This window comes from Patella vulgata, chromosome 1 (genome assembly GCF_932274485.2).
Source record: "Patella vulgata chromosome 1, xgPatVulg1.2, whole genome shotgun sequence".
Taxonomy (NCBI): Eukaryota; Metazoa; Mollusca; class Gastropoda; family Patellidae; genus Patella; species Patella vulgata.
This window is the reverse complement of record NC_065879.2, coordinates 38734518-38978310: the sequence shown is the minus strand read 5'-3', so window position 1 is coordinate 38978310 and position 243793 is coordinate 38734518. Positions and strand designations below refer to the sequence as shown.

The 243793-nt window shown below is 34.7% G+C and overlaps 4 protein-coding genes, 4 long non-coding RNA genes and 1 pseudogene across 13 annotated transcripts; 6 read left to right on the top strand and 3 right to left on the bottom strand.

Annotated features, from left to right (window-relative positions):
• Positions 1–1407: 1407 nt before the first annotated feature.
• LOC126830918 (diacylglycerol kinase delta) lies at positions 1408–131781 on the top strand. Of its 4 annotated transcripts, XM_050561422.1 has the most exons (33): positions 1408–1562; positions 33222–33269; positions 34197–34259; positions 48195–48275; positions 83087–83191; positions 98191–98323; positions 100229–100335; positions 101322–101447; positions 101692–101871; positions 103014–103096; positions 103362–103470; positions 105040–105237; positions 105494–105588; positions 106736–106832; positions 112208–112315; positions 113252–113392; positions 114900–114987; positions 115913–116083; positions 116271–116444; positions 116936–117056; positions 117229–117339; positions 117642–117800; positions 118035–118080; positions 119662–119775; positions 119952–120086; positions 121098–121237; positions 121480–121591; positions 122598–122627; positions 124378–124473; positions 124710–124823; positions 125542–125641; positions 126530–126669; positions 126870–131781. In XM_050561422.1, exons 1-33 carry the CDS (start codon positions 1413–1415, stop codon positions 126972–126974), a joined length of 3780 nt encoding a protein of 1259 aa, XP_050417379.1. In that variant the 5' UTR covers positions 1408–1412; the 3' UTR covers positions 126975–131781. The 4 variants fall into 4 exon arrangements, with proteins under 4 accessions (XP_050417379.1, XP_050417388.1, XP_050417396.1 ...); XM_050561431.1 differs by lacking the exon at positions 122598–122627; XM_050561439.2 differs by lacking the exons at positions 1408–1562; positions 33222–33269; positions 34197–34259; positions 48195–48275 and adding an exon at positions 80220–80427.
• On the top strand, positions 20846–23537 carry LOC126830968 (uncharacterized). Its single transcript, XM_050561569.1, has 3 exons — positions 20846–21288; positions 21871–22089; positions 22769–23537. Exons 1-3 carry the CDS (start codon positions 21099–21101, stop codon positions 23413–23415), a joined length of 1056 nt encoding a protein of 351 aa, XP_050417526.1. The 5' UTR covers positions 20846–21098; the 3' UTR covers positions 23416–23537.
• LOC126809995 (eukaryotic initiation factor 4A-II-like) lies at positions 131773–148589 on the bottom strand (annotated as a pseudogene).
• A 2786-nt stretch (positions 148590–151375) lies between these two features.
• LOC126830956 (eukaryotic initiation factor 4A-I) lies at positions 151376–160104 on the bottom strand. Of its 3 annotated transcripts, none has more exons than XM_050561519.2 (10): positions 159912–160104; positions 158539–158614; positions 156002–156134; positions 155395–155534; positions 155082–155247; positions 154664–154773; positions 153797–153940; positions 152648–152785; positions 152339–152508; positions 151376–152061 (listed from the first exon to the last, which is right to left on the bottom strand). In XM_050561519.2, the coding sequence occupies exons 1-10, from the start codon at positions 160082–160084 to the stop codon at positions 151917–151919; spliced, it is 1395 nt and encodes a 464-aa protein (XP_050417476.1). In that variant the 5' UTR covers positions 160085–160104; the 3' UTR covers positions 151376–151916. The 3 variants fall into 3 exon arrangements, with proteins under 3 accessions (XP_050417476.1, XP_050417497.1, XP_050417502.1); XM_050561540.2 differs by lacking the exon at positions 159912–160104 and adding an exon at positions 159284–159421; XM_050561545.2 differs by lacking the exon at positions 159912–160104 and adding an exon at positions 159133–159220.
• Positions 160105–186857: 26753 nt separating this feature from the next.
• Positions 186858–188857, top strand: LOC126830982 (uncharacterized). Its single transcript, XR_007684071.2, has 3 exons — positions 186858–186963; positions 187459–187603; positions 188527–188857. It is a non-coding gene; the product is annotated as an uncharacterized LOC126830982 (long non-coding RNA).
• Positions 188858–218011: 29154 nt separating this feature from the next.
• On the bottom strand, positions 218012–228089 carry LOC126830964 (monocarboxylate transporter 2). Its single transcript, XM_050561554.1, has 6 exons — positions 228003–228089; positions 225475–225698; positions 223297–223440; positions 221863–222630; positions 218928–218978; positions 218012–218228 (listed from the first exon to the last, which is right to left on the bottom strand). Exons 2-6 carry the CDS (start codon positions 225677–225679, stop codon positions 218041–218043), a joined length of 1356 nt encoding a protein of 451 aa, XP_050417511.1. The 5' UTR covers positions 225680–225698; positions 228003–228089; the 3' UTR covers positions 218012–218040.
• Positions 228090–233377: 5288 nt separating this feature from the next.
• On the top strand, positions 233378–236374 carry LOC130010559 (uncharacterized). Its single transcript, XR_008785861.1, has 3 exons — positions 233378–233407; positions 234157–234223; positions 236301–236374. It is a non-coding gene; the product is annotated as an uncharacterized LOC130010559 (long non-coding RNA).
• Positions 236375–236615: 241 nt separating this feature from the next.
• LOC130010558 (uncharacterized) lies at positions 236616–238689 on the top strand. Its single transcript, XR_008785860.1, has 3 exons — positions 236616–236745; positions 238100–238264; positions 238651–238689. It is a non-coding gene; the product is annotated as an uncharacterized LOC130010558 (long non-coding RNA).
• Positions 238690–240093: 1404 nt separating this feature from the next.
• LOC130010557 (uncharacterized) lies at positions 240094–241174 on the top strand. The gene is made up of 3 exons (XR_008785859.1): positions 240094–240160; positions 240838–240864; positions 241079–241174. It is a non-coding gene; the product is annotated as an uncharacterized LOC130010557 (long non-coding RNA).
• The last annotated feature ends 2619 nt before the right edge of the window (positions 241175–243793 follow it).

Genomic DNA, 243793 nt, shown 5'->3' with positions numbered 1-243793 from the left:
TTTAAACTCGAGGCGTTAAGCCGTTACTAAGAACGCCATTTTTAAACGGGAGATGTATGACGGTATATGTCGGATAAAAACAACGCTTCATTAATTTCGGGGAGCCACGGTGGCTAGGTGGTTAAGACGCTGGCTCGCTAGCCTGGAGGTCGGGTGTTCGATCCCTGCATTGGCCGAGAAAGTTCATCGGGGTTTCCCGACGGGGTTTCCCCTTGTCAGTGGTGCAGAACGGAGGGCCTGACAAGGACAGCTGTCTAGTCCTTCGGGTGAGACGAAAAACCGAGGTCCGGTGTATACATTGGAATACATTGACAGTTGGAATTCGATATAAGAGTAGGCGATAGTGCCCGGGCAAAATGTCCCTCATAGCACACTGTATGGCGTATGCCCGTCTTCATTAGCCCAGTATAGGAGCAGAACAGTAGAACGTTAAACCCCATTTCATTTCTCATTAATTTAAACGCGAATATTTAAGATTTAGGCGATAGCTGTGCCACTACATTGGCCTCTGTAACTGTAAGTTTAATTGGTCATAATACTAATAGTAAAATTATCTTATTTTTAAGATGTTACGTGCATTAATAAAGAAACTGGAACTAAAGGTATCCAATCGTAGCTAAAACGTTTTTAGCTACGTTCTCGTAGCTAACACTCATTTACCCTAGTAGGAAATTTCGGGTTTCTTTTGGTTTTGCCGCCCAGCACGCCTCTATTATATCCCAGAGGTTGTTTTCAAATGTGTTGAGATTGTTTGGCTCGTCTTTGAGAGGGACCAGTTTGCCGCCGAAACTTTAAAAATGCTATGTACCAGTCATTGTGTGTGTGTGTGTGTGTGGGGGGGGGGCTATGAATATTCAATCTCATTTCCAGGTTTTTTTTATATAATCGATTATTTTGAAAAGACTCGGTATTGTGTAAATAATGAGTAATATGTAGGCCTAAAAGTAAATGCTTATAGATACATATTCAATTTTTTTTTTATAGAATTAATAAACTACATATTGTTATGTTTACTTTCGCCTACACTGAGCATCTATTTATGAGTTTTCTGTTTTTAAATGAAGATATAGCCGTCATATAATGCAGTCTTAACAGGTGCGCGTTTCAATGACGTCATAGCGAATTCCATCCGATGAAATCTCTCTTTTGGTATTTGTCACTCAGTGCCTTTTGTGGTGTAATATAATTTCCTTCTTAAGTTTATAAGTAATTCAATAACAGTAATGTGGTTAATACCATAAATTAGCACAGTATAACGCTCCTCCGTGTTGTTTTAGAACTGAATGCCCAATGCTGAAAACCCATGCCGCACGTCAGTAGCTAGTCCGCATTTATAACAGTAAATGATTTAACCTTTGACCTTTATACGCGTGGTGTGTTTACCATCCGTACTGTGACGAAGAGAAACCGTAATGGCGGCGCCCACGGTTGGGAAGTTGGGCTCGTCAGAGAAAATGTCTGAAATAAGTGGTCAAGACGAATCCTCTGAGAGTGATGGAGAAACTGAACCAGCTCGGGTTTTTCATAGGCGCATATCCACCAACAAAGAAATCAAGAAATCGGTCAGTATTATTTGTTTTACTGGGCTATTTATATCCTGACTGACAAGGCGAGTATGACATTGTATAAGAATTTCACCTCGCCAATATCTGAGTGAGAATTCTACAAGTCTCGTTGTCGAACGGTGGGATGCCGACGATAGTACAAATTGTGGAGGAAGGAAGTTAAATGTCATTGTAAATTTGATAACAGGAATAAATGGGTTAACCTGTCAGGAAATGAAATGATTTACGTAGTATGCTGCACTTCAAGTTCACGCCTCACTTACCGGTATTAATTGTTGTAATGGAAGTCTAAAACAATAACGAGTCTTTAGGTTAGGTTAGCTTTATTATTGTTATTGTCGAGATGAAGAGCATCTACCCATGTCATAAAGAAGAAAGTACATGTACATGTAATTAACATCGATGAATCCTAATATTTATTAGTATTATTTATTACCGCCAGGCACATCATGTGAGATCATTTAATTAATGCTATCTATATAATAAAAAGGAAACCCTATGCCTGTTTGTGATTTGGTGCAACAAAAAAAAAAAATATTTTTTACTTTTATTATCTTCCAATTACAATAATACTGGGTGTGTCTTAAAAAAAATTGCACCTTGAGATAGTTAATTGTTTTCTTTCTTTTTTTAAACATTAAAAAGAAATTGGGGTGGGAAGCTGGTGTCTCCAACACCCCTGCTATATATAATCCACTTCAGTGGTTATCAATAATTTATTTAACTGTAGTGTGCCGTTTTCAAATTTGTAAAATAGATGGTTATGATTTTCTAATCAAAGCAAAGTACATTTATATTTTTATGCATGGGTAACTCAAAGACAACCAGATCTATATTATTAAATCAATAAAATTAAAATTTCATTCGTAACCTTTAAATTTTTATTGAATTGATAATGACTGGTATTATGATCCCTTAGTTTCCAATTGAAAATAAAAAGCAGCTTTTGATTCACAGCTGTCTGAATTTACGCAATGAACAAAACACATTGTCTTTTCATAATAATAATTCTATTCACTAGTACTAATAAAAGTATGCTCTTCTGTATTGTATAATAATGTACCTTAGGACTAACTATGAATGAAATTTATATTGTGAACAAAAATACATCTATTCTATTCATATTTTTTTATACACAGTATATTGTTGTTAGATGTAGGTCACTTTAACAATTGTTTCATGATAAAGATTACATTTTGCATTAGAGAATTTAGATGTCAAGTACAGTCTTTACATATTGTGTACACATGTTAGTTTTAAGACAGAAGAGTGTGTAATATGATGCATCTCCAGTGGCTTACATTTGTACTTCTCATGCAAACTGTTTTTAGGAACACCATATAGACACTTACATTAAAAAAAAAAACTTGCAGGATGACAGCATAACATAAAAAAACCACATAATTATAGAAAAAATATGAGTGATAAACCCAGTGCCATGTATGAGACGAACATAGATCAGCTTTTGCCAGATGAAGACCTTTAGATTATTTTCATACTTTCAGAAAAAAAAGTTCGCCATGGCACAAAAAAAATGCATTCTTTGACAAACTGATAACACTGATAGGCATACATTTGAACTATAAGTAGATCTATCAACTATTTAAGTGTGTTTTGAAGCTTTCGTTATATCCTGTTGAAGTATTATTTTGACTGATTTATTATCATTCTGGGAAAATTTATCATTTTTTTTTATAGTCCTACCCTGTCAAATATATACAGAGTATATATAGATATATATCATGTGTTATTGAAATGATATTATAAGACGAGACCAAAAACTAGAGTATAACCAGAATGATTTTAAGAAAACAAAACAATACATTGATGTGGATGTTTGTTTTATGCCAACCTACATGATACAAAATCATGAGAATATATTTCAATGAATAAATTAATGTTGCTCAGAAAATAAATTTAGCTCTTTTGATGTAGCACACTCTGCAAGATAATAAATATAATTAATTTTGAATAAAATCATGCTGAACATTATCTTAATTATCAAAAGACCAAGCTTTGATTTTAGACGGAGAGAAATAAAAAACTACCGAGAACAAATTGCAAAAGAATTTCTTTCACTAGAATCTAGTAAGGGATGTCTAAAGGACTCCTAACTTAAAATTGTCCGCTGAAACCCTCTAGCGTTTTTCATAATTAGCATAAATCCAAGATTAACCAATTGGACTTTCTCGCCTCCATATCTTGGAAACAGCTTGTTTTAGAGCAATAAATGTATTATCATTAGATACAAAAGTGATATCAACGAATCGGAAAATAAAATTATCACCACGCCTGCATGTTATGGTGTGACGTCATGACGTAACACTGCCGTTATTTTGACGTCAAAACACAGCTTTGATAACGAATAAGCGGGTTTGACGTGAGTTCTGATGTCTTAGAGAACTAAAAATAAGCGGGCTGTGATCTAGTTTATTTTTGTGATACTGACTGATTGGACTGGAATCCAATCTTGTGATTGGCTTGGAATCCAGTCTGGCTTTTCCCCAGATATTTGAAACTTTCTTTTGCTAATTTTGTGAAAAGAGTTGTATTTCGCCATGGATATGTGCATAATTTGCGGCAATAATCTAAATAATGGCGAGGATGTTGTTAAACTTTGCTGATTGGCTTGCAATCCAGTCTGGGTTTTCCCCAGATATTTGAAACTTTGTTTGCTAATTTTGTGAAAAGAGCCGTATTTCGCCATGGATACGTGCAGACTTACCGGTACCTTCACTCCTTAAAAACCATTTAAAGTTAAAACATCTATATCTCAGCAATTGCTTGGCAAAAATGTCTTAGACTTTGCTTACAATCAGATTTGAATAACCCTGATTTAGATGAAACTGTATAGTCAAGGAGATGAATTTTGCCAGAGCATTGATTGATTAACACATTTTTATTGAAATCATGTCAATTACTAATTCAGGCTTGACATGTACAATTCTCATTTTAATGCACATCTGGCTTAAAAGTTAGAAATGTCAATTCCAGCTTTAAAGCCTCCCTGAACCTACATTTTTGCTTTTATGCTCATTTTCAAATTTCTGTATTGGAATTAATCTATAACTTTGGGCAATAATTGATACTCATGAGTCCAGGTAAACAGTAGTTATGCCAGTTTTATTACCAGGTTCCTTAGATACCTATAGACAAGGAATGGTATATATATATAAAGCAAAACCTTGTTAAAAACAGGTGTATACTAATTGTAATATACTGAGAAACAATGAAAATGCATCATTTAATTTATAGGTGGATAATTGTTAATCTTGATTGATAATTAGTAGACTTTAATTTTGTAATGTTGAATGTATCAATATCAGGTCATAATGATAACACATGAGAATGGTACACCACAGACCAGTTTAAATGCATGTTAAAAAAATGATTTTATGGTGAAGACATCAGGTATTAAAGGGACAATAACACTCTTGCTGGCTTGACAGATCCAGAAAATAAAAAATAGCCTTATTCTAAGTACTAGATGTGTTAATGTCCTAACTGTTGTGTAAATTATCCATTAAATCCTATTTTACTTGTCCAGAGGGTTCAAAAATATTTTTAAATCCAAGTCACATTTAAAAAGCTTTACGTCGGGCTTTTCAAATCATTTAGTTGAATTTTTCCAATTTTTTAAATTAGGTGTGTTAAGATGAAATTTGTATCATCAATTAATTGGAATATTGTAAAATAGTGCAACTTATTGACCAGAATAAAGATTGGGACATATTATTCAGTTACAACAAGAGTGGTATTGAGCCTTTAAGCTAGGGGAGTACAACCTCTATAATTCTGTGGGAGAAGCAATGGTTTACTTAGGTTGACACCTGTATACCAAGAATGTTGCCATTGTGTTAATGTAAGAGGGCATGAGTACTAGAGTCACTGGAAGAGTTGAAAAGGATCCCACAAGCAACCATTCAGAGGCTGATCTCCTCCCATGTGGTGATGTTGCAAGGCATATGTGACTACAAGAAGTAAAAACACACGTTACTGATTTTGATTCTTAATTCATGTTCCTACATTTCACTATGAAGCAAAATTGTTAATGGCTGTTGATTTAGGTGTGTCAGTAAATATCCAGGTTATGGTCATTCCAAATACTACATTTCAACTGCACATCCAGTAGTCCTTTTCTAAAAGCATGTTTAATACTTAGAAGAACAAATTCTAATAAAACATTTGAAGGTTTCTAATGAAACATTTGAAGGTTGACCTTCTTACACATGCGCACATATATACAGGACCTAATTGTTTCCTTGTCACCTAAAATTCTGAAAATAAATTTCTCTGTCATTGAATCATTGGCTTCGGAGAAAGGGGGGCGAGGGACCTCTTGCTCTTGGTTATGAGCCTGGAGCTAGTGCCCTACCCACTGAGTTTCTGTAGATCCTGTTTGAAAAAATTATCACTTCGCAACAGTTTCTGTTTCTGCATGTTCAACAACAACATAAAATTATCATTGTTTGATTTAATATTTGGCTTAGATAGTTTTGGAATACTTATAATCATTCCAAGAAAAACCATCAAGTAAGCACTTATCGGAGTGGGGTGTTCATTAGTTTGTAACAGGATAGTTCATGATGCACCTCAATATGCACATATATTCTGTTTCACATCACAAGGGAAGTGACATCTTCTCCAAAATTCTGGCTTTGAACACATGCAGTGTATCTGATATTGCTGAAAAGCAAAAGACATTTCTGGTTATATATGTATAATATATATCAAAAGCAGAGCCTATTTCACCGTGCTTTGGAGCACGTCCGTACCATGATGAGCGAAAACCGTGCTCTGAGAAATAAATAGACAGAAAGTTTCAATTTGGGCAATAATCATTCCTGTCCTGGAGTTTTGCCCCTTTGTCGAACGCCCTATTAAACCATTAGAGGCTACAGTTTAAACCATGTTTCTTTTCAAATTTGGTGTGAAGCATTGGCATCATGAGGCGATAAACCATTATCGATATTCAGTGTTGTGACCTTCTTTTCTCGAGTAACTCTACTTTTCATAAAAACCTTGTAAACGTGATAGATGGTACAGTTTCATAGGATGAGCCCTAGCGATTTTCACTGTTCCCTGTTCATCTATTACAAAATCTTAGTGTATCATGCATGGCAAACGCTTGTTTGTTTTTAAGATTGGAAGCATGGTGATAATTCCAAAAGCTTATATTCCACTTCTGGCAAGCCTTTATTTTGGTCACGGCTAATTGGTCACGATTTCAAAAGGTAAATTCTGACACAGTAGATCTGATAAAGGTTATGGAAGAAGCTAAATTGAGCCTATCAATTTTTGGAAATTTTGTCGGAACCCAAGTGGTGACCATACCCCCCTCCCCTCCCCGCTAGAAGCCTCCATCTCTGGAAACCGTTTTTCGTCAATAAAACCTTAAAATAGGCCCTGAATAATAGTGACGATTTAGGTTTGTTGATGCAGATGTAGTACAGACAGACAGATACAACAAAACTAACAGTGATTCTGACTGAACCTTACCTTTCAAGATTATTTATGAAGTTATATAAATCCTTTTCATGTATCCCTCAGGATTGATTAGACGAAGGTCATTCCCATTTATATTCAGATGTATCCAAACTTTTTGATTAAATCCTTATATAACTCACATTAACGATGCAGATAAGGCTAGGGTATTTAAGAATTTGTCTATTATTCATTTGCTTATTTTATTCCTCCCATATTTAATTATTTTTTTGTTTTACCATAAATTGAATAGAGAAATGTCTAGTTTTGTAACATGAAATACAGCAAATAAACATGACTTTTTATTGATTGATTATGATAACAAATTCAGCCGTAATTTTGCTCTTACTTTTCGCACATACAGATATATAAATTAAGAAAGATCAATATTTTAATTTCCCAGAAGATCCCTTATCTTTCAGTTGTTTTCAAAATCAGAAAATGTTCATGAATTGGACATTTTGTGACAGTAATCAATTAGTATTACTATTAATTATACAGGAGTACTAGTTAGGAATAATGAAATAATGAATTACGTTGATCAATTCTTTATTAATTAGGGTTTCACACTGCATAGTTTGTTTGAAACACTATTAGTTTTGTTCAGATTCTTCTTCTTCTTATTTTTTCATTTGAGCATATCTCAGAAATTACTTGTCGGATCGATTCGATGTCTTCGGTTTAACTGAGGAAAGTTGGTTTGACTTAAATTTTAAAGCTATTTCTAACGTTCTGCTACAATGCAAAATGTCCGAAATCACCTAAGTTGTTGTTTTTTTGAAATATTTCAATAATATTACCATTAATCGCCAGAATTTAACATTTGATACATTTTGACTAAGCCAGAGCAAGGCACATACCTATGGTTCTTAAGATTTTTGCAAATCTTCGGAAATATTAGGCGCCAAATTTTGACAAAAAACTTTTTTTTGTTGATGAATAGTTTTTATGGCATTTTACCAGGGTTAAAGGGTTGTCTGATTTGAGCAAAAATGTGAACATTTTTTGTCTTCAATAATTTTAATTTTTCTTGGTCGCTGTTGGCTAATTCAGTTTATCGGTTCTAGATTCATTATTTATTGCTGGATTTGTATAAAACAAAGTTCATATGCTCCATGGTGCAAATTCTCAATTTTTTTTATACCGGTAATGTTTTCTAATGGCACTGGATGTGATGCAATTTTGCTAAAAACTCTAATTTTGACGAGTTGGAAATGTAAATTTTTGCAAATCTGATAGATCAAGATAAATAATGCTCCTATAAAAGGCGCAAAAAAATTCGAACTCAGTTTTTTGAATTTCGGTTTTGTTTTTGTGCCATTTCGATTTAAAGGTGAAAAAAGGTGAAAAAATGAGCTATATACAACCCATTCAGGCTTTTCATATTTTAAAATATTTCTTCGCAACTGTCATAAAATTGTAGCATTAATCCATACAAAGACAATGTATGTGAAAATTAGTTTGTAATATGAGCAGTTGCCGAGAAATAGCCAATTTTGCATGAATCACTTTTCATGTTATTTTGCCTGTAAAAGAATCAATTGTTATTTGATTATAATAAAAGTGACACCATTGGATGCCTAATGTCACTTTTGATTAGGTGAAACCAATTTAAGATTTTCACTGTCACCAGAAATGATGCCATTTTGTCAAAAACTATATTTTTATCCTTTTAAATCAAATTTTTTTCAACTAAGAATATATTCAAAATTTTGACTTTTGGTTTAAATCAACATATCAATAAAATTCATACGGTCATATAGATGTCACCAAATGGTTTTTATACGCCCACATTTTCATGTGGATGTATATTGTCTACAGGTCACAATTTTTATCCAATTTTAACGGAACTTCCAATATAGGTCTATCTCCCAAAGATCTCAGTTCCTTTCGATATTGGCATGTATTGGAGCACATCTTCATGGATTATGGCCCCTGATTGTATGGAAAATCACGTTTTTAGCTTGTGGACACTCTAGAGGTAACATTTTTGATCCGATTTTGATGAAACTTGAAATGCATTTTTATACCCCAAAGATCTTGGTTCCTTTCGATATTCGCGCATATCGGATCGTAACTTGCTGAATTATGGCCCTTGATTGTACGGAAATCGCGTTTTGAGCTTGTGGTCCCTATAGAGGTCACAATTTTTATCCAATTTAAAAGAAAATGTGTGAATATATCACAGTTATACACTAATGATGGTTGAGTTCGATTGTACGAAAAATCGCGTTTTAGCTTGTGGTCCCTCTAGAGGTCCAAATTTTTATCCAATTTAAAAAAATGTTTTAGTATATCACCGTTACACCCTAATGATGGATGAGTTCGAATATTGTGAAAATCATACAAAACTGCGGACAAAATGGCCGTCCCTTGTACGCAAATGGTGTAAAAATAGGTTGTGGACCCTCTAGAGGTCCCAATTTTCATCCGATTTTGATGAAACTTGGAATGCATGTTTATATCCCAAAGATCTTGGTTCCTTTCGAGATTCGCGCATATTGGATTGTACCTTCCTGAATTATGAGCCTTGATTTTACGAGAAATTGCTTTTTAGGTTGTCACAATTTTTATCTGATTTAAAAAAACGTTTTAGTATATCACCGTTACACCCTAATGATGGTTGAGTTCGAATTTCATAAAAATCAAACCAAAACTGTCGGACAAAATGGCTGCCCCTTGGACGTAAATAGTGTAAACATCTGGTATATCAAGGTTGTGAAAATTGGACTAAAACTGACAGACATAATGGCTGCCCCTTGTACGCAAATAGTGTAAAAATATGGTATATCAAGGTTGTGGACCCTGTAAAGGCCACAGTTTTTATCGGATTTGGATGAAACTTTAAATATATGTTTTTATCATAAAGGTCTTGATTCATTTTGATAATCACACATATCCAAACGTAACTTGCTGGATTATGGCCCATGATTGGTCGAAAAATCGCATATTTAGCTTGTGGATTCTCTAGAGGTCACAATTTTTTTTCCGATTTTAAAAACTGTTTAGATATATATCACCATTCCACCATAAGGTGGAATTTGAATTTCAGGAAAATCGAAATGAAACTACCCAACAAAATGGCCACTCTTTGCAAATTGTGTATTACTTATAAGTGTGTAATACTAAGGTTATGGACCCTCTTGAGGTCACAATTTTTATCCGATTTTGATGAAACTTAAAACATATCTTTATTATATTCCAAACATCTCAATCCCTTTTGATATTTCAGACCATAACTTTCTGGATTATGGCCCCAGATTGTACCAAAAATAAGTATTTGTTTTTAGCTTGTTCTATATTCATCTTTTGCAAAATGTGGGCGTAGCCTGCCTGGCAGCCGCTGGTTAACTTGTTCAGTTACAGGAAATAGACGATATTCTACAAGTCACTTTTCATGTTTTTTGGTCCAAAAACTGTCAATTATTATCTGATTTTAATAAAATTTTCACCATGTGATGCCTAATGCCATTTATGATTTCATAAAGCTAATTTAACATATTCATTATCACTGGAAGTAATGTAATTTTGTCAAATACTGTATTTTTAGCCACCAAAAGAAATATTTGTTTGAAGTATGTGATATTCGTTATAAGTATAAAATTATGATATTTGATTTCAATCTTCCCTTGCCGGGAAATAACCAATTTTGTTAGGATGACCCTTTTAGATTTTCCGCACTTTAATAAGGCTTTAATAAAGGGTTAATTCTGTTCAAATTTTAATCAATTTTTATACGTCCACATTCATAATGTGAACGTATTATGCCGTCGCCCCTGTCTGTGTGTGTGTGTGTGTGTATGTATGTATGTGTGTGTGTGTGTGTGTGTGTGTGTGTGTGTCTGTGGTTCGCCTACAGGGCGCAATTCTTCATGGATTTTCTTCAAACTTGGTATACTTATTCCTTATACCCCAAGGAAGATCCCTATTGTTTTTGGTGCATGCCCGACCCCCCGGGGCAGAGCCACGCCCATTTCTAGTATTTGTTTGTTTGTCGTCTACAGGCCACATTTCTTAACTAATAATCTTGAAACTTTGCATACACATTCTTTGTACCCTAAGGAACATTCCTATCGTTTGGGGTGCATGCCCAACCCCCAGGGGCAGAGCCACGCCCATTTTCTTTTCGTGTGTCTTTGTGTCGCCTACAGGGCGCAATTCTTACTGGATTTTCTTCAAACTTGGTATACTTATTCCTTATACCCCAAGGAAGATCCCTATTGTTTTTGGTGCATGCCCGACCCCCAGGGGCAGAGCCACGCCCATTTCTAGTATTTGTTTGTTTGTCGTCTACAGGCCACATTTCTTAACTTATAATCTTGCATACACATTCTTTGTACCCTAAGGAACATCCCTATCGTTTGGGGTACATGCCCAACCCCCAGGGGCAGAGCCACGCCCATTTCCCATTTTCTTTTCGTGTGTCTTTGTGTCGCCTACAGGGCGCAATTCTTACTGGATTTTCTTCAAACTTGGTATACTTATTCCTTATACCCCAAGGAAGATCCCTATTGTTTTTGGTGCATGCCCGACCCCCAGGGGCAGAGCCACGCCCATTTCTAGTTATTAGATGCTACAATCAACAGGTCAAAAACTGTACAAGGCAAATAGTTGTACAATATTAGGGATTAATTTCCAAAGGAATTTGATGTGGTCAATGTTACCAACCCGTTTTACCCAGGATATCTAATTTTTATACGTCCACATTCATAATGTGGACGTAGATTGCCGTCGCCCCTGTCCTTGTGTGTGTGTCTTGTGTGTCGCCTACAGGCCACAATTCTTAAGTGATCATCTGCAAACTTTACATACTTATTCATTATACCCCAAGGATGATCCCTATTGTTTTTGGTGCATGCCCTACCCCCAGGGGCAGAGCCACGCCCATTCTTTGAATTTCTTTGTTTGTCATCTACAGGCCGCATTCCTTAACATATCATATTGAAACTTTGCATACTTATTCTTTGTACCCTAAGGAACATCCCTATCGTTTGGGGTGCATGCCCAACCCCCAGGGGCAGAGCCACGCCCATTTTCAATTTGTGTGTCTGTGTTTTGCCTACATATTTATTCCTTATACCATAAAGACAGCAACTATTTATTTTGATGCTTGCCCCGACCTCCTGGGGCAGTGTCGCACCCACTTTATTGTTAGTATTTTGTCTGTAAATTTGGCAAAACAAACCCGACACCTAGCCTTCTTTGCCTCTGATCATATTACAGCCATTTCATATTTCATTCTCTTCATTTTAAAAAGTACCATATCAATCAAAGCTGGATTGTGGACGTATATTGCAGCGTTAGCGATGCTCTTGTCTGTCATGCAAGTGGTTATTTCTGTAATCCAATTTAAATATTTTGTTGATAACGGAAGTGATGTCATTGTGACGAGTCTTCATTTTATAAATGGAACTGATATTGCTGGATTTATTGCTTCAATCCTGCGTCCATTTTATAACATGTGTCCAATGCTTATGTGGAAATCTGTTTAATGTTTCCATTGGTACAGGAAATGACGTCAGTTCATGGGTGACATGGCACCGGTGAAACCCGTCATTACTGCATTCTAGTTCTAGTTTGAAAATTTGACTCATTCTAATACAATTTATTCCCATTTACATGTATTATGGTTTGCGAATTAATATTCTTGGCTGATGTTCTATATCACATTTACATATTACCGACGTATCACCAAATCTATTCTGTTTCTAATGGTTCTGAGTCTTGCCTGCAGGCTCTTAATTTCAGTAAGCATTCATGAGTGTCATTCATGGTCATTTTCAGGTTCTGTTCATTCTTTGATTAAAAGGCATTAACATTATGGAGTTTTTCTATTTTATCAGTGATTTACTTTTTATGAAGGTTTATTAGCAGAGTAGTAATAAAAGCAGATAGTCTAAAATGTTAATTAGTATCTCGATATTACACAAGCTTTAAAGTATTATGTAGTACAGGCCTTGTTACTTCCATAAATAGTTAAAAGTCACCTGTTTGAAAGCAAATTCTATTACAGTAACCTGATTTAGATCAAAGAATAAATATTATAGCGGTAATGGGTCTACATATCTCATGAGGTTTGCATTGTTCCAGCAGAGTGATAAATTATTTTTCTGGATTCAACCATATTGGAAAAAAAATGTAAAAAGGTATAAACAAATAATTATAACCTACTAAAGGAAAATAATAACTATGAATAACAACTGTTTAATATAGAGCTTCATATATTATTTAACTGATTCTTTCATTAGATAGTACAAGTCCACAAGTCAAAAAGCTTTTTGAAATCTCATCAGTCATTCTAAATTATGAATGTAAATCTGAGTCATGATTTATTATTGTCTGAATTGGAATCTGCCAAAGGCATTTTATTTATATTGCACACCGCCTTTGGAAGAAAACAGGGCACTATTGATATGGGTTCATCTGTCCATCGCTTGTCTGGCCTACTCTTCCACACTTTTTGGAACACAATAACTCTAAGTCAGGTAGGATGTTAAACTTGATGTAGTTGTTTAACTGGGATCCTGGTTTCAATCCCAAGTGTGAGTGTATGTGGCTTACTCTGAGTACTCCAGTTTCCTCCCACAGGATAAACCCCTATGCATACGCTGAATATAATAAAACTATTATATCATCCGGGGTGGAAGCAGACACTAAACCCTACGACTAATTGAGTGAGAGGGATGAAACTTGGTGTATAGTTTCATTGCTTCAATGGTCAATACCTTGACTTAGTTCAGTAATTTCATATTTTGGTAGTTTGCTATAAAGAAGCGTTTGTAGAAGTGTGCAATGATAGCATAAAATTAGTAATACATTTGACTACCGTAAATGTCGTCTCAAATGTCAAGATGTTAAACAGTATTTCATCTAGATTACGAATTCAACCTCACACAATAGATTGTAGCCCAAAACCAAAATGTTTGCAAACTATCAGCTTTTGGTTCTTTATTTAATAGTGTGTGTTGTCCATTATCTAGACCAATTTCTTTAGCATCAATGTTATTTGTCCAGAAATCAGTTTTCAGCTTTTAAGGGTCATCTTCTCCACAAATTCAAGTGAGTGGAATATATATTTTTATGGCTTTTCTGTTTTAATCAACTAAATTGTTATTGAATATTCAATTCCAGATAACCCCATAAAAAAAACCTAACCAATGTGTCATTCTCAGAATCCCAAAGGTCGCACATGGAAATGACTGCCAATTCCAATATCCGAAAAAATCAACTAAGGAACCAGTACACATGTTCAAATGTAAAATTTTCTTTACCTAAAAATAGGCCTACTGGTATCTGTTTATAAAATGGTACCGCCACTGGTATTGTTTATGTTTTCTTAGCTGAATAACAGTATTACACTATGAGTAGTAATAGAAGCCCTGTATGGAATTTATGAAAAGGCAGTCTTCTAGCATGCTGGTGAAAACAAATCATGCAGTTCATCTGTTGTGAAACCTATAGTTATAGGTTTGGTAGAGGGGTCTGGGAGGGTTCTCCCCCCAGAAAATTTTTGAAATTTGACAACGGGAAACGCATTTTGCAAGCACTTCTGGGAGAAATCTAGGTATCATATTTTCCAAATTTATGCTGCTATTTTGACTATAAGACATACAACTGTACTACACAAAACACTCATGACAGGTCTGCTTAATGTAATGCTAATACAATGTATTTCTATCCAAATAATAAATTGCATATACATATCGAGGCATGAATACATGTATGAATCTTTAGTCTCTATGAGACATGATACTAACACAAAAATGCAGGAAATGCAATTATGCTATCAGCACCACCGATTGATTGAGCACTTTTGAAAAAGTTGCAAATTTGAATAAGGAATAAAATTTATATACATATGCAGGAAATGCAATTATGCTATCAGCACCACCGATTGATTGAGCACTTTTGAAAAACGGCAAATTTGAATAAGGAATAAAATTTATATACATACGTATAATGAAGAGAAAAGTACGAATATTGACAATTTAAAGCTACATAAAGTGTCAACATGAGAAATTTATATAATGGTCAAGGATAAAGACCCTAATGATAAAGACCCCTGACTAACAGACAGAATAAACTACATAATTTTCAAATTAGTGAGGGGTGTATGTATGATTTTTCGCGTGCGCACTCTCAATTTTTTGAGGGGATTCCGCGTGAAAATTAGAGCTCTCAGGGGGGCCCGCTTATACGGGTTGACTTATTGTTTAATGGGGACCTGGGAGGACACCGTCCTCCTAAACTCCCTGCCAGCACGCCCCTGATACAAATCATATGCTCTACTCTGAATTTGGCCATCCCTGCTTTACATTTCTTAGCAAAAACATGAATACTATTTATAGCTAATGTTTTATTAGAATATAAAGTTTATTCTGAATTTTTTTTTATGTACATCATCTTTGTCAATTTCAAGTTTTTCAAAAAAAGTAAGTGACATAGTCATGACAGTTTAGTTGATACTATCATTCCTCATGGTAATATTAGGTATAGTGTAGAGAGATGATATAATTACAGTGCCGGTATAATGTCAGTGACGTCACACCGCACTCATTGTTAAGAAAAATTTAGAAACAGAATTGGTATAACATTAGCTGATATTAGTAGCTTAGATGATCATCATATCATGTATGACAGTTGCCTGTATTGTTTTGATTGATATGAATTTTATATTGTAATGAATATTACCAGGACCACATTCTGTAATAATATAATATTGTATTTTGTTTTAACAGTTGTACAACATGATTTGACTTCTTATTTTATTACCATTTTTATGACATCCATGATAATGCAACAATCATTAATTGTCAATTTCATCATTAATGTCTGAATTAATACAAAATAAATAGCACCATTTAACTGGTAAATGATATATCGTCAAAACAAGCCAGCACCACCTATTAACTGCACCCAAATCTTTGATGGTTTCTTTTTGATTCAGTTGAATCCAATCCATGAGATAACCTACTGTTGATATTTTGTTTTCTATACTACATGTTACATTTGACTTTGAGTATATTTCAGCATGGATTATTATAAGCCATGAAAATCTAGATATCAACAGCTTTATATACAACATGTAATGCTTAAATAGATGTAGATTCATTCATTTGTTCAAACTTCAAGATTCACCATTATAAACAAATCCTTGGCCACAATCATGGTTACATGTATTGACTTATTGATTCTCTTAGTTTGAACAGATTTGTATATTAACAAGTAGTAGAAGAAAGGTGTGTCTAATGTATAAAAGGAAGATATAGAAATATAAATGCCCCTGCTAAGTGATTTTTCTCCTTTGATAATATAGGTCTTAAGAACAATACTTGCAAATTACACATTTTGGGTAATTAGTAGTTTGCTGCATTGTGTACAGCTACCAAACAACAATTAATCTCAATTCTCTAGAATCAATCTGATTATCTTTCTTTTAATGACCAACGTCTGCTGATTTTAGGTTAATTAATCAATGTTATTGAATTTACGTTGACCTTGACTTTTTAAAGTAGACAGTGAAACTGTAATTAGTATAAAATGAAAACTTAAAGGTGGTTGACTTGCAGTGAATAAGGTAGAAAATGAATATTTATGAAACAAAGTTCGATAGAAAAGTAAGTAGATGTCATTTAAAACACTTAATGTATCCAGTGTTTTGTAAAATGCACTTTTTGAAATTCATTTGCACAATTAGCAAAGATAAAGACTTTTATTTACAAAACAGAACCAATCAGTTTTCTATACTTCAGATTCTTGAATGAAGTGGATTTTTCAGATTAAAGGAATGAGACTGATAGACCACTAAAATATAGATATGAAGAATGTACTATACTGATGTCCTGAATAGGGCTGTGTCAATATATCGATACACCGATATGTATCGATACGTTCCAGCGATATTTATATCGATACGTAATATGGCTGTATCGCCGAAAAAATTATTCAGTTAAGAAAGACCATCAATTGAAACCTACGTGACGAAATAAGACGATCTCGGCAATCGAGTGTCTTCCACGCCGCGTATGAATTCCAGGTACCGGTAGATATTATAAAAATAACTGGATCATACATTGATGGATTCATTGACCAATTGTTAGGTAAATTTAAATCTTCATTGAATATAATCCCCTGATAGAACACCGAATACACCAAGAAACAATCATTTAATAATATATTTTCCTGATGGCATCTCCAATGCTGAATTTCAATGACACGTGACATATCGGTGGCGAATTAGGTCAATAAACCAGTTCTAAATAGCGCTTACCGTTATGATTTTTTTTTATTTTATAAATTATACACATTCTGACAAAGGCTTAAATTTTAAAATATTGTCGTTTTTATTGAAGGCTATATCATAATCGCGCGGAATTTTTTTAAAAAGTAATTTCAAGTAGATGGTTGTCACGTGACAATTGTACCGTGTGTCTATCATTGGCGAATGAATAAAAACTTTTGCAAGTTACGTGACTTGTTGCGTGATAGACAGAAAACTACAAATTGTGTTATTAAGAAATGCCATGGTGCCGTATTAGCCTATTTTGGCTACATGTACGGCATTTTCTGATACTGGCAATAGTAGAAAAATACTAATATTTTAAATCATCGACTTATGAAACGCGAACGTTTATCGAATAAACGAAGACGGTAATTTATTCTGGAATATTACTGACGTGAACTTCAAGTTGGTACGTGAATTAAATATGAAAAATTTTCAAAAGGTGTACCTCTGTCATTATTTTTGTGGTAATCACATACATACGGCATTCTCCATAAATTTCCAAGAATTATTTTTGTTGAAGTCTAGTTATATCAAAGGGAATAGACTCTTATAATTAACCCATTTCCTACGGTATCTCAATTGACCCAACATTATTCTGGCCATTTGTTTCAAAATAGATTAAGAACCCTGATGCTTGCTTACTCATCTCAAATGTCTTGAAACAGAATGTAGTTTGAGATTATTTTGGGCATAATTAGTGATGTCACCATATCGCGATACGTATCGCGTATCGGTTTGCCGTATCGTCAATACGTATTGTATCGAAATTGAACTGTATCGACACAGCCCTAGTCCTGAAGTACTACCCAATAGCCATTTAAAATCCCAGTAGTGCCAGACATTCCTTACATTCTATTTTATGTCATATGATGATAGACAATGCAGACACAGAGACATGTAATGTAATAATAGAGAGCACCTTCCTGAACAATGATATGCACTGTTACATTTTATATAAAATCAATCAATAAGGAACACACAGTACAAACAACAAACAAATAAAATACATAGATACATCAAAATTACATCATTATACCTCAAATGCTTATACATGTACATCCTCACTATAAACATGCACTAAAGAGAGGCATGGAATGGGGTTTAATGTCCTACTGTTTTGCACCGATAATTGGGCTAATGAAAAAGATGAGGAGGGAAATTTTGCCCGGACGGCAGCACTACAGTCTATTCTTATATCAAGTTCCTGCTGTCATGTCAATGGTTCTGTTACGTGCACACCAATGTGTATACAGGACCTCGGAAACCACACTGAAAAATCTTGATGAACATTCTCGGCCACGGGACTTCAAGATTATCTGTGACGGTTTACTTATTTGCTGGCTTAGTAGTTCTAGAGATTATTGTTTCATAATCTTAAGCATATGTTGAGTGTTTGTTGAATTATAAAGTAGTGTCAGAATTCATTGAAGTGGCCAGCATGTCAGAAAATTTTGCTTTTGATTCTACTTGAGATGAATAGACAGTGACTATCATAAGGGTGGTGTAATTCCTTGACTTGATTTTATATACAATTTCAGCAGCTTTAATCTGATTGAATTACACAAATGATGAGAGTTACAATAATGAGGGGTTTGTTGTGTCATAAACATCAATATTGTGTAATTTTCTAACGTTACAGTATATAAATGAAATTTGGTCTAACTTCAGTTCCAGCCCACCAATGGCAAACTACAAACCAGGTCTCGATCTTTTTATGTCTGTTAAATATCTGGACCGTAACTTCATGGATTATGGCCCCTGATTGTACGAAAAATCACGTTTTTTGGCTTGTGAACACTGTAGAGGTTACAATTTTGATCCAATTTTGTTGAAACTTGAAATGTAAGTTTATAACCCAAAGATCTTGGTTCCTTTCGATATTCGCGCATATCGGATCGTAACTTCCTGAATTATGGCCCTTGATTGTACGAAAAAACACGTTTTTAGCTTGTGGTCCCTCTAGAGGTTACAATTATTAACTGATTTAAAAAAAACTGTTCGAATACATCACTGTTACACCGTAATGTTGGTTGAGTTTGAATTTTGTGAAAATCTGGCGAAAACTGCCAGACAAAATGGCTGCCCCTCTATGTAACTTACTGAATTGTGGCCCCTGATTGTACGAAAAATCGCGTTTTTAGCTTGTGGACCCTATAGAGGTCATAATTTTTATCTGATTTAAAAAAATGTATTATCATATCACCGTTACACCCTAAGGACGACTGAGTTCGAATTTCGTGAAAATCGGCCCAAAACTGACAGACAAAATGGCCGCCCCTCATTCTCAAATTGTGTAAAAATATTGTATTTCAAGGTTGTGGACCCTATAGAGGTCAAAATTTTTATCCGATTTTGTTGAAACTTGAAATGTAAGTTTATAACTCAAAGATCTTGGTTCCTTTCGATATTTGCGCATATCGAATTGTAATTTCCTGAATTATGGCCCTTGATTGTAGGAAAAATCACTTTTGTTTTAGCTTGTTTTCTATCCATCTCTCGAAAATGTGGGCGTATCCTGCCTGGCAGCCGCTGGTTGATGTTAACTGTTAGTTGATATCATGGTCATCATATATACACAAAGGACAAGGGTCATTGAAAGGTTAGGTAACTTAGGTCACCAAATAGAAGGTCAAAGAACAAAATTCAAAGTGAAACCGGAAGTAAACGAAATCAAAATTCCAAAATCGAATCCCAAAGAATTGTCGCCATTTGGAGTAGGTTCAAAACAAAAAAAAAAAGTTGTAGAAAATCAGAATCAAAATGGCGGCAAAATCTCGATTTGAATGTTCGTAGTAAAATGGTTGAAAATGTTATCGAACAAGGTCTCTGAAAAATTAAAGATAATATCTGGGGCTAACACCACCATATGTCATTTTTAGTCTATTTTTAAAATGGAGTGAACTATTCATTTTCGGGGAAAATTGGAAGGCCATGGTAATTTCTGGAAGTTTCCAGAAGTCCTTGCACATGCACAGAATATAATTAAAGTTTTTATAGAATTGTCCTCAAATGGCCTGGTTAGTGTTTAGTCAAAATCAACACTATTTTATTTGATATCAGTGACTGAATGAAGGGTTATTTCACATTGGCAACAGGTTAAAGACCCATCTTACTGTTGGCAGTCAATTGAAATAGACGATGGGGTGTGGGATGATCACGCGTTCTACAGAGTTGTGTTCAGATTCAAGTTTGTCGATCATCAGTCGCGAATCGTCGTGTATCTGTTGGGTGTACGCCTTCTTAGAGTGAAAGCTTACAGGTTTAGCACTCTTAGCCGCAATCATACTTTGCTCGCTCCCCTCCCTCCATCCCCACAACTAATCTATGCCAGCCTACATATGGCCAGAAAATTTTAAATCAATTTATTTATATTTTTTTTACCCAAATTACACCATGGATAATAAGGGATTTTAAAGGTAATAATACAATATTTACTATTATACACACAGGACGTTTTGACTAGACTTCAATAGCCGTTCTCATGCATACACAATTTACAAATGCGTAGAGATGTGAAAGCTGAATCTCTACACACAGTTGATAATCCCACAAGAAACAATGGGCTATAACTGATGCATTAATGAAGAAAGACTTGGATAGTTCAAATAAGAAAGAGGTAATGAGGTACCGGCAGAATTAAACCGGAAGCTAGGTGGCGCGCAAAGAAAGTAGGACACGGAAGTGTCAGTCTCGTCTGCTCTACGCTTCACTGACAATCATTTTCATTCTCACCGCCCGTTTTGGTTTTCTCTGTGAATTAAATAATGCCAGCTCATTGTTGCGTACCGATGTGTAATGGGAAAGGTGGGCATAAATTTCCGCTGGACCCTGTTGAGAGACGGCGATGGATTCAGGCCGTAAAAAGAGGAGGAAGTGACTGGACACCGTCTAAGTGGAGTATTGTTTGTCGATCGCATTTTGATTCTTCTGACTACATTTCCGAAACCAAAGAAAGTAAGTTGACAAAATACATTTTTATATTTTGACTTTTTTTAGGTATTAGATTGAGAAATATTTTCAATTAGATCTAGTCCAAAGTTTTAAGGATTACAATTTCGGCGTTCGCTGCCAAGAGGAACTAGAAATTTTAGGCCTATCAAAACGTGTCACTATTAATAGTATTAATACTAGGCCTATATTTAGTATTTTATGACTAGGCTATACCAGGAGGGCCAAAGGACAGCTGGTGGCAATCTACTCTTACTCTTACTTAGGCCTAAATAGAAAACAGATCTTGTGTATAGCCCTTGGTAAAATACTGTATATTTGCAATACTACAGCAATTAAGGCCTAGGAATGATTCTCATTTAATTAAAATTTAGCCTAAATTTAAGGCCAAATTAGGCATGCCTTGGTAAAACTAAAATGCTGTATATTTACAATACTACAACAAGGCCTAGGAATGATTCTAATTTAATTAAAATTTAGCCTATGGCTATGCCTATATATGAGTAAAGAAAAGTAAAAATTTTTTTGTACTAGACTACTGTTAAATCTACCGGTATTTGATTGTATTTTTAATATTAATTATTCCAGGGGATCAAATGGTCAATAGTATATTGAAGCCAGGAGCGATTCCACATTTATTTGCTTGGAAAAGAACAAGTTTATCAGGTAGTAGGCGCAGAGAAAGAGCCCTACATAAACAACAAAGTATTAACAAAATCGAGAGACTGGAAAGCTTGTCAACTTCTGAAAATGTAGGAAACGAAGTTGAAATAGAATACATCGAAGAGGACTTTACTCCTATCGAAGGTAGGTTTAATTTACAAAGTTTGGGTGCGATGACTAGTCTACGAGAAAAAAAAATGAAGGGAAATTCTTATGTTTTGTGAATGAAACATAGGATTTGTCTAATAATTACGGTACTTTGCTGAAAGACAGTTTTAAACTTATAGACCCGGTATTGTACAAATTACAATGCAAAGGACTCCTACTAAGTGGTACTACTACAAGCCCATGCCCCGGCCCATACCCCCTAATTTCTGATATTATGCTCGATAATAATTCTAAATTCATTTGGATAATAGCTACCCCCCCCCCCCCAATGTCTTGAAATTGATGAAGCGACTCCCTACTGCTATTTAATATAAATTATGTCTGGATTCTTGCAGCGAAATATACCCATAATGGTATTAAACATAAACTATTCACTTTACGGATGACCAGGCCCTGACGAGTTGTAAGTAGTAGAACTCTGAAACTGAAAGCGATAATCCAACACCACCTGGCCTGAGTTACCCCATTACACCAAATTTCAGCCTCAGGACAGCCGTAGCGAAGCCACCAACCCTGAACAGACAGACATATATGCAACAGTCACAAATAATAATATAGCTATATACATGTACCCCTAATTGGCCTCCACGTTTAATAAAATATTATTGTTTAATGTTTGAAATTTACAAAAAAAAACTTTTTTCTTTTCTTTCAGTTAAAAGTGAACCTGATACAAAAGACTCTGCTACTCAAGTTGATATGTCAATGCGCTTCTGTGCCCGAAAATACATGTTGAGTTCGGAGAAATTTCTATATTATACTGGACTAGAAAGCTATGATGCTTTTATGTGTTTGTTTTACTCGTTTGGGCCAGTAGTTGATGAACTTAGGTATTTTTATGGGACAAAACCTAAGATGTCAACAGAGGACCAGTTTTTTCTGACTTTGGTTAAACTTAGACTTGGGAGGAGTAATTTTGAGTTGTCTGACACATTTGAAATATGTGAAAAAGAGCTTATGAACATATTTATAACATGGATAAATTTCATGTATTTTCACTTTAAGGAAATTAACTGGTGGCCATCCAAAGACTTGGTAAAGTTTTACAGTCCTGCAGACTTTAAGTCTAAGTTTCCGACAACAAGGGTAGTAATTGATGGTACGGAAATACCGATACAAAGGCCAAAACAACCCATTATTCAGCAAGGCACATTTTCCACATATAAAAACAGAAATACGGTTAAGGTCCTTGTAGGTGTTACACCAGGGGGTCTTGTGAGTTATGTGTCCGATGCATTTGGTGGTGCAGCCAGTGATAGGCAGATATGCGAGAGAAGCTGTCTAATGAATTTAGGCAGATAAGGGGTTTAATGTCCAAGATCTGTTCATACCGTCAAATGTGGAAATTAACATTCCAGAATTTTTTAAAAAAAAGAACAGGATGTTTGGACATTCAGTAGCAAATGATCGAAAAATAGCCAGCAAACGAGTGCACATTGAACGAATTATCGGACTAGCCAAGACATTTAAAATATTGAAAAAACCTCTAAATAATACAGAATCAAATTTGTCAGATGCAATTATTTCAGTTTGTTTTTATTTATGTAATTTTAGACCAGTATTTGTCCACAATGATGCCTAAGTTGACGTGTATTGATCTTGTAACATTGGATAGAATAAAACATATTAACTCTGATATATTTTTATTTATTAAATAAATATTTATTCAAAATGGCATTCTTAAAATGTGAATCATAGAAACTTGAGAGTCTATTCAACATTTCCATAACAAATTCATGGTCATAAAAGATGTCTATGATTTTTATGTCTGTCAAAGTAAAAACAATAAACTTGCACTGTCTCCTACCCGCACAAAACAACTGCCCTTGTATTTGATAGTAATAGTTATGGGTTTTTTTTAGGGTTAACTTCCCATCAGTTATGGTCAGATATGGAACCGTTTGTTCAGAAATTAAATAATTTCGTGCTGAGTACGGGCACTTTACCAGAGTTTCATCGTCAATGACTCTATCTGGTGAGGCAGCAAGCATAGGGTGTGTCTCACTAACAAAAAGTCCACAACTCTTAGTTTTAATGTTTGTCAATGTCTCAAAACTCTCCACTGCCACACTTTCATATTGTCTCCCATACATAGTTTGTTTAGTTTTTAGATTTACTGGGTGTAATAGACCCCACAGTAGCATATCAATGTCTCTCTTTATAGTGGCCTTGCATATATTTCCAAAATTAGAAGATGTAATTCGTTTTCGTCTTTCTGCTGTCCACCTGTCACATGCACTTTGGTATTTGGTTTGCTGCTCAATTTCATAGATTTCAGCCTTTGAAATACAGGATACCTGAAATTACAGTAAATACAAGAAATTATTATCCGATTGACATTTAAACTTAAGATGCATTATTTAAGATATCAACTTAAAATTGGCATCGAGAGTTGATTATGGTCTTGTCATGTTAATAAATGTCTAATTAATAATTTATATATCATTTAAGGCCCCAAAAAGACCTGCAATAGGCAGATTTAGATATTACATAATGACTGTTTATAGAGGAACACTACAATAATAATCTAATCACTGTTACAGAGTCAAACCATTTGTGATCTTGAATAAAGTACAAGACTGTAATTTATCTTATAACAAATAACTGTTTTAAACTAAAATAATACCTTTTCAGTCTTGAGAAAGTGATCCTCCATTGTCAGCTCCATGTAGTCATGGTCAGCTGCTAAGGCTCTTATGTTGGCTGATTCATACATTTGTAGCACAGGCCACTTTGATTTTCCCTGAAACAGAAAAGGTTGTCATAGTACAGGATGATGGAGTTAATATTTCATTTTCATAATGACATAAATCACTCAAAAATCTTAAGATTAATCAAATATGAATTGAATTAGCTCACCTGCCAGTTAAGTACCATGTTTCTCAAGTTTTGTTCATTTTTTGAAGAATTCTTCCTATGCACTGGTCTTGGATCATAAATAGCAGGCTTCACAATTCCTCTGATTCCACTCAGGTTCCTTGTTTTCAATGGACTACCTTTCATGGGCTTACTTTTGTGAAATTTTTGTAAAACCTGAAATGAATGCAAATATCATTAATGAATTTTCTATAATGTTTATTCCAAGTTTGAATGTATCCTAAATATAATGGAATGTCACAAAAAATGTGTTTAACTTGTAATGTCAGCTTATCTAGACTCCCTAGGAGCTTTCATAATTATCTCAGTCAGTTAGTGGGGCTTACCTAGGGTGATGTTGCAGACCAGCGTTTCCTTATGGGAGAGTGGGGTTGGATGGCTGAATGGTTAGCGTGCGCGCGCTGTATCATAAAGTCTGTCATTGAGTCGACTGGCGTGGTTTCGAATCCCCGGTTGTACGTGGCAAGGAGTAGGGTTGCCTGTCCAACCTCGTGGGTTTTCTCCTGGTCCTCCGGTTTCCTCCCATTGCTAAAGACCCCTACGCGCAAGCAAATTATGTAAATAAAATTAAACCATATGTTAGTCCCGAAATGACCTAGTTTGTGTCGAGTGGACGTTAAACCCCATTTCTCTCCCTCTCTCCTTATGGGAGATGACACCAGGGCATTCGAGGATTAGACCTGCTGGCAGTTGGGCCTAGGGCTATAATTTTTATACTTATTGCTGTAGTACACATGACTAGGTGTTAACTAGAATAACATTATAATTAAGGCAATATCAGTTATACATCCATGCCTTACACTAAAGTAAGATCAGTATTGGTATTGAAAAGCAAATTAATCAATAAAAATTAAAAAATATGACACATCCTGAATAGAGATAATATATATACCTGTGTGCATGTTACTTCTGTTAGAAAGCTACCAGATGTGCAGTATTTTACAAGACCAAATAAAACACTTCCCACATGCTTACAATGAGCCAATGGTCCTTGTCCTACTGCACATTCACACTCAGTTTGCTGGATCACTGCATTCCTATCTATACTTATGTCCACTTTGTAGCTTGTTGATCTTTTCATTTCTGCCCAAACGTTCGAAGTTATATATGTTACATCATTTATGACTACACGCACATATCTTAGATACCTAAAATAAATACAAATGTATTGTAAAAATAAAGGATAAGTTTGTGTACAAAGAAGAAACTGAAAAGATGTCACAGACTGATCAGCAGTAATTATTCGCTTGGCGGCTACCATCACTGAGAGGGATGACATTGGGGCAAGTTAATTAGCTCTCAATATTAATTTTTTTTTCTTCTGCAAATTAAATTCCAAAACAATTTTTTAAAATTATTAATGGTACTTTGATAAAAAAAAATATAAAAGAGATGGATTTCTGGATAAAAAATATTTCCTATTTAGTGTAAATGAGTACCGTTCATAACATAGTTAAATCTTACACAAACTTTGCAAAGGTGTAAAATGAAATGAGTTACAAAGTCACTAACTCTGCCTGATGTGATAGTACATGATTGTGCTGTCAACACCTTAAATAAGATGTGACACCTGTTTAAAAGTTACCTCTGTGCATAAAGAAGTTCAATTTTTTCATTCAACTTTTGGTCACTTAGTTGTAAGAAATCCACTACTCTCTGTTTGGTCACATTAGGGAAGTTCTGTAAGTGATCAGCATGGAGATCTGTATACTCGCTGTTTCCAGGCAGACACATGTGGAATTCTGGTGCAGGTTCATTTTTTGAGGAATTTCTGTCATCAAATATCAATCTAGAATTTAAATTAATGAAAGACTAAAATTAGACAGGATTTAGTGTTATTATTAACAATAATACTAAAATAGTATAGCCTCGACGGCTAGCAATACCGAATAAGGTTTGTTCTGGACGAAAAGAAATAAAATTTAGCCTATTTATTATTGAAAGTGAAAGTATTTATTATAATTATAATATAGGCCCTATATCAATATGTATTATTTTATATTGTCTTCGTATCCACCAGGTTTCATTACAATAAATTTATAACTAACAACAGTCTTTAATTGTGTAAATTATAATCGGAATGGAAAACAATAACAATCAACGAATTACGTAAACAAACACTCGTGAACACTGACACTGATTGTTTATTGTCCCCCGCCTTTCGAAGAAAGCAGGGGACTATTAAAATGGGTTCGTCCGTCTGTCTGTCCGTCTGTCTGTCCGTCTGTCCGTCCGTCTGTCTGTCCGTCACACTTTTTGGGACACAATAACTCTCTTCCTAATTGAGCTAGAATGTTCAAACTTGGTGTATGTGTTTATTAGGTCAATGCCTTGATGGAGTTCGAAGATGTGCATTTTCTGCTTAGGGTAAGCAGAGATAAGCAATTTGATTGGTTGATGCTTTGGGACACGATAACTCTCTTCCTAATTGGGCTAGAATGTTTAAACTTGGTGTATGTGTTGATTAGGTCAATGCCTTGATGGAGTTCGAAGATGAGCATTTTCCGCTTAGGGTAAGCAGAGATAAGCAATTTGATTGGTTGATGCTTTGGGACACGATAACTTTTAATTGAGCTAGAATGTTCAAACTTGGTGTATGTGTTTATTAGGTCAATGCCTTGATGGAGTTCGAAGATGAGCATTTTCCGCTTAGGGTAAGCAGAGATAAGCAATTTGATTGGTTGATACTTTGGGGCACGATAACTCTCTTCCTAATTGAGCTAGAATGTTCAAACTTGGTGTATGTGTTGATTAGGTCAATGCCTTGATGGAGTTCGAAGATGAGCATTTTCCGCTTAGGGTAAGCAGAGATAAGCAATTTGATTGGTTGATGCTTTGGGACCTGATAACTTTAGTTCTAATTAAAAGGGAGAGTGAGGACACTTGGTGTATAGCTTTATTATATCAATACCTTGACTAAGTCTCGATAATGAGCATTTTCTGCTTAGGGTAAGCAGAGCGATAAGCAATTTGATTGGCCGAGACTTTGGAACACATTAACTCCTTTTCTAATTGAGCTAGAATGTTCAAACTTGGTGTAGGTGTTTATTAGGTTAATGTCTTGATGGAGTTCGAAGATGAGCATTTTGTGCTTAGGTTAAGCAGAGATAAGCAATTTGATTGGTCGAGACTTTAGAACACAATAACTCTCATTCTAGTTGAGTTAGAATGTTCACACTTGGCATAGGTGGCTATTAGGTGAATGCCTTGATGGAGTGTGAAGATGAGAATTTTTTGCTTAGAGTAAGCAGGGATAAGCAATTTGATTGGTTGATGCTTTGGGACACGATAACTTTAGTTCTAATTAAGTGAGAGTGAGGACACTTGGTGTATAGCTTTATTATATCATTACCTTGACTAAGTTTGATAATGAGTATTTTCTGCTGTCATGTCATGGCTGAGTTCAATTATTAACATTGGTCGATGCTTTGGGACAAGATAACTTTGATTCTATCTGATAGAGAGTGCTGAAACTTAGTGTATAATTTGATTGCTCGATACTTTTGAAAAAAATAAATGTGCGATTAATTAATGTGTCATCTATTTATTTTGGGATTTCGGCGGGGGACATCAGCCTCACTGTTGGCTTGTTTATATCTGATTAGGCCTAGAGCTATCAACTATCGTTCACTCGAGTTTCTAGCATCTATAAATAAATCTAAAGAAAACATTGGAATATCATCACTTACCGTTCAACCAAATCTCTTTTTTTTCCGGCAACTTTTAATTTACGAACGCGAAGAATTTCCTTAAGTTCTAATAACGTTTTATCACAATATTTGTCGTCGAAGTCAGACATATTTTTAGCGTCTGCTTGTCGCTACGGAGATGTCCTACTTTCTTACAGCGCCACCAGGCGGATTAGTTCTGCCGGTACCTCATTAACAACATGATTAATATACGAAGATATTGAACCACCACAAATGTAATTAATCAAAAAGTATGATTTATTATTGACGTACATGTATATCTTATGAATTATAAATATGAGAGCAAGGTTTAGGATGTAAATCAGAGCATCAACAGATTACTTGTATTATTACCTACTAGCGGGATACACGGCTTCGCCCGTAGGCCAAATTGGCATGGAGGCCAAATTCTACAGGGGCTCATTTCGCCAGGGGTCAAAATTCGCCAGAGGCCCAATTCGCTGAGGGTCAGATTCGACCTTTAACCAAATTCGTCTGGGGCCCAAATTTGATGGCCTAAAACATTTACAGGATCATGCTGGATAAGTTGATAGCACATTTGTGGGGTGGAGCGCGGCAACCAATCGTTATTTGCCCGGGGAGATAATTATACTTGTTCGGGAAGAATTGGAAGAACTCAGAAGTTTCCGGGAAGCCGTCACAAATTTTTTAATGTGGCATCGATGTGCTCCTTATTCCTATAGTGACGGAGATATGCCATCTTGAATGTCAAAAAAATGATCAAGAAAACTTTAGCAAATCTTTGATGCTAAAACTAATCTAGCAAACTTCTGAATTTCGAAAAAAACGTCAGTCAAAGCCTATATGGGATTTGTTCAAAGAATCAAAAAATGAAAACCCGAAGAAGAACCGTTGAGTAATAACCGAGATATAGGCAAACTAAGATTATTTTTTTGTCAAATCCGTAAAACACTTCCTATTTGGCAAAAATGACCCAATTTAAATTTCATAAATAGATCCACGGAGGCCAACCACATCTACATTGGCACAATGTTTGCACCATGTACAGTTTTATCTGCAAACTCTGACTAAATTTGCCCCCCCCCCCCCCAAAAAAAAAAAAATAATAAAAACACTTACAAAAACAATATGTGTTTCGTCCGAAGGTCCGAAACCTGTAATGAATAAAATGGGGGTTAATGTCCCGCTGTTCTGCACCAGTGAAAAGAAACAAACTACTTGTATAAATGATGCAATAATTTTTTCACAGCAAACTCGTGTGTTTTATACATGGAGAAGGTAAGGGCAATTTCTCAAAGATAAACATCCGGTTTGTATGCCATGCTGGACTAATGTCTTGTTTTGGGCGTATACGACTATCTGACAAATAATCTGTGCCTGTGTCAGCTGATTGATTTTAAATTAATGCACAGTGTTTTTGTTCATTAGGCGTAGAATCTTATTGGTTTTTATACGCTCACATTGAAATGTGGTCGTATATTGTCGTCGCCCCAGTCTTTAGAGGCTAAAGTTAATATCCGATTAATTTTAAATTTATACACAGTGTTTAAGGTCATGAGACAAAGAAGCCTATTGATTTTCAGTGATTTCCGATAATTACTGCCAGAGTTATGGCCCTTGATGACTTCAAAAAATCTTGTGGACGCTCTAGAGGTCAAAGTTAATATCCGATTGACTTAAAATTTATATACAGTGTTTAAGGTCATGAGATGAACAAGCCTATTGATTTTCAACGATTTCCGATAATTACTGCCAGAGTTATGGCCCTTGATCACTTCAAAAAATCTTGTGGACGCTCTAGAGGTCAAAGTTAATATCCGATTGACTTTAAATTTATATACAGTGTTTAAGGTCATGAGACGAACAAGCCTATTGATTTTCAACGATTTCCGATAATTACTGCCAAAGTTATGGCCCTTGGTCACTTTGAAAAATCTTGTGATGCTCTAGAGGCTAAAGTTATCATCCAATTGACTTTCAGATTGATACACAGAGTTTAAGATCATGAGACAAACAAGTATACTGATTTTCAATGAATTTTTATGACTTGAACAGCTAAATCCATGATGTTAAAAGTTTCGTGTACTAAACGTTAGCATGGGGCAGAACTTTATAAAAACCAAACAAATTCTAATGGTTTTCTGATAATTACTTAATGGGTTGTTACTCTTAATGTATTATAAATGTTTCATTACCGAAAAAAGTAAAAATATGCGACAATTCTTGTTGACTGTCCGGCGATTTAGCTGCTGTGGGCGTATGTTTTGTTGCCTGGCAGCCTATCTTTAACAATTTTCGATAACTGGAACATTGTATGGTAAATGTGAGCAGTAGAAAGAACTACAATGAATACAGTCAAATTTTAATTAATTATGGGGCTTTTACTCTTGATCAGTTTTTTTAGTGTCTTGTGAATGCTTTCTTTATCTACAAAAGACAAAAGAATAAAAATTAAGATTTGACAAAATAAAGCAAACTGGTTTTTATGCGCCTGCATGGAAATGTGGTCGTATTGATGTCGCCTCCGTCCATCCGTCGTCCACACTTTCTTGTGAACACTCTACAGACTACATTTATCATTTGATTGTTTTGAAATTTATATATATGTTGTTAATATTCAATAATTTCCGTTAATTTCTTCAGGAATTGCACCGTGTGAATACTCTAACGACAAAATTTATCATCCAATCTGTATGAAATTTATATGTATTATTTAAATTCGTGAAGTGAAGTAGCCTATTGAATTTCAGCAATTTCCGTTAATTATGTCTAGAGTTATGATGACCCTTGTTTCACTTTGTCGAAACCTATGAATGCTCTAACGACAAAAGTTATCATTCAATCCGTATGAAATTTATATGCATTATTTAAATTAGTGAAATGAAAAAGTCTATTGAAATTCAGCAATTTTTGTTAATTACATCTAGTGTTATGTACAGGCCTGGAAATAACGGTTTTAGATGTACCTGACAAAATGTCAGGCACTAATGAAATAGTATCTGATATTTTCAACGTAGTGCCGGACATATATTAATAATATCAATAAAGAAGACAGAATGGTGCCAGACAAAATGACAGACACCAAAGGTTTTGTGCCTGACAAAGCCTGAATCTGTGCCTGACATTGTCTGTTACAGGTGCCCTTGTTTCGGTTTGTAGAACCTTTTGAACCCTCAAAGACGGAATTTATAATGTGATCTGTATGAAGTGGTCTTGTAAATACCTCTCATTACCTACAAATGAATAAATATGCGACAACACTTACCGACCGCTCAGATGATTTAGTTGCTGTGAGCGTATGTTTTGTTGTCTGGCAACCTATCTTTTTAAATATATTTATAGCCTATTTCGACATTTTTGTTCATATGTCATAATCAATGAATTGTGACTTGCGACTTTGCTGTCATGGGTCACATATGTTCCCTTGCCTGGCAACTTGAGTATTTGTATGAAAAATTTATAATGTGTAGCTGTTGAATATCACTACAGCTGTATTGCATGTATTGAGCTTTAGTCACAGGTATATTAAATTGAAATCAATATCTTTATATTGATTAGAAAGGAACATGTGTTTGGTTAGCATGTCAACATAAATTGTAGTCAATTGTAACATACTCACTGAATAATGCTAATAGATATTAATTCATTATTGTAAGTTTTATTCATGTTCCCTAAAAGTGATCATGTGTTGTCAACAGAGGCGTAGCCGTGACATATATATTGGGGGGGGGGGGTCCGCCACCCTAACCCCTAACCCTAACCCATTTTTTAAAACCCCTAAAAAATATAAACAAAAACCATATGGCCATGCTGTCTACCAAGACACTGCGTGCAAAAGCATTATGGTTACGTTGCTGGCTGAGCGGGCGATAAATATTTGGTTTAGGCGGTTATGTTTTTGGGTACCTACATGCGATTCACTCTGATAAGTGGCAGAAAAAATTAACAAAATATTACTGACACAATTTTATGGAACACAGGTACTTTTCACTTCACACATGTTTCTAGGATGATTATCTCTGTGTTTTATTTTAGCAGTATAAACCATATGGGGATATGTACAGGTTTTATACAGATAGAATCTTAACGAATCCCAATAATTGTTGTAAATAGGAGCTTAGGCCTTCTATGTAAATTTTGGGGGGGGTCCAAGTATCTGTATCTTGTGTTTGAAATGATGGGCCTTGAATTTGATTTGAATAAACTTAAATATTTGATTTGTTTTGAAACAGATTGGTCCAGATCTAAAAATAGATTTATTGATAGAACATCTCACGTGTGTCATGCATGAGGTAGGGGATGTGTAATGAAAGCCTGAAAGAACTGTCTCTTATATTTAATCTGTAATCTGTATGTTTAAAGCATATCTGCTCTTTTCTCGGTTATGCTTGACTGAGCTGTTGTGATTTGAATAGTTATGCCCGTATCAGTATGTGTACTTTTTTTTTAGAAATCCAAGTGTCACTCGTGGTTAATAAGAATTCACATCTATATAGCAAACAAAATTTTTTAATAGATTTATTTCTGAACATGTATTTATTTTGGAAAATGTTATTTCAGGCATGTATAAAAGAAGGCCCACTAATGAAACAAACCAGCTCTTTTCAAGTAAGTGTAAGATTAAGATCTGTATTAATATTACTCATTAATGTATATTATTATCACCCTCCATCTATCTGTCAGTTGACAATGCTTGATTACTTTTTCAATGACAGTAAGAAAAACACAGTGCTACCATTATCACCAACAAGAGCGTTTTATTGTCAATATCGGCCAAAGTATTGCAAAAAGTGATTAACAAGGAAAGATATGTTATAGATATGCACATTCTACACATCATATTCAAAATTTAAATGATTTAGTAGGACCTGTAAAACACAGTTATATTCTTTGATATATGGTTGCCGAAGTGTGCTTCGAATTTTAAGAGATACAACCAGATATCTCTCTTGCTGTGAAGGATAATGCGAAACAAAATGAATAGCGATAAATTGAAAATATCATTACAACTCCCATGAGTAAAATAAATAGAACATTACTTTGTATAATTTGTTACAGATGAAATTCATAATCAATAAAATATCAATCAGTGATAGCATTCACAATCCATTATACATTTTTAATGGTAATACTAGAGTTACTTCCCTTTGATCACTTCTCTTTCTCTCCTTGACACATTGGCAAACCCTTGACAGTTGGAATTCGATATAAGAGTAGGCTATATGGGCAAAATTTCCCTCGTAGCACACTGTATGGCATATGACCGTCATCATTAGCCCAGTCGGAGTAGGACGTTAAATTCCATTTCATTACCAGCCGCATAAGTATTTAACCTGAACATTTTATAACAAATAATACTATTCCTTTTGTGTGAAACTGGGTTGGGAATTATGTTATTTTGCTGCCATTGTAATATGTTGCTACCCATAACCAATTGTATGGATATTTGGTTGAAATGGTATAACCATTTACAAAGGAGTTATATACTTTTATAAAGAATTTTAAAATCAAATTCTTTAATGATTTTATTTTCAGAGATGGAAGAAAAGATACTTTAAACTTAAAGGAAGAAAGTTGTATTATGCAAAAAATCATAAGGTGAGATTAAGATATTATTTTAGGAATTCTTCTGGCAAGATAAATCAAAGCTAATAAATTTATCAGCAAATTAAGTCAGTTATGTCTTAGTATATATTGTTCTTAAAAATCGAAAACACATATATATACATCATAAATGTTACAACATCATGATATCTATTTGATGCATATGACAATGATGTTTTCACAACAGCGTAAACGCACCACAGATCAATTCTCTCAAACACAATAATTTGAATTTGACAGAATGGGAAAATTGAAAATCCTGATTTTATGGTGCAAACATGGGATATAAAATGTGAATTTTATAAATCTGTGTCAGTACACGATGAATAGTTCTGTAAAAAATATTTTTAAGACATATTAATTTAACTTGCATTGAGCCAAATGTCAGCATTTTAGAAAGTTTAAAAGGTGTTAGCTCTGTAACTTTGGAACCTTAAAATAGACGAAAATGGGTCTACAACACATATTAATGTAATATAAGTGGATTTACATTCAAGTTTTACATTTTGTATTGTAATTTATAATCAGTTATGTTCTGTGAAATATGTGTACAGTCCAAATTGAATGGCAGTTGTTTGTGCCTGCTTAGTCCATTCTATACAGGGTTTTTAAAAATTATTTTGTCAATGTGAATCAGCCATTTTTAATTACTTCTGCATTGGGATATGTTTTTCTTTCTACATTACAAATGGTGCCCGAAACCATGAGTACACAATGTCGTGTACTGATTTTAAAATGTTCATTGGATATTAGGTTCACATATTTTCACGGCAAGATAACATCATCAGTATTGGTTGAAATGGACCAATATTAAATTCGTGATTTAATTTCGAATATTATTGATGATAATGAGTTAAGAGGTTTAGCTCCTTTAATGTAAATAACCCGTAGCTCCGAACTTTGATAAATATATAGTATAGTGAGTGTTAAAATGCAGTGAAATAACCTTGTATGACACATCACTGGGGAAAGTTGTCCACCCAAGGTGACGTGATGATGATGATGATGTCGTATCTTTGAAGAGTTGGGAACCGTGAAGAGATCAATTATGGAGGCTTCTCTATTGTCATGCCTTCCTGTGAATATAACTATTAAGTTACATTCACTGCTTGACCAGTTTAGATGTTAATGACCATATTACCCGAAAAAGCTGTCTGCAAATATAACATGTCCTATGATGTCTGAAATCGATTCAGACATGGATTTGAGGTAATATCTCTGCAAAGTGACGTCCAGCCATTCGGATTATGGAACAGTTTTACAATACATCTGCACTTATTGATTGTTTGGATCCAGAAACTGCATTCAATTTCAGAATAAATGTTTTGATCCCAATAATGTTTGTCTTAAAGTCTGGGTTTCCAGATTATCAGAGTCGGCTAAAGAGAGCTATACTGTGTATATGCTAGATACTATACATTTTATGAATATATGGTGGTGTTGTTTTTAATTGGAAGATGTAGAAATCAATTATTTATGAGAGTAGTACAAGATAAGAAAATAGTAGTGGATGTTACTATCACAAATAATAGATATTGACATTTATTAATTAGTTTGGTATCATCAAACATACATGTATTAATATTATCCTTATTATTTGTCAAAATGTCTTGGAATATAATTTAGAAATTTAATGTTCTGTACCTATGGGAAATGTAGATTCACGCAGTAATTGGGAAGACAATACAGGAAAATGAAATGGTAATACACCATTAAAATATTAGAGTTTAAGAAAGAAAACAAAATATTAAAGACTTTGAACGTCAGTTGCATTTTTGAGGGAATATATCAGAACACAAAATCAAATGATCAACGGGTAGAAAATCGCCTGACTTTGCTCTAATTAGATTAAAAAGAGGCTCATCAAAAGATTTCAACTGTCTTGTGTTCACCATATCCTACATATCATCTGCAGAGGACAAATGTTCAATTCATCATATTTTTGTGAATACTATTGAAAGCGATTTGTTGTAAATTACATTTGAGTTATTATTTTTATTCATTGCATTCATTCCAAAGTTTAATTTTTTCATTTGGTTGATTAAGGAGGTATTACTATTTCATCAGGGAAGTTGTTTTTAAGATTGTATCACATGAGCATTGTTGGTTTTAGTGCCTTACATTTCTTCAGGGAATCTAATTGGCAGTAGTATTTTCCTGAATATTATTATCTTTATCTTACTATTATGAATTCCAATATCAGTGTTATGACATCTATTAATTCATTTGTTCCCAAAGTTAAATGTTTATATTATCACCAAGACAACTGAAAATTTGCCTTCCTGCTCCCTCTAGTTAGTGGATTTATAATAGAATGTTTAGGACCGTTAATCACTGGCTTAATAGCTACTGATAGTAGAAGTAAGTTAAACCTGGAATATGTCATGTACATCTATTTTACACAGTCTATTGTTATCAATGCCAGGAGTTAGTGGAATTTATTATCTTAACGACAAATAAACTGATAATTGCAACAATGATTATTTCTGTTTCTGGATCAATCAACTGATTACGAAAGGTGAATGTACTTTATGAACCTAAATACAAATGATAATGACATAAAAATAGAGAAATAACATGAATGATTATTGAAAGGAGTTTGACCGCTCCTCAATAATTACTGTCTTCAATATAACAAGGTTGAAATACCTATATCATTGATAAAAATTAACCTTAATCAATTAAGTGGACTAAAATTTAGCGTGTACTGTTATATATTTTAATGCTAGTGGATGATGCACTTAAATTAGAGAACTCAAATATTTTTACATCAAAGTAAAACCTGAGACCAGACCTCTTATCAAACATGTAATATTTGAAAATACCTTGTGGGGTTTCTTACACATGAATAAATGATATAAATATATACCATATGTTGGTCCCCATTAGACCTAATTGCATTGAGTGGATGTTAAACTTGTGTGCTGAAAAAAAAATTAAAATTTCTACAGGTAATGAATGTTGTTTAATGTAAATCACAAAACAGAATTGTATTTAACATATACAGTGGCAAATATTACATAATGGCATGTCACAGACAATCAATAAACTAGATAATCTGCTCTTTTACAGAGATAAAAATTAAATGAAATGATATCGGGTTTAATATCTTTTACAGAGAGAAATAAATGAAATGAAATGGCGTTTAACATCTTTTACACAGAGAAATGAAATGAAATGAAATCCAGTTTAACGTCTTTTACAGGGAGAAATGAAATGAAATCCGGTTTAACACAGAGGTCACAGTGGATCAATTTCGAGTTGCGTAAAAATATGCAGGCATTCCAAAATTTAGCGTTTTTGCCCTCTACATCTGCGTGAAGAGCCTCTCAAAATACTCAATATAGAAGCATGTAAAGTCGTTTTGTGAACAACCCTATTTTAAGCGTCCTTTTTTTATTGATATGCCTACTGTATTTAGTCTAATGACGACTGGAGGTTAACGGCATGTCTACGGTTGACGGCACAGTCATTTCAATCTTCGATTCGACAGGACGTAAAGAAAAAACTATCGCTATAAAAGCCAACATTTGATTAGCTGAATGTAAACAGTATGTCTTGTTCTAGCCAATCCAAAGTCTTGTATGAAATGCGCTTTATTGCTTCCAATAGGACAGCTACATAGGCTTACTGCAATGAACTTATGAATGAAATAAGAGGAAATAAAAAAAAACTACGGAGACTACGTACAGTAGAGTTGTGTAAATGCCGGGTGAAGCACATAAATTTTCTGCGTGTAAATTACGCAGCGTCTGTCAATATTTGGGTTTATTTTGGAAAAAATGCGTGAAATACGCAGATTTTTGCGTGACTGCGACCTCTGGTTTAACATCTTTTACACAGAGAAATGAAATAGGGTTTAACGTCTTTTATGGAGAGAAATGAAATGAAAAGAAATGGGGTTCAATGTCTTTTACAGAGAGAAATGGGGTTTAATATCCTATCAATATACCGTACTAGATCATATTACAGTTAAATTATAAATGGCATATTAAATTTATTTCAATGGAGAGAAGTGGAGTTTAACATCCTATCAACATATACATACTACATCATATTGGGATAATAAATGGCATTTTATGAGAGAAATGGGGTTTAACATCCTAATCCTATCAACATACATTAGATCATATTGGGACTATAAATTTGTTTTTTATTTCAATAAAATTTCAATTTTATTTCAGGAGAAAGCAATTGAGGTAGGGAACCTTGTATGTTACACCAAAAACATAACTTTGTAGATATCACATATGATCGGGAGCAAACATCGATTCTCACATTGATACATTGGCCTGTCACAGAAACTCGGTATTGGAACGAAAATTCCTAGTCTCAAACCTCAGATGTGACTTTTTTGAACATTTAAGCCTACCTTTGTTGACAAAACTCTGTCAGACGTGTGTTTGTATTTGCTGAAAGCGATCTTTTCTTATCGTAGGCAAACAATTTTAAATAACTTTTCGCTACATTAAAGGAGCTAAATCGCTAATATTTGGGACCTAGAAATTGACACAAATGGGTCGCAACGCAGATAATAATGTAATATGAATGTATATAAGCAAATGACGATCTCTAGCATCGGGTTATTCCAGTCTACACCAATAGTATTTATTACGCATGTTTTCCAGATAAGAATGTGGCGTCACCGTTTGGCATGACTTGTGGAATATGTCTAGCCTTTCTTCGAGTCCCTTGTTACAAATGGCACTAAAACGCTTTATGGTACACGATTTGTGTACCAATGGTAAAATTTGTCTTAAAAATTGGATATCAGAAGCCCATCTTTTCCTGGTAAGATCAAAAAATCAATGTTGATTTAAATTGACAAATAATTCGTGTTTTCAATGTCAAAGACTTTGGATGATATTGAGTTAGAGACTTAGCTATTTTAACTTCAACAGCGAAAATAACAACTGTCATTTGCCACCTATACCCATTTTTGGGACTATGTAAGATTCCTGTTCGATAAAGTGATTAGTGTTTGGAGGTAAACAAACCACGTGTTTGTGCATGTACCATAATTTTTATACGCGAACATTTCAGTGGAGGTGTATTATGTCTTCACCCAGTCAGTCTGTCAACAATTGGGTTGTGACGGATTCTTTTCAAATTTTGTGTTGAGCATCATGGTCATGACAGGACAAGCCATATTGATTTTCAGGGTTCTATGACTTTTTGTTCCACAGTTATCCCCCATTTGCCAAAAAACTTGTGAATTAGATATAGGTTACAGTTTTTGACAGATTCTTTTCAAATTTGGTGTGAAGCATTGTGGCCATGAAAGGACGAACCATATCAATATTCAGTGTTTTGCAAATTTCTGTTCCTTTGACGAAAACCTTGTGAACGTGATATAGGCTACAGTTGTCGATGGATTATATTCAAATTTGGTGTGAAGTGTTGTGGTCATGAGAGGACAAACCATATCGATATTCAGTGTCCTATGACTTTCCGTTTCGGAGATATCTCCCCTTTGCTGAAAACTTTGTGAACGCGATAGAGGCTACTATTTTTATCGAAATCTCAAGGGAATAAAGATTGTACCAGGCAGTGAGACTTCCTTTTAAGTAATTCTCTCCTGTTTTTTTCCTGTGCCAGCATAACCAATATCAGGACTTTGTCAAAATATATACATGTACCAGTTAATAGCAATAGATTACAAATAATCGTGCCCATCTTCATTATCCCAATTGTTGCAGAAAGTAGGAAGATAGATCCCATTTCATTTATTTTACAATAACTGTGTATAATACAGCTTACAATAACCAAGTCTACATTATAAAAACTGTTCATTATAAATAATAGTCATAATAAAATCTTTTTTAAAAAACTCCACAATGTTGACACACAAAATTATCGCAGAATTACACTTGAAAATTGTGGAAATTAGAGGCCACAACTACTATTGCCTGCACTTTGGAACAGTAGGGGCCCAGGAATTAAAAATAAAAAAATGTAAAATTCCACAGAGCTATATACGGGCCTGCTTAATTACAATAACCATACATTTTAAAGCTTTAACAATAACAATGCATTATAAAGTGAGAATAACCATTCATTATAATAAAGAACAGAGTTCTGGCATTGTTTTTATAGATAAAATGCATAAAATTAGAATGATAATACTAAGTGTACTGAAACGTTTGATGGATGTCATTACGAGTATATTAGATATATACCATTACAAAACAAAACAAAAATTAAACATACAAATTATCATGATAATAGTAAGTTTACTTAAACATACATTATGCAAGAGCTAAATCTGTCTATTGCAGGTCTTTCTTTAGGCCTGAAATGTTTTCTAAAGTATTAATTAGACATTAATTAACTGATCCAGGCCATAATCAACTCTTGATGGCATCTGATTTCTCTGATATTAAATAGATTAGAACAGTTCAGCCATATTTTGATTTAATTTAAAAATGGAGTAGCGAGACTTAGTTTCAAACAAGCGGTACGGTGGTTGCAATTATTGCACACGTCTTGTCAAACCTTTAATGGCTAATATCTTCACTCACAATAGAATAATTTGAATGAAATTTTCAAATTATTCATTTTACATTATCTATTTTCGAGTTATTATCGCAAGAAAGGCTTGCTCTTTATCTAAATCTTACATAATATATCAGAGATTTAAACAGATTAAGAATGCCATTTAATGATTTGATTTAAAAATGGTGAATTGAGGCCAAGTCTCGAATAACAAGAACTGTTGTTACGATTAATAACTTGTTAAAAATTCAAACAGTGTGAACTCCACTCAGAATAAAGAATAGCAAGATCGGCCAGCTCTTTATCTAAATCTTATATAATGCATCTTTAAAGATATAATACATCCCTGTAGCACTACCCTGGTTCCAGGCAAAAATTAAGAAAAAAGAATTGTTATTGGCATTGACTGTGTCTGCGACAGATATTTCATTTTATAATCAGGTGATCTTTTGATAGTATTCTTAAAAGAGTTTCCTCTAGCCTTAAGAAATGAAATGAAATGAAATGGGGTTTAACGTCCTACTGTTCTGCTCCTAAACTGGGCTATTGAAGACGGGCATACCCCATAGAGTGTGCTATGAGGGAAATTTTGCCCAGGAAGCAGCGCTTCAGCCTACTCTTATATCGAATTCCAACTGCCAAGGGATCTTTTACGTGCACGCCAATGTGTACACAGGACCTCGGTTTTTCGTCCCATCCGAACGACTAGACAGCTGTCCTTGTCAGGCCCTCCGACTGCATCACAAGCCTTAAGAATTGTGCAGATAATAATGTGTACAAGTTGAATTAAACTTGGTAAAAAGTATGAATAAAAAGTAAGATTTTATATGACATAATCCTGGGGTAGTGCTACAGCCTTACGGTACTTATCAATCTCGTAAGTAGTCTAAGGAGATGTTCTCAGTAAGGTTGACATCATCAGCATTAATAAACTGTTTTAAATGGAACATAGCCTGAATATGTCCATTGTTAACAAGTGCTGGACAAAAGTCCTCTCGTTTAATCAGGACTAACTGGCCATTCCCTTGTTTAAGTTTATGACAATAAGATTCATTCAAATTCAAACTCTTTCAATGGATCATGTAATTGGGATTTTGACATCATGGCTACAATGGTACGACTGTTATGTATATTTGTAATAATACCATCACGATTCTATAATATTTCTATCAAAATATTTCAATTCCCTGATTGTACGTGGCAAGGAGTAGGGTTGCCTGTCCAACCTTGTGGGTTTTCTCTGGGTCCTCCGGTTTCCTCCCACTGCTAAAGACCCCTACACGCCAGCGAATTATTGAAATAAAATTGAACCATGTGTTAGTTCCAAAATGACCTAGTTTGTGTTGAGTGGAAGTTAAACACTTAAACCCCATTTCTCTATCTTTCTCTCTATCAAAATCCCCAATAAGATTCTTTATAACCCATAACCTATCAGGAGCATGTTCATCATTCACCAGCATAAATATATCATGATATTTCAACTTGTTCTCGTGAACTGTGTGCGTCCATTTCAGTTTCATCTTGGGTAAAATATAAATATGATATGACGCCATTACCTCGAACCAAAAGTAAGTAATGCCAATAATTAATAGAATGGCCAGAAAACAAAATATACCCAACACAATACTTATAGTTACAGAGTTAGAAACATGACAATTAAACTCATCTGGTTGTAAATTGGTTATTCTCTGATCTCCATTAACTGTAGAACAAGTTATATTAGATCTGTTTTTAATGTTATGTTTTGATTCAAACCAACCATTGAACCACAAACTATCACATGAACAAATTAACATGTTATTAGAAGATCAATCGCTGTTGATTGTAAGCTCTGGATAGTTACTGGAAGATATTTCAGTCTGTTGTTGGCAAGTTTCAAATACTTCAATTTATTGGCAGAACTGGCAAACTCTGATGCAGGGCTGCCGACAACCAGTATCGCAGTGCAATTTGTGATACATATGCCTGTCATTTTGGATATTGACACGAAGATTTATCCACATTTCTCAACACTTTCAACGTGTATAAAATATCAAATAAATTTTATAAACAAAACTGAATTCTCCGTTTGACATTTTCTTCTCAAACTACCTAGACTCAATTCATTATATCGCGTGCGTCTAGTTAATCGAAATTATTCGTAAAAAGCAGAGAAAATTGTTTTCTAACGAAGAAATAAAAATCAAAATGAGTGGGACTTCGGAAGCCACTGCAAAGAATTGGCTTCAGACATAAGGCCTAACTAAAAGTTTACATTCAGAAATGTTCACAGCTACAAAATTCTAAAAAATCTTAAGAATGAAATCTAATCATTTGTTATAAATTAAAAGTAAAATAATCTTGTTATTTAGGTGTTTTATGTTGAAACTGAAAAACTGCTAATCAATTTTTAAATTTGCTAATCAAATTTGGCAAAACTGGACTTTTTGATTAGCACTTAGCAGTGCTGCTAATCATCTGTGAAAAATTACTGACAGCCCTGCTCTGATGAAATATTTGTTAAACTGTTATTTGATATGTCCAGTTAAACAATTCTGCTCATATAAGGAAGTTCTGGTAAAATGCCAATGGAATTCTTCTGAAAGTTCAGGAATAATTTTTCAAGAAATGGTAAAAGTTTTGGCATTTCTGCAAGTCCAGCATTCTGACAATTAATGACCATTCTATCGGGTTCTGATCAGGGTGACGTGGGCGAAATAGTCACCTAACCCATAGATGACTTCGCCCTAAAAGGCAATAGGGCGAAGTTAAAATCGCCTTCACTTCGCCGTACATTTATGCAAGGGTGAAGTAGTAACAGGCACCAATATCAACGGTAAACAAAGCATTTTCAAAACAACACAACACATGTTCGCATTGTGAGCTCTGAAAGAAAAAATGAAAATTAGATAATTTGTGAAAACCAAAAAATGTACGGTATTAATATTTTGTCTTATCGACTTTCTCTGTGTTGGCTGTTACAATGTTTAATAGTTTCAATCATAAAAATCTTATTTGATGTCAACAGGAAATACAATTCTTTAAAATAAAGCGAATCATAAATCTCCGTTACAACCTCTAGCTTAGTCCAGAAATAACAGCCAATCAAAAACTATTATGCTCAATATGGCAGGGGATACAATGTTTTTCATCTGTCTAGGTAAAGATAAAGTACTTATTTGTTTCTCTTTCTTACGGTATATGTCTGTGATGAGTGAAAATTTCTGTAGAACAATGGAGATAGTAAAACAATTCGTCAATAACAAACAAGGGTAAGTGAGTGTGTATGAGTGGGGTGTCAAAAGAATAATTTCTTAGAATTTTACTTAGTGAGTTACGGTACATTGTTGTACATACTGAAATAAATATATGTTTGCAGCTAAAGATGTTTGTTAATTTATTGAGCATGTTGTGTAACTTAGTAAAATTGGTGGCGTCAGTGCTTGAAATTTTACTATTCCTTCAAGTCTCCCTATGTCTCCCTCACTTCTCCCTATACTGCCTGTAGGGAGAAGTCACTTCTCCCTAAAATTTGCCCCTAGTTAGAGCCCTGGATCTGATTGTTCCTGACATAAACACCTGTAAGGACATCGGTGATATTGCACACAAAATCAAATAAAGTTTGATGTAGCGTACCGCATTGACCGTTTAAATTGGGCGGAGTGTGGCAGAAAAGAGTATTATGAAATGCGCCCATTACATTTAGTGTGCACTGTATCCATTTTTCTTACCTCTGTAACTGGATACAAAGCAGCTAGTGGATACATTCGGCAATCACAATGCCATGGATCATCTTGCCCAATAATTGGCCAATACACTATTTTACTTATCAAAATGGATTATTGGAAGAATACCAGATTTGATAAACCTCATCACCCAATCAAAAACTGGCATTCTGTTTTTGATATTGTTTATGGTTAATTGCTTATCATCCATGTTTATTAGAAACTCTGTAAAAACTAGATATTATAAATATGATAAACTGGTGTAGCTTCTCCCTTTTCTATTGTATTTATAGATTTAGACACCAAATACATATGATATTTTAGCATATGTCCAAATTCCAATGTTCATATTATGTGTTCTTCACCCTGTATGTCCATTAGTCAAATTTGGTGTGAAATGAAATAAATTGGGGTTTAATGTCCTACTGTATACGCCATACAGTGTGCTATGAGGGAAATTTTGCGTGGACAGTGGCACTATGGCCTACTCTTCTATTAAATTCCAAATACCAAGGGATCTTCTGTGTGAATGCCAAGGGTACCACAGTGGCTCAGTGAGTAGGATGTTGGCTCGCTAACTTGGATCCCTGCACGTTCATTGGGATTTTCCGGCATGGTTCCCCCTTGTCCGTGATGTATGGCAGGGGGGGCTGACGAGACAATGAATATTCATTCGGATGGAATAGTAAAAGAACCCTTGACAGTTGGAATTCGAATTTGAATTAAGAGTAGGCCGTAGCACTGCATGGTGTATGCCCATCTGAATTAGCCCAGTAGGACATAAAATCCCATTTCATTTTATTTCACGTGCACACCAATGTATAGGCCTACATGGGACCCTTGTTTTTTTTGCCCCAATAGACCGACTATACATTTGCCCTTTGCCAGGCCCTCAGTTCTGCACATCTGACAAGGACAAACCATGCCGGTAAATCCTGATGAACTTTTTCGGCTAACGTAGGGATGGTACAGGTTAGCGAGTTAACCGCGGTGGTTCCCAAAATTTGCTGTGAAGCATCGTTGTTATAAGAGGACAAATTCCATGCATATTCAACGTTCTGCCCCTTTCCCGTAAACTTTTTCAACACGATAGAGGCTACATTGGGATAAACCGTAGCTATATTCAACAGTATGCAACGTTCTATTCTGGAGTTATCCCCCTTTTCCAAAAAAGCTTTTGTACACGATAGATGCTTTACTTTTTAATCAATTTCTTTTAAATTTGCTGGAAAGCATCGTGGTCATGAGATATTATAGATGTTAAACGTTCGGACAAGTTTGCTGTGTGGGCATATTTCCATGCTTTTGATTTTTAAACCTTGTGCCTATGTTATAGTGTAAAGTAAAGTTGCTACGACTTGCCAACACTTCCGGTCATATTGGCGGTGCATTTTCATTGTGTTTCTGATACGATTTTGGCTTAAGTGGCTATAAAGAGTGTTTCCTTGTCTTTCTGATTATACTCTTGATGGTAAAATATTCTATATTACTACAATTAGCAGGGTGGCAGATGGTTCTGCTGTAGAGATTGATGCAACTGATTAATTTTGTACATCATCAAAAACCAGATAAAAGGCATAACAAAGGAACTTGACCCCAGAACCCTAAAAAACCAATTTGTTCCTAAGACAATAGTTTTGATGCTTTGAGAAAATAGAAATTTAAATTTTATAGAGAGGTCTAGCAAATAGCATTAGGTTTGATCAAAGAATCTTTAAGATACTGCTTTATCTATATGGAAAATTAACTTAAATATGTCTTGAACTTTATTACATATTTTCATACAATAACACTTATAAAATACATACATCTGTTACATGTTAAATTTTACCAAAAATTAATCATTTTCGTTTTGATAAATATGTCCTTATGAATGTAACCTCTTTGATATGCCTTATAAATAGGGATATAAAATGTGATGATGTCTTGATCTGGAATTCTGGATTTACAATCTTCTACTGAAATAACCTTCCAATGAAAGGAGACAAATTGGTTCAGAAATACTGACACCTAGATACGTTTTGGGTTAATAATTCTGTCATGATACTTGAGTACAGTATGAAGGTCATTATACCAATAACTGATCGTTAATTGTCAGATTATCAACTGTAACCTGTCGCAGAGTACAGCCAATTCAACAGTCCAACTTAGTTATATTGCTCTCCTGGTGACAGTGAATGACGTCAATAACATTGCTCAAGAAATAAAACCAAACTTGACAAGTTCCTGTCTTCTAAGCGTGTGATTAATTCTATTGTGGTAATGTCGGTGTAGAATTTTTCAATGAGATATTTAGTCGATAAGATGTCAAATGCTGCTAATACTTTTATAATTGCAAAAAGGTTTCAACCAATAATACCAGCCAGTGACATCTTTGATTTGAAACTCTTACATGGTTCTGAAAATGGGAAACATATTTTGGCAACAAATGAAAAGAAATGTATTAAGGTACATGTATTTCTATCATTTTAGAATGGTAATGGTATTTTGCAATAACAGGGAGAGAATACTGGAATTTCCACCCAATCTTTAAAATGCGAAAGGCTTTTTATTCTTTGCCTCATTTTAAACCCTAACACGCTCTCACCAGGAATTACCTATATGAAACAGTACATATTTTTCAAAAATCATGTATCCTTGCTATACAGTTTTACATGGACAGTGTTCATGTAATTTAACTTCCTTCGTAAAAGTTGTCTTATTTCCTTTGGAATTTTACTGAAACTTTATAACGGTCATTAATCTTTTGTGGTAAATCAAACCTCCAATTTTGCACAATATCTTATTAGGAAGGCCAAGTTGTTTTTTTTAGTTCATCTACTTTTGGACTGGTTTATGAATTTTAACTTGATTTTGTTGAACTGGATTATGTTGCTTGGGTTTTGCTTTTCTAGATCTCTTTAAATGAAGTTGATCATCACCTTGAAGGGTTAAATTTAGACACTAAAAGGCAGGGGCATCTTGAATGAGCTTATGTAGACATCTTCTCATAGATATAGAAATTATTATGTTGATGCCACTTTAGCTCACATTACTGGTCTCTGTGTGATATGACAGTTGGAATCCAGGTTGGTTTGTTAGTGATTGGTACAGTAACAAAAGAGATCAAACAATTCAACCTATTGTGATAATTATATAGATGATAGATGTAAAGTAGCTTGTTTTTGATAATGGCATCACATACTGTTAATACTGTGACAGACTGAATAGTAGTATAATGTTGACCATGTCTTGTGGCTTTCATTCTTATCTGCGTAGATCATCCATTTCCAATACGGAGGATGTGCTGTTTAATCATATATAGTCATATTCTACCATTCTGAATAGAACTGCTGACCACATGACACTTAATCATTTTTCATGAAGACCGCAATATCTCATTTATATGACTTGTCCACACCACAAATATCTACTGATACCAAAGAAATGCTGTGAGTATTCTGATTGGTTCTTTTGATACAGCTACAGGTACATTGAATTCCGTTGAACACTGTGCAGGAACCTTAATGGCAATGAAATCTATAAAATATTGTGCTGAATATGTTCAGCAATCATAGCAGTCAGAGCTTTAACTCTGCAACTACTTTTTCAAAGACACTAAAATTTATTGTGATAATCTTCACTGATGGATGGACGTTTGTGACAACATTATCATGTGGGCCTGGGCATAAAAAAAATGAACAACTTCCATTGAATCATCTCAAATGACTTATTATTCCTTCTATTTCAGTCATTGGTGTTTGATGAGATTGATTTAACTAATTTAAGTGTAGCAGAATGTAGTACCAAAAATATTAACCATAGCTTTCAGGTAAGATATTTCATTTCATATATTTTATCTTACAAATGTCTAGAATATCAATCTGAAAATATGCCAGATTGCAAGAGCTATATGATAGACTCAACTTACGTATGATCCAAAATAAATGATGACGTAATGTGAATTAGTTTTAATGCAAATTATATGAGTCACTTTCAGAAGTTAATGAAACTAAAAAGATTGCAGGTGTTTGATATTTTAGTGTTGAAAGAGCTCCTAAAACAGGTGTGTACGCTATATTTTAGTTAATAAAACTGATTAACTTGGGGTGAAAGACTCTTGCAAACCTTTAACCTAGTCCTGTGCAACTATCTGAGGCTCTTGACGAAATACAAACTTTCAATTTTGATGCGAGTTGACCATCTAGGTCCCCAACTTCCACACTGTAAGTGCCTAGATAATCGTGTCTGTATACCTGCTTAAGTTTTATATAATTTACACTGGTTACCTGTTAAATATCGAATTGATTTTAAGATTTTATTACTTACTTTTAAATGTTTAAATAATGTAATTCCTGTTTACCTCTCAGATCTTTTAGAACTTTATACACCTGGTCGAAAATTATGTTAGTCAGATAAACCACTTTTAAAGCCCAAAACTGTTCAACTATAATAGGTTCTTATGGTCAGCGCTCTTTTAGTTTTCAAGCCCCAGTTTTATGGAATAATCTACCATTTAGTTTAAGATGTTGCACATCTCTATATTCTTTTTAAAAAACAACTTAAAACACATTTATTTAAACAAGCTTTTAACTGACTTTGTATACAACTATTAACATGTCCATAATCTTGTTGTTTTTTATAATTACATTGTCACTTTGTAAAGTGTCCCTGAACACGTTATATAAACGGGCGCACTATAAATATGCTGTAATAAGTGATCATTATAATTATCAAGTTACTAAAATTAAAAAAATCAATAGGATTCTTCGTCTCGTGACCTCAAACACTGTGTATAAATTTGAAGTCAATCAGATATTATCTTTAGTTTCTAGAGCATCCACAAGATATTTTGAAGTGATCAAGGGCCATAACTCTGGGACTGTTTCTTTATAGTTTGCAATATGTCAAATCTGTTGTCTGCTACAGACTAGTCAGGTTTGCTAAGGAAGTCATCTTTATTATTCTTAGAGCAATTTACAACCAATATTTTGATCTGTACCTTTTTATATGCTCGCCTGTCCGTCTAGAAGCTAAAATTAATATCCGATTGACTTTAAATTTATACACAGTGATTAAGGTCATGAGATGAAGAAGCCTATTGATTTTCAGCGATTACCGATAATTACTGCCAGAGTTCTGGCCCTTGATAACTTCAAAAAATCTTGTGGACGCTCTAGAGGCTAAAGTTAATATCCAATCGACTTTAAATTTATACACAGTGTTTAAGGTCATAAGACGAAGAAGCTGATTGATTTTCTGCGTTTTGTGATAATTACTGCCAGAATTCTGGCCCTTGATCACTTTGAAAAATCTTGTGGATGCGCTAGAGGCTACAGTTAATATCCGATTGACTTTAGATTTATACACAGTGTTTAAGGTCATGAGATGAAGAATCCTATTGATTTTCAGCAATTTCCAATAATAACTGCCAGAGTTATGGCCCTTGATCACTTCCAATATATCTTGTGGATGCTCTAGAAGTTAAAGATAATATCCGATTGACTTCAAATTTATACACAGTGTTTGAGGTCATGTGACGAACAATCCTATTGATTTCTGATAATACTGCCAAAGTTATGGCCCTTGATCACTTTGAAAAATCTTGTGACTGTCTAGAGGCTAAGCTAAAGTTATCATTGGATTGACTTCAGATTGATACACAGAGTTATGGCCCTTGTTTCACTTTATTGTTCCTTGTGAACGCTCTAACGTCAAAAGTTATCATCCAATCTTTCTGAAATTTATATGCATTATTTGGGTTACTGAAACGAAAAAGCCTATTGAATTTCAACAATTTCCGTTTATTACGGTCTTGCGACGAACAAGTATATTGATTTTCAATGAATTTTAATAACTTGAACAGCTTAATCCATTATATTAAATGTTTCGTATATATACTAAACGTTAGCATGGGGCAGAACTTTATAAATGTTTCATTACCGAAAAAAGTAAAAATGTGCGACAACTCTTGTTGACTGTCCGGATGATTTTCCTGCTGCTGTAGGCGTATGTTTTGTTGGCTGGCAACCTATCTTTCTATAGTGTTGATATCCAGAAGTAGACTACATCCTGAAATAATTATATAAATGTTCACCAAAGGAACTTTTAATCCAGATCATGGTTTTACTCGTCATTAGGACAGTCAACATGTGTGGAGTTTTCATAGTAAGGATTTTAGGTGTATTTAATGATTTAATTAAGATATATTTAGGTAGCTCATGGCAGCATGTATAGATTCTAGTCCAGTAATTAGAAATCTTGTTATTTACTAGCCTAGAGCTGTTCAATTAAACTATAGGCCATAAGAAAATGTTACATGGTAGTGGTCATGATAAAATTGAAAGACTTGTACAGACAGAGATGACTGGAGCCATTTAGTATTGTTTATCTGTGATTCAAAAGTGAGAAAATGTATACTAATTCTGCCATTCCTGCTCATGAAAGTCAATTGAGTGTCTTGAGCTATAAAAGACTCTCTCTAGATTAGAAATCTAAAAGAACTCAGAGAAAATCTTTTAAATAAGTGTTAACAAACATGTTTTTATTTCTCCCTATTATTATTGTTTGCTGTTTTCAACTTCATTTGAAAAACCAGTCCCTACTGTTTCATGTGCGCCATAACACTTGGGGTCTATGACGCTCAGAATTTCTGCTGGAAGGGGCGTCTCTATGGTGTACATGGCCAAAAAGTTTTAAAAGTATTATCAAAATCTCAGTATAGCAAGTTATATAGCTATTTGTCAGATCGTGTATAGCCAAACAAATTCAATAAAGAATTATTGAATAGTCTGTGATGTACATGTATCAGATTTCAAGCAATATAGATGCCCAATTACAGAAAATAGATTTAACTCTTAACTGACCCACAGCGACTTTTGTTGACACATATAACGTTACCGTTAAGTACCCATGGAGACTTTTGTCGACTAAACCAGTTAGTCGAATGCAACGTTCCTAGCGTAATGAGAGTTACTTCCCTTATAAACAGACAGCTTTTAATACACCCACATTGAAATGTGGTTGTATGTTTTCGTCGCGCCTGTCCGTCTGTCGGTCAATTGTGGACGCTCTAGAGGCTTAAGTTAATATCCTATTGACTTTAAATTTATACACAGTGTTTAAGGTCATGAGATGAAAAATTCTATTGTTGATTTTCAGTGATTTCCGATAATTACTGCCAGAGTTATGGCCCTTGATCACTTCAAAATATCTTCTCGGCGCTCTAGAAGCCAAAGTTAATATCCGATTGACTTTAGATTTATACACAGTGTTTAGATCATGAGACAAAGAAGCCTATTGATTTTCAGCGATTTCCGATAATTACTACTAGAGTTATGGCCCTTGATCACTTTGAAAAATCTTGTGGATGCGCTAGAGGCTACAGTTAATATCCGATTGACTTTAAATTTATACGCAGTATTTGAGGTCATGAGACAAAGAATCCTATTGATTTCCTATAATTACTGCCAAAGTTATGGCCCTTGATGGTCTTGTGATGCTCTAGAGGCTAAAGTTATCATCCGATTGACTTCAGATTGATACACAGAGTTTAAGGTCTTGAGACGAACTAGTATATTGATTTTTAATAAAATTTCATAACGTGAACAGCTAAATCCATGATTTTAAAAGTTTCATATACTAAATGTTAGCATGGGGCAGAACTTTATAAACAAATTCTAATGATTTTCTGATAATTACTTAATGAGTTGTTACTCTTAATCAGATTTTAGTGTATTATAAATGTTCCATTACCGAAAAAAGTAAAAATATGCAACAACTTTTGTTGACTGCCCGGACGATTTAGCTGTTGTGGACGTATGTTTCGTTGGCTGGCAACCTATCTTTCTCATTCGTTTACTTCCTGTTTGACATTTTGACAGTTAAAAATCTTACTGTTGCTTCTTAAAAAACTATGATAAAATGGTGTTATGTGACAATGTTCTCCTAATGACGGATTACCATCCTTATTGAATGACAGTGATTCAGATTTTATTGGTGGTGTAGATATTTATAGTTTTGCATTAGAACGTGATAGGAGTAGGCTTAATCATCAAATTTTAATTACTTAAATAAGCTTAAATTAAAAGAGAGTCATGATGAAATAACCATTATGTACATGAATTTTTCATGAAATTATGTCTAAATTATTTTTTGGTATAAAGTTCATATTTATGAAAATGTGTACATGTATTTGTCCTGTCATATTTTGATTTTTTATCAAAGCTTGATAATGACTAGAGGCCTAGTCGAAACGTCGCTCAGTAATAAGCAGTAATTTTATTCCATAGAATTGTGACCTGTATATTATAAAATCTTCTTCTGAAATTTCAGAAACCTAAGATCTGCCACTGCAAAGTCATTGGCTCTTGTACCAATTTTCAGGAGGACCATCAATGACTCTCTTGGCATTTTCAAATTGTAAGACCTGAATAACAAATGAAAGATGACAAACAATAAACCCACATTCTTCATTTGGTCAATTAGGATAGGTAAAAATACTGAAAATTATCTTCATTTAGTTTAGGATTCCAAAAACTTAAAGGTTCTGGCAATAACATTGGTGAAAGCAGCAGTTCACTGAAACAGTTAGCCCCACATATATATATGTAACAAACTGAACTTATAAGACCTATGATTCTTGTGTAAATGTTTTAAGAAAAGATTTCATTTTATCACACACAATCAACCAACCCCCCCGGAAAAAAAGCTTTAAGAGTCTTTCAATTGTAATTGTTTTGAGAATACAATTACAAATTTCTTATAATTTTAATGCCACAGTATTCTGTCAGTTTGGCTGTCAGTGGCTTGGCATATTGGTAAAGCAAAGTTTTACATCACTTGAGAAAATTACTAGGATTTTCTATTCTATCTTGTATATTGGTTTTCGGAATATATACAGGCACATTCTAAATTTGGCAGCCATGATAACAATAATAGAATGCACAATAAATTCACAAAATTGGTGATTTCATTGGCAAGTTGAATATTTATGGTTTTAATATGCTGACTTTCTCCATACTTTTACTTAAACTCAAGATTATTTATAGTTAAATTTGTTTATGCTATTGATAATTTGATTTATTTATATGGGCGTTAATCTTCCGATTCTTGCATTCTAATTTGTTTTGGTAAAACAATTAAATGTCTAACCTAGTGACTTGGTTGCCCATAGATTTTGATCAATAATAAATTTGGTCAGTTCTTTTAAGCCTTATGTCCAGCATTGGTCAGATTGAAGTCAGTATTACTGATATATACATGAAGTAATACTGACAGTCTCCAATTATCACCACAATAATCTCATTTGACACTGTGACCTGTTTAATTCCTTCATTTGATGGCATTACTATATCTGTTGTACAGTCATTAGAATAAGCTTTTTATGAATTTGCCTTCTTGTTGTGGGAGGAATCGATGACCTGTTGCTTATCTCCTGAACTGTTCTATAGAATTGATTATTTGTGGTAATTGTCTGCAGCAATCAATAAACCTCGCCCTTTTTCTAATGATGCAGTCAGCAAATTTTCATAACAACTGTTTTAACAACCCTCTGTGGCTTGAGTGCTTATCTTTATCAGGTTATAATGTATATATGGTATATATATATATATATATATATATATATATATAATCTTGAATTAATGTCCCCTTTTTATTCTTCCCAGTGATAATCTCTTTATTTCCTACTATGACGATAGTGTATTAACATGAATATAAATAATACATCAGCTAAGCTTTACATCAGGTTCTCTGGCCGCCACTTTTCAATTACTTAGCTTTCTCTCTCATATTTCCATTAGCTTTTCCTATTTTTAGAGTAACCTTGTTTAACATACTTATTTCCACATGACCAAATTCATTGTCTTATATTGTTATCAAGCTAATGTGTTTTTTAAACCATATATTATTATTGTACTTGACATAAGAGAAATTGAATTCGAAGGGGGTGTGTAGGTGGATATGTACTTTTTTTGCATTAAGATTTACCAATTTTCTAACAGAAACAATGTGAACTAGAACTACGTGGTCCGGAAAAATGTGTCAACGTCAGCATTGTAAATATAGTGGTGGGTTTTGGTTAAGGTTTGTATGATCTTCTGTGAAGTGTCTCTTTTTATGACGTGTAAACATAATTATTTAAAATAAATATAACCGTAAAAATATCAATCTATGTAAGATTTAGATAAAGAGCTGTCCGTTCTTGCTATAATAGTTTAAAAATAGATAATGAAAAAATGGATATATATCAAAAATTTCATTTAAGTTACTTTATTCCGAGGAAAGTTATGGTTGTTTGAAGATGTAGCATAGATTGTTTATTATCGTAGCAGGACCCACGGTGGCTCAGTGAGTAAGACATTGGCTTGCTAACCTTGAGATTCCATGTATGATCCCTGTGTTGGCCGAGTAAGTTCATCAGGATATACAGACGTGGCTCCTTCTTGTCAGTGGTGCAAGAAGGAGGGTCTGGCAAGAACAACGTACAATCATTTGGATTCGACAAAAAAACGAGGTCCTGTGTACACATTGCCGTGCACATAAAACATCCTTTGGCAGTTGGTATTCAATATAATAGTGTGCTCATAGCAATCGGTATGGCATATACCCGTCTTCATTAGCCGAGTTGGAGCAGGACGTTGGAAACCCATTTCATTTTATTATTATCGTAGCAATGGTACTTGATAATCGAGACTTGGCCTTGATTATCCATTTTATTGTTATATTGTTAAATCTCACGTCTGTTCTAATTCATGTAGACCACGTCCATCCGATGATGAAGGGAGTTGATTATAGGTTTATCATGGGAATAAATGTCTAAATGATAGTCTATAACATTTGAAGCCAAAATAAAGACCTGCAATAGGCAGATTTATAGCTCTTTAAAAATGTATCTTTAATAATACCAGAAGTTGTACTTCAAGCTCAAATATTTTGATATTAGTTGTTAATAGAGCTCAGACCATCTGGGTCATTGAAAAATCAGTCACCAAATTTTACACTTTAGTAGGACTTGTATTCTTGTTCTATATTTCAGTAAAACAAAACAAGAATTTGACCAAATTCTCATCTATCCTCAAACCTTCTGGATTGATATCTAACAAACTCAGACTCAATTCCAAGGTATAGTTAAATATGACCCCAGTCTTTTGATTTCAAATTTTGATTAATTATATTTCATTCAATGGAAGATTTTGAAATTCTAATGTCTGTTAGCATGTAGAGAGAAATTCTATTATCCGAAAATTATTCTGTGGCATAAACGGCTTGGGACTAAAAACTCCTAAGCTTGACTTTAAGAATTTTCACGTTGAGCTATCTTTAGATGAGCCATTGTAAATCTTACAAGAAAAAGGCTTTATCCACTGGAATAAGGCTCCCAGCACGACAAGTTGATTACAGTATGCATAATCACACTATTGTTAGAAAGCACAGCAACCAAGAGATTAAGGAACCCATTCACTTCTGCATCAAATTAGTTTCTGCCAACTTAGTATATAATTGCCTCACACTATTTGGGCAATTACTGACGAACTAGCTGGCACTGGTGATTGAAAAAAAATTCCATTTGCGTCATATGACAATATTAGCTTATGGGAGAAAGCAGCTAAGAATTTAATAATCCTTGGCTAATAAATTGGTGTCTCTCGGCCAAGTTGAGTCAATCTCGTTTCTCAAGACAACAAAATTTCTACACTAGGTAGAAGCTGAAGGAAACAAATGGGTCTACTTTGTTACAGGAGACTTTGAATAAATCTGATTGTTAATGCTATCTTCCTTTGTGCATAATTAGTTTATTTTATTAACTCATAGAAAATATATATATCTTTCTAATGACTTGAAAAAATCAGATTAATCACACTCAGTTTGTGTAATAAGCCCACAATAAGAAATAAAATGGGGTTTAATGTCCTACTATTCTGCAATGACTGGGCTAAGAAGACGGGCATATGCCATACAGTGTGCTATGGGGGAATTTTGCTCAGACAGCAGCACTACAGTTTACTCTTATTATGAATTCCAACTGTCAATGTGAAAAACATATCTAAGCCGCTGTTAAATAACTTTGATTTTGTGCATGATTTTATACTGTGAGTGAACATGAACTTATTAAATTCATGCAGGGAAATTAATATGAACCTATTTGATGGTGCATATTTTATGATCCATTGAACCAACCAATGTTCTTGTTGAAACACAGCCATACAATACATTTAAGTAACTGTTCTGTTTACAATTCAAATGAACAATCCTAGTCCTGAAGTGCAAACAAATAGTTTGATCCAGGTTCTTTTCATATATTCACATAATATGAGTACTGGCTTTGTATGTAGATAGGCAACTGTTTGTTTTGTAGAAATCGTGATGTTCTAAGCAAACTACAAAGTAAATAGATTTGTTCAATTAGCAGTTTCTATTTTCGTCTATTGACAAATATTGCCCACGCCCGGGTGACAATAAGTAGACCTGATAAATGGTCAGATAGTTTTAACAGTTTTAAAAGCTCATAACCCAGTTATATTGAGAAAATAAGTTTCAAATCATTAGGTTCATTTACACTTATGTCTGACACCAGAATTCTCTACTTCAATAAAAGATCTTATATCCAAATTGGTATGTGCTTTTATTACAACAATATGTTTAAATTAAAGTAACCCTATTCTATTAAAGGGACTATCCCGATTTGAACAGTCTCAGATATAAAAGTCTGAGTATGTATGAAATTTAAACAGCAAAATATAGAGGAATGGTGTATTTACCTTGTCTCAAAATTTCAGCTCAAAATAATGAGTCGTTTGGGCGTGACCGTCAAAACTGCTTATCCGGACACGTAACCCTTTTAAGATTCAGGGTCAATGTTTTCGTTGGGTGACCTGATAATCGATTCCCGTTCATTGAGAGGTCTATGCAGTGAATGACCCAAATGCTGTACTTGATAACGAAAGGTAAATGTCACTGACCTACACATTATTTTTATAAAATAAAAGTCCGGTTTTATATAGACATAGACCAGTCTCCATTTCCAGATGAAGACTGACATGTTTCAGTTATTTGAAAACTTATCACAAATATTGAGTTAGTTGCTCGGCCCTTAGGTAGAGGATTTTAAGGGATTTTAAAACAAAATTAAACAGTTTTATTCTCCCAAAAATTATCAAATGCAAAAAGTTTTAGAAAAAGGTGTATTTCTTAACGACAAAAATTGCACCCCTGTTCATCTGGACCTCCATTCAAATTTTGTTTGCGGACACTCTACAGGTCACAATTTTCATCCGATTTTGATGAAACTTGAAATATAGGTTTATCTCCCAAAGATCTCTGATCCTTTTGATATTGGCATGTATCAGACCCTAACTTTATGCTTGTGGACACTCTAGAGATAACAATTTTTATCCAATTTTGATCAGACTTGAAATGTATATTTATAATAAAAAGAACTCACTTCCCTTCAGTATTCACGCACATATCGGACAGTAACTTCCTGGATTATGGCCCCAGATTGTATGAAAAATTGTGCTTTTTGGCTTGTGGTCCCTCTAGAGGTCACAATTTTTATCCGATTTAAAAAGTCCCTTAAAAGTATTGCCGTTACACAATAATGACAGACAGATGTGTTCAAATTTGTACACAAATATTATAAAAGAGTAGGTAGGTAGCCCCTCAAACCAGTGAAGATAGACAAACTCTTAGTAGGTAAATGTTTCGGACTAATGGCGTCCTTCCATAATAAATTAACTTATCAACCTACTAGGAGTTCGTCTATCTTCACTGGTTTGAGGGGCTACCTACCTACTCCCTGAACCCCTCTTGTATCGCTGAGATCCCAGTTTAGATGTCCTCCTGTTACTAGCCTCCAGCTACATCGGACCTACTATACGAGAGTTGTTGTCGTCTTCCACCGCTGAAATAGTATAAAAGTATTGAATATCACGGTTTTGGATCCTCTAGAGGTCACTATTTTGATGAAAATTAAAATATATGTTTATATCCCAAAGAGCTTGGTTCCTTTCGATATTCGCTCATATCGGAACGTAACTTCTAAGATTATGGCCCCTGATTGATAATAAAATCGCGTTTTTACCTTGTGGGGCCTCCAGAAGTCACATTTTTTAGCTGATTTTAAAACCAGGTTAATTATGTCAGCATTACAACCTAATGACGGTTGAGTTCAGATTTCAAACTGCCTTACAAAATGGCCGCTTCTTTACGCAAATAGCGTAAAAGTATGTAATACCAGTGTTGTGGATCCTCTAGAGGTCACAATTTTTATCCGATTTTGATAGAACTTAAAATATATGTTTATATCCCAATGATCTTGGTTCCTTTTGATATTGTCACATGCTGGACCACGACATCCTGGCTTATGGCTTCAGATTGTAAGAAAAATCGCTTATTTAGATTGTTCTCTGTCCATTTCTTGCAAAATGTGGGCGTATCTTGCATGGCAACCGCTTGTTGTTATAGGTATTTATTTATGTATGGATGAAATCCGTATTCTGGAATGCGTCTAAAGCAATACAGATACAAGTTGTTTAGATTTAGAATGAAAAAAAAAAGAACTTTAAAGTTATTAGTAAGATCTTCAGGTACTGTTTTTAGATATAAATTGTAGCCTGCTTGCAAATGGCTTTGAAAGTTTCGAATTTTTGGGAGGCATATTTTTCTAATAGATTATATTTATATGGAAATATGACTATGGTGATATTGAAAAAAAATGTATGGAACTTATAATTTTGTATTTACCGGAAAAAGCTAATAGAAAATATATATGTCAACCAAAACTTATTAGTATCAAGCACAATAATGCCTGCACTTGAGAAATGAACAAATTTCAAGTGCTTAAAGAGGAAAAGCCAGTACATGCATTGCTTTAACCAAGGAATTTGGAATCTTTCTCTTAAACTGGCCCTGCTGGACCTGTGGTGAATTGCCGATGCTGCATAATTATCATACCAGTGATACAAATCCAGATCTTGCTGCTTCATCCATCATTAAATGAAAAATGATGTTTAACTGATCAATGGCTTCAATCAAAGTTAGAAGTCCCCTTTAATGGCTCAAATGAACTACATGCAATCTATCCGGAAATTGATTATCAAAGTTTCTGATTTCACTGATGAGGAAATATATACATGTTCAAGTTCATGCATTCTCTTTTATGAGTATATGAAATTTAAAGAGGTATTTCGCTTTCACCAAGAAAATAAATGTAATGGACTTCGAATAATATCATATTCAAATCTATTTTTAGTTTCACCTAATTATAGAATTACAGTAAAGTATTTTTCATGCGTGATTACTGATTTTGCGATCTAATTTGAACATACCGATAACTCTATAGTCAGTTATGTCATATTTCGGTTTTCGATATAAAACTGTCACAGATATAAAAAACGTCAAAAATACTGTCTTCAGAAAAATATTGAAAAACCAGTTTTGATTCTTCTGAAAGATATTTAACATAAATAAAGGGCTTCCTTTATATGTTATTTACGATATTGTATTGTTTAATGATGAATATGTATACTGTTATAAATAAACTACTATGCATCTTGGGAAATGTTTATACCAATACTTTAATTTTTCAAGAGAATCATTGATTTTCTGATTGAAATAAATTTTAGTAAAGCAGAAATACTACTGAGAGCTGATTATCAACGTGGTCAGTGATCCAAAAAATCAAATGCGCAACAACTTGCTATTTGATTTAATCAGTGGACACTTTTTGACATAGTACTGATGATGTTTTATAGTTTAATTTCGTATTCTTGTATTCATTTACAGGAAGGTTTTATATGCTTAAATGTGAAAAACAAGTTTGCAAGGATAGTATCCAATCATACCTGCAGCTATAAAAACATGCATGGCCGATGGAACATAAACTTTTCTTTAATGGTTTTTTCCTTTGTTTGTGCCTCCCTCATATGTAAATATTCTTAATTTAAATCAGATACCATAAATAATGTATTGGAAGTTAAAATAAAAATAAAATTGTAATAAACAACATGACCAACATTTTTAGCAAGTCTTTCTGGCTTAAGAGATCTGTGTTTGAACCAGCTCTTTAAATTTTGTTTGTAAATACGGTAGGCCTATTGTATTTAAGCTAAATGGTTTAATAATGCATGTTTATTTACATTTAAAAGGTGATAAAATGAACTTATTGACAATTTAGAAAATATTGCGTTATTTTCTAAAAATATTGTGATATTTCATGTTTGTTTCCAAGAATATCGCTCAGTTCTAGCAAAGTGTCAGTGCCCCTTTAATATTTCCTAATGAAATAAATCTCTTATCATGAACTGTAATTAAGGAACTGGGGTATCATGGCTGTTGACCTGTTCAATTTGTGATGTGCATGCATTTATACATTTCTAATAAGGTACAATGTATAGTTGTTCGGATTGGACGGAAAACCATTGGCCCTTTGTAAACATTGGTATGCACAAAAGAACCCTTGACAGTTGGAATTTGATAAAAGAGTAGGCCATAGTGCCGCTGTTTGGGTAAAATTTCCCTCACTGCACCATGTATGGCATATGCCTGTATTAATTATCCCAGTCAGAGCAGAAGAGTAGGACGTTAAACCTCATTTCATTTTATTTTCATTGCATTGTGTTGCAAAAAGTCCAATATCAAATTTGTGTACACTATCGTTAACCTACCGGACAATTTGAAACAAAATATATTTATTTCATCTTTGATCTTCAAGACTTTTTTTTATCGTTTTTGGAAAACTAACATCACTTTGTAGGCTGAGTATTAATAAGTTCTAGTAGAAAGATAATTATGGGTATTTTTGGATTATGTGTACATTTACCATTAAGAAAATGGGAATATACAGTGATTAATTATTTATGAAGTTGATAAGGATAGTATAACAGTTAGGTTCACACATTTTAAATGCCAACTTCAATATCTGGTGTCTCGCACCTGATAAACTAAAATATTTATCTGCCTGCCATTAAAACCTGGCATGGTGTTTACAAGATTTAACTGCTAGACTTGACTATTAACATGTTATTTTAAGATGAACAGAACAAAAATCTAAAAGTTACCTCAAATGGTTTTTGAATAAAGATAGTTCATTGACTGATTAACATTTGTTTAAGAAGTTAACTGTATCTGCTAATTAATTTATTTCTTCTAAGAATAGTGAAACCTTTTATTTCCTTAAAGAAGGATGTTTGATTCAGAGGTTAAACTTGAAGTAGCATGTGCAAACCAAAATTCATTTTTTGAGTTCGAGACCAGAAATTTTGCACTCAGAAAAAAATCCTGATAATCATTAATCTGTTTAGATTTTTAAAATCGGTTCAGAACTCTTTTTTTGTAGCTGGTTTTATATTCCCATGGGTAAGCAGTGTTTTCCAAAATTCTGTCAAAAATGGGCAAAGATGATAAAATAATATTTTCACTGACTGAATGACTTTGGAGCTGGCTCTAATTTTACACACATGCTAGATATACACATTTACTAAAATCAACGACAAAAATATTGTTTTTAACATCTATTTGGACAAAATTTAAAGGATATCTGCCATATTTCGTACAGAAAAATAATAAAAATAACCATATATAATACAAAATCATAAAAAAAATCATTAAATCTTGAAAATTGGTTTTCTGATAATGGAGCAATAAAATGAATCTGGGAAGTATATTTTCTTTGACCAGTTATGAAATATGAAATATTAAATAAAATAATTATGAAACTTAATAAAAGGAAATGAATCGTAAGGAACAAAAACCTGTTATACTACATATATGTCTACATCTAAGTTAAAATCAACAATAAAAAAATAAAATTAAAGGAAATCAGTCTTATTTCTGACTGGAGTGGAAAAAAATAACAATATTACAATAACTAAAAAAGACATTAGATCTTAGAAACTGGTTTTCTTTCTGATGTTGAAATGATAAAATCAAACCAGAATTTTAAGTTTTCTCTGAATAATTATAAAATAACATTTTTTATATCCTTTATATCCTCTAAATAATTTTGAAATATCAAAAAATAAAAATTGACAAATGAATCATATGCCATACAAACAAAACCTCCAACTATACCAATAACAATGGGGTTTAATTACATGGATGGAACAGGAAATGAAGACAGGCCATACTCCGTGATATGTGCTAGGAAGAATATTTTTATTTAAAACGAAATTGATAAAGCACACGATTCAAACTAATTTTATTTTTTTCCGTAAATAACAAATTCATTGTCAAAGAATTAAAATTGTTAATATTTCAATTATTTTCTCGCATTAGCATGTGTCTAAAGGTCGACTAACTGTAATTTTGATATAGTCTTGGCCACCAGTATAGTGCAAAGCGTACAGGGAATATTCGTCTGATTTATAGAGACTACATTTTACAACTTTTACGTCCACTTATGGAAATAGATGAAGGTGGATCTTATAAAGGAATATTTCACCCCTAATTTAACAAGTTTTTTTTCTGCTCCGCATCTTCCACGAAAAAATTACAAACATTTCAATCGGAGAGAAAAAATATTCTTACTTTGTTATGTGTGACAAAATTCCCATCGGAGCAACCTTGACATCTTAACTAACTGTTTTCGGTTGAATGGAACCTGTATCAATTGCAGGGAACCGACACAAGGCCGAAATGCAAGACCTACTGAAAGGATAACTCATTTCTGTCCTTGAATGATGAGCTCAGGATGGTATCTTAACTAGGTTATTGTTTTATTCATCTATTTAACTTCATACAAAACACAACTTCTGGTAGATTTAAATAAAGAAAATGATTATTGGTGCTCTGACCCGTTGTGGCTTTAATTACAATAATTTAGAGCTAGCTATTCTATTTTTATTATCAATAAAACATTTATGTTTAGTGTAACCGTGAGGTCTGTCAAATCTTTAATACTGGAAACTTAAAATAATTATCTACATACACTTACAGGACCGCGGATAACTGATTATTACCTAGTGCTACTAAGTCAGATAGACCTAAAAGACTAATGTATCAAGTACATTCACATATTTATATGGAATTACTTCTAATCACTTTGCGACATCAAGTGTTGACATAAACAAGCATTGATGTAATAATGTACAATATAAGAAATAAAATAATGGTAAATAAAACAAATAATAGATTAATCATGCTATTGGCATGTTCACGAAGTGGGCCATATTGGCAGTTACTTTCTTTCCATAAAAGTTTTATAAACAGTAAGGGATTATAATAAATTAACATGTCATTGGCATTACATAACACAGAAAGAGTGGAATGGGGTTTAACGTCCATTTCGGGACTATTTTATTTCAATAATTTGCTTGCGCGTGGGGGGAAACCGGAGGACCCAGAGAAACCCCACAAGGTCGAACAGGCGACCCTATTCCTTGTCACGTACAACCGGGGAATCGAAGTCACGCCAAGTTGACTCAAGACAGACCTTATGATACAGCACGCACATGCTAACCATTTGGCCATCCAACCCACCTTTGAATAGCACACACACAATTGATGTTTTGAAGGAATAGAATAGTTCTTGTCCCGAGAGTTTAAATAAATTCAATTTGAAGGCTTTCACTTTTAAAATTAATAATGTATTATCTTAAATATTTAAGATTTAAATTATAACATGTAACTACTATAATAGCCACACATTGAGGGCTGAGATGGATTAAATAGATTTTTACACCCTCTCAAAAGCAAACAATCTGGATTTATGTCAAATGATTAATCAGTTATTAAATGAGAATATCTTTTGGAAAAACAACCCAAAATTAATTTAAATTATTCATTAATAATAGTGGCTGTGTTTCTGGTTTAAAGAAAGATGGTCTTGCTAATCTAAACATCTTTTGTCTGCCATTCCTTAATTCTTTTTGGTTCAAATTCTGAAAGAAATAGGCAGATCAATTTAATGTCTGAAGGTTGGGAGGCATTATATACATTAGACCAGACTAGATCTAATACTCTAGAAAGGTGTCCTGTAACCTAAAGAAAATTAATCAGGAGTGATATAAAATGTCAGCGGTTGATTGTTGAAATATTAATCAATGGTTCCATGTTCATTCACATTGTGATCAAGTAAATCACTAAGCTGCTGGTCACACCTTTCTACCCTCCTTCGCAAGAATGAACCAATCTGAGCGAGTGTGCTGCTTCTTGTTAGTATAGAGTAACAGTATAATACTGTGCGCTCTGCTACTGTGTTTGATTTCTATTCTCTTTAGGTAAGTGTTTTATTCATACATCATGTGCAAATTGCTTTAATTACAGTGACATACAAATTCTGTTCATTTTATTAACCAGTAAAGAAAGGTTTTGCTTATTAAAAATAAGTATAACAGGAAACATGATTTATCAATGAATGTGTTCGAATTTTTAGTCAAATAAAGTACAGAACAAAAGAGTCAACTAGAGTGTAAGATCATTCGTTTATACAAACTTTTTTTTTTATTTCATATGTTTAAGGTATCATAGTTACGAATATCAGAAGACATTAAAATATTTAAATTCATGCATTTTATTGAAATTTTTATATCTGGAAGTATGGGAACTACATAAGACTAGAATTTAATGCTTCATTAAAATAGTGTGTCTTAAGGAAAGTGGGGGGGGGGGTCAACACAGTTTCAAATACTTTATTGTGATTGATGTGACCAATTGTACCAATCTTGTCTACCAATCTTGTAATCTTATTGTTTTGGCATGTATTATTTTTGATAATTCAACAGATTTTGGGACAAAAACTGCTCACTCTCCATACTTTATATTTTATTTTAAGTTGGAGAAGAAAAATACTTGACAAAAGGAAGATTTTATTTTTTACTCTCCACTTTGTAATGATGTATTTCTAAATGATATTTTTTTGCAAATATTTGAGCTTTAAACTGCATATATTTTTTGTGGCGAAGAAACTGTTTCAGTATAAGATAATGATTTTTGGTTAGAATATTCCTAATGATTGACTCAATATTTTATGGAAGAATATGGCCTATGTGCTCCTTATGCGTAAAAAAATGTAAGAAAATTCCATTGAACTTAGATTAAAAGCTGAAGGGGATATGTTGACCTCCTACTAATCTGCTTGTGATCCAGAAAGATATTAATATCAAACAGAATTTATCCTAGCTGTTACAGAGAATCATCACCATTAAATAGTAGTAAAATTTATATACTACAAGCAATTATTGTCATTTCCATAGAAAGTCGTGATTTGATTTTCACACAAGACAATAATCTGTCAAAAACAATTTGCCATGTGTTTTTTTTTTTAAATTAATGTTTAATGAAAATATCACAATATGAAAATATCAAACAATTATAATTTGTTTTCTGTAACGTGTTCAGTGATATTTTTTTATTTTTTCTGGTAGGATCATTACATTTTTTTAGAATCCAATTTTTGTGCATTATTTCAGTTTGTAAATTAAATCAAGACTGAACAATATGTAGTGAATAAAGTTCCTTAATGTTCAAATTGTATTTAGTGTCATTTAGTTGTTGAGAAAGTGTTTACAAGATAAAAGTGGCTATTGATCAGTTAATGTTTCTTCTTATAAAGTAGCATAAGATTGTGATAGATAAATTCCAAGGATGAATATAACAACAAATTATTTTAATTTATTATAGTTATCAAAACTTCAACCAGTATAAGTATAATAGTTTTTACAAGACTTTAATACATCTTGAATTGCTATGGAATGAATATTAACGTCCCCCACTTTTCGAAGATAGTAGAGAACTATTAAAATAGGTCTGTCCATCTGTCTCAGTCCGTCTGTAACACTTTTTGGGACACAATAACTCTACTACTAATTGAGCTAGAATGTTCAAACTTGGTGTAGGCGTTCATTAGCCGAATACCTTGATGGAGTTCGAAGATGAGCTGTTTCTGCTAAGGGTAAACAGAGATAAGCAATTTTATTGGTTGATGCTTTGGGACATGATAACTTAGTTCTAATTAAGCGCGAGTGATGAAACTTAATGTATGGTTTCATTACATCAATACCTTGACTAAGTTCGATAATGAGTATTTTCTGCTTAAGGTAAGCAGAGCGATTAGCATTTTGATTGGCCGAGACTGTGGATCACAATAACTCTCCTTCTAATTGAGGTAGAATGTTCAAACTTGGTGTAGGCGTTCATTAGGTGAATATGTTGATGGAGTTCGAAGATGAACATTTTCTGCTTAGGATAAGTAGAGATAAGGAATTTGATTGGTTGATGCTTTGGGACATGATAACTTTGGTTCTCGTTAAGTGAGAGTGATGGAACTTGGTGTATAGTTTCATCTAGTGTTCTTAATCAGCTGTTTTTTGTCGGCTTTAGCCAATTGATGTTTAATCTAGCCGATTGGTAAAACAATGAACCAGCCACTATGGTATCATAAATCAATCTACTTTTGGGTGAATTACATCGGGTTAATTATTACATGTAAATTAAGAAGTCAATCAACATGATTGTCGGCTACAACAACACTCATGGCCTTAGTGCGAATCAGCTATGTGGTTCATAATCTGAGTAGCCTGATTTGCACATTTAATGGTAATTTGGATAAAACAAGCTTGCTGATTATTCATAACAGGTTCAGTAACCTGGTTTTGTAAAAATAGCCCACGTGGTGAAAGAAGACGATCTCGAGCGAATTCCAGGTAGATATTAAAATAATAACTGGATCATACATTGATGGATTCACTGACCAGTTGTTAGGTAAATTTATATCTTCATTGAGTATAATCCCCTGATAGAACACTGAATACACCGAGAAATAGTCATTAATAATATATTTTCCTGATAGAATCTCCAATGCTAAATTCCAATGACATGTGACATATCGGTTGGATTTAGGTCAATAAACCAGTTTTAAATAGTGTTTACCGTTACGATTTTTTATACGTCCACATGAAATTGTTTGTGAACAGTCTACAGGTCACAATTTTTATCCGATTTCAATGAAACTTGAAATATAGGTTTATCACCCTAAGATCTCGGTTCCTTTCGATATTGGCATCTATCGGACCGTAACTTCATGGATTATGGCCCCTGATTAACGAAAAATCACGTTTTTGGCTTGTGAACACTGTAGAGGTCACAATTTTTATCCGATTTTGTTGAAACTTGAAATGTAAGTTTATAACCCAAAGATCTCGGTTCCTTTTTGATATTCGCGCATATCGGACCGTAACTTCCTGAATTATGGCCCCTGATTGTACGTAAAAACGCGTTTTTAGGCTTGTGGACCCTATAGAGGTCATAATTTTTATCCGATTTAAAAAACCGTATTATTATATCGAATTTCGTGAAAATCGGCCCAAAACTGACAGACGAAATGGCCGCCCTTCGTTCTCAAATAGCGTAAAAATATGGTTATCAAGGCTGTGGACCCTATAGAGGTCACAATTTTAATCCGATTTAGTTGAAACTTGAAATGTATGTTTATAACACAAAGATCTCGGTTCCTTTCGATATTCGCGCATATCGAATTTTAATTTCCTGAATTATGGCCCTTGATTGTCGGAAAAATCACTTTCTTTTAAGCTTGTTCTCTATCCATCTCTCGAAAATGTGGGCGTATCCTGCCCGGCAGCCGCTGGTTTTATATTATAAACACATTCTGACAAAGGCATAATTTTTAAAATATTGTCGTTTTTATTGAAGGCTATAACATAATCATATGGAATTTTATTTTAAAGCAATTTCAATTATGGTTGTCACGTGACAATTGTGCCGGTCGTCAATCATCGACGAATGAATAAAAACTTTTGCAAGTTATGTGACTAATTACGTGATAGACAAAAAACTACAAATTGTTTTATGAAGAAATGCCATGGTGCTGTATCAGTTTATTTTGTCTGCAGCATTTTCTGATTCTGGCAATAGTAGAAAAATGCTAATATTTTAGATCATCGACTGATTAAACACAAACGTTTCATCGAATAAACGAAGATAGTAATTTATTCAGGAGTAATACTGACGTGAACTTGAAAGCTGGTATGTGAATTAAATATGGAAAATTTTCAAATAGTGTACCTAATTATCGTTATTTTTGTGGTGATCACATACATCAGAATACAACATTCTCCATAACAAATTACCAAGAATTATTTTTGTGGAATTCTCGTTATATTAAAGTTAATGTAAGCTTAAAATTAACTGATTTCTTACCGGGACCTCATTTGACCCAATTCTGGCCTGTTTGTTTCAAAATGGATTAAGAACCCTGGTTTCATCACATCAATACCTTGACTAAGATTGATAATGAACATTTTCGGCACGGGTAAAGCAGAGCAGTAAGCAATTTGATTGGTCGAGACTTTGGAACTTTGATTCTAATTGAGTGATAATGGTGAAACTTTGTGTATAGTTTCATTATATCAATACCTTAACAAAGGTTGATGCTTTGGGACAAGATAACTTTGATTCTAACTGATGGACACTGATGAAACTTGGTGTGAGTATACTCAATACTTTTTATACGCCCACATGGAAATGTGGACGTATATTGCTGTCTGTCCGTCTGTCTGTCGGTTGGTCGTCCACAATTTATTGTGAACACTCTAACTCCAAAAGTTTTAATCTGATTGTTTTAAAATTGATATATATATGGTTGAGATGAAGAAGTCTATTTAATTTTAATAATTTCTGTTTATTACATCTAGAGTTATGGCCCTTGTTTCACTTTGTTGCACCTTGTGAATGCTATTACGCCAAAGGTTATCAACCAATCTTTGTGAAATTTATATGCATTATTTAAATTAGTGAAACCACGAAGCCTATTGAATTTCAGCAATTTACAATTATTACTTCTGGGGTTATGGCCCTTGTTTCACTTTGTTAAACCTTGTTAATGCTTGATTGATGAAAGTTATCATCCGGTATGTATGAAATTTATATGCATCATTTAAATTTGTGAAACAGAGGTCTATTCTATTTCAGCAATTTCCGTCAATTATTTCTAGAATTATGGTCCTTGTTTTACTTTGTGAACCTTGTGAACGTTTGAATAACTAAAGTGATCATCCGATCTGTTTGAAATTTATGTGCATTATTTAAATCAGTAAAACGAAAAAGCCTGTCAAATTTCAACAATTTCTGCAAACTACTTCCAGAGTTGAGGCCCTTGTTTCAGTTTGTAGAACTTTGTGAACCCTCAAACGACAAAATTATAATCTGATCTGTATGGAACTGTCTTGTAAAGGCTTCCAATTACCTACAAAGGAATAAATATGCGACAACCCTTGTCGACCGTTCGGACGTTTAAGCTGCTGTGGGCGTATGTTTCATTGCCTGGCAACCTATCTTTGTGAATAAATTTGTAGGGATAGGAGAGTTATTTCCAGTTAATTTCATTAAAGATAAATAATTAATTAAACATACATTTTGCAAGAGCCAAATCTGCCTATAGCCGGTCTTTCTTGAGGCCTGAAATGTTATACAAACTATTAGACAATAATTAACTTAACCAAACCATAATCATCTGTCGATGTCATCTTACGTGTCAAATTTCCACTGGATTTGAATCCGATCTTCTGCTCAACGCTCGTTGATGATTACAACCAAAAATAGATAATTGAGACTATTTTTTTGATCATACCGAATTTAGTAATGATGATCAAGTCTAGGCTTAAACTTCAAAAGCCAAAATCTTGGTTCAGAGTTGAGCAACTTGCCTGAAATTTTCGAAATATTTTATTTACATTATCTATTTTTTTTAACTATTATAGGAGAACAGTCAACTCTTTATCTGATCTCTTTATCTAAAAATCTGTTAATTTTATTTATAAATTATTATTTGGGTAGAACTAGGCAGCTTTCATTTTCGCTGGAATTGTAGGTCTACTTTCAAAAAGGCATGTTTTATCAATATGTCCAATTTGACATGAAACGACTTTCAAAATAATCCTTTGATTTTAGAAAGTACTTTAACTTTTAACCCGATTTTTCTGATGTAGAAAGTAGATTATTTCCAGAACAGTTACTCAATATAAGAACTGTTTCATTTATACAGGAAGAGTCGATTACAATTTAATCTATCAAACTCGACACTATCCTGTTTTATATTTGTATTTTCGGTACTTCACTTCATTATTGTTTGAAATGTATTTTTCTTATTAATAACAACACTACATATTTTATTTATATGGAATGTTTTTGATATTTTGAAATTTAACTTCAATGTTATGTGTTCAAAGATTCCATTGCAAATTGCTTTTATTTCTATTTTAAATCTGTTTTCGAATTTTTGATAAAAAATGACTAATGTATATAGTTAGCTTTACCAAAACACTTTACCTCGAATCATTTAGTGTATTTGAAAGCGAGATTTCCATTTGTTATGATATTGGTCACTCCTTAAGACTTAATTCATTGAAGGTGCAGTGATTTTAAATAAATATATATACTGGGTATAGTAAATGTTCTCTTTGTTACAGTTTACAAATTTTGTGAAGTAATGTTACTGAATATGAATTTCATTTGTTATTTAGATATAGTTGTTAAAATTTCACATCAGGATTTTACTGCATACTAAAAGTCAGAATTTGCTTCGAAGATATTGTATGTGGTATATCTCTCTTCTCAGTTCAGAGACTCAAAGTGTTCAACTTTCTGAATATTTATATCAGAAAATTATGAAAAATTATACTCTCTATTCACATTATATAATCTTTTATTCAGATGATAAGAAGTTTATTTATAAAATTAAAGGGAATTTTATATTATGACCTATGATAAAGTTAGGGATGCTTTTGATGTTAGAGAATTGAAAATAGATGTGACGTAATACATATGTGTAAAATGATTCACAGGATACCTTTGCTTGCGTACATTACATTCTCAGTTAAACGATTTGTGAAAAAAAAAAACAGTATTCATGGAAATATATGCCATTCTTGCCTTGCCTGATGAAAAATCTGATTACCTTGAGCCAAAGCTGTATAAAGCAATATTCATATATTTACAAACATGTTAAAGATATCAGACTAATGGAATAATTATTTTTGATCTTTTGGTATATGACGTCTGCATCCATGATTTAAGCTTCTTTCAGAGATGATATTACATTTACAATAGTTCTACATACTTTGATCTACATTCTGACACACCTAATGATAAACATTATATCTTTGAAATGATTTTATTTACCTTGAAGAAGACATTCAGAACCTGTACCCAGACTCTTTATGTAAATAGTAGACAACCAGTTACTCGCAAGAGGCCTGCTTTGAGTTTTATTGATGAGAATTTTACAAAGCGACAGTGACCATATTCTAATGAATCATTGATGTATTTTGATATTAACATTAAACTAATGTAATGTTGAAGTTTGACCCTTACTAAAATGCTTTCTTTTCACAAGATCTTACCAAAGATTTTTTCCAAATTGTACCTTTTACTCTTAATAAGAGACAGTGGGTTTAAGGACAGTGTCTTAAAGAGTTACATTGTGTGGGCTGGCTTTCTATGAAGAGAGGCATCTTTAATTTGTTAATTATTAAACTTTAAAGAAGTTGGGAACATTTCCTGTAGATTAGTTCACTGAATTGATAAAAATAAGCACAGCCATAATTAATTATTTTCATACCTTTGTTGTTGAAATTGCAAAGGCTTGTCGATTACTGTGTTTTTATACGCTCACATGGAAATGTGGTCGTATATTGACGTCACCCCCGTCCGTACCCACGTCTGTCCGTCGTCCACAATTTCTTGTGAACACTCTACAGACTACATTTATCATCTGATTGTTTTGAAATTGATATATGTGGTTTACATTAGTGAGATGAAGAGGCCTTTTTAATGTCAATAATTTCTATTCATTACGTATAGAGTTATAGTCCTTGCCTTGTTTCACTTTGTTGCATCTTGTGAATGCTATTACGCCAAAAGTTATCATCCAATCTTTGTGAAATTTATATGCATTATTTAAATTAGTGAAACAAAGAAGCCTATTGAATTTCAGCAAATTAAGTTTATTATGTCTAGAGTTATGGCCCTTGTTTCACTTTATCGAACCTTGTGAACACCCTAATTGCCAAAAGTTATCGTCCGATATGCATAATTTAAGCTAGTGATACGAAGAATCCTATTGAATTTCAGCAATTTCAGTCAATTACTTCTAGAGTTATGGCCCTAACCTCTAAAGTTATCTACCAATCTGTATTAAATTTATAAATTAAATTTATAAGTTAGTAAAAAGAACAATCCTACTGAATTTCAGCAATTTCCGATTATTACGTCTAGAATTATGGCTCGTTTCACTTTATTGAACCTTGTGAATGCTCTAACGCCAAAAGTTATCATCTGATCTTTGTGAAATTTATATGCATTATTAAAATTAGTGAAGCCACGAAGCCTATTGAATTTCAGCTGTTTACAATAATTATTTCTAGAGTTATGGCCCTTGTTTCTCTTTGTTTAACCTTGATGAAAGTTATCATCCGATATGTATGAAATTTATATGTATCATTTAAATTTGTGAAGGTCTTTTGAATTTCAGCAATTTCCGTCAATAATTTCTAGAGTTATGGCCCTTGTTTTACTTTGTGAATCTAGTGAACGTTTGAAGGACAAAAGTGATCATCTGATCTGTATGGAACTGTCTTGTAAAGACCCCCAATTACCTACAAAGGAATAAATATGCGACAACCCTTGTCGACCGTTTGGACGATTTAGCTGCTATGGGTGTATGTTTTGTTGCCTGGCAATCTATCTTTGTGAATAAGTTTGTAGGAATAGGAGAGTTATTTCCAGTTAATTTCATTAAATCCAGTATCATGATGCATGAGTATTTCAATATGTCTGAAAATATTTCCCAGGTCATAAAGTCACAAAGGAAAAATTCCCAAGTAAAAATATTTTTTATATCATTTTTCTATTTTTGATTTTTTTTTTCTTTTCTATTTCACTCTTTCCCCCCCAACCTGAAAGATGATTACGTTGAACTTGACATATGGACACTTGTAGCAGTTTCCTGTCTTTTTAAAATGATTTCATTGATGAAGCTAATTGGATGAAGACTTTAAAGCTTCCACAGGATACAAATTAAGGTTAATGTTGACGGCCATCACTAAAAGGAAAATGTCACAAAAGAATGACCCACCATGGCTCAAGACAATAGCTGTAAATGGATGTTGATGACGTTAACACAGAGACTGAATGACTTCAATATATAGGAGGCAGGCCACCATTAAATTTTACCATCACAGAACTCATATTGTAGTTCGTCCATTTATATCAATTCCCTCTCTGTCTCTTTTCTCCCCTTTTACATGCCCATTTTTTTTGATTATTTGGTCTAGAATGGACAAAGAGGGGTTGAATTAACATTTCTGCCAGGTTTTGGTAAATATTCATGATTTTGAGGCAGAAGGATAACAAGAGTTGGTTACGGTGATATGTACGGTGAATAGTTACATGTTTTTAGTTTGCTTCTTCAAGTTTGTGCATCTCAAAATTTTGGTGGTCAACCTCATACCAATTTTTGTGCAAAGACATGACCATTTGCTTCTCTGTCTGTAGTGAAAAGCATTCAGCCCAACAAAAATTTGAAGAAAAGTTAGAGCCGGGCAAAGGGGCTAGAATTAGCATTGAGTCAATGGGGAAATTAATGGTGGTCTGCCTCCATTATCGAAGACTGCCTGTACTACCAGAAGGTTCATTCATAGAATAGGCACTTAACTTGGTGCCAAATCTGTCACCCATTGAGCATTGTTTCCATATGTTCTTGGAGGGAAACAAAAAGGAAGAACATTTATTTATACAGCCTATTACTGTCGTTGGAGAAAATATCATAGTTTGGATTACTTTTACGAATAGGTTTCCCTATCACTACTTACATAGCTATATTTGAAAATTCATTTGAAGCTCTTCGTACAATTTTCCTATGATGGGCTGTCTTTATTCATTTGTTATGACCAGGTCTGTTGGATGTTGATGTCTTTGTAGTTCCTTGTGAGTAATTGTCATAATTAAAGGAAAAAAGATGATTAAAAACAGTTTATTAGTGAAAACACAAAGTTCACTGGACAAATTTGACAACAAATGGTCTTGCCACATGAGAAAAATTCCATAATTGAAATTGTTGTCAGGTGTTTATGAATGGGTTATCAATGTGCTAAAAAAGTCCAAATATAATAAAACTTATATTGGGTTGTGTATCTTTAATATAGGCAGATATAAACAGGATATACCGTAGCGAAATGCTAATCTAAGTTTAATATTTCAGCTATTTTGAAGGATAATATGAACAAAATAAGCTCATTTCTGAACTGGTTTTCACAGAAAAATCAGATAGTAGTATACATGTAAATATAATTAGAGCTACTTAACACTTACTTAACAGTTAGCCTACATAGAAAATCAGGATAATGAAGGTAAATGCCTGAAGTGTGAAAAACGTTTAGTCTTGCTACTCCCATAGTCAGGTTGGTTAATGTCTGTGTTCCAGCAATTCCGAAGGATAAAACTGGACCAAAAACACTTTGTGCAAGGTTTTATATGGTCCTTTATGTATGGGCAGTCTCAGTGGGTAAAAGCGATCACTCACTAAGTAGGGAGTCTCAGATTCCAACACGGTGTTGGTTGTGAAATTTCATCTGGGTTTACCAGTGTGGTTTCCCTTTGTCATTTGAGCAGGATGGAGCCTAAAACCGGAGGTCCTTTGTACAAGTTCTAATAGGTACTCTGTAATTATTTAATTGATTTGCTTCAGACCTAGCCAATGATTCCTCGCTTTGCCAGTCTTTATTAAAATACAGATTTATATTTTGATTTTTTTTTTTTTATACTTTTGATGGCCTCCATTAGTATAGTTAGACAAGTAAACAAAACTTTGAACTATATAAAACGTTATGAAATAGGATTTGTGTTTTAATCAGATTGTTGTTTCACTCATGAAGTAACACTTAATAAAAGGCTTAGTCAATCGCTGCTGCAGATGTAGTTGTAAAATATGAATTACCGGGGGTGTTTTTTTTTTATCTTGGTTATCTTTTTAGTGATTCAATCACTAAAATGGTGGTTTTATATTTGTTCAATGAATATTTATATCAATATAAAAAATATTTACTAAATATCCTGGATGGGTGATTGATAATGATGTCCTACATTGAAGTTCATTTTCGTAAAATATTTTTTACATCTCTTTTATGATGATCTACTGATATTTGATAACATCAATAAAACTATTTTCAGCATAATTACTGCAGTCGTCATTTTGTTATGTATAGACGACTGGCAAAATATAGCTTGCATGTTGGCATTAATTTTTTGTTCTATATTATTCATCAGTAGAATGTTAGCAATTAGTAAAGACCATTTGTAACACCGATTAAATTTCTGCATGTAACAGCAACCACAACTCTTAATCTTATCATTTTATGAAATTAGATCCAACTACACAGGGAACATAACAGATCTTGGTGATTGACAGGTCAATGAGCTTTATGGTCAGTTACAGACTTCTCTTATCGTGATAGATGATGGGCTCTGGTCAAATGAACAGATTCATCAAACAGATAGCCATGATACCCATAACAACTGACCATGTGATCTTACCATTTGCTGTCTGCTTTTGACACCTTCTTTGGTAGTGGAATGGAATCAGTATTAAGCCTTCTGGTCAGTTCTCACCAAAAGATTTTAAGGCCAGTGAGTATCAACGAACTTGATACCTGCAATTATAGATGCATATATTAAGTGGTTGATTTGGTTCATTAGGTTCAGTGCACACAACTAACAGGACTGTGGGTAGATATTTTAATTTGAAGTGAAGGAATGAAAGCCTTAACCAAAAATTGTTTTAATAGGCTTTATATAGTTGTGTTATTCAAGATAAGTCTATAGACGGCATGGACTGGGAGGTATTATCATGAACATGTTGACAAGGATCAATTAGAAATGATTAAACAGATATTAGCTTTGAACTAAAATCATAAAAGCTATTGATTTATACTGTGTAACCTGATGCATGATTTTGTTTTTAAATATAGTAAAGAATGATGTTTAGATGAGGATGAACTGAAATAAGAACTCGTTTTAGAATGAACAAGTTCATAGTTATTATTAATAACACATGACCACGGTTACCTTATATCATATTGAATTTACTTATAATTATATAGCTAGAAGGAGACAATGACATCCACTTTCTACACCTTTTACCAAACACATCGTTTGATAAATCAATGATTTTAGATAATGGCTGTCTAAGACAAATATATTTAGACTCTTTGTTATTAGTGTCTGTTAGAGATTGCTTCTCTTAATTTCCATATAGATAATTGAATGTGTATTCAGTTTTCATTTGGAAGCCAAATTACTAAAGACCATTATGATTATTATGAATTAGAATCATTCAGACTCGAGATTTCATCGTGACAAGTATAGCTTATCTTGGGGTAAGTTAGATTTTTGATATATTTGGCATCAAACCTTATTTCTCTTTTAGGATAATCTATGCAATTTGTTGTATATATTGTATAGCAGTGTTAAGTAATAAATTGATATTCTACCGTTGACTGACCCTGACAGAACATTTTTGACAAGTTTTTGTGTACAATACATGTTGTTACAGATTTTCTGGTTTAAGAATTATTCAGAAATATATTTCATTTTTGTTTCACATTCAACCGGAACATATATACCAGTATGCAAAAATTGAAAACCAGAGCAAGTAATAGATTGTATTTTAATTCAAATAAGCCTATGTACTTGCAAAATTTTTCTTCCCTACATTCAACTATAGCAATTGAAAATTAACCAAGGTCTGTCACAAAGTGACCTCCGTTCAGTAATTGATAATTATTTTTTGACTACAATTTGTTCCATGTCTCTGAGATTGCCATTACTATTAATGCTTTGTTATGTTATGTAATTCTCGCCTATTAAATTACCATTCTCTAATTGTCATCTCCTCTGACTAGAGACAATTCTATTTATTTTATTTTTTTACTAGTCATACCCTACTATTGACGATGGTTTAAATTTTAATTGGCCGTTTTTCTGAACTATGTTAGTTTAAACCAAACAAACAGAAATTTCTATTTAATATTATGTGATATTGAATCAACAATTCATTTGATAATTAAAATAGACTGTAGCACATAGATGACATCATGGGGTTTAATGTCCTGTTCTCAATAGACATGCATGGACATGTAGCTGCTCAGATCAAGGTAATATTTGTCCTCAAAATGAAATGTAGAACTGCTTTATCTTGACTTTGATAGTGGAGGCATTTGCCTTTCTTATCCTATATGTAGGGTACCTGACTACCTGTTATGTAGGTGCTCTAAGTACATGTATAACATTATGAAAACTTTTCATAGAGACAAATATTTTTTATATAATGTGACTGCTTTTCAATTTTGCCCCGCACAATTGTTTGTGAACACTTTTTATCCGATTTCAATGAAACCTGAAATATAGGTTTATCACCCTAAGATCTCTGTTGCTTTCGATATTGGCATGTATCGGACTGTAACTTCATGATTGTACGAAAACTCACGTTTTTAGCTTGTGAACACTGTAGAGGTCACAATTTTTATCCGATTTGGTTTGAACTTGAAATGTATGTTTATAACTCACAGATCTCGGTACCTTTCGATATTCGCGCATATCGGATCATAAATTCCTGAATTATGGCCCCTGATTGTACGAAAAATCACGTTTTTAGCTTGTGGACCCTATAGAGGTCACAATTTTTATCCGATTGAAAAAAAAACGTGTAAATATATCACCGTTACACCCTAAGGATGGTTGAGTTCGAATTTCGTAAAAATCGGACCAAAAGTGACGGACAAAATGGCTGCCCCTCGTTCGCAAATATTGTCAAAATATTGTGTATCAGGGTTGTGGACCCTCTGGAGGTCACAATTTTCACCTGATTTTGATGAAACTTGAAATGCATGTTTATAACCCAAATATCTTTGTTACTTTCGATTTTCGTACATATCGAATCGTAACTTCCTGAATTCGTAATTTTGTCTGAGTTTGAATTTCATGAAAATCGGACCAAAACTGCCGTACAAAATGGCCGCCCCTCGTAAGCAAACAGTGCAAAAATCAGGTATATCAAAGTTGTTGACCCACTAGGGGCCACAATTTTGATCTGATTTTGATGAACCTTAAAATGCAAGTTTATAACCCAAAGATCTTGGTTCCTTTCAATATTCGCGCATATCTGATCGTAACTTCCTGAATTATGGCCTCTGCATTGTAAGAAAAATCACGATTTTAGCTTGTGGTTCCTCTAGAGGTCACAAATATTATCCGATTTTAAAAAAAACGTTCAAATATATCACTGTTACACCGTAATGTTTGTTGAGTTCGAATTTCGTGAAAATCGGGCCTAAACTGCCGGACGATATGGCCGCCCCTCGTACGCAAATAGTGTAAACATCTGATAAATCAAGGTTGTGGACCCTCTAGAGGTCACAATTTTAATCCGATTTCGACGAAACTTGAAATACATGTTTATAACCCAAAGATATTGGTTCCTTTCAATATTCGCACATATCGGATCGTAACTTCCTGAATTATGGCCTTGTAGGGGTCACAATTTTTATCTGATTTAAAAAAAAACGTGTGAATATATCACCGTTACACACTAAGATCTTGGTTCCTTTTGATAATCGTGGATAATGAAGGTTGAATTCGAATTTCGGGAAATTTTTAACCGATTTTGATGAAACTTAAAACATATCTTTATATCCCAAAGATCTCGGTCCCTTTTGATATTTGCACATTTCAGGCCATAACTTTCTGGATTATTGCCCCTGATTGTACAAAAAATCGTGTTTGTTTTTAGCTTCTTCTCTATCCATCTCTTACAAAATGTGGGCATATCCTGCCTGGCAGCCGCTGTTATATTCGTATACAATATCCTAAATGGATTCTGTTTGTGAAATTTCTAATATTCATTAGTGTGTCCTTATTATACCCCAGAGACTAGTTATCTTGACATGAAGGAACAAAATACTTCATTGTTTCTGTATTATTGTGGTCAACTTGATCTTATTATTATCAGAGATAATGTCAACATAAACATGTTGCATGATTCAGTACCTTGCAGGAACTTTGTAAATCAGAACAACTATATATAGTGATGATCAAGCGCAATCTTTTGCATTGTTGTACCTAATAAATGCAGATTGTTGTTGGTGATTGAATATAGGTACATGTAGGTATATAGGAGATTGTATCTCCTTTTAAGAAATTTGGTCATCCCCTTTAATTTACAAGAGTTAAAAAAGTAACTAAACCAAAAATTGCATAAGTGCATAATTCATTGAGTTAAAAATTTTCAGACTACAGTATGTATATATGCTCACAGACTTCAGGGAGTAGTATACCAGGGTGGGAAAGTACTGAATGGCTGGTGATTTAAACAGATTTGTCTTTTCTGTGGGTTTAAAACAGAAAGAAATGTAAATTTGTGTCACCCTTGTATTTCATTTATTTAGTCTAAAGATGAAAACAATCATCAAAGAATAGGCCCTCCATCTCTCTGTATGAATGAAAACACCCAATTTGAAAAAAAATTAAATATTTTTTTCAGGGAAGTCAATTAGTACTCTAGACACCACACCATGTTGGTGCATGCTGTTGTGAATATACTGAAGATTAAAATTAAATCTCTTAACAGTGAATTACACTGTAAAGGGTTTTTTGTTGCTTTATAATAGGTCTACATAATTTAATGTGTGTCTGACAGTGTGTACTGTGTAGGTTGTTTATTGTAAGTCTTTATTCATCTCAGTGGTATAGCACACCTGTTTGTTCATTATCTACAGAAATAGTCAGAACATATAAGTAGTCGCTGTTGTATTCTATCCTATTCATATGGCTTTCAATTATCAGGCTTCAACATGGACTAATTAGGGGCACTGTTAATTTGGATTTGTATTGTAATGTGTATTAAGCCTGCAGATTTGTTGTAAATTAAGTATAACTGTTGACAATTGCACCCAATTATGGATAGTGAAAATGAACAGGTTTGTTTTCAGATATATATTATATAGCTACCATCATTTTGTTTTAACCTTGCAAATTTTTTGTAAATTAATTACTTTAAAATTGAGGTCTGCATATACCTATTGTAGATTACACCTGATGTAGACAGTTGTGAAAATAACAAATTTTTTTTTAGTTAGAGAAGCTGTAAACTATTGATTTAGAATCAACATTGATATTAGATAACACCAAACTTGGTAATGGTCTCTAGTAGGGTAATCTTATAGCTGCATCATCCTATGGCAGTCATGGTATTATTTTACAAATTCCAGAGACAAGAAAAAACTGGATCGTTTTACAAAAATTTAATCTTGTATTTTCAATTCCTGTTGGCTTCATTTTCATTCGAACTTAAAAAATATTGGTGATTTACTTAGTAAATATTTGTTAGTCTCAAAATGATGAGACAAAAGTTTCTTTTTCAGTCACGTTTACATCCTGTTTTAAAAAATGACTTGGCACAAAGAAACTACATTATTAATTGTTATATAATCTGTTAAAGATAATCTTCCACCAGGAAACACCCACATTTTAATCATCTTAATCATAATGTGCTTTTTTGATCATGAACTCGTAAAAAGTCGTGAAACTATGTCATGCATGGCTTAATAAGACGTGCAATACAATTGAGCTTTGACGTCAGAACTGTTGATAGTTGAATATTCTGTAGTAGTCTACAAGACATCAGTTTTCTATGCGACATTACTTAGGTTAAAAAAAAGACACAAAATATAAAATTGTTATAAGCATGTTTACCAAGCTTATCTATTTATAGTTGAGTATGTTGAGGTTTTTGTTGTAATAACATGGTTTGTATTTGTACAGCAATTTTTATGATTTTGAAGTTTAAAGCTAATTTAAGAAAATGCAAAAGAAAGAAACAAGGAGAAGAAACATTGCAAATTACTGTCATTCTGTATAATGATTTTGTATTTTCCTGGCCAGTATTATAAATATTCTTTATTTAGGAGTTATAGAAGGAATTCACAGTCAGTAATTTATACTCACTGAACATTCTTGTTTAAAATCTACATTTTAACTTTTTAGTTAGTATAACTAAATAAGTGAAAGAATTACAGGAGTGGGATGTGTGAAACCTGGGAAAAAATGGAGCGTGTGTGTGCACTATATAGAGATACAATAGAATTGTAACAAAAGGGTGTTAATGGTCAACATAAACCATTCTCCATTATGGGAAATTTGTACTGGCACATCCATTTTTATACGCCCACATTGAAATGTCATCATTTTTTGTTGTCAACCCCGTCCGTCCATCGGTCCCGTGTAATTGCTTGTGGATGCTCTACGGGCTAAAGTTAATATCCGATTGACTTTAAATTTGTGCACAATTTTAAGATCATTAGACAAAGAAACGTATTGATTCTCAACGATTTCCGATTATTACTGCCAGAATTATGGACCTTGATCACTTTGAAAAATCTTGTGGACGCTCTAGAGGCTAAGGTTAATAATAATATTCAATTGACTTTAAATTTATACACAGTGTTTAAGTTCATGAGACGAAGATGTATATTGATTTTTGTTAATTTCTGATAATTACTGCCAGAGTTATGACTCTGGATCACTTTGAAATATCTTGTGGATGCTACAGTTAATATCAATCTGATTAAAACACAGATCCTATTTCGTTTTGTTTTTATAATTAAAAATTTCATTTTACTTGTCTTAACTACACTAGGATCTGGAATAGTTGTTATCATTGATGTGTTCTGGGTGATGTGAGTGATTAGCCAATGAAACGGTCTGTTACGGCGAGTTCTTGGCCTTTTGATGCATGGAACTGTGGGTAAACCACTAGAAATGTCAATGCTGATTGATTAATCAATGTCTGACGTCATAGGGTCAAAAGCCGCACGTTTGACCCCTAATGTGAACTCCCACTATAACTTGTCAGATCTTCATGTAGTGTAGGCCATCAAAAGTATAAAAAAAACGAAACGAAATATAGATCTGTATTTTAATCAGATTGCAGTTCATATCCGATTGACTTGAAATTTATACACAGTGGGTCATGAGATGAGGAAGCCTGTAGACTTTCAACGATTTCCAATAATTACTGCCAGAGTTATGGCCCTTGATCACTTTGAAATATCTTGTAGAACCTTGGAAGCTAAAGTTAATATTTGATTGACACAGTTTTTAAGGTCATGAGGCGAAGAAGCTTATTGAATTTCAACGATTTCCAATGATTATGGCAATTGATATTAAATGTTTTGTATGCTAAATTTTTGATTAGGGCAGAACTAGAAACCAAATGGGTTGTCACTCATAGTGTGTTGTAAATATTTTCATTACTGACAAAAGAAAAAAAAAATATGTGACAACCCTTGTTGACTCCCCGGGTGACTTAGCAGCTGTGGGCGTATGGTTTGTTGCCCGGCAACCCATGTTACTCTGTTGATGGCCGATTTGAGGGCTAGCTTTACACCTCAACAGTTGAGTTGAAGATGTATTTTAGTATACATTTATTCCAGCAATTCTGTTTATGGTATAGCTGGAATAATTCAGGAAGAAATTTTATGATTTGTTGGTGAATAATAATCAATTTAAATTTTGAAATATTTTTGCAATTGTGTAATTATGTATAACTGGAATTTATTATTTTTTCTTCGGTTACAGGTTATTACACCATTCCGTAATTTGATATTATGTGCTGATAGCAGGCGTGAAATGGAAGAATGGATAAGTGCTCTCAAAATGGCTGCTAACAAAGAATATTATGAGGTAAGCATTGATTTCTCCCCTTTTTTTATGGTAACTTGTAGTTTTGCCTGAAGATCCAATTAGTTGACGACTCTTAAGGCGATAATGAGTGTGATGTTTGTTAATCTGAAAATCTGTGGAAGTAGGTAATCTTTTGCGTGAACGGGTGTTGTACTTTCAGGACTCAAGCCATTGCCAATAATCAAAGCAGTGGTGATTGTATAATTATTCCACAAAGACTTGTTATGCCCCCAGTTCCCACATTTTCATGTGAATGTATTTTGTAGTCACCCCTGTCTGTCCGTACATCTGTCTCTTCACACTTTGGTTGTGGACACTCTACAGACAGGTCACAATTTTTATCCAATTTTGATGAAACTTGAAATATAAGTTTATATCCCGAAGATCTGGGTTCCTTTAAATACTTGCACATATCGGACCGTAACTTCCTGAATTATGGACCCTGATTGCCTGAAAAATCGCTTGCAAAATTTGGGCCCACCTTGCATGGCAATTAACTGCTTGTTTTTAATATTGAAAAATATAAGTGACAGCATTTTAATCAATAAACTTCAAGGAAACAGGTTAAAAGTATTTTCTTCATAGTTAAACAGCTACTTCTACTGGATAGAGAACAAGATGACTTGGCAATCAACATGTTTTGGAAGGGATAGTGAAATTTGTTTCCTCCAAAACACAATAGATAATCAACCAAGAAATTTCTAATTAACACAAAAACTATAATAGTTTGATAAAGATGTCTTGGGTGCTTCCAGAGATATGCACTAGAAACAAAAATAGGACAGAAGTGCCCATGGGATAATAATTTGGCTCTTTGATTCTCAGTGACACTATTTTAAAAAGTTATGCATGTTTAACCTTTACTTGGCAAAAATGGAATGGAACAAACACTCTTCTAACCAATCATATACTATTCAAAAAAAGTAGGGGATATTTGATTTTTAAGTGTTATTAAAGTCACCTAATGAAACTGACGAAGAAACAAATGACAAAATGAAATGAAGTTCACATTCATCGATTTATTCCAAATGATCGTTAGACTAAGTAAGGCACAGACTGACCATTATAAGGGTAAAATGATACCCGGGGTCAAACAGCAAAGTTACCACAGCATCACAACCAAGTCAGTAACGGGTAAATCCTCCTCTGTTTGCCAAACAAGCATTGATCCGACGTGGCATACTCGTAATGAGATGTCTAAGGTCATTTTGGTCCAGATTGTCCCATTCCTGTTGCAACGCAGCAGCAAGTTCTTGGACATTGGCAGGACGTTGTTGACGTTGACGTAACCTCTGTCCAAGCATGTCCCAGACATGCTCGATGGGGGAGAGGTCGGGACTCAGTGCTGGCCAAGGTAATGTGGTGATGTTCTGTTGTTGGAGGTAACCTGTAACGATCCTGGCCCTGTGACATCTTGCGTTGTCATCCTGGAAGATGAAACGGCGGCCATGACGTCGTGCGAACGGCACAACATGGACTGCCAAGATGTTGTCCCGGTAGAACTGGCCTGTAACACGCCCTGCAACAACATGTAAAGCCGTTCTTCCAGCAACAGTGATGCCTCTCCACACCATAACAGAACCACCCCCAAATCGATCATGTCTGATGACGTTAACGTCTTGGAAGCGCTCGTTTCGACGCCGCCGCCACACCCTCCTACGTCTGTCCAAAAAATCAACAGTGAACCTTGACTCATCTGAAAACATCACATTGCTCCAGCGTCGATTATCCCAGTGTTGACGATCCCTACACCAACGACGTCTTGCCTGAATGTGATGATCTCTCAAACAAGGGATCACGCGAGGACGTCGGGCGCGAAGGTGACCCCTATGCAGTCGATTCCGAATCGTCTGGCCACTCACTCTCACACCAGTGTCTGTTTGAAGACGAGCGCTGATCTGATTTGCTGTGATGACATGATTTCTCAAGGCCAAGGTACGGATAAATCGATCCTGGGCTTGAGTTGTCGCCCTTGGTCGACCTGAGCGTGGTCTGTCCTGTACAGATTGTGTATCCCGGTATCTGGACCATAGCCTGCTTATGAGAAACATTCATCGTCCGCGCCACAACCGCCTGTGTTGTGCCGATCTGTAGCATGCCAAGGGCACGTAACCTTTCATTTTGGGTAAGCCGACGCATATCAAAATTTGTTTTCTGGTCACTAAAACAATTAAACTGATGTTTCCACCCTGGAATTCAATGCCACAATGACTGTAACATTCAAAGTCAGAGTCGTGCAAATCTTGGGTTGGACCCCCATGATGATCCCAAGCATCACCTGCATTCCATGCGGTAGCTATTGGTGCGTTTGGGCGTCACATGTAACTGGAAATGTTTCTTCTGTTAGGTTCTATAGTGACTTTTTTCGTAGTCATTTGCATATTTTAGTATTATGCCCCCAAAATCAAATATCCCCTACTTTTTTTGAATAGTATATCTTATGTGTTTAAGAAGCTGTCCCAGGTTTGACAAGGTATACACTTTTATAGGTGGTTTAAATAATTAAAAGTCGAAATAAGGGCCGATTTATCTTGTCCAAAATGATCAGCTTGAAATATTGAGCCATTTTGTTGGATCAACAAGATTGCTTAAATTCAACATTAACTTCAATAAAGTTTTTCCTTCCATTTTTTATACACCCACATTGAAATATGGTTGTATATTGCCGTCGCCCACGTTCGTCAGTCCATCTGGCGTTCACAATTGCTTGTGGATGCTCTTGAGGCTAAAGTTAACATCCGATTGACTTTAAATATATACACTGTGTTTAAGGTCATGAGACGAAGAATTTTATTGATTTTCAAGGATTTACGATAATTACTGCCAAAGTTATAGCCCTTCATTACATCAAAAAATCTTGTGGATACTCCACAAGCCAAGGTAATCATTCGATTGACTTTAAATTCATACGCAGAGTTTAAGGTCTTGAAACAAACAAATATATTGATTTTCAATGATTTTTGATAATTTGGAACAGCTAAATCCATGATATTTAATGTTTTGTGTACTAAACGTTAGCACGGGGCTGAACTAGAAGCCAAACAAATTCTACTGATTCCTGATAATTACTTAATGAGGTGTTACTCTTAATCAGATTTTAGTGTACCAGGGGTTTCATTAAATATTACTGTAGGTGGGTAAAGTATCAGAGTAGGTGGTTAATGTTTTAAGAGCGCTGAAATAACCTGGGGGGGGGGGGGTAGGTGTGCCGGAGAAAATTAAATATTACTGTAGGTGGGTAAAGTATCAGAGTCGGGGGTTAATGTTTTGAGAGCGCTGGTGGCGCGAAATAAATGTTATTTTTGTATGACAAAATGAACATAATTCACAGATTTTATAATAAAAAGTGTGGTAATATTATCATGATAAAGGTAAGCACAAGGAGTCATTTGTTTACTAGCTGAAGCATTTTTAAAATGTTTACCCTTTGAATTTCCGTTAAATTTCGTGGTTACAGGCGCGCAATGCACGTTGATGCACGATATATAGTGCGTGAAAATAAGTCGGTATAATGACAGTTTTCCAAAGAAACTATGTCAACAGATAAGCCTCGTAACTTTTTTTTATATTGGGTATAAATGTAATTGATGGTTAATATTTCAGGTAGAGTGGGTGAAAAAAGGACAGAATACCGCCTGTTTATTGATTATCACGTTGTACTCTTTAACTTTACTACAGTACCGGATAATCGTGACGCTATTTATTGTTGGGCGTACAGTTTGTAAACTCGCCAGCTACCTGTTCTATATTACGTAGCAAAACACTGTACTACCAGTACATTTATACTTAAAGAAGTACTCCATTTTACAAACTTATCTTGATGTAACAAATTGTCAGATTGAATCAAAATATAACCGGCGCAAGGAGCGAATGAAACCCCTGTTGCACTATAAATGTTTTATTACCGACAAAAGAAAAAAATATGCGACAACCCTTGTTGACTGCCCAGACGACTTAGCAGCTGTGATTGTATGTTTTGTTGCCTGGCAACTTTTCTTTTCAAGATATTAAAGTAATTTTGTCCCATACACATCTCATAACTGACTTAATTAATCGAGATAATCCAGTGATGGTTATCCCATATAATTGTTCTAGTTTTGTTATATTCCCAATTGATAAATGTCACTAAAGGATTCTGTTTTGAGGTATTTGACATCTAACTGGAAATTTGTGTACCCCATTGATTAGAATTTAGATCAGTACAAATGGTTACCTTAGTTACTTATCAGGTCCCTTTAACAGATGATGAAATAGGAATGTAAATAGAGCGCAATATTAGTAACTCTTTTCTAATTTTAACTCATATCTAATGTATACAAACACCACCGACATGATAAAAGACTTGTTTTGGTTTTAAAGTGATGTGTAGGTGGCAATATGTACATGTAGCAGATTGCAATCTATCTATAGACTGCTAGTATAGTGGTATGTATGTCATGACAACAGTAGAGACTCAATCTACATGTCATCACAACTGTAACGTCTATAAATAAAAGAAGTGGAGGAATTTTTGTTGAAGACTTGTTTTGGTTTTAAAGTGATGTGTAGGTGGCAATATGTACATGTAGCAGATTGCAATCTATCTATAGACTGCTAGTATAGTGGTATGTATGTCATGACAACAGTAGAGACTCAATCTACATGTCATCACAACTGTAACGTCTATAAATAAAAGAAGTGGAGGAATTTTTGTTGAAGACAGGTGGTAATTGAATCAAATTAAAGTTATATTTTGCCTTTGCGTTTTAAATTCTGTCATGTCGCCTCTTAATTTTTTTAGTGGATTGCAAATTATTTATTTGAATGATAAAATTACCTTTAATATTGAAACATTGTTATAGATGCCAAAGTAGATCCACAGATAGAATTAGATTTTTGAAATAGATATTTAATTTGATAAAATTATGCCTAGAGTTATAGTGTTTTGAGAGCAGATTGTTGTTTTGAAAGTTTTAAGCTATCTGTATAGACACACTGATCAGAGATATATTCACTCTGTCTTTTACTAAATGAATAATAAATAGATATAACTAAAAGGTCTAGACAAAAACTAGAAAAATAGCAGTAATAAAAATGTTAATGAATAATGGCTGTATGATCAAAACTGTTTGAAGTACAATTCCAAAGAATTCAGCTCTTACTCTGTTAACAAATCTCTTAATAATGTGATTTTTTGTGTTCAGATGGTAGTGATAAAATGACAAAAAATAAAACAATATAAATCAATTCCAAACATTTTCAGCAAATCTATGAATTATTATTCCCTACATTTTAAAATCGCTTTTAAAGGGACAATAACACTCTTGCTGGCTTGAAAGCTCCAGAAAAAAAATAATATCTCTATCTAAGAACTAGATGTTTAAGTGTCCTACCTGTTGTGTAAATTATCCATTACATTCTATTTTACTTGTCCAGAGGGTTCGAAAATATTTTTAAATCGAGGTTTCATTTGAAAAGGTTTATGTTAGAAGTTTCAAAACATTGTGTTGAATTTTTCAAAATTTTTAAATAAGGTGTGTTAAGATGAAATTTGTATCATCAATTAATTGAAATATTGTAAAATAGTACAATTTGTTGACCAGAATAAAGATTGGGACACATTATTCAGTTACAACAAGAGCGGTATTGAGCCTTTAAATGAGGATAGTTCCCCTTTGATTATATGATCTCATTATGATGTTTATGTACGGTTTTAGTTCTTGAAGACTTAGATACTGGTGGGTGTGTATATTTTGTATATCAATCACAATTTTTTTCCCTTTTTATAACGGATTTCCGCTATACAGTTGTCATTGGGTCATTCTCGTGATTCGTCTGAATTTGCAATAAGAATTGGGGGGAGGGGGTTGGAATACATGTCGGCCAAGCCTCAAGTGGGAGAAGAGTCGTAAGTTGATTAAAAACCCGATGTTAAAAGTAAACACAGATTACTTCATTATTACTGTCATTATTGTCCATTATTACCATTCTGATGATTAAACAATCAGACCTGCAATATTGAGAATACAGTGATAATTGTCCAATGAAAATGTCCTGTAGCGTGGTTTCATGTCAAGCCGGGTCTGTGTGGGTCGATTTGTAGTATTAATAATAATCATGTCACACGTGTTAGGAACGAGATATTGACATTTTCAGTCTGATTTTATTTTTAAACTAATATCAAATCTTATAATCCTGTCGTCCAAGCCACCTGGAGATATTAAAATTATATTTGAAACCTTTGGAAATGAAACCTGTAATACGAATCGGTCTACGAATAAATACTACAAGATGAAATGTCCCATTTCTCGACTCACACTGATCAGCAGTGAATATTCGCTAGGCCACTACATTCACTGATAGGGATAAGATTGGTGTGGGTTAATTAGCTCAAAATACTATCTTTTTTCCTCCTGCAGTATTAAAGAAGTAAATAAAGGAATTTAAAGTATATCTAGATAAAAAAATATTTCCTATTTAGCGTAAATGGGTTTTCAGTAAAGGGCACTATTCTGCCATGACCCTGACTCCCGTACTTAAAGTAGCTAAGTCTCTAACTCAACATCATCCAAAGTCTTCGACATTGAATGTAGCTAAGTCTCTTAACTCTGTATCATCCAAAGTCTTCGACATTGAAAATACAAATTATTTGTCAATTTAAATCAACATTGATGGTTTGATCTTACCGGGAAAAGATGGGCTTCTGATATCCAATATTCAAGACAAAAAAGACATTGGTACTGTACACAAATTGTGTACCATAATGCGTTTCATCGCCATTTGTAACAAGGGACTCAAAAAACATGGCTAGACATATTCCACAAGTCATGTCAAAAGGTGATGCCATATTCTTTTCTGGAGAACATGCACAATAAATACTATCGGTGTAGACTGGAATAACCAGACGCTAGAGATTGTCATTCCATTGAGACTTCTGGCGTATTTCACCGAACATAACTGATTAGAAATTATAGCAAAAACAGAAACGATTGAATGTAAATCAGTTCATATACATTCATAGTACATTAGTACATTGTGTCAATTTCTAGGTCCCAAATATTAGCGATTTAGCTCCTTTAAGTGGGACGCCTACGGCCTCCCACTTTTGCACACCTTTAGCATGACAATGTTTTTCAGTTATTTTTGGGAAGAGACAAAATTTTTAATCAAACCTGTAATATACCTATTAATCATATATTTTTAGAAGCATCTCTCATTATAGAATCATTAGCCTTCTGGGATTATCAATTGATCATTTCCCAATAGTTAGGCAACTATAATGACTTATTTGTGTACCATTTGACTTTTTTTTATTTTTTATGCGATAGATTAATTTAATCAGCTTTAGCAGCCTAAAGATTCATGCAGTGGTAAACTGTAACTTGATTATAAAGAAAGAAAATTCAAATGTAATTTACATAAACGGGTACCCTAATATTTTGATGGACGGCCCAAGCTACTTAAAATTAGCCATTAAAGTAGGATATTATAAATACTGGTATATTATTTTGAATGAATAGAAACAATACTGACATTATAGGTGAGAGTGATGAAACTTGATGTATAGTAGGGGTTTCAGGTCACGTGACTTTAGCGTGAAATCAGACAGCCAGCGGCTGAAGTATAGCCCACTTCAATCTACAATTCTGAATTACTATTTTATGTAAATGTATAACTAGCAATTGCATTGTAATAGTTTAATATCAATTTCAATATCTGCAAAGATTCGGGCTCAAAAACTATCGAAATGCAAGCGAAATTACCATTTATTTACAGGAGACGCTCGCGGGAAAATACCGCTCTGACCTCACACGGCTCACTTCATTGGTGAATCCGCACGTTAGTTTCCGGGAGATTTTCATATAGAACCAATCAAACGGTAGATAACATTTTTGTGATTGTTATGGTGCGTGATATTCCTAGATCTGACAATTACAGCTGTAGAAAACGTGATTTATGTGTTTTTCTGACTGAAATTTGCTAAATTTCGACTAAATATAGCCTACTTTTTTTGTGGTATCATCCAGATTATAAATATTTAACATATTCAATTTATTACGATTTTAACAAATCTTAGCTGACTATAACGTGCAGATTTCAGTTTTAAAATTGGTACTAGCGATTCTGAAGGGAAAAAACTGCTTATGACGTCACTCAGATATGACTGAAAAGCATTTATTTTGGTGCCATGCCACGCATTGACTGGTATAGAGCATTTTGATTACATTATTGACGTTGATCTCGGACTTTAAAATTCCATAACTTTGGATCTAATTAGAATATTTTGATGAAATAAAAAAAATTTGGGTAGCATTTTATGTATATTTTCACAAAATATTTAGAAAAAATTTTTTTCCTGTCATTTGAAACTTTGACCTTTGGATCTAATTAGAATATTTTGATGAAATAAAAAAAATTTGGGTAGCATTTTATGTATATTTTCACAAAATATTTAGAAAAATTTTTTTTCCTGTCATTTGAAACTTTGACCTGAAACCCCTATGTATAGATTCTTTACATCAATACCTTAACTAAGTTTGATGATGAGTGTTTTCTGCATAGGCCAAATACAGATTTCAATTTGATTGGTTTAGATGTGGGAACACGATTTAGACTTTGGAACAAGATAACTTTGATTCTAATGGAACTTGGATTATAGGTTTCAATACATCAGTACCATGACTAAATTATAGTCTTGGTAAGTTAATTAATGTCTAAATTAATAATTTATATAACATTTAAGGCATAAAGAAAGACCTTAGCTTTTGCATAATACTGGTACTTCAAAACTGTCTCAAAGTTTTCAGTCAAATCGTCATTAAATTCTACCTTGCCCATCCAATCGTTTTTTTCATCCCATCCAAATGTCTAAACTCTGTCCCTTGCCAGGTCCGTCGTCCTGCACCATTGACAAAGGGAAACCATGCTTGAAAATTCTGGGGAACTTTCTTGGCCAACCTCAGGATTGAATCACGGACACCAATTGCCTCGAACATTTGATGTGTCCTGTCAAGTAGATATTTAGTACAATAATCATATGTTTGTTGGAATTTGTTTGATAGTTGAATCTGTAGCTTTCACTAAATTCTCCAAAGTTGGAAATTTTCAAAGAAAAATAAATGAAACAAAAATCATCATTTTAATAATTTGCTTTACAGTTGGCAAGTTTTTAAAACAAAATTGATAGATAACTGATTTTTGAGAGATTACTGCTATTAGTAGTTTGTAGTGTGTTCTAGGCTTTGATGCAGATATAGAATTGGAAAAATGTGCACGTTGATTGTTTAATTTAAAAGCTGTAGCTTTAAGTCTTGTTGTCCTGGTAATATTCTTGATATTTATCAAAAAAGCATTAAATAAATATTAATAATATTTTTAGTAGTCATTAATTAATATTTACAGTTGTAATAAAAAGCTTTTCAGCTTATTTAAAAAATGTCTGCTTTAAGTTTGATTGTTACTAGATAGGTTTCAGGACTCACTGTTGGAATGATTATTCAAAATGTATAAATATAAAATATGGAAAGAAGTTGAATTTGATATGAAAAAGGAGAAAATGTTGGAATAGAATGGCTTGACCTCATTGCCTTTGGAGTAGATTAATTACATAACTACATAAAAAATTGTTTACAGGAAGTTGATGGAAAATATTCTGGATTCTGGTACTGTAGAATTATATCTAAAACATACATGTAGGCCAAAGTTCTGGAGAGAATGGTGTGGAAGTACATGCATTCTTTCTGAACCACAGTCATCTGGGATTAGATTGTGTTAAAAAAATCTAGTCAAAATTGACCTTGAATAATAGGTCAATAATTAAAAAAACACATTTGAATGAATAAGTGGATTGTTCAAATCAGAGATGAGCCTATTAACGATTAAATCGGTATCAACCAATAATTGTGTTATCGGCACATATCAATACAGTGGACTCTGTCACATACGACATCTGAATAATACAACATTCTGTGAAATCCGACATCATTTTCATGTCCCGATTTATTTCCTTATTACTTGCTACACTCATGGAGTCCATGGTGTCCAAAACAAATGCAACTGAAGATGATTTTATCAGTTTTGACAATGGAATTCCGAGTGTGACGACGACCTGGACATAGAACGACAGGTTATCAATGAACATGTGACAGCAAAGACAAGTGTGCAATCAACTGAAGACAGAAACAACGAAGAAGATAAATTACTGGCAGACTTTACCTATTCAAAATGCATATGCATGCTAAATAAAATAAAAACATTCGCCCAATAATACTTGCCGACACTCTGCGTAATCCAACATATTGTAACGATCCCGTACGATGTCGGATTTGACAGAGTCCACTGTATTTGCTGATGTCCGTTTTTACCGATGTTCAGAGTCTGACTGATATCCAGAAGTATATTTTCCCGATCAGAAATTTATCAACTGAACGGAAAAATAGCTGCCATGAATAGGAATTTAATTTAATTTTTCATTTAATTCAAATGATGTGAAATATTGACATACTGGTAACTGCTTCAAAAGATAATGCATCAAAATCTATTACGATAATTTTGGTGATTCAAAGCTGCCATCACATCGCAGAATGGTGGGATCTATATGATTTGAAAGTCAATGAAAAGGATTCAAGCAAAAAAGTAGAATTTACAATATGTCACACTCAGTAACATTGCCTATGTGTGTAAATCTGTTGTGAAACATATTGTAAGACTTCAAAATGATGACCAGCGTTTGGTTCTGACATTTAAAGTATATTACAGGTAATGATTAAAGAATGTTAAAACACCTATAATATGTCTAAATATCTATTAACATAATTAGTATAGAAATTATCGGTATCAGTATTTTTCTGATAACAAACATGTTGGCCCATCTCTAGTTCAAATTAAATATATTACCCTGACCCCAAAATTTCATGATAATAATGTTGTGATGACTGACCTTATGTATTGTAATTACTTACTCATTCGTCTGTAAATAGGGTTGAACTATATTGCTTAGTGAACTAGTTTTTGAACACAGACCTCGAAATGTTAAAAAAAAGCTCCGCTGGCGACAGGTAGCTTTTTTCGTACTTGACACTTCAGCAACTAACATGTCACTCCAAATTTTCCACATAATACATTATCCATACATGTGGACAAACATGCTAAAATGGTGTTGGTCCTTATTTTGATCCATATGAATATTGTAATATAAAACAGTTTTATTATACGCCCACATTTTCATGTGGACGTATATTGTCGTCGCCCCTGTCCGTCCGGACACAATTGTTTGTGGACACTCTACAGGTCACAATTTTTATCCGATTTCAACTAAACTTAAAAAATGGGTTTATCTCCCTAAGATCTCGGTTCCTTTCGATATTGGCATGTATCGGACAGTAACTTCATGGATTATGTCCCCTGATTGTACAAATAATTGCGTTTTTAGCTTGTGGACCCTATAGAGAGTGATGAAACTTAGTGTATAGGTGATAATCTGTTTGATTACATGATACTTTTAAAAAAAAATTTTAGGTGAGATTAATGAATATGTGTCATCTATTTATTTTGGGATTTCGGCAGATGACATCAGCCTCACTGTTGGCTTATTAAAATTAGTCCACATGTCACAAGCAGACAGGTAGTTTTACTCACTATCTGTCGGATGTAAATCTCTGCCTGATGGTGACAAGTAGGCAGACAAACATTTTGAGCCCTGCGGTAAGGAAGATATTAATAAAAATGAGTAGGAAAATAACTTCATGTATAAACAGAGATTGCCAGAGTGATGTTCCTACTGATGTATTGGTAGTTCTAGTGTACTGCATTATCAATATCCTATTTGATATGTATAGATGATGTATTTGATAAAGTTATGGCTGATTACAGTATTTTAGATGTTAATGACAAAATCAGGGATGGAAAGTTTACCAATTATTAAAGGGAATTTATATGATATTACTGTATTTTTATACAACCTCTTCTGCGATAATTTATAAAATAATTTAGTTTAAAAGTATGTCCATTTCTTTCTGCTTCAAGCAAGGCTGATAAAATGTCTTGTATTTTCTTGGCTAATAGTGTTCTGGAAAAATGAAAACCTGATGGTATAGATCTGCCGTAATAACCTAGGTTGAGTTATATTTTTCATTGTCGTTTTGATGATACAAGTATTTTTCTGAATTTAATTCTTTAACTCTGCTGCCTGTCCCTTTAAGCTCCTGATATGGATGAATCAAAGTCTATTAAGTGACTATTTATAAAACATATGATAAACATATATATTCAATATCCCTTTTAAGTATCCTTTTCTATACAACTTGGTAACAGCGTTGCTAATAGAACTGGATAAATAGACTATAGTGACATTACCTTCCTGGTATACATATAGTTTTATTACATACAGGGTAATATTAAATATACCGTATGTTTATTATGCTTTACATGGTTAGACAGTCAATACGCGGATCATGTCTTAAGTAAAGTCTTCCTTTACTGAGGACTTTGGTCTGACTGACATTTTGTTTCTTGAAAACATTGAATCTAAGAGTGTGAATTTTAATACATTTTTATCTCATTGAGAGTATAGTGTATTATTAGAAAGTGGATTGGGGATTAGATATCACCCAAGATTTAAACCTTTTATCAGGATGTCGAAAGTTTTATCAATATTCACAACAGGGTTAGATATTACATGTATCTTGTGATTTTCTTTCTCGATAATCAGTGTATGGATAACATGACAAACTAGAGATAGGTTTTAATGAAGGCTAGATTAAGAATGTGTTTTAATCATTTTTTCATGTTGATGATGATGAGGATGATTGATGTGTAATTTGCCATGTCAGTTAAATGTACAGAGAGCCAAAAAAATCTGTTAAAATCAATCAGTGTGTGTAAGACTAATGTCTAATGATAAGGACTCCTTACTTTAATACTGGATATGATTTAAGGTGTGTCATGACATGTAACATAGATAAATTGAAGGATGTATATCTGTGTATGTAAATAAGCTAGACATATATTTAGAGATAGTGCGAGTTGATTATTTTTGGTCATCAAGTGATTTGATAGTGTACACTCAGTAGTTACTACTATTAACCACATCCATGTGTTCGTGTTTGAAGCGCTTGTTTTCATACTCGGAAGATGAGTATGAATTATCGGCTGAAATTTCTACATCTACGGCCAATTTGACAGAAATAACACAGGTGAGATATGAGGGCTTGAATTAGGATGTTAGAGCTAAATTGACCTTAATCATAGCTCAAACAAGGAAGTTTAATAACGGACTACTACAACTGAAATTTCAGAATATATATTTTAATGTTTGATAAATTGACTTCTAATTTGATCCATCATGGACTGAGAAACTCTGGGCATGGATAGACTCCGCTTGAAGATATCATATTTTTGATCCTACTTCAAATGGCCCACAGAGAGTGAAGAAGGGTATGACTACAAAATTGGGGGAAATAAATACTTATAAGTTATAAACGATGGACATTTTGGTTTTCCGTGGCATAACAAATGCTGGGAATATGTAAACACCCAATAGAAGATCCACGTTGTCATTTGTCATAGGAAGTGAAGACAGCAATTATCTGGATGACAGAAACTAAAACCTTTAGTTTGGGGATTTTATTTTTGCCTTGGGGTGGGTAAAAGATGCATAGTATAATTTGATGGGATGAAAAACAACAAGAGACAAACCAAACTGTATATATAATCTTAAAAAAACAAAACAACTGAGTGTTAACTTAAAGCCTGATTTTCACTGGCAGTAATTGCTGATCAGTAAAAGATTTCTTCTTGAACACAAAGTTCCTAAATATGACCAATTGATAGAAAGTTTAATTCCTTCTTTTCGAAATGTAAATATGTCAGTTAAATGTAGATCTGTACAAGTTTTCACGATTCTAGGATTATTGTCAGCCCAATTCTGATCTATTTGTTGCCATTAAAATTCTTATCTCCGATTACCCTATTCAACTCAGCATTCTTTCACTATAATTGTCAATGACAAACAAATTCGGACATCTTCAAGTGGGTTAATGTAATTACCTTATGTTGTCAATATAAACAGTTTATTTATAGTAACAAAATGGCTTCTTTATATCTTTATTGTCATGATATGCAAATATTTTTTCCCAAATTGATAATTACACAGTAATAAAAAAGAAAGTCGGTTATTATTTATAAGGTATAACAAATACATTTAAATTTTAACACAAAAAATGTAAGCTGAATAAAATAAAATCCCTGGAATTTGCCTCATCAACATGAGGAATATTGCTTGGGTTTTTTTGAATGAAATTCTATACCTGGAACCATATTATATTGTTACATCCAACTGAATAGTACTTAGGCTCTGGGGATCAAACAAAGTCAGTTCTTCATTAAATGAAATATATGTTAATTGAGTGAGATGACACCATTCACTGGAAACCGAATCTGCATGTTGTTGATTACTAAAACTTTATTTTTAAAATTGAAAAGTGTCAAAAATATTTTCAATATTTCACATTATTCCCATTTCATATGTTGAGTCATCGTATGTGTAAAACATTCTATAGATAAGGAAAGATTTTGTCACTATTGAAATAAAAAAATATAATGTATTCTAAATTAATTTGATATTAACAAAAGATTGCACAAATCAGGAACAATTCCTGCTTACTTGTTATTATATATTGTGTTCAATCAAAGCCTAGCCATGCATAACACAAAGTTTAAAAAAATTGTCACTTTTTCAAAATATGTGTAATATCACTAATATGTACATTTTCCACTGCCCTTCATATTTCATTTTCACTCCTCAATAACATGACCAATTGCTCTTAAATTGTGGTATTTTGTGCTTAGTATTTATTAGTAATAAATTTGTTGTGGTGGTATATATTTTAGTTTCGAAAAATGGTATGCTACAAGAATATGTTATGTAGTTGGATGATTATTTTGTGTGTCAGATGTTATTTTATATTTAGCTATATATATGAATTGACCATGTAAATAAGTGTAATTTTATCTATTTTTAGGCTAGTGCTGGACACAGCGAGATTATGTCAGGACTCCATAACTGGTATGCCTGTTCCCATGCCCGCCCAACCTATTGTAACGTTTGTAAAGAAGCCCTGTCTGGTGTCACGTCTCACGGTTTATCTTGTGAAGGTATGTATTGTAATCTGTTACACACAGTTATAATTTTAAATTCATGGTATTGAAGTAAGATCAAAATCTGCATGTCTTGGGTCTTTATTTTGGCTTCAAATGTTATATAAATGATTATTTTGACATTTATTCACATGACAAGCCTATAATCAACTCTCTAGGCCATCGGATGGCCAAGATTTAAATTTAAACATCTACGAGATTTAAAAACAATAAAATGGATAATTGAGACTAAGTCTCTGTTGTCAATAACCGTTGCTATGATTCTAAACGATCTACGCTTTATCTTCAAACAGCCATAACTTTGCTCAGAAAAAAATGATTTGAATAAAATTTTCAATATATTCATTTTTTGAACTTACAGCAAGAATGGTCAGCTCTTTGTCTAAATCTTACATAATGTATCTTTAAGCACAAGGAATTTAATTTGCAGTGTAGATCAGATATTTGTCAAGTTTCCTCAAACTGATCCGGTTTAGATGTAAAATGTGTTTATGATGGTTAATAGGGTTTGTTGAAGAGCAGGCGTGGCCCTTGAAAGTTCTTGACCTCAATGTACATCTGACTATAGAAACCCAAACTGTCCTGTATTGAACTATATTGTATTTATAAGATTCTAAAAACACATAAACCATTGCAGAATCAATAGAAGTTATATGTGGGTAAAATCGCCTTTTCATATGCTAATTATAAGAATATTCAGTTGACATGCCAAAATAGAAGAAAAAATGAAATTGAGTGAATAACTCTTGAGACTAAGGATTTGAACTACATCAAAGACATATCATATTTTACTCTTTTCGTGTTACTGTAGAAAATCCACCTAAAAATGGTGTCACATTTCTTTTATGATAATACCCAAAATAGCTCGGAAGTTTTAAACATAAGACACATGTAACACTTGCATATTTGGCATTAAACCAGTGTTAATGACAACCTCTCACTTCAAATGATATCTGGTGGTATTTGTGTCACTATACTCGTAAATCTCATTCTACATGTCCTTCAAAACTACACCCCCGCCCCACCGTATGTCAATGTCAGATTTTTTTATTCTTTAGTAGAGTAAAAGCACACATACATTATTATATATATACAAGAACAACACATGCACTTCTCAAATAATTAATGTGACTGCCACTGACATTCTTAATAGGATGCATCACATTTTTAACTATATAAACCCACCACCGACTCCTAAATAAAATCATAATGTATGGTATGGCTTTAGTTAGGCATCAATGTGTTCTTTCTATAAAAAAATCCAATCAGTACTGTCTTCATCAATTTGTTTGCATAGAATTGCTGGCTTCAGATTAAATCTGATGAATTTGTGGAGAGAAAATCTTTTTGTAATTTCTTCCATTGGCAGGAGAATGGAGAAAAACATAAAGCACATTAATTTTTGTCATTTCTGAATTCAGAAGGGATATTTTGACTTTCAGGACAAGCAATGTTCATTCCAAGAAGTTCACCCAAATGTAAGGCTGTAGTTACATTTAAGTCAGATATGATTGTTATATAGAAGGCATTTATGAGCTATTTGATACATGTTATTTTGTGGTGATGTTTAGGTCTGGGTGTTACAGTAAACAAGAAATATATTACACTTTAATACAACATACATTTATAAGTTTCTGTTGACTTTAAGAATAATTTAGTCTCAAATTTCTATGCATAATAAAATATATTGTTTATTTTCCTGTTCAAACCTGAGATATGACTAAATATTACCTTACATGATGGCCTGAATCTCATCTATGTGTTCGATGTCTTTTCAATACTTTTTTTTTGTGCAGACATACATGCTACATAAAAATGATAAGGTATCTAATAATACTCAAAATACATTATACTCTTTGAGGCATTTGTGTACAATTTTCTACATCACACATTTTTTTTCAGTTTGTAAATATAAAGCACATAAACGATGTGCTGTTCGAGCACCTGTAAATTGTAAATGGACGTCACTAGCATCGATAGGAAAAGATATAATTGAAGATGAAGATGGAGTAAGTACATATTCCCAAACTTTTTGAAAGTTGTATAATTGAATGTTTTAAAACAAAAATATTTGGTAGATTAAATAAAACATGTTTATGTGATATGCGATTTTTATGAATTTTTATGTTGTAATGATTTGGATATTGATGATATTTTTACAACAATGATACAGCTTAAACTTTCATCCATGATTATTCATATTTTATATCTATCATCCAACCCAGTTTGGATCTGCGTATTTTCTATCAAAATTAATCAGTGCCTAGAGGTTGTATGATTTAATCATGAAGTGGCTATCTTTAAATTAATCAGTTACTTACTTTATCGCATGGTTATATTTATAACGCACTATTATATATGAGATTATTCATTGATTAAAAAAAGTAAAACATGTGGATGGTAATGATGCAATACATTTATCTCATGACACAAATAAGGATGTGAACATCCTTCACAGTTTCATACTTCACCAATGTCACAATATAATTAGCCTTTATCTTTATTGCCTGTGTCAAAATGATGACCATTAAGAGCTTAAATATGGTTTGTAATGAAGAGTAGGGACATGTATACCTTAACTCTTTGAACCTGACTTGCCAGTTATAATACCGTATATTAATAATCCGCAAATCTCCATCCACGAATGCATGCTCAAACCATGAAATGCAGTGAATATACACTATGTAATTATCTTCCATCTTTTGTTCCCCTGTAGCAGGCGTGGTCTTCAATGATGAATGAGTTGAAATGCTTTGTACAGATCCTAAATGCCAACATTCAGATATAATTATATGTTTATATGGAAGATATTTGAGTTCATTATTTTGCCACTTTATGATTGCCACTTTATTCAGTTACATACAACTTGCTTTACTAACAGAATCACTCAGAATATCTCTTATAATTTACCGGTTTATTCCTCTAGAATGGACCCTGTCAATTCCGACATTGTCCTAGAAATATCTCGTATGAAATATGATAATTTTTTTTCCAGATCTCAATGCCTCATCAATGGTTAGAAGGAAACTTACCTGTTAGCGCCAAATGTCTAGTCTGTGATAAAACATGTGGAAGTGTTTTGCGTCTGCAAGATTTACGCTGTCTCTGGTGTCGAGCCATGGTAAATTTACCCTGATGCTCATTATTATTTAACAGTATAACCTGACTCTTTAAAAAGTTGATAAAATACATAATTTACAAAACTAAACAGACAATTTTTGAAATGAAGCTTGTAAATAAAAGAATATTTTGTTTCTGCATGAAAAATCAAGAATAAACTTATTTATGATATGCTTATATGATATAATATACTATTCCTAACAAAAGAATTCAGATGAGAAATGTTGTTTGTGGGTATTTTTCAGGTACATACCTCATGTAAAGATAATTTTCCCAAACGATGTCCATTGGGTCAATGTCGCGTTTCTATTCTACCTCCTACTGCTATTAATAACATCGATTCAGATGGCTATTGGGAAGCCTCACGACCTCCAAGAACCAGTCCCTTGTTAGTTTATGTTAATACAAAGAGCGGTGATAATCAGGTAGGGTATTAAAGAGAATTGAGTAAATTAATCTTTTGTTAATTATTCTTCAAAGGACTGACTTTTCTGGTTCAAATTGTTTGATTTACTAAAATGTGGGGGATCACGTGGCTAAGTGGGTAAGGCGCTGGCTCGCTAGAAATGGTTCCACTACTGATGTCTTCCGCCTTACTGCAGCCACAGTAGTGGCTCGTCCTACAGAGTTCCTTTGCGCATGTTTTTAAGTCAAATGACTACAAAAAATTTACTGGCCTATAGCTCCCTTAATTTACACATAAACTGACCTAAAACAGTACTGCACATAGCTTAACATATAATAAATCAATTCCTATTGAAATAAAGGTGAAGCCTTACCGCATAATTATATGATTTGATGAAACCCAACTGCTACACGAAATTTCAACTGGCCGGTGTCATGGCGGCTTGCGTAATACGTCATTACAAGAAACATCGCTATGCAAATGTAGAACGCATAACCACAAAGAAAAACTGTTCGGTAACTATTTTAGTGGTCCAGTCACTATTTGTCATAGAATTACTTATTCTATTATGCGTTTGAACCTATTTGAACTTGTGTAAGTAGTCTTAGACTGTATCAATTGTAACGTTAAACACACAGTTTAACGTTACAAGTATAGTAACTAGCTGGCTTGCTAGCCTGGAGGTCGGGTGTTCGATCCCTGCATTGGCCGAGAAAGTTCATCCAGATTTTCCAGTGTGGTTCCCCCTTGTCAGTGATGCAGGACGGAGGGCCTGACAAGGACAGCTGTGTAGTCCTTCGGATGACACAAAAAACCGAGGTCCCGTGTATATATTGGAATGCACGTAAAAGCTCCCCTGGCAGTTGGAATTCGATATAAGAGTAGGCGATAGTGCCGCTGCCTGGGCAAAATTTCCCTCATAGCACACTGTATGGCGTATGCCCGTCTTCATTAGCCCAGTATAGGAGCAGAACAGTAGGACCATAAACCCCATTTCATTTCATTTCATTTCACTAAAATGTGATTTATTTTAGTATTTCTTATATACGAAAGTACAAAGGCAGTAAACTGTAAATGTATGTGGTTAATTAAAAATAGGCTGTGTTGTTTCTTTTAATTTATTTTCAAACCTTTTATTAAGATTCATATTTTGAATTTCAGGGTGTAAAATTTTTAAGGCGGTTTAAACAGTTATTGAATCCAGCTCAGGTTTTTGATCTCATGAATGGTGGACCATATCCCGGGTGAGACCATTATATTATATACATAGTTTCATGAACAAAATAAAGAATGATCCCACTCAGATTCAACAACAATTTATTTTGGGTTTGAGTCTTGTGTTGACTGTCAAAGACAAAACGTCAGACCAGGTGGATATTCAGTTAATGTAACATAATTGACCGAATGATCCAAACTTATTAATACAGTTTGACCTGTAGGTTAGAACGGGAATTATTTGGATATCTGAATTCAATATTTGAACGATGTTGCTTCATTATTATTTTTTAGGCTAAGATTGTTTCAGAAGTTTGATTCATTTCGTATTTTAATATGTGGTGGAGATGGAAGTATAGGATGGGTCCTGTCAGAAATAGATAAATTAGGTCTACATAAACAGGTACTGTAAATCATGAAAATTTGTTATTTTGAAAGCAATGTAGTTTTATAATTGTTTGTGCATAGTTTGCAAGAAAATGAATTTTGTCCTGGGATGGTATTGGAGGCTCCATGCTGTTTATTAGATTTTTAGTCGCTATTTCCAATCAATGTGGACCTACATAAAAGTAAATAAACAAAAACATCTTAAAGAAACAAGCCAGTTTGTTGAAATATAATATTCCCCTATCTTCATTAGCCCAGTCATTGCACAGTAGGACTTTAATCCCCATTTCATTCCATTTCAAATATATTTCATATCTCAAAATTAAAATATGTATGTTTATTTAGAGATGATTTTATTATGTAATGGAGAACATCCAAGTATAAAAAGAATGACCTTGCTTTTACTAAAAAGATATAAGAAATATTATTACTTTATTTGTCTTAGACATAAAAATGACAATATGAAATCAAAAGAAACAAATGTAAACTTAAATGGCCATAACAGAATTAATTGATTTGAGTATTTTTTGTGTATATGGTTTGATTGTATTGGGGATTTATTCAGGCCTCAAAATGTTTAAAAAAAGCAACAGGTAGCTTTTCTTCATACCTGTCGCTTCAGTAACTAACCCGTCACTCCCAATTATCAAAGACAAATCACATCACACATATCCATACATGTAGGTACACAAACACTTTTAAATTGTTTAGGTCTGTAGTACATTGCGTCATATAAATGTCGTAATATGAAACCTTTTTATTTCTTCGACATTGGAATGCCTAAAACTTCTTGAAAGTTTGTGAATCTGCTTTGGCTCAGCGACTCAAAGATTCATGCAATTCTATCATCCATATCCACTTGAATTCTGCCAAGCATCATGGTACCAAACTTGCGTGCTGAATTTAATACTTTGCCGTTGAGGTGCAGAATTCAGATTCTAAAATATCTGTAATGAATTGAATATTGAAACATGAATCAAACCTGTGCATGATACCGTATTTACTTCTCACATATTATCCTGTCTATATTTACACTACAAATAAATTGTATATAGCCTTTATTTATGGAAATCGTTTTAAACTTTTTAAATGATTAAATACACCAGTCAACGATCCGTGTGCATTTCCATTCCTGCGACCACTACATATATTTACTGTGGTGTCGGTACGGTAAAATTATTTCAGATGAATCAGGGGTGTGTTTTAGTTTATTTAGATATAATGCTTCATAATGCTATAAGCTAGTGTCAAGCAGATGAAAACAAGCATAGATGGTGTGAAATTCTTTGTTATAAAATTGGCTACTTCCAAACTGTGTGAGTAACTGTAGCCTGCGACAGAGCGAAATGTAAACAATACAAATGGTGGCTTTTCTCGGTATTTCTGTGCCTAATTCTTGCATTTAGAAACCAATAATTAAACCTACATGATGTGGACATGAGTATTGTGGTAGTCTGAACATCAAGTACAATTTAGTCCACCTATCGCAAGCGACAGGTAGTTTTACTTGCTACCTGTCATTTCGAGCAATGGCTTTAATAAATGTTGACACTGATTTTAATATGTTATTGTCTATATGTTACAGTGTCAGATAGGCGTATTACCGTTTGGTACAGGTAATGATTTAGCTCGTGTATTAGGATGGGGAGCAGCTTTTGATGATGATACTCAGTTACCTACAGTGCTAGAAAAAATGGAACATGCACAAATCAAAATGTTAGATAGATGGAGTATATGGACGTATGAAGGAAGTATGCCACCACCCCGAAAACTTTCACAACAGGTATGGATATGTACCTATATTATTTATTTATAAGTTAAACTCCGGCTCATATGCAGACCGTTTGATATATATGGAACAATGTTGGACAATGTTTTGGGAGAATGGCATCTGTTCATGAATTTTGGTGGATATAGGTCACTGCAGAAAAGGGCTAAACTAAGTTTTTGTATTTTAAAGATATTCTGCTTAGAAATTCTAAATCTGATCACATATTATCCACTGCATTATAATGTATTTTTGTGTCATGTAATTTTAGACAGATCCTATTTCTCAGTATGAAGATTCAATGGCTGCCCATTTAACCAAGATTTTACATTGTGAAGATCATCAAGTTGTTATATCATCTGCCAAGTAAGAATCCATCCAGTTTGTTTCTAGCGTCATCAAAAATGGGCCACGTCACAAGTTTTAATTTTAAAAGAAATAAAAATAAAAACAAAGTTATTAATTTCCGCAATTTCCCGCAATCAAGGGGAGTAACTCTGTTAAGCATTTCTTGAAAAGTGGAACTGAACAATAGACTTGGCTGTTGAGTACGTAACCATTCGATACACTATTAACAATCACATACGGCACTGGATAATCGATTGTTAATTTGTTATTACACAATGATGGCGACAATTTTGCTGTCAATCTGTTATTTTTTACGATCAAAATGCGAAAGTATCTTTCCCGAGAACTATAACTGTGAGAGAGATGATGGAAAATATTCTCCGTGGGGAGATTGAGGGTGCAAACATTGATTTTAATCACCAGTAAAATCCATGGTTTAACAATGAGTATGGTAACTATACCAACTAATGGTCAACAAAAAAAAAAACCACCCTGCGCTTTTGAAAACATTTTCCCCGAACTTAATCTAGATAATGTCATGGAATTATTCGGACGTTATTTCAAAATCTTTGAAATGTTTTTTTTATGTTTTTCTTATCAAGAGTTAAATAAATAGTATATTTATACTAATTTTGTGTGTTTCTTAAAAATGAAAAACTAGCTAGATTCCCCCCCCCTCCCAAATTGAAAATTGCTGTCCGGCATTAGTTTTTGAAAAAGGACTGTCTTGAGAACCAGAATATTTTTTTTGTGTGGCCTAATACATTTATGCTTTAAAAACAAAATAAACCCTCATTCATTATGTAACATCAATGTCAGTTATTCCAACTGATGTTTAGGTTAATCTTGTCCTTTTGGCGCTTGCTGGAAGACAATGATAAACAACATAATTAACATTGGCATATTTACAACCTTCTTGACCAGTAATCTGTTTTTCTCTCCCTTTTGAGGTCACCTCATGCTTCTAGTCCATAAATGTTAAAATGCCCCATGGGCATCATTCAAATATGCACTTCAATATCATGAGGACTGGAAATATGTTTCCTAATGAAGTTTATAGAGGATGATTTTGAAAGATACATGTGACTTTGACACTGAATATAGCTTTCCTCCTCAAGGTCTTTGGTTGTGTAATAGAATTAGATGCTAAATTTGTTATTTGTAGAGTGTTGTGTGAAACTGTGAAAGACTTTGTAGCTAAAGTAGGTCAAGCACATGAAAATGATGGAGAGAAAGAATCTGAAGAATGTATAGCCAATAAGGTAAGCTATAACACTGAGAAGTAGTAAAGGTGAGATTTGTATGTTTAGGGCATAGATATCTCCCGATTTGATAAATTTCTATGAATATCGGTAAAATTCTAATTATCGCAACAAATCTAATACGAAGAGGCTAAAATCTGTAGGTACGGTGTGTTAATTAACAGGGGTGAGAAATTGACTGAGTGGTGATATAATTATCGCTAGGGGTGAAAATCTCGGCGACGGTGCGTTTTCTGTACCGGTGTGTTAATTAACGAACGGGTTAAAAACGACTGACATGATGTGTATTCTTTGTTTGGTGAGTTTTCTTGAAAGCGTGTTATAACTGCACCAAAGGTGTTTTATCAAAGACCAATAGGCTTTATCTGACGCGTAGGTGTTAAATCCACAGTGCGATTTCTTGTTTCTGTGTGTTTTAAGCAGATCGGTCTTCGTTAAGTGTAGGTCTTTATACATGGATTTATACATGCTGTAGTTACATGTTTGTTCTTATACGTATTTCATTTCTTGGTGAATACTACGTGTTTTATACTTCGTACCATAGTCGGGCTGCAATTATTTATATATTTGTCTTTTTTGTGGGTTTAATTTGTTTATATATTATCGTGCGTACCACTGAAGTATAAATGCGTGTGTCTTAAAATCAGTCGCATGCAATATCGTTATTACCGATATCCCGCTAAACCTTCATATGATTATCTGATATATTCTAATCTCTATTGATATCAGATGCTCTAATCTGTTTTGAAAGCACAATAAAATAAACAAAAGATCTCGCAATTAATGATAACCTGTAAGTTTCGTCACCGTTATATTTTATAAATGTATTTCTTACCTGGGTCGTAAATAGGGCTTTCCAAGGAAACCGAATTCCATCACTATATAACAATAGATAAATCACATACCAAATAACACTAATCATGTCTAATAATAGGAACTCACGTCCGCCTCCAACACGTGGAGCTGACCGTCGAACATCTTCTGGTATGCTCTGATTCCATCACACTTTGTGTAACAAGCTTGTCTTTGCATACACAATTCCGACCTATGGAAATATGGGTTTTACGAGAACGGCTAAATTTAAACACATCACTTAATAGTGGATTCAGTCTCATCCTTATTATAGAATTTATACTATCAGGAGAGCACGCTTTTCACACGAAATATTGCCCTTTGATCTCAGACCCCCTTTGATCTCAGACCGAAAGGTGACACTGTTAATGGATTTCCTGAAATAGTTGGATGAAGTGTGACTCTTTTTACCTGTTACACTTAATTCAAGAATGACATACTGTGGTCTGTTCAGTGTTGGTCTTATTGCAATGACATAAATGTATGTTTTACTTCTCCATCATCTCATTTGAATAAAGCTTGATATTTTATCAACATGTATACAATTTATTTTGTTTCTCATAGGAAATTTCGGTTAGTATTTCAAATGAAAAAAAAAACAGCCCAAGAGATTATATTATAATCAGAGAAATGTTCAAACACACAAGTAAAATAGACAAGACAAAGGTACAAACAATACCATTATTTATTATTACATTATTGATATGCATATGCCTTCATATATTAAACGTTTTAATTAAATTGTAACGTATAAATTATCTGTTTTATTTATTTTTTCTTTAATTGGCAGTTGATATGGGCCGAAGCATTCGCTTCTGTGCGTATTAGCTCTGCTCCCATAATGATATTTTGTGTAATATTAGGGCGATTCAAAAGAAACATGGTCAACAAGTGGAATTTAAGAGTGAGCTAGAAGGAAATATTCAAAAAGGCAGTCAATTCTTTTCGAAGAGAATGAATTATTTTGATAGTTAAACCGTGGCTTCATATGGCTTGTAAAATATACAAACATGACTAATCGGATATTATTATTTCAAATTGTACTATCACCATTGATGGGAAATGCAAGAATGAATCAAATAGCGACGATTATCGAGTGAGAATAAGGTGGTCCACCATTTGCTACATTTACCAGCGCCAAAATTCTCTAAAGTGATCGATGAGTATGGGTATAATTGTAAGCATATCTTACAAATAATATCAAAACTGAGTATAATTGTAAGCATATCTTACATATAATATCAAAATTTATATCCTATCTGGGATTTCGATTCCGATACATTTACGGTACTTGAAAACAACAAGAGGGATTATAAGATTTAAATACAATGAAATACTAACTATTACATTATTATCATGTGGTACTTAAGTTAGAGGACTAAGTTATTTTTCTACAGTATATTTCAAAACAAAAAAATTGTCGTATTGGAAAAAATGTATGCGAAAATTTGATGCCTTTGGTTGTACTTCTTCTTGAATTTGTTAAATTATTAAACGTATTTCCAAGTCACATAATATTACAACACAAACTGCCATCAGAGCAGGAAGTACGCTTTGCTGAACACCAACTCGGATCACCGTTGACCTAGATGTTATATAACAACTGTTAATTGCCAGACTTTATTAGGGGTAATAAATTAATTATTGCCCCAGCTCAACAATTTTAGTGAATGTGTTTTATCTTAGTTAAGATTTCGAGAAACAGGGCCCAGGTACACTTAATTTATCAGAACACAACAATAATTTTCTTGAATGAACCTTGGTTTATTAAAATTCAAAATATGACCCTGTAAATTAATATAGATGTGTTGTGTATCTTATTTCAAAACCGTAATTTGTCAAACGAATAATTAATTACATCAAAGGTGTATAAGAAATTATTGTTGTTCTGAAATAGTTTTCTTTATCAAATTTATTAATTAAGCTGTTAAAACGTCAAATTCTGGACATAATGTGTGCTATGGACGGTTCTAAAAGTTGAAGACTTTTATGACGTGGGACTCAATTTAGCATAATATATGGCCGGAAATATTGAAAATAAAGCTATTTAAATTTAAAACTATGACTTTAGAATACATGTATAGTGAAAATGTTGAAATTGATCACTACAGCAATAAATTGTTGTTTCAGAATTAACAGATCTTTAACAAATAAATCATGCTATAACACTATTCTAAACCCGTACCCAAGAATAAATATTAAATATTTAGATTTCGAAATGTTCACAATTAAACAGAATTAACAATAATAACAAAATGACAAATTACTGCGGCATATTATGAAAATCTTTTCAAATAATGCGGCCGAAATAACAAAAGAGATATTAAAGTCGTTTTAGACTGGAAGCTGATTCCCAAAGGTGATTGCATGCTTTTATAAATAGACACATGGAGCACGTGCTCTCGATCTGTCATCACGTTGATAAATCACATAATAAAAATTGGATCCACTCGACCCGTAGTTTATTAGTACCGGGAGAAAAATAATAAAGCTATTTCATACAATCGAAAACAATAGAAATATTAACAAGTGTTTAAATTTAGCTGTTCTTGTAAAGCCTCTATTTCCATATTAAGTCAAAGGTCAATGGACAATATCACCGCCGGCGCATGTCCCTATTTGCATTAGTGTTATTTGATATGTGAATTATCATTTGATATATATGTGGAAATTAAATTTTTCTTGGATAGTCCTTTTTACAACCCAGGTAAGAAACAATACATTTATGCATTAAAACGCCCATGTGTAGTAAATATAGACATGACGAAACCAATAGTTTTTCATCAATTGCTCGATTTTATATTTATAAACTTGGTTTTCGAAACAGATTCGTTAGTCTGATATCAATGGAGGTTGGTCCGGATATCGGTAAATAACGTGCATTTATACTTCAGTGGTACGCACGATAATATATAAACAAATTAAACCCACAAAAAAGACAAATATATAAATAATTGCAGCCCGACTATGGTACGAAGTATAAAACACGTAGTATTCACCAAGAAATGAAATACATATAAGAACGAACAAATGTAACTACAGCACGTATAAATCCATGTATAAAGACCTACACTTAACAAAGGCCAATCTGCTTAAAACACACGGAAACAAGAAATCGCACGGTAAATTGAATTTAACACCTACGCGTCAGATAAAGCCTGTTGGTCCTTGATAAAACACCTTTGGTGCAGTTATAACATGCTTTCGAGAAAACTCACCAAACAAAGAATACACACCGTGTCAGTCGTTTTTAACCCGTTCGTTAATTAACACACCGAGATTTTCACCCCTAGCGATAATTATATCACCACTCAGTCAATTTCTCACCCCTGTTAATTAACACACCGTACCTACAGATTTTAGCCTCTTCGTATTAGATTTGTTGCGATAATTAGAATTTTACTGATATTCATAGAAATTTACCAAATCGGGAGATATCTATGCCCTAAACGTACAAATCTCACTCTTACTACTTCTCAGTGTAAGTAATTATAAAATTAAACTTATAGTAACTAGCATGCAGAAGCCACAGTATTTGATATTTGTGTTTAGCATAAATGTAAATGAAATGAAATGAAATGGGGTTTAACGTCCTAATGTTCTGCTCCTATAATGGGCTAATGAAGACGGGCATACGCCAGACAGTGTGCTATGAGGGAAATTTTGCCCGGGCAGCGGCACTATCGCCTACTCTTATATCCAACTGCCAAGGGATCTTTTACGTGCATTCCAATGTATACACAGGACCTCAGTTTTTCGTGTCATCTGAAGGACTAGACAGCTGTCCTTGTCAGGCCCTCCGTCCTGCATCACTGACAAGGGGAAACCACGCCGGAAAATCGGGATGAACTTTCTCGACCAATGCAGGGATTGAACACCCGACCTCCAGGCTAGCGAGCCAGCGTCTTACCCACTTAGCCACGTGACCCCCCAGCATAAATGTATTTCTGAAATATTATTGATAGTTGATAGGGAAAATACTAGTGATCTTTATTGTATTCATCTAATCTGTTCGGGGGGTAGGATGGCTGAATGGTTAGCATGTGTGCGCTGTATCATAACGTCCGCATTGAGTCAACTGGCGTGGTTTCGATTGCCTGTGGGTTTTATCTGGGTCCTCCGGTTTTCTCCCACTGCTAAAGACCCCTATGCGCAAGCAAATTATTGAAATAAAATTGAACCATGTGTTAGTCCCAAAATGATCTAGTTTGTGTCAAGTGGATGTTAAACCCCATTTCTCTCTCTCTAATCTGTCCTGATACAGGTCAAGGTCTGAAGATGCATCCAATTACATACTGCCATTTAATTAATTAATCCAAATAAAGTATACCCCATAACATCCGGACAAGACTATTAACATCTGTGTTTTGTATGAAATATTAAAAACAAATAAATAGCTGTTCGGTGTTATTTCTTGAGTTGCAGTTTGAAATCAGTTTTTGATCATGGCTCAAAAACTGCAAAGAAGATAATTCTCAAGTTCCCTAATCAATAAAGGCATAATTATTTTTGTATTTTTAAAGTGTACAGTTTTAAATGAGAAATTAGAGAGTTTATTAACGACCTTGAATCAGGAACAAGAAGCTTCAGCCAAAGTTGAAGAACAAAGTGAACAAAGAGAGGAGGGAGAGGTAAATAGAAATTTGATGAAGGACAATGTTTATATTTAATAGAGTAGTCCCATAGATATTTTATTTAATGAAACTGGTAATCTTGGGTGAAAGACTCCTGTGCAAGTTTCTGAATCTCTGTAATGTGGTTCTTTTTTCAAAGAAACTCAAACGTTTCGTTTCCAAATGGGTTAGCCATAAGTTCCCAAATTCGGCAGTGAGTAAGGGTCTGGATAACCATGTCTGGATAACCAAGTTCCCAAATTCACCACTGAGTAGGGGTCTGGATAACCATGTCTTTATACTTGATGAAGTTAATATGGTAAATAGTCGTCACATCATTATCAAGTCCCTCATACATTGAAGAATGAAATTACTTAAACCGATGGCTCAGTATGCACATATGTTACATGTCCAGTTTTGGTCAAAATGAGATTTTAATGTGTAAATAACTGTGAGTTCTTTCTAATGTGTAAATTAGATTGATTAGATACAGTGTTATTAACATGGAAACATAAAGCACAATTAATAAGTTATGTAACTCTTGTTAAGAAAACCTATTGAACATTTTGATTTTTGATTTATAGGTAAATACAGGTGTTTTCTAATTGATTTACAACCTAAACACACTTTTGATATTGCATCCTGTAAATGCTGTGAAAGCCACTTTAAATCATCTATTTAATTAATTTCTATTTTCGTAATGTTAACAATACAAAGTAACGTCTTGTGTGAGATTAGCTTTAAAAGACCCTGTAGCCCAAAGGCAATGTTTCAATTTTGGTGATCTGCCATAGAATAAAATATATTGTAAGGAATTTAAGATAATGTACCATTATACACAATTATATGAAAGTAATGCTGTCCAGAACATTTTTACTTATTTCAAAATTTACTTCTTTGAATTAATAGAAATTTACATTAACATGCTTCTATTTGTATTTTATATTAAACTAGGAACCTGATCCTGTTGAAGATATAGAACGTTTTATAGTTGGATCACCTGAACGTGAAAGATTACCTATAGAAGAAATGGTCGGATCATCTGAACGTAATAGACTACCTATAGAAATGATTGTCTCACCTAAAGTTAAATCTGTAAGTTTCATTTAAATCAATTCTTTAACATAATAGGAGGATTTGATGGCCGAATGGTTAGCATGTGCGCGCTGTATCATAAGGTTTGTCATTGAGTCAGCTTGAGTGGTTTTGATTCCCCGGTTGTATGTGACAAGGAGTAGGGTGGTTGCCTGTCCAACCTCATGGATTTTTTCGGGGTCCTCCATTTTTCTCCCACTCCTAAAGACCCCTACGTGCCAATGAATTAATTGAAATAAAATTGTACCATATGTTAGTCCTGAAATGACCCATGAGTACTTGATTATTCAACAAGTTCATATATTTCTGTATTTATGTGTCCCAGTAGCTCAGCATATACTGAACTAAACTTATATTTCATGGTAATAAAGTGGGTTGATGTCCACAGAACCATTATTGGACAAAAGATATGACATGAATATGGTCCTTTTGATATTTGCGCATATCGGACCGTAAGTTCCTGGATTATGGCCCCTAATTGTACGAAAAAAAACCAAGATTCTAGCTTGTGGACCCTCTATAGGTCATAATGTTTATCCGATTTTAAAAAATTGTTTTTATACGGCCTCATTGAAATGTGGTCGTAAATTGTCGTCCCAGCCGTCCTGCCGGTAGTCCGGCGTCCACAAGGTCAATGCCTTGATGGAGTTCGAAGATGAGTATTTTCTACATAGGGTATGCGGAGATAAGCTCTAATTAAGTGAGAGTGATGAAACTTGGTGTATAGTTTCATTACATCAATACCTTGACTAAGTTCTGCTCAGGGTAAGCAGAGCGATAAGCAATTTGATTGGCCGAGACTTTGGAACACAATAACTCTTTCTAATTGAGCTAGAATGTTCAAACTTGGTGTAGACGTTCATTAGGTGAATGCCTTGATGAAGTTCTTTGATGAACATTGCCTGCTTCCGGTAAGCAGAGATAAGCAATGTGATTGGTTGATGCTTTGGGGCATGATAACTTTGGTTATAATTAAGTGAGAGTGATGAAAGTCCGAGTATAGATTCGTGATATCATTACCTAGACTAAGTTTGATGATGAGAATTTTCTGCTTAGGCTAAGGAACGATAAGCAATTTGATTGGTTAAGACTTTGGAACAGAACAACTCTGCCTTTAATTGAGGTAGAATGTTTAAACTTGATGTAGATGTTCATTAGGTGAATATCTTGAACAAGCTTTATGATTAACATTTCAAGCTAAAGCTAAGCTTTGGGACAAGATAACTTTGATTCTATCTGATAGAAAGTGATGAAACCTAGTGTATAGTTGATAATCAGTTTGATTGCTTGATACTTTTGAAAAAAAAATAAATGTGCGATTAATTAATATGTGTCATCTATTTATTTTGGGGTTTCGGCTGGGGACCTCTGCCTCACTGTTGACTTGTTTAAAGCTTGTTTTCTGTCCATCTCTTGCAAAATGTGGGCGTTCCTTGTATGGCAAATGTGTGTTGTATTTTCACTACAGTTATGTAATGAAATATGTATTTATTTTTTTTTTTTTCAGGCAATTTTTAAGCCAAAAGATGCTCTGATGTGTCGTGCCAATAGTTTAAAGAAAGTTGTTCGTCAGATTATAGAACATACAGAAAAAGGTAGAGTGCAATGATTAACAAGCTATATAAATATAATGATTAATCTTGATTTATATGTCTTGTGCTACAGTGTTAGACTATTTAAGATAAGTTTTAGTTCTGTTTTGATAAGTTTTGATAACGATCTAATGTTGGTCATTCATGGTGTGGTTTCGATCCTGTGTGATTAGGATTGGGGTTGCAGATCTAACCCTGTGACCTAACTAACTGAATATTGAAAAAAATTTGCAATTTATTTGTTTTGAGTTGATGTTCAACCCCATCTCGTATTTGTTGTTTATATTTGTCAAGATATAAACTTAAACATTATGCAAGAGCTAAATATAGCCAATTGCAAGTCTTTATTTAGACTTCAGATGTTATAGAAATTATTAATTAAACCTTTGTTTACACGACAAGCTCAAAATCAACTATGTAGACCCACGGATGGCTTGTATTTAAATAGTCGTCCATTTAAAATTAAATCAATAAGTGACGGACCAAGCTAATGTTTACCGTTAGTCGCTGATGTCACTACCGGAAACTGGTGATGAAAGGCCTGCCAAGCAAGGCTGCCATAGCCATTGAGCATGTTACTTGATAACTGAGAATATGTGGGTGAAGTTATCGTCTGTCAATCAAACGATCACCAATTCTCATAGACTGTGCAGACACAATTGATGCCTACTTCTAATCTAAACTTTCAACAGTGACAATTCCGTTCAGAACAAAATTTTCAACATTTTCTTTTTCTATCATCTATTTTTGAATTATTATAGCAAGATGGCCAACTCTTTATAAAACTCTTAACTAATGTATCTTTAACTGAAACATTACGAAATGGGCTATGACTCTAGAACATTTCTGCCAATATAGATGATTTGGTACTAACCAACTGAGCATCCTGTATATATTATGTTATAGCTTGTTTGTTTTTATATTTTAGCGGTTGATGAACAGAATGCCCAGACAGAAGAACACCGCCATGTTTTACAACATATATATACTAAAAACACATTAGATATCAGTAATGAAAATTCACGATCGGCACCAAGTTTTGCAATTTTTTCTTGTGATCAAGATCAAGAAGAGGAGAGCATGGTTCAAGCTGTGCCTGGTGTGTAAATTAAATTCCTTTACTGATAAATCCTTCATATTTAGGGTGTGAAGAAAATGTTGAACTATACTGTTTATTAATTTGAATGTTATCTGAATCAGAGATTAGATATTGAGATTCTTGTAGATTTTGAAACCTAAAAGTTTTGGTCCATGGGTTGAAAGGAATTTTTTTTTTACAATTTCAGAAGGTTCTCGCTCTCCTAGAGGTCTGTCATCTAGACGTATCAGTAGTATGTCAACTTTTAATAGATCAGCCAGTGTTGGTTCCAATCTATGTGAACGAGATAAAAGTCCCGTTAAAGATGCTATTCCTGCACCTAAACTTGGAACATCTTTTGCACAAATTGCGACTTTACCAGGTAAATGTTCAGCATGATCTAAATGTTCTAAAAGGCATTTCAAGAACCATGTTGTGGAAGAATAGTATAGGTCTTTTAATGTATAATTAATTAAAGAGACATTGTTTAGACTCTTCATTTATGTCAGGCTGTTTAATTTAGACAGAAGGCAACATATAATAATAATGATAATAATAATAATAATAATAATAATTCCTCTATTTATATAGCGCGATAATACTAAAACAGAAGCTCTTCAACTTTATAGAATGATATTTTAACATTTTAGTGTTCTATTAAGATAATTTAGATAAATATCAGCATATAAATCATTTCAAATGAAATTATTTGTAAAAACTGATTTTCAGTTTTCAGTTTTACATAAATGTCATTGTACAAATGATATCATTCAGTTGAACAAAACTACAAGTTCTCAGTATAAGAATAATTGAAATCATTAGTTGACTGAATATTTTTCTGTCTTGCAAGATGCTATTCTTTTATTTTTGTAGGTATTAATAGTGCTATAGCCAAATCTCTAGGAGGTGGTAGTTTTATCAGTAAAGTTTTATTAGCTAATGCTGATGCATTGTGTGCTGCAGCTTCACCTTTGATAGAAGAAGAAGTACCACAGTATGTAATACTATAAATACTTTAAAGCTAGAAATATAGTTACCAAATATTAAAGATCAAATCAGTGTTAAAAATGTAATTTGGATATTTGGATTATTGAATGCTTTTGCTGAAACTGGAAACATTACTAAAATACCAATTTTTATTGTATATATTATATTTGTATTTGTAGTGATCTATATACAGAAAAGTGTGTAATGAATAACTATTTTGGTATTGGTTTAGATGCTAAGATAACTCTAATGTTTCAAAATAAACGAGAAGAACATCCGGAAAAATGCAGGTATACATCAGTTTTACTCTGACTGTTATAATACATAATACAAAATGTAATATAATTATAGCATATATTATAATCAAACAACATTTCAAAGAAAATAATTCCAGTCCTTATTAATTATGATTAATATTATGTTCCTGAAATGTTTTAAATGATCGTTTGAAATGTGAAAGTAATAATGTTTTGATGTAGTTAATGTAGTTATTCATATCTTCCAAGATGGCTAATGAAGGGATTATAATAAATAGCAGATCTTTCAGAGATCTTTCATTCTTATTGAAGCATATTCTATGTATGTCTTTCAGGAGCAGGACAAAGAATTTAATGTGGTATGGTGTATTGGGGGGTAAAGAAATATTACATAGGTCTTTCAAAAATTTAGATCAAAAAGTTCTGTTAGAATGTGATGGACAGAGAATACCGCTACCAAGTCTACAGGGTATTGTTATATTAAACATTCCAAGGTGAGTAACAAATACTCATGGATTTTTTTTTATTTATAACAGATTATTTTCTTAGTGTAACTGCACACACACTGATTATATCCATCAAATTGACATAATTTAGTACTTATTTATAGTAATCTAAATGGATATGTAGTTACTTTTGTAATCTTTTCATGCAATTAAACTTTCTAAACATTGATATTTTTGTATATATTTTTGTATAATGAAGTAAAAAATGTTTGTTGTTTTAAGCTATGGTGGAGGGGCCAATTTCTGGGGAGGAACCAAAGAAGATTTAGTAAGTATATTAACTTAAAAAATGTTTCGACAGCATTAGATTTTTCTCAATCCCATTAGTTCAGTAGACTACATGCATGTATATAAAATTTTGTGTACATTGTCTGGCTGGCTGTCATATTCTTGAAAATCTCTATTATTAATTTTCAGATTACCTTCCCTATAGTCAAATTGCAATAAAGGTTAAATACTTAAATGGATTTTTATGCACCCACATAAAAACAAGTTTTTTTTTTTATATTGTATTCTATTAATTATTGTATATCAACTTATCTAAATATCAAATGCATCATTTTGACTTATTCAAAATTGATCCCATCAAATCGTCTGTAATGGGTTTGTGTTACCTGTTTCTATTGATTGGAAGTTTCACATGGAAATGTGGACGTATATTGCCGTTGCCCCTCTCCGTCCGTCTTCCACAATTTCTTTTGAATGCTCTGACGCCAAAAGTTATCATCCGATTGTTTTAAAATTTATATATGTTGTTTACATTAGTGAGATGAAGAATCCTATTTAATTTCAATAATTTCTGTTATTACATCTAGAGTTATGGCCCTTGTTTCACTTTGTTGAACCTTGTGACAGCTCTAACATCAAAAGTTAACATTCGATCTTTGTGACATTTATACACATTATTAGATTAGTACAATGAAGAATCCTATTGAATTTCAGCAATTTCCGTTTATTACATCTCGAGTTATCACCCTTGTTTCACTTTGTTGCACCTTGTGAACGCTTTAACATCAAAAGTTATCTGCCAATTTGTATTAAATTTATATACATCATTTAGATAGTAAAAAGAAGAATCCTGTTGAATTTCAGCAATTTCTGTTTATTACGTTGAGTTATGGCCCTTGATTCACTTTGTTACACCTTGTGAACGCCCTAACAGTAACATCTAAAGTTATCTGCTGATCTGTATGAAATTTATATACATTATTTGAATTAGTGAAACAAAGAAGCCTATTGAATTTCAGCAATTTCCGGTAATTACTTCTTGAGTTATGGTCCTTGTTTCACTTTGTTGCACCTTGTGACGCTTGTTAATGCTCGATTGATGAAAGTTATCATCCGATATGTATGAAATTTATATGCATCATTTAAATTTGTGAAACAGAGGTCTATTGAATTCCAGCAATTTCCGTCAATTATTTCTAGAGTTATGGCCCTTGTTTTACTTTGTGAACATTGTGAACGGTCGAATGACAAAAGTTATCAACCAATATGTATGAAATTTATATGCATTATTTAAATTAGTAAAACAATAATGCCTGTCAAATTTCAAAATTTTCTGTAAATTAACTCCAGAGTTACGGCCCTTGTTTCAGTTTGTCGAACCTCGTGAACCCTCAAACGACAAAATTTATAATTTGATCTGTATGAAACTGTCTTGTAAATGCCCCCAATTACCTACAAAAGAATAGATATGTGACAACGCTTGTTGACTGCTCAGACGATTTAGCTGCTGTGGGCGTATGTTTCGTTGCCTGGCAACCTATTTTTGTAGTTTCTACATGTCCTCACCATGAACTGATGACGTAAGGTAGTATTATGACATCAATATTTTTTTTCTTCATAGAATTTTACAGCACCAAGTTTTGATGATAAGATATTAGAGGTGGTAGCGGTATTTGGTGGAGTACAAATGGCTGTATCTAGAGTGATAGATTTACAACATCACAGAATAGCACAGGTATGTGTAATAAACAAATAAGTTTATATTCACAAATAATCATATAATTGATAACTGTATCTGCTTGTGTTTGAAATACAACTGTGGTATTTATTTGTATTTAAAATCACATCATTTTTTCTCTGATAAAGTATTTAAAGTTTTTGTGTTAGGCTCTTATACAATCTTTTTTATAGTGTCGAACAGTGAAGATTAGTATATTAGGTGATGAAGGGGTACCAGTACAAGTTGATGGTGAAGCATGGACTCAACCTCCAGGTTATATTCGTATAGTACATAAAAACAGAGCACAGATGTTGACAAGAGATAGGGTATGTAAAATGCATAATACTTCCTTTCAAAATTTAATGATAGATGGACATAATGATTGTATTGGACCACATTGATGCTGTTTCCATATAGCTTGATACCTTAAACATACATTATGCAAGAGCTAAATCTGCCTATTGCAGGTCTTTCTTTAGGCCTCAAGTGTTATATAAACCAATAATTAAACATTTATTAACATGACAAGACCATAATCAACTCTCGATGTCATCAGATATCTCCGATATTGAGTAGTTTAGAAGGGTTCAGCCGTATTTTGATTTAAAAATGGAGAAGCAACACTTAGCTTCGAACAACTAGTACGGTGGTTACAATCAATGCTAAGATCTTGTCAAACTTTCAAAAGCTAATACCTTCGCTCGCAGTAGAGTAATTTGAATGATATTTGCAATATATTTATTTCGCATTATCTATTTTCAAACTATTATGGCAAGAATGGCTAGCGATTTATCTAAATCTTAAATAATGTATGTTTAATGTTTCTCACAACCATTTAAAGTTTATATAATTCTTGACATTCATTATAAGGGCTGTATGACATGTTTCTGGAGCTCCCTATCTTTAGCTAAATTATAGTTCTGTAGTGTATGCATAACTTGCGTTTTAAGAAATATCTCTGTTGTAATTGTGTACAAAATAACTAAGTTTAACTTAGAAAAAGTTATGTGACCACAGCAGAAAATTCATCTGAGCAGTCTGTACATAAAGGTTGTCAAGTTGTAATTCTTTAATAGGTAATTTGGTAACTAGAGAATTTATGTGACATTCAAAAGTAATCAAAGGCAACAGTCATCAGAAATTATTACAATTTGATAGGATTCTTCCCATTATTAATGGAAAAAACATACAAGTAAATTTAATGACCACAAGAAGTTCAAAGTAAAGATGGGCAATAACTCTGACAGTATTTATCAATTTATCATACTGTAAAGGAATGTAGCCCCCCTGACCTACAAAATACCAGCTTTTAAATTGTTTCATGTTTTTCTTTTCAGATGTTTGAAAACGTGTTAAAATCGTGGTCAGAAAAACAAAAAGTTGAAAGATTAGGTCATCCACAGCCAGCTTCACTAACAGAAGAAGAAGCCCATGCTTTAGTCAGTTTTGTTGAGGCGGCAGCTAATTTAATCAGATGGTGAGCCATAATCACTTTATTTCCTTAGACAAATCCAGAAGAAGAAATTTTGTTTTTTTGTTAGCCATTTCCTTGAAGTTCTTCTATCAAGCACGACATTGACTAAATGCATCATAATTTAGTAAAATGTCTACACTGATACGTTCATCGACATTGATCACATTTCTGTAGTTGAATTTTATTAAAGTAATTAGAAAATAAATATGTGGATGTGATCAATGATTACATATTCTGTATTTCAGTGTAAAAGCTGCCTCAAAAACTCATACCTCAGTTGAACAAGAGTTATTCCCCTTGAGTCAGAAAGCTTCAGATAGTCTTGACCGTCTGTATCCCTCAGGAAAATTATCAGAGGTAGGTCTTACTATTAGATAATTCTTTATACGCCCACATTGAAATGGTGCATTATACCCTCTGTCTGTCTGTCCCTTATCCACTATTGCTAAAATTATCATTCGATTGACTTCAAATTTATACACAGTGTTTATTTTAAATGATTGTTGCCCTTGTTTGTTTTTGTTTTTTTAGAGCTAAAGTTATTTTTCAATTAATTGACTTCAGAGATTTTCAACGATTCCCATTCCCAATAATTATTTTAAAAACTTTACAGGCTAAAGTTATCTTTTGATTTGTTGTTTAGCAACCTGATTTTCACATATTTATATGTAAATAATTTTAATTCATATTGATTCTCTTGATACAGTACAATTTCATTTGAGATAAAATATTTCTCATTACATACATCATTAAAATAGTATCTCTGTCACTGCTCACACAGTATCAATTTTCTTAAGAATATGTTCTTCAAAATATTGTAATTGATGTATAGCGTCTTTATTGTAAACTTGTTTGTTTTCTTGTTCTGTTACCAGGCTTTTCAAAAAGCAAGACACAAAGTGGCTATCTTTTTTGGCTGTACATTAACAACATTTGGTATAAACTTTTGATATGCATGCCCACTAGGTCAAAAGAAATTCATTTTAGAGTCATGTTTTAGTCCGTGGACCTATTTTACCAAGCAGATACATGTAAATATATGTTACTGTTTTAAGCACAGCTGTATTGTGTCTGTTCGAAATGTGGGTGTGAGTCTAATAGATGGGTGGCATTTCTCTATTCTAATCCGTAAAACTATTACTTATTTATTATTATCACTGAAGATGTAGTTCTATCTTACTGCTGCTCGACATAATTTCATACTTGTGAGCTTTAAAAGACTTGGTTTTGAATCCATTTCCTGATTCATTTTAGCCCAGATTACATGCAGCTGATTTACACAAATTTCTAGGAAATATATTCTAAATATTTGTTGATATATGTAGATAAACTGTTAAGTATAAATTATATTTACTTCCTATAGATGGAAAGTGGTGATTCCGAAACATATCAGGTACATTAATCTGGCTTAGATGTTTTTGTAATTGTTGTTCATTTTTAATTTCAGCATGCACTTATTTTTTCATTGTGACTTTTTGAAAGATTTATTGGAATTTTTATTTTCAAAAAAGGAAACTGTTTTATATGACAAAGTAGTGTGAATGAAAGTTTGTCAGATTTTGTTTGTGTTATTTAGGTCATAGCCTTGTTCATTAAGTGTATTGCTTTTTAATCTTGAAAACCAGGTGGTCATGCTGCCCTGTTGTGACTGCTATTGTATTGTCTGCATTAAATTAGTTTAGATACTTTCAATTTTAATGTGGAAGTATTTTGATGTTTGGGGGGGGGGGGGGCGCTGTCTATATTTCCAGTTCCTGAAGGTAGTTTGAGAGAAACCATGGTACTTAAAGATACATAATTTAAAGGCAAAATTTGTCTATTGCAGGTCTTTCTTTAGGCCTTAATTGTTATATAACTTATTAAACATTTATAAACATAACAAGACCATAATCAACTCGATGCCATCGAATGCTTGAGATTTTCACTAGAATAGAACAGTTCGACCATTTAATGATTTAATTTAAAAATGTAGAAGCCAGGCTAGGTCTCGAATATACCAGTACCGTGGTTGCGACAATAAAGAGAGAGAGAGAAATGGGGTTTAACGTCCACTCGACACAAACTAGGTCATTTTGGGACTAACATATGGTTTTTAATTTTATTTCAATAATTCGCTTGCGCGTAGGGGTCTTTAGCAGTGGGAGGAAACCGAAGGACCCGGAGAAAACCCACAAGGTTGGACAGGCGACCCTACTCCTTGTCACGTACAACCGGGGATTCAAAACCACACCAGTCGATTGCGACAATAAACAATCAATACACACATCTTGTCAAAACTACCAACAGTGATAACTTGGCTCAGAATAAAATAATTTGAATGGAATTTTCAATGTATTCATTTTGCATTATCTATGTTTGAACTGTTATAGCAAGAACAACCAACTCTTTATCTAAATCTGACATACAGTATCTTAAAAGAACATTGCTGTAATGTGATCAGAAAACAGTTGTGTCTGTGTTTTATTTTTTGATTGTCAACGTTTTTTTGTTTTCTGTTTTATTTTCATCTATCAAATTTTTGCAACCTCTTGGGAAAAACTGTAATTTTTTTCCCTGAATAACATAGTACCTGATGTATTATATATTTTATATTTTTATTTACTAAAATTATTAACATGTATGTATGTATGTATGTAACTTCCAATGATACTAGTAACTGGATAGGAAATTCTGTTACACACCGATTCAGTCTGCTTTACTTACATTTAGAAGGAACTTAATTATATATTAGTTATTTTGTACTTCATTTTGCTATTTTATTTATTAACTCACTGTGAATGAAATAGTAATCGGATGAAATTTATTTTAAAGTCTTACTTTTACTGCATCACTCCAAATAAATCAATTGTTTATTGAAGTGCCAAATTTAATCTCAGAAATTATACATGTATTATTAGTTCATCAAATTTATGTAACATACTGAAAAATTTTGTTAACTTCTACATATGTCATCAAGATAAGCAGACATCTCTCATTTGAATTGTCAAGGGCTCAGCTAAAATATGGATCCAATTTTTTTCCTTAAAAAAAGGAGATTACTATTAATATTCAGACCTATTTTGGAAAGAATGTGACTATTTGATTAAATATTCTTTAACAAATGAAATAGATGAACTCTACTTAAATAATGTTTATAATTTCAGCCAACATTAAGAATACAAGTAACTGAGTTAATACATAGTGTTAAAGTACTGTATACAGAGACCAATGTCTTCCTCAGTGATAAAAGTACTTCACAGGTAATTAAATATACTACAGTATCTGTACTCTGCCTTTCTCCCTTTCTATATAGAGAGTCTGCTTTGCTAGGAAACACCTTTCTTGTTTCAGTAAACTTAACTCTAGTGCACCTTAAAATCATTTCGTAATAGGAAATCAGGGTTGGAATGTGGCATATAAAGGTCTTCATGTTTTTGTTTCAATATTTATTTGTCGTGTATCATTAGTAATCATTATATTATAATTTTCACTTTAGCATATATACCCTGATTTAAAAGAAAAACTAAGCAATGCATTAAGTCATCTAGAAGATGAAATGCAGAAGATATTAGAAATAGGAGGAACTGTCTCAGAATTTTACTCAGATGAGGTAAGAATAAACATTTATGCTTATTATACATGTACTAACTGGAGTTAGTCAAATTGAGCAGATCACTGCCCATTCTCACAAGCAATAACGGTTGTAAGTGGAAGGCTATTACTTCTTGTCATGTTTACCTCCCCTTGGTTCGGTACCATTAACAGACTACCACTGCAAATAGTCTGAATCTTAATATATTAATGGAATTTAAGCCAAACTCGAACAATTAATTGATCATACAGTAATGTGATAATTATAGCCTATCTATACACCAAGGGTAGTGAACTGTATACAATCCTCAGTAGGCTATATAATCAAAACTTCAATTTGTTTTTAATTTGCAATTTAACATACCAAGTAAGAACTGTATGTTTTGTGCAGTGATTGGTTGATTTTGTATTGGTGATAGAAGACAACGTAGCAATTGCCAGGGCTAGAAAGACCTACAGAGGCCCTAAGCACTTTAAAGATTTTGTTGCCCCAATATATGTTTTATTCAAATATAAACAATAATAAACAATAAACAACCGTCAAGCACATTGTTAGAGCTTTCTGGGGTTTTATACAGGTCATTATTAATTGCGACAAAACAGTAAGAATAGACAAAAACAATGAACATTTTTGAATTAAATATTTTAAATTTGCCCCCATTCCCATGATGCCCTGATTTTTCCTCATTGCTTTTCATTAAAAATGTGTACAGATACGGTGTATTATTTACTTTTAGGCATTGATGGATCATAAACGTAAACATGGTAAATTAAAACAGGTTTATAACAAAATGAAGGGAAAGGGTAAAGAAAGAGGTCGGGCAGCTCTTCCTCAAGGTAAGATAATTTTGAAAATCAAGTTGTGATACCATCAACAACTAATAGATGATTTATCAACAAAAAATTACCGTAAAGCTGTTTTGAAAACATACGGCGCTTAAAAAAATGGTAAAACAGACACTGATGGTTAGCTTTTTTTAAAACCTCTTAAGAAACAGGGGCTTATCAGGCTGTGCTTAATCTGAAATCATTGTCAAAAAATCCCAGAGGATAAGTTTTATAAAATCTATAACAAACTCAATACTATGCTTTAATAATGAAAATGTGAACAGAAAAAACTCGACAAAATCTTAAAATTCATGAATTTTAAAGTAAATCGAGGGACAACTCCAAAATATACCATAAAAATGTCCTTTTTTCCTCCTCCTGACTCATTAAACAATCCCTCTAAGTTTTAATATATAATTTCTACTGAGAACTTTAAAATCAAATTTGTAATAGATAACTGCAAAATGTTTTAAAAAATTACGATCTGAAAATTTTGACATTCGCATAAACCACCATGAGCGATCTCAATGACTTTCATAAAATTGTTTTTAGACCTGTTCGCGTGTGTCCCATTCACAAGTTTACATAATTTTTAATGTACAAGGGTGATAATTTTGTAATTTGTTATATAAAAAAAAACAATTACAAATTTTGATAGGGTTCCTACTTACGCCCAGTTGAACAATACCAGTTTAAAAAAATTCCTTCAAGAACTATGTCCTGCATTACATTCACAAGCTTCAAGACTCCAAATATGACCAGAAATATAAATTAACAAAATGCCTTTGAAAAATTTACCATGCGAAAATTATAAACAATTAAATAAATATGGTGAAGTAGATATTAGTCATGTATATTTTGATTTGATGTTTTTAACTGTAAATTTATATTTGTTAGGTTATGATGTAAGATCCTGGACAACCGAAGAAGTTGGTCACTGGTTAGAAACTCTAGCTTTAGTTGAATATAAAGAACAATTTTCAAGTCATGAAATACGTGGCTCTGAATTACTGAATCTGGAAAGAGGTGATTTAAAAGTAAGTTTTTTAAATTCTTATGATCTTCAAATTTTCTAAAAAAATTTACCCACTGAAAGAAACAATATTCCATACTAAAAGGCAATAATAGAAATAAAAGTTGCCATAGTATTGTGTTAACAACATTCTTTTGTTATTAACTAATTCTGAGGCTTCATATATTCCATCTATGTAAAAGTCATTTCTATTATTTTCAACAGGATCTAGGTGTAACGAAAGTTGGTCATTTAAAACGTATACAACAAGGAATACGAGAACTTATTAATCGAGAGGCTGCCTTAGAAAAACTATTTTACCAGTTCTAATTCTTACTGTCTCATAGTATCTGTTTCTGGAAAATGGATGAACTCTTGAGCTGTATACTCTAAGTGATATTTGAGCTACCTGTTTCCATAGCAGACATTTTGTGTTTGGGATGATGTTCAGTGAGTTCTACTGTCCGAGCGAGTGAACAGAGTGAGTGTAGTATTTTTGAACTAGAGGAATTTAGAGTAAAAATGTGTGTTAGTGGGCGCAAAATAGAGAAATCGTGATATTGACTTAATATGCAGAAGTCGTGATATGTTGATATGCAGAGTGAAGTGTAGATGTCATGGCATAAGAGTAAAATGCAGCTATGTTTTTTAAGGGCAAACATGGAGCGGTCAAATACAGATCTTATCATCTCAGGAGTCAAAATACACAAATCATCCTGAGTGTCAAATACAAACATCATAAGCTTAAAAGTGCAAGAGTAGACATCATAATAATATTCAAATATAGCATGTGGAGTGCTAATTTTACACACATCATTTTGAGAGTCAAAGTGAAAGTGTCTTGGTGTAAGGAGTGAAAAACTGTAGAAGTTGTTTTTTTCCTAACAGTAGTGTCAAGTTTATGAATTCTTTGTTGCATAGTTTTGTCTTCATACACTTATTGTTTGTTTTATAATGTTTATATTTTCACTTGATCTCTTTATTTATAATTGTGTATGTTGGGTGCAGCAGGTCTGTGCCATTGTTAACAACAACCAAAGAACTGTTTCATATTTATTATTATTATATACGTATATTATTATATTATTTATCTGCATATTCACATAATATATATTATACACTATATATTTGTCACAGGTATATTCCGCAAAGTCCATAAACTACATGTAGTTCCAATAATTGTCAGTTTATGTAGCAATTATCTTAGTCATTTTTTTATTTTGCAGAATTTATCACATATTTATTATCTACTTACATACTTGTATTTCGTGTGTAATTTCTTTTTTTTTTACACATTATTTTGAGGTACACATTCAGTCATCTTCACTTCTTGGTCTAATCTTGAGCAAACCATGTCAAAGTATTTTTATTTGATTCTCCTTTTTACACTTTTAAATTGAATTGTCAGCCTTGTCTGTATGTCCACTAAACTGTTCAACAAATGTAGACAAGTTTTGAATTTCATGAAACTTATATAGTAGTGGTCAGTTTTTTGGTTGACTACTCTTGTATCAGATGGATGTTTCTGTACCCTTTTTGACAAACAGAACTTTTATACTGATTACTTTTATTTTATGGAAATTCTTTGACTGGATCCCATAATGCATGGTCTAATGGGTTGACTGTGTCTGTATATTGTGTTTATGACCAACACTCACATATATTATTGTTAAATTGTCATAAAATGAAAAAAAGTCTTCGTCATAATGCAAATCTTGTTAATACAGAACAGATATTATCTAATGTAGTGGTCTCCAATTTGGAGTCATTTTAGAGAATAGTATTAGCAAATATATTTGAAAATAAAATGAACCTAAATAATTCAAAATAAAATGTCTTGAGAAACTTGCTAACATGGAGGCTGTAAAATTAGTGGATATGACCTGCAACTAATTTTTCATTATATTTGGGTTTTTTTCTGTATTTGGAAATATATGTTTTAGTTTTAAGTTGTCTTCCATATCTGTGTGTTATAGTTAATGGATGAGATTTAGTTATAAAAGTTTGAACTTTCAGGCAATACACATTTGTAGATGCATAGAGCAATGGTGAGGTAATTTCCATTCTGAAAATTCAGGGTCAGGATTAGGATGACCTGTTGTTTTTAACTCTTGTGTTTGGATTTCATACCTCCCCCATCTCTAAATGCTTCAAAGGCCTGACATATACTTGATTTATTGTGTCTAACATCCAGAGAAGCAATGTATAGAAATAATATTGTACAAATTGACAAAACAATGTACGATTCAAATAACACATAATGTGATTTGAATTGCTTCCTGTAATGTGCGTAATACACCATGGACATAGAGCGGTCATCTTTTAAAGGGTATTAGTACTATTAGAAATGTATGAAACTTATAAATTGAACAACTTTGAATATATTGCAATATATGTGTGTGTGGCTTGATTTGTCCTTTCAAACAATGATTCAGAATTACACAGTTTTTTTATTTGGTTTTGTTTTTGATTAGATATTAGTTGATCTGTAATGTTAGTGTAGAAGTCCAATCTCTATATATTCAGAGTGTATAATACAATATAATTTTGATATATGTACTATTTTGTATAAATAAATGTATATTCCCTCCCCCCCCCCCTTTTGTACTTGTAAAAGAACTTCACCTCAAGTGTCAAAGTAATTAGAAACCTCGTCTATATATGTGTGAAGTATATTTTTTGTAATTTTGTAAGAATCATGATTTTCATATACACAGAGTAATAAATACTAGTGCAAATTTTATTATTATAATAATAATACAATGTATGTTGTACATATAGATGTTGTTTATTATTTATATTAAATATTACATTTATTCCTTCCTACAATAAAACTTACAATCAGCCTAAATCAAAAAATTGGGCTGGACTTTTATATCATTTACTTTTAAAGAATAGCCATTACAAAATGTAAAATGCATGGCATAAAGAATAAAGTATGTGAATTAGATTGTCATAAGAATGAAATAAAATTCCGAATGATTTTAATTAATAGAACTGTATTCCTACTCTTTAAAATATGAATAGAATCATATGATAGATCATTGTTTAATTTCTGCTCTATTTTTATATTAGCAATATTTTGTACCTACAGAACATTTCATATAAACAAAGTCCCGATAGAATATACTTATGTATTTTCAACAAAGTTTTTACAAATAAACAAATATAATGCCAATTTTATTCTTGATTTTTAACAAAACCTCATGTATCTGTGTCCTGTTTTCATTATAGGAGTTTTACTATGAATAGCTTGATATTCAACTTAAATTAGTTTGTGTTATAGATTCGTGTTGCTTCTGATGTGCACACTTTAAGAAAACATTTTTAAATCTCAAATATCCTTTTTGGTTTGTTATGAAAGAATGTGCCTTAAATATGTTGTTTTCCTTTGATTGTATGCTTATTGTATCCCTGTACTTAATTATGTAGTTTTAAAATGCTACATATTATATAAAATTTAATTCAGTTTTTTAAGCTATGTCAAATGATAGCCAATTGACTAATAGTCAAAAGAGGATGTCATAGGCAAGTAGTGTCTTCTTTTAGCATGAATTGTCTACCTTGTGGATGTTTGCGAAGTATCTATGTAAAAAATAAATTATTCAGACAATTCATGGTTAGATACTGATATGTAGTTAAACATTTATTTTTGTTTTCATAGTAAAACTAGATTCCATTTGTCCAATTTCTCAAATAATGTCAGATTGCTTGTCCTCATCTTCTGGAATCAGGATTATTGTGGAGATGTATGTATTTCAAAACTAATATGTTTGAAGATCTGTCTATTCAAGTTTTGCAGTTGTGTTCACACTGTCCAAGCACCATTATGGAATTCAACATTGAACACAATTAACTTACTTAAGGAAAACTTCCAATATTGCAGAACTTACTGCCAATGTAAATGGATAATTGAAAATTTGTATTTCCTCAAAAAAGTACCTCAGAGCTTCAGTTAAAATTTTGGCAATCTGTACACACACACAATTTGTGCTACTTTAAAAGACACATCTGCCAAAAATTATATCTAAGACAAATATATCTCCATATATTAGGGCTAAAAGGAGAAAAGCGCTGGAGCCCAAGTATAAAGTGGCAAGTGTTTTGTGAATGATTGTTTACTTTATAATAGATGGACTTATCAACATGAATACTAGTCAAATTTTGTTTAGATCACCAGAAATTTGTGAATTTAACATTCCAATTACCTAACTGTGCCTCAATTATCAAACAGCTTTAAGCACCTTTCAGTCATTTTATATTTCCCCCATTATATATCTTTTGTGAATGATAATGAGATTTTTTTTCAGTGAAAGAATATTGTATTGTTCTAGACATCAACAGGACTGTATTTAGTACAAAACAGACATTAATAATTCTTTTATGGCATTATAATCAATGGATCCCCGTGGAAAAGTTTCATGCACATTTATTCAAACTTCTTAAATTTGCATATAATTTTAATCTTCTATCAGCTTATTGAGCTTTCAAAACCCAGACATGCTACCTAATAAAATCTGCAGATTTTATATCATATGATAGCTTTATATGCACACTGAGGTTTCTGGCCAGCTACCCACTTTGAAAAGTTACAGTAACATAAACCCATTTCAATTTTCAATGAGGTACATGTTAAAAGTCAAATTTGATTTTTCTTTGACTCTCTCGTGTGATACAAGCTATCGAACTCTTTAATTTGAATTAACTGCTTAATATAAATAATGCCTCATCAAGAATAGTATCCATTATGGAAGATAGATATGTATTGATTTTTGAATGCAGACCTGTTTTTTTAAGTCTGTAGCAAACAATTTTTATAGATTAATCTTAATATAATCCTGACATATTTATTATTGCCAAAGATGTCATATTTCACAAAATGATTGTTAATGTCTTGTTCAATTTGTGATGATCTTAATTTAAAAAAAAAAAGAGTGATTATTTGTACATGTGGTAGGAATCTCGTCTCTAATAGAATTATAACAGTATTGTACTTGTATGTGATGCAATCACTTTTTCCATTCTGCGATTTCTACTCACGGTTATCATCTAAGATTTTTTTTTCTATGTTTAAACTAAGTCAACTTTGTACAGTTTCATATATCTTGTTAATAAATTATTCAAATTTTCAAATATATTTCAAGTTGTCGATTTTATTTTTTTTAGTAAGAAATAAAGAAACATAGAGAAATTGGGATTATCGTCCACTCAAAACAGACTAGTTCATTTCGTGGAGAAGGCAACCCTACTTGAAACCATGTCACTTGACTCAATGACAGATCTTATGATCTAAAGCGATGGCAAGTAATTGGGTGTGTTCCTCATCACACAGAAGTACATGGGCCTGAATAATATAAAGAGTGCACGTGTTTATTTGAAACATACAAAATATACAAATACTCAATAATATAACAGATAATCATTTCAATTGTTACACGTGACGGTTATAATAGATCTCCCAAATTCATCGGCAGTTCCTCTATAGAAGTATTGTAGACTGATTCTAGGTCACGTAAAACACAGTTATCATCACGAATGACAAAGTTAATAGCAATCTGGTTACCTGTTTTGTATCTTATGTGGGTTAATCTGAAATAAAAAAGATAAATTTGAGTTCACTAGACTTAGTTCGATGTATCTGGACAAGGTAATGATACAATAATTTAGATCTTATACCCATACAAATGCTAGACTCCGTCAGTAGCCTGCCTTTATTGCCCAGATGGATTCATTTGTAACTATTATTTTTGCTTGCTGCATTACATAAATTCTATTGTAACATGGACGGGAAACATATATATAAACATATATTTTTAAATTTCATTAAGATGGATAAAAACTTCTAGAGGGTAAACATTCTTGGTATTACATACTTTTACACTATTTGCATACAAGTAGCAGCCATTCTGTCAAGCAGTTTCAGTCTGATTTTCATAATATTTAAACTCAACCATCATATTAGTGTGTAAGTAACAGTGATATATTCAAACCTCTCGAGCCTAGTAAGAGGTTCCACCTAAAAAACGCAATTTTTCGTACAATTTAGGGGCCATAATCCTGGAAGTCATCAACCGGAATTGAGATCTTCGGGTTATAAACACATGTGTCAAGTTTCATCAAAATCAAATACAAATTGTAACTTTTAAAGGGTCTGCAACCTTGGTATTCCATACTTTTAGACTATTTGCATACAAGAAGCGGCCATTTGAGCAGTTTCGGTCAGATTTTTACGAAATTTGAGGTGTAACGGTAATATATTTAAACAGTTTTAAAAATTGAATACAAATTGTGACTTCTAGAGAGTCCACAAGCTAAAAACTTGATTTTTCGAACAATCAGGGGCCATCCTCCAGGAATTTACTTCTAGACTATTTGCGTACAAGGAGCAGCCAGTCTGTCTGGCACTTTCACACTATCTGCATTAGAGGAACGTCCGTTTTCGTCCGGCAGTTTTGATACGATTTCCATGCAATTTGAACTCGACCATTGTTATGGTGTAACGGTGGTATATTTCAACGTTTTTTTTAAATAGGATAAAAATTGTGACCTCTAGAGGGAACACAAGCTAAAAACGTGACTTTTCGTACATCAGGGGCCATAATCCAAGAAGTTACGGTCCGATACTTGTCAATATCGAAAGGAACCAAGGTACTATGGAGATAAACCTATATTTCAAGTTTCATCAAAATCGGATAAACAACTGACCTCTTGATCAGTGTTCACAAGCTAAAAACATCATTTTTCGTACAACCAGTGCTCATAATCCATGAATTTGCGATCTAATACATGCCAATATCGAAAGGAAACAAAATCTTTTGGAGATAAACTATATATCAAATTTCGTTAAAATCTGATAAAAATGTAGAGTGTTCACAAACAAATTGTCGACGGACAGGCGGACAGGGGTGACGAAAATATACATCCACATGAAAATTTAGGTGTATAAAAATTGATAAGCTCTTTATCTTAATAACAATAAATTAACTCAGGGAAATTATAATATATATATTCAATATCTTGCTCTTCAAGGTGTGTAAATCATCCTTGTGGATTAATAAAAGGCTAGAAATAAAAACTAATCATACAATCATTAAGTTCAGTGTTGCAATAACCTGTTAAGATAATTTTCCTTTACTGGGAGATCATAGTTGATGACCAGACGGACGTGTGTGAAAACAATACTTTGATCTAAATCATCAGTTACTATCAAAATACGAGTTGATCCGGCCTGAAATTCTCCCATAATTTTATCACATTCTTTCTTATTTGTATCTCCATGCTGAAACATAATACAGATTTCCTTGTTAAAATTTTAAATTCTGTTCACTTCCATTGTATATCTTTCTGGAAAAGTATATCAAATTGTACTGTGTATGCTATATATTCCTGCATCTTTAGGTCTTTTAGTGTTTTATTGTGCAGTTCCCCTTGCATAAAATTGTCTATTAGAAATAATTCTGTATGATTCATCTCATTAATGTTTCTTTTGGAATTTTCCATCCCTTTCTCAGAGCAATATACAAATTCACAGTACACAGCAAAGAAACTAATTATACTAAGATTTAATATTGATAATAATATAAATAGCAACAACTTACCATGGCAGATACAGTAAAATCTCTGTGGGTCATTTTTTCAGTCAACCAATCTACCTTCCTCCTTGTATTACAGAAAATAACAGCCTGGGTAATAGTGAGTGTCTCATACAGATCACATAATGTATCCAATTTCCATTCCTTAAACAATTTTCAAATTTCAAATTTCAAAAAGTTGAATATCAAAAGAACCTTTCAATAACAAGCAAAATGACTTTTCAGCATCCTAATAATCGATATCCAAACAATCATAGTTACTTCCAAAAGTGAATCTTCGAGAATCTCCTTTAGGCATATAGTGTGAGTGAACTAGGTTTTCGAGCGAAACTCTGTATCCCAATTCATAAAATAATGGGGAACTGAATAAATTATAGACACTCACTTCACTTTCTGTGGAAATATAAAACTGGCGAAATCTCTCAAGAGGGTGTACATTCTTGAATCGGATATGGATAGGTTTATTCATAATTTTATTTGTCACCTCTAGTAGATCAGTTGGCATGGTAGGAGTCAACAGAATGACCTGTAATATAACATTTATATCTCATTTACATTTAACCAATTCTTCTGTCAGGGCATGGGTGACCTAATGGTTAACATGTGCGTGTTGCATCATAAGGTCTATCATTGAGTCAAGTGGTGTGGTTTCGATTTCCGGCTGGTAAGTGACAAGGAGTAAGGTCGCCTGTCTAACCTCATGTGTTTTCTCTAGGATCTCCGGTTTCCTTCCTCTGCTAATGACCCTTACACACAAGTGAACAAAATGAAATAAAATTGAACCATATGTTAGTCTCGAAATGACCTAGTTTGTGTCGAGTGGATGTTAAACCCAATTCCTCCCCCTCTCTCTAATTCCTCTGGCCTAGGGCCTCAAGATCTAAAGAGCCTACAACAAAAGGTGTATAATATTTTTGACACTGTCATAAAGCCTTCTTACATGCTATGTAGTCTTAAACATCCTCATTATCCTTGGCTTAGCTTAGTTGTGTTTGTAATACACTTTCATCTTACTCTAGTACTTAAAGGCTCAATACCACTCTTGTTGTAATTGAATAATATGTCCCAATCTTTATTCTGGTCAACAAATTGTACTATTTTACAATATTCCAATTAATTGATGATACAAATTTCATCTTAACACACCCAATTTTAAAAAAATTGGAAAAATTCAAATAAATGATTTAAAAAGCCTGTCGTAAAGCTTTTCAAATGTGACTTGGATTTAAAAATAATTTTGAACCCTCTGGACAAGTAAAATAGGATTTAATGGATAATTTACACAACAGGTAGGACACTATCACATCTAGTACTTAGAATAAGGCTATTTTTTTATTTTCTGGAGCTGTCAAGCCAGCAAGAGTGTTATTGTCCCTTTAAGAGATTAGGAGGGGCCTCACACATGGAATAGCCTATACGGCCTCTCTCCATCCAAATCTGGCACTGGACTGACTTGTTAATAAACAATAGAATGCAAATGCAGTGATTGGAAGAAGTATTTTGCCATTTTAATAAATCTATTTTGATTAGAAGAAGTTATCATCATAGTCTCTCTAACTAAAAACATTTGTCCTTTAGATCTGAAATCAGTTCAATTATATTAAGACCTTTGCCCCATCTCTTTCACAATCTTTTATAAGTTTTGGATGAATGTAAATGGGGTGTTAACTCTGAATTTTGATGGGGTTTGTCCGTGTGACCAAATGAACAATCTGTGACAAGAACTCCCAACTTGTAGACATTGATAACCATAACAATAACAACTTGTTGTAACTACAGAGGAGGAATTACCTGAATTTCAGTTGGCATTTCACTAAAAACATCATAAATCTGATCTTTAAAGCCTTTTGATATCAGTTCATCAGCTTCATCTAGTACAAACAGTTTTATACTGTTTGTTCCTATAATAATAATAATAATAATGTCAAAATATTAACAAAAAACATAATATAATAAGCCAACAGTGAGGCTGATGTTCCCCCGCCAAAATCCCAAAATAAATAGATGACACATATTAATTTATCGCAAATTTATTTTTTTTCAAAAGTATCAAGCAATCAAACACTAAGTTTCATCAATCTCTACCAGATTGAATTGCTTAGCTCTGCTTAGCTCTAGCTCGAAATGTTAATCATTGAACTCTATCAAGGCATTCACCTAATAAACACCTACGCCAAGTGTGAACATTCTAGCTCAATAAGAATGAGAGTTATAGTGTTCCAAAGTCTCAACCAATCAAATGGCTTATCACTCTGCTTACACTCAGCAGAAAATGCTCATTATCGAACTTAGTCAAGGTATTGATGTTATAAAACTATCCACCAAGTTTCATCACTCTCACTTAATTAGAACTAAAGTTATTGTGTCCCAAAGCATCAACCAATCAAATTGTTTATCTCTGCTTACCCTCAGCAGAAAATGCTGATCTTCAAACTCCATCAAGGCATTGACCTAATAAACACCTACACCAAGTTTGAACATTCTAGCTCAATTAGAAGGAGAGTTATTGTGTCCCAAAAAGTGTGACGGACAGACGGACGGACGGATGGACAGACAATAAAACAACAGCAACACTAATGGTGTATGATACATCTACATTCCTGGTTTCATTGAAATGGTATTGCTCTATGTAATCATGATATTGCTCATTTGATAAAAGTCCTGTTGTATTTTATTTATAATATAAAATTATAGTTTTCTTTTATATTTCATGCATAGCTCACAGTTGACAAATATCTCCACATATCATGCAATAAACCCTGAGAACCTACTAATGTAACAGTGGTCACAAAATGGCGACGTCAGCCATTTGGGTACCACATGATCATTGGCGAAATACTGATTGGATGTCTGTATAAAATCTTTGGTGTTTGTTGAAATTCAATGTAAACATCGTTCGGGCAACAAATGTTTTTATCGTACTGAAATCCAACGTACACCGGCTAATTTTTGTCGGAAAACATTGTTCGGTCAACGAATGCTAGCAGGTCTGTGGTGTGCTTTAACACAAACTACTAAAAACGTTTTCTATTATTATAATATAGGTACTTACAAACATGGGTAGCAATTTTAAGCATTTCATAAATCAATGAAACTTACTCAGAAATTTTCTCTGTATCAAGCTGCATAAACGACCTGGTGTACCGAGTACAACATGGGCACCATTATCCAATCGACTTTGATCATCTCGTATATTTTTACCCCAACACAAGCATGGCATGTAGGTTTTATATATGTACCAACAGATTCAATTATTTTCTGGGTCTGAAAAAAGCATTTATAAGCTTAACAGGAACCAGCGGTTGCCAAGCAGGATACGCCTACATTTTGCAAGAGATTGATAGAAAACAAGCTAGGGAAGAGCAATTTTTCGTACAATCAAGGGCCATATAGAATTTAGGAAGTTACGATCCGATATGCGCGAATATCGACAGGAACCAAGATCTTTGGGAAGAGCAATTTTTCGTACAATCAAGGGCCATATAGAATTTAGGAAGTTACAATCCGATATGCGCGAATATCGACAGGAACCAAGATCTTTGGGTAATAAAGATATATTTCTTCAAGTTTCATCAAAATCGGATCAAAATTGTGACCTCTAGAGGATCCACAACCTTGAGATACCATATATTTAGACTATTTGCGTACGAGGGTGGCCATTTTGTCCAGCAGTTTTGGACTGATTTCACGAAAATTCAAACTCACCCATCATTAGGGTGAAACGGTGATATATTCAAACGCGTTTTTAAATCGGATAAACATTGTGACCTCTAGAGGAAATGAGATGAAACGGAATGGGGTTTAATGTCCTGTTCTGCTCGGAATGACCTCTAGAGGGACCACAAGCTAAAAACATGATTTTTAGTACAATCAAGGGCTATAATTCAGGAAGTTATGATCCGATATGCGCGAATATCAAAAGGAACCAAGATCTGTGGGTTATAAACACGTATTTCAAGTTTCATCAAAATTGGATCAAAACTATGACCTCTAGAGGATCCACAACCTTGATATACCATATTTTACAGTATTTGTGTACAAAGGGCGGCATTTCAAGTTTCATCAAAAGCAGATGAAAAGTGTTACCTCTAGAGTGTCCACAAGCTAAAAACGTGATTTTTTTTACAATCAGGGACCATGATCCATGAAGTTATGCCAATATATGCCAATTTCAAAAGGAACTGACATCTTTGGGAGACAGACCTATATTTTAAGTTTTGACAAAATCGAATAAATAATTGTGATCTGTAGAGTGTTCGCAAACAAATTGTGGACTGGACGGACGGACGGGGCGATGACAATATACGTCCACGTGAAAATGTGGACGTATAAGAAAAAACACAGAAGCCATGATCCCTTTGAAATGGGTGAAAAATCAAAGTGCTAATTTATTTATTCTTTGATTTAATTATAAATAATTTTAAAATTTAAGATATCATGAATTAGCAATAGCTAGATTATCATCTTCATCTTGATAAAGGAATACTTAGCAGGACATACACCTGCTCATTTGTGGAATCGTGATGCCGTAATAGTATTGTACAACTTAAAGGACAACAGAGATATCATTGCTACGCTAGGTGAATAATGAAGGGTTCAACAAATGAAATTGAAGAACGCAAAAGGAAAACACAAGTTATCCTTCTATATAACTGACTGAAGTGACGAGTGATACAGATACACAGGCGAATTTCTGCTCACTAATAATTTCTTCGAAGACCAAAAGTTGTTATATGAGACCGTGAGAGGATATCTGATATTTCAAAAAAGTAATTGAATGTCACTGGGTAAGAAAACACGAGAAAAATAGAAATAGTCCTAATATTCCCTTGTTTTTATTCATTCTATACTTATTAAAAACATGGTAATGCACGGACTTTTTCTAATTAATTTTTTTTTTTTCGTTTTCTCTTATCTAGTGAGTCAATTTCTTATTTGAACAACAACTTTTGGTCTTCGAAGAAATTATTAGTGAGAAGAAATTCGCAGTGTATATGTTATCACTCGTCACTTCAGTCACTTATTTAGAAGGATAACTCGTGTTTTCCTTTTGCGTTCGACACCTCCGTTTGTTGAAACCTTTATTAATCATCTATCGTGGCAATGATCTCTGTGATAAAATTATATCTGGAACGGGTTTAACCAGTTCTATCACATATGTGATAATGATTGACACCACTATTGTCCTTTAAGGGAATGTTCAACAATGACCACAGAGTCGGTAATCTCTAATTTATTTGACTTCTGCACAGGATAGTGGATACTCCTACCTTGTTCCTTGATCAATTCATTGTTGTTTGTTTATTTCAACATTTTGTTTTCTTATGCACACATTTAATTACTATAAAAATGTCAAACAGAAAAAGTTTACCGCTATAGCTAATTCTCTAGTTGGAACCATAACTAGAACTTGTGTATTTACATCTTTAAGATCTAGTTTCTGTAAACCAGCTACAGAATAAACAACAGTTTTTCCTGTTCCAGCTGGAGAGTGAACAATAACATCATTTCCTGCAATGTGATACTAAGTTATGATTATCACAAACTAACGAATATGATATTGACCTTATGATATTAGAAACTAAGGAATATGATATTGATATTATGGTGATCAGAAACTAATAAATTTGAAAACTAAAAAACATATAAAACACTTATTTTCTGCAAACACATGTCAAGAAAACATTTAAACTAAATATCAACATTGAAAATTTGTCACACCGAAAAACATTTTTAGTGACATACAAACTGGACTTCATGCTATTATATGGGAACTATAGAATTTGGGAGGGGGATGAAAGTTTATATTTCTTTGAAAAGTACCTCAGAGATTCAGATAACTCTACTTCTACAGGAATAATAGAAAGGTTTCTAATAGATTTAATCAATGTCATTTTTACAAAATAAAACTATTACACAACTGTAAAAATGTCCAAAAAAGGAATCTGGTTATTTATTCACTCACCCTTTATACAGGGAATAATAGCTCTTTGTTGGATAGTTGAAGGTTTTTCAAAACCATAGGCGTAGATTCCTCTCAAGAGTTCTTCTCGGAGGCCCATTAGGTCAAACGAATTGACTATTTCGTTGTCCTATAAAACGAAATAATGCCTAACTAAACTAAGTTTATCAAAAGCCACTTCAACTGCCTCTTTGCTTAGGGCAATGATGTCCTTGTATTTGATCTAGAATAAGTGAAAAAGTGAAAAAAAAACTACTCCTGACATTGTGACAATAATTGTGTTGATCAGCATTAGCTGACACGGTTTTATCTAATTATTCTATGTACATGTATTTGAATGTTTCCCCACAGACTAGGACATATCTTTATATGTTAACAATGAACTGCTATTGGTTTCATCTTATTCAGTCAAAAAGCTTTTGTTGTTTCCTTATTTACAGAATGTTTGTGGCAAAGGTAATAACTCCATCTGTAGTAGTTATCTAATCCTATATCACATGATAATTGCATAGATGCAATATTGTATAGATAGGGATTTGGCAGGCTTCCTAATATGCTCCCACCAGCAGCAGAGTCATCCATGCTAGGTCTAAATCATAGTTAACAAACCCATTTTGAATTCTGTACTAAGAAATTATATATGTGGTCTAAGGAAAATCTTGAGGATTTTGGTCAAAATATGTGAATGGAAATATATTTGTAACTCTACAAAATACATTCATAATTTATGATCGAAAAAAATGATTTAATTCAATAGGTATCTTATTGTACTTTATAAAGTTCTTTTAAAAACTCTGCTTCGTATCAAGTTCACAATACTTCATACAATTGAAATTAAAACAGGGTGGATAACTTTGCGATTAACTATTGAAAAATTCTGAACAAGTTTTGAAAAATTCTATTGTGAACATTTTCCTGTAACCCTTTTACTTTCAACAAGCTTAAAATGTCAAACTGTACCATAAAGATAACTCAGCTCAAAATTGCTGAAAGTTGATGTTTTTTTTTTATTACACCTTGATGAACAATTTTCCCAAGCTTTAAAACAAGCGGTTGCCATGCAAGATACGCCCACATTTTCCGAGAGATGGACAGAGAACGAGCTAAAATAAAACAAGCAAACAGTGAGGCTGATTGATGTCTTCCACTGAAATCCAAAAATATATAAATGACAGAGATATTAATTAATTGCATATTCATCTTTTTTCAAAAAGTATCGAGGAATCAAACTGACTATCTATACTAGTCTAAGAATAAAAGTCAAGGTTTTGAAGTACCTGGTAGTGAAACTATACACTAAGTTTCATCACTCTCTATCAGTTAGAATAAAAGTAATCTTATCTACTTCAATTAAAAGCAGATGTGTTACGTTCCAAAATCTTGACCAATCAAATTGATTATTGCTACTTAGCCTAAGCAGAAAATTCTCATCATCGAACTTAGTCAAGGTATTGATATAATGAATATATAGTAGGGGGTTTCATCGCTCTCACCCAATCAGAACCAAAGTTATCATGTTCCAAAGTCTCAACCAATCAGCTTGCTCATCTTTGCTTAGCCTTTGTGGAAAATGTGTATGATTGAACTCCGTCAAGGCATTCACCTAATAGACACCAACACCAAGTTTGAACATTCTACCTGAATTAGAAGGAGAGTTATGGTGTTACAAAGTCTCGACCAATCAGATTAAGTCTCTTCTTTGCCTAAGCAGAAAATGCTCAGCATCAAACTTTTACAGGGCATTGATGTAATGAAACTATACACGAATTTTAACCACTATCACTCAATTAGAATCAAAGTTGTTGAGCTCCAAAGTCTCAACCAATGAAACTGCTTATTGTTCTGCTTACCTAAACTTAGTCAAGGTATTGATACGATGAAATTATACACCAAGTTCCATCACTCTCATTTAATTAGAACCAAAGTTATCATGTCCCAAAGCATCAACCGATCAATTTGCTTATCACTTTGCTTACCCTCTTGAGCAGAAAACGCTCATTATCAAACCTAGTTAAGGTATTGATTTAATGAAACTATACATCAAGTTTCATCACTGTCAAATTGTTTATATCTGCTTACCCTAAGCAGAAAAAGCTCATCTTCGAGCTCCATCAAGGCATTCACTTAACAAGCCAACAGTGAGGCTGATGTTCCCCCGCCGAAATCCCAAAATAAATAGATGACTATGGGGCGCCGTTTGTAAATTAATTATTTAGCTTTTTATATAGCAAAAAACACTAGATTTAATTTAAATTTATACATATAGTTAAATCTCGACTTTTGTGCAAATTTTTCACTTTTAATATTTAAACTAAAAATACAACAAAAACTCAATATTTAACATAATATATATAAATATTTCTTGATTTGTCTCTATTTTCATATTTGACATTTAGCATTGAATATTAAGACCAAAACAAGAGATTTGATGATATATAAATATTTAGCTAAATATTTAGTTAAATGTTTAAACATTTAGCTAAATATATATTTAGTTAAATGTTAAAATATTTAGTTAAACATTTATATATTTAGTTAACCATTATATAATTAGCTAAATAATATATATTTAGCTAAATATATATTTAGTTAAATGTTAAAATATTTAGTTAAACATTTATATATTTAGCTAAATAATATATATTTAGCTAAATAATATATATTTAGCTAAATATTTATATATTTAACTAAATAATTATATATTTAGCTAAATAATTTTATATTTAGCTAACCATATAGTTTAGCTATATATTTAACTAAGCGATGTGAAATCAAGATATAACATTGAAATTTTTTCATAGATCAAAAACTTGAATTTAGCTACAATACATATATGCCATTTTTATTCTAATATTTATCTAAATATATATATTCGGAGTTAAATCTAATGTTTTTTGCTATAAAAAAAATTAAATAATCATTTTACAAATGGCGCCCCATAGATGACACATATTAATTAATAGTACATTTATTTTTTTCAAAAGTATCAAGCAATCAAACTGATTATCAACTAGACACTAAGTCTCATCACTCTCAATCAGATAGAATCAAAGTTATCTTGTCCCAAAGCATCAACCAATCAAATTGCTTATCTCTGCTTACCCTAAGCAGAAAATTCTCATCTTCGAATTCCATCACGGCATTCGGCTAATTAATAGACACCTACACTAAGTTTTAACTCAATTAGAATGAGAGTAAGTGCGTTACAAAGTCTCGACCAATCAAATTGCTTATTGTTATGCTTACCCTGAGCAGAAAATGCTCATTATCGAACTTAGTCATGGTATTGATGTAATGAAACTATACACCAAGTTTCATCACTCTCACTTAAAGGGACTATCCCTATTTCAACAGAGTCTCAAAAATAAAAGTCTGAGTCATATGAAATTTAATTTTCAAAATATAGCGGAATGGTGTATTTATCTTGTCGTAAAATGTCAGCTCAAAATACTGAGTCGTTTGGACTTGAATGTCAAAACTTCTTATCCGGACACATAACCCTTTTAAGATTTCGGGTCAATTATTTTGTTGGGTTACCTGATAATCGATCCCCGTTACTTTAGAGGTCAATACAAAGAAAATGAATGACCCATGTAATGTGCTTGATAGCAAAAGGTAAATTTCACCTACACATTATTTTTATAAAATAAAAGTCTGGTTTTATCCAGATACCGCATAATACAGCTTGGGACACCGGTCTCCATTCCAGATAAAGACTGATGGGTTTAAGTTGTTTGAAAACGTATCACATATATATTGAGTTAGTTGCTCGGTCCAAAAGAAAGGATTTTAAGGGATTTTAACACAAAATTAAGCAGTTTATTCTAAAAAAATATTATCGGGATTGGTCCTTTAATTAGAACTAAAGTTATGGTGTCCCAAAGCATCAACCAACCTAATTGATTATCTCTACTTACCCTAAGCAGAAAATGCTCATCTTTGAACTCCATCAAGGCATTGACCTAATAAACACCTATACCAAGTTTGAACATTCTAGCTCAATTAGAAAGAGAGTTATTGTGTCCCAAAAAATGGGACGGACAGACAGACGGATGGACCGACAGACGGACGAACCCATTTTAATAGTCCCCTGTATTCTTCGAAAGGCAGGAGACAATAAACACCTACACCAAGTTTGAACATTCTAGCTCCATTAGGAGTGTTATTGTGTCCCAAAAAGTGTAACAGACAGACTGACGAACAGACAGATGGACAGGCCCATTTTAATGTGATTTTTTCGTACAATCAGGAACCATAATCCAAGAAGTTACAGTTCATACATAAAAATTTCGAAAGGAAGATAAACCTATATTTCAAGTTTCGTCAAAATTGGATACAAATTGTGACTTGTAGAGTGTCCGCACAAACAAATTTCGGGCGGACGGACAGGGGAGACAAGATATGTCCACATGAAAATGTGAGCGCATACAAATGATGAGCATGCATGTAGTGTAATTTTAATTTTATTTTACCTCCAGCTCAGAATTTGTTTCATCTTTTTTGATATCACAAAATGCTGCCCTGAAATGTGCATAAATATAAAAAAATATGTAATTATCAAATAGGCCTGCAATCAAAATTTTTAGCTTGAAATTTTGCTACATGGTTCTAATTATAACTACAACCAGCGACAGTATGAAATAGGTCAAGATATTTTCAAACTAATTCCAATTAGTTCCAAGCACAAACTGGAGAATTTAATTTATTTTGATGCAATTTTATTATCTTGCGTCATTATCGTAGTGGAATGGTAGGACTTTTGGTCACAATGGACCAGGCAGAACCATGTAAAATCAATATATACTGACCTATATACTTGTATAAACAACAAGAGGTTGGCACGCAAGATACACCCACATTCTGCAAGAGATGGACAGAGACCAAGCTAAAAAAAAGAAGCTATTTTTTGTAAAATCAGGGGCCATAATCCAGTAAGTTATGATCCGATATGCATGAATATCTACAGGAACCGAAATCTCCGGGACATAACCATATGATTTTTCCAACAATTAGGGGCCATAATTCAGGAAGTTGCGATCCGATATGCGCGAATATCGATAGGAACCAAGATCTTTGGGTTATAAAGATATATTTCTTCAAGTTTCATCAAAAATCGGATCAAAATTGTGACTTCTAATCGCGGGTCAACAACCTTGACATACCATATATTTACACTATTTGCTTACAAGGAGCGGCCCTTTTTTCAGGCAGTTTTGGTCTGATTTTTGCGTAATTCAAATTCAACCGTCATTAGAGTGTAATGGTGACATATTTAAACGTTTTTTTAAAATTGGATAAAAATTGTGACTTCTAGAGTGTCTACAAGCTAAAAATGTTGGGTTTTTTTTTCGTACAGTCAGGGACCATAATCCAGGAAGTTACTGTCCGATATGTGCGAATATTGAAAGAAACCAAGGTCTTTGGGATAGATACATTATTTATTTAAGTTTCTTTAACACTATTTGCGTACAAGGAACGGCCATTTTGTCTGACAGTTTTGATCCGATTTTCACGAAATTCAGACTCAATCAACCTAATGGTGTTGCGGTGATATATTTGAATGTTTTTTTAAATTGGATAAAAATCGTGACCTCTAGATGGACCACAAGCTAAAAACGCGATTTCTCTTACAATCAGGGGCCATAATTCAGGAAGTTACAATCTGATATGCGCGAATATCAATAGGAACCAAGATCTTTGGGTTATAAACATGCATTTCAGGCTTCATCAAAATCAGATGAAAATTGTGACCTCTAGAGTGTCCACACTCCACAAGCTAAAAATGTGATTTTTCATACATTTAAGGGCCATAATCCATGAAGTTTCGATCCTATACATGCCAATATTGAAAGGAAACAAGATCTTCGGAGGTAAACCTATATTTCAAGTTTGTCAAAATCGAATAAGAATTGTGACCTGTAGAGTGTCCACAAACAAATTGTGAATGGACGGACGGATGGACAGGGCGACAACAATATACTTCAACATGAAAATGTGGCCATACAAACCCCATAAACATTGCAACATGGGGACCATATGGGGAAAAAATGGGCTGTGGGCCCAGGTGATACCACAAGGTCCCCATATAGGACCCATATTATCTTACCACATACAAATGTATGCAAATACACTTTATTTTCATATATATATATTAATATCACAGGGACAAGCCAAATGATATAATGTTTACTTCTTTTTTACATTGATAATCTGACCGTATAGAGTGTGTATCTGGGGCCAATATGGGATCTATATCGGATTACCCACGTTAACAACTCTGTTTTTGTATACATGGGGCCAATATGGTGTCCATATGGGATTACCTGTGTGTGTATCTGGGGATAATATGGTATCTGTATGGGATTACATATAACTTTTGTATATCTGGGGCCAACATGGGATTACTTATTAGTCTATGTATAAGTTCATTATTGAATCCATACTTTTAGTTGTGTATATATTAATATCACAGAGATCAGCCAAATGATATAATGCTTACTTCTTTCTTACATTGATAATCTGACCTTATAGTGTGTGTATCTGGGGCCAATATGGGGTCTATATGGGATTACCCATGTGTGTATCTGGGGATAATATGGTATCTGTATGGGATCACATATAACTTTCGTATATCTGGGGCCAATATGGTATCCATATGGTATTACTTATTTGTATGTATAAGTTCATTATTGAATATAACTTTTAGTTTTGTGAACCAATGTGCACAGAAAGGATTACGCATATGTGCACCAGAAGCCTGTGTGGTATGGATATGATATAACCACATTCATGTATATTATGTATATGGGTTCAATATGGTATCCATATGGGATTACCCACATGTGTATCTGGGGCCAATATCTTATCTATATGGCATCTACCACATATAAAATAATACATCTGGGTCCAATATGTTACCCATGTGGGATTAGCCACACCTGTATCAGCTTCAGCGTGGAATCATACCCATTGCATTTAGTAGATATTAATAAGTATTCAGAAAATTAAAATCAGAATAACATTAAATAATAAGATCGGCAAGAGTGTAAATCGGATGATGAAATATTCAACCGGTGCAGGCCTGTTATATTTATAATATTGATATATTTATTACTGTTGAAGCAAGCGAGAAACGGATAAATATTTCTTCTAAGATTGCAATTTAGATTTTCATTGATTGTTTTAATTTAATAAACAAGCCAACAGTGAGGCTGATGTCCGCCACCGAAATCCCAAAATAAGTAGATGACACATATTAATAATTGCACATTTATTTTTATTTTTTTTCAAAAGTATCAAGCAATCAAACTGATTAGCAACTATACACTATAAGTTTCATCACTCTCTATCAGATCGAATCAAAGTTATCTTTTCCCAAAGCATCGACCAATGAAATTGCTTATCTTTATTTAGCTTTGGCTCGAAATGTTAATCATTAAACTCAGTCAAGACGTTCACCTAATGAACATCTACATTAAGTTTAAAGATTCTACCTCAATTAAAAACAAAGTTGTTATGTTTTAAAGTTTTGACCAATCAAATTGTTTATCGCTCCTTAGCCTAAGCAGAAAATTCTCATCATCACTCTCACTTAATCATAACAATAGTTATCGTGCCCCAAAGCATCAACCAATCTGATTGCTTATCTCTGCTTACCCTAAGCATACAATGTTTATCATCAATCTCCATCAAGGCACTGATCTGCTGAACGAACACTACACCAAGTTTGAACATCCTACCTCAATTAGAAGGAGAGTTATTGTGTTCCAAAGTCTCAGCCAATCAAATAGCTTATCGCTCTGCTTACCCTGAGCAGAAAATGCTCATTATCGAATTTAGTCAAGGTATTGATGTAATGAAACTATACACCAAGTTTCATCACTCTCACTTAATTAGAACTAAAGTTATCGTATCCCAAAGCATCAACCAATCAAATTGCTCATCTCTGCTTACCCTAAGCAGAAAATGTTCATCTTCGAACTCCATCAAGGCATACCTAATAAACACATACACCAAGTTTGAACATTCTAGCTCAATTAGAAAGAGAGTTATTGTGTCCCAAAAAGTGTGACAGACAGACGGGCGGACGGACAGACAGACGGACGAACCCATTTTAATAGTCCCCTGCTTTCTTCGAAAGGCGGGGGAAAAATACCTATAGATAGGGTGGCCCACCTTAAATAAATATCTCCAATAAATCTCGACAATTACACAACAATATTTATATACATATATACCAAGCCTTAAATCAGTTACGCACATTTATAGTCACTAAATAAACGGTCATGTTGTACTTAATAAGCTATGACCACTTAACCATCCATAAATAATACACTGAAAAATGGTAACGAGTGTCGGCCATAACATCCGGCACTTGTGAGTAAAAAATAGGTTACATGACCTTGTTTTGAAATTATAGTCTCGCTTAACCAGTTTACCGACCATTCTACTACGTCTGATTGACAGGCTGGGATAATCAAGACTACTTTTTTTATGAAACATAACAGAAAGTTGGAACAAGAAATAGAATTTAGAAACACACACGTTAGGCAACTCAACAATTGTTTTGAGAACCTTGTAAAAGTAAAATGAAACTACTGCTAGCATCATGTTCTTGCCAAACCCGAGTGTTTCAGAGATATTATTTGTACTAAACCAAAAGATGTCGCTCCTAACGGTACGGTACAGTTATTGATCAATAGTCAGGTCAATAGATGGAAAATACGCTGTACAGTCCTGGGCCTGTAGTGACACAGACTTCACTCAAATTTGAAACAAGCAGGAATACAACCCAAAGAAATCATTGTGTAATGTACAAGCCTATATATCTTATCACTATCATATTTACCGTTATAGTGAATCCCCCAGTTCACTAGGGACCGGGTATCATTCAGATTTGATGAAAAAAGGAAAGAAACTGAGCTTACCATTTATAATCTAATACACATATTCAGTTAATAGATTGCCATGCAGAAAGTATTAAATACCATCAAGATTCATCAAAAACCGCCCAGTTTGTGCTCAGTTTCTTTCCTTTTTTCATCAAATCTGAATGATACCCGGTCCCTATAGTGTTAGTTATAAAGGTTCTGTCAACTCTCACAAAACAGGTGTCCCATTTCTTATCCTCTCGTTCACAAGCATTTGTTCCATTCATTGAACTCAAATGCCAAGGAATTGACTAAAATGTTCAAGCCAACCCCCAAATAAATAAAAGCTCTTATATTATACCGTATATTATGCGTTGCTATCTGATATTTTTTTCGTGACTATAGGGTGTTCAATTCTGTTATGGCATTTTCCACTCCCCTGAAGTCTCCTACTATCTAGGGGGGTTGGATGGCTGTATGGTTAGCGTGTGCGCGCTGTATCATAAAGTCTGTCATTGAGTCGACAGGCGTGGTTTCGAATCCCTGGTTGTACGTGACAAGGAGTAGGGTCGCCTGTCCAACCTCATGGGTTTCCTCCCACTGCTAAAGACCCCTATGCGCAAGCAAATTATTGAAATAAAATTAAAAACCATATGTTAGTCCCAAAATGACCTAGTTTGTGTCGAGTGGACATTAAACCCATTTCTCTCTCATCACTATCATATTCACGGTTATAGTGAACCGCCCAGTTAGAAGTACCACTATAGTGGTGGGGCGACAGACTGTACTACTATTCTGTCAACTCTCACAAAGCAAGTGGAATTGACAGGCAGATCCAGTGATTCTGTCCAATTGATTGCCATTTCTGATCCTCTCATTCACAAGAATTTGCTACCAGCAATGATCTCAAAAGCCAGGATATTGACTCAAATTTGCCCCCCCCCCTCCCTTCAGCCACTGGCCCCAAGGTTCATAAAAAATTAATAACAAAATCAATAACAAGTCATAATGGCATGAACTTTATGTCAACTCGTATAAAAGTGCTTTCCCGCAACTATATAGGCAATGTTTTGGGGGGTAGGGACTCCAAACATGTACAAACCAAATATATGCCAGCAAGTGATGACGTAGAGCCGAGTTATGCCCCTTAATACATTTGGATTTGGGGCAATCAAATACTGAAAATGGCTCAAGAGCACCAGACACCTATGAAAACCATGCCATATAAAAGTTTCACCCCGACAACCCAATGCATGGTGTCAATTTCATGCGTTTCTCCCAAAAATTGACTGTTTATCCGAAGTTATACCTTTTAATGGAAAATGGCTTAAACACCTAACTTTTACCCTTAATATTTGTGACTTTCCAGTGCTCCAATTTAGGTAAACTTTTAGGATATCATTCAGTACACCCAACGCTACCAAAAACCATTTCTTGCAATTTTTTTTTGTATGGGGGGAGGCCCCTTTTTTTTCCTTCATAAATTGACTTAGGGAAATGACAGTTCAAAATACATTGATAAATTGCTTTGTATAGTTCTGTATACTGTACCAAAACGTACACGAACATATTACCACTTCGATATATAAAATCTCTCCCCCCCCCCCCTGTAAGATCTAGACCTACATGTCTAGTCCAGCAGGACTACTGGGCAAAACAAAATTGGTATATTTACAAAATTCGTAAGTAATGCACTTTCACGCCAATTTAATGTGGATATGAATAGTTAGTAAAAGAATATTATAGTTTTGGTTCTTGTTGAAACACAATTGATATCAATATTTAAGTTATTTGGGAGTAATATTACTTGGTTTGCATTATTCTTATTTTAACATAGCAAAAATTGTTAAATCTCTCATGGTCGTTTCACTGGGGTCCCTTTGCATCAAGACTACATGTACACAAAAGTCTGATTGCCTGTGTATGAATTGTCGTCGTACGTGTGCTTTCTACAACTAAGCCCTCTCAAATGAGCCATAGAATAATTTTGGTCATTGGATAATGCTTTCAGCTGTTGGCCATTAGGTTCAGAAAACTACCTGCGGATACGAGTTATAGGGATCCTTTACAGTTATAAATGTAATCGGGTTTCACATTTATTCAATTTGTCTAGATTACCATTTTAATACCTTTTCACCTTTAGTTGGAATGAACGCGATCTCCAAATTAATCTATCTGAATTTCACCACCAGAAACAAAATCTCATGGGCAAAATTCTACCAAAATAGCTTCACAATCACAATTATAACCCATATACACAGTAAATTCCATGCACACACAATAGTGTAAAATTGAGGAACACAGCACTGAGATAATACATATTTATTTTAATACATCTATTTAATTTTGTTATAGGAGAAAAGTCAACTAACCCAGATTTAACTGGGTTTTCCCCATGCTCAGAGAGCCGACTGAATTTCTTTTTGCACATGGTATTTTTTTTCAAAAAAAAATAATAGAAAACGACACTTAAATTGTACAAGCTACAGAGTATCATACAGCAATGATCAAAATTGTTATATAATATATTGGGATCAACACTTCAGATGCTTGCACAGCACTATGAGATGTCTTCAAACTTCTCCAAAAAGTAGCACAGAACTAAATACATGAAAAGATTAATAATAACAATGAGTTTTTACAAATATTAAATATTTTAAAAATACACTTGTTCAAAATAATGATAAAGACATTAATCGCTATGTATTAACTTTGATTGTGTGTTAAAAACACCAGCAAATATATCGCAGAGTCAACTGTTGTCAAAATAGCCTTGAATATTAATCGCCTCGATATTTTAAAAAAAATGACTGATATTCCAGAATTTTCCACACTAACAACAATAGCATTAAAGTAGGTCAGCAACATTCATAGGCATCTCTTCAATAGTAGTATTGTAGAATGATTCAATGTCGCGTAAAACACGGTTATCATCACGAGTGACAAAGTTTATAGCAACACCTTTTCTTCCAAATCGACCTCCTCGTCCAATTCTGAAAATAAAAAAAATCAAATGAATTTAAACTTGATATGCCAATTCAACACTACTTCTATACCCAACATTAATGAACTTCCATTTGTAGCAAAACTATTGAGACATCAATCTCCTGAATTGTATCTCACCCTAGTTTTGCATCAATTTTCCTTCTATTTGCGGCCTTCGACAATCTATTAAAAATCACAAGGCGGTGCTTTATTTTAGAAGGGTATATGTAAATTAGTAATCTAATTGAATAAAGATGTTGATTTATAAAATATATTTGAGCCTACCTATGAATGTAGTTCTCCCTATTGGCTGGAAGATCATAATTGATAACAAGTGAAACTTGTTGTACATCAATTCCTCGGGCTAATAAATCAGTTGTGATCAAAACACGACTGGATCCCGATCGGAATTCCTTCATAATTATATCACGTTCTTTCTGATCCATGTCTCCGTGCTGTAACAAAAATATCCAAAATCAATACGATCCTTGAAAATAAGTCATTCATAAATTTTCAACAGATTTATCCCTAAATTGTTGTTAACGTTTTTTTACTCAATATGTTTAATTTATGTGAACACCAGCAACAACTTACCATGGCAGATACAGTAAAATCTCTGTGGGTCATTTTCTCAGTCAACCAATCTACCTTCCTCCTTGTATTACAGAAAATAACAGCCTGGGTAATAGTGAGTGTCTCATACAGATCACATAATGTATCCAATTTCCATTCCTTAAAAAACCCCAACATATTACTGGTTAATACTTGATATGAATATAAGGATTTGACAGCCTTCACTTGAAAACCATTAAGATATCAATTTGTAGTAGAATCAAAGAGATATAGTAACTAATTCAATTACTATACAATGTCTAGATAATTCTTATAATATACTTCCAATGACGACCACCTCTAGTAGAGTACACAGTGTGGCGCTTTCAGGAAGACTACTAAAGCAACGGCTATATTTAATCTGTATGTTCAGTCTGAATCTAAAAACTTGACTGTGTATGTTAAGTCTGAATTTAAAAGGATCTGCTTCCAAAGAGAACTAATTATACAAGGTGCAACTTTTACCTATGGGCTAGAAAAAAAAAATAATCAAAGCACAGACAATCCAATAAAATAATTTCTCTTAATAGTTTTTTTAAGAGACATGTTCTGTTGATCTGAAATAACTTGGATAAATATCAACCACTGTAATTTCCATTACTGAAATCGAGTAATGTGGTTCCAACATTTTAATTTCAATAATTTGATTATGTGCTCGTCTTTTAGTCATTGAGGGAAACTAAAGAATATGGAAAGGTACATGTACGATATAATTCCATTCGCCGAACCCAACCCAGGTTTTGTAGTTTTTAAGTGAATGATGCCCCTTCCATCTTCATTATAAAATTACTTTCCATCTCCTAACTATATATATGTAGTTTGAAGGAAAATCATCAACCATGAAAGATTGGGACTTCACCGACGTTTATATATTAAGCAGATGGATCAGCGATTTCCAGTGCAATTTATTTTGTAGGTTACATGTGGCAGTATCTAAGAATCGGAATACATACTTTATATAAGACAACAATTTGTAGCAGAATCCAAGAGATAGTAACCAATTCAATTACTATACAATGTCTAGATAATTCTAATAATATACTTCCAATGACGACCACCTCTAGTAGAGAACACAGTGTGGCGCTTTCAGGAAGAACCAGAAACATATATTTATCATCTGTATTTACATACCTCCATTTCCACTGAAATATAAAACTGACGAATACCCTCAAGGGTCAATTCCTCTTTCTTGACCAGAATACGGATAGGTTTCCTCATGAATTTATCCGTCACCTCCAGTACATCAGTAGGCATTGTAGCAGATAACAAGATAACCTAAACAAACAAAACAAATCTAATAACATTCAAAGAAACTGTCAAAAGACCCATTTCCTTCTTCAAAAAGTTGCTCTTCTGTTGTAAATCTATCGAGGTAAAACTTATTCAAGTTTTCACCACACCCTAGATTTCCATTGATTTTCCTTTCATTTGCGACCTTCGACAATCAGTGGACATGACAAGGTGGTGCTTAATTAAGAAAGGGTCAATTATACTAAGCTCTACAAAATGTAATTACTTATAACACTGAACTACAGTTGTGCAATATACCTCAATATCACGGTATATCGCGATAAAATCATCAACGATTTTATCATATTGGACTTCTTTAAAAATATCGAAAAACCGGTTATCAATTATCCATTTTTGGATTTAGTCATCAATGAGCGCTGAGCAAAGGGTCTTAAGCAGTGGGAAGAAACCGGAGGACCCAGAGAAAACCCATGAGGATGGTCAGACGACCCTACTCCTTGTCACGCACAACCAGGGATTTGAAACCATGCCAGCAGACTCAAAAACAGATCTTTTGATACAGTGTGCATGTGCTAACCATTCAGCCCCCCCCCCCCATTTTGGTTTGGGTAGGTTATTTAATGTCTACTTAATAGTTTATATAACACGTCAGGCCCGAAGACCAGAAATTGACAGATTAAGCTCTTGCATAATGTATGTTTAAGACACCTGGGTTACAGTGTAAAGTGTTAACTATAACTCAAATACCTGAATTTCAGTAGGCATTTTCCTAAAAACATCATAAATCTGATCTTTAAAACCTCTGGATAACATTTCATCAGCTTCATCTAGTACAAACAATTTAATTTCATTCGTTCCTATAATAATATAAACAAAATAATAGATGGATAACAAATGTACTAAGAAAGCATTTTTGAAAAAAATTCCATATACTGGTTTTCATATGATTTTGAATTAAGTTAGAAGAGTCGACTGGTTAAAATAGTATTGTGTAGTCTTGCTACAGAACTCACATTGGAGATTTGTGCATCAAAACTGATTGAATTTTACATAATTTTCATCCAAGATAACGCATATTCAAATAGCTAGTTTTGGGGACGGAAATTTGTTGATGCTAGTAAAAAGCCAGTTACTCTGGGTTACACCTAAGATGGAGACTACTTACTCATGGACTTCCTCTGTATCATGTCGTTAACACGACCGGGTGTACCAACTACAACATGGACACCATTTTCCAATCGACGCTGATCGTCTCTGACATTAGTACCTCCAATGCAAGCATGGCATTGAGCACCCATATAATCACCCAGAGCAAGAACCACTTTCTGGATCTAAAAAAAATTAAATACAGTTATGAAGATATATCATGGTCATTTCCATTATTATTTTTCTATTCAAATATTTTAACTCATTATTCGAATTCTATTTGAACCTTCAATTCAATATAAATATTTGCACAGTAATTTCATATTAATTACCTGCTGAGCCAATTCTCTGGTAGGAGCTAATACAAGAGCTTGAATATTTACATCTTTAAGTTCTAGCTTTTCTAATATAGCTATAGAGAATGTGGCTGTTTTGCCTGTGCCAGACTGAGCCTGGGCAATAACATCATGTCCTGAGAAAAAATAAAATGAGTGAAATTAGAAAACAGTGTCCGAAACAGTCAAACACATCCGGCTCGCGGGTTCACAAAGCTTTCTCAGACTTAAAGGACAATATTGGTGCCAGTCATTATCACATGTGTTAGAGCTGGTTAAACACATTCCAAATATACTTTTAACACAGAGATCATTGCTACGATAGCTGATTAATACAGGTTTCCCCATATCAAGAGTGACGAACGCCAAAGAAAAACACGAGTCACCGCTCAATATAACTGACTGAAGCGACGAGTTATAGATATACGGCCGAATTTCTGCTCACTAATAATTCCTTTGAAGACCAACAGTTGTTGTATGAGACTGTTTGAAAGTTGGGTGAATTCTCAAGAATACTTTGTGAACTCGGGGGGCCAGTAATCAATTTTACAATGAAATATCAAGATTTATGTTACAAGCAAAATCATTGACAGAGGAAACTTACCCTTTATACAGGGAATAATAGCTCTTTGTTGGATAGCTGAAGGTTTTTCAAAACCATAGGCGTAGATTCCTCTCAAGAGTTCTTCTCGGAGGCCCATTTCATCAAATGACTCGACAACTGTGTCCCAGTTACTCTGCAATTAGTAAATTAAATATAAATGCTTTAATCACACTAAAAAAGATTGGTTGCAAGGCAACGAAACATACGCCCACAGCAGCTAAATCGTCCGGGGAGTCAACAAGAGTTGTCGCATATTTTTACTTTTTTCGGTAATGAAACATTTATAATTCACTAAAATCTGATTAAGAGTAACAACTAATTAAGTAATTATAAGAAAATCAATAGAATTGGTTTGGTTTTTATAAAGTTCTGCGCCATGCTAATTTTGAAGTGATCGAAGGCCATCGGAAATCGCTTAAAAACAATACGCTTCTTCGCCTCATGACCTTAAACACTGTGTATAAATTTAAAGTCAATCGGATCTTTACCCTCTAGACTTCGTTTCATAATAAAATTTTGATATGGCTAAAGGTTTTAAGAGTCTAGGGCGGTCACTGAAATCGGATAATAATTGTGACCTCATCCATTCACTTGATTTGATATTTGGTGCAATGTCTATAAATGTCCTGTCCACCGGTTTATCTTGTAGATTTTTGTTTTGCGTGTAGTGCGGTCCTCTTGCACTTACTATTAGAGGGACCATAACATAAAACACAATTTTCGTACAATCAAGGGCCATAATTCAAGAAGTTACCATCCGATATGCAAGAATATTGACAGGAAAAAGACATTTGGGTTATAAACATGCATTTCAAGTTCCATCGAAATCGGATCAAAATTGTCACCTCTTAGAGGGTCCACAACCTTGATATACCATATTTTTTACACTATTTGAACACAAGGGGTGGTCATTTTATCCAGTAGTTTTGGTCTGAAGTTTGTGAAATTCGACCTCAACCGACATTACCGTGACATATTTGAACAGCCATGCTGTATCGTGCCAGTAACCCGTCTGTAATCAACTTTGACCCCATCAGCGCACAGCATCGCACTCAAGTGATAATTTTACTATCCTGTCTATTTTGATATTATTCCATTAAACAGCCTTGTTTCCTTTTGAGACTTTGTTAATTGAGTGACCAGGTTAATAAAATACTATAAAACAATTTGTTATTGGTTTAGTACAAATAATATCTTTGAAACACTTGGGGGTCCGGCGGCATGATCACCCGAAAAATTTTGTACAATTGAACTTGCAATTGTGTATTCTGGAGCCACCATTTGGTCAAATTTGGAGTCGCAGTATACTCAAGTGGTACATCAAATGCCAGTGAAGTCAAAGAAAAAAAAGCAACAAAACAAGACAAACCTTCCACCCAGACTTCCCTAGTTAATTTCCTAAAACATACATTGCTGTAGCCTTTTTCCGTTTGACGTAATTTCCTAATGAAATGGCCCACCGCTTTTCCACCCACCTCCCTTCTCTTAACTCAATTTCCATGGATTCTCTACATTGTCAATGCTCTTAATATCATAGATATCACCTCGAATTATATTGTTTTGCTGGCATTTTCAGTCGAGAATTTTGTCTCATGGTATTTATTCCTAGAAAAATTTGTATTACAGGTTTCATTTCCAAAGGTTTCAATTTTAATATCTGCAGGTGGCTTGGACGGCAAGAGACCTGATAATGAAGCAAACTGTGTTTACTTTTAACATTCAGTTTGAAGTGAAGGCCTTCTCGCTTTTATCTAATCTGCCATAATGTATCTTTAAGTACAACGTGACTGTTTATGTAGTGAAACTGATTTAAGGCTTGGTATATAAAAATATAAATAATGTGGTGTAATTGTCGAGATATTTAGAGATAATTATTGTGGGACACCCTACCATATGCAAACATTGCTATGTATGAAACTCTCCCCATTGATATTGCAACGGTTTGTCCAACCTGTCAACAGTGTTCACTTGCAAGGCACATTTCCTCACACCCTAACCCAAGTGCCCTCACCGAAAATGTGCACCACGTGGACGCAAATCTATTAGAATTGCATTTGAAGTTGCAATCGATCTTCATGAAACGCATAAAATTTAATTTTAATTAAAATCCATTTTAGTGATTTTAGCTTAAAGGGACAATAACACTCTTGCTGGCTTGAAAGCTCCAGTAAATAAATAATATCTCTATCTAAGTACTAGATGTTTAAGTGTCCTACCTGTTGTTGAAATTATCCATTACATCCTATTTTACTTGTCCAGAGGGCTCGAAAATATTTTTAAATCGAAGTTTCATTTGAAAAGGTTTACGTTAGGCGTTTCAAACCATTATGTCGAATTTTTCAAAATTTTTAAATAAGGTGTGTTAAGATGAAAATTTGCACCATCAATTAATTGAAATATTCTAAAATAGTACAATTTGTTGACCAGAATAAAGATTGGGACATATTATTCAGTTACAACAAGAGTGGTATTGAGCCTTTAAGTTTTTGTGAAACAGAGTCCAGATTCTTGCATCAATTCTCAGTAAATGACCATACCTCAATAACTTCATTTGCATCTGGGTAGTACTCATTTTGGCCGTCTTTGGTGGGTGGTGGCCCCGTTGTCTGAGACCTATGAGAGAAAAAAAATTCACTGTAGTAGAAACATTCATATAAACTTTAAACTAGGCCTACCATCAATTAGCCTACATGGATGGTGAATTTCTAGCACTAATTAAAAATTTATAACATCAGACCTGGTGTACTTTTGGTATCCCAACATAACTTTTTTTCTGGAAAAGTATTTAATTGTGGGAGGTTGGGGAATTATTTGAGATATTTTGATGCCAAACAAAGTATCGAAGGCCTTGAACCGAAAAACACCCAGTCAAATTCTAATAGGCTAGCAGTTTAATCATTTAGGCTATGTGAATGTCAAAAACCAATTCAATCGTCCCACCATTTTTCGATCAAGTTGGCGAGATTGTTCAATGAAAAATTTCCATGGGATTGTTTACTCATAAAAATCACAATTAATTGTTAAACAATCTTTCTCGACTTATGTTGGTTTTTTTTTCAGAATGTGACATATGCTCACATTGTTCACACCAGACACACGTGCTTACATGTCCGCCATTTTTAGTAACTCACATGGGGAAAAGATCCAAATTTGAAGTTGGGTTTAAAAGAATTCGTGGAACTTGGGATTCACAAGATCGGTTAGTTCCGTTCTTAGACCTTCAGGCTATACCTTCCCCAAGTTTACAGAATCTCCAACTTGTGTGAATGATATAATTCTTACCGGTGATTTTCATCTGAGTTTACTGACATGCTCTCTTTCTTCGCTACGCTGTGAAAGGACCGACCTCGATATCGAATTACTGGGCGGAAGCGATTTCGACTCGGTTTCTCTGGACAAACAAATTATAGTTGTGACTAAAATTTGGTTTATTATAGTACATAGATGTTATTCGATGTCATAGTCTTTGTTAGGAAGGGGTGGTTTTTGTAAAATAATAGGTTTTTTTTCGAACTATGTTACTCCTCCACTCGGACTGACATCTCATAAGATCGTGAATAGGCGTGCCATTTTCATGACGTCATGCCAAGTACAGACATTCCCTATCGGCGACGCTTTTTTTCTGAATGTTTATAAGCTAAATTACAATAAAAATTTAAAAATATGTTTCCTTTTTTCCCCTTGATTATTGAAAAATAACAATAAATAAATAAAAATAGAAAAGCGCCTACTTTCACATTAGCCTATCATTTCAGTTCAATTTCTTGGGGGAAAAAACACCAACTAAACCTGTTCTGTACAGTGTTACGCAAGAAGTTACGAAAAGAAATTCGAGTATATCTGAATTAAAAAAAAAAAAACCAATCCGGATACGAGGAGATAAATAGCAAATTATGCATTATATACTTACTCGTCATTGGTAAATGGGCCATTTTCTTGATCGTTGTAGCTAGTTTTGGAGTTGTTTCCCTTTAGTTGGCCAGAAGACGGCTTGAAGTCACTTATTTCGTGATTTCCCTCCTGTGACTGGGATGTCTTGGAGTTTAGGCCGATTCTTTGACTTGTTTTCAAATAATCGCTCATCTGAAATTATAGGCGTAATTTGTAGTTTTTCTTTATAATCAAATCGTTGAATGAACACGTGCGCGCCCCAAAATCAGTTTTATACCGTCATAGAAAAGTATGTCGCAATATCACAGGCTTTTATTGGCTGATACACAGTCCGCGTATATCTTAATCAATAGTATTGGCTAAGTTGCTAAAAATATACACAAATATTGCGAAAGATTAAATTATTTGTAAACGGTAAATACAGCACAACAGTTTGCTTATATATTCAATAGCCTAATAGTTGTATAGGCTAAGTTACTAAAAATATGTATATTGCGAAACATTATAGGAGCTAAATCGCTAATTTTCGGGACTTAGAAATTGACACAAATGGGTCGCAACGCATATAATAATGTAATATGAATGTATATGAACTGATTTACATTCAATCGTTTCCGTTTTTACTCTAATTTAAAATCGTTTCTGTTCGGCGAAATAGGCCTAGCTATGCCAGAAGTCTCAATCGAATGGTCATCTCTAGCGTCTGGTTATTCCACTCTACACCGATAGTAGGGCCTATTTATTGCGCATGCTCTCCAGATAAGAATATGACGTCACCGTTTGGCACGACTTGCGGAATATGTCTAGTCTCGTTCTTAGAGTCCCTTGACAAATCGGCCCCGTTTGTCGCGACGCAGGAGCGCCATCACGTAGTGATCTCTAAAACTATTATGGCCACTTCCGCCTTCATTTCTATCGGGTTTGGAGCTCAAAGTACGGCAATAAACTCGCTCTAACTTGACTGAATGAAAAATCTAACATACCTTTCGACTTTGTGGAATAACAATCTATAATTCTACTGATCTTTTTTTTGAAAATCTTATCGGATTCCTGAGAACAGATGTAGGCCTATTTTCTTCATGATCACCATCAAAACATTGAAGAATCCATTATGTCGTAAATTTTATGTTAATTAGATTGCCATTACTTAGATTTTCCTTTTTCTCACTGTTTTATTGTCGATTTGGGATGATACGAATATTTAGTATATATTAAAGACGTCTCTATTCATTTGACCTCATTTGACGTTTAAACCTATATAATGTACATGAATGTTAGGTACTATTTTTTTTGCGGATGAATACAGCTGTTCTGTATTGTATTCTGTTGTAGACTGTGAAAATTTTGGATCCATGTGTCGACGCTTTAAATCACATGGATCCATTAAACCTTCTATTAACTGTTTAATTCCATTTTTTTCATTGAAGATTCTTATATTACAAATCTTTCCTTACACTAGAAACGTAATCACTGGTTACAAACGGCACTGAAACGCATTATGGTACACGATTCGTCTTAAATATTGGATATAAGAAGCCCATCTTTTCTGGGTAAGATAACAACGTAAATGTTGATTTAAATTGACAAATAATTCGTGTTTTCAATGTCGAAGAACTTGGATGATATTGTGTTAGAGACTTAGTTACTTTAAATTATCTGTAAACAGTAAATACAGCACAACAGTTTACTTATATTTAATAATAGTAATATCATCCACTCCAAAAGAAACGTCGCACTTTTTACAAAAAGTCCAGATTTATTAATTCTAACGCATTACACAAACTAAAAAAAAAGAAAAAAGCAGAAAGTGGGTGGAGGCCCTATGCATCCATTTCAGAGGGGTATCAATTCACAGAGTGAAATTAGTTTTATTTTTGAAATTATCGCTGTTAATTTTGTTATACAAGCTTCCCGACTTTATTTGAATAAAACGTTTATTTTCTGGTATTTCTAAAATAATTTGCTTTCTCGCCTTTCTCAGTATTAGGCTCAATATTTGAGTCTAGGGGGCATGCAATCAAGAAAGGCACGCGGGCATCGCCAAACCTCTGGCCACCACTCAAACCAAACCGATAATTTTCACATGAATTACCAAAAGTCAGTTCAATGCAACTGAGTGTTTCTGTAGAAAATGTAAGGACAGGGTGTACAATACCCAAAGATTTTTTTAATCATCCATCGACTTCATAATCTTACAAAGTTATAGAACTAACCACGGTATATTGGGCGCATACCAAGAATATCTTGGTTGGCAGTTGGAAATACACACGTGTAGCACCATGGGCCTTCTGTCAGACGCGGAGAGCGAGCCATCAAATCCGGTCGCCACACTCTATGTTCGACCCATGCATCTTTTCTTACTACATATCTTAGTAGGCTGTGATCGTCTAGTATTTTCAACTGTCGTCTTTAATTGCTTCCACTTCACGTTGTGTATTTACCTCTTCTTGTCCATCTCAGTTAGTTAAGACGTTTGTCTTTCCAGGAATAACAATGTAACAGTTCGTTTTTACATTTTATGTATCATAGCCGGATACATGGGTACAAGCATACTATAGATTACAACACTAAAGTCATTCTCAAACACTAGCCAGCCAGACTCGATGGGCGAGCCTGCTGATAGAAATTGCTACATCTTTTCCCTTCTGGAATCAAGCTGCTGTCTATGAACTTAGATGGTAATCACTCCGGAATCTAATGATATCGGACTTAAAAGTTTGTCATGCTTTCTTTTATAGGACCCATGGACATCACGCACAGACTATAGTCTATTCATGACCCTGAACCCGTGCAATTACTGATATAATTGGTCCCTTAAACCAAATGATGCAATAGGTAAATTTCCAATCACATGTAATACATGATATTCTTATTCCCACAGAACCTGCTAATGTTTACCAAATTATAACTCTTTTTTTTATGTATCCATTAGTCACTCATTCGCTAACTTGATTTAAGTACAAATATGTGAATCTACTAATTTGCCAGAGATATTAATTAATACAATATAATGCCTTTATAAGAGCAAAAATTCTAGCTAAAGTCTTACATTCGTCCCTTTCTTTAAGATTTACAATAACCATACCAACATCTGTAGAATTATAAAATTAATACGATATAATGCCATCATTTATTATAGGAGCAAATATTCTAGCAAAAGTCTTACACACGACATCAACATGATGCTTTTCTTTGATTGTTCAGTGTACGTATTTTATCGCACAAAAAAGCGCCAAATAAACAAAGAGCATGGAAAGCTGCACTATTGCGTGAATACAAAACATATAAAAACACGAACAAAAGATCAAAATTTATCTTATAACGCAGGGAAACCATAAGAAATAAATGTGACGTCAACACGAAAACAAAAATAATTCAAAAAGGAATGTAACAGAAAACGTCTAAAAATATATAAAAATGCACCATAAATAAATCAAATAAAAATTACGAACTTTATACATACATACTTTCTTCTCTTACAGCAGGAGCTTGATTTTTAGTTGATGTACAAATTAATATTTTTTCATATTTGGATAGACCAAACGTAAATAGTTAAATACCTGTAGTTAACATGCTTCTAGAAACACCCAATTCATTTTTCAAGTTGATTGAAATTTATTTACCTATGTGATTTATAAAAGGGGTTATCCGAATAAAAGTGTTAACTGCTAACTTATGGAAATTCTGGAATCTTTCAATTTTGTGAATCAAACTTGTTTTTACAGCTGCTATATATTGTTTATTTTCTGGTTTTAATTCAGATTTCCCAAATTACTGATAACTGCAACCCCTTTGTCTTCTATATCATTCCAGTGAATAACAGCAGTTGGTAATGTCCATCAAAACAAATAGTCAATGTTAACGCGGATCCCCAAATCAGCAAAACGAAGAAAAATTAGAAATGTAAAAATTTGATCCCGTAGTCAACTCTATTAATTAAATTTACACATTTATTGGATATACGTGTATACTAAACAGCAAAAATACGTCAGTACGATTTCAAAATCAGAGAGGCACTTTAATCAAATCATTCTAGAAAACTACTTACTAAATGGATCAGATCACTTTTTTTGTGAATAGTATGTTGACACATTAGTGATTAATTTATCACAATTCCACATTACGAGAAGGTTTAGAGTCTGTACACAGTCTATTCGTGAGAGAAAAGCGGGATTTCAAGACGTATAGTTTAATTTTGTTCAAATTAGTTCTACACTAGTAAGTACACAACACAGTTTACACATTTAGAGAAATACACTAAAAAAGTAATTATGGATATGAAATTCACTGAACATAATAATGCAGGTATTGTCACTGGCATAAATAAATACTGTGTCCTTCACATCATAATTGTCCTTGTTTAATTTGTTTTTCTCGGTGAATTCATGTAAGAAAGTTCACCTTTACTGTTTAGTTCAGTTTGTTTATGATTTTTACACGAGGAAGTTTTCTAGAAAAGCACCGGAAGTTGTAATACTAAAAGGGAGATAAACTGTGGATAATTTGTGGATCAAGACCACAGCGATAATCAATAAGCTACAAGGCCTTAAAGAGAGTAAACACGAACATCGCCACCCCCCTGACAGAGTCAAACAAGTAGTTAAACTGAAATAGGACTATAAAGATTAATTAAGATTAAGGAAATATTTGATATTCAAATGTTCTTTGAAGTATCAGAGAATTAGAGTCTTTAGATGTTTTCTTCTAACAAACAGATCTTTGCAGCGGGACGGATGTAAATTCCGTGGGCTGTTCCGACTTTCACAGTTCGTATACGACCATCCTCTCCTGGGTAAACAGCGGTGATACGACCAAGTGGCCAACTACCACGAGGTTGGTTGTCTTCGACCATAAGAACCAAATCATTAACATGTAGGTTTGGTTTTTCCTTTGTCCATCGATGGCGTAAGGTAAGATTTGGTAGGTATTCCTTAAGGAAACGCTTTGATACATGGTTAGCAAGCACCTGTACTTGTTTCCAGCGTTTTCTGCTGTTGATTTCTTTGTCGTGTACAACAGCTGGTGAGAAGGTTGTTTCTGCTCTTCCGATCAAGAAATGATTTGGCGTGAGAGCTGTAAAGTCATTAGGATCGGAACTGTTATGCGTCAAAGGACGGCTATTCAGCACAGCTTCTACTTCGATAAGTGATGTTCGAAGTACAGACTCAGAAACATTGAGGTTACCAATAACTGCTTGGAGAGCTGTTTTGGTTGAGCGTACAAGTCTTTCCCAGGCACCTCCAAAATGTGGACTTAATGGAGGGTTGAAATGCCATTCGATCCCTATTGGTGCTAGAAAATTGGTGACTTGTTGTTTGTTCAATTCGTTTAAGGCTAACTTCAGTTCATTGTTCGCCCCGACAAAGTTTGTGCCATTGTCACTGTAAATATGTTTAGGGTGTCCACGGCGACCAATGAAATTACGTAGAACTAAGATGAAATCATCTGTTTCAAGGGAGTCTGCAACTTCAAGATGAACTGCTCGGTAGGTCATACATGTAAAGATGCATCCCCAGCGTTTGACATTACTGCGACGAACTTTAACGAGCATCGGACCAAAATAATCAATACCAGTATGATGGAATGGACCAGTCATACAATCGATTCTGCAGCTGGGAAGATCAGCCATTCTTGGTACCATCGGTGAGCTACGTCGACGCTTGCAGTAGAAACAGTTGTTGATTACAGTTTTGGTAGCACGTCGAGCAGATATAGGCCAATATTGCTGTCTCGTATGAGCTATTACGTGTTCTACTCCACCATGGGCAGTTTTGATATGAGCGTCATGGAGCAGTAGATTGGTGACCTTGTGTCCATGAGGTAAAATTAGCTGATGCTTTGTTTCGAGTGGTTCTTTCGATCTGGATAGTCTACCACCAACTCGTAGATGAGTTCCATCATAGAGAGGTGTTAATGGTAGTAAAGAACTATTGTGTGGAAGTTCTTGATGATCGTCAAGACATGCGATCTCTTTAGGAAATTCGTCTTCTTGAGCTTGTCGAATCCAGCATCGTGAAGCATGTTCATATTCCTTTGGTAGTAGATTGTCGTTTCTTATGGGAATAAGATTCAATCGTTTGATGGGAACAAGAAAATTCCGGATAGCTCGAAGTAGCCATGCTGTTCTTCGAGTGAGTTTTATCCACGTTGAGAAATTTTTAGCTTCTAATATATTTCCAACTTGAACTATAGGAAGAGTGTCCTTTGGAAGATTATTCTCTTTGGTGGTTGTAAACATGACTGAAGATCCTTTGATCTCAGGATCATTAACTGGGATTTCACCATGTTGTGTTTGTTGACTTGGCCAAAACTCTTCACGACGATGAAGATAATCTGGTCCGTTGAACCAAGGATGGTCCAACCGTAGTTTCGATGCAGGTAACCCACGAGAACAGAAATCTGCAGGATTATCCTTTGAGGGTACGAAACGCCATTGGTAATTTTCAGTTGACTCCTGAATCTCTGCTATCCTATTTGAGACAAATGGTTTGAAACGCCTCGTATGGTTGTTGAGGTATTGAAGTACTGTTGAGGAATCAGTCCAGAATATGACCTTTGTAAGTGGTAAAAACAATACATCCTTCAGCAAACACCAAAGTCGCACTGCAAGAACTGCCGCTTGAAGTTCGAGTCTGGGAATTGATAATGCAGGTTTGATTGGTGCTACTCTAGTTTTAGATGCCAGGAATGAGCAGATTGTGTCTCCGGACATATTTGTGTATCGTAAATATGCCACACACCCGAAGGCCTTTTCTGAGGCATCTGCATATATGTGTATTTCAACCAAGCGGGCATCTGAAGAGAAGTTAAGATGGTGACGGTTTAACTTGAATGATGAAAGATCTTGCAGTTCGCGTACCCACGAAATCCATTTGTCATCAATATCTGGAGGAAGTGGATCATCCCAGTCATTATTAGATCTCCAAATATCTTGTATGATGATTTTAGCTCTTAATGTGAATGGGGAGAGATATCCACATGGGTCAAAGATTGAGCTAACGATGCTAACAATCCCTCTTTTGGTAGTGGGTGTAACCTTTGGTTGTGGATTAAAGATGAAGATGTCTTGTGACACATCCCATTTTAGGCCAAGGGCTCGTTGTAAGGGTATGTCATCTAAATCAAGATTAAGGGTAGTGATTGCTCGTTCCGATTCAGGAATGGAGTCGAGTACATCGGTCGAACTAGACATCCACTTGTGGAGGTGGAATCCGCCGAGTTTCAGTAGCTCAGTTACTTCCTGGTAGATGCGAATAGCTTCTTCGGTCGTTTCTACTGACTTTAGTAGGTCGTCTACATAGAAGTCTTGAAGAGTAGTGTCAATAGCTTGCTTACTAAATTTATGTTTATTATCAGTAGCAGTTCGTCTCATAGCATAATTCGCACAGGCTGGTGAATCGGCTGCTCCGAATATATGCACATTCATTTTGTAAGCATCAGGTGGACCAGGTTTTGATATATCAGTCTTCCACAGGAACCGAAGAGATTGGGCATCTTTGTCAGGAACTAATACTTGATAGAACATCGCCTCAACGTCACCAACGATGGCGACACTATATAACCTGAACCTTTGTAGAACTCCAAAGAGGTTGTTAAGGAGATCCGGTCCGGACATGAGGTTATCATTAAGTGATGTCCCGTTGTAAGTAGCAGATGCATCGAAGACTGGGCGTACTTTGCCTGGTTTATTTGGGTTGATGACACCGTGATGAGGTATATACCAAGTGAGAGGAGAGGTAATAGATACATCTTCATTGGTAAGCTTCTGTGCGTATCCATTTTCTACATAACTGTTTAAGGTCTTGCTGTACAAATTGTTTAGGTTATCATCACGAGCTAGACGCTTTGCTAATAACTGAAAACGTCTTTCTGCCATTGGGTAGTTGTTCGGAAGTTTAGTTTTAGGGTTTTTCCATAGCATGGGAACTTCATAATGACCGTTGACTATACGTGTATTCTGATCCATCAAAAGAGATGCCTTCCGATCTTCAGACGATAAAGCAATTTTATCATTGTGGGAAATACCAAAGGACTCTGTTCTCCAGAAGTGAGTCATCTGCTCGTCCAGACTGCAACTGCGAGTTATGAGGTTAACGTTCACTGTTGGATCTGTAGGATTATCCCCGGCCACCCCCATGAGAGACCATCCCAAGGTAGTGCGAATGGCTATGGGTTGATCAGTGTCCCCGGATCTAGATTCGAGTTGAAGATGAGCTTCTGGGATATTGGCTCCTATTAGTAGTTTTACTTCTTCTTGCATGACATTCAAAAGTCCAAGTCCGGTGAGATGTTTCCACTCCGGATTAATTATCTGTGGTGAGCATTTAAATATATCAGTTGAAACCATCCAGGCCTCATTTACCTCAATTAGACTAGCAAGCGCATCATCAGCTGATTTGAGCGAGAATGATACCGTAGATGATTGTTGTGATGTTTCACCATTGATAGTCTGAATAGTTAGCAACTTGCGTTTACCTTTAAGTCCTAATTCTTGACCCAGTTCCTCTCGTATGATCGTTATTTCGCTAGCTGTGTCTTGAAGGGCGTACGTTTTAACACATTGTCCATTTGGGCCGTATATTAGTACTCTGACTATTTGGAAACAGACTCGTGATGACTTTGACTGCATCTTATACATAATCTGTGATTTTGGCGTAGTATGATCACTAGATTTGTTTAAATGTAATGTAGTGTGATGCTTTTGTTGACAATTGGGCTCACGACATAAGATTTCAGAAAAACATGTATCCGGTTTGTGAGTTCCCTTTAAGCAGTTTTCACATAACTTATTATCTTCAACAAGTTTGCGTCTCTCTAGTACAGACTTATTGATGTAAACTGGACATCTGTATAGGTAATGTAACTCTGCACATAATACACATTTATTTCTGGCAGTAACATTGGTACTTGTAGCGTTTGGTGCTGACACACGGTTATCAGACGATGATAGACTTTGGCTTATAGAATTTTGCTTACTCATAGTACTGGTCGTAACTGGGGCAGGTTTCTTAGCCATGTTGTTCAAAGTTTTGTATTTAACTGAATGATCATGTGAATATGATCTGTGTTTATTTTGATTAGATTCTTGTTTTGTGTACGTGGCTGCGTATGGATTCATATCCGCATTAACGCGCTCATATAGCCAATCCTGCATGTCAATTAGTGTGGGATCACGTAATTTCACAATTCGTTTTGAGAATTCATTCCAGCTATTAATTTTATCAGTTGGAAGTCTTTTGATACACTTTAATAATATTTCACTACTCATGTAGTTCATCTGACGAAGTGTAGTTATGCTGTCTCTTACAGAAACGTAAAAATGTCGTAACGCAGCTGGGTCGTTCCGTGCTATCTGCGGTCCGCTTATAATTTTGTCTAATACGGCTCTGGCTACTTTAACACGATGTCCAAAAGCAGACTTTAATTCTTGTAAGGCTAATGCATAATTCCTACCACTGTAACCAAGTCCCTGGATGTGTGACTTAGCCTCGCCTTTAAGATGTGAAAGTAATAGGTCCATCCTGCGAGTATCATTTATTCCGGGTCTACAATGGATTTGCGAGTGTACTTGTTCTATGAACTTAGGCCATGACATAGGTGAACCAGAAAATATTGGTAAGTCTACTTTAGGTAGATCACGCTCACTTTCAAGTTTAATAAGTGTTTGTGTTAATTGATCAGTAGTATTTGTCAATGTGTTATGTGGTATGACAGTTTCTTGACCGGGTACAAGTTGGTCTATCCACGCATCTATAGGCCCACCAGTAGATTCATGGTTCTGTATATAGCCCTGTGGTGTGGCATAATCACTATTATTGTAACATGTAATAGGTTCATAAGGTGCTGCAAAAGGATTCATTTCAAATTGTGGTGGTTCTTGCACATTGTTATTGTTTATGTTTTGCAAAAATGGATTTGTCGAAAACTCTGTATTTCTTGGTGGCTGTCTCAGTGGAGTACTACTTATAAACGGATTGAGACTGTGCTGTGTTTCCATGTGATGCTGACCATCTTGAGATTTAACATTATGTGTTTCCAATGTTGTTGTTTGGTTGGAGTTGAAATCCTGATTAATAACCCACTGGCCTACATGTACATCTGAGGTATGACGGTTTTCAGGTACTGACGGTGGTTTGTGGTAATCACGTAAACATTGTTCTTTGTTAAGAATATCTTGATAGATTTCAGCTTCTAGATTAGCAATTTCCACAGCCTGCCAAGCCTTTTCCTTTGCACGGTCAGCCTCAAGGTCTGCTGCCTTTCTGGCTAATTCAGCATTCTTGAGAGTATGTTGTGCCTTTAATCGTGCCATCTCGGCTTTAACTTTCAGAGAGTGGCTACTGTGGCTTTCACTACGTGTATGGTATGAAGGAGTACTAGGCCTACTTTGTGTCTTATTACTACCTTGAGTTGATAATATTGACGGCGATATCAAGTGACGGTTTGAGTTATGATCTGACATTTTAGTACGTTCGTATGTGTAAAAAAGGGTAATACATGTAAACGTAAACAGTAAACGTAAACAGTAAAAGCGAGTATCCCTACTGTGTAAGTCGAGAAAAACTTTCTATTCGTGAGAGAAAAGCGGGATTTCAAGACGTATAGTTTAATTTTGTTCAAATTAGTTCTACACTAGTAAGTACACAACACAGTTTACACATTTAGAGAAATACACTAAAAAAGTAATTATGGATATGAAATTCACTGAACATAATAATGCAGGTATTGTCACTGGCATAAATAAATACTGTGTCCTTCACATCATAATTGTCCTTGTTTAATTTGTTTTTCTCGGTGAATTCATGTAAGAAAGTTCACCTTTACTGTTTAGTTCAGTTTGTTTATGATTTTTACACGAGGAAGTTTTCTAGAAAAGCACCGGAAGTTGTAATACTAAAAGGGAGATAAACTGTGGATAATTTGTGGATCAAGACCACAGCGATAATCAATAAGCTACAAGGCCTTAAAGAGAGTAAACACGAACACAGTCTATACATAAGTATCTGGTGTGTCCACCGGGAATGTCAATAACAGCAGCGCAGCGTCTGTACATGGAGTGGACCAGACGATTGATGAAAGCCATTGGCACCTGGAACCACACTCTCAGAAACGCCTGGCCCAATCCAGGTTGGTCTCGGTACGACGTTATTAAGTCTCCTCTCAATTTCACCCCAAAGATTTTCAATCGGGTTTAAGTCCGGACTAAGAGCTGGTCAGTGCATAATGTTGACAGTAATGACACCGTTCTGCTGTAGAAAGTCCCGAGTAACTCTGGCGGTGTGGCACGGGCGTTGTCATGCTGGAAAATGTGAAATAAAATGAAATGAAATGGGGTTTAACGTTCTACTGTTCTGCTCCTAACCTGGGCTAATGAAGACGGGCATACGCCATACAGTGTGCTATGAGGGAAATTTTGCCCGGACAGCGGCACTACGGCCTACTCTTATATCGAATTCCAACTGCCAAGGGATCTTTTACGTGCACCTCGGTTTTTCGTCCCATCCGAACGACTAGGCAGCTTTCATTGTCAGCCCCTCCGTCCTGCATCACTGACAAGGGAGAACCACGCCGGAAAATCTGGATGAACTTTCTCGGCCAATGCAGGGATCGAACACCCGACCTCCAGGCTAGCGAGCCAGCGTCTTACCCACTTAGCCACGTGATCCCCACTGGAAAAATGTTGTTTCGATGACGTGCGAAGTGTGGTATAACGTGATCGATGTAGCGCACTGCTGCCATGCCACCGCCTTTCCCTGGACCAAGATTTTGGAACACCACAGGTCCACTCTCTGGTTCAGGCCGATACCACTCCAAACCATTATGCTTTGACCTCCCCATGAGTCTCGTTCCATGACACATTGGTCAGAATAACGCTGGCCACGTCGACGCCATATTCTGGTCCTGTCATCTGCGGTTGATACGCAATACGGACTTGTGACGTGATGTGTTCACTTAAAATAATGATTGCTTCCTAGTCACGTGTTCTGTAAGTAATGACGTCCAATATAAATGTTGTTGACTAAATTGATTATCTTCGTCCTTCTTACAAGTCCCACTTATACATTGGTAATAGAGAACAACGTAACATGGTGTCAGAATATGTCAAGAACTCACCACACACAATCTTGGACCAGATAAGTGCTGTATTATTCCAGAAATTGATCTGAAGCGTTCTAACATTCCGGACACAGAACGATGTCACGTAGCTGACTAGCCTAATTCAACCTTCGTCGAAGGCGAACTGCTTTCTGAACTGTAAATCTGTCTCTCACTGTTATTGCTGTGAAGTTTGAGTAACATACTGACTGCTGACAACTTTAGTCAAACTGATTCTGATGTTTTGCTGTGAATAATAACGCAAAATTGCACGGAGAACTAGTCACACGTTTGACGGGAAAAAATCTACGGAAGCCTGATTCCACCATCTTAATATCTGTTTTCAACTTTTTGCCTTTGTTGACTTACAACTTTTCCACCATGGGTGATGAAGATAATGTAACGCAGGCTCAAATCATCAGAGTACCTACTAATATTCCATTACCCCCAAAATTAGATTTAAAGGGAGATCTATCCAGAAATTTCCGCAAATTTAAAAGAATGTGGACAAATTATGAACTGGCTGCACGCTGCAAAGATGAACCTGATGATTGCAGATCGGCAACCCTGCTTACCTGTATCGGTTCTGATGCATTGGATATTCTAGATGGACTTCAATTTGAAGAAGAGGAGGACAAAATGAAAGTTGAAAAAATTCTGGAGCAATTTGAAGTGTATTGCATAGGCGAAACAAATGAAACCTGGGAAAGGTACACCTTCAACAAAAGGGACCAAGAGCAGTTTGAATCTATTGACTCGTATGTTGCTACTCTTAGGACACTGGCCAAAACATGTAACTATGGTAACCTAGAGCAATCACTGATTCGAGACAGGATAGTTATTGGAATAAAGGACAATACCCTTAGAAAACGTCTTCTGCAGAACTCGAAATTAACTTTAAAAGACTGTGTGGATATTTGTAGGGCACACGAGAATGCTTCTAGAAGATTAAAATCGATGGCTACAGAGGATGTTCAAGCGATTCAACGGAAGGGAACTAATGAACACATATCTACTAAGTCACTGCAGCCATCTACAGCTCTGAAATGTAAGTTTTGTGGGTACCAACATGAGTTTGGAAAGAAGCTTTGTCCAACTTGGGGAAAAATTTGTAGCTCCTGTCGCGAAACTAATCACTTTTCGAAGATGTGTCCAAAACGAGGTTTTGGGAAATCTAAAGTTCATATGATGGAGGAACAGTCAGATGATGAATATATTATGTCTGTTGATGAGGACTCTGAATACGTGAATTCTGTGAACTCTCAGCATGATGGTGAATTGGTGAAGAACTACCCAAAGAGAATCTTTGCCCATATGTCCCTCAATAACAAAGACGTAAATTTTCAACTGGACTGTGGATCCACCGTCACTATTTTACAACAGAAACTATACACGGAAGTCTTTGAAGACCAAGGACTAAACAAACTTGTAAAAGAGTCAAAAACAATTCTTCGCATGTTCAACGGATCTGAGACCATTCCTATTGGGAAGCAAAGAATTTCTATCACTAATCCAAAGAATAGTCGCAGATATAGCATTGAGTTTCTTGTAGTGGAAGGTGAAGCTTGCAAGCCAATTCTGGGATCCCGTGCAATTCAGCACTGGATATCTGCGTTAGTTGTTGTCAAAAAAACAGGAACTGGCAAACTGCGAATCTGTATTGATCCGAAACCTCTGAACTCTGCTCTGAAACGTAACCATTATCCAACTGTGACTATCGAAGATGTACTTCCTGATCTCTCAACGGCTAGGTGTTTTTCATTGGTTGATGCCAAGAATGGGTTCTGGCACATACAGCTTGACGAAGAGAGTAGCTACTTAACCACTTTCGACACCCCATGGGGAAGATACAGGTGGCTCCGAATGCCTTTTGGACTTTCACCTGCCCCTGAAGAATTCCAGAGGAGACTAGATAATGCAATATCGGGCCTGGATGGTGTTAGAGCTGTACATGACGATATTCTTGTCTATGGCATAGGATATAGCTTTGAAGAGGCTGAACGCGACCACGGCCAGAAAATGACAACTTTGTTGGATCGCTGCAGACAAAAGAACATCAAGCTGAACAAGTCAAAGATGAAACTGAAGCTCCCCGAGGTACCCTATCTAGGACATGTACTGACTGCAGATGGTTTAACAATTGACCCGTGCAAGGTTGAAGCCATCAAGGATATGCCTGCTCCAGTTGACAAGCAGGGAGTTCAGCGCCTTCTAGGTATGGTGAATTTTGTGCAGAAATTCGCTCCCCATGTTTCTGAAGTCACTGCACCACTGAGAGATCTTCTGAAGGATGACATACAGTTCCACTGGAACGAGGATGTACAAGGAATATGCCTTAACAAAGTGAAGGATATTCTCTCAAATCCTCCTGTTCTGAAATACTTTGACAATGATGCTGAAACCATCATACAGTGTGATGCATCTCAATCAGGACTTGGTGCTTGCTTGACCCAGGGTGATCAACCTGTTGCATATGCCTCGAGATCGATGACCAACACTGAGCAAAACTATGCTCAGATTGAAAAGGAGATGTTGGCGATTGTATTTTCAGTGGAACGATTCGAGCAGTATGTCTATGGCAGGAAGGTAATGATTGAGTCTGACCACAAACCACTAGAGACAATTCTGAGGAAGAGTTTGTTGAACGCACCTAAACGCTTGCAGAGAATGATGCTGCGTCTCCAAAAGTATGAATTTGAAGTGCACTACAAAAAAGGCTCACACATGTTTCTTGCTGATACCCTAAGCAGAGCCTATCTTCCACATGTGAAAGACATCCAGAATGATGATGGCCACGTACTCTCCATTGATACACGTTCAATGACCGCTAAAGAAGCTGAATCTGTCTGTATGGTAGACTATCTAGCAATCTCTGATCACAGAATCTCAGAAATTCAAAAACCAACATCTGATGATGAATCAATGATGACACTGAAGAATTTGATTCAAACTGGGTGGCCTGATACTGAAAGTGCCACACCCTACTGTACCAGAGACTACTTTCCTTTCCGTGATTAACTTTCTGTTCAAAATGGTATAATCTTCAAAGGTGAGAGAGTTGTTATTCCCTTGAGCATCCGACCTAGCACTTTGGATATACTCCACTCCAGTCATATTGGTATACAGGGCTGCATCAGAAGAGCCAGAGAGCATGTTTACTGGCCAAAGATGACAAAGGATATCACAGAGTATATTGGAAAATGTAACACCTGTAATACTCTGCAGCAGAGTCAACGGAAGGAACCACTGATAAGTCATGACGTACCTACCAGACCTTGGTCGAAACTTGGAAGTGATCTTTTTGAGTTTGACCAGAAAGATTATCTGATCACTGTAGACTATTACTCTGACTACTTTGAGATAGACAGACTCCATGACAAGAGAGCTCCTGAGATTATTAAGAAGTTAAAGTTGCACATGGCTCGACATGGTCTACCCAATGAAGTTATCACAGATAATGGACCTCCTTTCAACTCTGAATCATTCAGAACATTCTCTAACAACTATGACTTTAAGCATGTGACATCATCTCCACGGTACCCACAGTCGAATGGAAAGGTTGAGAGTGTGGTGAAGACTGCTAAACGACTTCTCACCAAATCACCACACTCAGAAACCGATCCACATCTCGCTCTACTGGATTGGAGAAATACTCCTACTGAATGTATTGGAAGTTCACCAGCGCAAAGGTTGTTTGGTCGACGAACCAGAACTCTACTCCCAACAACAAATAGACTGTTGGAACCCCAGATCGTCGGAAATGTGCCTGAAAAGATAGCAGAAAGGAAACAGAAACAAGCGTTCTACTACAACCGTAATGCTGCTGAGCTTTCCAAGTTAAAGGGAGGAGATGTGGTGAGGATCAAGCCAACAGTTAATGATAAGCGATGGCAGAAAGCTGTTGTGAATCAAGAAGCGGGAATACGATCCTACCATCTTACAACTGAAGGTGGAAGAAGCCTTCGCAGAAACCGAAGACATCTGAAACTGTCTCGTGAGAAACCTCCAGATCTACATGCTGATGTACAATCACCTGATATACCAGAACAAGATCCAGAGATCACTATCCCTGTCAACCCTGTCATATCAGGTAGTCCCAAACCTACTCCATCCTGTGCAAACGCAAGTATGCCATCACCGAGACCTGCACCTGTAGTTGATATTCCAAGCAGAACAACCAGTGGAAGACAAGTGAAGCTACCAGCGAAGTACAATGACTATGTATTGGAGAAGTGAAATTGACTCTTAATTGTGTTTTCAACAAATGTGTTTCTATTGACTTTAGTTAAATGCTAGGATTCAGTAGGAAAGTTAACTGCTAATCTTTAAATTTTATTTATGTAACCGTATTGAATCAGTGTGTTAGATCAAGTTGCATTATTTCAGACTTACCTTGTAAATGATTATTTTTAATTGTAATTGCTTTCTTGGAAAGGGAGATGTGACGTGACATGTTCACTTAAAATAATGATTGCTCCCTAGTCACGTGTTCTGTAAGTAATGACGTGCAATATAAATGTTCTTGACTAAATTGATTATCTTCGTCCTTCTTACAAGTCCCACTTATACATTGGTAATAGAGAACAACGTAACCGGACTCTCATCTGTGAACAGAACAGTTCTCCATTGCTTGTGTCGCCAATTCTGGTGTTGTTGGGCAAACTGTTGACGTTCACGTCGATGGCAAGGAGTGAGGATCGGTCCACGGTAAGGTCTACGGCAATGGATGTTCTCTCTGCGGTGAGATGTCGGTGCGCTGTATCGGTACTACTGGGTCTTCCGTGTGTTCCCACTGTCTGACGTGCTGTCTCAGGTGCCTGTGTGAAGGGATTCTGCACATGGCGGTCTTGTGGTACCCTTGGTCTACCAGTTCGGGGGCGATCATCCGTGGTGCTGGTGGCCCGAAAGCGTTGCTGAAGCCTGTAGATGGTCCGAACACTGACCTTGAAGTGATTGGCAACGGCATGGGCAGTGTGGCCAGCGTCGAGTCTTCCAAGCGCCTGGTTCCTCTGAGCTGTCGCGAGTCGTGGCATGCTGCTGACGTTGTAGTGTGAATGATTCAACCAGGTATGGGGGTGACTTTTATAGGGCTGGTCCCGGTTAACAGCACGTGCAGCATGAGTTACATGAAAATCATGGAGAACACATTACCATCTCAGAAGTTAGGTTGCGTTTTTGAGAAGATTTTCTGGGTTCAATTCTGTGTTTTGGAAGGAGCCTTATTGCTCAGGTAAAGTTGGAGATGCGGTCACAAATATAGAATAAAAACATTTGGCAAGTTTTATGCAATGCGTCTATTCAGAGTAACATGCCAGTGTAAGTTCCGCTTTAGGAATGTGCCCTAAATTCTGATTTATGTTGTGAGCACACTGAAGTGACTTCCCACCCAGCTCAGTTGATGCTTGTGTTATTGATGGAAATTTCCTTCTTCACACACTTCCTCCACACTTACCGACAGCCTATGGTGGCCTAACGGTTTAACCTCACTTTCCCCACATTTGATTGTTTTGATAATTGATTAGGAGGTTACTAGACTGTGGGTGTAGAACTAAAGTCTGTTCTAATTAATTAGTATCACTGGTGTAAACTCCTCACTCTAATTATTGTTACTGGTGAACACTTCCCACTATCAGTAGATTGGGCAAATTGGTGAAATCAGTTTACTAATAAATTTACACCCAGGTCACCCTTTGAATACCTCAACACTTATGAATTTTGTTGGACTGCGAATTGTCATGTTTATCAAACTGTTTATAAATATTTATACTATAAAATGTATTTATTTATTTATTTACTCATTTTAATATATGCACTTACTATGTATTATTTATTATAATATAATATATATATATATATTATATATTTGTACTTATTATATATTTATTATATTATATATGTATTAATTTGTATATTATTAAAATTCTGGAAATGGTATAATATAAGAATCCATATTATATTTATTTTTTTACATGTAATCTTTTTCATCAATATTATTTAAATCATTTTGTTGAAGTGTCACAAACTTGTTACAGACTATACTTTAAACCCCCTTTGTTGATTAATTAGTCATGGCCTGGTGGACCCAGACTCTAAACAATAGATGTGGGGAAAGTGAGCTGTCCCCGGCCTAGCAGCAGGTATACTTCAGCTGGTGATATCGTACTTTCCAAAGGAGCTGATATCATCTTCGATGCTTACCCAATACCACCCATAAAAGAAAGTGAGAGAGCAAGAAGATGCCTTGATGAAAAGGGGAAAGGGTATTTATTTTGTCTTCACCGGAGCTGAAAAACACCAGCCAAAAACATTATTCAAGAAAGAACTACAAAAGTGCCTATCTTCCGGGCGGGAGTCATTTCAGTATGCTGGCATCATCAATCAGAAGCAGGTTTACATCTCTTACCTTGGTGCGTGCTATCACTTCTTTGTTATGGATGGGAGGATTATCAGGAAAGAGATTGGTGGATCATGAATAGACTGATATCTTGATTTGTGTTCATGCGAAATCAATTGACGATCAGGAATCTGTAGGTATGATTCCTCCCTGCGAATCAGAAATGTCACTACCGAATCAAAAGGGCATTTCTATCGCAAATCTTTGGGGATGTGCTGACATATCAGAAATTAACCAGCACCCATCGACAGAAGATGGTTGGGAGATGAGAAAAGGAAAGTATTAAATCATATAGTTTAATGATCCTGAACTCCCCTAGTCTTGGTTGAAGAGGACACTGAGGAATCTGATCAGGGTACCTCTAATAATGACTTCGATGTTGCTACCGTTTATGAATCAGTTGCCTCTCCTCAGATGAAGAGTGCCTATGATATGAGCTCTTGCAATCCCAATTGGGTGTAAGCCAAGACCTACTACCCGCATCATCTTCAATGATCAGATCAAATATTTCGGTAGTTTTATTATGATAGGACTGAGAACGATTTGGATAGAGTGAGGTGTCTTTGTCGGTTTATTTTAGTTGTTGTTTGAGAATTTCTTAATTAAGCCTCGTTGTTTTTGTTGCGTTCCAGGTTTTATGTTCAGATAATAAATCACAATTTGAATTTGTAAAGAGTTCATCTCTAGATAAGGGGATCTCATCTTTGTTAAACATACATTATGCAAGAGCTAAATCTGTCTCTTACAGGTCTTTTTTAGGCATGAAATGTTATATAAACTATTAATTAGACATTTATTAACAAAACAAGACCATAATCAACACTCGATGGCATTGGATACTCGAGATGTTAACTAGATTAGAACGATTTGCAATTTATAAATTTAACTTAAAAATGGGAAAGCGAGGCTAAGTCTCGAATATATCAGTTCTCTGGTTACCACAATGCACACATCTTGTCAAAACTACAAACCGTGATAATTTGGGTCAGAATAAATAAATTTAAATGAACTTTTCTTCAATATTTTCATTTTATATTATCTATTTTCGAACTATTATAGTAAGAATGGTCAGCTCTTTATCTAAATCTTAACTAACGTATTTTTAACTAAAAGTGTAGTGAGCATTTAGAAGCTTAAAAAGAGGAGAATATAAATGAAGATAGTTCAGTTTAGAAAAACGCCATACCATGCTTCATTTATTATGAATAAAGCATAGATGTGAGTAAAATTACGACTGAAGTTTATTACTTTTAGTGCATATTGTTTCGTCTAATGTTTGCAAAAATAAATATGTTAAAGGATTTAGTAGGGCAGTAGGGCGTGGCCTCTTTCCAAAATGGCTCTGTTTCATCTATCTATGTCGTATATACTCATGGAAAGGGCAATTGGCATTGCGTAATAAAATGTGATGATATCTTACGTGTTTGAATTTATTTGAAGATCTCAAGAAAGTAGCCCAATCGATATCGACCCTACTCTCTCATAGTGGCCCAGTATCCACTATAAATTTTACCAAATCAAGTCAAAATATCAAACAATTAGGACGACAAAGGACAAACCAGAGCTGACTGTTGCCTACTTTATATTGTACTTATTATTATTAGGCATTTAGGCATTGTTTTGTAATATGCCCAAAATTTTACTTGCAAAAATGTAATGGTTAAGGTAACTTTTTGTAACTAACAAAAGGGCACAGGACACCATTAAACTCAATTTCTTTATTAATGCATGTAACATCTTTAAAATAAGATAATTTTATACTATTATGACTATTTTGCCTATTTTAAGGTTTTATTGACGAAGCACGGTTTTTTTGACTGGGTTTCCCCCCTTTGGTTTCCGACAAAATTTCCAAAGCATGACTCACGATTTTCAACACAGAACTTGGTAGCTCAATTTAGCTTCTTCCATCACCGTTATTAGCTCTAATGTGTTGGAATAAACCTTCTGAAATCGTGACCAAATTAGTTGTGACCAAAACAAAGGCTCACCAGAAGTGAAATAAAAACTTCCTGAATTATCACCATGCTTACACTTTTAAAACAAAACAATTGGTTGGCATACACGATACGCCGAGATTCTGTAAAATATGGATAGGGAACAGGGAAAAACGATAGGGCTCAACCTTTCATTGTCCCAATGCTACACATCGAATATGAAACTGTAGCCTATATCGCGTTCACAAGGTTTTTGGCAAAGTTTGATAACTCGTTTGGGTTTGTCGTCTCATGACCCCAATGCTTCACATCAAATGTAAAAAAAAAACACGGTTAAAACGCAAGTCCCTATCGCTTCCACAAGGTTTTCCAGGGGGCTTAACTCCGGAACAGAAGGTCGCGGAATGCTGATTATCGGTATGATTCTTGCTCCCGTGTTCTCAATTCATCACAATATAAAGCTCACAAACTTTATTACGCTCTGTGTATGTAAGGCCATAATCCAAGCAGATGCACCAAAATCGAATTCAACCAAGATCTTTTGATCCTCAACATCTAAAACGGTCAAAAATTGAGGCCTAAATTAAAATTTGCATACTATTGACATTTGTATTTATAGCTGCGTATCGGTATCATTGACAGTCCAAAGAAACGCCCAAAAGCAGACGAACCTTTACTGTAACATGCAGCTGACTACTTGCGTCAACAACTGCTTTATTTTTCGACATTTACATACAATCCACGAAATTGAATCGAAACCAAACGCATTGATTGATGATCACAATGATTGTTAATGACACACTTGCTAAATTTCCTCATGCGATCTTTTCAGATTCACAAGGATACATAACATACCATTATACCATCTTTTCAAAGCATGAATTTTAGATTCTCCAAGCACGGATTTTTCATTTCGAGGCACGTCCGTGTCTGTAGGCACGTTAAAATAGGCCCTGCTAATTAAACTTACAGAGGCCAATGTAGTGGCACAACTATCGCCCAACTCCAAATATTCTCGTTTAAATTAACGAAGCGTTGTTTTTATCTGACATACACCGCCATCGAAGTCCATTCATAGTTACGATGCTTTAGACATGCGCAAACCCTACACGCCCTTTTTACCATAAAGCAAAAACATCCCTCTTGCCATTTATTATCAGGTCCAAAATAATTTCTTGTTCGGGTTTTAATTCAACGGTAACGCCGTAATTTTATTTTATTTTCCGAAATGTTTCGCGGATAGAATCAGGCCAGTAGCCAGCTTGCTAGCTTCGGAGGGGCAGTGAAGTTTTTAGGGGTGGGGGGCACACCCGGCACAGTCTACAGTGGGTATTTTAGAGCTATGGTCGGCAAATTTTTTTTTTTGGGGGGGGGGGGAAACATTTTTTCGAGGCTACGGGCCTGAGATAGATTAGAACAGGTGGATGTCATTCTGTTTGTTTACATTTTCTCCACTTGTGATTGCCTTTTTGATTGGCTGTTATAAGAGCCTTATATTTAGGCCCGCCTTGATTAATCTCATTGCGTCATACGTCTCCCGTTTAAATGGCGATCCAAGTAACGGCTTAACGCCTCGATTATAAATACGATGATTTATACCCGTTTCAGGTAGGATTGTATGCTTAATTGTAGTTGAATGTGGCAGAAATATTTTAAATAACAATAATCTGATTCGCGTTAGATCATCTCTTATCTCGAAACATGGAGGGTTGAGAGATGAAGTTTGTTATCTACTATACGCTGTACCTTGCCAGCCCCCCTGTCATGTATCACCGATAATGGAGGTCGAACACTGGACCACCAGGTTAGCGAGTCAACGTCTTACTCAGTGAGCCAAAGTGGTTCCAATTAAAGACTACAATCTAAAAGTAAACAGTGCGATGGTTTGTTTTGCTTATGACCAACCCCTTGTTTATATACACACTAATGGGGTAAATTGATAAAGATTTATCAAAGTCTTATCTGTATATTATAAAAAGAGATAACCCTAGTAAGATAAGGCTGGCAAACAAACCCACATTACAGCAATGCATGACTTAATTCCAAGAAGTTAACATTATGTAGGCCATTTACATACGCTAAGATAAGGCATTTAGGCCAAAAGTTATTAAAGGGAATAGTCCATCCTGGCATCAGTTTCAAATCATTTTAAAATGGCTAGATATCTTTGATTTGGGTAAAAAAAAAATTGCCGATTTGATTGGAATTAATATGTTGATTTGTAGGATGACAATTTTTTTTCATTGAACGTCTACAGATAGTCTAAAGATGTAACAGATTTTGTGTTCCACTATCAAAACAGTAAGCGAAACTGTAGGCCAATTTCATAGTATAAAGCTTGGCAATTCAACTTTATTTTGACCTAGAGGTTTAGCTCCTTTTAAGATATGGATTTCATTTTTGACGTTCTGTGCGCTCTTGTTTTGTTTTATTTATTCATTATTGAAGCCTATGTTGTTAAACATGTACCGGTTATTTCGAGATTAACACATGGCACACTTTTATTTCAACAATTCGCTTGCGCGCAACCAGGTGTTCAGCAGTGGGAGAAAAACGGAGAAAAGTCCATATAGGTAGACACAGAGGCGTATGAGGCCGATGAGTTTTAGGCGGACAGACAATGAAATGCCATAAAATGCAGTCACAGTCGGTGAAGCCAAAGGCGCGAAGCACGACAACAGGTGATATTGGATAATGGGGATGGGGATGGATATGGGTGGTTCAGACGGCCGCAAACGTTCTTTCCTAACATTCTGGCTTGTGAGAGCAACTAGAAAGTGGTCCAATTATAGCCTTATTTCTGTAGCTTTGCAACCGAAATCCTAAGATCTTAAGATTTTGAGGGTGGGGTGGTAGAAATGAAATTGCATGGCGTCGGGGACTATACAGGATTGTGTGTGTGTGTACGTGTGTGTGTGTGTGCGTGGGTGCGGGTGTGGGTGTGTGGGTTGGGGGGGGGGGGCTTGGGTAGAGATGAGATTGTGGAAAAAATTCCCGTTTATATTTCTTCGAGAAATTATGTAAATTAGACGGTCGCAAGCGCCGCAAGTGGTCCGATACAGTCTTATTTATTTGGTTTTCGAACCGAAATTCCAATCAGCTGCATTAACCGGGCACCAGCAATCTCACTTACCGGAAAATGTTTAAACAAATAATGATGATGCCCGAAAAAACTACATATTTCGTCAACATTGGGATATCTATATATTGATTTTACACTTAAAAACTCATGCTTGTGAAAAAATGAATTTATAATAAAGAATATGTCGTTAACTGGAGTTACTTCCCTTGGAAAAGACCACCTTTTTAATAATGAAATGCTATTTTATGTTCTGCGAGGGAAATTTTGGCTGAATCTCGACGCTACGGACTACTCTTATTTCTATTTCCAGTTATCAAGGGTTCTTTAACGTTCACACCAACTTGTACACGGCACCTTGGTACCTTCTCATCCAACGCCGGAATCCAACTCGGGAGTGTTACCCCCTGTCTAGCGCACCAATGATTACACACCGAGCAACCATTGGCTGCTTGCAATCCAATAAAAACGTCGAGTCCGATAAATAATAAAATACGAAAACAAAAACGAATGAAAATGAAAGAACACGAAAAAATTCGAAAAGACCTGATTAAAGGATAATATTGGTGTCAGTCATTATCACATATGTGATAGAACTGGTTAAATACATGCCAAATATAATTTTAACACAGAGATCATTGCTACGGGAGACGTGTAACAAGCACGTGAAGAAACGGAAAGTGACGTCAAACATGACAAACACGAGTTGTCCTTCTATATAACTGGCTGAAGTAACGAGCGATAACAGACAAACGATCGAATTTCATTTCACTGATAATTCAGTTGAAGATGAAAGTTGTTATATGAGACGATGAGAGGATATCTGACAATTAAAATAAAGAATTGGCTGTCAGTAGATAAAAGATAACGAACAAATTAGAAAAAGTCCGTGTATTACCATGTTTTTATTAAGAACAGAATGAATAAAAACGGGGGAATGCACGGGATTTGTCTATTTTTCTCGTGTCCCTTATCTAGTGACAGCCGATTCTATTTTTGAATTGTGAGATACCCTCTCACCGTCCCATATAATAACTTTTCAACTTAACGGAATTATCAGTGAAATGAAATTCGATCGTTTGTCTGTTATCGTTCGTTACTTCAGCCAGTTATATAGAAGGACAACTCGTGTTTGTCATGTTTGACGTCACGTTCTTGTTACACATCTCCCGTAGCAATGATCTCTGTGTTAAAATTATATTTGGGATGTATTTAACGAGCTCTATCACATATTTTATAATGATTGACACCAATATTGTCCTTTAAAGATAAGCAGATATAGGTTTTAAAAGAAGTTAATCAGTAACAGCTCTTCGTATAATCTTATAGTGTTAAGTATGTAGGAGCTATTTTAGTTTATTTAGGCATTTAAATGTAAGCCATGAATAAGATATTGAAATCAATTCTATATACATGTACTGTTCCATTTGCACACCAAGTAATCGGTCAACTAAGGAGAGTTATTAAATTTGGTTATTAACTAGTTAGGATTACGGCCTAAATTAAACACGGAAAGGGTGAAAATGTAATTTGTTTCCAGATGGCCACTGCTTACACTCTGGTTTGTCGCCTAGGTAATTCATATCTCACGTTAACAAAAGTACACCAAATTCCAAAATGCTTATAATTATAATATGTACTGATAACACCAACCCATACATCGAAACAGTGGTAAATCTACCACATCTTCTCAAATGGTGAAAACTGTGTGTTAAATAATTAACACATCGGTGGACTGTTGCATTGATTAGCTTATTGTTCTCTGATAAAACAATAATTTCGTGAAAGATCTGCCCCAAACACTATAGCTTACACACCTTACAACACCCATAAGCTGAATCTGGCGATAACCACAGCGTCGCGGCTACCTCAGATAAGAAATTGCATTATCGCTGTCAATAAAACGTTACAGTTCTTCAATGCGTAGAACAAACGTCAAGGTCATGGAACGACAGGAGAACAAAACCGGACAACGGGACCTATGTAAAACCAGGTGGGTTGAACGTTTTGAAGCCATTGAAAATTTTCTGGATTTGACGCTATCTGTTCTGAAAGCCTGTGAATCAATGATTCATACGCACTTTTTCACCGGAGATGCCGAGATGAAATCGCTCGTCTACGAGGACTGGAAATGGGATTGAGACACAAAGTATCCTTGGGAATTCTCATGCATTTGAAATGGCGGTGACTCTCACTGCACCGAAGAATGTCCTGTAGCCCCTAAGAGAGATATAAGACTACAAAAGACAGACATCGACATTCATGACGCGTACACCACCATTCACGTGGTCGTCGACGATATGGCAAGACATCGACAAGGAGGCTCCCCGCGCACACCTTCGTTCAAGGACATGGAGCAGAAATATAAAAGGGCTTTGGCAATTCCCTTCATTGATGACGTGAAAGAACAGCTACCTGACCGCTTTCCGGAAGAACCGACCGACATCATCGCCGCTCTAATACCAGCGATTCTCGTCACAGTCCCGACATAAAGCGACCAAGAGTCCTTCAACGCTAGCGTTGAACGGTAACGATCGTTCACGTTAACGAAACTTGCTGACTGAAATTCAGATATGGCGTGGTTGCTGGAGTAAGAGTCAGGAAGTTTCATAAAGGGTATGGGGCACTGTTCCAAGGATTTGCTTTCTAATATTTACGTGCTGCTACAAATAGATTCCGTAATACCTGTTACAAGCTACGAGGTTGAGCGATTGTTTTTGGGCGTACGCCGAACCAAGACGGGGCTGCTTCGACCATGAGTGCTGGGCATCTAACTGCTCTTGTGTCCATGGACAGGAACCATGGTCACAAAATAGAGTCGTAGGAAGTCGTTTCACGATTTGTCAAAGTTCAGCCACGTAGGCTTTTTCCAGTCTATACGATTGTGCTACCGATGACATTCTCACCGTGACGCGACAATGGGCAAAGAACTGTCAAAATCGTGGGATAATTATGAATATTGAATAAAATATTGTAGGGTTTTCTTCACATACTGAAGCTATGTTATTTGGAACAATTTTGAATAGACGCCCTCAGAATATATCTCAAAGAAATCATTTAGTTAGTGCTGTGAAGGATCGTGGTGTTTCAATGGAATCCACGGCCACTTTGGCAGATTTTTGGGACATTTCTGACTCATTTAAAAGGGTTAATTTCCTTCAGAAAATGGTCTCAGTTGCAAGGAAATCGACCCCGGGTCATTATTCCGAACTCTTCCCTGATCACATTGTAGAAATAGTTAATACATTATATCAGGGAGTATGATTAAGAAACCCTGCCTCGCACGGCAAAACTTAGTATTGCACCAAGTCGCCCTCTCTAACAAAATCATATAAAAATTCAAAGTAATTCTGGTGTACGGTAAAACATGCACGCACGGCGTGTATGTATTACGACATGATTGATAAGCAACGTAAGGAACAATACAAAAAAATTAATAAATGTAACACTTTAGAGTTAGCCAGTAACTATCAATGGATGGGCTTATCTGGCGTCTAAAAGGATTGTGTTTGAGAAAAGAACAAATGTAAGATAGACGTCCAGTTTGCCAGGTACCGAGCTTACCGTAAGTTTGTAGACTTTTCTTATCTTCCGTTGTTAAAGAAAGCAATGGTGTATTTGTCATTAAATGATCACCGTAAACGCTGTATTGCTGAATATCATACTTGATTACTATCAAACGTATTTCATATTTCTATAAGATTAACGGCCACGCTCGAAGTAGGTATTTCAGTTGAAGTAGTAATTGTGAAAAACTGAATGCTAAATCAATTAATTGATAATTTCATATATTACACAAGAGTAGAATCTGTATTAAAATCTAATAGATTTAAACGGAGTGTAATTTATATCACATCGATATTTTTCAATAAACCGTATAACTTATTAATACTTCAAACACATTCTTTATAATTCATGTAAAAGTTGTCAAACCACTTTAAAATTCTACGTTAACTTGGAAATAACAGTGTCTACGTAAATAGCCAAAGATTCTTTCTCTTATTTTCTCAAATAATCCAAACATTCAACTTTCCATTGATGATTATTAAAATAATTTCAGACTACCATGTTTCTTGGGTGTTTTTTAATTTTGACTTCCTGTTTTTCTTCTGGTCTAACTGCATCTCTATATAAAGATATATATCACAAAATCGAACAAAATAGCCATTTAAAAGACGCCATTTGGAGGAGTTACCAAGATTTGGGTAAGAGGTATTATTTCGGGCATAAAACATAGTGGTGTTTATTTCAGCTATAGTGGGAGCAACGGGAGAAAACTCAAAATATTTAGTAGGCAACCCCAAAACGCGATACGTACAGGCATGGGATCGATCCAACCGTGACTTGCATATAGATGGCAGATCCCACATATTCGACCAATCGACTCACCAATCCCACGCATTAGAAGGACATGGAATTTAAATAAATAAAACTGTGCAATGTTTTCGGATATGACATTTTGATTGAAGTTTGCATCAAAACAGTGTAGTAGACCCTTACATCCTGCCCTCGGATCCATTCACTTGATCTGACAGTACTTTTATTGTTTATTGCTTTCTATGTCCGTGTGTTGTGTATCTTGTCCGCATGTTTGTCTTTTGGGTTTCTATTTCTTCGTCGTGCGGTTCTTCTGTGATTTCAGATGCGAAGTTTACTAAGTCGTTTGTCCCAGGCTAAATTAGTTGCCTACTGGATCTTGTTTACAGGTCTTATATATAAGGAGTGGGGTGGGGCAACACATGCGGCCTACATTCTCTTAACCGGAATCAAATGTCGTGTTCAACGAAAGAAACACGCGTAATATTTAACAATACCGTGACTCTGTAGAAGAGTTAAGAATTGCTCATAGAACTGTTTACATACACATTTTGTGGAATATTTGTATTTTTTTTTGCCCAGGAAATGGGCTGTCTAAAACACCCTGCCAAGTCCTACATCCAAGAAATAACACCCATCATGTCACCTCACATATAAATCCCCTTTGTACCTAATATCTTGCGCCGCCTTCAGCAATGTACGGTCAATCACTATCAGTTTTTCATGATAAATTAAATGCTACATCACCGAGATATCTCTTTTGTTTGAAGTTTATAGATTCCATTTTATCTTGTTTTCTTTTTTTTATTAGGTTATGGTAACTCCCACTTCCGTATGGCGACGCCATCTTGGTGGGACCTCGATTTGGATGACATATTTAATCAGATACACGATAGCATCAAAGGCAAGTATGGCGAAATTCCCTTGGCACTTTTACAACTGCTAAATAATATTGCTGGTTGGTCGAGCGAATCCGCAGCAGATCTGCCTACGAAAGAACAGAGATCAGACCCAGTCCCAGAACGCACAGACTTCAGTTTGGAAGACATTTTTAACAAGATTAATGATTTTATCAAAGGTTATGCCACATCAAATTATTTATCGTTTTTAATAAAAAGAGAAGCTGCCAACAAAAACATGGATCGTAGTAATAAATAACATTTATCAAAATAGTTTTTATTGTTACTGCATGACCATCGTAACGTAGAGCGAAGGAAGCAAAATGTGCTTATAAGGCACGGCACCCCATCAATCAAGTTGTGGTGGTAATCGCGCCTCACCATTTTTTTTTTGGAGGTGGGGACACAAATGCCCATAAAACCAAGTGCCCAACCAATATCACTCGGCTTTAAGGGGCACCCATACTGATATGGGCACGTTGGTCGTTGGCTTCATATTGCGTCCAATGGAAAGGGCGCCGATTTTTTCAGCCCCCCCCCCCCAGTTACGGGCCTGCTATCGAAATTACAACGGCATTCAGGGCTTATATTAACGTGCCTACTGTCACGGACGTGCCTCTGGATAAAATGTCTGTGCTTTGAAAATCTTAAATCCGTGCTTTGAAAAAATGCTATGTAGCCTTTCGAATCTGTTGTCAAGATGTATAGGTAAACTTAGCTATCATTATAATCATCGACCATTTTTGATTTCTGTTTCAAAATGTTTGTATCGTTGACGTATGCCCACCACCACCCAAAGCACGAAAATTACATAGCAGACCATCGTCACTCAGTTGTAGGTGACAGTGAAGGTTCGTTTGCTGTTGGATCGACTTTGGATGTTTCTTTAGGACGTTAATGATACTGACACACGGTTATAAATATGTTAATTATTTTGGATATAAAAGTATAAGCGTGATATAGAGTTATCGGATAAACATATTCTGGAAATTTTCGCAGAACCCCAAAACACTGGAAACCTTAGGCCAATAAAACCTTAGGCCCTGATGGCATGATATGTTACCCCAAGGATTTTTGTTTTGTACCTTTGGAGCAACTGATGCCACTGGAGCCTTAAGTGTTACGAAGTCTGTCGAATTAGAGATATTTTATTACATATTTTAGTATAATTAACTCGGTTATCCAGTCGCTTAGATAGAAATGAAATGGGGTTTAACGTCCTACTGTTTTGCCCCGAACTGGGCTAATGAAGACGGGCATACGCCATACAGTGTGCTATGAGAGACAATTTACTCGGCCAGCGGCACTACGGCCTACTCTTATATAGAATTGCAACTGTCAATGGATCTTTTACGTGCACGCCAATGTGTACACGGGACCTCGGTTTTTCGTATCATCCGAATGACTAGACAGCTGTCCTTGTCAGGCCCTCCGTCCTGCATCACTGACAAGGGGGAACCACGCCGGATGAACTTTCTCGGCTAATGTAGGGATCGAACACCCGACCTCCAGGCTAGAGAGCCAGCGTCTTACCCCGCTTAGAAAGATCAATTGAGAAGTTGGAATACAGATTAAAAATATACGAATGCCGTGTTTTGTTGTGATGGACACCGAAACGCCACAACGGCAAATTGTATTCACTATAACCAGTTGTGTAGTAATATGTATGGCGGGATTCGTGCAAAAGAACACATATGTATAATAATATTATGACCTTGATTTATTATTCCCCATTGTTGAAATATTAGCTATGGTATGAGTTTATTTAAAAACGGAAATTAAATTGTTTCTGAAATATTGTGAGAATAACAGGAAAAGGGGTCTAAGTTCAAGGATAGATTCTATGTCTAAAAGCACGTGATAGGAAAGTTACCATTTCATATTTAGCATGAGTGACCAATCACATGACTAATTACATTATAATTAGCCAATAGCATAATTAATGGCTGTGAATCTGAGCGTATATAATTTATAGAATATGCGTTCTAGGGTAGCATCATGAAGATTTGAGAGAGGGAACACCATGTAGAAATTCATTAGGAGAGACCGTTGAGGTCCAAGTGTCAACATTTGGGTTGAGAGATAGAGAGAATGACTTTATTATAATCTATGCCTATATCCTATGTATCGGAGCTTAATATAAAACTGCAATCAAGAAACTTGTATTAGGTGTTCCTGTTAACCATACTATTTAAGATGCAGTATATTCAGTCACAATGTGAAGTCGTCATCAATGTGGAACGTCAGGATGACATTTAAAGATACGTCCTAACCAGTTAAAGAATTACAAATGCAACCAGAGACAATACTAGACGATCAAGGGCTGTTCCAAAATATGTAATAAGAAAATAGTGCATGATTATATGCGGATGTGGCGACCGGTTTTAGTGTGTTGTCTGCTCTCCACGTCTGACAGACGACCCATGATGCTACAGTTGTAATATCTGCTATATCCCTTTAGTTTTCTATAACAATCCTTATGGATTCATTAGTATGTTGCTGATTATTTAAATGCTCAAATAGTGAATGATAATTAAACGTAATGTCTTCAATTCAACATTTTTGTATTTGTAGACAAGATAATGATGAATTGAACACATTAATTCTTACAGTTAATGGACCATTACATTAGATGCCAATTGTATCGTCTGCAGACAGAAACACCATCAACTATTTTTGACAATAACAGTGCGCACACTGACGACTTTATTCACGCAATGTCTGGAGACAGGAGTGTTGCAGTCAATTATTATTTATTTTTACAAGGAATACAAATTAAATTGTGTTGATCATTTAAACAGTCAATCTTTCTAATGCCTTTGCTGTCCTGTGTCCTTGATGCAACGGTGGAGCGTTCCAAAAGATACCTCTGTTGCTTCTTATTTCTTATTTGAATCCCCGTCACGTCTTGCCCGACGAGTGAGCACAAGTCTATTTTTATGGAAATTATTCTAGTGTAGTAGATTTGCATAGAAAATATGCAACCCAAGATCATTTCCGGCAGAAGGCAACAGATTTTGCGGGAAATATTTGTGAAATTGTGCGAAACTTTCCAATTCCACGATAAAAGAATTGCTGATTTTATGACATACATTTTTCAGTTATCTGGGATTGTTTAGACTGACTTTAAGTTACCGTAGCCTATAGGCCTAAACTGTGTCGCTTATGGAGTAGATAGAATACATTTTATTTCGTCCAAGTAAATCAGGACGTTCATGTCTGATATGTAACGAAGCCTTCAATCTCGATCAAAAAGACGAATTTTTGGCATTTGGCCGATTTGGCATTTGGGACCCACCGTAAATCGAACCGAACATAGGACATGTCTTTTGTGGGGGGGGGGGGGGGGGGTCCCTATGGAATGAAAATATTGTAACGGATTTAAGTGTATCAACAAGGTTTTACCTTTTTGTCTCCACATACTGAAGTTTCATTCCTCTAGACACATTAACCATAGTTCTTTTTGCGCCCACCTGAACTTTATTGACACAGATGTTATAGAGAAGACTATGGCACTGTACACGAGGTCTTTTGTTAATAATAGCTAGGCTTAATTTATTACAATTAACACACTGTTGTCGTGCAACTTACCAATATACATCTATTGTCATTGATCGAACGACTGAAAGTTGTAGCAAGACACGTGAAATGAGCAACATTTGATTAATTACTGAGTAAAATGTGTCGACAATGTATTGGAACAACTTGTACTGTTTCACATTAAGATCATCATGTGTCATAGATACATGCACGTCACACCTTGAATCATTCACGAGTCATTACCAACAGGGGAAAAAATCCATATTGGTACATCCGATAATTAGTTTTAACAGATTTTTATCTCCAATCATTTTAGCTGGTCTAAAAAATACGTTTTTAGTGATAGTGATGAGAACCTGTAGTATAGCCGTGTTTGCTATTTTTTTCCACTTTCAGGCCTAAACCATGAAAGAAAAGTAGAAATTTTAGATGGTCAGTCAGGGATACAGTTGGACATCATTTAAATATGCGTAATCAGTTTACCCATTAACTGGATATAGAACTCAGGATGTCCACACAATTAAAAAAGCCATGAACATACACTGCGTAAAAGATGTAAAAAAGTGGAATTTTTACATGGTCAGCCAAGGACACAATAGGACATCAATTAAATTCGCGTTATCAGGTGAGTTACGGTGGCTAAGTGGGTAAGACGCTGGCTCGCTAGCCTTGAGGTCGCGTGCTCGATCCCTGCAATGGCCGAGAAAGTTCATCGGGATTTTCCGACGTGGCTTTCCTTGTCAGTGGTGCAGGACGGAAGGCCTGACAAGGTTAGCAGTCTAGTCGTTTGGATGGGACCAAAAACCGAGGCCCCGTGTATACATTGGCGTGCACGTAAAAGATACCATCTCAGTTGGAAATCGATATAAGAGTAGGCCATAGTGTCGCTGCCCGGGCAAAATTTCTCTCATTGCGCACTGTATGGCGTATGCCCGTCTTCATTAGCCCAGTCGGAGCAGAAGGACGTTAAACACGGTCTCAACACCAAACTAATCAATATAATACCATGTGTATATGGTATTTACCCTCCCCCCCCCCCAACTTGTGCACTACCTGCACCCAATCCTGTTTAGAGCACGACAGAAAAGGGTTAGCAATGTGGTATTTAGAAAGAGCTAATTGATCTAAACCACTTTCATCCTTGTCAAAATAAAATATTGGTTGGCAGATTATAATATTACGTGAGCGTGTCCGCGAGAGCACCATGCAGGGGGTGATAACCCTTGGGTCAGGGATTTGGACCAAATTTTTTCTGTGAGATGGGTTAGTACCCAGATACATTCCCACAAAATATTAGATTGATTCAGTTGATACTGACCTGGAAAATTGGAAAAGTATTTTTTAATCGAAAAATAAGCCAAAAATAGGCAATTTTGGATCCAAATTTGAATGACCTGCTATTCGGACAATAATTGATTTGGAAAGACAACATTTTGGGCATTAGTAGGACCACTCAGGTTCCTCCTTCACACTGAGTATGAAGTTTCTACTGCTAATTATACCTTGGTACTGGCCGGATACCCAACTCTCTCTGAAAATTGAATTTAATGAAAACCAATGTTTAAGAGGCTATAGCTCGTTCTTTGCAGGGACTAGGACCAAAGTTGAATATTACCCACAACTAGCAACCTTCCTACTAACAAAATAAAAAATAAAAATGACCGGAACAGTCATAATTGAAAACAGGAGAAATATATTAAAAACACCAAAAATTAGGATAAAATGTCCCGTCTATCAATACCCCAGATGAAGTATATGTATGGACATCTTTACAAATTTAATATATTCCATTTAGTCGTTAGCAAGGATGATTTAGACATGAGAGGAACAAAGTAAAATGAGATTTAAAGTCCACTGGACACAAACTAGGTCATTTTGGGACTAGCATATTATGGTGATGCATACTGTATCTATGGACATCATCACAAAGTTAATATATTTGTTAGTAAGGGTGATTTTGACTTAAGAGAGAGAAATGGGGTTTAAGGTCCACTCAACACAAACTAGGTCATTTTGGGACTAACATATGGTACAATTTTACTTCAATAATACACTTGTGGGAAAAGAGAATATCCATGAGGTTGGACAAACAACACCACACCATGTCACCGGCATGCTGTCACACCACTTAACTCAATGACAGACCTTAGGATCTAAAGTCTATGTGTTAGACCAGGGACAAGTTTCCAGAATGTCCAATGCAATTTAAACAGAACAAATCGTCTTCTATAAATATGATATAATGAAAGGTGAAATATGATACACGATTCGGTGTAAGCATATTTTAGCTCTTGGGTAAAAGAAGTGTTTCGGAGGGATGTACATGTTCGCTCTTGTAACAGGTTTTAAGGACGAGGGGATTGTAGATGATCCAGTGACAGTAAGTCGTAGTCACACAATCAGCAAGACGACTATACAACACCTTTTCTACCAATGTTCCTTGTGCCAAATAGGTTATTTTGGTCAAACATATTTTAGGAATCAGACCAGCTTATTCCTATCTGTATTTAGAAACATTTGGACGTTTTCATGGAGAGGCATTACAGATCGGGAGGCTATGATAATTCCATATTGAAATCCCTGAAGGAGAAGAGGTCAAAAACAGTACTACAAAATAAAACAGTACTCTGTGGTCCAAAAACCTTGAAGGAAGGTCAGAGAGAATTTACACTCGAACGTAGGAATCTAAGTAAGTGAGCACTTCTGCTCGAACGTAGGTATATGTAGGAGTTTGGCACATGCGGTCAACATTATCCTGGAGTGCCATAAATCCTGTTGTGATCTATGCCATGATTCAGAGATTTCAATACCAGATATTAAATGTCCCTACATGAACACTTCTGAATGTTTCTTCTTATGGTTCTTCTTTACATGAGCAGGTGTTCAAATTAAAAGATATCAAGTTTATGATAGTCATGTCAGTCAAATTTATACGATGATCTGCTCATGAATACAAATCTTAATAACAGTGGTCTGATACCTGCAAAATTACACACCACTTATGACTCTTCCCTATGGCTATCAAGCAAGCGTGAAAGTCAGATTTTGTTACAAAAATATTATGATTTTAAACAAAATGATCTATTTGACACGATTCACGTTGAAATTACGAAATATTACAAGTAATGGTGATGATCAGTAGTCATTTGAAGATAATCGTTGGTCATTGCTGAAAAGGTGCTGCTTTGGTTAAATTGTGCTAATATAAAAGCTTGTTATGCCAGTCCTTACATTTATGCACTTCCGTGCTACTAACTACTGAATACAGATGAGAATAATCGTTGCCTGATCCTGCAAAATTATACACCAGTTAAGCCCCTTTACTACGATGACCGCGAACGTCCGATTTTGTCACAAAAACTTAATGATTTTTAACCAAGATAGTATATTTGGCACAAGGAACGTTCAAGTAACAAAAAATAGTACTAATGTTCATAATCAACGGTCATTTGAACTCTTAAAAATAGTAGTAGGTCATCAGTGAAAAGACGAATTTCGTGGAAAATACCGTTTTTACACATTTTCAGAATATTACAGTACTCTAGTGGGTTGCGTTCCGGTCAGTTTTTTTCTTTTGACATTTACTTTGAGAAATGCCCTTCACAACCACACCAAGCAATTCTATGTCAGACCTGCAAAGAAGCAGCTACATGCGTTTTAGGATAGCATAGTTTTAAACATTTGTAAAATGACCACTTTATGATCACTCACAGAAAATTCCACACGATTCATTCATTCCCAAACGACTGCAGGATTTTAAGACGACTACTAGGCCTATCATACCTGACCAATATCAAAAATATAGAGACACAACATTTCGGGTAGGAGCGTTTTGAAATTAGGGTAACAAATTGGTCGAAATATGTCAACTTTTGCCCCAAAACAACAATTTCCAGTTATACCGGAAGTTGTCCGTTCAAAATTTGTTCACTTCATCATGTGACTTCTGTCGCCTAGGGGTCCCCATAGACCAAGTATGGTTGAAATTTGCTGACCCCCCGGGTTATCATTTTTTTCAATTTCTGCATGGTGCTCTCGTGGACACGCTCTTAATCTCAACTATGGACGTGTTGGTGTGACGTTAAATCCTATTATTTTAATGTAAGAATAACTTGATTTCATTTAAACATTTATAAATTTTATTTTCAATCGAACAACGTTTCGTCGATGATTATTGATTACAACCAGTGGCACCCACTGATCTCTGACGAAAAGGAAAGAGATTGCAAAAGATTATCTCTTTTCAAACTCAATTATTGATGAAATACCGTAGGCTATAACCATTGTGTAACTTGCATGTGTCAAACGAAGCTTCTATAAGGTTAAATCAAGAAATCTTATCTTTTTGTTCCATGCATGTACCAGATAAAATTTAAATTTAGTTTCTGTAAGGTAAAAATATTGTGGAGATTGCTGCAGCTGGGATCAAGTCCATAAATAGTTTGAACTTTACTTCAATCAACAGAATTTCAATTTCCGAATGTTTTCCCACAGTCCTTCCATCCCAAAGGCATTGTGTGATATGTAGGTTCAACTCCTTTGCACCAATCGCTTGACGGAATTCTAACAAATTTGGTAGTCGACCAAGTTGAGTTTTTTTCAGATTTGTTCAAATAAGGTATATAGGTTACATATATGTAGAGCGGTGGTAATTAATCATACTTTTAGTCATCCATGGTGACTACATTGGACATTTTCAATTTCTGCTATTTAACCGCATGATGAATTCCACCCATTCCATACTTTGGTATGTTTTTATTCAAATGAAAATGGTTGGCACAAAATGACTGGACAAGGAACACCTTGACATATTAAACTAAAACTAAAAAATGTACGTTTCTTGGGTAGTGCTTATTTAAATTTATTGAAATATAGTGGACAGGGCAGGGTCAGATTAATGAAATGTAGAACCCTTTCTATCACGGAGATTGTCACTGGTAATGAATGTTACAAACATAACTGTAATAGTAAGTGCAGGAGGGCCCGCATTGCACGCAAACTAATCCGATAAGACAAACCTGGGGACAAGACACAAACTACAAGACATTTCAAGCTAGAAACAACAAATATCCTTATTTCAATCAGGTTTCAATTGGTTTTCCTACACTAAATAAACTGGTATTAACTACTTCTTTATCATTTCGATGTTCCCTTTGAAGACTAATTTTAACCACTGTGATATATTAAAACCGTCTTTGTCCAAGGAAACGCATACTTTCATTGACTATTTCTGGACTTTCTGTAGAGTAAACATGAACATAACATTAACAAGTGTGCGCCACCAACAGGTTTGTGAAAGAAAGCAAAACGCATACATTTATTTGTGATGTGAAAATAAGCTCAAAATCTATATTTACTGGGTTTCGGTGTTAGGGACAATAACCAGGCATTAAACGTCTGTGTAATTCTGAATTTTCTCCTGAACTCAGACCATTAGACTATTTAAAAGGTTTCAGCGAAAGGAGCAATAGCTCCACATAAATTTGATGCATTATCCTGAATTTCTATATGGCTCCTCCTTATGACTAACCGTAAAATTTTAGTAAATTTGAACATCAATCTCAAAACTCTGATGTGTAGAACATTTAGAAATATTGTATATGAACAGATAGACGCACAAACGGCCACGCTTGACGGCAATAATAAACGCCCGCATTGAAATCTGGGCGTATTGGAACGAAAAACAGAATGATCTGATTTTTATCAGATTTGGCAGCAGGTCTAATGAGTAGACATGATATCATGATTTACAGTGGATTTGTTTGTTTATAATTGTTTCTTTAACCGTGTGTAAACTGGGCTATATCAGAGATAATATTTTAAGTAAATTTTCTAATCTATATGACACCATTTACCGAATTATATAGGTGATAAAGAAGGGTTATAGAAAAGGCGTGTTTTTCCTGATAACCAAAAACCATGTAACTATAAATTATACCCATAATCCGTCTGTGAATGGTGATCATATTATAACCGCCATCTTTAAAGGATTGCCGTGATTTAAATCACTAACCAAATATTGTTTGCAAAGATATTTGCCGTCTTTTTTCGCTATAGTGTTATCGTCCGCTACCATATTTACGCATGTGACAATTTAACACCAGGCGCGAAACAACGCTTGTCGCCTGATCTTGGCATTAATAAGGCTAATGGCGCCAATGTAATTATGGCTAGAATTTCCCGTCTTTATAGTTGGTCATTTTCCTACTAATTTATTGTTGAAGGTGGCAGCATGGTCATGGTTCGATTCTGAATAGGATGTCTATTATTTAGAATTACCAAATTCATATCGCCTTTGTCTTTCAGAACCAGGATTTCAGAAGGGGTGGTGGGTAAATGTATTCTTTGTAGTACCGATAGTTTAGTTGTATATACAGACACCAGTAGTAATATTGTTTCTAGGTCCCATATGAATAAAACAATTTACAATTTTAATATGTAAGCACCCTACTCTCATGTCCCTGATTCAATAAAGTATATTGTTATCCAAAATAACCAACTTGCTATTTAAAGTGTAAAAAAAAACATTCAAAAGGGTTTATTACTGGAAAAATTGTTAATTTAAATGGGTGAAAAAAAAACCCGTTACAACAATATACAGTAATATATAAGTCTCCAAATAAATTAACAAAATACCGAAATCAATATCAAGTTGTATACAAAACTGACATCTACCGGAATCTGTCCCAGGAAGTCTCACAGATAAACACAGTACCAAGTTTTAACACTTTTAACAACCAAAGTCTATATAGGCAACCATGAACCGACAACATTGGGTAGTTGGGATGGTCTATAGTCTAGAACGTCGAGCCTTTGGCTGGTGGTCGTGGTTTCGATTCCTGGTGCCTGTTCAACCTCATGGGATGAACACAGTTACTCCTCCACCGATAAGTCCCATACATAGTCGGTGAATATACAAAAATAAGGTAAGTTGTCTGCGATATCACCCTCAGTGGAAGCGGACGTTAAACCCCACGAATAACAACCACTGACAACAATAACAGACACACTTTAGATGACATATTAGCACTGATGTATAGGAAGACAGTAAATTATAATATATTCATTGAGTTTGTCTGCGATAGCTCCATAAATAGAAGCAGACATAAACCTTAATTAGTAGTAGTAACAGTTAACGCGAAAACAGAGTTAGTAAGAAAATTAACATTATGAAGAAATTGATACAATGGGAATCAAGTATGTCATTAAATGTGAGTTCGGTTTCATTTTAATTATTATCAGCTAAGTCGCCCGCCTCGTGATGTTCGTGTTGCACTGTTTCAAAGAAGGATATGCAGAAGCAATTTAATGTGAAAAAAGAAATTTCATATTTTAATTCCCGATTCCTCAAGCGGCAGGAAATGAGGTTACAGGGCGAGGTAAAAAAATCAACAAAAAAAAAAATCAGAATTATGATGATGGAATGATGATCGTGTCGCAGTATCGATCGTGTGATAAAGGTAAAAAACAAGCCATTATTTCATTGTGAATTTGACCAACCGTGTTCAGCGTTCGCAGTGTTCGCATTTCCCAAGGCCCAGAGCTGGTAACACCTCTGCAATTAGCTAATACAAACTTCGTTGAGTTCTAATCAAATCATTAGTCCCCGTAAACAAAATGTCTTAACAAGTTGTTTTTTTTTTATCGGAATCGGGGTTTCATTTTCACTGTAACGTCAAAATATTGTAGAAGACCTTACGATTACTTTGTTCTGCAAGAAGATATTTTAACAATAAATAAAATCAACCATTTGACAATTTCCATTCTTTTTCACTCGAACCAATGTAATTTTGGTAAGCGACAGGCTTAAATACAAAACCCGGTGAATTATGACCAGATTACGATCCTGTGTCTGAAAACCTGAAATGAAAGTGTTCTATTTGAGGAGCGAGTACAAGTAGAAATGTCTTGTTTGTTTATCTGCCGTTCAAATAATTCTAGTCTAGCGACGATGGCCATTTAATTTTATTCACTAACTAGGTTATGGAGTTTCATTAATCATTCGATTAATCCCCACTGGTTGTATAAGGAATTTTCACGAATCCAAAATCCTACATGAATTTATGACGCTAAACCCCGTACTGAAAAACAATACGATTGTAACACGATATAAGAACACATGAGTTCAGATTCGGATCCCGGTATAGTCCCATCCAAATGACTAAGCAACAGTTTGCCTGTCAGCCTCGCGCTAGTGTTACCCCTGATCAGTGGGAACCGGGCTCGCAAAATACCAAGAAGAGTTACAGTGTACGGCAAATCACTGAACACTCTACGATGGTAGTATAATTCAATGTCTTCAAATCGCTCAACTGGTTTAAGGTTTTCTTGCATAAGTTAGATGAAATAAAGGAGGTGGATTCATATCATACTCCTTGCAGTGTTTCGTTTGATTAGACCTAATCCCATTCAAACACTGTTGTAACGACAGCAAATTTCTATTGCAAATTATGACTGGTCAATAGTCCGATTAACAACCAATACCTAACTGCGTAACAATATCTTTCGGGTTTAAACAGAGCTCCAGATATGTTCACATATCATACTCCTTGCAGTGTTTCGTTTGATTAGACCTAATCCCATTCAAACACTGTTGTAACGACAGCAAATTTCTATTGCAAATTATGACTGGTCAATAGTCCGATTAACAACCAATACCTAACTGCGTAACAATATCTTTCGGGTTTAAACAGAGCTCCAGATATGTTTACATAACGTTACGTCAAGACTCACGAAATGTATTGTGCCCAATTAAACAGTGCATAGCAGAATATTGCAGAAAAACTAACTGCGTGACACACGAGGCTATCAAAACGGCTACAATGTAAACAATAATGCTTGGAGACGAACAATACTTTTGCCGTTCTTAACACCTTAAATCACTGTCAAAATTTTTAGGGAAGATTAACTGAAGGGCTGTCATGTTGCTGTACTTAGGAGAGATTTGATTGAACAGGAAGAATAGACATTTCTGTACCACGTGATTGAATATCCGTAAAAAAATGATTCGCTCTTTGTTGAAATTCAACTCAAACGAGACCAGCACGGATATTTGTTGGCCGAACAATGTTTTTGAAAGTTTGATCTCGCGAACATTGTTCGAAAACAAATGTTCGTGTTAAAATCCAAAGTACAGCGGCTAACTTTTGTCGGAAATATTATCCAACGCCATATTGTTTATCAGCCGGGTCACTTGATTTGCTTTGATACGGTAACCTGACCGGCGTACGCCATGTAGAAACCGGCCCGCCTATCGGTGGACAAATCAAGCTCGCCCATTATTCGGCCAACAAATGTTGGCCGGTCTGCGCCAGAAAATGTCACATAAATGCCAAGCTTGAAATAGTGCATGATTTTAAAATTACATTCAGTTCAAAAGGTTGGCAAAGACGTCAAAACAAATTGCAACAGAGCTACTACAAAAACTGTAAACATTTTAACACTTCATTATAAAATGGACACTTAACTGCATTTCTTTCAGTAAATATTTTCAAAGCAATTGTAATATTTAAATCCATTGTAAATTTTAAAAAGTAAATCTGAATTGTATTTACACCTTTCGACAAATAAATGTTAAATTACCATTTTCATATTACTTGTATTAAATGGGCGAGTATTGTCTTCGTGCGTATTTGTCTGGAGCTGAGTGGGGGATGGGCGCAGGGGTCGATTGTCTTAAGGGTGGTTTAACGTTCGTGTTCCCCTTCTTCTTCTTGAGGAGACGTTATTCAAAAAGGCTTAAGGCTCCGCCAATTCAAGTACGATTCCCATCGATTGATATTCTAAGATGACTGCGTTGACGTCATATCCGGTGCCTAGTCCATAGACGCCAGTGACTTGTATTTTGGTTCTGTTATTAAAATGAAAGAAGTACTTTTCATTGACGCTTTACAAGTTTAGAATAAATATAGAACACAATAAGAATTATGACACTTTTAGTTAAGCAATCATCATGATGTCGTTTGATATCACCATGGAAACATTGTTAAAATTGTAAACAACATCGAACGTGATATATCCCTTCTGATTAATACAATATTATTTACCTTGGCCCGGGTTATTAAAAGGAAGTAGAATCTCTACTAAATTGAAGATCTCTTAATCTCATTTTCTCCAAATGTCCAAATGGCTGCTATATTTTACAACCATTTCGAGAAAATGTTTTCATAAAATTACATTTTTGTTACAAAGATAATTGAATGACGTGAATGACGTGAAATCATTTATTGATGAGTATACTTATTATTCAAATATACCACAATCCTTGCGTAAGGTACTGGCTAACTATGAGATCTCATGGCTGAGGAATTTCCACGGGATTTTTAAGCGTAGTTTCTCCTTGTCAGTGTTGCAGGATGACGGGTCTGGCAAGAAACAGTCCTCCGAGTGGGAAACAGAACCGAGTTATCGTGTACACGTTGTCATGCACATAAAAGAACCATTGACAGGTGGAATTCGAAATAAGAGGTCATAATTTCCCTTATCGCATGGTGTTTGTCTGTCTACATTATCCCCGTCATATCCAAGATCCATTAGTCAACCCCCCTCCCCCCTTTCTGATTGATGCTAAGGGTTCTTATAATTGTGTTCATTATCCAAATCACGTGCTGATTAGTTTTGAAAATACCCCACAGCCCTCCACCCCACCACCCACTTCTGGAAAATCCTTGAGTCGCCGCTGCATTTATATCAACCCCGTTCATTCCAAGTCGTACGTATATATCCACCCTTAATAGCACGAGTTATATAATATCCAACCATTTCATTATGGATCACAAATTACGATGGTCTGTAATTATTGACTGTATTCGTGTCTCCAATCGACGGATATATTCTATTCGATCAACATCAAGTTACAAACATGAAATATTTGTCATTTGGCACATTCAAAATTGCCACTGTGTTCATCCATAACAATTCTAGTAGCCTTACGCTACTGATTTTAAGAAAACAATTAACTTTCAATTCATCGAGAAATAGAAAAAGATCCGAAATACTGGACATTTTTTAAAAAAAGAAATCTGAAGCACCGGGGCATCGGTGGTAATGGTTGTCTACCCCCTGGTGCTATAAAGTTTTGAATTTTGGCATACCTTAAGAGAGTATCTGACCTAGATACCCTGTCCCCATATACCAGATTCTCAAGGAGCATAGACTGTACTCAGGAATAGGACTTCATAGTAAACGTTCTGTATAGAACCACTGGATTCTAATTGATATTCCTTTGTTTTGGGATGCGAATGTTCCGTGCTTTGTATTGTAAGTGTATGTTATGTCCCCTTTCTCAGATTGTACCAAGAGCGCTCGATTGTGACTCAACAACATTATCGGTATTACCTCACTGTTTCTTAAGTATTTTACGAAGCAGTGGTGGTAATGTTTTGCTCCACTAATTATGAATTATGACCACGCACGTGTATCATAGGCGCCATTGATAAATACTTATGAAGCGGTTTCACTAGCTTCATTCTGTTCACTGTGCAAAGACCTTTATTGAGTGGAATGTTCTCTGTTTTATCTTATTGCTCCTGTTTAATTATAGATAGGGTGGAGGGAATCGCCATTTCAATCGACCATGTCATAGCACAGTCAAGAGCAAGGACCATAAAATGGCAACGTATGATTCAATATACGGTTACTATCACTGTCGGCCGTTTGCCGTCAAAGGTAATAACTCAGTCGTACCTTTCTTTCTTTATTGACTAGCATTGTGAAGATTCTGTTGCACTGGAAACTTATAAAAGTAAAGAAAATGAAAATTATAATAGTAACTTTATTTTCAAAATATTCAATTATTTAACCCTTATTTCATTATGATATTATCTAGATATCAATATTACTTGTTCAAGCAGCTGTAATAATGACAAACATTTCAAATTGATTAATACGTTTCAAAAACAAACAGAGAGCGACAAATAAAGATGACATGGCTCACAAGGGGATAGTGTTCTTAATAAGATGTATATGATAGTTACCAAAGTGTGAAGATTGCGCACACAGAATAGAATAGTATTAATCTCCACGCATTGTTGTATACCAATGGACTGTTTATTACTCATAGTTTATAGAATAGGTATATTGTTCGATACATAGATATCACACTCTATGGTTCTGCACAGAAACGTTTATGAAAATGAAAATAATACCTTTGAGAGTATAAAGCACTTTTTGAGCCTGTAATAATTTCTTTATTGTTTACATTGTTTTATAGCTTTCGTTTTATGTATGGTTTGGGATATAGGTAATGTTGTTCAGTTGAGTGCGTCCCGATGCCCCAGCCATGCGCACAATCACCAGCCAGTTGGGTTAAATTTTAAGGGTTTCCGTTTCAGTTTGAAAGCCCCGCCAAAATATCGGTATGGCCTCCCGGGTCCCCACGGACTTCGTTTCGGCCAAGATGGCGTCGACATCACTGATTCTTTTTCGTTTTGATCACTGGCCATATCTTTTTCTAAAGTATTGTACAAACTGCTGATGTAGCGATTCCATTGTTTTGATTGGGTAGCATCACGTTTCCTACGCCATCCAGTTGGGTTAAACTTGGGTTGAAGTCGTTTGATGACTTCTCGACTCATGGGGTCATCCATATTCGGGGGTATAGAATTTGGAAATGACGATTGTAGATGCACTCGATCGTTCTCAGACAGCAATTTCAGAACGGCTGCAACTAAAGCTTCTGCTTCTCTTCCTACAGGTCCTGACAAAAGTCGAAAGAATTTTTCCACAAAGTCCGCTTTACAAATGTTTTGAACTTTAACATCTTCTGGATCTGAAATGTCTACAGGTGCAGCAACAGTCGTGGCGAAAAAACAACTGATCGAAAGGAGACATCCTAAATGAATTTGACTGGTCACCATTACGCCCACAAATCTGAAACACACAGATATTTAAACAATTAAAACATGAGTATTTTAAATGCATAATGATTAATTCATAAGTGGTTAGAAAATAATTGGATTGTAAATAAACAGAATAAAAATAAAATGCTTTTCGTAATAGATCAATGACGAAAATAATGTTCAAAGTAGTGAAATATGATAACATGTAAATTAGGTATAACATCCATACATCTGCGATGACAGAAATAGCAAATACATACATATCATACAATAATATGAAAGCGGCTTTCGGTAAAGGTATAATTATCTTAGTTCGGTTGTCAGTAATTCTCAGTGTTTAGGAAATCATCATAAAATGTTCTTGAGTAAGATTATATATAGATTTAGCTAGGTATGTGAAACGAAGGGGAGAACTCCTTAAAACGGATATATACTAAAGAAACAGATACTAAAAACTATCTCTCTTATAAATCTTGTCACCCACGCCATACCAAAAATTACTCTACACTATTCCTTAGCTAGAAAAATATTCACAGTTGTGATAGATGAAGCCCTCCGGATTGTCAGATTAGGTGAGCTGAAACAGCATTATATACCCCCTCGAGATAATAGAAGTTGGGATAAATAAGGCCTTGGCAATTGATATCCAAACAGTGAGGGCCACAAAAGTAAAAGACAGTTCGGATAATATTATTACGTTTGTCGCTACCCATAACCCCCGGCACAAGAGCAGGACAATCCTGGCATCAAACAACAACCTCAGAATGAAGTTTGACAATGTTCAATTCATTAAATCACAAAGACAGCCACGTCTCCTAACCAAAGCAAAATTCAATCCGGTTTTTATGTATCTAATGCCCGGATCTTCGATGTAAATATAATTTTCATAACTTTACTTTTAGCGTCAAAAACAATATGAATTGTGGACACAAAAATTCTCATATGTGTCTTGACTTGCAATGGTCGTCAACATTTTTATATCGGCGAAACGGGCACAAATCTACGGGATAGAGTACGCGACCATCGACGTTATTGTAATATTAAAAATGGGCCCTTATTTGTATATAGACATGGCGATTAAAAAATACGCTCCTCGACTTAATAGTCATTAAGTAACAATTGGCCATTAATTTCATTAATTAATTTTCTATCCCTTTATTATCTTCCATTCATTGTTCCTAAATTGTACCCATATACAACAGATTAACACACGTGTATACATGTTTTCTCTTAGTTACCTATATGTAACCATAGACCAGTGATTCTCAACCAGTGTGTCGCGGCACACAGATGTGCCGCGAAATGTGCCGTGAAATCTTCCTCAGTGTGCCGCGAAATTTTGAACGGCACACTCAGAAAATGTGAAAAAAACAAACACGTGATCCCAATTGAGAATTCACTGATAAGTTCATAGCTGTGTTTTTCTTATTTAGTTTGCCATTCTATGTGTCTATGACTAGTCTCTGTCTACGGTTTTATTCCGTCTGACTTACCATGTTTTTATTTTGAAAAATTCAAATAGTTTTCATATATATATAGCCAGGTGTGCCGCTATTTTTTCATGGGTTCCAAAGTGTGCCGTTGGTAAAACAAAAGTTGAGAACCACTGCCATAGACAATGGTAACTATAGCTAATTAAAACCACAGTGTTACTATGTAAATATGTATAATTACACTATGGTGTCCATATATATATATATGCAATGACATTATTTATGAATAGTCCCAAGACGGACGAAAAGTACTTTAAAATGTTATTAAACCAGTGTTGAAATCAGTTTGTGTCGGCATACCTTTTATCTTTGCATCGTTTACCGTGAAACAAAGTAGTGCAGCTTTACGGTTGTGCTAATAATTTTGGATATATATATGAATATGAAAAATCGGGCTGATTGATGTTCACTAGAGACTCCGATTTTCTGCACTTAGACATAACATAATAGAACTCCGCAACCTGACTGGAATTTAATTTAGGAAAGTACGTTTCAATACAATACAATGCAAGTAGCGTGGCACTACTCTTAAAACCTCCAGACATACCTACTAAAACACGAAAAACTTTACTGGAGTGTTTTATTATCTACATTTAACCATATCAAATAGAACCAACAAGGAAATCACTCTAAAACATATTTTCAAGTATATTTAGAATAACAGAAATTTTCGGTTAAGTTCTGTCTGTGTTGTTGCAGACAAAAGAACAATAACCACTCCGACTTCTAACGGATAAATTTCAAGAACATGATTTTGTCGCTAATATTAATGTATTATGAAAGCACTTGACAAATTAAAAGGAAGCAGCATCTACTTTATGCCTTAAATGCCATTTGTCTAGAACAAAAAAAATGATAGAGTCGAAAAAAAATAATAACCGCATCGTGAATTATATCCTTATAAAGCTAGTTATCGTCTTGTCTGTATTTATAGTAGACATTTGTTTTATTTAATTGACAGGACTCCCTGTAAAAGACATTATAATTGTTAACATATCATTATCACCCTTTTTCATGTGAAAAGTCAGACACGTTTACGTAAATATGCAACACTATTAAATCAAATAACTAGCTGTTTTTATATACAAGAGAAATTGTTAAATTAACAGTGTCTGGTTTGCATTTTCCAGAAATTGTCAAATTTAAGAACATAAAATCAAAATATAAACGGCATGCTTTGGATAATCTGCCAGCTTTGATTTAACAGTGTAAAAACAGGACCATCAATCGCGAACACGTTAAGATGGCGGCGGGCGTGTTATAAAATCATTACTCCATCCGACAATAAAGAAATTTCTGATTGACGATAAGCCGCCCCACCCCCGTATATTACACAATTTGGACTTGTTTTGTCAACAGATTATGTCAACAAAGAGAAGAGAGAACAAAGAAAAAGTAAAGTTTACCAGTTATATAAGGGACACCATAGATCTATGGAATTTCGTTTCATCATTGCTTGGTAAATATTGAACTGAATTGAACCATATTTGGACAGATATTTATATTAGAAATCCAACTTTCACAATATTGTAGTTTGCAAGGGATTCCCGTATTGCTCAAACAACACTCAACAAATAACTAATTATTACAATCATTTTAGATTTAGACCGCCACCCCCTCACTCATCTTTACATCCCAAACTTAAGCTGCCTGTCTACTGCTAGGTCCGCCTGAGAACAGGCCCTAAGCCAATTAAGCGACATTTTAATTCCTACATCGACGATTTTAGTCGAAAACACTGAGTATGCTTTTAGTAATTTTTAGAAGTATTTATTTCTCTTCTATTGTCGTATTGAATGAAATTAAATATGTTTATTTAGCCGCTATGTGTATGAAAGATGTCAAACTAATCCAATCAAAGCCGAATCACAAAATAGTCCTCTAATTATTCAATATGGCGGCGCCCATGAAAGATAATTTCACAGAGGCGGTTTTGTTTGCGAAGACAAATTTAGGAGTATCTAACCTTGTTTTGAAAGATAAACAGATTGAAACTCTAAAGACAGTTTACAATGGCAAAGAATGTATTGCAATATTACCCACTAGCACATATTATATATCGCTTTTACCGGAGTGGCAGAAGTTGACATTTTCCCAATGACATGTCTTTACATAAAACACGTGCTTGATCGGGTTATTTTTACTCTGGTGTGTACACAAAGCAAAAGTCCAGTGGATAAGTCCCGCCCCAAAATGATCACGTGAGCGTTTAAAATGGAGGTCAAGTAGGGCAGTGATCATAATCTCGAAGTATGACGTAGATGGATCGCTGCGTGCAGTTTGCCATCTGCATTGCGTAATAATTAGACTTGTTTTGGCGATATCATTCACATTTAGATGGTATACATTGATGTTAATTAAAGGACTGGTGCAATACTCCTTAAAAAAAATATGTCTACCCCCTCCCCGTTTGAATCATCAGTGCCCTCAATCACTAGAATATTAGCCCACAAAGCACACAAATGCCCCTGTCCATGTTTCCTAAGCCTTTAAGGATGTTTTAGGAAGGTAACTATAAATTATGTGCTTTCAGGACTGACCACGACGGCAGATAATCTGCCCACTATGTCTCATTTGTAAGCCATTGCATTCGCGGTCATTCGGTAATACGTCTAAAACCCGTGGCACGGCCTCGATTTCCGCCATACCCAAGCGAAACCGGGAGTACCCGTAGCTCAATCGTGAATATTCTTACTGCCACCGTAAAGGCATTCTGGGCATACTGGGTATTCATTTCCGTGTTAATTAATTTTCATCATCAGTACAAATGTGTACGGTTTTGCTAGGGTTTCGATGTTACTTGTTGTTATTGTTGTTTATTACAATTTTAACGTTCAATAGATTATTCATGATATTAAGGTGAGAAAATACTACTACGATTCACAACGCTTTACTACGACAACTGTCATGAATACTAAATATTCGTTGATATGTCTACGACACTACTATTTTAGTGTTAATAATACTCGACGGGGTTACCAACGTCAAAGAAGTTCAAACCATAAATAGCGCTTGCTGATTCAACCCGACTACCCAAGGTTATTCAAAGTGCCATAGAGTTGTCTCCAAACTCCACCGAACAACTTGGCGTTGGTTGGTATTTAAGTAACGACGTATTACAGAAGTTCAGATAGTTGTTTGAGACTAGAATAAAGAGGTCTAAGGATCTTCCTCGTCGAATTAACCAGTTAGTCCCTTAAATACAGACAAATGGGGACAATTTTGGTTCAAATATATGTATTCTTAACTTACTCTCAAACTGCCGTCTCATTGTCAGAAAACTATTCGTCTGCAAAATTGACGGAAATCCGATAACCTGTATTAAAAACCATGACAGTTGCCAACATCATGATATATTATTGGTATTTTCTGAATGCATATTTTATAGCTTTCATACAATTTCCTTTCATGCAATTCCCTTTCATCTATTACGATCCTCCCAACAATGCAATTCTATATAATCCGTCAGTCAGGCTTGTCGGTCTCTCGAGATGAACTACCTTTCTATATAATTATGCTACGCATGATATGAAATTCAAAAATAAAAATTGCATCGCTTCACATGACAGAATATTTAATTATAACAATACATATTTTATCAAGCTTGATCAAAGGGACGGCGATAATTGGGATGGTCGCCCCCTGAACACTTTCCAGCATACACATTGAATTATTGATCATTTAGATAATTATGAGCAACTTTTAAGATGCTTGCGCTATATAAAACATTGTGAAAGTATAAGATCACCGCAGTCTTTTATTTCATCACTTAAAACAACTTGGGCTGGGGTGGCAGAATACAAGTATCTAAGACTTGGGGCTTACTTGATTTAAAAATGCATTATACTTAGGGGCGGATGAAAAAAATAATTTTGTCCAGTTCGTCTTAAAAACCCTTTTCTGCTGAACATTATATGGGGGGGGGGGGTATTGGACCGGCCATGGAGCGATGATGATATGATGATCATGTTGTATGTGGCCGGTGGCTTTAACGGGCCGCCACGCCATTACTGGAGTCTGGAATGGGCTGGTATAATAGACTTTCTGGGCCGGGTGTGCTGGCTGTGGGCCGGAATTCGGAATCCTGCAATGGGGATTCCGAATTTCATCCGAAAATTTCATCGGATTTACCCGACACTGTCGCCCGCAAATTTACTAATTATTAAGTCACCTGCACCCTGTTTGTGGGGATACGCCAGAAACGTCTGCCGATGGTTCGTAACTCCAATATTTGGCAGAGATTATAATCAGATATGCCACCAAATCGCATATTTGGGGTTCATTTTTCAAAATCTTCCAGGGGGAGAGCGTCCGGGCTCCACAGTCATTAAAAGGGGAAGCTCCGACACGGGAGCCCGGGCCGGTTCCCAGCCCCAATCCGTCCCTGATTATACTGTCTGTTCTTACTATAATAGTTCAAAAATAGATAATGAAATATTGATATAATTAAAATTTCATTCAAATTACTTTATGGTGGGAGAAGTTATGACTTTTTGAAGATGCAGCGTAGATGGGGACAACCGAGATTAAGTCTCAATGATCCATTTTATCACTACACTTTTAAATATAGCAGATGTTCAAATCCATTTAAATCTCGGTCATCTGATGCTCTAGAGAGTAGGTTATAGGCTCGCCATGTTAATAAATGTCTAAATAATAATTTATGTAACATTTGGAGCAAAATGCATCTTTGATAATCAATGAACACATGTTACACTGAATGTAAACTAAGTGACTAGGATTTCATCGAACATTGTCCCGCTTAATCCAACGTCCGAGGTGGTACAGAGGGAAAACTAGAACAGAACATTTTTCGAATTTGGTCCCATCATAAACTTTTCAAGTTTTTACATTTTGCAACTTTTGAAATTCAGATACCAAATGCCTTACATACAATGTAGAGAACTGAGACCTGTTGGCGATTTTTATTACATTCATCACTGTGTTAAATTTCAATAAAACGCTCTGTTGACCTTCTACATTGTCCATTTAAGCGTACCTTACCTTTTTACTTAAAAAAACAGAATTTATTACGTACTTATATGACTTTGAATATGGGGTCTTAATTTAGTTTATTTTAACAAATGTTTCTTTTCCTAAATTTGTATACCCGAACAACCCTAGTTTAGATGTTGTTTTCTCTATGATTATAATTTATTTGTTGGTTTAAGCACCTAAAATGGGAATTTTTATATTTCATTATGAAATTCTACAAGATTAAGATAATATGGACTATCCGGTGTGATTATCCAGAGCAATATCCAGAGCATCCACAGAAACTAGTATATTCAAATGTATGAACATTTGTTAGCCTAATGTGCTATATTAAAAAGTACGAACAATTATTTGCGTAATGTAGTACACTGTATATTAAAAAGTACCAACATTTCTGTTAGCGTAATAAATATACTAAAAAGTACGAAATGTAATATATTCAAAAGTACGAACAGTTGTTATCGTAATGTAGTATATTATTCAAAAGTACAAAATATTTGTTAGCGTAATTTAGTATATTTAAAGTAAGAACATTTGTTAGAGAAATATGTAGGCCTATTTTAAAAGGAAAGAACATAATTATATTGGCGTAATGTAGTATATTAAAAAGCGCTAATATTTGTTAAAAGTAATTTAGTATATTGAAATGTTTGAACATTAGTACATAAAAAGTTCAAACATTTGAAAAACGGCATGGGTCACGTCAAAATACGTCGATGGAATGACCCCCCCCCCCCCCATACTTGTTTCAATAAAACAAATGACCAATTCTGGCAATTCAACCCATTACTAGAAAACATTAAAAATTTAACAATTTAGAACTACTTCATGTACGTTTTTCTATTTGCTAAATCTATCATAATAAATGGTTTTCAATCTATTCAAGAAAGAAAACAAAATTATATAACACCCTAAAAGTGTTTGAAATTAGTAATTAGAAAATACGACGAAAAGACATCATTACAGCCAGACAATTATACTTCGCGTTTTACGGTTACAATTTAAACAAAAAAAAAAAAACAAAACAAAAAAACAAAACCCCCAAAAAACGTAAAATTATAATATTTCTTGCAACAAAGTTAAAAATTAAAAATATTATACCTACCACTTTTCAATGAATCCTAAATTTAAGCTGTTCACATTCAAATGTTTCTCAAGTTCTGAAGAGGGCTTTTCTTTAACAAGTGATCTTATATATAGCCCTAAAATATATACTTTGTGACGAAAATAGTGCTCTTCTTCCCACATGAAATACTAAATTAAGGGGCGGAGTGATTCTATGATATACGCGGTGCTGCGTTCAGCGAGTCGCCACGTCGCTTGCCTTCAGTTCATCAATATTAACGGCTTTCAACCAATCAAAAAGACAAATATTAACTGAAATATCGATGTGGGTGAACGGAATTAGAATCATGAAGAGATATTTCGGGAGATTAAGCAAGTTTGCTTAGAATGATCTACGTTTATTTCAACGAGTATCTAATTGATCCTCGAAATAAAAAGGTCTGCAAGAACAAACTTTGCTTGATTCATGGTCTTTTATTGATCGTAATAAATAACATACTATCTAACTCCTGCCTCAGACTTTCCCGCCGAAATTCCAACATGTGCGATTTTTAATGGAATCGTGTGATGCAAATCTTTTTTGGGAAAGATATATTTCGCAGTAGTACAACCGTTCCCAAAAGGGATGACTTAAACATGCATTATGTAAGAGCTAAATCTGGCTATTACGGGTCTTTCTTTAGGCCCGAAATGTTGTCTATTAGACATAGATTAACTAACCAAGATCATAATCAACTCCCGATTCCATTGGATGTCTGCGATATTTAGTGGATTCAAATAGATTTTGTGCTGAATGTGGATACCGTAAAAATGGATAATCTGGGATAGCCTATAATTGTATCGCCGTTTCCTTTGTGCAGAGTGAAGTAATTTGACTGAAATTGTCATCATATTCTCTTTTCATTATCTATTTTTTTTAAAACTATTATAGCGAGAACTGCCAGCTCCTTATATAATCTTAAGTAATGCCGCTTTAACTAGACTTGTAAAACAAAAGCTATGTCTGGCGTTCTGTTCGTGTCGCCTAGTTCTAATCATTTGGTTATGGGGAAGGTATATATTTTTAATACGGTCAATATAATATAATTCATGTCGTTCAGAAATCAAACTGTATAAAAACCCAATCAGATATACCCAAACAAGATTGTCTAAAAAGTATTCAACATAATACAATGAAAGGAAACTTTCCACATGACCTATTTATACCCATTACTGACTTTATTGGAGCCACTGTGGTTCAGTGATTAAGTCAGTGGCTCACTAACTGAAGGTCTCAGATTCGACACCGGTTTCGGTTGAGAAAGCCCACGGGATTTTCCAGTCTGGTTTTCGCTTGCCAGCGGAGCAGGGCACAGGAACTGACAAAATAATATGATCTATACAACCACATGTGACGAAGTAGAGAGGTTCGATTAAGCACACTGAATGGCGTATGTCCGTATTCATTCTCCCAGTTGGTCCAGAAAATTATGCCATTATACCCCATTTCATTTTATTAACATTATCAGTTTTCTTACATCGTTTGAAAACGGAAACGTCATGTTTGCAAATTGCAACGCCAGTTGACTCAATGACAGCCCTTATGATACAGCGCGCACGTCCTAACCATTTGGCCATCCAACCACCCCATATTGTTATGACTATTATAGGATGTTTTTCAGTTGTGTTCAACATGGTTTTCAACAGTTCTGATAGAGCTCATGGGAGAGAAGTCGACCATTCGCTCAGTTCATAGTTAGTGTACACGTATACCGGCCGATTTAGTAATTAGTAGTCGCGTTTGTGGGGGATGGATTGCCTGTCGAAAGCGCATAACCGAACAAATGTCAGTGATCAGGCTGCATATTTCACAGCAGAACAATGATGATTCGTCGATGATAAATTCACCATAAATAATCCTTGGGTTGTGCAGGTCTCAACGGGTTCTTAATACAGGAAACTTGGCAGTGACAGGTCTAAGTCTGCATGTGCAGAACAACACTCATTGCGCCTATAGGAAATGACAGCCATTTCAGGGGTAATTTATAAGTCACAGCGCCCAAAACATGTCTTTGAATTTGTTCAGAATATAATCTGAAAACTATTGAACGAATTAAAATATCCAGGCGAGATGGGACGTTTTATAAAAAAGAAAACAAGTAAATATTATCATCATAGACTTCTTTCTCAAGATGGCCTCGTACTGAGGGACTACAAGAACAAAGACAAACACCTTCTTGGTATGGGAGCTCTAAATTTACGAAAAGGGTACTGGTATCAGTAGAAGTTTCCTGAAATATACTGGCATGACTGTGTACGGATAAAATGAAGATTCTGTTGTTAACATTTTAAATAATGGGAGCTCTAAATTTACGAAAAGGGTACTGGTATCAGTAGAAGTTTCCTGAAATATACTGGCACGACTGTGTACGGATAAAATGAAGATTCTGTTGTTAACATTTTAAATAATGGACGTTTTCCTTTCTGTATCCCACAATAAGACAGGATTTCCCAAACAATTAAGTTATTAAAGGACAACAAGATGAAAACATGAGATTTATCGTCGGTGAGAAATCAATCGAGACTGCGCTGAAAAGTTTAGGAGAGATCTTTAGACTTGATAAAAGACTAGAAATTTCTTTATGTTTTTTATCACCAGACGCAACAGAAGATTAAATTTATCCTGAAAATAGGTTGCCAGGCAACGAAACATACGCCCACAGCAGTTAAATCGTCCGGGTAGTCAACAAGAGTTATGGCATATTTTTACTTTTGTCGGTAATGAAACATTTATAATATACTAAAATCTGATTAAGAGTAACAACTCATTAAGTAATTATCAGAAAATCATTAAAATTTGTTTGGCCCATGCTAACGTTTTGTATACAAAACATTTAATATCATGGATCTGGCTGTTCAAGTTACCAAAAATCATTGAAAATAAATTAATATAATTGTTCGTCTCAATCTAAAGATCTAAAGTCAACCGAAACGGTTATATGTAGGCGTAAACACGGTGTATAAATATAAAATCAATCAGATGACAACTATGGTCTCTGAAGCATCCAAGATTTTTCAAAGTGATCAAGGACTATAACACTGTCAGTAATTATCGGAATTCATTGAATATCAACAGGGTTCATCGTCGCATGACCTTAAACAGTGTGTAAAAATTTAATGTCAATCGAATATTAACTTAGGCCTCTAGAGCGCCCACAAGCAATGTGGACGACGGACCGACAGACGTCCGGACGGACGGACGAGGGCGACGACAATATACGACCACATTTCCACGTGGGCGTATAAAAAATGGGTATTTCTACCATAATTATATTTGAATATTGAGAGAAATTTTGAGTGTCCACACTCTTTAAAATAAACTTAAAATTGTTTGTGCTTTCATAATTTAAAATATATTTTTAGTAACTAAAATAACCGCATTTACAATTCAGTATTTAGATTTGTCATAAATCTTTTTGTTGGTACATTTAAGCTTAACCTATATTTGGGGCACTTGTCTGTGTCACCAATAGACGGGCTGATTAACTCTTTTACTTTTGTTTACACCTTTTAAAACGAATTCCCTTATTTGCTATCCAGTTTTGAGGTGAATTGTTAAAGTCACGTTATCTTGAAGAGACGATGTACAAATTTCAAAGATTCCAGACTTTAATTAAACATTGAAAGGTGTACAAAAAATATGTGTTGAAAATAGTTAATGGTTATCACGAGTATTTGGGTTACAAGTTAATTATATTTTACACTTTACGTATCATCTTGCATAATTATGCCATCTTCTTGACCCACAAAACTTATTTTACCCAAATATATAGATTCAAAGGGCAGTAAGCACACAATATATATTTTTTAATTATTTAAAGCTAAACTTTTAGGTCAACGAAAAAGATAGATTTAATGGGATTTGAAAGACACTTAGTTCCCGTCATCAGGACTGGATTCCCAAATTAATTATTAAGGAACAAAACGTTGAATATTAGTAAATTATAATATCAAAATCTACTGAAATGTAGTTTTCTTTATTATTTAAGTTTTAGGCCAACGAAAAACTGGATTTAAGGGGGATTCAAAAAATCTTTAGTTGCTGTTATCACGAATGCACTCCCTTACTCACAGATAATTACTGATTATGTCAAACCAATTTTATCTGAATGTAATGCATTGTAATTTCTTGGTAGCTATAAAGTCGAATACAAACGGCTATTGTAAAAACAATGCAGCTGCTTAAAATTTATTTTAAAATCTTCAAATCATTTGGATGTTAATGCTCAAGCAAAATCTTTGTGTCTATAGGACGTGGTCAATAGACGTACCATGCCGAGTTGCGGCTTTGGACAAGTGTACAATTATTTCTACACACTGGTTATCTCATTCTGTTACTGAACGAAGATCAAACAGAATTATTCTAAACTTAATCAATTAACACGTGTTTCTGACAGATAAAGTCTTATTTTTATTTTCCTTATCTGTCGATATTTTGACCAGAAAAAATAATTTATGTTTTACAAAAGAGAGACGGGGTGGATTAAAAGGGCTTTGTTGGGCGACTTGCCTCGGGGCTCCCACACAAGAGAAAAACAGATCCCTATCATGTCCACACTTTTTGCCTTTCCACAGTCGTTTATTTTTTTATATTATCGAACCAGAAGTGAAAATGCATAGGAATCTGACGTCATAGTTTTGCTAAAGGCGAAGAGCAGACAGTAGCTTTTCATGTCTTTAACCGATATTCAATTAAATTCCTTCATAGTTAATTCGGAAGTAACCATATTTCCGCCAACAAGTTACTAAATTTAGATTATTGGCGAGACTCGTTAACATTAAGAAAGCTGGAAGTGGCAAATGAGATGAATGGGAGTCAAATGACTACCGTTATTATTTCAACCAGCCTGATACTTGGGGGTGGGGGATGAAGAGAGAGAGAGGCTTGGTCATACCATACGGATCTTTATCAGTACGACAGTACAGTAGTTGGAAACAGCTAAACACACGAGGTTTAGCAGCGATCCTATTAACTGTCACATAAGTATAAGTAGGCCTAACCATGGAATTAATATCAATTGACTCCAATGATATATGACATACGTTAGACAGTTTCATGCATTCAGTTGGCCATTGGACGTTTGTCCTTCGAAGATAGACAGTAAGAATCGAGACCAAGGAGTAATATGCGACTCTCTAATTAAACACCCCATTTACATTATGTTCTTGTATTTAATATTTATTATACCCGTTGGTTAAAATATTATTGCTCCGCTCAATATGAGCAGGACTTGAAAAACAGTATGGTAGATTTGAACAAAATTGGTCTTGAACGATTCGTTGATAGCGTGTATCCAGAATGTTGAAACGGAGGGGCCAATTTAGACATTTTCTCCAAATAAGGACAGAACAGATGGATGAACGTCCACTTGGCAATATTTTAAACATAAAATGTTGTCACATAAGAAAGTTAATATTTTATCTCATTTTGCTATGAACGATAGAGATTCATTTTTCATTTATTCGTTTCTTCTGTGGTAAGTGCATCAATAGCACTGTCATGCATTCCTGGTACAGATAGTGTCAGTTCCAGATCTTGTGTTTGTTCTTTTTCTCTTCTTCTTTCCATATCCACGTTGTTATTCTTTGGTTTGGTTAACATCATCCCAAATCCTAGACAACAGCCCAACCAAAACGCACCACCTTTACAAAAATTGAAAAACATATTTATTTAATCTTACTATCAGACCTGCTTGTTATATAACTAATATTTCTTCTTTCGTCCTATAGAAAATCTTTCCACGAAAATGGTTAAAATTGTTGCTTAATGGCTACTGGATAATACACTAAATTGGACACAGAGAGAGGGAGAGAGAGAGAAATGGGGTTTAACGTCCACTCGACACAAACTAGGTCATTTCGGGACTAACATATGGTTTAATTTTATTTCAATAATTCGCTTGCGCGTAGGGGTCTTTAGCAGTGGGAGGAAACAGGAGGACCCGGAGAAAACCCACGAGGTTGGACAGGCGACCCTTCTCCTTGCCACGTACAACCGGGGATTCGAAACCACGCCAGTTGACTCAATGACAGACTTTACGGCACAGCGCGCACGTGCTAACCATTCAGCCCCCCCCCCTTAAATTGGACATACATCTGGGGATAGTTAAGCACCCCATGACAAAATGAACTTTCGAGTCTCATATTAATGATTTTACTAATGAACTTCGACACAAATGATTGACCATCAATAAGCGACTGCAATGCTAGATCCTGGAAAATACAACATGATCACCCAATCCCCACACTTTTTTTTTCAAAATTAAGTATGTATACTGAACTAAAAAATATTCGACTAAATTTCAAAACTTATATATGGTAGTATTCTAATATTCTACTTACCTCCAAGTATGAAACAAATATCATATGAAAGGCCACTTTTGACCAGAGTGGCTGAAAATACAAATATACACATGTACCACTAACAACATAAATAATAAATCAGCATAAGAAAGGCCATACATGTACACATAAAGAAAAGTTCAGCATATGAAAGGAATCAAATGTAAAAAGATTTGATGGAACGAAAGAGAGTTAAGGTTTAACGTCTCGCGAACATAGCCCATTTGGTCATCTTTTAATTTGTATGCGTATATGGAATATTTTACGTGCATCAGTAATTTATACACGGGAACTCGCTTCCCAGTCTGAACAGACCGATAAAATACATTTTTCTTGTCAAACAAATAAAGCGATAAATTTCTTAGTTCAAGTTATTAAGCTGACGAATATCTGGGCCCAATGAACTAAAAAGGTAGCGTCCAAGTATTGCTTAAATTAATTTATAAAGAAATTGTAAAATTAAACAAAATGACTAGTCATCACAATCCCGCGCCCTTGCACTTGTTTGGAAGGCATAAGGAAAAACAACTTCTTTGAAGGTTTGTACAATAACGATTGACTACCTCAATCAGCTGCTGTATGTTAAACAGTAAGCTTATACATCAGACACAACTACTTTAACAGGTTGAGTGCTTGTACAAAGTTTCATGAAGATATCTTGAATGGTTTTTGAGATACGACCCAGAAAGAAAATTGAACACCAAAAAGTCAAATTTCTTTCCATGGAAACACAAAATCATATTAAATCCCAGAAATTCCAAATTAGCAAAAGGTAAAACTGCTATAACAGGTTAATGTTTGTACAAAGTTTCCCGACGTCAAAGTTTCAGAAAGATATCTTGAACTGATTATGAGATATGCTCCGAAAATGAAATCGGGACGGACGGACCGACGGACTGACAGAAGGACGGACCCTATTTTAATATTCCTCCCTAACTTTGTTCGGCGTGGGATAAAAACAAACAAAACATCAGAAATCTGAAAAAAATCGCCATTTTTCAAAATTCTTTAAAAAAAGCATCTTTTAGTACAGACTATGGCAGATTACCAAAATGATTTCTTTACTTTTTTTTATGTTATCAGACAACGTGTTTACTGATCGTGCAAACGGACAGAATCTGGTTGAACTGTTGTACATCACTGTAATGAAGTCAGCGAATTTCAAGAAGCTGAAAATCAATTTACATGATGATTCTACTTTATATTCAGTCAACCTTTGACTAAGTAAAAAAGTATTCAAAGGAGGGTGGATTTAACATATTTAATCCTTGAACATGTAGATTACGATCGGAATTAACGGTCTAGGCCATCTCACTGTCCTAAAATAGCTGACAAGAACAACGATGGACTTATGGTGTTGGGATTATTTAATTACTATAATTCACATGATGAACAATGGTCAGTTGCTTATCAAAAGAACAAAACCAAAACGGAAGTGGTACCAAATTTCCAAAGAATATACCAGGCCTTGTACACGCTATCACTAGATAATGGTGTTTAGGGATGGGGGCATGCAGCTAAAAATATGATGGCAGTGTCACACAATTTGATTTAGCAAATTTTAACAACAATCTAAGTAATTTTAAAAACTGTTATATGCCACCAACCCGTACGACATTGTTCTGATAACTTTAGAAAAATGGGAATTTAGAAGTATCCATGTAGTTCTTTCTATTTATAATCTTTCTTTCCCTTTTCCACCTTTTACATGGCAACTTTCGTTGACTTGCTGGTGTAAATTCGGAGTAAGGAGTTTGAATTTACATTTCATGTCTTTGAGGTGGAGGAAGGATCAGTACATGTATTAGCAAGTAAGTTCGATTAATATTCAAAGAGCAAAGAAATAAACTAAAGTTTTAATTAGAAAATCTTTGCGCTTCTGTATAACAACCAAGGGATAACTCTTGACATTTTATATAAAAGAAGTTAAAGTGTTCACAATTCCTTAGATGGTTATAATTGAATTCATGAACATTAAATTTCTATACATTATACATGCCTTTTAATAATAATAGCCCGAAGACTTTACTTCTGTAACGCAATGATTATCACTGACGAACACAGTTAACTCCAATCTTTAGCATATAAATAAATACAAAATCCCAACGGACTTAATCAAAATATCTACTTGATTAATTTTCACAGATTACCTATCTTACAGGAAGTGGGGGTCATTTATGACACAATAATTTATATTTTTGTCGAGTTAAAAAATATGTTTCTAATACTTCGTTCAATTTATCTCACATATTGGCCCCCTCCTAACAATGACGCCCTGAAAGCTAGACTCAATGGTTGTCTATGCGGTGAAACAGGTGAAATGAAATGAAATGAAATGGGGTTTAACGTCCTACTGTTCTGCTCCGAACTGGGCTAATGAAGACGGGCATACGCCATACAGTGTGCTATGAGGGAAATATTGCCCGGGCAGCGGCACTACGGCCAACTCTTATATCGAATTTCAACGTCAAGGGATCTTTTACGTGCACGCCAATGTGTACACGGGACCTCGGTTTTTCGTCCCATCCGAACGACTAGACAGCTGCCCTTGTCAGGCCCTCCGTCCTGCATCACTGACAAGGGGGAACCACGCCGGAAAATCTGGATGAACTTTCTCGGCCAATGCAGGGATCGAACACCCGACCTCCAGGCTAGCGAGCAAGCGTCTTACCCACTTAGCTACCGTGATCCCCCGGCGAAACAAGTACCGCAAAACAAACGTTTTTTGGGGGGCAATTTATGTGAACTACACAAACAAGAAGCGGTATCAGACAAAACTTCCCCGAGCACGGCACATGTCAATGGGTCAATAGTTTGAACTTTAGCTTTAAAATTCAAAGCCACTAGAAAGAAGGACCATTGGTCATAACGAAGCCGCTAACCCAGTTGTTTAAAATGCAAAACCACAAACTACAGCTCAAACATCTATACTTACCAGCTAGAGGTGGTCCGATAACAGCTGAAATTCCAATAAGAAGAGCCAAGAGTCCATAGCAATAAGCCAGGTTTGTAACTCCGACGTAATCGACTGATATGGGCGTGATCAGACTGTCCAGGGCACCACTATACAGTCCACAAGCCAACGCAAATATCAGCTGTAGTCCATACTTATCGGAGTACACAGGAAATACGGTATATATGGATCCGAGGACACCCATGATGCTTGTGTGTAAGATTTCGGGTTTAATTCTTGGGTCACTTGCTACGACACCCATTAAAAGCCTACCAGACAAACTACCAAGTCCTTTTACGGTGAATAAAGAGGCGGCTTGATAAGTAGTTGATCCCTTGTAGATAACGTAATTTGCTAGGTGCACCACAGCAATATTTTCTGCAACATATAAACAGCCAAAGCTCATCAAATAGCTCATGTAAGAGACATTTGTTACAATATCGCGATATTTTATGACGATTTGCACAATAGATTTCCACGCTGTAATATCCCTGTTGCTTTTATTGCGTTCGATTGCTGACGGCTTCATTAAGTACCCCAAAACACAAGCATTGAATCCGAAAGCACCTTGGATCAGATAAGCTCCTTGTACACCATATTTGTCTGTGAGTAACTGTACCATGACACCGGTAACCAGCAGTCCCATTCCACTACCCGACATAGCAATGGCTGACGCCAAGACTCTTCTTTTAATGAAATAATGGCCCACTATGGTATTTGATGTGTTTAGCACCAGCCCAATTCCGAAACCTACAAATACGAGAAAATGTACTGTGATGTTAGATACAATTATAAAATATTATCTATGACGTATTTAAAACTGAACAACTTTTTTGTTATAATTCATTGCTGAACTTTAAAGCTTTCTATATTAAAACAAAATAACAAAAGTATTTTTAATCTACGTTGGGTTTTATATCTCATATCCACCATGTGGTTACACGGCCGAATATCACACTAGAGATAATTTCTCTGTTCAATTAGCCCACTTGATTTGAACGTTGAGCTAAAAAAGCAAATATGTCACATGCCAATGTACTACGACATCAGAAATGAAATGACATTTATTGTTTTGCTTTATTACTCGCCCTGTGAAGATGAGCAGTGTGTTGAGACCTAGGGTATACAAGGATCTCGGTTATTCGTCCCATTTAGAAGATTTTCTTTGCCAGACACTCCACCCTGCATCATTAACGGGGAAATCAGGCTAGCAAAACCCGAATATCGACTGGTTAGGGAGTCACGGAGACTTAGGAGTAAGTTACTGAGCCACCGTCGCTCACGCCCAACGTCACAAGTAAACAAAACGAAATTGACCTCTGATTGTAATCAGATTGAAAAGTATTTAGAATTGATTTTGGAAATAGTATATTCATGTTTGATATTGGGTGGATAAAATAAATAAATAATTAATACCAGCAATGACACCGGCTGTAAGTGTAAGTCCAGTTACACTCGTGCTCAAGTAAGCACCAATCATTCCAACAAGAATGATAATCCCTGCCAGAAACGTTGTTCGTCCGCAACCAAGTTGACTTGTAATGATTCCACAAAGAGGACCTAAAGAAACAGACTGAATTTTACAATACTTGTCACAAATAAGCTATTTTGACAACAGTCCCCTCTGATCAGACTCATTTGATTTGGGTAACAATAATGAGTTCAGTTGTTCTGTTGAGTGGGTATCTGTTTACATTTAAAATTTTGGTTCACAGATATAGCCAGATATAGAAGAGATATAGCCAGCATTGTGGTATTTAGCTGATTTTGTATTCGATTAATAGCAATTTAAGCCAAAAACGAAACTAATAAGCAAATGACCGACCCCACCCTTGGTATTTAAATACGAAAATTTAAACATATAGATTTTGTCATATTATCAGGAATCAAAATAATACACCAGAGCAGCTTAATTGCACACTTTATTTTGACATAAATCAAAGTGTATATCGTTTTTCATATATCATTGAAACTGTTATGATAAGCAAACGTAAAGAATGAACCAGAATCTCAATATATTACTGAGCCACGGTGGCTCAGCGGGTAGGGCGTTGGCTCGCTAGCCAGGAGGTCGCTTGTTTGATCCCTGCAGTTCATCGTGATTTTCCGGCGTGGTCCCCCCTTGTCATTCGTACAGTCGTTCGGATGGTACGAAAAACCGAGGTCCCATGAGCACATTGGCGTACACGTAAAAGCTCCCTTGGCAGTTGGAATTCGATATAAAAGTAGCCGTAGTGCCGCTGTCCGGGCAAAATTTCCCTCATAGCACACTGTATGGCGTATGCCCGTCTCTATTATCACAGTCGGGGGAGAACAGTAGGACGTTAGACCGCATTTCATTTCAATATATATACTCTTCAAAACAAGTAGGGGATATTGAAATGCAAATACCTATGCAGGTTGTGATATGATAAATAGTCATGGACACTTGACATGCTTTGAGAATATGTTCACAGATGAAGAACTTATCGCCCCAACAGAACTACTAAGCTGCACATGCGACACGCAATAGCGCCATACACGTGGGAGGGGTTCATTGTCAAATTTGACACTTCAAGGAAGAGTTGATGAAAACTGCCGCGTGCTGATTTATCTATCCACGTTTGCTTTCCTACCGGTTCTTGCATAAGATTTAGTGTGTTACGTTTAATTTGATCGAGAGACGTGTTGGTCGACGTCAACGTCAACCGACAACATTGCACGAATTGGCCGTGGCACTGCAAGAGGAGTTAGTCAGATTGCCCCAAATCGTGACTGGACGGTTGATTAGGAGCATGCCACGACGAATTGCTGAATGTCTGAGGATTGGTGGAGCAATTACTCATTATTAAGACACAAATCAAAAACGTCCATTTTCACTTTTGACAGTGTATCTCTTTGCGAGTGAAATGGGACCGTCAGATAAGCCGCCCATATGAACTGTTTATGTTCATGTGTAGGCAATTGGCCTGTTATTAACATACACTCGTTACCTATAATAAAAACAGCAGTGCATTTCCGCAGTTTTGTATTATTTCTGAATATCCCCTACTTTTCTTTTTTTTGAAGACTATATTACTACCCGACGTACTATATATCGACTGTGAAGTACATTATAAGAGAGATAACTCTAGCGTTGTTACGCTTGAAAACAACCAACAAGACGAAATTAAACGGGTCTCTTTTTTCGGATGGTACGGAAAACTGAGGTCCCATGTACCCGTAGAGTAGAGCCTCCAGCGTTTGTGAAAGTTAATATATTGTCATTATTTACCAGAGAAATTAAAAGCCTTAGTTTAAAGATTTAGTAATGGTGCCATATTGACAACTGGTATTGTTCGCCTTCGGCTCCTGTAGCAAGGCTTCACAAGGCTACAAATATTTATCATTCTATACTCAATAACATTTTGGCGACTTCAGTGCCCCTACTGATAAATAAAGCCAAGAAGCACTCACCACCAAGGCACTGATATTGTGGCCAATATTAATATGGCTTCATGGTAACATGTAACTATTTTAAAATGCCCCCCGCCTCCCCCCCCCCCCAATAAAAACCCCTTCTCGCCGAGGGATTAGTATGACAATAAAGATATGTTAAGTGATCAAGCATATTACCCGGTACATGCATCATGGCTATCTGAGTAGACCCCACCCAAGAAGCCTTGGAAATATCTGTGGTAAGGTGCTCCAAAATAGCTGCAGTATATACTCCAGTACCGTGCATAAACGCTCCAAATACGAACATCCCAAAGAAAGATGAAACTAAAATAATCCAGGCCTTTCCTCGGTCTATATTTGGATCATCAGTTGTTATTTCCATTTCAACCAACTATTAATCACTGTAAAAAAAAAACGTATTATGGAATTCAATTAAAAAATACCAATATAATTATTAAATTATATCATTACAGTGGGGGAAAAACAGGGGACCTGGAGAAAATCCACAAGGTTGGGTATTCCTTGTCACGTTCAAGCTTGGGATCGAAACCACGTCATTTGACTCAATGACAGACCTTATGATCTAAAGCGCACACATTAGGCCACTCCCCCATATATATATATATATATGGGTGAATGAATGAATGAATGAATGAGGTATTGAAAAAAAACCCCAAAAAACCCTGATGATGAATTTCTAGTTACTGCTGCTAAAACCATTTTGCCCAACCACAATATTTTTTTCAGTCCTGCATAAACTCGATTCCATTCAGTTTTCGACTCAATGAAAATACCAATTATAATTAATTACAAAAATTAAACCAGCGGTTACCATGCAAGATACGCCCACATTTTGCAAGAGATATACAGAGAACAAACTAAAACAAATGTGATTTATTTGTAGAATCAGTGACCAAAATCCAGGAACTTACGGTCCAATATAATATCAAAAGGAACCAAGATTTTTTTTGTTGGATATAAACATACATGTCAAATTTCATCAATATCAGATAAAAATTGTGACTTCTAGAGGGTCCACATTCCACAAACTTGGTATTACATACTTTTACACTATTTGCGTACAAGTAGTAGCAATTTTGTCTGGCAGTTTTCACGAAATTCAAACTCATCATTATGGTAACAGTGATATATTTAAACCGTTTTAAATTGGATAAAAATTTTGACCTCTAGAGGGTCCACAAGCTAAAAACGTGATTTTTCATACAATCGGAGGCCATAACCCAGGAAGTCATGGTCCGATATATTCAAATATCGACAGATACCGAAATCGTTTTAATATAAACATATATTTTAAGTTTCATCAAGATCGAATAAGAAATGTGACTTCTAGAGGGACCACAACCTTGGTATTACATACTTTTACACTATTTGCAGCCATTTTGGGGGGTTGGATGGCCGAATGGTTAGCACGTACGCGCTGTATCATAAGGTCTGTTATTGAGTCAACTGGCGGGGTTTCGATTCTCCGGTTGTACGTGACAAGGAGTAGGGTCGCCTGTCCAACCTCGTGGGTTTTCTCCGGGTCCTCCGGTTTACTCCCACTGCTAAAGACCCCTACGCGCAAGCGAATTATAGAAATAAAATTGAACCATGTGTTAGTCCTGAAATGACTAAACTTAGTTACGGGCCTGGGGGCCATAATCTATGAAGTTACGATCCGATATGCGCGAATATCGAAAGGAACCAACCCGAGATAAATGACCTTGGGTGTGACTTGTGGGTAATCAGGTTCTTGCATGGAAACATTGGCACACAAATCAGATCTTCTGAGGCTTATCAGGTTTTGGCATGGAATATGCTTATTTTTATATCAGGTTAAAGCTATTATAGACTTGGTTATCATATCAAATATATTCACAGTGTCTTCATAATTACAGTCAAGATGGATACTAACATCTACGTTCAATGGCACCCTTATCTCAATTTTGGGAAAAATGTGGGTTATCAGGTTCTTGCATGGTGCCACAGTTAAATAAACAAATATTTACATTTCTAGTCGCATGACAGGCAGCATTTTCAGTATTATTAAATTAAAAGGGCATTAAGGAAGATTAGATAAAGAGCTGGCCGTTTTCACTAGAATAGTTAAAAACAGATAATGTAAAGGGAATATGCTGAAAATTCCAGTCACATTTCTCGACTCGGAGATATTAGCGTTTGAATTTTAGGCCTAACTCAATCAGAGCGATAAGAAACATAGTCTCGATTATCCAGATTTTGGATTAAATCATCAATGAGCGCAAATCGGATTCAAATCCAGCGAAAATTCAACACATAAGATGGCATCGAGAGTTTTTTTTAGGGTATTTTCATGTAAATAAATGTGTGTGTGTTTGTTAGTTGTATTTTACGTCCGCTTCCACCGAGGTGATATTGCAGACAAACTTTATATAAATGTCTAATTAATAGTTTATATAACATTTCAGGCCCAAAGAAAGACCTGCAATAGACAGAGTTAGATCTTGCATAACGTATGTTTATTTAGGTGAGGTAAATATATTTGTTATGTACACTGTACAGTCATGGATAATCTATACTGCAGAATGGTATTGTTCCTATATTTGTTATGTACAGTCATGGAGAATCTATTCTGCAGAATAGTATTGTTCCTAAGAACTTCCATATGTAAACCCACGTTTCATTTTGTAAATGTATATTAAGTTTTAATAAAGTTTTACAATTACCTGACACAGTCAGCATACGGTTATATTCATAATTAGCCACCGTTGAGATCTTGTAGGAAGTTATTTAGTTTGTGTTTGAAATGTTTGACATGCTCCTAACTGTAAATATTAAATTACACACAGTCATTATAAGCTAAGAATAGATTCATTATACGTATTATCATACTATTGAAATATTTTAAATAATCACACGCAAAGTCATGGAAACCAAAGTCTGTTCTGCACAATCGTACATATACAGGCAGTTTTTTTTTTATTGAAGCCGTTACATGTAATAATAGTTAATCTAAACTAATGAGCTGGCCTTCCCTTTCTTTGATTTGGGTAAAATGTTATAAAGTGTTGATTTAACTAAATAATATGATGCTTCGATTTTGTATGCGAACTGGGTGTTGGTCTACATTTAAAGCCAATGTTGAGATAAATAACACATAGTTAGTTTAAACAATATTTTATTCATTTGAAAAGGATTGAACAACAGGCACAGCCTATATAAGTTCTTTCCCAGGGATACAGAAAATAATAAACGATAAATATAAACATATACATAAAAATAAGATTAAATATAATAATTTGTAAAACCGAACTTATATACAGTTTCATGTGGAAATGACATATACGAAATATAGTTGATGCAATTATTTGATATTATACAACAATATGTAAAAGCGAATAAAAACCTTTTGGTACTTTTAATAAAATTATGGACTGCTTCAAAAATCAAAATATTAGATGTAACCGAAAGATATGTAGAGCCATTTAAAATTAGATCTAGATTAATAGTTTCTGTGAATACCTTTAATGAATTTAATAGTTCGATTCTGATAGCTGAATAAGATGGACAAGAGAAGAAGAAATGGGAGTTATCTTCATCCGATGAATTGCATTTTGGACATATTTTTGATTCAGATAGGTAGTGGTGGAAAAGATGATTATTTGAGATTACTAGATTTATTTCTTAGTTGGCAGTGAATGATATTTTCCTTACGGTTTCCATAATAAGAGTAACTAGGTTTTTTATGTATAGGATACTGACTCAGGAGACTGGACTTAAAAAAGTATTGGGAGACGGCGATAACACATAGTTTGTTCAACTGTCGGCCGCTAGCAAAATATTTCATCATTGATTCAGATACTGATATTTTTACGGTAATATATCTGTAAACCTTTAGTTCAAATTAGATTTGAGGCTAAATTCCTAACAAATATTTGAATTGAAACAAAGCATCTATAGATATGTTATTTTCTCCCTAAAATAGATATATGGCAAAACCTAAATAATACTGTAAGGGAGTGGCAATTGTAATAGAGAAAACAAAATAAATAGAGTGGCAATTGTAATGAAGAGAAAACAAATAAATATATGGAGTTTAATGCCTAACTGTTCGGTATCAACCTGGATAATGAAGATGTACGCACGTCATACAATGTGCTATATGGGGAATTTGGTCCAAACAGCGACGTTACTGTCTACGTGTGCACGGGACCTCAGTTTTACATGCCATCCGAATAACTAGACACTGCCCATCACCCCCTCCCCCAAAACACCCCCCCCCCTACACACTTCCTGCACCACAGACAAGGGGAAACAACGCTGGAAAATTTAGGGAACTGTCCAGGTCAACACGGGGATCAAATCCCGGACCTCCAGATTAGTAAGCCACGGACATGGGGGAAGGGAAACACACCGGAAAGTGGCACTACGACTTACTCTTATGTCGAATTCCAACTGTCAAGAGATCTTTTACGTGTACACCAATGTGTACACGGGACCTCGGCTTTTCGTCCCACCCGAACGACTAGACAGCTGTCCTTGTCAGGCCCTCAGTTGTGAGAGAGAAAAAACTGATTAAAACAGAACTGTCTCAAAACATATAATTTATTAAATTTGATGGCAATTACGTTAACAAAAAATAAACCGGATCTTAGTAAAAACACCTTTACACATACACCACGACCTCGCAAAGACTTTAAAAAATCAGTCAGATCGGGTAATTCCTAAAAGTTAAGGCTCACTGTAAATTTGGTTATAGGCGGTGATTGTTGACGAGATCGTGGGTTAGGTTTAAGAATTTGGGGGAGAGATCAAGTCTCCACATAAGCACTGACCTAGGATGATGTAAATTTGGTTCTTGATATTTCCTACTATTTTTATTAAAAACACATACAAGGTTGGTGTCGCTATTTTTTGGTGTTGGTGGCACTGATGGTCTGCCTTCGGTGCGGCCTGTGGTATTCTGGTATTTTGGTTTCCGAAGAAAAGAGAAGAAATTTGAGGCTCTCGGGTGAGAGCCACATTAGTGTGTTTCCTACTAAGGATTGGATTTTCTAAAAATGAGTTTTTTTTTCACTATCCCGGGGTTAGGGCTACGGATTCTTATAACCAGTTGATTTTATTTTCTAAGGGGTTAGTGCTAGGGTTTGATATATTCTTTGCTTTGGGTTAGGGTGAGGACTGGTGTTATTTAGTCTAATTTAATGTGCACTAGGATGTCGTTCAGATTTTTATTTTTAGAATATGCAGTTATAAGTTTCTGTGTAAAGATTTTCGGGTGATTTTCTTGGAGATCACTATAGTGTTTTCTGATGATTATGGATGCACTTGCTGCTGTTGCGCTAAATAGAGCTACAAAAGGGGCTATGGCGCTAGCCGTATGAATATTCAAACCTACGGGGGCTGTTGTTTTCAATTTGTCAATCCAGAATGTTCCCCTTGTTAGCCTTAACGTTTTAATTTCTTCTATAGTTTCAAAATCGCCCTTGGCCTTTTCTATTGGCGTGACAATGAGATCAGAAATGTCATGATTTGGTTGGTTGAATTTAATTGAGAACGGTTAGTCTTTTCTGGTGACTATGTCTGACCGGTGACTATGTCTGACCGGTGACCGTTAATTCTTTCCCTAAGTGCATTTTGAGTTTGTCACATTGTCTGTTTGAAATTAGATAAATAATGTTTGAACTACTGCATGAAAGTTGGTCTAATATTGGGAATTGTGTGCCAGATGTTTTGTTATGGAAATGGTCGGATATGTTTATGATTTTGCATGGTTGACATCTTGGGTGGCCACAAGTTTTGGTTTTAAGTGCTGATTGCATATTATGTGTCTTTGGCGGCAAGTTCAGCTAGGGTGTTGCTTTTTATACGTCGGAGATTGCGTTTAGAGTATCCCCTTTCTCTCAGTTTGCTAAATACAAGCATACATGCTGACTCAAAGTCGGTCTTCTGAGTACATATCCTATGAAAACGGAGAATCTGAGATTTTATGATGCCAGAGAAGGTATGTTTGGGGTGAAAGGATCTCTTGAACAATATGTGTATCAGTTTCTTAGAAAAATACTTTAGTTATCAGTTGGTCCGTGTTTTTGGTGTTGCTACTTTTAAAGACGGTGGTGTCAAAGAAATCTATGCTGTTAAGACTTAAATTTGCGGTTAATTTGACAGATGGATGATGATTTTTCAGAATGTTGAAAAATGTCCAATATTCGTCTAGTGTGTACGTCCAGACTGTGAAAACGTCATCTAGAAAACGTCCATAGAAATATGGTTTTAATGGGTAGAGTGGCGGAACTTCACTTTCCCACTCCACCATGAAGAGATATGCATAACTCGGACCAAATCGTTCTCCCATCGCAGTTCCGGAAGACTGGAGGTATACTTGGTCGTTGAAAGCTAAGTCATTCCTCCACAGACAAATGCCGAGTAGTTCGAGGATTTCTTAGTCCGGCTTGGATGCTTGCGGGTTCCTAACAAATGGTTTCCTAACTGCTTCAATACCTGTGTTATTATCGATGTTCGTGTACATGCTCTGTACGTCGATGGATATAAATATTTGTAGGGTTAGGGTTAGGACTAGCCCTGTGATCAAACTTGAAGTTGACCTTATGATATAGATCTAACCCAGCCAGATCGTGGATGGGAGCGACAAGGTCCTGGCAAGGCCTTTGCAGGTGGGGCGTGGTGGGGTTCATGGTAGGAACGTGAAAAGGGTGATAAGCCTTTACTTCATTCCGTGGGTATGGAATAGTGTTGTGGCATTCGAACTTAAAAACTACTCACAAAAAAATCAAATATTTAGCCAATATCAAGCACACATTCGAATAGTATTCAAAAAGTTGCTGTTAGTTTACACTGCCAATGAAAACGCCCCTATCAGATGAGAATCAGGCACATGGTAAGACAGTCGTAGAGAGGAATGAATTAAATGAGTGTATTGCGTCTAATTATCTTACTCAAATAAAATGATTTTTTCCATGATAAAATAGCTTTGGTCCCTAAAATTTCTCTTAGTTATGTTGTTGTATTAACGTAAGCCTTCATTAAGAAATAATAATAAATTCATGATATTAAAATTTAATTTCAAATAGGCCTATAACATTTTTCACTAAACACATTTGGGATTATTGATTTATCTTTTTACGAATGATAACCCCAAAATACTATGCTTATGGCATGTCATTAGGCCTTCTAATACCAAGAAATTGGCCATTTTAAACCATTGTAGGCCTTTAGATAAGAGTGCCCTTCCTTCCGTAACATTAGATATAAAGTAATTTTCTTTTAGCGTTTTTTGTTTTCATTTTGTTTTTTGTTGGTTTTTTTTGGGGGGGGGGGATGTCTCTTAATTATTTTAAAATAGTATAATTTATACTTGAATCAAATGGTGTTATATAAAACAGTAACAAAGGGCTTTGTTTACTGCGGTTTTGAGTATTTTTTTCGTTCTTGGGATTCTACATGTAATTTGGGGCGTCATCTAAATGCTTAAATTGCCTTACAATAAAATAAACGGGTGGACCGTAGCTGTATTTCCCATACTAAAAGATAACGAATGAGAATTGTTTTTGTGAATGATGGTATGTTAAAATTATGTGACCCGGGCCATTATCATTATTCTCTATATATATATATATCCATATATATATGTCGTCATCACGACGATTGCCCTAAGTTAAAATTGATTTTAGTTAAAATTGTCACTAAAATAGGTTTGTGAAACGCCACTATTTTAAGTTAAGATAAAATTCTAACATAAAATATTATTTTATTGGATTTTAACTAAAATGCTTAAAATCGTTTTGTGAAACGCATCTATCTTAAGTTAGGATGAAATTTTAGTTTAAGACGATTTTAAGGAGATTTATATTTTTGTGAAACAGGACCCAGTAATTTCCAATTATCAAAATTGCTCCAGCATTTATGTGAATAATTCATGGTGTTTCTTTGAAATCTTTATTTATGGCATCAAAATCATTTTTATCGTGACACCTGAAGGAATCACCATTGTGAGAAGTTCTAGGATGGTCCTGAAAGAACACAAATGTTCTTATCTGTTGAGTATAAAAGGAAAGCTGTCAAATATATCTTTGCAGATGTTATTTTTTTTTCATAAGACATAAGCCTATTGGTAAGTATTCCTTAAAGTAATTATATATTCTATATGGGCCGCTAAAATACCAACAATTGTAGAATAAAAGTATGAAAAATTGAATTCACAATTTAGAAATTCTAATATTCTAAAATATCTAAAGACTTTATATCTATTCTTTTGACCAGGAACTGGACCCTGAGCGCTACTCATTATGTTCTTCTTGTATTGGTTTTTTTTGTTTTTTGTTGGGGGGGGGGGGGGTATGACGTTCACCGAAAAAGCATAAGGTTCCGCCAGACAGAAAAAATGATATTTTTGTTTCTTTCGCAATTGCGCTTCACTGACGGATTTCGATTTTACAATAATTTCAAGATGGCTGTGATAAAGTCACGTTCGGTTTCTGGTCCACAGCACGCCAGTATCAGTTAAATCCCAAATTAAAGGGCACAACGAGCCAGAATGTTCACGTATATTTCAAAATTGAAATATATCTTAATGCAAAGACTACTGTTATTGAAATCAATACAAAACCATGTAAATTTATAATGACCAAAACTTTATTCGGCATTTATCGATTTAAAAGCATTTTAGACAAAATTAAAATTGATTTTAATTTCGTATGGCCATAACTATATATTTTGCTTTAATGGATTTCATTATTTTGAAATTTTTTAATAAAACAAGCATGGCAAGCAAAGTAAATAAATCAACACGGGCGAATTTCTGCTTTCTAATAATTTTATCTAAGTTTATAGGTCTATATACCTATAGAATATTTGTTTCAGAAAATGTACACTCCAATCGTGTGTTTGCTCTTGGCTACGGCCTGTTTATCAGCACCTCTAGGGGTCGGTAAGTTGCACTCTGTTATACATATATTTGTAACGAATTTTTCTAAAAGCTGTGCACCAAATCATTCTCTCTAATGACATTATCAGTATTAGTATTAATTATAACTGTGCAGGTATTATATGTGGTTTGGCAGATATTCCTTGAAATGTAGGTGATTAGTCCCTCTGGAGCATATTTAGATCTTTTTGGACATTTTCTCCTAAATCACTTAATGAATTTCAGTTGGGTAGGTATGTTTCTTGGGTGGTAAATGTTAAACGTGATAAAGCAAACCGCTTACAGAAGGATTGGTCAGATGCACTGGCAAAAATATATATTCAAATTTACGTAAATGGTTAATGCCTATGAAGGTCACCATGAAGAACATAATTAGACTTTTTCCATTTTATAAACAAGTCAAATTTACTGAATTAATGAATTAATGGCGACATTTTCTTGCTATATTGTACTTGAACGACATTTTAAAGGAATGCGTAACACAACGGACAGATGTAAGCAAATAAATTGACGATTAAGCCCACTAGGGCTCATGTTTCATATTCTTGAAGAAAAAGTGTATTGACAATAATATATAGAGACTTTTGGCAAGCGTAAATTCTTGGTCCGTATCGCGTATCCTCCGTATGGAATTTGCGTGTGACGTCTTCAATGTCTGTGTTATTTCGCATACGTGATACGGAACGCGGATACGGGAGCACGTATCGAACAGCTTTCATACGGAAAAGGTCCGTATAACATTGCCGTCTTTTTACCGTCTTTTCTGCTATTTTTAGACGCTGAAATGTTGTATCGTAGCCTTGTTATGAATCTATGTGTATCCTAGAACACGAAGGTGTATATTTGATGTGATTTTAACCATGATAAAGACTGGAATTTAATAATTATTTTTGATGGTTTTTTTCTCGGGGTTTTCATACTTTTCCTGTCTGTCAGCATGCTGGTTGATCTATGTGCTAGATTTAGGGAGGTGGGACCTTACAAATCTAAACTTTCTGAAATGATACATTAGTGAAACCAAAAATTGCTGTCGAGTCGAAGTCGAATTTTTTTTTAATAAGATTCGACATTAATTGTTTTTAATAGCTCAGCGACTATCGAGCGACCTCACTCGCACCGAGAAATTATAGGCTAGGCACTTGACTAGTACTGTGGCACTACGGGGCACCAAATAAACATAACTGTGACATTATCCTGGACAGATGTGACACTTTCTTCTAGGCCTTTCTTCGACTTCACGTTGTGGGATCAATTATTTCAATCATCAATTAACTGACTCTGGAACACCGTTTATGTTCTTACTAAGTTTATATAACAAATACAGCAAACTACAAAGTTAAATTCAGGAAAACTACAATATCTATTATAGAAACTTTAGGCGTTATTAAAATATCTACGGTCTGAGTTTAGCATCCTTTACAACTCAGACCTAACGGGTTAAATACTACATTGTCTCTATCCCAGCCTCTCAGCCGTTGCGGCTGATGGGTATGTTCCCCTTGAGCTCCGAATAAAGGCTTCCCTACGGTCTCATCTGAGGGTAAATGAAAAAAGCTCTCTCCTACAGAGAAAGTATAATGCGTCATCTATTAGGGCGGGACAATTACCATTTTTGGGTGTTTCGTATAGGCACCGTTTTACGTCAATACTATTTTAGTTACTTGTACTAATCCGTGCACGAGATGACTGGACTATAGTACCCTACTTCCAGCAATGGATACTGACATAACTGTCGGTGAGTTAGTCTAAGATAGTAGTAGAATAATGCAAGCTACTTCATTACCCTAGTTTTTGTCACACATCATGTAGGTAAAGAATTTCTATATGAAACAGGACACCTTTCTTAGTACTAAAATAAGACCTATAGTATTACAGTACTGATGGTATGGTAATCTGGGTAGATATCTGCCATCATGATGTAATAGAACTAAGCTCAGCTCAACGATGCAAACGTACGCGAAGTGAACATCTGCCAAAACTCAAAAACTGCATTGACGCAACGTATCACGTATACTCTACGGATACGTGATACGGATGGTAAAAATTCCGCATGCCAAAAGTCACTATTGCCTTATTTCAGATATTGCTACCTTTGAGAAGAACTTGAAGTCTCAGTTGGAAACCACTGCCCAACATCTCATCTACGAAGCTGAACAAAGTAAGTTTCAATTAATAACATTACACTTACCCAGTTCGAACAAAAAGTCCATGGCCTGTACGTACTTCATTTGTAGACTGAATCATAAAATCCGCAAGTTAAATTTAAATTGTATACTTGCTATTAGATGGGTTTTATTTATTCGATTGAAAATCCATCCGTAAAATAGTTGGGTCATATAGATTCTTTTCATGTTATTTGATTGCAGAAATTAAAAATGAACTTCAAAACGTTTTCCATCTACACACCCACCAAACCAGAAATGCTGGTAAAGATTTGTTGAAAGCTTTGGAAGGATCTGCCATCGACTCCTTGACAACTGCTACTACTGGTGTTGTCAGCAATGTCGTCACCAATCTAGTCTCCGGTAAATATAATTTTTCTTTTTCAAACATTTTAGTAGGGAATATCAGTTCACTATTCAGAATAGATTATGACGCACTCATTGAATTCGTAACCGTCATTAACGCTTGAACTGATAACCAGCATCTTGATATTAAGTTTGAAAATTACTTCGAAGTATTAACCATTAACTGCTAAAGAATTGCCTGGCTAATAACAGGTAACGGAGTCTACTTATGTTATACTGAGAATAATATTCGGTAATTTTTCGGGTTTTGATCGCTTAATATTCTTCGAATTCCTACTGTCAGGGTATCTTGGACATACAGCGCCAATTTGTATACGGGAAATTGATTTAATAGTACCATTCCAACAACTAAACGCATATTCTGGTTGTGAGTCTATTTTTAACCACAAAGGCGGTGTTACCCTCGACAACAATCAAGGGATTTTATCTTTCTAAATGCTGTCGTACTGGTGTAATCTATTTTTCAGCTCCAGTAAGTCATATTGAATAATTTGAACTGATTTCAAATTTGCGATGTGAGGCAATTGGTGATGAGAGAAGGACCCTATCGATATTCAGCATTTCGTTTTCGAAAGCTGTGTAAAAGCATTACAGGACAAACCCTATCGATATTAAGCATTACTCAATCACCTGTTTCACCAATTTCCCGAAAACCTGGAGAACGCAGTCGAGACTACCGTTTTCAACGAATTTCTTTCAAATTTGGCGTGAAGCATTGGGTCACGGGAGGATGAGCCCTACCGATATTTCCAGTTCTCCGTCCATCACTTGTAATTTCTATGTTGAGGGTTCTGTGACTTTCCATTTCGAAGCCTTTCTTAACACCTTACGAACGCGATATTGACTGCAGTTTTTAATGGATTTGAACACGATACAGATAAGGTGTTTTGAAGGATCACCAAGTTTTGTCAAACTGCTTTGGCTATTTTCGCTTTGTGACAAAGTGATGACGAGGAAGTATGAACTAACGGTCGAATCTTTCAGGTTTGACAGGTCACCCCACAGGTGCTATATCAAATTTATCATTCGTATTAACGGTCCAAACTAAATTAAAAAAATGGGTCTGACGTCACTAACGATTAAGAACTAGCAATTATACAGTTATCCGAGTTTTCCTTTCGCATAAGCTGCTATGGCTATTTTCGTTTTGTGACAGAGCGATGGCGACGAAGTATGAACTAACGCTCTAATCTTCCAGGTTAGACAGGCCACCCCACAGGTGATATATCAAATTTAGCATTCTTGTTAACGGTCCAAACTAAATTTAAAAAATGGGTTTCACGTAACTAACGATTAAGAACTAGCAATTATACTGTTATTTTTCTTATGAACTAACGCTCTAATCTTCCAGGTTTGACAGGTAAACTCACAGGTGTTATATCAAATTTGATAGGACATATTGGAAAGAGAAGTACCGGTAAAGATTTGTTAAAAGCTTTGGAAGGAACTGCCATTAGTTCCTTGACCACTGCTGCTACTGGTGTTGTCAGCAATGTCGTCAACCAGCTTGTCTCAGGTATAATATTACCCTTTACAGAAGTGTAATATCTTATGATTTTAAATATCTTTGTAGAACTAAACAAATGCCTCTCTCTTCGGGTGTTTGTTATTGTCCAAATTGTTCTAATGTATTGATTCATCCTCGATCACGAGAAAACAGGCCATTATGTTAAACATCATTGCATTAAAGATCATATGAACACATAATCCACAATCTGGCAATATAACTTAAATAATATCGTACTCCATGCATTATTCTTTACGTTCATACCTAGTCCATGATCGCCTATGTGTGTTTGTGGAAACGGCACAACAAAATATATTTTCATCTTATAGATGGTTTAATGTAAATTTAAAAAAGAATTGCTACATAAGGTCTAAACATGACACAAATATTTATAGGACTCACTGGTCAACTCACAGGGGTTGTAAGCAATCTGCTCGGACATATTGGAAAGAGAAACTTGTTGGCGGATTTGCAAGGAAGCGCCATAACATCTCTCGAAAACCATTTGAACCCAGTTATTGACCATGCCATTGACTCCGCTGTCAACAGTAAGTAGTCCTTCTTCTCTTTAAAATAGGAAATTGCAAGTTCAACTCACAGCTCCAACTGTACTATATATAACACTAAGTTATTATCAATTCAAGTAATTTAAGAAATGCATGTGGGGAATTTTGTAAACACCACTGATTGGAATCTATTAACTTGGGAATTTGACGTTAAAAATTCATATCTATATGTTTTAATGGTTCATTGTAAAATTGTTATTTGTAGAATTGACAGGTGAACTTGGAAACATTGCAACCGGTCTTTTGGGAAAATTACATTTCGGTAAACGACAATGGCAAGGAGTTGCTATTGATCTCGCTGAAAAAATTGCCGTATCTACCGCTGCCGAGGTCGCTGGACACAGTGAGTTTAAAGTTTTTGCATATGATTGTCATCCAGATAGACTAAACAATATTATTAACAGTATGTTTATGGATAGGGCAGATCATTTTATAAGAAAGGCCATAGTGTACACATCATGTTAGTATTTAATTTATCAGATTTGTCAGAACAAATCAAGGTCACCTTCTGTTCACACCAATTGCACCCTTTGTACTCACCAATTTTCTTATAATTAAACTACACCATTTGTACCGATTGATTTATACAAATTAATAATCCCTTTCATACAGATCAATTACACATTTAATACAAATCAATAGTCCATTTTATACAGATCAATAACACATTTTATACAAATCAATAATCCATTTTATACAGACCAATTACACATTTTATGCAAATCATTTACATATTTTGTATATATGTATATATATGATATAGTTTTAGAGGGAATTAACAATGTTAGATGTTTTTTTATACATCAATCAATTAATTTTTATTGAAATACAAACACATATCTTTTATTTAAGAGATCGGTCAATTTATCGACCATTTTGGCAAACGTGGCTTTGGAAGCATCGTTGTTGATCTTTTGGAGAAGGCTGCCACTGAAACCATTGCTAGTGTTGCAGGACATGGTAAGTTCTAAGAACAAAATAAATGCAATTAATTACACAATCATATAATCATTATGTTAATCATACTCACCTGATTATCGATACTGTAAACACCCAAAATATTTTTATAAAGTAATAATTTTATTCAACACGTAATGTTTAACGTACTTTCAAGAACTTTTGCCGACATTCTTGAATACCATCGCGAAGGATGAATTAAAAACCCCACTCTTTTAGTCAATATACTAAACTTTGTTTACTTTTTGTTTTGTTAAAGAACTAGGCAAAACAATCGAAGGAAAGCGAAACATCTTCAAAGATTTGTTGAGTGGAGTAGAACAGTCTCTTGTTGGTGTTGAACAATCTGCTCTACAAAGTTTGACTGGTTTAGCCACAGATAGTGAGTGTAAAGCGTTCTTATTAAGCTGTCGAAAGTTCATTATATTAGACTGTAGTGACAATTTTGGAACCACGTCGCAAGACCAACAGACAACAGGCTCGTAATGTCTTACTGGCAATCGAACTTGGACATATAATATAAAATATTAGCAAAAGGGCTAGCAAGATGAAATGTCTGATAAATGCTAGAAATACCCCCCCCCCCCCCGGAGAGACGTCTCAGAAACGTATATTATGAATGATTTATTACTTGAATTTATAAATGTTGTTTAATAATCCATCGTAGGTCAAGATTATAGCTATGTCATCTTACCGGATGATAATGGTATTTATTTTTTAATATAATAGCTATAACCATTATATGAGATTATAATAGCAGTTTATAAGTTTTCAAAGGATGGTCGATTTGACCATACAGTCTAAAATCAATTTAAATACGAATATTGTGTGTCGGCCCTAAAGGTATGGATGGATAACTTTGGGGTTCAATTTCAATCGAGGCCGACATAAATATTTGGGCTGTAAATGTTGACCCAACATGATAATAGAATATCTGCAACATGTTATAAGATCTGGTTACAGTATAATGTTTGCAATATTGTAATTATAAGCCTCATTATATCACAATATCATAGCTGTAATATATTACATGATATCCTTACATATTGTTTATTACAGAATTGAATAGCCTCATCGGTAAACTCGGTAAGTATACTGTCTTGATAATTTCAACCGGATATTGTCAAATAAGGTTTGAATTGATTTACAAAAGTCGGCTACATATTCAGACTTTTTTGTCCGATATGTCTGAATATAAGAACAGCTTAGAGCCTCTGTATTTTTTAGGCTTATCTGAATTACAGAAATAACGTTCTGTAAAATTCAATATTATACAACTATATTGTTAATCATTTTGTAGGAAAGCGAAACATCTTCAAAGATTTGTTGAGTGGAGTAGAACAGTCTCTTGTTGGTGTTGAACAATCTGCTCTACAAAGTTTGACTGGTTTGGCTACAGATAGTGAGTGTAGATTGTTCTTATTAAGCTATATGTTATGTATTTACCATTTGTAGCTCATTATATTAAAATATAACTGATGTTCATAAGTTTGTGAGTGATGGTCCTTGATGTCAGCTCAATGGGAATGCTCAACTTTGGGGACCAATTACGTTTTTACACGATCTGAGTGGGGTAGAACAGTCTATTGTTGGTGTTGAACAATCTGCTCTACAAAGTTTGACTGGTTTGGCCTCAGATAGTGAGTTTAAAGCGTTCTTATTGAGCTGTCTAAAGTTCATTATATTAGAAGATAATGACAATTTAATGATTATAAATGTTTATAAAGTTCATTATATTATATAACGTTTAAAACATATATGTGCCAATTAACCTGTAGTCTCTTGTATTACTGTTGTTTATACACGGATTTAAACAAACACAACGTAAAGTCAAGTAAGGTCGAAACAGTTGTCATAAATGTGAAATCAACATTGAAGCTCTTACCATGTTAATTTTGGCTGCTGTGAAACACGGGATATTGTCAGATTGTTTTTGGAACCACGGCGCAAAACCAACAGACTCGTAATGTCTTACCGGCAATCGAACTTGGAATTAATAATATAAAATATTAGCAAAAGGACTAGCAATAGACTAGAATAACCTGTTATAGGTTTAAAGAAAAACTTTCAGAAGAATAACCCCAAATTTCCCTGTATATATCCAAAGCCGTCCCCGACTTTCAGACCTCAAGTTATTCCGGGCATAGAATATACACCAAAGATCAAAGAGATTTACCGTTACAGGTTTATAAGAGATTATAATAACTGTTCATAAGTTTTCAAAGGATGGTCGATTTGACCATACAGTCTAAAATCAATTTAGATACGAAAATGTATGTGGGCCTTAACGGTATGGATAACTTTGGAGATCAATTTCAATCGAGGCCGACATAAATATTTCATATTTCCACTGAGTTTGGGCTGTAAATGTTGACCCAACATGATAATAGAATATCTGCAACATGTTATAAGATCTGGTTACAGTATATTGTTTGCAATATTGTAATTATAAGCCTCATTATATCACAATATCATAGCTGTAATATTTTACATGATATCCTTACATATTGTTTATTACAGAATTGAATAGCCTCATCGGTAAATTAGGTAAGTATACTTCTGTTGATAATTTCAACGGGATATTGTCAAATAAGGTTTGAATTGATGAACAAAAGTCGGCTACATACTCAGACTTTTTTGTCCGATATGTCTGAATATAAGAACAGCTTAGAGCCTCTGTATTTTTTAGGCTTATCTGAATTACAGTAATAACGTTCTGTAAAATTCGATATTATACAACTATATTGTTAATCATTTTGTAGGAAAGCGAAACATCTTTAAAGATTTGTTGAGTGGAGTAGAACAGTCTCTTGTTGGTGTTGAACAATCTGCCCTACAAAGTTTGACTGGTTTGGCTACAGATAGTGAGTGTAGATTGTTCTTATTAAGCTATATGTTATGTATTTACCATTTGTAGCTCATTATATTAAAATATAACTGCTGTTCATAAGTTTGTGACTGATGGCCATTGATGTCAGCCCAATGGGAATATTCAACATTGGGGACCAATTTCGATCGAGGCCGAAGAATATCGTAGCTATAACGCTTTACACGATCTGAGTGGGGTAGAACAGTCTATTGTTGGCGTTGAACAATCTGCTCAAACAAAGTTTGACTGGTTTGGCATCAGATAGTGAGTTTAAAGCGTTCTTATTGAGCTGTCTAAAGTTCATTATATTAGAAGATAATGACAATTTAATGTTTATAAGTTCATCATATTAGAAGATAATGACAATTTAATGATTATAAATGTTTATAAAGTTCATTATATTAGAATATAAAACATATATGTGTCATTTAACTTGTAGTCTCGTGTATTATTGTTGTTTATACACGGATTTAAACAAACACAACGTAAAGTCATTATATAAAAATATTTTACATAAAGTAAGTATACCGGGCAAAAGATCTACACAACATACAGTGAAGTTTATGATGAACGTTTGCTAAAAATGAATAAAATTTCAGGATCGACCTTTATGAAAATGAAATGGGGTTTAACGTACGACGTTGATGCATCAACAGGGCTAATGATGACGGGCTTACGCCATACAGTGTGCTATGAGTGAAATTCTATCCGGCCTACTGTTATATTTGAATTCCAACTGTCAAGGCCTCTTTTACGTACACGCCAATGATTACATGACTGTGAACTATTGACGTATATATACCACATAATGGAAAGTGGTTATTATTTTCTTGGGACAGAGCAAATTGAGCTGTATTCTTATTTAAGTCTAGTTTTTGTTATCATTTACAGAGTTGAACCATCTCATCTCTAATATTGGAAAGAGAGAAGCCGATGTAGACGTTTTACAACAATTTCTTGGTCAGGTGATTGGTTCCTTGGATTTAAACAATATCTCCAATATTGTAAAAGACACATTGGCCAATATTCCAGCTCTTTTCGAAAAAGGCAAGTTTTTCAATCCCTTAACACAATATTCTGACTAACCCTAACTATTACCGTTGTGTGCATATCTTAGAAGAATTCTAAAATAAATTAGCCTGTAGA

Excerpts from the sequence above, each read along its gene's own strand:
- LOC126830968 (XM_050561569.1), top strand. The coding sequence starts at position 21,099 with ATGCCAGCTCATTGTTGCGTACCGATGTGTAATGGGAAAGGTGGGCAT. Across the intron at positions 21,289-21,870 it reads CATTTCCGAAACCAAAGAAA|GGGATCAAATGGTCAATAGT; the intron begins GTAAGTTGACAA and ends TAATTATTCCAG. Across the intron at positions 22,090-22,768 it reads GGACTTTACTCCTATCGAAG|TTAAAAGTGAACCTGATACA; the intron begins GTAGGTTTAATT and ends CTTTTCTTTCAG.
- LOC126830956 (XM_050561519.2), bottom strand. The coding sequence starts at position 160,084 with ATGAGCGATTATTTGAAAACAAGTCAAAGAATCGGCCTAAACTCCAAG. Across the intron at positions 158,615-159,911 it reads GGCCCATTTACCAATGACGA|GTCTCAGACAACGGGGCCAC; the intron begins GTAAGTATATAA and ends TTTCTCTCATAG. Across the intron at positions 155,248-155,394 it reads CCAGAGAATTGGCTCAGCAG|ATCCAGAAAGTGGTTCTTGC; the intron begins GTAATTAATATG and ends AATTTTTTTTAG.
- LOC126830964 (XM_050561554.1), bottom strand. The coding sequence starts at position 225,679 with ATGGAAATAACAACTGATGATCCAAATATAGACCGAGGAAAGGCCTGG. Across the intron at positions 223,441-225,474 it reads AGCCATGATGCATGTACCGG|GTCCTCTTTGTGGAATCATT; the intron begins GTAATATGCTTG and ends CTGTTTCTTTAG. Across the intron at positions 218,979-221,862 it reads TATCGGACCACCTCTAGCTG|CCACTCTGGTCAAAAGTGGC; the intron begins GTAAGTATAGAT and ends TTGTATTTTCAG.
- LOC126830918 (XM_050561422.1), top strand. The coding sequence starts at position 1,413 with ATGGCGGCGCCCACGGTTGGGAAGTTGGGCTCGTCAGAGAAAATGTCT. Across the intron at positions 114,988-115,912 it reads TATAGAACATACAGAAAAAG|CGGTTGATGAACAGAATGCC; the intron begins GTAGAGTGCAAT and ends TTTATATTTTAG. Across the intron at positions 121,238-121,479 it reads GCAGCTAATTTAATCAGATG|TGTAAAAGCTGCCTCAAAAA; the intron begins GTGAGCCATAAT and ends TCTGTATTTCAG.